Source organism: Vipera ursinii (genome assembly GCF_947247035.1).
Source record: "Vipera ursinii genome assembly, chromosome: 2".
Classification (NCBI taxonomy): Eukaryota; Metazoa; Chordata; class Lepidosauria; order Squamata; family Viperidae; genus Vipera; species Vipera ursinii.
Window position 1 is genome coordinate 103,840,226 of NC_139513.1, and position 288,358 is coordinate 104,128,583.

The 288,358-nt window shown below is 38.9% G+C and overlaps 1 protein-coding gene across 1 annotated transcript; it reads left to right on the forward strand.

The window, feature by feature from the left end:
- Positions 1-32,509: 32,509 nt before the first annotated feature.
- Positions 32,510-149,912, forward strand: LOC310634845 (uncharacterized protein; the record flags this gene model as incomplete). Its single annotated transcript, XM_083353382.1, has 4 exons — positions 32,510-32,740; positions 137,148-138,258; positions 140,815-140,910; positions 149,707-149,912. 4 exons carry the CDS (start codon positions 32,510-32,512, stop codon positions 149,910-149,912), a joined length of 1,644 nt encoding a protein of 547 aa, XP_083209508.1.
- Positions 149,913-288,358: the final 138,446 nt, after the last annotated feature.

Below are 288,358 nucleotides of genomic sequence, written 5' to 3' on the forward strand. Positions count from 1 at the left end.
AAAAATTTCCAAGGGGGAGAAATGATTTTGAATGCTTTCAGAATGCTGAAGAAAAGTAAGCTTAAAAGTGAAATTTATACTGATCACAGATTTATTATGTCTTAATTAAATACACTGTGTTGCCATATCTTTCTCTCTTGTAAAGCTGTCATTTTCTCAACAACCCTCTTTTTTTTAGGATTATCAGGAATGCAAAGGATAATTGTACTTGTTGTCTGGTATATCAGTTCATGAATGTTTCAGTCCCTTCCCCAGACTCACCTATGAAAGCAAATGACACATAAAACATAAAATTTGCTAGTCTAAATTTATCTAAACATCTGAGATCAAATGTTCCACATTAAAATACTGTAAAACAATTTACATAGAGAGGCTGCTGAAACTTCAGATGACTCTCTCTATATATCCCTCTCTCTCTCTTACACACACACACACACACACACACACACACACACACACACAAACCCCACAACATTGTCCCATTAACCTCGCTGCTTCTTGGTTTGTGTGTTTGTTTGTTTGTGTTTTTTTGAAGTTGTTGCTTTTCATATTATAATCCCTGAATGGTGTGGATTTAGTCACTCTCAGGAATTGCTTCAACCCCTATAAACCTGTTTAATCATTGTGCTATATATTAGCAACTTATTTGGGTACCCTCAATATTTAGATATTCAGTAGGTGGACATGTAAGAATAGGTCTTATTAACTGTGATGCTCAAAACTGGTAACTGTTTTCCAAACAGCTTTTCTAAAGTACATATTAGAGAACATGATTGTAAAATTAGAAAAGACAATGCCTGGCTCAAACATCAAGATCCTGATACTTAGCAGATCTTACCCCAAGACATGGATATTCAAATCCCCTTGTAAGAAAATCCAAGAGAATTTCAGTGCCAACTTGAATGATGAAATCCAGCATTTCAGAGGGAGACCTTCCAAGCAGTAAGGTGAATCATACAAAAGCAGTCCCCTCCCCATCCTATTCCTAGAACCCAACTAACACACCATATCAGATCCAAAGCAGAGGTCCTAGTCCCAGGTAAGCTGTTTCTTAAAAACCATGAACCAAATGGAGGTAGAAAAAAGGACTGGTATTAATTTGAGGGTCTCCCTTCCCCTGTAATAGCTTGCCAAGCATTTCCTATCATACCTCCACTATTGAAATTTGTTCATTTTCAACCCTTCACAAAAGTCTTCATGGCACAATCTATAATGAATTGTAGAAATAAACTTGAAAAGCAGGCGTTGCAACCAAGTAAACAGTTAGATGGGGGGGGGGAAATCAAATCTTAGGCAGAAATGTAATTTGAGAAAGCTTATCAGACTTGATTCTTCCCATTTCTAGAAAAGATAAAAGGAGTGAGAGGGAAGTATTTTACAATGTGCAAGATGTATTCTGTTTCTGTAACTTTATAATAAAAACAATATTAACATTCATAACTTTGATTTCCTAGTTTGGTGCATCCACAAAGGGTTAACAATATCCAGCATCAAATTACCATTTGCCGTCTCTTCAAATAGGATCATAATAATCAATTCCACATTCAGCATCACAACATATCATCACCTTCAAGATGAATTCACTAGCAGCAATTTGGTAGCATCACCCTTCTTGGCCTTCTAGAACTCTATTAGCTTACGTACCATAATTCTTCCATATTATCTCACTATGATGTAATAACCTGGTGACATTTCTGCCAATAGAACCCCTTCTATCATTAAGGCCTTGTCTCATGATAATCCTTACTTCATTCCTGATTCCTTAGCTTGGCGGGCACTATATTTACATAAAATGTAAATCACAGCAAAGGCCTTGATTGCCTCCATGTCCTGATGGCAGTGAACAGATGTAAGTGATGTTTTGCAGGGATCCTATTGTTTCTGTTCCCTGACCCACCAATAGGTTACCAAACTTTATGCCAATTATTGTGTAGTGGGTCCGACGCAAGAGAGACGCCAGCCGGTGTGTGAGTTCAGCTCTTTATTGGAAGGGGAAGTGAACTGAGGAATGAGGGCTACCTGGCCTCCTTATATACCTGGCCAGGTAAGCTAACAGCCAATGGGGTTGGCCCTAGGTTTCCCACCGAAACTGTCCAGGCCAACGCCCCCTGAGGGCTGTTGCTATGCAGATGCCTGCATACATAACACCCCTCCCCCCTTAGAGAAGACCCACATAACAACAACAACATGCAACTACTATAACTATGAGTATATATATAAAAAAAACAGTGGTGTCCTTGTGTGAGGATCACTTGCACACATAGTCCGACAGGTAGGCTGGTGTCCTGTGTGGACGGGTGGATCGTCTGGGTGTGCTTGGCCCCTGGGCTTGGACCGTGGGTTCCTGAGGCCTTTGTGCAGGGCTGCAAGGAGCCGGCATCAGGAAGTCCTCCTCCTCTGGTCCCTGCCCTGTGACGTCCTCAGCTGGGTTGACCCCTCCTGGAGTGTGGTCTTCCTGTTGATCGTGTGCGTTGAGTTCAGGGACGTGTGTGACGCGCTCAGGGGCGTGTGTGACGTGCTCAGGGACTCTTCCTCTGAGCTGATCGATGTGTCGCTTTATGCGTCTGTCCCCCTCCACCCCTACAATGTACGAAAGGGGTCCTGTTTTCCCGACCACTATCCCTGGAACCCAAGGATGTCCAGCCCCATAGTTCCTTGCCCAGACCAGGTCCCCCAGGTTGAGGACCCTGTGTGTGGATGATGATGGCAATGATGATGGTAGTGATGCTGGTGGTGATGGTGATGATGGTGATGATGGTGATGTTGCCCTACCGGTTTCGGCTGCTACCCGGTCTGGGTGTTGGCGGTCCAGCTTGGTGATGAGGCGCCGTCCCCATCGCAGTTCTGCTGGGCTCTTGCCGGTAGCCACGCATGGTGTTGTGTGTTGGGCTAGTAAAAATTTGGCCAGTCTGTGGTGCCAGTCCCTGCTGATGATGCGCCGGAGTGCGTCTTTGGTCGTCCTTACCATCCGTTTGGCCTGCCCGTTGGTAGATGGATGGAAAGGCGCAGAGGTGGCGTGCCTAATCCAGTTCGCCTTCAAGAACGCCTGGAAATCAGCAGCAGTAAACTGAGGCCCATTATCAGACACAATTACGTCGGGGAGGCCGTGTGTGGCAAAGAGAGCTCTGAGCACCTGGATTGTCCTCCCCGAGTTCATGTTGGGGACAGGGACTACCTCTAACCACTTGGAGTGACTGTCCACCACTACTAAAAATAGTTGACCCTGGAATGGCCCCGCATAGTCAATGTGAATGCGGGACCATGGCATGTGTGTGGTCTCCCACCGGTGTACTGGTGCATGTGGCACTTCTTGCCTCGATCTCTGGCACGTATAACAGGCCTTGACCCGATCCTCAACCTCCTTGTCCAACCCGGGCCACCAGAGGTAGCTCCTAGCCAGTGCCTTCATCCTGACCACCCCCGGGTGCCCTTCGTGTAAGGAGTCCAATACTCTGGCGCGTAGTGCGGGTGGAATGATGACCCTGCTACCCCAAAGGAGGCACCCTTTGTGTGTGGAGATTTCATCACGTCTAATGAAATAGGCCTGAAACTCTGGTCCTGGGGATTTGTCCTGCCACCCTGTGCAAACCCATGAGTGCACCCTGCCCATGATGTTGTCTGTGGCTGTGTGGCTGGCAATGTCCTTGGCAAGAACTGGGCACTCGGGTAGTTCCTGCAGGGCTAGGATCTGTGTGGCTGGTGCTGGGTCTGGGTCATGTGTGTCTAGGGGGAGCCTACTTAGACCGTCTGCGTGGCCCATCTCCTTCCCTGGCTTGTGTACCAGCTTGCAATTGTATGCTGCAAGGAAGATGGACCACCGGAGCATCCTGGGGGACAGAATCTGGGGGGTTTGCCTGTCTGTGGTAAACAGGCCCAGGAGTGGTTTGTGGTCCGTGAAGACAGTGAACTCCCTGCCATATAAGTAATCGTGGAATTTCTTGATTCCTGCCACGATTGCCAGGGCTTCTTTGTCTATTTGGGCGTAGTTTCTTTCTGCTCCAGACAGTGTCCTAGAATAGCATGCTATGGGGACTTGTGCCCCGTTGGGCTCAAGGTGGCTTAGGACAGCGCCCACACCATAAGGGGATGCATCGCAGGCGATACAAATGGGCTTGGACTCGATGAAATGGGTTACTGTGGACTTGTCCGACAGCAATGCCTTCAGGGCCTTGAAGCTCTGATCATGGGTGGCCGTCCAGGCCCATGTTGCCTGTTTGTCTAGCAGCCTGTGGAGCGGTTCAGCGATGGCTGCCTTGTGTGGGAGGAATGTATGGTAGAAATTCAGCAGACCCAGGAATGCCTGAAGCTCTGCTTTGTTCTTGGGTGTGGGTGCTAGTTTGATGGCCCTCACCTTGGATTCTGTGGGGTGGATTCCCCTGGCGTCTACTCTGAAGCCCAAAAATTCTGTGGAAGGAACGCCTATGCTGCATTTTTCCTTTTTGAGTTTGAGGCCAGCTGTGTGCAGCCTTGCCAGCACTTCCCTAAGCCTCCCTGCCAGTTCCTCTGCTGATGCTCCTGCGATCAGGATGTCATCAAAATAGGGGCAGACTCCTGGAATGCCCTTGAGTGTCTTTTCCATAACCTCCTGGAAAATGCCGGGAGCAACGCTGACTCCAAACTGCAGCCTGTTCACCCGGAACGCCCCCCTATGGGTTACTATGGTTTGGATGTCAGCTGTTTCCCTAGTGACCGTGAGTTGCTGGTACGCCTGTGCAAGATCGAGCCTTGCAAAAATGGCGCCGCCTTGGAGGGAAGCGAGAATGTGGCTGACCGTGGGAACCGGGTAAGCGTGCGGGTTTAGGGCGCGGTTCACCGAGCACTTATAGTCGGCGCAGATCCTTATTTCCCCGTTGGATTTGAGGGGGGTCACGATGGGGGTTTCCCACTCCCCTCCATCTACAGGCTCTAAGATTCCCTGGGCCACCAACTTGTCTAGTTTGCGCTCGATTTTGTGTTTGAGCGCAAACGGGACTCGCCGCGGCCGGACCCTAATGGGGGAGACGTTCGAGTTAAGCTTGAACGATATGGGGGCCCCGGTGTACTTGCCTAATGACCCGTCAAAGACGTCGGCGAACTCCCGGCAAACGGCCTCAACGGAGTCCCCCTGGATCCGATGGATCCCGGATACTGAGATTCCCAGGGCCTCAAACCAGTCCAGCCCGACCAGGCTGGCTCTGCGGCCCTCTACCACTACAACATCCAGGTGCCCTTCGCGACCCTTAAACCCCACTGAAATGGTGGACTCCCCCTTCACCTTGACCGGCGAATTCTGAAAATCGGTCAGGGTTAATTTAGTAGGCCGTAATTTAATCCGTTGCTTGCTCCGGCTAATTATGTGGTTAAGGGTCTCGTCCGAAATAATCGAGACCGCTGATCCGGAGTCAAGCTCCATGCTGCAAGAGACACCTTGCAAACGGATTGTTAATCTAATTTTGGGTTTGAGCAGCCGGCGGCTACCCGTATGGTTAATGGCCAGCCGGCTCTCGACATAGCCAATTTTTGTTTTGGTGGAGGCCCCAGTACCTTCGAACGGCGGTTCCTCCGGCTGCAGCTCGTGGATCTCCTCTCGGGGGCGGCGGCTATGGCAGACGGCAGCTATGTGGCCTGTTTTCTTGCAGGCCCGGCACATGGCAGACCGGAACTTGCAGAGGCTGCGCATGTGGTTCCCACCACACCCTGCGCACCTCTGGGGAACGGCAGTGTTGCTGGGAGGCCTGGGCCTGTCTGGGCGTCTGGCTCGCTGGTCGGGGGTCGACTTCTGCTGGAGGAGGTCGATGCTCAGGTCGTCCTCCTCTGTGGCCCCTTGCCGGTGGACGCTGGTTGCCTGGTTGCCGGGCCGGGTTCCCTGGCAGGCTTGGACGGCCCCGCAGGCCGCTTCGTGGGCTAGGATGGCGTCCTCGGCTTCCTGGAGAGAGACCTCCTCTCTTTCGAACAGGCGCCCCTGCAACCACCTGTCGCGTAGGCCACAAATCAGCCGGTCCCGTAGTCGCTCCTCCAAATTTGTGAACCTGCAAGTGACGGCAGCTTCCCGTAGGGCAGCGAGGAAGTCGGCACCGGTCTCGTCGGGGCGCTGGTCCCTTTTCTTGAATTGTGACCGTGCGGCCACCTTGGAGCGCTGGGGCCTGAAATGTGCGTTGAGCCTGGCCACGAGGTCTCGGTACGCGACGGTGTTGATGGCCTCCTGGGGGAACAGGTTCGTGGCGACTTCCAGCATCGCTGGTCCCCCAAGGCAGAGCAGGGCGGCCGCCCTTGCACCGTCCTCCGATATCTGATTGAACCGCATGTACAGTTCAATGTGAGCCAGGTAACGGGTCCAGGTTTCGGGGCGGCGGGTCTCGAATTCGCGGGGTTGTCCGGCTCTAGCCATGGCGGCAGTTGGTCGTGGATGTGGCGCTTGGCGTTGCCAGTTCAGCTGGCGGTCGTGGGGGGAAGAAGGAAAAATGCCTTTCCCTTCAGCTCGTGGAGCGTTTCCCCAGTGACTTCAGCTCTTGGTCGGCAGCAATCCCACCTTCGTCGCCACTATTGTGTAGTGGGTCTGACGCAAGAGAGACGCCAGCCGGTGTGTGAGTTCAGCTCTTTATTGGAAGGGGAAGTGAACTGAGGAATGAGGGCTACCTGGCCTCCTTATATACCTGGCCAGGTAAGCTAACAGCCAATGGGGTTGGCCCTAGGTTTCCCGCCGAAACTGTCCAGGCCAACGCCCCCTGAGGGCTGTTGCTATGCAGATGCCTGCATACATAACACCAATTGCAGCAAAGCAGGAGAACTGTAGTCAACAACTCTGCTTCTGCCATTATACGCCCCATTAAATTTACAGTAGTTGCTGCAATTTCATCCCTATGACTGCAGTGGCATTATGCGACTGGTAGCTTCTGCTCCCATGTGTCCCTTCTGCCCAAAGATAAAGGAACATGTACTTCTAAAGTTGTCTCTGCATTATATTTCAGCTTGGCTATTCTTAGGTCTCTTAGGTTTTATCCTTCCCCCCCCCTTCTTCTTCATGTTTTGTTATACCTTTTTTCCCCCCTTCTGTGCACATATCCTTCCACCCCTGTCTCCATCACCGTAACATCTTTCCCCCTTTTTTCTTTGACCATTACATTTCAATCCTTCAATAACATTGTCCTAAAGGTGCTTTTTCATAAGGCAACTAGACTTTCTTGTTTTTCTTTGAAGAAGTTTTGCTTCTCATCCAAGAAGTTTCTTCAGCTCTGACTGGATGGTGGGAAATGGAAGGATTTATATTCCTTGCAGACAGCTGGTCATTTTCATTCTTTTAGAGAATCATTGAGGGCACTTGGAGGTTTGTCTGTGTCCTCAGTGAGTAGTGCAAATGGGTGTGGAGCCTTCTTGGAACTGCTGAAAGGACTGTATTGTAGAAAGGTGCTTTCTTTTTCACGAGGCAACTGGACTTTCTTGTTTTTCTTTGGAGACGCTTTGCTTCTCATCCAAGAAGCTTCTTCAGCTCTGATCCCACCATCCAGTCAGATGAGAAGTGAAACGTCTTCAAAGAAAAACAAGGAAGTCCAGTTGCCTCATGAAAAAGCATATTTGGGATAACTATGACTTGGATGACTGTGAATCTCCATAGACTTTCTGCAGGATGTTTTCTGCCCTGTGTCCCTTCACTGTTGAACACAGGCACAGGCTGTGTTGTCTGCATCTCAAACTGAAACGCAAATTGTTCTTGTAGTCTGCATTTTTTTTCTGGAAAAAAAGCACCTTTGGGATAACCATGACCTGGATGGCTGAGAATCTCCATAGACACTTTGATAACATTCTTCTTCTACCTTCACATTACAGGCCATCTTAAAATCTGTTAGTGCAGCTCATCACCTTCCAAACTATATCAATAATTCTTCTAATTCTTTACGAGCTTCCAAAATGAGAAATAAAAACTAAGCCAAAATGCATTCTCTAGAGCTTTCCAATATGGAGACAAACTTTACTGACTGCAACTGTTGTTCAGTATGCTACATAAGTAGGAACACAATCATTTCTATTTGTGGTTTTCTGACTTTTCCCCCCTGTGTTCTGACCATTCTCCCCAGGTATCAATTCAGAATAAGATGCAATAAATCCTTTTTGTGGAAACAATCCATGTTTACTTCGTTTATCTTCAGTATTTACTCTGTTGCTGACTTTTGCAGTAAGTGAAGAGTCAACAGACTGTTGCTTAACATCATATACTTTTAAGAGCTATTTCACTACCATTTTCATCCCTACTGCTGTTATTTTGAAATTTGATGTGTTATGTTCTGTTTCTCAGTTTATTCCATAACTTGTCTTCAGGTTATGTTTGTTTATAAAATTCATTGGCTATGTTGGATTCAGTCATAATTGTGAATTGTCATGGATGGTTTGTAATATAAAAGAAACCAGAGAGTCTGAGTACAAGGGACTATGAATTCTAAAGACAATGGACAGCTTTATGTGAACAGGAAAAAGGATATCTATGTCTATATTTATAGATAGGTAGATAGATAGATAGATAGATAGATAGATAGATAGATAGATAGATAGATAGATAGATAGATAGATAGATATAGAGATATATCTGTATATCTACATAAAATTTGAATTTCCTATTCCATGTGTTTATAAATGTTAAACACTCAATGTACGTATTTATTTCTAAGAATTATTTTTTTCAGAAAAGTAAAGTTTGAACACCACCTATAAAGATGTTTTTGCAGCATATATAAATCTAATTATGAAAGAAGCACCAGTAACATTTGGAACCAATGAGAATGAGGACACCATTCTGTTGGATGTGGGCTGGCATTCTGAACAGTAATTTAAAGGCATGGGGTAAAACAACAACAACAAAAATGTCATCTGTATTAGGCATTAGAAGAGAAATGAAGAAAAAAGATTTTTAATGTAAAATGAAGCAATTGTGGGAAAGAAAACAGTTAAGCAGAAATTTGTCTCCTGGGGTATTCAATGCGGCAGAATGGCAGGAGACTCAGGACTGATAAAAATAAATACTTGTTTACACTGCACATTGTTCAGCTATGGCAATCAGTACCATGAGATGTAGTGATATTTATTAAGTAGGGTGACTTTAAAAAAAAGATTAGACAAATTCATGGTGAACTGCTTCTAATCATAGTATTGGCTCCAGTTTCTAAAACAGTTGAAGTGCTGCTAGATAATAAGAGCACATAGATGTTTTTTCTAGTGCCTGTAGGTTCCCCAGAGGCATTTAGTGGGACTTTTGAGAACAGCATGCTGCACTAGATGGGCTTTTGTTCTATCAATAGATAAAGTGTCAGTCACACTTGAATAATTTTCTTCAATCAAGAATTCCTAAAGCAGGATTCCACATAATATTGCACCTTCCATCCTTCTACAGTTTGAAATTGCAACAGAGAAGGGGTTGGGCTTTTGAAGAATGTTGTTCTGAATGATTACATCTTATGGGTGTTCCCTTACTTTGATTCTGTGTATGGCACGGTTGGAAAGCCTTATTTGAAAGCCAGAATACCACTTTCATGTTTGAGCTCTGAAAAAAAAAATAACCATGGGGCTCCAATGAGGCTATAACAATTGTTTGTTTGTTAAGGTGAAATTATAACTTTTAGAATTCAAATTCAATTATTCAGTCTGGGCATGCTCCCTTCCAAAAATAAAAATAAAAAAAATGCCTGGTACAGTTGCAAATATAAGTCCACACATCTGTCATGATGTCATGATCTCTCTTTAGCTGTCCTTGAAGGTAGATATAGGAACATCCCCTACCTGGAGAAGCAATATCCCTGTTGACTCTGGTTATACAAAAACAACACAGCATGTGTTCCTCCAGTGCCCATACCACAGAGACATTTGTGCTAGCTTCATTTCACCAATACTGTATAAATATCCAGGGCACGCAGGACAATTTTATACCTCCTTGCTGCTACAACATACAATGTTGCCAGGCTTTGCACAACAAAGATTAAAATCTCTCAGAAGATGATCTGTGCCTCAGGCCAGCCTTAAATATTTGACTTACTAGTTAAGAGGGTTTTGTATTATGATAGATTTAGTTAGCCATATATTAACTCTTATGTTGTTTTTATATTTACATTATTTATACACTCTCACTAATGTACTAACAGCCAATGGATTCCAAAGAAACACGATTACCAACTTAATCCGAAGAGAGACACCCACAAAAACCCAAGACAGAGAACAAGAAAATGGCAAAGCCCTCCTCCCATACTTAAAAGGGACCACAGACAGAATCAGCAAGGTCCTCCAAAAACACAACATCAAAACAGCATTCTACACAGACAGAAAAATATCCACCATCCTAAGAAACCCCAAGGACATAATTGGCTTAGAAAACCAAGGAGTATACGAAATCCCATGCACCACCTGCCCCACCACATACATCGGACAGACCAACAGAAGAATAAGTGCACGCATTGAAGAGCACAAAAACTCACTCAGAAAGGGAGAACAAACTTCATCCCTGGTCCAACACTTTGAAGCCACGGGACATGAAATTGATATTAAAAAAAACCAAAACTATCGCCAAAATTGAACATTTCAACAACAGAATAATCAGAGAAGCCATTGAGATAGAAAAATGCCCCCACAGCATGAATAAACGAGATGATACCTCTCGTCTACCAGCCATTTGGAAACCCGCCTTGATTGACAGACGAGGCCCAACCACCAAGAATGATACCAGACCCAAACTCATGATAACATCACATGACATCACCACCACACAACCATTCAAAAAGCAAATCCGAACCCACAACGATAAAGACACACAACCACAAAACAGAAACCTAACTACAGCTGCAACATCAGCCACTTTAAACCCCTCCAAACCACACAATAAGCAAACTGACACCCACTATAAAACATGGCACCACCACAAACACAAAGCCGAACAAAAGCAGCACAACTCACCAGCTCAGGTCTGGAGCTGGCAGCTGAGACCAGCCCATCCACCCAGAACACCCCCCCACCCAATCAGAACACACCCACCATTCAAAACACACTCCCACCCAATCAGAACACACTTGGTCCCCTACCCAATCAGAGCACACCTCCACAGAACACACCCCCTCTGGCAGTTTAAAAAAGAGGAACAAACAGCCACATGCTTCTCCCAGAAGAAGGAAGCTAAAGCCTGATGATGACGGATGGGATTCCGTCGAAACGTTGCGCCTACACCTTTAGTTCTACGCGGGGAAAAACCCGAAAAACCAAGGATCTATATATATATATATATATATATATATATATATATATATATATATATATATATATATATATATATATATATATATATATATAGAGAGAGAGAGAGAGAGAGAGAGAGAGAGAGAGAGAGAGAGAGAGAGAGAAAGAGAGAGAGAGAGAGAGAGAGAGAGAGAGAGAGAGGTGTGTGGGTGTGTGGGTGTGCATATAAAGAAAAACTAAACTACTATAAAAAGGAATATATATATATTCCTTTTTATAGTAGTTTAGTTTTTCTTTATATGCACACACATATTATTTAAAATGATTGTTTATTTTGACTTTGTGAGATAGACATAATCAGGGTGATGGTAGATTTTTTCCAGAGAAGGCTGCAGTGGCAAGGACTTCACATTACATAAAGAGTTAATGGGGATAAGAAGACATAAAGATTGGGGCTAGTGGAAAAATGCACAACGGCCCAGTCAACGTTGGCAGAAAATACTCTGACAAGGGAAGAAAGCACTCTTTTTTTCCTTAGCTATATGTGAAACCTTGTGTCATCAAAAGTGGGGGTGATTATGTATGCCCAGGAGGTCAAAATCTGTATGGATGTATGCATGTATTCTCAATTATCTTTCTAACTAAGAAGCACATTTCTTATGGAATGCTATATAAAGAGCTTCAAAGTAACCTTCACCCTTTTCTTCTTCCTTTTAACATGAGATCTGAAATGCAGGCAAGTCTTCAACCATGGAAGACAGTGTAACTCAAAAACTGACCTGTACACTCCTCAGAGGAACTTGTTAGTCTCAAGAGACAACAAATACACATTCTTTTTTAAAAAAACTTTTCTCATGCCTGTATTTTTTTTCCCTCCTCTCACCAAAGTTACTGATCTTATGTCAGGTTTCATTTGGATGGTTTTATAGAGCAGAACGTCAGTTTCACACAACTCTCAGAAATGTCCCCAATCTAGTTTAATTGTCTTTTCCCAGTTGTATCAAATCAAGTGACATTTCTTCTTAGATGTCTTTCCTATTAAAAAAGAAATGGAGGGTGAATTAATACTTTTTTTTCTGAAACTGACATCCCACACATATGCACTAATGAATATCTTTATGACAGAACCATTATCTATCATATTTTTTTTCATACCAATGCTGTACATCATTATTGGCATTTTATCATTTGATATAGATGTCACTTTCTCCAGGCACCACCTTTACTTTCTCACTCTTGAGATAAAAGGCTTATACAATTTTTTCACACAAAGCAGTGCCCCTATTTTTATTATTTTTATTATTATTATTATTATTATTATTATTATTATTATTATTATTATTATTATTATTATTATTATTATTATTATTATTTGGAAGGGACCTTGGAGGTCATCTAGTCCAGCCCCCTGCTCAGGCAGGAAACCCTATACCACAGGTCTGCAAACTGTGGCTCCGGAGCCACATGCGGCTCTTTCAGCCGTCTCCTGCGGCTCCCAGTCCTCTGCCATGTGCAGTCCAAAAAAAAAAAAGTGGGACTAAAAAAGTTCAACCAATCAATTCAAATATGCAGGGTAGGTGCATATCTCACCTTGGCTCCACTCTTCAGTCAAACCCTGTTCTGCACATGTGCGCAGAAATACACACATTTTTTGCGGCTCCCAGTTTTTCCTTTTGTGAGGAAACCAGTTCCGAGTGGCTCTTTCACTGTTTCAGGTTGCTGACCCCTGCCCTATACCCCTGACCCCTGCCCTATACCATTTCAGGCAAATGGCTGTCCAGTCTCCTCTTAAAAACTTCCAGTGTTGGAGCATTCACAGCTTCTGGAGGCAGTTGTTCCACTGGTTAATTGTTCTAACTGTCAGAAAGTTTCTCCTTAGTTCTAGGTTGCTACTCTCCTTGACTAGTTTCCATCAGTTGCTTCTTGTCTTGCTTTCAGGTGCTTTGGAGAATAGCTTGACTCCCTCTTCTTTGTGGCAGCCCCAGAGATATTGGAACACTGCTATCATGTCACCCCTCACCCTTCTCTTCATCAAACTACACCATACCCAATTCCAGCAACCGTTCCCTATATGTTTTAGCCTCATGTCCCCCAATCATCTTTGTTACCCTTCTCTGTACCCTTTCTAGAGTCTCAACATCTTTTTTACATCGTGGTGACCAAAACTGGATGCAGTATTCCAGGTGTGGCCTTACCAAGGCATTGTAAAATGGTATTAGTACTTCACGTGATCTTGTTTCTATCCCTCTGTTAATGCAGCCTAGCACTGTGTTGGCTATTTTGGCAGCTGCACCACACTGCTGGCTCATATTGAAGTGATTAAGTTGTTCTTAACTGATCACTGAGTCACATCCTTAATCAAATCCTATAACAAGAACAATGTTATTTTAACAACAACAACAACAATAACAAGAGCAAGTCATTTTACTTTACCCATGGGCTTACTTGCTTGCTTGCTTGTTTGTCTGCCTGTCTGTCTGTCTACCTACCTACCTACCTACCTACCTATCTATCACATAAAGAACACCTGACTCTAACTCACTCTGGGCACTTCATGCAACAAAAAGTCAGAACAATAGAGAAAGAGATGGCATACATCCAAAAAAGAACTACAAGAAGGCCATAAAAAATTGCAAGAGCTTATGATTTGATCATGGATGTTTCAGGAATAGCATTTCAAAGGATTTGCCCTGGGACAGAGAAGGAACACTTCTGAAATCCAATGTGAATCCACTCTGCCAGATCCTACTGAATGCACAAAAACAGTTAAGGAGATGTGGTCCCTCAAAATAAACAAACAAAAAAAAACACCAAGGGAGTGATAACCAGGTATCAACGATATAAAGGGAATGGGAAACAAGTTCAGATTATGTTTTTTTTTGGGGGGGGACTTTTCTTCTGTCATGTTACTAAGGTACGTCACACATGTTTCTGTCCATAATTCATTACATTTTATACTGAAGGATCATCTGATTATCATGTGAACCTATCAGAAATTTAGCAGAATGTAGAAAATAGTATATCCTTCCACAAACATTCTTGCTTTTTGAGACAGAGCTCTACTTTTTATAAGTGAGATACTGTAATACAGACATGTCAAACGCACAACATCACGTGATGTCGTGCAATGTATCAGGACGGTTTTGCCATTGCCAGCAATGGGGTGGGTGCGGCTTCTGCATGATGCATCTGGCCCGTGGGCCGGCAGTTTGACACCCCTGCTGTAATAGTTTTATTTTTAAAAAATGCTTACAGGAAAAAAAAACATTTTTTTAAAAAAACAAGAAAGTAAAGTAAAAGAAAAGTGATGAGAAAAAAAAATAAAGAAATGAGAGACAAATAGAAAAAAGAGAGAAAGAAAAGACAGAATATAAAGAAGTAACCTCCTGTCAGAATCCATTTATATCACATTCATAAATGTATGTTTAAAACATTATCCCCCCCCCACTATGGATTCTGCCATCTCCCGAGGAAGGAGGAGCATATGTGGATTCAGCCTGCCTTAGGTTTTTTCAAAGGCCAAGGGAACCTTTTGAACTGGGGGGAACAAAAGGGAGGGTTAGAGAAGAAGGCATCTGGCTTGTGTCTTCTTTTAATTCTGGAGAGGAAGAAGGCAATAACCATAAAGATTCAAAGTTCCTTTTTTTTTCCCCACGAAAGGGATGACACGAAGTAGAATGAGGGGGGCTGACCAAATGGGGTTGAGGGAAGGGGGGTTGAACCGGGTACCCTTTATAAAACCTCAATTTGTAAAACAATACTAAGTCCTGTCTTGTATTCCCACAACCAAGCATGTCCTAGTAAAGATTCCTTTTGGACTAGAAGTGACTCCAAGAGTTTTGTTTTCCTGAGACGTGGATTGGGGTGGGTCCTGACACCTCCGATCTTCTTTGCAACAGTGATAAATCCAGCTTTATCCTTTCTATAGGGTATAAGTTCCTTCTTTGGATGCTCTACGGTTTCTAGTTAACAGTCGCATAAATCAGGGCAAGAGCTGAAGAAGCTTCTTAGATGAGAAGCGAAACATCTTCAAGGAAAAAGCAAAGCCTTTTGAAAAAAGCACTTTTGAGACAAGCATAACCTGGATGACTAAGAGTCTCCATAGAAATCCTATAAATCACTTCCCCCCGTCACTTTCAGTAAAAAGTCATTAAAGATTTCCAGTCACTAACAAGATAATAGTTCAAAATTAGACTATTCTCCGTTATAACTTGTGTGTTTACTTTGGGTTTGATCTTTTTCTACATCTCATTATAAGATTTGCTGAGCTACAGGCACATAATATAAGTATAATATTAGAAAGGATTTTGTTTTCTAATTGCTATTTCACATTTTTGACATTTGATCAAATGGTATACAAGATATTCACGAAATATATCACTATGCCACATTTTTTAAAAGAAGGCATATAAAAATGTGTAAGAATGAGTTAATTGCCAACTAATTAACTTTATTTCATTTTCAAAATATGCCACAGCATTTGAATTAGTCATGACCATTTCATTTTTTTACATGACTGTCAATTTATAAATATTTGCCTAAGCAAAGACTTCCTCAGTGTGCAAATGTTAAGATGTAAAGGATAAATTGACAATGGTTTCTTAGACAAAAAGTAATGAAAACATATTTAATAAATTATTCATGTGTACCTACTGTGCATGATGATCACTAACAACATAGCGTCTCTCACAAATTCATTTGTTTTACCGGTTGTCCCCTGGAAAATGGTACATAAAGGTTAGTGGGTATAACAACAATTGAGCTATGGCATTTCCATAACAGAAAGATGGAGCTTTAAAAATGTCAATTTTATAAATATTTTCTTTTCCAGATTAATTTTGGCCAAGTAATTCTGTAAACCAGTTTAATAGTTCAAAAATTGCATTATCTGTTTTCATCCTATTTGTTTCAAATGACTATATTTAATGTTTATGTAAACAATTCAAAGTGTTTCAATGTTTCACATATTTGAGCTGGGAATGAGAAGTGAGCAAAATTATAACTCCTCTACTAAACAAGAAAATCATATTGTAGATTAATATGGATACAGGCAACACTATTACATATGTTAATATTTAAGCATATCCACTACCATCTTGAAATCAGCTCATAATTTTGTTATTGTTGTTCTTCTATTCCAAAATTCAGCAGTCACCATTCCAATTGATGATATAATTAATGATGAGATAAGTGAAGACAAGGAGGTATCTTCATCCACATACTAACTTCATGTAGAGACAAAAAAAGTTCCCATTTTATATTAATCTTTCTGACATTTGTATCATCAAAAAGTAGACCCTTCCCTTCTCAAAGAATTGGAAATCTTTAAACTCTACTCTTTTTTCATATTTGTGTGAAAAGAGAAAAATAGGTTGTAGCTGGTAAGCTAGTTGTTGGTAGCATTTTTGTTCTAAATTTCCATTAATTTAAAATTAAAAACAATTCGTATCACAAGCTATCAAAAATGCAGCCTCGTAAAGCTGTACATAGCTCATTTGAAAGTAACTTAAAAGCTATGGACCTTCAATGCTAGAAGATGTCATTATTTATTTACTTATCTGATTTATATAGCCATTCTGTGTTGTACTAATGGGCATCATAGCATCTCATTATATTTCATTTTTAAAATGAAAGCCCTTAATCACCATTTAAAAACAAAGAAAAGAAAGGTTAAAAATGACAAGTTCTCTTTTTATATGTTAACCCTTTTAAAAACAAAAGGTTTATATTTATTAAATTTTGTTTGAAGTTTGCTGTTTGCTTCAGGTAAAGGGATGTAGCAACATCACATAGAATCACGAAGTTACACCTGCTATGAGAGAAGCTTATTGATCCCTTTCTATGTGTAGGGAATATGGAGTCTAGAGGGAAGGCAAGAAGAGCAAATGATGACATGTACATTGCAAACTCCCATTTTCTACATACAATAAAATTAATACATGGATGGGGCAGATCCTATATCACTGTGCCACCATGCATACTTCATTTTTTTCTGAAGAAATCTCCAGATACAGTCTAATGGTGGAAGGATATTTCTCTTCCAAGTGAACATCTGAGAACGTGTAGTGTATACAAGAAAAATATGTGCAGAAGATATTGGAAGATCTAGTGTAAAAAATGGAACAAATTCCACACTGTTTTTGTGCACTGGCATTCTTCAATTCTCCTTTCTTATAAATATATTTTGTCACATGCATGATAAAAATTGTAATATCAGCTTTGCCTAATTATATTGTAATGCACATATTACAATCATTTATATTACTGTCAATACCATACATAGGGTGGGTAATACTTTATTTTGGAATCACAAATCTCCTATAAGACAGCTTATTCATAGAAACGCTTACAAGTGTAAGCTACAATGTGAGCAACACTAAATTATTGTATATGTCATTTAAAATGGATTCAGAAAAATACCATCTGGCAAACTTAGGATGACACAGAAATAATATAATTGCAAAATAATAATAAAATGCTGTCAGATCTTTCACATTAAATTCAGTACCACAATATCATTATACCAGTTTGGAACATGAAATGATTGTTAAAAAAATGTTGTGTGTGTTTGGTTGTTTGTTCGTGTGTATGTAAATATAGCCATTTCACAAATGGTTAAAATGCAGTTCTTGTTAGCTTCACCCACTCTGTATGGAAATGAAGATTGTAACTAACAATTTAGGGATCATGATGGCTGGGTGTTTAAAGACACTGAGCTTATCAGCTGGAAATTTGACAGCCTGAGTTTGAGTCTGAGACCTAAGGGCCGTATGATGGGGTGAATTCCCAGCTAATCTCAATGTACACATGTTGTACTTTGACAATAAAGGTTTATTATTATTACTTGGCCCAGTTCTTCCCATCTAGCAAGTCAAAAGTATGCAAATACAAGTAGATAAATAGGTGCCACTTTGGTGTGAAGGCAACAGTATTCCATGTGGCTTCGTGAACAGTCATGCTAGCCACATGACCACGGAAATGTATTCAGACAATGCTGGCTCCCTCAGCTAAGAAGTGGAGATGAGCACCACCCTCTAGAGTCAGACATGATTGAAAGGGAAAAACCCTTACATGTACCTTTACATAAAATTTAGATCAGTGGTGGCGAACCTTTGAGAGACCAAGTGCCCAAACTGCAACCCAAAACCCACTTATTTATCACTAGGGGCCAGGTGGGCATGGCCCACTGGGTGGGTGTGGCTGTGGTGGTCATGGAAGATTGGGTGGGTGTGGCCAAGGTGGGTGTGGTCACCTCAATGTTGCTTGTGGGGAGGGACACCTGTGGGGGTGGGCAGGGTTGGGGGAGTTCCAGGTGGTCTCTGGCAGGTGGGGTGGTAAGCAGGAGACTCATCCTGTGGCTTGAGGTGAGGCAGGGTGGGGGTGCCATTGCCATGGGGCAAGGCAAGGGCTGGGGCAGCTGTTGCCTGACACCATCGGCCCCCACACACAGAGGCCAGCAAGCGCATGGGGCCCAACGGTGTCCGTCAGTAGCTACAGCCTGCCAGTCCCTTGACAGGCGCACTCTGGGGCTCTGCAGCCCATTGCCAGCAGTTCAAAGAAGCCGCCTCCAAGATGTATGGTTGGCCAACAGCTGAGGAGGTGATGCAGTGAGTCATGCCTGGGAAAAGGAGAGCATGCAAGGCCAGGAGGGATAGGATGGGGGGGAGGGAAACCAGCCATGCCAGGATGATTCAGCCACATGGGATCTCGGCGAATTAGCAGGCAGCTGGTTGAAGCAGGACAGTTGCCACCTCCGAGGCATGGTGCGGGTGCCCACAGAGAGAGCTCTGAGTGCCACCTCTGGTACCCGTGCCATAGGTTCACCACCACTGATTTAGATGTTTTGGTTAGTACTGTCTAAAAGATATTGTCCTGAACATGCACCTTAGTTGGAGTGAGGCAGTATATAAATCTTATAAAAGCTAACTAATGTTGGGTCAACTTAGCTAAGCTACACTAAGCTAACTGAGCTCAACTGGCACTGAATGATAAATTGCCCTGGATTGTTTTATATTTTATTTTCTCTCCCCTATAATGGTGGGATAAAAAAATAATAATTTGGTTTCAGGGTTTGCTTCTTAATGAAACATTTCCAATTGTTTAACTGAAACAGAGTTTGCTTATAGTAGAAAGGAGCTCAGATGTTTATCAAATATTTTATTGATATCTCTATGTTCAACTGTTTTAACATTACAAACTAAAATGATGAATGCTCTCACAGACTAACAATCTGATAGCTGCCATAAAAAAGGGGTTGCCTAAAAGCTGGTAATTGAACAATTATATGGAAACTTTTTTTACAAAGAATTAACTGAAGTTATTGTTTCTTTCAAACATTTTTGAAAAATCCTCAAGAGATCAAGAAGGTTAGGTACCTAGAGGGAGGGAGGGAGGGAGGGAGGGAGGGAGGAAGGAAGAAAGGAAGGAAGGAAGGAAGGAAGGAAGGAAGGAAGGAATCTCCTTTCACATGTTCTCCGTCCTCACTTTTACTATGCTAGTCTTTGTAAAATATGGCAGCCCATATTTGCTTGTTATATGGACAGAATAGCACTTCTAAATCGAATTGAGAATCTATGTAGCCAACCTTGACAGCTAGTAAATTTAGCCAACATGCCTAAATACAGCAGAAGGCAGAGCTTATATCCCAAAGCATTACCTCTATCTGTCCATTAATAGGATACTAGTATTTGAGTTAGAGTTATACTTCTGGGGTCTTGAGTAGGACACAAATACATTAAGGACCAAAGTGTAGAATCAGCCAATGGCGCCTTCTCCAGAATCACAGCAAATATTTAAGATAATAAAATAAAATCTTGTTGTATGAGAGTGGCTCATACATGTCAGCAATAAACATATTGTTAAATGATTTATCTACTTTTAGTTGAAGCCCTCTATTACCCAAAGATAATATTGCATTGTTTTAATTGAGGCTTCAATTTTTGCCTCAAAATGTTTATGTTTACCAGTCCTACTTTATTAGGAATAGTGGAGAAAATTGATTCATGTTGTAGAGATTAAATGACACATAAGATGTTGGTTGTGACTTAAGTATGAATAAAATCATGTGACCATAAAGCAGGTGGCTGGCACTGTGACCCCGGAAAGAGACAAATAGCAAAAACCAAACTGTTGCTTTTTCATGATCTGAAAGGAAGTAGCAGACAGGCATAATAATACATGTCATTGTTTATGATACCTGGCGTTACTATCTAAAGCAGAAATAGAATTCCATTAGTTCTGAGGAATGGGCACCACAATAAGCTTATCTCTTAAGTATTAACAAAGAAAGAGGTCAGAGTATGATTTACAGGATTTTCTTTGTCATTCACATGTAACAAATCAAAGCTATATAACCTGCGACCTTGCTTCAGTTGGAGCTATTCTATGTTTCTTCAGCCCAATGATCAATGTAATTCTCCACACCAATAAAAGATACTTCGTTTCATCTATCTCCAGTTACTTGGCTTCCTTATTAAAGATAGCATCTTTCCCACAACAATGTTTTAATGCGGTGTTTCTAATTTTCACTTTCAAGCCATGATATAAAGCAAAATACTATAGAAAACATATATGAAGTTGCTTCTGAAAGTGTAGTGGCTCAGAGGTTAAGACAGTGGGCTTGTTGGCTGGAAAGCCACTAGATTTGAGACCCAAGTGCCTTGTGATGGGGTGAGCTCCTGTCAAAACTAACAGTTTGAAAGCATACAAATGTGAGTAGATAAATAGGTACCACTTCAGTGGGAAGATAACATGCTTTGTAATGTCATGTGGGCCACAGGACATCTTAGGACAATGCTGGCTGGCTCAATGCCCATGAAATGGAGATGAGTGCCACTCCCATAGTCAGCAATGATTAGTGGAGTAAAATCTGCAGGGAATCATTTACCTTTACCTTTCTGAAGCTTAAAAAAGAAAGAACAAAAGAAAAGAAAATCTAAAACTTGTCATGTAATGCAATGTTGATTAGCAAAATGACAAAAAAGTCAAGTAGCTCTAATTCTAGTTTTCAGTAATCAAACAAAATATTTGAACATTTATTTATTTATTTATTTATTTATTTATTTATTTATTTATTTATTTATTATTTATTATATTTTTATACCGCCCTTCTTCCGAAGGACTCAGGGCGGTGTACAGGGCAATAAATATAAAAAACAGAATACAAAAGTTAAAAAAAACATTAAATATAGTGCCCAAATTTACAATTTAAAACAATAATTAAAAACATATTAAAACCCCAACCCTAACCCATCAGACCAGGTCAGATTGCTCAAACAAATACGTTTTTAGATCGTGCCAGAAGGAGCGAAGGTCGGGGGCCATCCGGAGCTCAACCGGCAAGCGGTTCCACAGGTCTGGCATGCCCACAGAGAACGCCCTCCCCCTGGGGGCCACCAATCGGCATTCTTTGATCAGAGGCACCCTGAAGAGGCCCTCTCTGTGGGAGCGCACTGGACGGAGGGAAGTTGATGCCGGCTGCAGGTGTTGCGGTAGGTAATCTGGACCCATGCCATGTAGGGCTTTGTAAGTCATTACCAACACCTTGAATTTCACTCGGAGGGCAACCGGCAGCCAATGCAGCTCGCGGAGCAAAGGTGTAACATGGGAGTATCGGGAAACTCCCAGTACAACTCGTGTGGCTGCATTCTGCACCAGTTGAAGCCTCCGAGTGGACTTCAAGGGCAGCCCCATGTAGAGAGCATTACAGTATTCCAGACGAGAGGTCATGAGCGCATGAGTGACTGTACGTAAGGCATCCCAGTCCAGATAGGGTCACAACTGGCGCACCAGGCGAACCTGGGCAAAGGCCCCCCTAGTCACAGCTCCAATATGCTCTTCTAAAGAGAGCTGTGAATCTAGAAGGACCCCCAAATTGCGCGCCCTATCTACGGGGGGTAATAGCTCACCCCCCATGGCCAGAGATGGAATAACCGGAATTTCCTGGGATGCCGACACGAACAGCCACTCAGTCTTGTCAGGGTTGAGCCGAAGCCTGTTCCTCCCCATCCAGACCCGGACCACCTCCAGGCAGCGGGACATCACGTCGAGAGCATCACTGGGGTGGTTTGGGGTTGAAATAAAAAGCTGGGTATCATCAGCATACTGATGATACCCAACTCCAAAACCACGAATGATCTCGCCCAGCAGCTTCATGTAGATGTTGAACAGGAGAGGCGAGAGGACCTAATCCCTGAGGGACTCCACAAATGAGAGGCCTCAAGGTCGACCCCTGTCCCCCTGCCAACACCAACTGTGAATGTCCTGGAAGGTAGGAGGAGAACCACTGGAGAACTGTGCCTCCAACTCCCAACCACATTGTCTTGCTTGGCCAATAAGGGAGGGGGAACTTTATTGTGATGTTGAAATGACATTAGAGTGTGGATCTCTAATCAAATGGAAAGCTCATCCAAGCTCAGGAGAGGATGTGACTGGAAGGGGGTGGGGGAAGCGGATAAAGTCACCATAAAATGTGTAACACCATTAACATGAGCATCCCAAAACAGAACTTGATATACAATGATGTCAGCTTTTTTTCTTTATAAAAGACTCTGATCCACAGTCTTTTCAATTATTAGAGAGCAGGAAAAACAAAAGCATATATAGTTGAAATCTCCCTTTCTGTTTAAGACCACAGCACCCTTCGCTCTAAATATAACTAGTGATCCCCGGATCAGATCAGATCAGTTCACATCATTAATTTCAAACTTTGGCTAGCAGGATATTTGTGAGAGGTCAACTAGTGTTTTCTCTGTGCTTTCAGAGATTTTATTTCTCTGCACTTGGATATTCCATTTAGCCCCTAGCCTTTGATAGAACAACCATCCATGGATAAAAAGAGTAAAAGTGGCTAATTGCAACTTCCAATGAACTCCCCTCTCAAACAAATAACTGTATGTTATTGTAGATCAGAAATATAAGAAAAAATGGTGTGGCTCATATAGAAATTATCACAAAATACATTCTCAAGTTACCTGAAGATGAGAAGTGTAAGGCAACAGGCTAGAAAGCAGAAGACTATGAATTATATCCCACCTTAGGCATGAGAGCTGCCTGGGTGACTTTAAGCCAGTCATATTCTCTCAGCACAATCCATCTCACATGGTTGTTGTAGGGCAAATAGGAGAAAGAAAGATATTATGTATGTTTATTGCCTTGAATTATTTATAAAAAATGATAAAGGTAGAGTATAAATAAATTAATGAACCAGTAGCATGCTATACTTACAATATTTGTTTGATTATTTCTTTTGATTTTGTGACAAACGTAACACACACAGACACACAGACACACAGACACACACACAAACACACACAGACACAGACACAGACACAGACACAGACACAGACACAGACACAGACACAGACACAGACACACACACACACACACACACACACACACACACACACACACACACACATATATATATATATATATATATATATATATATATATATATATATATATATATATATATATATATATTTCTGAGGTTTTCGCGGGTGTTCGTATGTGGATCTTTGGTTATTCAGGTTTTTCCCCCGCGTAGAACTAAAGGTGTAGGGGCGACGTTTCGACGGAATCCCATCCGTCATCATCAGGCTGGTGGCTTCTGCTTCCTTCTTCTGGGAGAAGCATGTGGCTGTTTGTTCCTCTTTTTTAAACTGCCAGAGGGGGTGTGTTCTGTGGGTGGAGGTGTGCTCTGATTGGGTGGGGGAGTAAGTGTGTTCTGATTGGGTGGGAGTGTGTTTTGAATGGTGGGTGTGTTTTGATTGGGTGGGTGTGTGTTTTGAGTGGATGGGCTGGTCTCAGCTGCCAGCCTTAGACCTGAGCTGGTGAGTTGTGCTGCTTTTGTTCGGCTTTGTGTTTGTGGTGGTGCCATGTTTTTATAGTGGGTGTCAGTTTGCTTATTGTGTGGTTTGGAGGGGTTTAAAGTGGCTGATGTTGCAGCTGTAGTTAGGTTTCTGTTTTGTGGTTGTGCCTCGTTATCATTGTGGGTTCGGATTTGCTTTTTGAATGGTTGTGTGGTGGTGATGTCATGTGCTGTTATCATGAGTTTGGGTCTATCATTCTTGGTGGTTGGGACTCGTCTGTCAATCAAGGCGGGTTTCCAAATGGTTGGTAGGCGAGAGGTATCATCTCGTTTGTTTATGCTGTGGGGGAGTTTTTCTATCTCAATGGCTTCTCTGATTATTCTGTTGTTAAAATGTTCAATTTTGGCGATAGTTTTGGTTATTTTAAAATCAATTATATGTCCCGTGGCTTCAAAGTGTTGGACCAGGGATGAAGTTTGTTCTCCTTTTCTGAGTGAGTTTTTGTGCTCTTCAATGCGTGCACTTATTCTTCTGTTGGTCTGTCCGATGTATGTGGTGGGGCAGGTGGTGCATGGGATTTATATACATTTACCTAGACAATATGCTGCTTGCCAAATATTGAATGTTATTGGGAGAAACCCCAAACCTCACCCCAACCTTCCCTGTACCCTAACCCTAATCCCCCACCCTTTCATTCCCTTTCCCAACCCTATAAAAACCAATATTTTTATAAGAAAGAAAGAAAGAAAGAAAGAAAGAAAGAAAGAAAGAAAGAAAGAAAGAAAGAAAGAAAGAAAGAAAGAAAGAAATCTGCTGATATTTCTGTCTACCAGAAGAAGTCAGTGGCCACTCCATGTATAGCTCTTCTTCATCTCTTGGAATACCAAGCAGATGTGAAAGTAGGAACTGTTTTGTTTTGTTTTTCTGTGAGCCAGTGAACTGTTTCAAGTGTCACTCTCTTATCTGTTTAATATCGTTTGTCATATATTCCTCTTTAAGATTGTTCTTCAAAAATAGTCTTTTGGAAAAAAAATTGACTTGCTAGAATTGAATATTGTCTGCTTGTTAAGAAATATAGAGGATCAGAATGAGAAGTCAAGGGAATATATATGCTTTGGTTTTCTCTGAATTTGTTGACTAAATTTTCCGGATACTTTTTTTGTTGAAAAGGTGAATTTTAAATATCATTGTTTCTCTTTAATATTTTGAAAAAGGAATGCTTTGTTATTGAGAAGATGGTGGGGAACAGAGGTGCTAATAAAAAAAAAACCCAGATGTTTTCAAACTTCAGATCAAAAGGCTTTACTGTTAAAAGAGACAGCACCCTTTTGAAGGAAAAAAATGCAAGCTTTCATAGCAATTATTCCAAAAAGGAAAACATTTTGTAGGGTGGGGGAAGAGGAGACAACAAGCTGAGCAAAACACGGTCAAACAAATATAGCACAGCTGAAGCCTTTAGGAGGCTGAAGGCCTAGAAAGGTCAATTAAGTGACAAACCTGACAGCCTGTGTTCCATTCCCTTTCCACATTTAGGAAAACATCATCATATCGCTCAGAAACTATGCAAGTTCTATCCTGGCTCATTTTTCTGACATTTTGGCCCCAATCATTTGCCCTGTCAACTTTTTAAGCCTCCTCAGCCAGGAGCTTCAGTCAGAGGAGTCAGCAGTTCAACAACACTATCAGCAATGTGAGTAAGGTCAAGCCAAGAAGACAGCAAATGATTGCCAAACTTTTATTTTCTCCAATTCCTTAATCCTAGCTTTTCTGTCAACATTATTGTGTTTTGAAAGGAGGATTACAGAGACATATAGCCCACCATGAAAAGAAAACCTTCTTTGGCCCAGTTTAAATGCTGCCTCGTGTCGTGTACCAAATTTCCCAAGCTTTATACTCTTTATACTTCAATAATAAAAAAAATCAGAGGCTCTGAAAGATCAGATTCCAAATAACATGATAGTGGATTGATGATTGATTTCTTGCTTGCTTGATTATTGTAAATTTATATAGCCACCTATCATGTATATAATGACTGCTGTAAATTTGTCTGTTGTTTTTTTCTGAAACAATAGTGCTCTCTTCTCCATTTTGATGTAGAGGATATTTCTGGACAAGCAGCTGCTGAGTTATCCAGATCTTCTGATTTCAAAACTGGAATGAAATGAACCCGGCTTGAATGGGTGGTTGTCATAATTGTAATACTAAAGACACTTGTATATTATACATCTCCAGTGCTGAGAATCAGCAGCTATTTATTTATTTATTTATTTTTGGGACTTATATGCCGCCCTATCTCCCGAAGGACTCAGGGCGGCTAACAACAATAAAATGCAACGATACAAAAGTTAAAAAGAATTAAATTAACAGCCCCAATAAAATAAATTACAACTGAAGTTAAAAATTAAAAAAACATTTTAAAATCCCTGTCGTCAGTCCAGGTCAGCCTGATGGAAAAGAAGTGTTTTAAGGCTGCGGCGAAAGGATCGGAGATCCGGGGCCATCTGGAGCTCCAGGAGAAGTTGGTTCCATAGGGCTGGCGCTCCCACAGAGAAGGCCCTCCCCCTGGGGGTCGCCAGCCGACATTGTCTAGCCGACAGCACCCTGAGGAGGCCCTCTCTGTGTGAGCATACTGGGCGATGGGAGATCGTTCCGGCAGCAGACAGTCCTGCAAGTATCCCAGGCCTAAGCCATGTATGGCTTTAAAGGTAAGTACCAGCACCTTAAATCTCACCCGGAGGACAACCGGTAACCAATGCAGCTCACACAGGAGGGGTGTAATATGGGAGTATCGGGATGCTCCCATCACTACCTGTGCAGCCACATTCTGCACCAGCTGGAGCCTCCGGGTGGTCTTCAAGGGCAGCCCCATGTAGACAGCATTGCAGTAATCTATATGGGAGGTAACGAGTGTGTGAGTGACCGTACGTAGGGCATCTCGGTCCAGATAGGGGTGCAACTGGCACACCAGGCGAACCTGGGCAAATGCCCCCCTGGCCACGACTCCAATATGATCTTCAAAACTGAGTTGTAAATCCAGGAGGATGCCTAAATTGCGTGCCCTATCAACAGGAGGTAACACCTCTCCTCCCATAACCAAAGATGGAACCTCTTGAACTAAACAAGATGCCGGTACGTAAAGCCACTCAGTCTTGGCCGGGTTGAGCCGGAGCCTGTTCTTCCCCATCCAAATCCATACCACTTCCAGGCAACAGGACATCATGTCGAGGGCATCACTGGGTTGGTTCGGGGTGGAGATGAAAAGCTGTGTATCATCAGCATATTGATGATACCTCACCCCGAAACCACGGATGATCTCACCCAGCAGCTTCATATAGATGTTGAACAGGAGGGGCGAGAGTAATGACCCCTGAGGCACCCCACAACTAAGGGGCCTAGGGGCCGACCTCTGCCCCCTTGCCAACACCGTCTGCGAACGGCCCGAGAGGTAGGAGGAGAACCACCACAAAATGGTGCCTCCCACTTCCAACCCCTCAAGACGTCGCAGCAAAATACAGCTAATCAGTATTTTCTCTTCCTGATCAATTGATGAACAAAGATGTATCAGCTTCTGTGCTCTGCTACAGGAAAAAAGTACCTTGTGCTTCAAACAAATACATATACAGTATACCCCCAACCACCGATCCGTGGACCAGTACCAGGCAGTGGCATGCCAGCAACCGGGCCACACAAACAAGCAAAGCCCCATCCGTGAGATGAAGGCAGCACACAAAACCATGCCCCCTCTGGTCCGTGGAAAAACCTATCTCCATGGAACCGTTCCCTGGTTGTTGGCATTGGGAAAAATCAGAGGAAGAAATAGCATTGATATGTTAACAGTCTTGAGTTGTATATGAAGAAAGGAGAGAGAGAGAAAAAAAAACTCTCTCTCTCTCTTCCTCCCTCCCTCCCCCCCTCTCTCTTCTATTATCTATCATTTGCTCTTTCCTCCCTTAAAAATATATATAAATAAAAAGTAAAGCGAACATCTGCAATCTCTCCACATGCCCAATTGTAGCATATACAATTGGGTGAGAGTTGTGTATTTTGGCCACTTTGCCTAGTTCTAACAACTAGTTTTTTATGAAAGTGAAGCAGCAGTGAGGGAACTGGTACTAGTCTTCATGAATGGGTTCCATCTTTCTGAATCTGGCCCATTTCACAGAAATTTAAGAAAAGTGGTGCAGATGTGAAATACACAATAGTTGATTAGTATTTACAAGAAAAACTTGCAAGACCAATAGTGGGAAAATTGAAGTAAGCAGAATAGAAAGAATGCTCTGTGACATACATATTGTGGAGGCAGAGTGGAACCAATGAGATCTTCTTCCTGAGGTGGAATCAGTTTCATTTCTTCTGATTCTTCTGAACTTTTGAATGTCCCTTAAGATCTGGTTATGCCCGCAGGCCTGGGGCTCCCAGAAGACAGGTGGACCAATGAGGTGGCTTTCTTATTATTAACATCTCTTCCTCTGCTATTTCTATGCTCTGGCTCCCTTTTTATAATGTTCTTTATGGTTTTAATACTTTTTAATAATAATGCTAATGCTTTTTAGATACTGTATTTATTTACTGCTTAGCTTTGCAATACACTGCCCAGATCTGCTTCTTTGGTGAGGTGGACAGCTATATAAATTGGACAAATAAATAAAATAAAAATTAATCTGTTAATACCCATTAAGGGCCAGGAAAATGATTATCTTGGATTTATGTGTTGAAAGATAACCAAACAGGGCATGGTACATTGTATGGGAGCCAGTCAAACGTATTTGATGCAAACTTTTATCTCCCTAGAAATTAAGAAGATAATGACAATGCTTGTATTTTACTTCATATTGAAACTAATCCAGACCTACATACTCACAAAGATAATCAAAAGCAATGTGTTGTGTACTGAATTACTATTAAGTAGTTTTCGCCTTGGGCAAATTATAAATGTGGTGTTTTTTATTCAGAAAGAGCTTTTCTCCATGAATCTGTGTGCCAGGTGAATAAAGCAAACATTTGTAAAGCAATACATGTTTTATCAGCCATGCATCACAGCTTCTCGTTGTCAGCAACTTAGTTTTTGAACCAGCAAAGTAATTTCTAGCTGACATGCAAATTAAAAAAATGAGTTTGAGATGTAATTAGAGATATAAAGTTTACGAGTATAATGCAAAATAATTTGATCTGCTTTATTTATTATTTAAACAGCTTGGCAGAGCTTGGTACTTGAAAAACAATTTACAAACTCTTGCTATGAATAAATACTAGTAATCAAAGATGTTATGTAAAGCAGAGGTCTCCAACCTTTCTCAGTTGGCAGACCAGAGGGAAAGGGAAGCATTTTACAAGCTTACAGGACTGCAAGCATGAGCGACGCAAATGGGGGTGGTGCTAGCACTGTGTGACACTCGCTAGCGCTGTCCCATTTTTGCCATGCGGTGCCCAGTTTTCATCGTGCAGCACTGTTTTGCCATGGCAATGTGCTAGAGTGAGTGTGCATATCTGCCAGCCTGTTCCACGACCTGGTGGCCAGCAGGCCACGGCTAGGTAGTGATGTAAAGAATATATTGTAAGTACTTAGATAGAATATGAAAATAAGTAGGTTAGTCAGTCTTAGGTTCTATAACATTTAAGTTTCAGCCAGAAATACAGTAAGCATAGAACTGCAGCAATAAAACTGAGTCAGGATTATGGTCACTCAGAACGTTATGAGGGAATTGCTTCAAATCAGTAAAACATACAAAATTATCAAGATTTTAAGCCCATCTCATTCCTGTTAAGTAAAACATTACAACATCTGGATACTCTTCTCTCTTGTCTCCCATTTTCAGAACTTTGCCATCATCACTTTTATCCAAACTTCTCGGCCAATATTTATATTATTGTATTTTTATATATGATTGATTGTTTGACTGATGGATCAATAGCATTTCTATGGCCACCCAATTCAGAAAACAATACTCCAGGCAATCAATCAATCAATCCATAATCAGGCAACAAGTATAAAAGGACGCATGACATTAAAAACCAACCAACCTGATAAAACAGACTCAGAACTAAATTATACTATAACTTATTAAATTACACTAATGGAAATCCTGAAATACCAGGTTGACAGATCATCATGGAGAAAATTTATTCAATTTATTTATAGTTGCTTAGAATTAACAATCACTCGATGGCACATAATCAATCAGTCTTTAAATTAAGAACTCTATTAATCCTGTTCCAAAGACCCACAGAAAGAATCAGGTCTTAACTGACTTCCTAAAGGCCTGTGGAGTCATAGTCAACTGCATGTTGGGATGAAGATTATTCAAACAGCAGAGGCCCCATTGAGAAGGCATGATGGCATTATCTTGATGAGGGGAGTGTGTCATCCATATCGGATCATGTGGGATAAACATATTTCCTTGGGAGTAGTTGATCCTACAAATAAGCTTCTCTAATGTCATGTAGGTAGCAACCCGCATGAGGAACTACACTTGGAAGCCTATTGGGGGGCCATTGCAGCTTGCAGAATTGAGGTATTATGTTAGCATAAAAGAGACACATATAACTATACATATTCTGAATAAACTAAAAAATTCTGATGGGTGGATTTCAAGTGCAGACACTTGATAACTAAGCGTCATGATTAAGTGTCAGCCATGGCATCACCCCAATAGGCATAGTTGATGCAAAAGTTGTACAAAATCATGTTTAAATCAGGACTCTACACTGTCTTCTTCTTTCCTTCTGGTCCTTTATTTAAAGTCTTCTAAGGCCTAACTCTTGAACCAAATTTTCAATATGCTGCAAAATTCTATTCTTCCAGTTTGTGTATCTCAGTTTTTGTTTTGCTGCCTCAAATTTACTACTTGCACTTTATCCCATATTGTTTATTTTAGAAGGCATTTAATGGCAAAAGAATGTTCTCTTTTGTTTGTGAGACAATGTGCCAAGAAGATTAGCTTTTATTCCAAACTCATTTAAATTTAGAAGCATTCTGAAGCTTGGCTCTAATCATTCTTTCAGTGATGTCATTTGGAACATGACAAGAGCTTGTGAACCCAACTACATTCCATTCTTTCTGTGAGTATGCTGCACAGAGTAATCTGCACAGAGCTAATTTGATAAAAAAAAGATCATGCAATTTCTATGATTTTATTAGGAAGGAATATTTCCTCCAAATGTTAGATATCAGAAACTCTTGGAAGCTAAACCATGATCTGACTAATACTGTCATAAAATGGGAAATAGTAGGCACCATGGTGGTACTCAGACTGAGCTAATTATGATTGAGTTGAAATTTCCGAAAGGATTCTTAACTAGCAATTTTCTCCCCTGCTCACTAGTTCAGATAGAATCCAATGAGGTGTGCGTGTGTGGGAAATTAGTACTTCTTCTCCATAATAGTAAACAACTGGACAAAATGTTCAACAGACATTTATATTTTAATACTATCAGGACAATGTCATATGCTGGAAGTATGTTGAAGATGAAAAATAAAATAAAATTCAATGCTCAAGACCCCCAGAAATTCAAGTTGGTGTCCATTGTAATTAATGACAATTCTAAGCAAGAAGTAAATGCCAGCTACTAAATAGATTTTCAGCAGATTTTATTTTTCTGAAACATGAGAAAAGTAAAACATGTGCATTTCAAGAACTGTGGCCATCTCTTATGAACATTAATAACCAGAGTTGGCATCAAGCTGTCATCTCCCTTAATCTGCCGATAACAGTGATAAATCAAGTTAAGTGCATTTGACACTTTCTGCCACAGTTGCCAAGCTGTAGTAGATGGGCAACTTTCAACTTAGGAATTGGCTATTGATCTTTAAACATGAAATAATTTATTGTTTTCTAGAGATCACATATTATTACTGTACTGCTGTGAATATATACTGCTTGTCCATGATAAGCAACTGCTTACAATGCTTAAAGGAGCTGGACTCACATCCTGAAGCATTAGTTTAGGACAGACATTGGAAAATTGTTACATTAAGCAACATTTCCATTTTTTTCTGTTCCTCTAGTACTGTTCTCTGTTGAATTAACAAATACCCAGAACCAAAGTTTTTAAGAGTAAAGTACTAAAACAATAGTAATAATAAAAAAATTGACATACTTACTAGTTTTTACCTTTTTTTAACCAAATTGCATTACTATAATGGAGAAAAATCAACATGAAGAGTGCCTGTCGTAAAATATTTTAAACCACAGCAATATGTACCAGGATTTGTTTGTACTGTATGTCTTTACTTTATTACAGGTCTAATCAAAACTAATATGTAAGAATTTTATTTACACAGTCAAAGATCCTTAGTCCACCAAACAGTGAGGATCATTATTTATGCTCATCCAAATTTAAAGATTTGAGGCTGCATCTGAAAACTGTGAAGACTGGGAGCTGTGGGAATATACTAAACTCGTCCTTTTTTAACATGTTTCTTATAAAATATCTCAAAAGGGCTTGTAGTTATATGTGATATGAATTTTGGGTGCAGTCTTATGTAAGATGTGTTCATATGTGTGACAGAAAAAATGAATCAGCCAAGCTCTGTCCATCACCAGCTTGTGACTCTTGGGAAATTAGTCACAAAGAATGATCCTCTGAAGCAGAATAAGATCCCCAGCCCCCAGCAATTTTATCTTCTGCTAAAAGGAGCCACAGTCTCTGCCAACTATGCAAGCACAGTAATTCAGGGAAACTATGTGACAGTTGTGGTTCAAAAAATTCAGCAGCTATTGAGAAATAAAATGAGGAATCAGTTGGTGAAATAAACTATTTCTAGTTTTAAGTGGCATATCCATGAGCTACGTCTTGACTGCAGAACAGCTTGCCAGTTGTCTCTATGGTCAAGCTATGTGGTTCATGTATTGTTTTATGAAACCATGCATAGAACATCCCCAAATAAATGTGGTTTTTTTTAGAATATTGTAAAGGCTACAATATTACACTTTAACAATTAAAAAGAGAAAGAGGCTGAACCTCTTTCTGAACAATGTCTATGCAGATTCTCACTCATCCAGGTCATGGTTGTCCCAAAGGCGCTTTTCAAAAGGCCACTGGATTTACTTTGTTTTTCCCTGAAGAGGTTTTGCTTCTCATCCAAGAAGCTTCTTCAGTTCTGAATTCAATCAAAACTGAAGAAGCTTCTTGGATAGGAAGCAAAACATCTTCAAGGAAAAAGGAAGTCCGGTTGCCTTTTCGAAAAGCACCTTTGGGACTTTTTCTGAACAGCGACCCCTTTTGGTCTGTTGTGTATTACCCAGGCTACCATGCTTAGAAGAAACTAAAGGAGACATCTGGACTAAGTTCCTGTTCCTGCTGCTACTCCTAGGATAGTGTTTTTACCATTTGCCCTCCATTTATTAGTTCCAGTTACGATCAAAATAATAGAAAGTTCCCTGCCCTTAGGCAGTGAGGACAGCACTAGTGCAGTTGCCTTCAAAGCAGTGGTGGGATTCAAATATGTGAACAATCGGTTCTCTGTGTGGATGCTGCTTCCAGAGGTCCGTTCTGGACCTGGGCAACAAACAATTAGCTACCTGTTCTGCCTAACTGGTGCAAACTGGCTGAATCCCACTACTGCTTCAAAGTGATAACACCAATAGGGTTATTGCTTTTGGAAGTTCCACAGGAAAGCCAGGCATTTGAGGGCATGTCATTCAGACCATTTTGATTTAGTTTTATAAACTTGACACAAACTTTACATTATGCAAATAAATGCTCATATTTATGAAAAATTAACACAGGTGATTTTTTTAAAAAACAAAACAAACCCTGGCTGATCCACAATAATGTCCAGCTTGATATTGTCATTGCTTTTTCTCAGAAGAGAATGTTTATTCAAGCTGGGGCAAATCCATACACGCATGCAAAGCTAGGTTCTGCCAAAGCTAATTTCCACATGGTTCAATAAATATGACTCTGATTATGGAGCACATCCTATTAATAATGAGTGTAATCTAAACAGAAGGGTTTTTTCCAGGTCATATCCTGATGGCATCATTAATATTTACAAAAGCTCAGTGTCACCCAAAAGACCCTATTCTCGATCAGATTCATTTTTCAGCCTTGGAAGAACCTGGTGAGGTTTAAAACAGATTAAATGGATTAACTCAAACATTAATTCCACCATTAGATTTAAATTTCTTTCTAGATTGTAGCAATAGTTTTCATTTTATGTCCTTGCATATAAGCAATAAGGATTCTTTTCAGTATCATGATCAACTTTATTGGCATTATATACAATACCCAAAATATATTTTGCCAAAAAATTGGTAGCTTTCTTAGCCATCTGTACAAGTTGACACTGGCTTATGATAGGTCATGTCACAATTAAGGATTTTTCTTTTCTTTTCACACACAACAATTGTTTTGTTGTACACACATCACAATTCTGTATGTCCGGAAAGAATCGAACACCAGAAGAGAAATGTAAACAAACTGTTTAATATGCAAACCACTTAGCTTTCGTTGGCCAAACTGCCGACGTCGTCAGAGTAAGAATAGGAGTTCCGGGAGTTTGCTTATACAGCTGGTTGCTTTTGCACCCTGCTCATTGAGCGGGTCACTGGTCTATTCACCTCAATTAGCCGTAACATTCCTAATAGTCCTGCATCTCTTCCCATACTTGTGGAATCGAGAGTAGTTTTCTCATTTGTGGTCACTCTCCTGGCATGCATGTAAATACCAGGGGGGGGGTTATCCAGCCGCTCTTGTTTTGTGACTCCCCCCCTTTTCTTTGGTCGAACCTGAGCCTCCATCTCAAGGTCTAACACCAGGGATGTTGTGTATTCATCCTTCCTGGGGATCATTGTTGTAGCCACATCATTTAAATCAGGATCTAGTACAAGGCACGTCTCAAGATCTTATATAGGGTATGTTGTAGATTCAACCCTTCCTGGGGATCACCGTTGTTCTACCTGTAGCTCTGCTATTCAAATCCTTCAAGGAACGGACTTGTTGCTCCCGTCGTGAGTCATGGCACCATTCTTCCCATCCCCTGAGTGCCTGGTAACCAAGTAAAAGGTCTATATGATGATTGATGGAATTTTTGTCAGATAACCAGCCCTCCTTGACCAATCGGCCACCCTTGGTGGCATCCCGGGCTATGGCCTCTTGTCTTCTGATCTTGTCTTCTGATCACCAACTCGTGATTTCTTACTTTCTTTATTTTTATCTGGATAAAAAGATTGTGATTCCATAAAAACATGAATTATGAAAAAGTTAACCTTTTAATCTTTTTTTAAAACATATCATTCTAAGGACCAGTTGTGATGGGGTTTCCCGATACTCCCATGTAACACCTCTGCTCCACAAGCTGCATTGGCTTCCAGTTGCCCTCCGGGTGAGATTCAAGGTGCTGATGATGACCTATAAAGCCCTAAATGGCTTGGGTCCGGGATATTTGAGGGAACACCTGCTGCCGGCATCAAGCTTCCTTCATCCTGTGCGCTCCCACAGGGAGGGCCTTCTCAGGGTGCTGCTGGCAAAAGATTGCCGGCGGGTAACACCCAGGGGGAGGGCCTTCTCTGTGAGTGCGCCTGCCCTTTGGAACCAGCTGCCCGTAGAGCTCAGGACTGCCCCTGACCTTCATTCATTCCGCCGGGACCTGAAGACCTGGCTCTTTGAGCTTTCCAGCCAGGACTGAGAATTTTAATTGTAATTTTATTTTAATTGGGTTTTAATTGGAGTTTAACAGGGGTTTTATTTTATTTAAGGACTAAATTTAATTATTTTAATTGTTCTTAACTTTTGTAATTTGTATTGTTATTTTAAATACCTTGTGAACCGCCCTGAGTCCTACGGGAGAAGGGCGGTATATAAGTCCAATAAACATAAACATAAACATAAACATAAACATTTCCAACTGTGAATGCTAATCAGGTGTAGTTTTGTAGAAGTTGAGACTATTACTAGCTTTGGTTTGATGAAAAATGTGATGTGCTTTATCTTAAAACTGGCAATGCATAATATATTGCCCCTCAAGCCTATAGCAGGGCTTGACATGCAGATTTATCAGTTAGTCTGTAAAGTATTGAAATTTATTCTAAAGGCCTCCATATCAAGGGGGAAGGAGAGAAAAAACCTCAAGATTAATCTGTCTATAGTTATTCAAATAAAGAAAGCAATATATCAATCAATATCATTAATAAATTGGTGGGCTGTGTAATTCTTGTCTACTTTAAACCATTTGCCAAAAGAAACAAGTATTTTGTTAATAAATAAATAGATAGATAGATAAACAAACAAACAAATAAATAAATAAATATTGAAATCTAAATGATAATTCAATTTTCTGGACTGTTGTTGTATAAGAATGAATGTATAGATGGAATGACAATTAATTTGGCCATGTATTATTAAAGATAGTATATTATACTCTATGCATAGGTAGTTAAACACTACGTAGCTCACAGGCTTGTCTAGGTTTTGCAGGTCTCAAAATCTGCCATGATGAGGCAGAAAAAAATATGAATCTTTTTTTAAAAAAACAGATATACTTCTTTTTTTAATTTGAAAACCACTCAGAATCAATTATGCCATGATAGATATTTTGATGCTTCCCCATTATAATGAAAAGTCAAAAAAAATTCAAGCAAAATATGTAAGTTAAACTACTGTATGTTGATTCCAAATCTTGATACCAGACATGTACATTATTTAGATCCCAAATTGGCATGAATACTTCAGATCTGACATGGGTATCTTCTTTCTGCCCAGATCCACTCCTTAGAGACACTGGGCCATGTACATATACCCATGTAACTATGTTTTGGGTTGCAGCCACATGGGAAAGGAATATGCATATTTGGAATAAGGAGCCACAACAGGGTGGCATCAAGTGGTTGCATTCTTTAATTGTCTCCATAATGCTTCCCTAATTCAGACATATATTGTGTTGTGCCACTACTTCGTAAACAGGAAATGGTAAGGGAACAATGAATTGGTAAATAGCAGGGCTTTTTTGTCATAGAACGCCCAGAACAGAGTTTTGGTACCTTTTTTGGATGGAACCTTGTAGGGTAGGCAAGGCGGGTTGTATGACAGGTGTGAGTTCCAGCACTTTTTTTTTTTACAAAAAAAAATAACACTGGTAAAGAGACAGTGCCTGCAGCAGATCTGAAGCGATTTGCCTAACTTTGGATCTGAACTGTGTATATCTCTACTTGCAGCATCAACTCTGACTGCATCATACCATTCCATAATCTTAACATTGGTTCACAAAATCATAATACTTTACACAGGGCTCAGGCTCATGACTATACTTTCTGGTATGTAAGAAAAAAGTATTTGGCAAGCTAAACTGAGTAACTGAAGGGAATGACTGAAGAGATTATCTGTAGATGATTATTATACCTTTCCAGAAATTTGTCTATTCAAATTTCTGATCACTGGTCTATGAGTGAATTGGACCCAATACTATCCTCACCATTCTACTCAAGAATTGTCAGGTTTCCTAAAGCAACAGCAGCAAGGACTTCTTGATTTAGGCAGCTAACATAAATTTTGCATGACTGCAAGCATAAAAGAAATACTGCCATATACAGTACATCCACTGTATTACTTGTGCTTGGGCAGAAAGACTGTATCAGTAAGTTTCCCTGTAAATAACAAAGGCTTGATATAAAATCATATAATCATAATCCCACAGTATGTCAGAAGAAGAGAGAATCATGAATTGATTGCTAACTTTTGATGCTTTAAAAGTAAAGGGGTTAGTAGAGGTCAGCTCCAGGAAGCACATGGTGGACTTGTGGGTTGAACAGATAACTACTTGGGTTAGATATGTGAAGCCTCTCAGATAAGCATAGGCAGCAATCAATACAGCAGAGCTAAACCATGGGAGCTGAGAAATCGTATAAAAAGGTATGATTTTTTAGCAAAAAAACCCCTCTTATTTCATATATATTTATTGGGCTGTAATGAATACTTTAGACATAGATCTTTGGACAGTGCATTTCTTTCTTTCTTTCTTTCTTTCTTTCTTTCTTTCTTTCTTTCTTTCTTTCTTTCTTTCTTTCTTTCTTTCTTTCTTTCTTTCTTTCTTTCTTTCTTTCTTTCTTTGACTTCCAAGAATAGCTGAAAGAAATGTATGTACAAAGCCTTGCTGAAATGATATCCTTATCATCCCTGGTGAATCATTCCCATCTTTAGGCATGTCCACATACACACACTTCAGACTGTTATTACATCTGAATATGGATTACCCATTATCTTCCATATTATGTTAACATTTCATATTATGTTAACTTAGAACAGATGTTAACAATCAGACACCACAAGAAATAATAAACACTGCAAGAATAAGAAAAGCTCTCTTTTGTCTCTTCTATATTTTCAGAGACGAACTGATCCTAGCAAATGTAGCAAAATAAGATTAAAAATATAATGGAACACCTTTTTATTGCTAAAAGCACAGTTACAGGCATTCTTTGCTAGGCAATTATTACAGCAAGCCTGAAGAAAAATATGTGATAGTATTTATACATCAGTACTGAATTAGAGCCAGCATTATAAAATTTCTGGGACATCCATTTAGTTATAACTGTTGCAGTATTTTGTTGTTGTTATAATGCCAAGATATTAATGCATAATTAATATTGCATAATTATTGATTCCATTAATAAAATAATGGAACATGGAACATTTATTCCCTATATGTATTATTGGGGAGAAGAAACAATGGTTGGAAACTGATGAAAGAGAGAAGCAACCTGGAATTAAGGTGAAACTTCCTAATAGTGAGGACAATTATCCAGTGGAACAGCTTGCCTTCAGAAATCATGGGCTCTCCATCACTGGAGGTTGTTAAGGAGAGACTGGACAGTCACTTGTTTCAGATGGTATAGGTTCTCCTGCTTGAGTGGGGGGCTGGACTAGAAGACCTCCAAGGTTCCTTCCGTATTCTATTCTATTCTATTCTATTCTATTCTATTCTATTCTATTCTATTCTATTCTATTCTATTCTATTCTATTCTATTCTATTCTATTCTATTCTATTCTATTCCCTCTGTTACTACATTAACCATTCCATTATTACTGAACTATTACTGTGGATGTTCATATTAATAATTAGATGCATAAATTGCCTGTTTTCAAATATAAGTTCTATATTGGGTTTGTTTTACTTGAAAAGCAGAAACTTTCTAGAATTCAAAGTAACCATTTTTGGAGTCAGATTAAACTAAGTTGGAAGAACATGGGCACAATAAATCAGTTTTCAAAGTGAAAAGCATTAAATTGTAAATCTGTAATTCTTCAACTACCACATTTTAAAAGGATAATTTATTTCCATCTCTTTCTCTTTCACATAAACACACACACACATTTATATATAACCATATGACACCATCAGAACCCTTTGACTATTATTTCACACAGCAACGTTTTATCAAAATCAAAAAGCAATATATCCTGCTTTCAATTTCACAAGTTGAAAATGGAAAACATGTCCATCTTTTTTTCAGACCTAATCAAATCACACAAAAGGAATTTTTAAATAGAAGAAACAAAGAACGAAGCTTGTGAGACACACTATTCAGGAAGAATTGCAACCAATTTACAGTCATTTAGAGTGTGTCTACTCAGGAAATAGATGGGTGAAAAAGTTTTGAAATTGTTCTTTGTTCATTATAACTGAGTCCAGTCTATAATCTGTATTATCTCAATGTTATTGGAGCCTCATAAAAGGGGTCAGGGAATTAGATGAAGCAAGAAGACGGTGACATGTATCCAATTGTCCATAACCATGATGCTTAAGATAGATTTGGCTTGAAAGAACTGATTTAGGAAAGCTAACTAGAAACTGTAGATATTATTGAGTTTCAAAATTAAGGAACTACATTTTGAAATGTACATTTAAGTGTAAAAGGATTTAAATAGCAAAAGAAACAGGAGTCAAGCCATCATTTGAATGAGAACTTTATATTGCAAAACTGCCAATTCTAGAGTCAAGGTCACTTTTTTTAGATTGTCAAATGGATATCTTCAAGGAATATTTTGGATGTACAAATGACTAGCTACAAGAATAACACAGAAAATGTATTATGCTGAACATAAAAAAAACTGGATGGTCTCTTGCTAATTAAAACATATATAAAACAAACCAAGAGTTGGATAATCTTCCAACATCAGATTTTACAAAATAAAGTGATTAATTTTGAAGAATTTTGTGAGAAGACAGAAAGCAAAAATGAACAGAAAGAAGTTCTATGACATTTCTTGAAGAGACTAATGATTGTTAGAAGTAAAAGGAAGTATAAAGTTGGTTTATTTGATCAAGGTTAAAGTAGATATGTTGCTATCTCTGATAACTCTTATTGTTTTCTTTTTCCTGATATTAAGACTGAAATTACTGCTTTATGGATTTGCTTATAGATCAGAGGGAACTCTGGGATATGAGAAGAAGAGATCATTTGTTGCATTTTAAGAGAAGATGATAAGTTACTAAAATTGCTTATACTTGTTGCAAAGAATGGGAAAGTCACTTCTTTATATATTTCTTTTCCTTTCTTTATTATTATTTTCTTTTCTTTTTCTTTTTCTGATTCCTTTTTTTTCTATACCTTCTACTCTCTCTTTTTATTCTTGTATTTATTTTCAGTGTATGTTAGTTTTTATTGTTGTAATTTTAATCTTTAGTGAAATTACTATAAAAAAGAGTTGAGTCCTAGTTAAAATAAAAAAGAAAGTATTTTGGATCTTTTTGCCTAACTCCAACAATAATGGCAAACTTGTATCAATCCTAAATTATATAACAGGAATGCTATATAACAAAATTAGGCAACAACTGATTCCAGTGATAATTCTGACCTGTGGATTCATCTGGTCTCCCCTTATAAGGTATTTAATATAATAATATAATATATAATATAATATAAAGTTGGAAGGGACCTTGGAGGTCATCTAGTCCAACCCCCTGCTCAGGCAGGAAACCCTATACCATTTCAGGTATGTTTGTGTAAAACACAGAATTGCAGGATTTTTTTTTTATCTCCATTCTTTTTCCACTGGATGTCTTGACACTCAGATTTGTAGTGTCCCTTCTTTGCAGTGTCCCCCTAGTGTCCCTTCTTTGCAATTATGATCACTTCATCTATGAAGAAACTTAGTGGAAGACTAGCCATACAAGAGAGAGAGAGAGAGGGGGGGGGAGAGGGAGAGAGAGAGAGATGGGCTTAGCAGACAACCTTTTCTACTGCTTCCCACTGGATGCAATTGAACACCCATCCCCAAGTTCGGAAAGTACTTATTAAAGTATTGCCATCAGTTGGGAACCAGAAACGTTGCTCTGTGATAATGTATCTATTCCTCCCCTCCACCAGTTATTTTCTGGCAGAATGAGAGAATAGGAGAATGTGATTGTGGAAGTGCAGTTGAAAGGAGAGATCCAAGGTATCGTACCAAGCACATGGGTGTTGTTCCAATATTAATTGATGATACTATTGGCATCAATCTTGGATTAACTCACTGTCTGGTCTAAATATTTCTATCTTTTCAGTGAGCTGTGGCTCATTCAATTAATTTTGGTTGTCTTATACATCCTTCCATCCCTCTCCTTCGGATCCTGCCCCTTTAAAATTTATCCCTTTAGAAAGGGTAAATGCTGGTTTATATTTGTTCACAATCAAAATACCATGGTTAATCAATCACTTATTTGCTTTATCATGAATGCCTATATAAGGGTCACAAAACACTGAATGGTCCTTAGGTTGGCATTCATGGATGGCATTCAAAAATACCAACCTAAGGATCATTCAGTGTTTTCAGTGTTGTTAAATATTTGAATCTCTCATAAACTGAAATACACATAGTAATAACTGGTGATAGAAGAGAGAAAAATGTAGCATGAAGCCCTGAAATTGGGCTTAAAATGTTAATTTTCAGTACAAAACTCTGCAAAAATACATGGGCAATTTTCACCTGGTAGACAGATTTAAAAGAATTATATGTACCCATATCAGAGAGACCTTATTAGATAGTTGCAGGCAGGGCTTATTAGCTGAAGTTTCTTCAATCAGTGAAAAGAAGCATTAATGTCAGAGGTTGTAGTGAAAGTTGTAACTCAAAACAGCAAATCCCAACTGATGCAAAGTCCATAATAGGAACACTAGATACTCTTACCTATTTAATCCTCCTTTATACTAATTTGCAGCTTGACATATCCCCTTGAGGATCACTGCAGAAATCTAGAATTAAACATCAAGCCAATATTGCACTTAAAACATGCCAAACTATATCACTTTTTACAGCCTGGCTGGTCATACCATAAATCCAGAAACTGGTATTTGAATTGCCTCACCTGTGCTGGGTAATACTTTTATATCCCTCAAAGAAGTGTAGTGACTTGCTGAATACAGTAAAATTTTACTACAATTTTTACTGTATTCAGCAAGTTACTACACTTCTTTGAGGGATATAAAAGTATTACCCAGTACAGGTAAGGCAATTCAAATACCAGTTTCTGGGTTTATGGTATGTAGTAAAATATTACTACAAAATTTACTGCATTTATACTGCATGGGGTAAATTTCATTGATTTTAGTTATTCTACTTAGTATATAATTTGGCTTTTAAAATTGATAACAGTAAAATATTTTCCAGTTCTTTTTAGGAAGAAGCAAAATATCTCTTCCCAAGTACTTTTTCAGTTTTGGATCTGAAGCCCAGCAAATCCTATTATAAACAATCAGATAAAATATAACGCAGACATTGGTATGAAATTAGGAATATTATGATTTAAATAATTAATTCAAGTGGTTTTGTTGATATGAGTCAATGCTATTGAGAAAACTGGATTACTTTAATTTTCTTTTTCCAAGTGTATATGCACTTACTTCACCCCACCCAAGTTATTGAACTGTTTCAAGAGTATCCAATCCTATTTGGCTTTCTGATTCAAGTCATATTGTTTCTTTTTGACAAGAATCAAATTTCCACACTGAATTTTTGCAAAGTCCTAGCAGATATCCCACTGCAAAATATGCACTAAGTTCTGACCAGATTGGAAAAGGAGAATTATTAAAATGGTGCTAATTCTTCCTAATGTATAGTATACATACGGTAATTACATTTTATTAATATGGTTTTGTTAACATCTTACTTCCTCATAAATTTTGTTCAATTCTTTTTATTTTATTTTAAGGACTATACATATATCTAGTTCTCAATTTTTCTTGATATTTTATAATTTTAGATTTTGGTAAATCATTGACCAATGACTATAATAAACTTGAAATTGTAGTGTACCATTATGTTATTTAATATACTAAAAAGCTTCATGTTGACTTTAGCCCTGAACTAAATGCCAAAATGACATATTAATTCCTGATGGCATTTTCAGATACTAATGCCACAATTGCTAAAAACAATTTGAACTCAGGGAAACACTTCCAAATTATGAGGTAAATTTATATTCACATAATTTAACATATCTTTTTATGTATGTCTGGATAGATAGATAGATAGATAGATAGATAGATAGATAGATAGATAGATAGATAGATAGATAGATAGATCCATATGCCAGTGGCCCCCAACCTTTTGGGCACCAAGGACCAGTTCCATGGAGAGGGGTTTTGCCATGGATCAGAGAGACTGTGGTTTCACATGCTGTCTACATCCTGCAGATGGGGCTTCACTTTTTTGGACAGTGCCAGTCCATGGAATGGGGTTTGGGGACCCCTGCCTTATCTACTTCTATCTCTCTATCTCTATCTCTATCATCTCTATCTCTATCTCTATCATCTCTATCTCTATATCTATCTCTACCTATATCTATATCTATATCAGAAAAGAGTCACACAATTCTAGCATAGGGCAGATCTATATATAATATAGTTAATCCATTTAGGAGTAACCACTGTGTCCTTCAGGCACCAAAACAACTCTTTGTCTCTGTAGTAAGAGAATCAAGAAATTGCTTACCTCTGATCAAAGAGAAATTAGACATTCTGAAATTCCATTCAGACTGAATACCTCAGTGGCCTTATTTCAGTGGCAAACCCAAGATAGTGCTGGAATAACTCATTTACTAAACAAAGAAACAAACAAACAAACAAATAAATAATAGAGTGACTTTAAAATTGTCTTTATGGGTCTTGTAGGAAAGGGTTTTTATAATAGTTCTTATTTATTTATTTTATTTTCATGCCAAAAGACAGCTTTAGGTGTCTAATGCTTTTATGTGTGCTTTTCAGAGATGGGGAAGGAGAGATTCTAACTAATGGATTTAATAGGCAAGGAACATTTCAATTCAACAAAACACAATTTAGTGCTAGGAAATGTATTTGATAGAGCTTTTAAACAAGAGTGTGAACTTCCTGCGATGGCCTGACCTTGTGAGGGAACACCTTCCATCTGAAATAAGAGAGAGACAGCATTCCATTTGCCAAAATTGCTTTACTTGGCTTTGATAAGTCACTCAAATAGGAAGCAATTGCCTTACCATCTTCCTAAATTTAGTTCAGAGCATTCAGGAAGGAAAACAAAATTTATTTTTGCTGCCCACACATCTGAACTGCAAAATACTAACAACTTGCAACTTGATGGCAGTCAGCCAGAAATCCTTGTATGTCATTTTTTTTTCATTGGAAAACTTGGTTTTGATAAGTAACAAAAGACACCCTGAAAGTACATGTATGAATTTCTCTAATCTCTTTAAGGTTTTTCAATAGCTCCAAATTAAATCTCTTTCAATCTTATCCCTCTAGTTATCAGAAAATCCAGGGGGTATTTGGATCCAGACATCCATTGAACCAAAGATCTTTCATTACAACACACAAACAAGGCATTTTTATTGAATAAGAAACCAATTATTTGACCTGGCTTCAAGTTTTATTCTATCCTGCTTCTATCTTGACATGGACTGTTAATCTCCTCTGATGGGCACCACTATGTATCAGTTTTGATTCACACAGATGATTTCTTCTTCCCCTCACATAGTTACTGGCTAAAGAAACCAAAATGCCCACATTACTTTTGTGGAAAAGTTAGTACCAATGTGGAGAGAGTACTGTGTGATATTTTCCAACCTTAAATATAAATCACATTAAAAGTAAAAAAAAAGTTAAATGAACTCAGCAATGTGATATGTGCAGTACAATGCAGTGAGACATTGCAGATCTGTATAGTGGAGAAACAAAACAACCACTTCATAAATGCACGGCACAACATAGGAGAACAAAACAATCAGGACCAGATTCAGCAGACCATCAGCATTTGAAAGACAAAGGACATTTATTTTTTTTTTGAAGACAGCAAAGTCCACATTCTGCAGAGAGGACTGCTGGTTTGAAAGAGGGGTCAAAGAGGCCATTTACGTTAAGACTGAGCAGTCCTTTCTTAATAGAGGTGGAGGGATATGACACCACCTATCTCCTATTTACAACACAGTCATTTTAGCAGTTCCAAGAAGTTCCACACACATTTGCACTGTTCAGGTGACCATCAGGTCACAGATAAGCCTCCAAGTGCTTCCAATGACTCTCAGAACGGAAGAAGCTTCTTGGATGAGAAGCAAAACATCTTCAAAGAAAACAAAGAAAGTCCAGTTGCCTTTTTAAAAAGCACCTTTGGGACAACCATGACCTGAATAACTGAGAATCTCCATAGATATTTAAATGAACCCATTGAGTCAGAAGTACAACTGGATAAGTTTACTAATATATAAACAATTCTAGAAATTCAGAATGGTTCAAGAATAACAAATTTTCTTCCTAAGATTTCTGGAGGAAAGGGAACATTTTTTTTAATTGGAGTTTTCTTTCTTGCTATGTGAAGGCACATAGTGTCCAAATATCAGGCTGTGGAAGACAGAGGTTCATCTCAAGTAGATGGAAGCAGATGCATGATCTGCAATATGTAGTTGTATATTTATACACAACTTTGTAAAGAGAGTTCCATGGAGCAAAATAAGATGATGAGATAGAGGTGTACAATCAATCAAACAGAGATAAAATTCATTGCAAAAATGTATTCAGAAAACTAGAAGGTAGGACTTGGTCCCAACAGGCAGCAGTGAAAAACTAAAATTGCACACACAGATCTTACAGCAAAAACCAGTTGCTCTGATTGAGGAAGTAAATTCTGAAGTAAATTTTTATGGTTCGGTTTACAGACCATAGATTTGGGGTCACAAATAGCACTGTAGTAGATTACTTCTTCACACCTAAACACATGGACCAGAATGTCACAACAAATAAGGTTTCAGAAGAAATGAAATAAGATTTTAGACATGGTTGGGATATGATAATACCCTGTGTTTTCAAGAAACAGCTGACTGGACCAACTTTCTAAAGTCAAATGGAAGTAGGAACAATAAAGGAACCAGATGAATGGATCATAATTAATTTTGATCCATTGATTTTTAAAATTATTTTTTTTCTTTAATGAAAATGACACATTCTGCATTCCAATAAGAGATATAATTTACCGTGTCACATGACTTCTCTATTGAGATACACGAATAATCTATTTTAATCTCCTCCTTCTGGATGTCTCAGAAATCTCTATCTATGAACTGTAATGGACCTATAGTTGGATTTTGCTTTGCTTTTATATTCAAAATGAAGCTCAATTCAACTTTTCCAGCTATCTTAATTTCATTCTCTCATTTTCTGTGCTGTGTTGTTCAGCCAAATGCCTCAGCTCTTTGAATCTCTTGTTCTGTTTCCAGACAGGTTCATTGATGAGCAATTGTTCAGATTTAACATTCTATAAATTCTTCCAGTTATTGTGCTCAACCAATCACCTCTTTCTTACCTCCTTGTAATACTAATAAACATAACACTTCCCTTCATAAATGAACCATCTAATCAGAATGTATGTTCTACTTTTAAAATTTTTTCCTAATATTTGAATAATAGAACCAATACAGAACCAATAAAAGGAAATAATTTTAATTTAATTTTATCAGATTTATATACCGCCCTTTCCCGAAGGACTCAGGGTGGTTTACAGGGCATTTTAAAATCACACCAATACAAAATACAAAAGTTAAAAGACAATTAAAAAGATCAAATTATCCCTGAAAATAAAACCCCAGTTAAAATTCTCAGCCTGGGCCAGAGAGCTCAAAGAGCCAAGTCTTCAGGTCCCGGCGGAATGAGCGCAGGTCAGGGGCAGTCCTGAGCTCCACGGGCAGCTGGTTCCAGAGGGCAGGCGCACCCACAGAGAAGGCCCTCCCCCTGGGTGTTATCTGCCGGCAATCTTTTACCGGCGGCACCCTGAGAAGACCCTCCCTGTGCGAGCACACTGGACGAAGGGAACTTGATGCTGGCAGCAGGTGTTCCCTCAAATATCAAATAGAAGAGGAATATCACCAGCTGAGCAAAGTATTCAACTTATTGGCCTTATTTTAGCCCCAACTAAATAATTTTTATCATACGTATTGCAGTTAATAGTGGTTATTAAACTCCAAGAGTGGTTTGTGTTTTGAATTAACATATATATGTTTTTTGAGATAAATCTATTTTGAATAATTAAGTCTACCATACCTGGCCTGCCAAGGTGTCAAAGCAGCTTGAGTTTTTGCTTTCTTTTTTAATGTTTGCAAAGTACCATCTGTTTCTGAACTTTTACATATCTTTCTATACCAAGACAGCAACATGAATGGAGGGATAGTTGGCATTTTAAAATCTTTTTAGATATAAAGAAAGAAGAAATGCTTGCTACCCAATTTCATGCTAATTTGGGAGCAAAAAATGACAGGCAGTTTTTGTGTTCTTTGGAAGGTCCATATCAATGTGAATATATATCCAGTTGGTTTCAGCAGTTGGAAGAGTAAAAATGGTGCCCCATTGAAATAGTCTTTAATCGGCTCAATCTCATTCAAATCAGAACTCCCCCATCCATCGTCTAACAGTATGCATTCTCTTTGTAGATAACTATACCTACAAACCTTCTTTCATTTAGGATGACTACTCCAATGTGTGTTATATTTAGCAGATCATAGGCTATCTTCTGCACCAAATATTACTTAACATAGCCAAGGTCAGAGTTTTCATTTTCCTTCCTCTCACTTATTGAACAAGTACAATTGTTTGAATTTATTTAATTATGATGGTGTCACAAAGTAATCAAAGAAGCTACAAAAGTGCACCATATCTGTAGCTAAATAGTTCAGCATAGGCCACTGATCCTTTGATTTCTTAAAAAAGTTGACTAGAAAGATTAAAACAAGTGATTTTTCCCCCAAATTATCTATCTAATAGTAAGTCATTGGCATTCTTCTGAAGACCACCGTGAATGTCAAAATGCTGATTTGAGATAATAGGGACATTTGAACAAGTAAAAAATACTTTGTGCTTAATAGCCAGATAGATTCAAAGCCTAATATCTTTTTAGTTCAGAATACAATGTGGGTTTCAGACTTTCAAATCATTTCTTCCAGGCCTATTTGCAGCAAATCACTTCAGCATACAATTTTTTTATGTTATAAAATAGTAGTAGAAATTTGGAAATACAGTTTTGCTTTCTCCAAAATTCATCCTTCCTTCCTTCCTTCCTTCCTTCCTTCCTTCCTTCCTTCCTTCCTTCCTTCCTTCCTTCCTTCCTTCCTTCCTTCCTTCCTTCCTTCCTTCCTTCTTCTTTCTTTCTTTCTTTCTTTCTTTCTTTCTTTCTTTCTTTCTTTCTTTCTTTCTTTCTTTCTTTCTTTCTTTCTTTCTTTCTTTCTTGTTTACTGGAATTCACTGCTTTTGATGTCCAGAATTAGTGGAGTGTAGTTTGAAGTTCTGAAACTCTCAGAACAATCAAAGGTTTCATTTGTTTTCCTTATTAAATATAATTGAAATATGTTAATTTTGTAAGGACATCATAGGAAGAGTGCTATTTATTTATTTGGCTGGATGGGTGGTTGAAATGAAACTTTAATCTTCTGATTTTTTTCTGCCAGTCATGAGAACCTGAGGCTCATTTTGAGTCATTCATGTATCACATACATGAACAACCTACAGCTCTGGGTCCAATGCACAGCCCTTGAAGCCATCTTTTATGGGTCTTATAGTCTGATTTCCATGTGATTCTTGAAATTTTTTCTTGATATTTTTGGGTTGGGGAACTCAAACCTAAAAAATAAAATAGGAAACTGAAGTGGCTGGAACAGACCACTCAAGACAGCTGGTAACTTCAACAGATTTATTAGGACAGAGCAATAATAACAGGAGCCTTTCGGCTTTTTATAGTCTGGCGCTGGTCGTCTTGTCCAATCACCGGCCGGTCTTGTTCCCGCTTTGCTTCCGCTCCAATCAGCTCCGCGGAACGCCTGACAGCTCGGCTCCTCGTACTGGCGGCATGTGTTGCTTTGGCAGCTGAGAGCTGTCAGCTAGTGCACCTGCGTAAGTCGGGAGTTTTGACAGCTGTCAAAACTCCCTCGTGTTCGGCTGTCAAGCGCTTTACCTCATGGCCGGCTGTCAACGCTTTTACCTTATGTTCTGAACCACTTAATGAACTATATACATATAATACACCCCTTACCCTTCCCCTGGATCGTTTCCACCCCCGTGTGTTTGTTTGTTGCTCCCTCCCCATTCATAGTCCTGTAAGTAAGCCGGTGGTTTCCTCAATCGGCTGGACCGTCGCGGGGGGGCTTCATTTCCTAGTTCTCCTTCCTCCTGCGGTTGTTGTGGCTGTGCCTCTTCGGGTGGCGGAATACTTGGTATGAAGGGGGGTAAAAGGGGTTGTTGAGATGGTGGAGGTGTGTTTTGTGGCTTGCGGATTCGTAGTTGGTCTATGTGTCGCCGTAGTTGGCCTTGTGTGTCTGAATGAATTAAGTATGAGACGGGTCCGGTTTGCTTTATTATGACCCCTTGAATCCATTTTTGGTTGCCGGTGTAATTTCTTGCCCAGATAGTTTGGCCTGGGGCGAAGGTTCGTGGTGCGGATGTTGGAAGTTCTTGGTCATTAGGAGTTCTATCAGGGTGCAGTCTGTCTAATCTCGTTATTAGCCTCCTGACCCATCGTAGCTCAGCTGGTGATTTTCCGGTGGTGGTGCCGGGTGTGGTGTGTTGGGCTAGGAGGAATTGGCTGAGGCGTCGGTGCCAGTTCCCTTTTATGAATTTATTAAGTGCCTCTTTTGTTGACCTCACCATTATTTCTGCCATGCCATTAGTCGATGGGTGGAAGGGCGCGGACGTCACCAGTCTAATACAGTTCCTCGAAGCGAACATCTGAAATTCACGAGAGGTGAATTGTGGGCCGTTATCGGAAACTATGACGTCTGGGAGGCCATGTGTGGCGAAAACATTCCTAAGTGCTTGTATAGTGGAGTATGTTGTTATTTTATTTAGGGGTATCACCTCGAGCCATTTAGAAAAGCTATCAACTATTATTAAGAAATTCTGCCCTCGGATTGGTCCCGCAAAATCTAGGTGGATACGGGACCATGGGTTTTTTGTTGTTTCCCATTTATGGACTGGGGCATGGGGTGGTTCGCTTCTTGTTAGTTGGCAAGTATAGCATCCCCCTACGTGTTGTTCTATGTCCTTATCAATTCCTGGCCACCATACATAACTTCTTGCAAGTAGCTTCATTTTCACCATCCCAGGGTGCCCTTCGTGCAGGGTTTTTAATGTTTGTTGTATATTTATGTGTGGTATCACCACTCTATTTCCCCATAGCAGGCAGCCTAGATGAGAGGTTAGTTCTCGTTGTCTGGAAAAAAAGGGGCGGAACGTTTCATCTGGGCATTTGTGTGGCCATCCTGTTGTGACCCATTGCAGAACCCTGCTGAGAGTTTTATCTTTAGCGGAATTGTCAGCAATGATTTTTGCTGTGAGGGGGAATTCTGGTAATTCATTGATAGCCAGTATGTTGCCTGCGGGGGCTGGGTCTGGGTCGTGGCGACGTATAGGAAGTCTGCTTAGGCAGTCTGCATGCCCTAGTTCCCTGCCTGGCTTGTATACCAATTTGTAGGAGTATGCTGATAAAAAGGTTGACCAGCGTAGGATTCTAGGGGATAATATTTGTGGGGTTGTTTTGTCCCAGGTAAATATGCCTAATAGGGGTTTGTGGTCTGTGAATATGGTGAAAGGTCTGCCATACAGATAGTCATGAAATTTTTTAACCCCGGCGACGATGGCCAGAGCCTCCCTGTCAATTTGAGCATAATTTCTTTCTGTTTTGGTTAGGGTCCGAGAATAAAATGCGATGGGTCTTTGGGTGTCGTCCTGGTCTAGGTGGCTCAAGACGGCCCCTATCCCGTATGGGGACGCATCGCAAGCGATGCAGACGGGGGTGTCCTCCTGGAATAGGGTGATAGTTGAGCTTTTACAAATGATGTTCTTGAGTGACTGAAAACTATTTTCATGCACTTTTGTCCAGGTCCAGGGGTTGCCCTTGTCTAATAGTCTATGGAGTGGCTCTGCAATTGTAGCCTTGTGGGGGAGGAAGGCGTGATAAAAATTTAATAGTCCTAAAAACGCCTGAAGTTCCTGTTTGTTTTTGGGGCTGGGGGCTGCTTGGATGGCTTTTAGTTTGTCGATTGTAGGGTGGATGCCCCGGGCATCAATTTTGTACCCGAGGAATTCCATAGAGGGAACTCCTATAGAGCACTTTTCTCTTTTTAGTTTAAATCCGGCAGTTCGGAATCGCTCTAGCACAGCTGACAGCCTGTCAGCTAGAATGGCTTCTGTTTCTCCGGCGATGAGTACATCGTCAAAATAAGGGGAGACCCCAGGGATTCCTTTTAATGTTTTTTCCATAATGCTTTGGAAAATGCCTGGGGCGGTCGAAATACCAAATTGTAGTGTTGTCACTTTAAATGCTCCGCGGTGTGTGACAATTGTCTGAGCGACCGCGGTGTCATCGGTCACAGGCAATTGCAAATACGCCTGCGTGAGGTCTAATTTTGCAAAAATGGCGCCGGAGCGAATAGAAGCTAGGACGTCCCTTACTGCTGGAATGGGGTAAGAGTGGGCATTGAGTGCCAAGTTTAGCGTCCCTTTATAGTCCGCGCATATTCTAATTTGTCCGTTAGGTTTCACCGGTGTTACGATGGGGGTTTCCCAACTGCCCCCGTCAGTGGGTTCTAAGACTCCCAGTTTGACAAGGCGTTCCAGTTCGTCCTCAATTTTTTGTTTGAGGGCAAAGGGAACCCGCCTGGCCCTGATTTTGATAGGTTGTATGGCGGGGTTTAAATTAAGGGCGATGGGAGGGCCTGTATATTTGCCTAAGGACCCGTCAAAGACGTCTGCATACTTTCTGCAGACGGTCTCGAGGTTTGACGTTTGTATAGCATTGACGCCGGTAAGGGCAATTCCTAAGGGGCTAAACCAGTTTAACCCTATTAGATTAGTGTGATCCCCATGGGTGACTATTACTTCTAGAGGTCCCTTGAACTTTTTATACTCCACCCAGACCTTAGCCCTTGAGTTGAATCGGTGTTTTCTGGTAGTCAGCTAACTGAACTTGTGGGCTTCCTAACGGTATTGTTTTTTTACTGCGCCTGCAGATTTCCCTATACGTCTTTGACGAAATTAGGGTTACAGCTGAACCTGAGTCCACCTCCATGTCACAATAAACTCCCTGCAGCTTAGTTTTAATTTTTACCTTAGGGCTCAAACTGTGCACCCCCTCCACTGTCTCCACTAACACCTCTGGGGACTTTCCCTTACTGGCTCGGTGGGTGATCGTACCTGGGGGGGTAGCCTCCACTTCATGCAGGTTGTCGTGGGGATGGCCTCTGCAGACGGGTTTAATGTGGCCGGTCTTGCCACAATTATGGCATTTAGCGCTCCGGAACCGGCAATTTGCCCGGGCATGGTTGCCCCCGCAGCTGGCGCAGGAGTTTCGTTGTTCTCTTTGAGCTGAGGTGAAGTTTCTTGGGTTGGGACGATCGTTGTTGTCACTTCGCCTATATTGCCTTCTCTCCATTCGGCGTTGTATCGCGTCGGTGTCTGTTAGATTGCTGGACTCTTCGTCACTGAAAGACGCTTCGTCCTGATGGACGCTGCCTTGGGGTTCCATTGCAGTTCGGCTGAGGGATTTCTTATGGTTATCTTCATACGCCAAAATCTCCCAGGAGACCTGGGTGAGTGTCATCTCGGGTTTTGACGTGATTTTTTTCTTGAGGCGTTCATCTCTCAGCCCGATGACCACTTGGTCCCGAATCCGGTCTTCTAAGTCAGGAAAGTTGCAGCTCCGCGCAGCGTGCCGGACTCCCACGATGAAGTCGTTTGCAACTTCATCCGGCCGCTGCCTTCGCTGGGCGAACTGTACCCGCCAGTACAGTTCTGAGCGGGCCGGCATGTAGTGCTTGCTGAGCCGGTCGACGAGTTCTGAATATGGGACCTCTGTGATCGGCACGGGGCTGAATAGTCCGACAGCAGCATCGTAGACGGGTGGACCGCTGATGTAAAGTTCTGCTGCCTTGGCTCTGTCATCTGTAATTTTGCTGACGAGGAGGAACCCCTCGACCTGCCCCAGATGCGACTCCCATCGCTCGGGGTGGCGAGTGTCGAATTCCCTCACTCGTCCGAAATTTGCCATGCTGTCAGGGCTCGGTGGTCCGCTTCGCTGTGGGAGTTAAAACTCCCAGTGACTAGCTCTGCCAGCCGAGGACTCTTCCTGGCCGTGACTTCAGCTCTGGAAGCGGATCTCATCCTCGTCGCCAGTGAAGTGGCTGGAACAGACCACTCAAGACAGCTGGTAACTTCAACAGATTTATTAGGACAGAGCAATAATAACAGGAGCCTTTCGGCTTTTTATAGTCTGGCGCTGGTCGTCTTGTCCAATCACCGGCCGGTCTTGTTCCCGCTTTGCTTCCGCTCCAATCAGCTCCGCGGAACGCCTGACAGCTCGGCTCCTCGTGCTGGCGGCATGTGTTGCTTTGACAGCTGAGAGCTGTCAGCTAGTGTGCCTGCGTAAGTCGGGAGTTTTGACAGCTGTCAAAACTCCCTCGTGTTCGGCTGTCAAGCGCTTTACCTCATGGCCAGCTGTCAACGCTTTTACCTTATGTTCTGAACCACTTAATGAACTATATACATATAATACAGAAACTATCCATGTCCGCAACTCTTATAGAACCACAGCATACTTTGCGGTCTTCAGACCCCAAGCCTAACCCAACCCCAATCCAAATCTCTAACCCTATCGCCTTATTCATAAGAAGATTGTCTACATTTCTTGCTATAATAGCCTCACTGTCATTTATTTTTTGTTTTGTAATACTTTTTTGAAATCATAAACATAAGACACAGTTTTGGTTGGGCAAACAGATATATATGTGTCAGGAACAGATTGTTAGAGTAAGTTATAGTCAGACCTTTGAAGCATTTTTCTCATCTTCAAAACCAGAAACCTGAGGAACTTAAATGGCAAGTCAAAGGGAAGAAAAAAAAAGCTTTATAAACACTTATAGACACTTGCACTATATCAGAATATTTACTGTGGATAGCAGAGAAAACAAATAAATAGATCATAGGACGAATCAACTCAAGAGATGTCAGTTGACATATGAACAGTCAGACTGAAATTTTCATCTTTTGGATACATTAGACAATAAAATAGCTCCCTTGAGAAATTTAAATTTTAAATTTAAATTTTCAGGGAAAGATGGAAGGAAAGGGAGGAAGAGGATGACCAGCAGCAAGGTGGATAGACCTAATTAAAGGTGCACCATTGAAAGATTTGAAAGGTCAGGCTGAGCTTGTTTAATCAGTAGGGCTGCTAAGAGTTGACATTAACCTGATGACATATAATCAGATCAGAACAAACTAGTCAATGTGATTCTATTTATATTTTTCTGGCTTGATATTAGCTGTCCTCGATGCCACTTTTTTTTTTTTTAGTTTTTGGACACACCTTTTGCTGCACAACATTTGGGGTTCCCAGGGACTAAAAAAAAAGAGGTTTAGGGGTTTTATATACCCTGTGCCTTATATCACTGGAGTTTCTTATTTTAACTATTGTATTGCTAACTATTGTACTGCTACTGGAAAAAAAATGTACAAACTTGAAGTTGCCAGTTTAAAACCCTGTAGAAATTTAGGAAACCATTTTTCTTCCCAGGTGTGATCACCCTCTTCACTGTACTCTTTCTTTTCTTTTCAGTAAGTATCTGTGCACTATTTCACTGTTTGTCCAGCCATTCAAAGTAGAAGGATTTCAGTCCTAGTTTCCAAGTACTCCGTATAGAAATTATGGAAAGAACACCGGTTGACTTTTTTTTAAACAGAAAAAATGGTTAGTGCAGGAAAGAAAAAAAAAGTGCTTGTGAGTGCGGCTATCTATAAAATATAATATCCGTAAATTTCTAATGGATTTCAACCTTGGGGCATCTTGAACTTCAGAAATATTATAACGACTAGGTCACTAAGAAGGATCTCCACACAAAGCAGCAACAGATCTTTTCCTACATTCCTGACTTTGCATAATATCCAATCATTGGGGGGAACACACAGCAATGCTTGAACTGGCATAAGTTGGAAAACCCTAGTTTCAACTCAGAGCAGGAAAAACGAGTTGAGGTTTCATTTAAGTTTGGTGAAGAGAATCAGAAGATAATGTCTTTCACTACCTTCTGGTAATGGTTGATAGCTTGTTCTCAGTAAGTAGCAATCTGTCAGCACGGGTATGTCTTTAGATAGATTTATATTCAATGTAATTCAATGGGAAGTTATTCATTTTGAAATTATGTTGAAACTCATTCTATTATGGAACTGTGCTTGTTCACTGACTGAGATAGAAACTTATTTTGGGAAAGAAAATATCATGCCAGTACAACCATGTGAAACTAGGGGAAAGAGAGAAGTTTGAGTGACGGAGATGAAAACAAGGGCGCAGCTTGAACTTATACTCTATTCATTTCCTAGAATTTGTAGCTACAAGGATTAGAGATAGAAATGGAAGTTTTGAATAGCGCAAATGTGGCTACGTTTAGCAACAACATAATATGTTTGACTATTTTTTCAAAGAAAAAATAGTCTTTCTCATTCTCTCTCTCTCTCACTCACTCTCCCATACATACACCCACAGAGACACACAAACTTGTGTGTGTCCCCTTTTTCTTTTCTATATTTTTCTTTCTTTTCTATATTTTTCTTTTCTTTTTCTATTTGTAGTTATGATTGCTTTATTTATAAGGAATAGGACTGGACTTCAAGCAACAGCACATAATGGTTTAGAGCTACTCAGTCTAATTTAATCTCCTTTCCAGGATATTTCGTAGTAACTGGATGAAGGATTTTCTCTTTAAAAATCACAATATACAGAAGGAAAATGAGACTGATAAAAGGATAAATCTTAGCAATATATTATTATTCTAATTTTTGACCTTTTACTTTTACACTGTTTAGTGGAAACTTTTTTTTAAAAAAAGGATCACATATCGTAAGTGGAGAGGGCTGTCCCATATATCATTAATACACCCTCATTTACAGCATCTGTTGTTTCTTTCTTCCACACACTTATGCCAGTTTCACAGACAGATGTTTGAACAGATGAAATGCTTTCATGTGCACAGGTTAGAACAGGTTGTTGGTAAAAAGAAAATTATTTTAATATTCTAGTTCTGATCTATGCATTTTGCAGATCATGTAAAATGGGATAATGAAAATTAACTCAAAGCAACTCCAGACTGAAAAAAAACATACTGAAAAGTGTGAACACTGCTATATTTTCACTATGCACAATTACTAAATATTTTTAAGAGTGCCATTATGTAGCATTGGTTTGGATCCCAGTCTGACCAGACATATATGATAGTAGTCAGCTCTGTTTTATCTAGGAAAAAAAAGTCAAGTTTACACAGCCAGCTCTGGCTGCACTCACTTATCTATTTAGGAATAAAGTTGAGGTAAGGATAGATATCATTATGATCTTAGTGCTTCAAAGGATATTCATCTACATAGCTAATCTAATCGAAAAATTAAATGAGGTTTCCTACTTGTGGCAGAACTTGTGTCATGTCAGAAAAGGCTGACATTCCCAAAACTATGAAGGTAAGTAGATACCAAGAATTGGAAGGGACCTTAGAGGTCTTTTAATCCAACCCCCTGCTCAGGCAGGAAACCCTATATCATTTCAGACAAATGATTGTCCAATCTCTTCTTAAGGACTTCCAATGTTGGACCATTCACCACTTCTGGAGGCAAGTCGTTCCACTGATTAATTGTTCTGTCAGGAAATTTTTCCTTAGTTCTAGGTTGCTTTTCTCCTTGATTAGTTTCCATCCATTGCTTCTTGTCCTGCCTTCAGATGCTTTGGATAATAGGTTGACTCCCTCTACTTTGTGGCAAACCCTGAGATATTGGAACAGTGGACTTCACTTATTCAAAACTATAGCTTGAAAAATAGAACCATCCCATTCTTATGCCTTCCATAAATATTCTAAATGTGGGAAGGCAAAAAAAAAGAAATAACCTTACTTCTTGTTTTTCTTTTCTCCATGTTATTTTCATAATCTTTCACATGGTATGCAAGAGAGGGTAATTGAACACAGCAATAGATCATCTATTCTTTTCACACAAATTCTATACCGGCACACTCTAACTGAACTAGAAGTAGAGAAGGGAATATTGCAAGACTATAGATGAAAAAAAACGATGGAATTTGGCTTGAGGTTATTCTTGCTTTGATAGCTAAAGAAATAGCACTTTTCTTTCTTTCTTTTGGATGTTCAAAAACATGTGTTTGCAGAGAAAGTATTTCAGAAAAGCATACCACACATCTTTCATATTATTCAGCAGAGGCAATGTCTCATCCTTCTAACTTGAACCATCAGAGCCATGTTGCAGATGTGAAAGGCAATCATGAATAGCTAGAAAATCAACTCAATGTTCTTCTTTGGCCCTTTTTTTGGAGCACCAACTCTCTTTTGTATTACTTCCCACAGGGCTGCACAATACAAGTTTGCCTAGGAGCTAAAACACAAATCTCAGCTCTTCAGTTATATAAAACTCTATAATCAAAAGCTTGATAGTTTCCAGGATAGTAAATAGTTCTGGTCTTCCTTCCTTCCTTCCTTCCTTCCTTCCTTCCTTCCTTCCTTCCTTCCTTCCTTCCTTCCTTCCTTCCTTCCTTCCTTTCTTCTTCTTCTTCTTTCTTTTTCCTTCCTTCCTTCCTTCCTTCCTTCCTTCCTTCCTTCCTTCCTTCCTTCCTTCCTTCCTTCCTTCCTTCTATCCAATTGGGAACTATCAAACAGTGTGGGCCTTCTAGTCAGTTCTTGTAACAATGCTACTTCTCTCCAATCAAATACCAGTAAACAAACAAAACCAAAATTCCTTCTATTCAGCTGTCCTCTTGCCATCATTCTGAATGTAAATGTGTATGGAGTTTCTCAGTCATCCAGGTCATATTTGTCTCAAATGTGCTTATTTATCATTCAAAAAGCATCTGGCCTGCTTTTTCTTTGAAGTTCTATTCTTCTATTCCCCCCCATCACAACTTATAAAGCTTCTTTATTCTATTATTCTTCCTCAAAGAAAAAGAAACCAGTCCAATTGTCTTTTGAGGGGGAAAAAAGCATCTTTGAGACATTCTGAATGTAACTTTTCTCATTTTTCTTGAATATCATAGTGCCATGCTTCATAAAAGAAAGGTGGGGGGAACTAAGGTTTGGCCAATCTTAAAATTTTGTTTATATTAATAATTCTATTATATATCATTGTATCACATTTTAACATTTTCTTTTCAGTTACTTGAAGTTGTGAGCTATTGTCCCTCAATCCTGTGAGAGATACAAACTAATATGACATTTTGTATTTTCCAATATATAGGTGAATTAAGGAAAAGAAAAGAAGAATCAAATGCCAAATGCCTCCATACATTAAAAAAAGTTTAGTCTTTAAGTGGTACCTGCTCTGTACGAATGGATGAATCACAAACTAAAAACATTCCTTGAGCAAGACAAACACATGTTTACAAGGCACATTATATTATGTACTCCAAAACTCATGAATAAAACTTAGAGTAGTTTGCTTATTTTTAAAGTATACATATTGACAACAGTACACAAATATTTTTTAAAGGAGAAACAAAATATTTGTTTTCATGAAGAGAAAGTAGAAAAAATGTGCAACTGAGAGATAATATTTGTATAGATTGAGAGATTTGATTATTAATCAGAGAAAATTTGAAAAAGTACAAAAATATTGAATCACATGTTAAGCCTTATTCATAAATTGTTCTAAATATATTAATAAATATTCAAAAATGGGAATTTCATTAGAAAGAGACTAAGTTTACATGAAATACGATACTGATCGTTCAGGATCCTGGTGATGTGTGATGGGCCCCTAAGCCACAAGAATGACCAGGCAAGGCAGCAGTCAACTCCCCCTCTTCAATTAAGTTTTAAAAGCCTACACTGCACCTCCTCCAAAGTTACTAAAATGGCTTCTACTATGTGTCCTGGGGAAATCCTTCATTTTTATGAGGCTACCAACTCCAGCTACCCTGTCAAATGAGAAGGTGAGCCACACAATGGAAGGAAGGTTTCTGCCATTAAATTTTTAATGTTTTAAAAGTCTTAAGTGTCACAAGGTCACTATTACATTTGGTTAAGCCTTCCCCTCCATCATGCAGCTCACCTTCTTTTTCTAGACTTCACCACTTATCCTCACATGCTTTCTTAATTGGTATTTGCAAAGCAGGGAACAAGGAAAGATAGATGTCTATGGAGATTTTCAGTCATCCAAGTTATGGTTGTCCTAAAGGTACTTTTTTCAAGAAGCAACTGGATTTTCTTGTTTTCCTTCGAAGACTTTTTGCTTCTTATCCAAGAAGCTTCTTTAGCTCTGACTGGATGGTAAGGAATAGAAGGATTTATATTCCTTGCAGACAGCTGGTCATTTGCAGTCTTTTAGACAGTCCTTGAGGTCACTTGGAGGTTTATCTGTGTTGTCAGGGTCATCTGAATAGTACAAATGGATGTGGAACTATCTTGGAACTGCTGAAATGACTGTATTGTAGGCTTCTGGTTTGCCGTGCGGCTGCCATGGATGGCTGTGAGACTTGCTTTCTCTCCCCCATTCAGTTTCAGATTGCTGGGGGCCCCTGAAAAGGGCCGAAAGTCACCCAGAAGAGGTGACGAGCAAGGAGGAGCTTTCGCTGGATTGTGGGAGAGCAGCAACTGTCCCATTAGAACTGGTGATCCCTCCAAACCAGTGGATGAAAGGACCAGCCATAGAAATATGGCTCGTCCCTAGGCTGCAAACAGCCAAATCCACACTTTCCATCAGGCAACCTTAATGCAGCATAGAAGAGACTGGGCAAGGTCGACTTCACTTAACTTCCAACTTTTTTTTCCACCTAAGTAAGCTGGTAAAGCACTTTTTCCCCCTGTGGAGAGGGAAGGGCGATTTTAACCCTCCCTCCAGAAACAGCCGCTTTTGAATATACAGGGGAGTTTGTGTGTGTGTGTGTGTGTGTGTGTGTGTGTGTGTGGTTAAAGCATTAAAAAAATAATTGGATCCCTACTATGACTTTATTTTTTAAAACTTGTGGATTAAAAGCTGTTGATTATCTACTTTTTACTTCCTATTTTTACTTGAAAGTTTGGGTTTTTCCTCCTAAAATATAAGAAATAATTGAAAGGATTAAATTAATTTTGAGACTTAAAGGAATTCCCTAAACAGTGAGGGGACATTTTGTGGCTAAACATGAAATTGCAAGGTCTTATTCTTAAAAAAAAAGAGACGTGGCTGATAGTTTTGAAAACAAGATAAGATAAGATTCATGTAACCTTGAACACCAGCTGGGTATTAGCTGGGTTTCTTATTTACTGAAGAAAAAAAAACTGTAAAAGTTTTCGATTTAATTCATCACTATGAAAGACCAGGAACAGACTTTTACTATGGAAGAAATGAAAAAAACAAATCCTTGTTATGATGAAAATAACATACCAAACTTACCAAAGTCGTCTTTCAGCTGGTGATGAAATAAGAGCTTTTGGGGAAAAAACTAGAAAGTGTCTTAGATATGCAAACTCAAACTTTTACTACAACTAAAAAACTATCTATACAGAATACAACAGAAAAAATCAAACAATTAAATATTTTGACAGAAGATCTAAGTTCCCAACAAATACAGACAACAGAAGATTCAGAAAAAAATGTATTTCTTTTAGAATGGGAAAGAATAAAGCAGAAAATCTATATTAAACTACCTGAGTGGCTTTCAACAATGGAAGCTTTTGCTTACCCAAATTTAATTAACTATGACAAAGTCGTTACCAACAAAGATATTCTAGATAAGGAAGGAAAACTGAAAGACAGACAAGACTTACATCAACAAGGTATTGACTTAGTATGGTGGACATATTTACAAATTCAAATAAGATATAGAAAAGATGCAAAGACAATCTTTGCAGAATTTGATCAAATATTATTAAAAACAGATGAAAACCTGATTAAGAAACTTTACAGATTTCTGTTAAAGTTGAAGATGGAAGAACAAGTAAAAGATACAATGATAACATGGGCAAAAAACTTTGGATATTCTATAGATTTGGAAGACTGGCAAAAATTATGGGATAGAAATATTAAATTGACTAAAGCAGTTTCATATAAAGAAAATTTGTATAAAATGTTTTATAGATGGCATATGACACCAGTAAGATTAGCTAAAATCTTTAAAAATACTTCAAATAATTGCTGGAAATGTAAACAAAGGCCAGGTTTACTGTTATATTAATTAGTGTTAATTGAACATATGTACCTGGACAATAGTCTGTTTGCTAAAGCTTGAAAATGTTATTGGGGGACAACTCCAATGTTGTTCCCAACCCCATTCCTACCCTAATCCTGATCCTAACCCCATCCCAAAACCTGATTCTTACCCTGATCATATCCTCTTCCTAACCGTATAAAATTTAATAACTCTTATTAAAAAATCTGACAAAACGGATGGAGGAAGAAACCTGCTATACAAATCACAAGGAATTTGAAGATCAAAATGACAAACAGATGGAAGAAAAGATAAACAGTCCAGGACAACTATATCAAGAGGAGAAAACAAAGAGAAGATGTGGTAGCCCTGCCAGATCCCTTAACCTTTCAAAAATGGCAACTGGATGATCATCTAAATATAATACAAGAATACAAGAACTCTTTGATGATCCTGAAGGAAGGACATGGAAGATGACTTGGCAAAGAAAAAAAAAGCCAGAATAAGACTGAAGAAGAATGGAGTGTGGACATATTTAGCAGGTTTCAAATAGAATATATCTAAGTAGACATGATCCGTATTTTGAATATAAGATATTGTTATGATGTGAAGATAAAGAAAAATATTGGCTAATTAAAATCTAGATGTATGAATGTTAATAGTTAAACTGAGATATTGAGTTGTTTATAAAGGTTATATAAAGGTGATTAAAACATATATATGTTAATCCCTTCATGGATTACTGCCTTGTCGTGGTGAAGGGGCTTGCGTAATTCAGTGAAGCTGTGAGCTATGCCGTGCAGGGCCACCCAAGATGGAAAGGTCATAGCAGAGAGTTCTGACAAAACGTGATCCACTGGAGAAGGAAATGGCAACCCACTCTAGTATCTTTGCCATGAAAACCCTATGGACAGTTCCAAAAAGCAAAATGATATGACGCTGGAAGATGAAGCGACTGGGCCAAAGCCGAAAGGACACTCAGCTGTGGATGTGTCTGGTGGTGAAAGGAAAGTCCGATGCTGTAAAGATTTTTTCTCCATAGGAACCTGGAATGTAAGATCCATGAATCAAGGAAAGCTGGACGTGGTCAAACAAGAGATGACAAGACTGAACATCGACATCTTAGGTATCAGCGAACTAAAATGGACAGGAATGGGTGAATTTAATTCAGATGACCATCAGGTATACTAGTGCAGGCAAGAATCCCTCAGAAGAAATGTAGTAGCCTTCATAGTCAATAAAAGAGTAGGAAAAGCAATACTGGGATACAATCCTCAAAATGACAGAATGATCTCAGTTCGAATCCAAGGCAAACCATTCAATATCACAGTAGTCCAAGTCTATGCCCCAACCACCGGTGCTGAAGAGGATGAAATTAACCGGTTCCATGAAGCCCTACAGCACGTTATAGAACTAACACCCAAAAATGATGTCCTTATCATCATGGGGGATTGGAATGCTAAAGTATTGCTAAGCACATTGATTGTGGTTAGATTGTAAGCTGCCCTGAGTCTTTGGAGAAGGGAGGGATATAAATGGGATTAAAAAAAAAAAGTAGGAAGCCAAAAGATAACCGGAATAACAGGCAAGTTTGGCCTTGGAGTACAAAATGAAGCAGGGCACAGGCTGATAGAATTTTGTCAAGAGAATACGATGGTCATAGCAAACACTCTTTTCCAACAACCCAAGAGACGGCTTTACACATGGATATCACCAGACGGTCAACACAGAAATCAGATTGACTATATGCTCTGCAGCCAAAGATGGAGAAGCTCTATACAGTCAGTAAAAACAAGACCAGGAGCTGACTGTGGCTCAGACCATGAGATTCTTGTTGCAAAGTTTAGGCTTAAATTAAAGAAAGTAGGGAAAAGCGCTAGGCCAGTCAGGTATGAATTAAATCATATCCCTGTTCAATATACAGTAGAGGTGACAAATAGGTTTAAGGAATTAGATCTGATAGACAGAGTGTCTGAAGAACTATGGACAGAGGTTCGCAACATTGTACAGCAGGTAGCAACCAAAACCATCCCAAAGAAAAAGAAATGCAAGAAAGCAAAATGGCTGTCTGAGGAAGCTTTGCAAATAGCTGAGGAAAGGAGGGAAGCGAAAGGCAAGAGAGAAAAAGAAAGATATGCCCAATTAAATGCAGAATTCCAAAGAATAGCTAGAAGAGATGAGAATGCCTTCTTAAATGAACAATGCAAAGAAATAGAAGAAAACAATGGAATAGGGAGGACCAGAGATCTTTTCAAGAAAATTGGAGAGATGAAAGGAACGTTTCATGCAAAAATGGGCATGATAAAGGACCAAAATGGCAGGGACCTAACAGAAGCAGAAGAGATTAAGAAGAGGTGGCAAAATTACACAGAAGAACTATACAAGAATGAGCTTAACGTCCCTGATAATCACAATGAGGTGGTCACTGACCTCGAGCCAGACATCCTAGAATGTGAAGTGAAGTGGGCCTTAGAAAAGCTGAGCAACAACAAAGCTAGTGGTGGTGACAGTATTCCAGCTGAGCTATTCAAAATCTTAAAAGACGATGCAGTAAAAGTGCTACACTCAATTTGCCAGCAAATTTGGAAAACTCAACAGTGGCCACAGGATTGGAAAAGATCAGTTTACATTCCAATTCCAAAGAAAGGCAGTGCCAAAGAATGTTCAAACTATCACACCATTGCACTCATTTCTCATGCTAGTAAAGTTATGCTTAAAATCCTACAAGCTAGACTCCAGCAGTATGTGGATCGAGAACTACCAGAAGTACAGGCAGGATTTCGAAGAGGCAGAGGAACTAGAGATCAAATTGCTAACATACGCTGGATCATGGAGAAAGCTAGAGAGTTCCAGAAAAACATCTATTTCTGCTTCATTGACTATGCTAAAGCCTTTGATTGTGTGGACCATAACAAACTGTGGCAGGTCCTTAAAGAGATGAGAGTACCAGACCATCTTATTTGTCTCTTGAGAAACCTATATATGGGCCAAGAATCAACAGTGAGAACTGGACACGGAACCACTGATTGGTTCAAAATTGGGAAAGGAGTCCAGCAAGGCTGTATACTGTTGCCTTGCCTATTTAACTTATATGCAGAGCACATCATGAGAAAGGCAGGGCTAGATGAATCAAAAGTTGGAATTAAGATTGCCGGAAGAAACATCAACAACTTAATGATATGCAGATGATACCACTCTAATGGCAGAAAGTGAAGAGGAACTAAAGAGCCTCTTGTTGCGAGTGAAGAAGGAGAGTGCAAAACTTGGGTTGAAACTAAACATTAGGAAAACCAAGTTCATGGCATCTGGCCCTCTCAATTCCTGGCAAATAGATGTGGAAGAAATGGAGGTAGTGACAGATTTTATTTTCCTAGGCTCCAATATCACCACAGATGGGGACTGTAGCCAAGAAATTAAAAGACGCTTGCTCCTGGGGAGGAAAGCCATGGCAAATCTAGACAGCACACTAAAAAGCAGAGACATCACCCTGTCAACAAAAGTGCGTATAGTCAAGGCTATGGTCTTCCCAGTTGCAATGTATGGCAGTGAAAGTTGGACCATAAGAAAGGCTGAGCGCCAAAGAATTGAAGCCTTTGTATGGTGCTGGAGAAGACTCTGCGAGTCCCTTGGAATGCAAGGCGATCAAACTGGTCAGTCCTAGAGGAGATCAACCCCAACTGCTCTTTAGAAGGCCAGATCCTGAAGCTAAAACTCAAATACTTTGGCCACCTAATGAGAAGGAAGGACTCACTGGAGAAGAGCCTAATGCTGGGAAAGATTGAGGGCAATAGAAGAAGGGGACAACAGAGAATGAGGTGGCTGGATGGAGTCACTGAAGCAGTAGGCGTGAGCTTAAATGGACTCCAGAAGATGGTAGAGGACAGGAAGGCCTGGAGGAACGTTGTCCATAGGGTCGTGATGGGTCGGACACGATTTCGCAACTAACAACAACAACAAATATTAAGAGCGATGTAACGTAATTAATATGTTTTGAAGGCGTGATAAGAATAAAATTATAACTTTAAATATGAGAAAGTGGACATAAAGAAGAGAGGATGTATTAAATGCTGAAATGGGAGAAATCTTGGTTAATGAACCTATAATATTTGGAAATTATAATGAAAGTAAGAATATTACATTGTATTACTAATCTGTTGATATGGAAGTAAGATAGACAAGATATGTATCTGGAACACTAGAGGTTGGGGGAAATTGTGATAAAGGTAACTGGGATCATATAAAAATTTGGAAATGATAAATTTTAAACGTTTAATTTAAATATTAATGCAAAACTAAAGCTGGGAAAATTTATAAGGTTATTGATGGTCCAAAAGATGGAATGTCATAATAAATAAGACATGTAAAATTATTGATAAATGTAAGAAAGCTATTAAGTAGCTGATGGATGGAATAAGAAATATATTAATTTAAACAAGAGACAGTATGAATTAAAGGAAAAAAGAGAGGAAATATTGGTTATAACAGTTGGAGATTTGTATTAATACACATGTGTATGTAATGGAATTATTGTAACCCAGACACCATATTGTTTTTCAAAGATATAATTGTAATATTGGAAAATTAATAAAAAGTGTTTTTTTTTGTTTTTTTTTAAAAGGACAGTATTGTAGACTGGAAGTAGAAGATGTCATATTCCCCTCCCCCTCTGTTGATAGAGGGCTGTTCAAACCCATCAAGACAAGATTCGACAGTCCAACGACATTTAAAAGACAAGGACCACTCTTCTGAAGACAGGAAAGTTCACATATTGGACAGAGAGGACCACTAGTTTGAAAGAGGGGTCAAAACTGTTCAGTCAAAACTGAACAACCCTCTCTCAACAGAGGGGAGGGATATGACATAATCTACTATATCTGCAGTGTACAACACAGTCAGAGCTGAAGAAGCTTCTTAATGAGAAGTGAAATATCTTCAAAGAAAAACAAGAAAGTGCAGTTGCCTCTTGAAAAAAAAGCATGTTGGGACAAGGAAAGATAGAAAAGATGAAACAAAGTACAAGGTACATGCAGAGATTTTACATTTGGTGAGTAAACTGCTTTCTTACCTGCAATGCCATTATCGAGCACTTGTCAATTGATAAAGAAGCAACAGGGATGGATAGAGTTTTACATGGCTTTCACCAATTGCTGGGCACTGTGCACTGCTCTCCTGAATATTCCTTGTTTGGAGTATTCTGGGTGCCCCTCCCAGGTAAGGCATTGCTCCTATTTGGTGATATATTTTTTTTTCAGCTTTGCAGGAGGAAGACTGGACCAAGAGCAAGTAGAGGGCCTGCAGGCAGTTTTTGTTGGTGCTGGAATTTATTCCTCTCCTTGCTAAAACTCCCAAGCCAGTTTTCCAGGAGATGCAGAATGTTTGCTATCCCTGGGAAGCCCACATCTCTCCTCTTCTGCCAGTTTTGCTATCAACACAAACAGTGCCTCCCAGACATTCTCCATCTTTGCCCAGGGAGCCAACTAGCGGCTCCAGCAGGTCAACTGCAAGCATCAGTGAGGTGACAGGAAACAGTAGGGATATGTGGTATAGTACAGGACACCCAAAAGAACCGAAATGGGGAGGAAAATAGGAGGGCTGGAGTAGTTGAAGCACCCCTGCAATTGTAAATGTCAACTTTTGAACACATGACTATAGGATCACTGCAATGGCTATAAATTTAGGGACCAGTCATAAATCCATTGTAACACTGAATGTCATTGCACAAATGGTTGTAAATCAAGGACTAAATGTCTATGGAAAATCTCAGTCATCCAGATCATGGTTGTCCCAAAGGTACTTTTTCAAAAGGTAATTGGACTGTGTTTTTCCCCCTGAAAAAGAAGACATTTTGCTTCTCATCTAAGAAGCTTCATCAGTTCACTGGATGAGTGATGAGAAGCAAAACATCTCAGGGGGAAAAAAAAACATAGTAAATTTGCCTTTTGAAAAAAGTGCCTTTGAGACAAGTCAAGGACTACTATGTTTTTTGTTACCTTGACATTTATCTCATCCAAGTGCTTGAGAGAGGAAAGAAGGAAAAAAATGTATTAAATCCTGTTTACAAGCAAGCATTTTCCTGTCTTTAATCGTCATCTCACTTAAAAACATGAGGACCTAATTACATTGTATATATACAACATATAATATTAGTTTATGTATAAACATCATATTATTTTATATTGGATACATTAATTTAATTCACATGTGTTTTTGTATTCAATTTCTCCAGTGTGTATCAATATATACTTGGTTTCATGGTCCTTTGGCAGATGACCAATCATTTTTCTTAATCCATATATGAGACCAGTTACAGTTTCCTGCAAGTTTCAGGAACAATTCAAAGATATCTATATGTTAATGTATCTATCAAAGATTATTTTTAATGCCCAACTTCAACATGCTTTTGACTATCTGCCCAAACGAGACATGGTCATAATATCTGGTGATTTTTCTACTTATGTGTCAGCAAGTAGGAAGCTTAGGAAAAAGATTTTGTACAATTTGTATTAGGCAAAGAAAACCAAAATGGGCCCAGGCTTTTAACATTTACACTTTATTAGTGGGAAACAGCTTCTTACCTTGCTCCTGAAAGCATTAGTTCATGTGCCATGCACCATGGCAAAGATACATCAATCCTGGACTACATTCTATTCAACACTTGCTTCTGATCATCCATCAAAAATGTAGTATGATGTGAGATATTGATTGTGGCTCTGATAATTATTCAGTGTGTGCAAAAGATTAGCTTAATCTCCAATGCATAAAATGACAGTTCCATTGTCAAAGCAGAACTGGTCAAATTTCGCTGAACCTGATATAAACTAGAATTCCAAATAGGACTAGAAAGCTAGCTTGCTATCCTGACACTGCGTGATGATATAGACATGGGAGAATAACAAATCTCAGAAGCTCTCTATGAATGTTCCAAAAGTGTGTGCCCAACCATACAAGTATCAGTCTCAGATGAGTGCTTAGACATGGTAGACCAATACAAATAAGCTGAGCTTGTAGACAGTGCATGAAGACAATGAAGAATGACAATGCAAGAAGTTCATTTGGGGTTTGGGACAGGCTGTACAAAAACATGAGTACTATATGCACTTTACACTTGCAGATATCTGAGTGGAATAATGAAACAACAAATAATAGTATATACAGCTGCTCCTTTTTTAGTAGCTATCTTGCTAGCAACTCTTTAGAAATATGATAGTAATTTTTTTAAAAATCATATTTTACAACTAATGCAGGGACATATGGTCAAATTTTGTCTACCTGAGAACAACACACATTGGCTGTACAAGATAACTTTATCTAAGTGAAATGGTAACAACCAATGATCTTCACAATCTCTCTCTCTCTTAGTAACCATTTCACTTAATGACTATTTTGCATCTGACTTAAGAAATAGATTTTGGTCATTAAACTTAGATATGGGACTATTGCATGGTCTTCATATCCTATTTACATACTATTTGGAATTGGGGGGAGATAACCACTAAATGTTACAAAAGGCAATACGGTTAGGGACTGAAAGAAAAGTCAGTACAATAATAGAAACATTTATTTTTTTAATTATATCACTATGTAATCCCGGGGCCATGTTTTCTTCCTCCTACAATTCTAATATTTAATATAGAAACAAATATTTGACATGATGAGCATTGAAGCATTCAAGTGTCAATTTAAGTGACATTGCCCAGATTACTATCTGTGAGAGTCAGAAAGGATTGCCAGTAATCTACCACAAGGTGTTGATATTTTCTGATTAATATGAATTTAAACATAATTCATAAAGCAGTATGGTTGTGGTTGTGCACATAAATGTGTAGAACACCAAACATGGTAGGACCAAATAAATGTGTAATATTAATGAGATTGTACATAATTGAATTTTGCTTTGTTGTCAATGTTAGCAAACTACATCATTGACCATGACGACAGTGATGATGACAATGATGATGATGATGTTGATTTAAGAAAATAGAAATAGGAATAGAATAGAATAGAATAGAATAGAATAGAATAGAATAGAATAGAATAGAATAGAATAGAATAGAATAGAATAGAATAGAATAGAATAGAATAGAATTCTTTATTGGCCAAGTGTGATTAGACACACAAGGAATTTGTCTCAATGCTAGTATATTCAAGTGATGCTGATGAGCAGATCTACCATGAAGGTCTAGATAAGGGGTGTCCAGCTGCTGGCCTGTGGGCCAGATGTGTCATCTAGAAGCTGTGCCCACCCCATTGCCTGCAATGGCGAAAAGGCTCTGATACATTGTGCGACGTCATGTGAAATCGAGAGTTTGACATGTCTGGTCTAGATAAACTCTTAATTTGCAGCAACATTGTACCATCAAATGTATAATTTGTCATGGCCATCATTTTTACAGATATAACTTACGGCTGTGAAAAGTGAACAATAAGAGAAGTAGAATTAAGGAGAAATAAAATACTGTCAACACTACTAACATTGGATGTTCTTGCTTGACAACAGATGGAATTGCAGCGATTTTCCTCTATTGCTTTTAGAGTTAGTTGATGCTGGGAGGGGGGAATGTGGATGAGAGTCCAGCTAGTCTTAACAATAATAACTCAGTCATGGTAACCCACGGTCATTGGGCCCAGAATTGATAGAGTTTTGGTGGGCTGGAGAGCTGGGGAGAAAGCACATGCTTCAAGCTAATTGAGGAATGTAATTTATGACTGTTTATTGGAGAAGGGAATTGTGCTTTGTTACTTTGTGTCCAGGGGAGGGGAATTTAGTTTTTGGTTTCAGCTATGTAGTGCTGATACTTTATTTCTCGGGGGAAAAAATTCTTTAAGGTAAACAATGCTTTGAAGTTCTTTTAAAGAGTTTCATCTATCGGAACCATGACATATAGTTCCCTTGCTGCTCATATATTTGGACCACAAGAAGAACAAGTCCTTCAATATGGCTTGAAATAAAATCAGACTGCTCACAATATTTATTATATTTAATGGGAAGGTGAGAGTCACTCAAGAATACCTTAATGGATAGAAAAAGAAAGGTTACTGAAAGAAAGGAATGAGGATGCAGTGATTTGATGCCATCACTGATAAGACAAGCATGGATATATAAGATCTCAAAGAAGCAGTTCTGGTGATATGATGTCCATTGAGACACAGAGAATCAAAACAATAAATAAAGAGAAAATAATAAAAAAGCAACAAAAAGTGATGGAGAAAAAAGTCTTACCCAATCCACCTAGAAACCTTTCATTTAAATCATAACCGGTTTGTCTCAGGTAGGCACTTTAAAAAAAATCTGCTTTTATCAACTCTGACGTGATTGTTAAAAAAGTACTGTGATCTATTTTACAATGACATAAAGCAATACTTTGAACTTTGCTTGTTCAGATTCTTCTGAAATTTAAAATAAAATGACTATTGGGATCCAAGAAACTGGTTTTGGTGTATATGTTTATGTATAAGAATTTTAGAAATTGCTTTAAAGTAACATATTATTAGAATCTCTAGATCCAGTGGAATGTTTTTACTCTTGGGGTGATTTTCATTCTCTTTATAGTTTTCCATGCTTCTCCAAAATCTGTTTGAGAGGTTTAGAAGAACTACACAAGTGAGGGAAGGATTCAGGGAAATGAGGAATCTTGTTTCCCCTTCTCAGTGATCAAGTTGTTCTTGAACTTCAGTCAACGAAAGACCTTGCAGGTTGAGCAAATATAACTGATTGAAACGATTAATCTCTTCTAAAAATATTCTAAGCACAGTCGCCTTAACATATTTACCATACAAGCAACATTTCTACAAGGGCATTGTGTGAAACAATAACCTTGGAAATAGGGAAATAATGAGTGCCTGCTAAGAGGAACTTTGAGAAAAGTCCTGAAATTTTGAGAAATAAACCCTTTCTTGGTTTTCTTTGATACAATATGGGACAGAAAACAATTTTGAAGAGCCACGGTGGCACAGTGGTTAGACTGCCGTATTGCAGGCTAATTCACTGCTCACTGCCAGAAGTTCAAACCTGACCGGCTTAAAGTTGACTCAGCCTTCCTTCCTTCCTTCTGAGATCAGTAAAAGGAGAACCCAGATTGTTGGGGGCAATATGCTGACTCTGTAAACCATTTAAAGAGGGATGTAAAGCACTGTGGAGCAGTATGTAAGTCTAAGTGCTATTGCTATTATTTGTTTGCTTGTTTGTTTGTTTATTGCCATTGACTTTCTGATTCAGTGTCTTTCCTCTTGATGATTGCATGGAGAAGTCCCTGCTGTTTTCTTGTCAAGGTTTCTCAGAAGTGGCTTTCCATTGCCTCCTTATTAGGGTTGAGAGAAATGACTGGTCCAAGTTCTCCCCACTGGCTTTATGCCAGAAGCAATGCTGGAACTCACAGCCTCCTGGGTTTTAACCTGGTACCTTAAGTGCTACGCCAAACTGATTCTCCATTCTATTTTGCTAGAAAAATAATCATTCCCAGAATCCTGTCATGGCTGTTTCTTGGTCTTATCTATCTCGAAGGACTAACACTTCAAGACAAATTAAATAAAAATCAAGATTTGTCAAACATAATTAACTAATGTACTTTCTTACTCAGATTTTTATGTATCCATTTCAGGGGAAAAGATTACTAACCAGATAGGTAAATATTTTACTTATTTTCTTTATCATCTGACTCTAAAATTTCCAAAATCTTTGTTTGTGTGTGTGTGTGTGTGTAAGAGAGAGAGAGAGAGAGAGAGAGAGAACTATAATGTATCATTTAAGATCTGTTCTGTGCTGTGTCACAGTATCTATAGTAGCTTCACTCAGAAACAGCTGGTGATTATGCATTCCCACTGAATTACAGCTTTTATGCAAAAACAAGATGAAATTGAGCATTTCTCCACAAGACTATGTTTTTGCTTTGATTATTTTTTTTAAGTTTAAGACATTGAATAAATCAGACAAGCATAACTTGCAGATATCTGCATGCAGAATAATCAGACAATGGCTCTTTGAAGGAGATGGGCAGACCAGAAATATAAAATAAAAATAAAATGAATAAATATAAATAAAGGGGCTTCTGGAGTTAGCTGCCCACTGTCTTACCCTTTCCCCTAAAAGAAAGGCTACTATATACATTACCGCTGTATAATGAACTATTGGAAGAATGGTTAGTAGTGTAATATTATAATGGCTTATAGTAAAATAAATTAAACACAAATTAGAGTAAATTTTGCTCTTTAATACTGTGGTGGATTACATAAAATTAGTTTTATATTATATAAAAATCCCTTTTTTAAAAAACTGAGTGTTGACCTTTACTGTATTATGTATTATGTTTATGTGTAAACTAACCATACATTATGTCCAACATCTCTCAGCAAATGTGTGCTTCCGCAACATAGATTTAAACAACTACAATAATTTATTGAGTTTCTGGTGACATTTTGCTTCACATTTGAGGAACAAATGCATTGGCAAAATACATGTCATCAAAAGTTGTACAAGGTACAATGATGACTCTAGAAAGGGTACAGAGAAGAGCAACAAAGATGATTAGGGGGCTGGAGGCTAAAACGGTTGCTGGAATTGGGTATGTGTAGTCTAATGAAGAGAAGGGTGAGGGGTGACATGATAGCAGTGTTCCAATATCTCAGGGGCTGCCACAAAGAAGAGGGAGTCAAGCTATTCTCCAAAGCACCTGAAAGCAGGACAAGAAGCAATGGATGGAAACTAGTCAAGGAGAGAAGCAACCTAGAACTAAGGAGAAACTTCCTGACAGTTAGAACAATTAACCAGTGGAACAACCTGCCTCCAGAGGTGGTGAATGCTCCAACACTGGAGGTTTTTAAGAAGAGACTGGACAGCCATTTGCCTGAAATGGTATAAGGTTTCCTGCCTGAGCAGGGGGTTGGACTAGATGACCTCCAAGGTCTCTTCCAAATTTATTGTTGTTGTTGTTGTTGTTGTTGTTGTTGTTGTTGTTATTATTATTATTATTATTATTATTATTATTATTATTATTATTATTTACAGTACATAACATTGTCAATGTTATATGCACATCTTCTAAGTCAGCATTTCCTTCTCTCAATCAGATAATACATTTCCTTCCTTCCTTCCTTCCTTCCTTCCTTCCTTCCTTCCTTCCTTCCTTCCTTCCTTCCTTCCTTCCTTCCTTCCTTCCTTCCAATTTGCTTCACATATTGAGTTTCTTGTTTTGTCTGGTGGCTGCTTATACTTTCATATTTATTCTTGTTTTGACAATGTCTTATCATTAGCCATACTAATACTGATTGCCTGCAAGATAATTTATGTCAGTTATGCCATTGGTGCAAATAATGTATGCAGATTATATAAACTGATGTGAATGAGATAACATGAGAATTACATAACTTGGAAATTATAGAAATTATATTAGAGATGTAATTTGTGACTAATGGACATTTTATTTAGTGGGCAACCTTTCTCCCCAATGGTTTGTTAAATCAAGGGTTTACAGCAGACTTTCATTTCACACACACACACACACACACACACACACACACACACACACACACACATATGAAAGTCTATGCTGTATATATATGCATTCAGCAACTGTGTCTATAATGTACTTGACTGAAGACCACACAGTCCCCAATGTGTTATTTATTTGAACCAGGTTGTTTGAATTGGATGTCTGATGCATCTGTTTAGATTTCATTAGGAAAGAGCATGTGTATTCCTAGTGGACCAAGGCATAGCAACCTTTTTAAAGGGGCCATCTGGGAAAAGGAAGAAGCAGCTGCAAAAGAAAGAGATGATGTCTCTCAGTTATTTCATGAGAGCAAGGATGCTGTCCTGGGCCAGTCAAAGGAAAAAGCATATGAGCTTGGCACAGCTTCTGTGCAGCAGCTGGATGGATGCCTAAGGGCAACACTATCCTCTCTATGATCTGATAGAAAACAGATAGTAAAGTCTATTCAGGAACCACCAGCAGGCAGAAGTTTGCAAACTGTGTTTGACTCACTCATGCACTTATTCTTTATGTAATAAAACCAGCAAAGAGTCACAATATTAGCTCTGACTTTTCATTTCTCCTCTAGCTATATACCATTTTTTTCTGAAGGGTAGCACACATTAGAATCTTAAAATGTTGCAATAAATATTTCCCTCTCTCTCTATAACAATAAACTCAAACTATCATAGGATAGCTCATAGGATAGGATCACAGGCTGAGACTATTATCATATAATACACATTCATTGTTGTTTTTTTAATAAGGAACATATAATATTTCTGAAAAATATGGCACAATAATCCAAGCTGATATATCCAAAAGAGTAGCCACCACCATCACCACCTAATTCGAATGTTGAGTAGAGAAGTGGATTAATTAAATGCTAAAAATAAAGGTATATACATGTCACTACTAGCACATAATGGGCAATGTGTTCTTCCATGCATAATCCACTGAAAAGTAACAAAGTTAAGAAAATACAGAGCCAAAGACATTAAGGCTGGCAAATTGCTTCCTTCCTCCATAATTCTTACACTGCAGGATCTCCAGGTAGCTGAATATAAAAAGCAGAAAAGAAGAATGATTAGCAGTTCATTAATAAACTGTTTTCAAACATGGAAAAGAGATTATAACATTTTCAGAATGAATGACCGTGGTAGTAACTGCATCAAAAACCTTCCTTAATCCTTCCCATCAATCTTTCTACAACATATGGGACACCTGGACTATTTTTTTGTAATTATATGTGTTATTACTATTATTGTTATTATTCCCTTAAATGAGTATTCCCTTTAATGAGAGCTTGTCGCGTCGAGCGACCGATCAGGGTTCCGGCCTCAACTCTTAGAGCCCCGTAACAGGGGTGAGAATTTAGAGGGACCCTCGCAAGGGTGAACACCTTGAATATGGAAGGATTTTGCCCTTTGCCATCGACCCAGTGTGCCAGAAGTTCTGACGGTCACACTTGGGAACTGCGATAGCGCAGGAACAGGATCCTAGGACAAACTGAGGCACCAACACAAGTTTGTTCAAGGTGAGAGAGCACAGAGTGCCCGGGGTGGATGGTGTTGCCCCCCGAACAGCTTTGCACAGCACTCTTTTATTGAGCAGTTTCATCAGGGAGGGGGAAGTACACACATGAGGAAGCAACATATGGAAGGTCATAGGAAAACATAGCTCATTGCGGGGGGGGGTAAAAGAAACTTTACAAAAATCTCACCACCAAAAAAAAATAGTTTGCTCTCCTTTATATGCATTTTCTCTCACACATCATCCATGGCTTTTACAACAATAAAATCTGTAGTTTACTGTTCCTTTCACAGCCTGGGATGGGGAGGGGGGTGGTAGGTGGGTTTGAGGGCTAACACACTCACATTTACATATCAGCAAATTAACTCATTCACTTCCATTCTGACTGCTTGCATAAACAATTTCACATACAAAAATTTCATTTCATACTTTCTCCAGACAAACCATACATTGTTAAATAAGGCCTTTTTGTTTGGTGTTATCAGAGAGGATTTTGACCCTCTTCCAAGTCTTGGAAATAACACAGAACAACACAGACAGACATATATACACAGATATATAAAACAGAACAAAACACACTTATCAATTTGGGGTTTTAGGCCAAAACAATAATCCAAAGAGCTAGATTAAAAGAAAAAGATAGAAGAAAAACTTGATTTTATTTCTTTGATTTTTCTTTTCTTTAGGTTTACAACAACAACTACTTTCCTATTCTTTGATTTGGTAGACCAGAATTGTCAATTTAGCTTGGCTTGGAGCCTGCAATGGGAAGCTAGATCTCAGACAAGTCCAGGCAGTTGAAATCAACAGGCGCGCCCCTGGACTTTACTGAGAACAGCTCGCCCCAAGAGGCTCTTTCAAGCCCCACATAAGCCAATTTTAACAGGAGTTCATTTCGGGCATATTCATTGTCTATTTGCCTTGTATTTTCTTCCTGCAGTCCATCCACAAAGTCTGAATAAGCCTGATTGGGACCTTGATAAACCTTTGCAAAAGACATTTTAGCTTTTCCGTGAGGATCATCTATCTTGCGGAAAGCTGCTAAAGCCCCTTCCTGTATCAAATTAAAAGTCTCCCTTGGGCTTTGAGCCTGTTGGTCATTAGTAATGAATTGTCCCGTGCCAAATAATTGATCCCTATTTACTCCTTGAGGTAATCCAGCAAGAATTTTTTCTCTATTTCTTTTTTATTTATATTCAGATTCCCAAAGAAGATATTGTGATAGAGTCAAAACCATGTTAGCTTACCTATACTTATTAAAAATCCTTGCACATAGTTGATCAATTCATGATGCAAGGGTGTATACTCTTGGATTGGTTAACCTCCGGCTGCTGGTGCCGGCAAAAAATTAACAGGATAACAAGATGACAAATCTTCCATGTTCAATTGTGATTTAACAGATTCTGGCTGAGCCTGAGGGGCTCAGCCGCAGCTAAGGTGCCCTGCTGAGTTTCTCCCAGCTGAATCCTCATAAGGAGGGGGAGCCGGAGAAACTGAAAAGGCTTAATGAAAAAGAGAATCAGTGAAAAGTTCAGAGGGGTTAGAAGCATTAAGAGGAAAAGAAATGTCAGCCTTTGTTGTCGGGCTGGCTGACTGCCCCCCCTCTAGATTCCCTGCTGGGAGCCAGAAGAGGCGTGGCCAAACAGCACGCGATAATCAGCGATGGTCATATGAGTGCCAAGGTAATTCAAACCTGTGATCAGGCCGAGAGTGTATTTAGAATGAAGGCCATATTGAGTCACAGCAGCTTTAATGTCCTTAATAGTTTTTGGAGTCAGAAGAGTATAAACAGGTAGTTCGGGTGGAGGTGGTGGGGGGCAGCAGCACAAGCTTCTAAATCCTCTAGATCTAATATCCCGGAGGCATGAGCTGCAAGCATAGAGTGAACAAAAGGTGCCCCTTGAGTGGGGCGGGGAGGCAGAGGAGGGAGATTTGGAGAAGGAGGAGGAGGGAAGGGGGGAGGAGGGGGTTTAGAAATAGTAATGGCAACAAGCTCAGAGGCTTTTTCCTCTTTGCCGGGAGCAGAGAGAGGGACAGGCACAGCAGGGCAAAGAGAAGAGGCAGAAGGAAGATTCTCCGGAGGCAGAGCAGAGTGGGGGACAGGCACAGCAATAGGAGGAAGTTTCTCTGATTTTTCATAGGGTGGGGGCGGCACGGATGAAGGCGGAAGATCAGAAGAGTGATCAAGAGGTTTAGAGGTAGAAGATGTCAGATCTAAAGGAGATGGCAAAAGTTTTAATGCTGCCATCACTGCTTGCCATGCGGACAAAATGTCAGCAGGTGCCCTGGGATGATTGTGAAGATATTTACCTAGCTTTTCCCAGGTTATAACAGACAAAGTGCCTGATTCTGGATAAGCTGGACAATTTTTGTTAATATATTGTAAAAGTTTTGTTAAAAGTCTCTTTCCTACAGGATGGACCATGGTGTCATTGTGTTTTTGAACAAAATTAGCATTCTGAACTATATTAAAAAGTTTGTCCCTATGACCTGACGAAACTTTGGAAAGTGGGGAGCCCATTACTCACGATTAGAAGCCTTCTCCGAGGTGCGTGGTAACAGGAGTGCAGGCAGTACACCCCTGGACAGGAGTCGTACTGTGGAGTTGAAGCCGCGATCCCGGACGAGCCCCCAGTTGTCGCGTTGAGTGACCGATCAGGGTTCCGGCCTCAACTCTTAGAGCCCCGTAACAGGGGTGAGAATTTAGAGGGACCCTCGCAAGGGTGAACACCTTGAATATGGAAGGATTTTGCCCTTTGCCACCGACCCAGTGTGCCGGACGTTCCGACGGTCACACTTGGGAACTGTGATAGCACAGGAACAGGATCCTAGGACAAACTGAGGCACCAACACAAGTTTGTTCAAGGTGAGAGAGCACAGAGTGCCCGGGGTGGATGGTGTTGCCCCCCGAACAGCTTTGCACAGCACTCTTTTATTGAGCAGTTTTATCAGGGAGGGGGAAGTACACACATGAGGAAGCAACATATGGAAGGTCATAGGAAAACATAGCTCATTGCATACAACTGCTAATGAAGAGGGCAAAGGTCATCACAGGAAACAATAAAGCATAGCTTATCGTATACAAATGCTAACAGAGAAGACAAGGGTTATCACAGGAAGGCATAACTTGAGGCAAGGACAATTACAAGAGACAGTATCACAGGAAGGCATAACTTGAGGCAAGGACAATTACAAGAGACAGGAAGCCATATCTTGAGGCAAGGGCAATTACAGGAGACAAGTCTTGTTATATACAATTGTAAATGGAGCAGGAGACAGAGGTTTATCACTAGAGACAGGAATGCAGAACTTTATAACCTTGTATACAATTGTAAATGGAGCAGGAGGCAGAGGTTTATCACTGGAGACAGGAATGCAGAACTTTATAACCTTCAATATAGAAGGCAAAAAGGTCTTTGGGAGTCTAGGATAACTACAAGAGCTCCAGATCTTTTGTTGTGAAAAGACCTCTCATTGTATTAAGATCCTGTTAAGAACCTGAGGGCTTTCTTGTTTATTTAATTGTTTGTTTTTGATACTGCATTCTAATTTACACCAACCAATGAGGCTCAGCCTGAAGAGAAGGGTTGAAATAGGAAGACTAGACAGGAAACAAATAGGGAAACATCTGAAACTTCCACTTGTTTCGTCTCCTCCAAACTCTTGACTTCATGTTGATTATTAATGCTATTTTTTTTGTTATATATTGTTGATTCAGTCACATAATTGTATTTTGATGGGGTGTGTGTGTGTGTATACACACATTGGTTCCACAAATGATAAATGGTCAACAAGGTAGCTGGCTAGGCAGGAATGTTCTGACCAGTGTTTATTGATGGCAAATAACAGCAAATAAACAGCAAATAAAGTCAGCACTGGGAGTGACTTGCTCCCAGTGCCATATATACAGGTAATCCATTTAGCTCCACCCCCCATCCAACCAGCCAGCATCCGGCATCTGTCCCTAAAACCAGCATAGCTGGCCTCCGCCTCCCTCCTCCAGCATCATCTCCAGCAGTCCAGTATGCAGCCAGGAGCCTCAGCTGTTCGGCAGCTGGAGAGAGAGCAGTCAGCATGCAGCTGGGAGCCTTGGGCAGATGATTGGACTAGAAGACCTAGAAGGTCCCTTCCAGTCCCATGATTCTATGATTAGGAATAAATATCCAGAAAGCTAAAGGTTTTGTTGATCCTGCCTGACATGTTGAAATATTTCTCTGCTTTAAACTGCAATTTGGAAGCTAAACTCAATTTTTAAAATGGAATTTGGTAGCATTCTTAATATTTTGAACAAAAAAAACTTACCTCTACTCACATAAAGTTAAACAGTTTTAAACATTAATCTACCTCCATTCACATCAGTCTAATAAATATATTTCTGAGAAATTTTAACATGGGACTCAGTAAGTCAAGAGGAAAATCATTGGAATGCCACTATATAGAACACCACTATATAGGTATCAAACTCACCATGTCACATGATGTGTCATGACGTATCACAACTTTTTTCACATTGCTGGACTTGGGGGGGGGACGCGGCATATGTATGATGCAACCGGCCCACAGGCCGGCAATTTAACATCCCTGATATAGAGGGTCATGCTAGATTATCAGAATAAAAATCCTTAGCTATACCTGTTTTCAAAGCAAATATAAGCAAGGCATAAGATATAAACTGTATAGACATAATCAAGTTGAATATAGAAGGAAAGGAAGCAAGACAGATGTTTGCATGGCAGTTCTAATAAAACCACTGTATTCATTTTATGAATATAGAACTCATTTTGAAGATACTGATCCAGCTTTCCTGCAGAATTTATACAATTACACTTCTCTTGACCTAAAATGATTCAAATGCTGAAGCTAATAGACTAATGTAGCAAAGTGTTTCACTGAAGCTGCCATACCACTCTTATACACATATTTTTATAGTTAGCATTAGCTTGGCATGAATAGCAACAGAAACCAGAATTTATACCTATAAATTCTCTGTAGGTCAATTTATGCAGAATTCCCTAAGATTTTTTTTTTCCAATCAACACTTGGTCTTAAAGTTCATCAAAGCATTCATTTATTTATCAGTCAATCAAATTTATATGCTGCTTAATTCGAGGTAAGCTATCCCAGAAAGAGATATCTACAGTTCACAATTGCTGTTGTTCCTTGACGTACACTACTGTCTTCAGGTAGATTATAAATGCTAGTTTCAAAACCAATTCATCTTGTACAGAATTTTCAATACCTAGAATAGAATAATGTTCACTAAGATCCAATTATTCATTTAAGTTCTTCTCCACAAGTTCCTCTGTGCTGCATTTCCTACTGGATAATATTCAAAGTATACATACACAATTTTCTTGACTCAATGAATTACTGGCTGAGTAAGGATTCCTGTAGTGCTTGATTTGATAGAAACAATCTTCAAAAACCAAATTCAGAGTGGAAAAATCAAATTTCTCTTGGATCCTCTAATGGATGGTATTAGAAGCCAGGAATACTTTTCTGCATCTTTAAGTTGATTAGGTACAGTATATATTAAGCTACTGTTACATGTATTTTAAATATAAAAAGAATGGTATTATGTTAATGCAGACTACAAAGGGATTGTTTTCAAAACTTACAAACTACATAGTTAAAAAAAATAAGTACTTAGTATCTATCAGTTTGGTTAGTATTGGGCAGATGATAAATTACTTATTAATGACTAAAATTTTAGATAAACAGGGAACTCAAATTTATTCATTATTTATTTGTTTGTTTGTTTTTTGTCTGTCTGTCTGTCTATCTATCTTTTATTTACAAAATTTAGGTACTGCCCATCTCACTCTCAAATTGGCCTTTCTGTACTTATTTCTAAGTTTCTAAATATATATATATATATATATATATATATATATATATATATATATATATATATATATATATATATATATATATATATATATATATATATATATATATATATATATATATTTCAAATGTTAACTATTTAGATTACCTTGCTAGGCCCCAAACATGGGGCAAATCTTTATTTCCTGTTTTCAGCCTATCTTGAAGGCTATCGAACAGGCAGTAGTCACACCGGACAATTCATATATTTGTGTAAATTACTAACAAAGAATTAAAGGGAAACTGAGATGCATTTCTGACTCCTTAGTCGTCATCAGTCAGCTATACCCTTCTGAGATTCGAACCTGGGCTGATTGCATATGAGGCAGTGTTATTTGCCTCTAAGCCACAAGGTCTCTCTCGCTCTGTTAGCTTTTTTCTGCAATATATATATATTCACAATTATGTAGATCTAGAGTCACGGGTTTCTTCCCGCGTTCCTTTCATCTTCAGAAAGTTGTGGCGACGTTTCGACGAAATCTCATCCGTCATCTTCAGGCTGGAGTGTTCTTCTTGCTGCTTCCAGGAGCAATGCGTGATCTGGCTGTTCCTTTCCTTCCAACTGCCGGTGGGGCTGTGTTCTGACTGGGTGGAGGCGTGGCTGTCTTCTGATTGGGTGGATGCGTGGTTGTCTTCTGATTGGTTGGAGGCGTGGCTGTCTTCTGATTGGGTGGGGTGTGTTCTGAATGGGTGGGGTTTTTTGTTGTGTTGTAATATCCTGAGTGTGATTTGGTGTCCTGAGGAGTGGGCTGTGTAGTGGCCTCCAGAGCTTTGGTTTGGCTCCGAGTTCGAGGACCTGCTATGTCTCTCTGGTATGGGTCAGTCAGGTTCGTGTGTGCGTTCTTCTGCTTGGGTGATGGCACTTTTGCTTGACTTGTTCTGTCTTCTGTGTGGGAGAGTTTTTGTTCTGGGTGTGGATGAGTCTTGCTGGGGCTGGTGGTATTTGGGGTTGTTTGTTGGTTTTTTAAATCCTTGTTTGCTGAAATTCGTTTCTCTATCAATGCTGGTTTCCAAATGGCAGGTAAGCGGGAGGTGTCGTCTCGCTTGTTCATACTGTCTGGGTGTTTTTCTATTTCAATGGCTTCTCTGATTATTCTGCTATTGAGATGTTCTATTTTGGCGATTGTTTTTGTACCTTCAAAGTTGATGTTGTGTCCCGTAGTGTTTATGTGTTGTACTAGTGATGATGTGTGTTCTTTCTTCTGTACTAAGTTCTTATGTTCTTCTACACGTACCTCTATTCTTCTGTTAGTCTGTCCGATGTATGTTGCTGGACAGGAGGCGCATGGGATTTGGTATATGCCCTGGTTTTCTAGTTCTATTTTGTCTTTGGGATTTCTCAGGATGGTTGATATCTTTCTGTCAGTGTTAAATGCGGTTTTGATGTTATGTTTGCGTAGTACTTTACTGATTTTGTCGGTTGTTCCTTTTATGTAGGGCAAGATGGCTCGTCCGTTGTTCTGTTCTTCTTCTTGGATGTTTTTCTGTTTCGGAGTCCCCTGCTGGATCATATTGGTGATTTTGTTTTTTTGGAACTTGTTTGCTGTCAGTATGTCTGTCAGGGTGTGTAGTTCTGTTTGTATATGTGTTTCATCTGCAAGGCGTCTGGTTCTTGTTATTAGTGTTTTGGCTACTGAATTTATTTGTGCTGGGTGATGATGTGATTGCGCATTGAGGTAACGGTTGGTGTGTGTTTTCTTTCGGTAGACTGTGTGTCCTAGGGTGCCGTTTCGTTTTTTGTATATAAGTACATCCAGGAAAGGTAACTGGTTGTTTGTTTCAATCTCCATGGTGAATTTTATTTTGGGATGTAGGCTGTTCAGGTGTGTTAGGAAGTTTTCTAGCTCCTTTCTTCCGTGGGGCCAGATCACGAAGGTGTCATCCACATATCTGAGCCACAGTTTTGGTTTGTTTATAGTCTTTTCCAGAGCGTTAGTTTCAAATTCTTCCATGAAAAGGTTGGCGATAACTGGTGATAGAGGGGATCCCATTGGTGCGCCTTCTATTTGTTTGTATCTCTGGCCTCTGTGTATGAAGTATGTGTTTGATAAGCAGTGTTCTGCTAGTTCTATAATATGGTTTGGTGGTTGGTATTTGCTTCTTATTGTTGATAGAGCTTCTTGGACTGGCACCTGGGTGAATAGCGATACCACATCGAAGCTGACTAGCAAGTCTTTTTGGTCTATCTGTAGATTTTTCACTAATTCTATAAAGTGGTATGAGTTTTGGACATATGAAGCTGCCATTTCTGCTTGAGGTTGTAATTGTTTTGCTAGGTATTTAGCTAAGTTTTGTAGTGGTGAGCCTATAGAACTTACTATGGGTCTTAGTGGGATTCCATCTTTGTGTATTTTGGGGAGGCCATATAGTTTTGGGCATCTGGATGACTTCTCCCTAGGGATGATTGTTTGTTGGATTTCTTGGCTTATAGAAGTTGATTTTATCTTTTTCTTGGTGGTCTTTTCTAGATAGGTTGTGGGATCTGTATATATAGGTTTGTATGTAGTTTCTTTGAGTAAGTTGGACAGTTTCTCTTCATAGTCTGATGTGTCCATTACCACTGTAGCATTGCCTTTATCTGCTGGTAGTATGATTATGCTGTTGTCTTTTCTTAGGTTTTGCAATGCTACTTGTTCTTCTTTTGTTAGGTTGCTTTTGGGTGGTTTGCTTGTGCATAGGATGTGGGTGACTTCATGTCTGACTTGGTCTGCTTCATCTGCATTGAGTTTAGTTAAGCTGGTTTCAACTCCACATATGATGGTTTCTGTGGGAATTTTCTTTGGTGCAACAGCGAAGTTGAAACCTTTTGCTAGGACGTTTGTTTCTGCTGTTGTTAGTCTTCTGTGGGAGATGTTATGCACTACTTGTTGTAGATGTTGTTGTGATGTGGTTGTTTGGTTGTTGTAGTTCTCTAATTGTTTGAGTTTCTTTGAATGTCTGTTGTTTTTATAGATGGTGTCTGTTTCTGCTCTCCAAACCGCCAGTTGTTTCACTTTGTCCCATAGTATCGGGTGAATAATGTTGCTGAGTTTGAGATGTAATGTTAGTAGGTCCTTGTTTGTTTGGTCTAATTGAAATCTTTTATTGTGGAGTTCATTTCTTAGTAATGCCATTTCTGTTCTTCTTAGAATGCGTTTGGTTGAAGTGGTATTGATGTGGAATTTCAATTTGAAACAATTTGGTCTTATATTTTGGTCTCGACATTGGCATAGGAAAGGTATGTCACTTAGTATTCTTGCTCTTCGTACTTCTGACTTTTCGTAAGTCCTGGTTAGTTGGTAGATGTCCTCCCCGTAGAGGTATGATATTTGTTTTCGTAGATTCTCGCGGGTGTCTGTATGTGTAGATCTAGAGTCACGGGTTTCTTCCCGCGTTCCTTTCATCTTCAGAAAGTTGTGGCGACGTTTCGACGAAATCTCATCCGTCATCTTCAGGCTGGAGTGTTCTTCTTGCTGCTTCCAGGAGCAATGCGTGATCTGGCTGTTCCTTTCCTTCCAACTGCCGGTGGGGCTGTGTTCTGACTGGGTGGAGGCGTGGCTGTCTTCTGATTGGGTGGATGCGTGGTTGTCTTCTGATTGGTTGGAGGCGTGGCTGTCTTCTGATTGGGTGGGGTGTGTTCTGAATGGGTGGGGTTTTTTGTTGTGTTGTAATATCCTGAGTGTGATTTGGTGTCCTGAGGAGTGGGCTGTGTAGTGGCCTCCAGAGCTTTGGTTTGGCTCCGAGTTCGAGGACCTGCTATGTCTCTCTGGTATGGGTCAGTCAGGTTCGTGTGTGCGTTCTTCTGCTTGGGTGATGGCACTTTTGCTTGACTTGTTCTGTCTTCTGTGTGGGAGAGTTTTTGTTCTGGGTGTGGATGAGTCTTGCTGGGGCTGGTGGTATTTGGGGTTGTTTGTTGGTTTTTTAAATCCTTGTTTGCTGAAATTCGTTTCTCTATCAATGCTGGTTTCCAAATGGCAGGTAAGCGGGAGGTGTCGTCTCGCTTGTTCATACTGTCTGGGTGTTTTTCTATTTCAATGGCTTCTCTGATTATTCTGCTATTGAGATGTTCTATTTTGGCGATTGTTTTTGTACCTTCAAAGTTGATGTTGTGTCCCGTAGTGTTTATGTGTTGTACTAGTGATGATGTGTGTTCTTTCTTCTGTACTAAGTTCTTATGTTCTTCTACACGTACCTCTATTCTTCTGTTAGTCTGTCCGATGTATGTTGCTGGACAGGAGGCGCATGGGATTTGGTATATGCCCTGGTTTTCTAGTTCTATTTTGTCTTTGGGATTTCTCAGGATGGTTGATATCTTTCTGTCAGTGTTAAATGCGGTTTTGATGTTATGTTTGCGTAGTACTTTACTGATTTTGTCGGTTGTTCCTTTTATGTAGGGCAAGATGGCTCGTCCGTTGTTCTGTTCTTCTTCTTGGATGTTTTTCTGTTTCGGAGTCCCCTGCTGGATCATATTGGTGATTTTGTTTTTTTGGAACTTGTTTGCTGTCAGTATGTCTGTCAGGGTGTGTAGTTCTGTTTGTATATGTGTTTCATCTGCAAGGCGTCTGGTTCTTGTTATTAGTGTTTTGGCTACTGAATTTATTTGTGCTGGGTGATGATGTGATTGCGCATTGAGGTAACGGTTGGTGTGTGTTTTCTTTCGGTAGACTGTGTGTCCTAGGGTGCCGTTTCGTTTTTTGTATATAAGTACATCCAGGAAAGGTAACTGGTTGTTTGTTTCAATCTCCATGGTGAATTTTATTTTGGGATGTAGGCTGTTCAGGTGTGTTAGGAAGTTTTCTAGCTCCTTTCTTCCGTGGGGCCAGATCACGAAGGTGTCATCCACATATCTGAGCCACAGTTTTGGTTTGTTTATAGTCTTTTCCAGAGCGTTAGTTTCAAATTCTTCCATGAAAAGGTTGGCGATAACTGGTGATAGAGGGGATCCCATTGGTGCGCCTTCTATTTGTTTGTATCTCTGGCCTCTGTGTATGAAGTATGTGTTTGATAAGCAGTGTTCTGCTAGTTCTATAATATGGTTTGGTGGTTGGTATTTGCTTCTTATTGTTGATAGAGCTTCTTGGACTGGCACCTGGGTGAATAGCGATACCACATCGAAGCTGACTAGCAAGTCTTTTTGGTCTATCTGTAGATTTTTCACTAATTCTATAAAGTGGTATGAGTTTTGGACATATGAAGCTGCCATTTCTGCTTGAGGTTGTAATTGTTTTGCTAGGTATTTAGCTAAGTTTTGTAGTGGTGAGCCTATAGAACTTACTATGGGTCTTAGTGGGATTCCATCTTTGTGTATTTTGGGGAGGCCATATAGTTTTGGGCATCTGGATGACTTCTCCCTAGGGATGATTGTTTGTTGGATTTCTTGGCTTATAGAAGTTGATTTTATCTTTTTCTTGGTGGTCTTTTCTAGATAGGTTGTGGGATCTGTATATATAGGTTTGTATGTAGTTTCTTTGAGTAAGTTGGACAGTTTCTCTTCATAGTCTGATGTGTCCATTACCACTGTAGCATTGCCTTTATCTGCTGGTAGTATGATTATGCTGTTGTCTTTTCTTAGGTTTTGCAATGCTACTTGTTCTTCTTTTGTTAGGTTGCTTTTGGGTGGTTTGCTTGTGCATAGGATGTGGGTGACTTCATGTCTGACTTGGTCTGCTTCATCTGCATTGAGTTTAGTTAAGCTGGTTTCAACTCCACATATGATGGTTTCTGTGGGAATTTTCTTTGGTGCAACAGCGAAGTTGAAACCTTTTGCTAGGACGTTTGTTTCTGCTGTTGTTAGTCTTCTGTGGGAGATGTTATGCACTACTTGTTGTAGATGTTGTTGTGATGTGGTTGTTTGGTTGTTGTAGTTCTCTAATTGTTTGAGTTTCTTTGAATGTCTGTTGTTTTTATAGATGGTGTCTGTTTCTGCTCTCCAAACCGCCAGTTGTTTCACTTTGTCCCATAGTATCGGGTGAATAATGTTGCTGAGTTTGAGATGTAATGTTAGTAGGTCCTTGTTTGTTTGGTCTAATTGAAATCTTTTATTGTGGAGTTCATTTCTTAGTAATGCCATTTCTGTTCTTCTTAGAATGCGTTTGGTTGAAGTGGTATTGATGTGGAATTTCAATTTGAAACAATTTGGTCTTATATTTTGGTCTCGACATTGGCATAGGAAAGGTATGTCACTTAGTATTCTTGCTCTTCGTACTTCTGACTTTTCGTAAGTCCTGGTTAGTTGGTAGATGTCCTCCCCGTAGAGGTATGATATTTGTTTTCGTAGATTCTCGCGGGTGTCTGTATGTGTAGATCTAGAGTCACGGGTTTCTTCCCGCGTTCCTTTCATCTTCAGAAAGTTGTGGCGACGTTTCGACGAAATCTCATCCGTCATCTTCAGGCTGGAGTGTTCTTCTTGCTGCTTCCAGGAGCAATGCGTGATCTGGCTGTTCCTTTCCTTCCAACTGCCGGTGGGGCTGTGTTCTGACTGGGTGGAGGCGTGGCTGTCTTCTGATTGGGTGGATGCGTGGTTGTCTTCTGATTGGTTGGAGGCGTGGCTGTCTTCTGATTGGGTGGGGTGTGTTCTGAATGGGTGGGGTTTTTTGTTGTGTTGTAATATCCTGAGTGTGATTTGGTGTCCTGAGGAGTGGGCTGTGTAGTGGCCTCCAGAGCTTTGGTTTGGCTCCGAGTTCGAGGACCTGCTATGTCTCTCTGGTATGGGTCAGTCAGGTTCGTGTGTGCGTTCTTCTGCTTGGGTGATGGCACTTTTGCTTGACTTGTTCTGTCTTCTGTGTGGGAGAGTTTTTGTTCTGGGTGTGGATGAGTCTTGCTGGGGCTGGTGGTATTTGGGGTTGTTTGTTGGTTTTTTAAATCCTTGTTTGCTGAAATTCGTTTCTCTATCAATGCTGGTTTCCAAATGGCAGGTAAGCGGGAGGTGTCGTCTCGCTTGTTCATACTGTCTGGGTGTTTTTCTATTTCAATGGCTTCTCTGATTATTCTGCTATTGAGATGTTCTATTTTGGCGATTGTTTTTGTACCTTCAAAGTTGATGTTGTGTCCCGTAGTGTTTATGTGTTGTACTAGTGATGATGTGTGTTCTTTCTTCTGTACTAAGTTCTTATGTTCTTCTACACGTACCTCTATTCTTCTGTTAGTCTGTCCGATGTATGTTGCTGGACAGGAGGCGCATGGGATTTGGTATATGCCCTGGTTTTCTAGTTCTATTTTGTCTTTGGGATTTCTCAGGATGGTTGATATCTTTCTGTCAGTGTTAAATGCGGTTTTGATGTTATGTTTGCGTAGTACTTTACTGATTTTGTCGGTTGTTCCTTTTATGTAGGGCAAGATGGCTCGTCCGTTGTTCTGTTCTTCTTCTTGGATGTTTTTCTGTTTCGGAGTCCCCTGCTGGATCATATTGGTGATTTTGTTTTTTTGGAACTTGTTTGCTGTCAGTATGTCTGTCAGGGTGTGTAGTTCTGTTTGTATATGTGTTTCATCTGCAAGGCGTCTGGTTCTTGTTATTAGTGTTTTGGCTACTGAATTTATTTGTGCTGGGTGATGATGTGATTGCGCATTGAGGTAACGGTTGGTGTGTGTTTTCTTTCGGTAGACTGTGTGTCCTAGGGTGCCGTTTCGTTTTTTGTATATAAGTACATCCAGGAAAGGTAACTGGTTGTTTGTTTCAATCTCCATGGTGAATTTTATTTTGGGATGTAGGCTGTTCAGGTGTGTTAGGAAGTTTTCTAGCTCCTTTCTTCCGTGGGGCCAGATCACGAAGGTGTCATCCACATATCTGAGCCACAGTTTTGGTTTGTTTATAGTCTTTTCCAGAGCGTTAGTTTCAAATTCTTCCATGAAAAGGTTGGCGATAACTGGTGATAGAGGGGATCCCATTGGTGCGCCTTCTATTTGTTTGTATCTCTGGCCTCTGTGTATGAAGTATGTGTTTGATAAGCAGTGTTCTGCTAGTTCTATAATATGGTTTGGTGGTTGGTATTTGCTTCTTATTGTTGATAGAGCTTCTTGGACTGGCACCTGGGTGAATAGCGATACCACATCGAAGCTGACTAGCAAGTCTTTTTGGTCTATCTGTAGATTTTTCACTAATTCTATAAAGTGGTATGAGTTTTGGACATATGAAGCTGCCATTTCTGCTTGAGGTTGTAATTGTTTTGCTAGGTATTTAGCTAAGTTTTGTAGTGGTGAGCCTATAGAACTTACTATGGGTCTTAGTGGGATTCCATCTTTGTGTATTTTGGGGAGGCCATATAGTTTTGGGCATCTGGATGACTTCTCCCTAGGGATGATTGTTTGTTGGATTTCTTGGCTTATAGAAGTTGATTTTATCTTTTTCTTGGTGGTCTTTTCTAGATAGGTTGTGGGATCTGTATATATAGGTTTGTATGTAGTTTCTTTGAGTAAGTTGGACAGTTTCTCTTCATAGTCTGATGTGTCCATTACCACTGTAGCATTGCCTTTATCTGCTGGTAGTATGATTATGCTGTTGTCTTTTCTTAGGTTTTGCAATGCTACTTGTTCTTCTTTTGTTAGGTTGCTTTTGGGTGGTTTGCTTGTGCATAGGATGTGGGTGACTTCATGTCTGACTTGGTCTGCTTCATCTGCATTGAGTTTAGTTAAGCTGGTTTCAACTCCACATATGATGGTTTCTGTGGGAATTTTCTTTGGTGCAACAGCGAAGTTGAAACCTTTTGCTAGGACGTTTGTTTCTGCTGTTGTTAGTCTTCTGTGGGAGATGTTATGCACTACTTGTTGTAGATGTTGTTGTGATGTGGTTGTTTGGTTGTTGTAGTTCTCTAATTGTTTGAGTTTCTTTGAATGTCTGTTGTTTTTATAGATGGTGTCTGTTTCTGCTCTCCAAACCGCCAGTTGTTTCACTTTGTCCCATAGTATCGGGTGAATAATGTTGCTGAGTTTGAGATGTAATGTTAGTAGGTCCTTGTTTGTTTGGTCTAATTGAAATCTTTTATTGTGGAGTTCATTTCTTAGTAATGCCATTTCTGTTCTTCTTAGAATGCGTTTGGTTGAAGTGGTATTGATGTGGAATTTCAATTTGAAACAATTTGGTCTTATATTTTGGTCTCGACATTGGCATAGGAAAGGTATGTCACTTAGTATTCTTGCTCTTCGTACTTCTGACTTTTCGTAAGTCCTGGTTAGTTGGTAGATGTCCTCCCCGTAGAGGTATGATATTTGTTTTCGTAGATTCTCGCGGGTGTCTGTATGTGTAGATCTAGAGTCACGGGTTTCTTCCCGCGTTCCTTTCATCTTCAGAAAGTTGTGGCGACATTTCGACGAAATCTCATCCGTCATCTTCAGGCTGGAGTGTTCTTCTTGCTGCTTCCAGGAGCAATGCGTGATCTGGCTGTTCCTTTCCTTCCAACTGCCGGTGGGGCTGTGTTCTGACTGGGTGGAGGCGTGGCTGTCTTCTGATTGGGTGGATGCGTGGTTGTCTTCTGATTGGTTGGAGGCGTGGCTGTCTTCTGATTGGGTGGGGTGTGTTCTGAATGGGTGGGGTTTTTTGTTGTGTTGTAATATCCTGAGTGTGATTTGGTGTCCTGAGGAGTGGGCTGTGTAGTGGCCTCCAGAGCTTTGGTTTGGCTCCGAGTTCGAGGACCTGCTATGTCTCTCTGGTATGGGTCAGTCAGGTTCGTGTGTGCGTTCTTCTGCTTGGGTGATGGCACTTTTGCTTGACTTGTTCTGTCTTCTGTGTGGGAGAGTTTTTGTTCTGGGTGTGGATGAGTCTTGCTGGGGCTGGTGGTATTTGGGGTTGTTTGTTGGTTTTTTAAATCCTTGTTTGCTGAAATTCGTTTCTCTATCAATGCTGGTTTCCAAATGGCAGGTAAGCGGGAGGTGTCGTCTCGCTTGTTCATACTGTCTGGGTGTTTTTCTATTTCAATGGCTTCTCTGATTATTCTGCTATTGAGATGTTCTATTTTGGCGATTGTTTTTGTACCTTCAAAGTTGATGTTGTGTCCCGTAGTGTTTATGTGTTGTACTAGTGATGATGTGTGTTCTTTCTTCTGTACTAAGTTCTTATGTTCTTCTACACGTACCTCTATTCTTCTGTTAGTCTGTCCGATGTATGTTGCTGGACAGGAGGCGCATGGGATTTGGTATATGCCCTGGTTTTCTAGTTCTATTTTGTCTTTGGGATTTCTCAGGATGGTTGATATCTTTCTGTCAGTGTTAAATGCGGTTTTGATGTTATGTTTGCGTAGTACTTTACTGATTTTGTCGGTTGTTCCTTTTATGTAGGGCAAGATGGCTCGTCCGTTGTTCTGTTCTTCTTCTTGGATGTTTTTCTGTTTCGGAGTCCCCTGCTGGATCATATTGGTGATTTTGTTTTTTTGGAACTTGTTTGCTGTCAGTATGTCTGTCAGGGTGTGTAGTTCTGTTTGTATATGTGTTTCATCTGCAAGGCGTCTGGTTCTTGTTATTAGTGTTTTGGCTACTGAATTTATTTGTGCTGGGTGATGATGTGATTGCGCATTGAGGTAACGGTTGGTGTGTGTTTTCTTTCGGTAGACTGTGTGTCCTAGGGTGCCGTTTCGTTTTTTGTATATAAGTACATCCAGGAAAGGTAACTGGTTGTTTGTTTCAATCTCCATGGTGAATTTTATTTTGGGATGTAGGCTGTTCAGGTGTGTTAGGAAGTTTTCTAGCTCCTTTCTTCCGTGGGGCCAGATCACGAAGGTGTCATCCACATATCTGAGCCACAGTTTTGGTTTGTTTATAGTCTTTTCCAGAGCGTTAGTTTCAAATTCTTCCATGAAAAGGTTGGCGATAACTGGTGATAGAGGGGATCCCATTGGTGCGCCTTCTATTTGTTTGTATCTCTGGCCTCTGTGTATGAAGTATGTGTTTGATAAGCAGTGTTCTGCTAGTTCTATAATATGGTTTGGTGGTTGGTATTTGCTTCTTATTGTTGATAGAGCTTCTTGGACTGGCACCTGGGTGAATAGCGATACCACATCGAAGCTGACTAGCAAGTCTTTTTGGTCTATCTGTAGATTTTTCACTAATTCTATAAAGTGGTATGAGTTTTGGACATATGAAGCTGCCATTTCTGCTTGAGGTTGTAATTGTTTTGCTAGGTATTTAGCTAAGTTTTGTAGTGGTGAGCCTATAGAACTTACTATGGGTCTTAGTGGGATTCCATCTTTGTGTATTTTGGGGAGGCCATATAGTTTTGGGCATCTGGATGACTTCTCCCTAGGGATGATTGTTTGTTGGATTTCTTGGCTTATAGAAGTTGATTTTATCTTTTTCTTGGTGGTCTTTTCTAGATAGGTTGTGGGATCTGTATATATAGGTTTGTATGTAGTTTCTTTGAGTAAGTTGGACAGTTTCTCTTCATAGTCTGATGTGTCCATTACCACTGTAGCATTGCCTTTATCTGCTGGTAGTATGATTATGCTGTTGTCTTTTCTTAGGTTTTGCAATGCTACTTGTTCTTCTTTTGTTAGGTTGCTTTTGGGTGGTTTGCTTGTGCATAGGATGTGGGTGACTTCATGTCTGACTTGGTCTGCTTCATCTGCATTGAGTTTAGTTAAGCTGGTTTCAACTCCACATATGATGGTTTCTGTGGGAATTTTCTTTGGTGCAACAGCGAAGTTGAAACCTTTTGCTAGGACGTTTGTTTCTGCTGTTGTTAGTCTTCTGTGGGAGATGTTATGCACTACTTGTTGTAGATGTTGTTGTGATGTGGTTGTTTGGTTGTTGTAGTTCTCTAATTGTTTGAGTTTCTTTGAATGTCTGTTGTTTTTATAGATGGTGTCTGTTTCTGCTCTCCAAACCGCCAGTTGTTTCACTTTGTCCCATAGTATCGGGTGAATAATGTTGCTGAGTTTGAGATGTAATGTTAGTAGGTCCTTGTTTGTTTGGTCTAATTGAAATCTTTTATTGTGGAGTTCATTTCTTAGTAATGCCATTTCTGTTCTTCTTAGAATGCGTTTGGTTGAAGTGGTATTGATGTGGAATTTCAATTTGAAACAATTTGGTCTTATATTTTGGTCTCGACATTGGCATAGGAAAGGTATGTCACTTAGTATTCTTGCTCTTCGTACTTCTGACTTTTCGTAAGTCCTGGTTAGTTGGTAGATGTCCTCCCCGTAGAGGTATGATATTTGTTTTCGTAGATTCTCGCGGGTGTCTGTATGTGTAGATCTAGAGTCACGGGTTTCTTCCCGCGTTCCTTTCATCTTCAGAAAGTTGTGGCGACGTTTCGACGAAATCTCATCCGTCATCTTCAGGCTGGAGTGTTCTTCTTGCTGCTTCCAGGAGCAATGCGTGATCTGGCTGTTCCTTTCCTTCCAACTGCCGGTGGGGCTGTGTTCTGACTGGGTGGAGGCGTGGCTGTCTTCTGATTGGGTGGATGCGTGGTTGTCTTCTGATTGGTTGGAGGCGTGGCTGTCTTCTGATTGGGTGGGGTGTGTTCTGAATGGGTGGGGTTTTTTGTTGTGTTGTAATATCCTGAGTGTGATTTGGTGTCCTGAGGAGTGGGCTGTGTAGTGGCCTCCAGAGCTTTGGTTTGGCTCCGAGTTCGAGGACCTGCTATGTCTCTCTGGTATGGGTCAGTCAGGTTCGTGTGTGCGTTCTTCTGCTTGGGTGATGGCACTTTTGCTTGACTTGTTCTGTCTTCTGTGTGGGAGAGTTTTTGTTCTGGGTGTGGATGAGTCTTGCTGGGGCTGGTGGTATTTGGGGTTGTTTGTTGGTTTTTTAAATCCTTGTTTGCTGAAATTCGTTTCTCTATCAATGCTGGTTTCCAAATGGCAGGTAAGCGGGAGGTGTCGTCTCGCTTGTTCATACTGTCTGGGTGTTTTTCTATTTCAATGGCTTCTCTGATTATTCTGCTATTGAGATGTTCTATTTTGGCGATTGTTTTTGTACCTTCAAAGTTGATGTTGTGTCCCGTAGTGTTTATGTGTTGTACTAGTGATGATGTGTGTTCTTTCTTCTGTACTAAGTTCTTATGTTCTTCTACACGTACCTCTATTCTTCTGTTAGTCTGTCCGATGTATGTTGCTGGACAGGAGGCGCATGGGATTTGGTATATGCCCTGGTTTTCTAGTTCTATTTTGTCTTTGGGATTTCTCAGGATGGTTGATATCTTTCTGTCAGTGTTAAATGCGGTTTTGATGTTATGTTTGCGTAGTACTTTACTGATTTTGTCGGTTGTTCCTTTTATGTAGGGCAAGATGGCTCGTCCGTTGTTCTGTTCTTCTTCTTGGATGTTTTTCTGTTTCGGAGTCCCCTGCTGGATCATATTGGTGATTTTGTTTTTTTGGAACTTGTTTGCTGTCAGTATGTCTGTCAGGGTGTGTAGTTCTGTTTGTATATGTGTTTCATCTGCAAGGCGTCTGGTTCTTGTTATTAGTGTTTTGGCTACTGAATTTATTTGTGCTGGGTGATGATGTGATTGCGCATTGAGGTAACGGTTGGTGTGTGTTTTCTTTCGGTAGACTGTGTGTCCTAGGGTGCCGTTTCGTTTTTTGTATATAAGTACATCCAGGAAAGGTAACTGGTTGTTTGTTTCAATCTCCATGGTGAATTTTATTTTGGGATGTAGGCTGTTCAGGTGTGTTAGGAAGTTTTCTAGCTCCTTTCTTCCGTGGGGCCAGATCACGAAGGTGTCATCCACATATCTGAGCCACAGTTTTGGTTTGTTTATAGTCTTTTCCAGAGCGTTAGTTTCAAATTCTTCCATGAAAAGGTTGGCGATAACTGGTGATAGAGGGGATCCCATTGGTGCGCCTTCTATTTGTTTGTATCTCTGGCCTCTGTGTATGAAGTATGTGTTTGATAAGCAGTGTTCTGCTAGTTCTATAATATGGTTTGGTGGTTGGTATTTGCTTCTTATTGTTGATAGAGCTTCTTGGACTGGCACCTGGGTGAATAGCGATACCACATCGAAGCTGACTAGCAAGTCTTTTTGGTCTATCTGTAGATTTTTCACTAATTCTATAAAGTGGTATGAGTTTTGGACATATGAAGCTGCCATTTCTGCTTGAGGTTGTAATTGTTTTGCTAGGTATTTAGCTAAGTTTTGTAGTGGTGAGCCTATAGAACTTACTATGGGTCTTAGTGGGATTCCATCTTTGTGTATTTTGGGGAGGCCATATAGTTTTGGGCATCTGGATGACTTCTCCCTAGGGATGATTGTTTGTTGGATTTCTTGGCTTATAGAAGTTGATTTTATCTTTTTCTTGGTGGTCTTTTCTAGATAGGTTGTGGGATCTGTATATATAGGTTTGTATGTAGTTTCTTTGAGTAAGTTGGACAGTTTCTCTTCATAGTCTGATGTGTCCATTACCACTGTAGCATTGCCTTTATCTGCTGGTAGTATGATTATGCTGTTGTCTTTTCTTAGGTTTTGCAATGCTACTTGTTCTTCTTTTGTTAGGTTGCTTTTGGGTGGTTTGCTTGTGCATAGGATGTGGGTGACTTCATGTCTGACTTGGTCTGCTTCATCTGCATTGAGTTTAGTTAAGCTGGTTTCAACTCCACATATGATGGTTTCTGTGGGAATTTTCTTTGGTGCAACAGCGAAGTTGAAACCTTTTGCTAGGACGTTTGTTTCTGCTGTTGTTAGTCTTCTGTGGGAGATGTTATGCACTACTTGTTGTAGATGTTGTTGTGATGTGGTTGTTTGGTTGTTGTAGTTCTCTAATTGTTTGAGTTTCTTTGAATGTCTGTTGTTTTTATAGATGGTGTCTGTTTCTGCTCTCCAAACCGCCAGTTGTTTCACTTTGTCCCATAGTATCGGGTGAATAATGTTGCTGAGTTTGAGATGTAATGTTAGTAGGTCCTTGTTTGTTTGGTCTAATTGAAATCTTTTATTGTGGAGTTCATTTCTTAGTAATGCCATTTCTGTTCTTCTTAGAATGCGTTTGGTTGAAGTGGTATTGATGTGGAATTTCAATTTGAAACAATTTGGTCTTATATTTTGGTCTCGACATTGGCATAGGAAAGGTATGTCACTTAGTATTCTTGCTCTTCGTACTTCTGACTTTTCGTAAGTCCTGGTTAGTTGGTAGATGTCCTCCCCGTAGAGGTATGATATTTGTTTTCGTAGATTCTCGCGGGTGTCTGTATGTGTAGATCTAGAGTCACGGGTTTCTTCCCGCGTTCCTTTCATCTTCAGAAAGTTGTGGCGACGTTTCGACGAAATCTCATCCGTCATCTTCAGGCTGGAGTGTTCTTCTTGCTGCTTCCAGGAGCAATGCGTGATCTGGCTGTTCCTTTCCTTCCAACTGCCGGTGGGGCTGTGTTCTGACTGGGTGGAGGCGTGGCTGTCTTCTGATTGGGTGGATGCGTGGTTGTCTTCTGATTGGTTGGAGGCGTGGCTGTCTTCTGATTGGGTGGGGTGTGTTCTGAATGGGTGGGGTTTTTTGTTGTGTTGTAATATCCTGAGTGTGATTTGGTGTCCTGAGGAGTGGGCTGTGTAGTGGCCTCCAGAGCTTTGGTTTGGCTCCGAGTTCGAGGACCTGCTATGTCTCTCTGGTATGGGTCAGTCAGGTTCGTGTGTGCGTTCTTCTGCTTGGGTGATGGCACTTTTGCTTGACTTGTTCTGTCTTCTGTGTGGGAGAGTTTTTGTTCTGGGTGTGGATGAGTCTTGCTGGGGCTGGTGGTATTTGGGGTTGTTTGTTGGTTTTTTAAATCCTTGTTTGCTGAAATTCGTTTCTCTATCAATGCTGGTTTCCAAATGGCAGGTAAGCGGGAGGTGTCGTCTCGCTTGTTCATACTGTCTGGGTGTTTTTCTATTTCAATGGCTTCTCTGATTATTCTGCTATTGAGATGTTCTATTTTGGCGATTGTTTTTGTACCTTCAAAGTTGATGTTGTGTCCCGTAGTGTTTATGTGTTGTACTAGTGATGATGTGTGTTCTTTCTTCTGTACTAAGTTCTTATGTTCTTCTACACGTACCTCTATTCTTCTGTTAGTCTGTCCGATGTATGTTGCTGGACAGGAGGCGCATGGGATTTGGTATATGCCCTGGTTTTCTAGTTCTATTTTGTCTTTGGGATTTCTCAGGATGGTTGATATCTTTCTGTCAGTGTTAAATGCGGTTTTGATGTTATGTTTGCGTAGTACTTTACTGATTTTGTCGGTTGTTCCTTTTATGTAGGGCAAGATGGCTCGTCCGTTGTTCTGTTCTTCTTCTTGGATGTTTTTCTGTTTCGGAGTCCCCTGCTGGATCATATTGGTGATTTTGTTTTTTTGGAACTTGTTTGCTGTCAGTATGTCTGTCAGGGTGTGTAGTTCTGTTTGTATATGTGTTTCATCTGCAAGGCGTCTGGTTCTTGTTATTAGTGTTTTGGCTACTGAATTTATTTGTGCTGGGTGATGATGTGATTGCGCATTGAGGTAACGGTTGGTGTGTGTTTTCTTTCGGTAGACTGTGTGTCCTAGGGTGCCGTTTCGTTTTTTGTATATAAGTACATCCAGGAAAGGTAACTGGTTGTTTGTTTCAATCTCCATGGTGAATTTTATTTTGGGATGTAGGCTGTTCAGGTGTGTTAGGAAGTTTTCTAGCTCCTTTCTTCCGTGGGGCCAGATCACGAAGGTGTCATCCACATATCTGAGCCACAGTTTTGGTTTGTTTATAGTCTTTTCCAGAGCGTTAGTTTCAAATTCTTCCATGAAAAGGTTGGCGATAACTGGTGATAGAGGGGATCCCATTGGTGCGCCTTCTATTTGTTTGTATCTCTGGCCTCTGTGTATGAAGTATGTGTTTGATAAGCAGTGTTCTGCTAGTTCTATAATATGGTTTGGTGGTTGGTATTTGCTTCTTATTGTTGATAGAGCTTCTTGGACTGGCACCTGGGTGAATAGCGATACCACATCGAAGCTGACTAGCAAGTCTTTTTGGTCTATCTGTAGATTTTTCACTAATTCTATAAAGTGGTATGAGTTTTGGACATATGAAGCTGCCATTTCTGCTTGAGGTTGTAATTGTTTTGCTAGGTATTTAGCTAAGTTTTGTAGTGGTGAGCCTATAGAACTTACTATGGGTCTTAGTGGGATTCCATCTTTGTGTATTTTGGGGAGGCCATATAGTTTTGGGCATCTGGATGACTTCTCCCTAGGGATGATTGTTTGTTGGATTTCTTGGCTTATAGAAGTTGATTTTATCTTTTTCTTGGTGGTCTTTTCTAGATAGGTTGTGGGATCTGTATATATAGGTTTGTATGTAGTTTCTTTGAGTAAGTTGGACAGTTTCTCTTCATAGTCTGATGTGTCCATTACCACTGTAGCATTGCCTTTATCTGCTGGTAGTATGATTATGCTGTTGTCTTTTCTTAGGTTTTGCAATGCTACTTGTTCTTCTTTTGTTAGGTTGCTTTTGGGTGGTTTGCTTGTGCATAGGATGTGGGTGACTTCATGTCTGACTTGGTCTGCTTCATCTGCATTGAGTTTAGTTAAGCTGGTTTCAACTCCACATATGATGGTTTCTGTGGGAATTTTCTTTGGTGCAACAGCGAAGTTGAAACCTTTTGCTAGGACGTTTGTTTCTGCTGTTGTTAGTCTTCTGTGGGAGATGTTATGCACTACTTGTTGTAGATGTTGTTGTGATGTGGTTGTTTGGTTGTTGTAGTTCTCTAATTGTTTGAGTTTCTTTGAATGTCTGTTGTTTTTATAGATGGTGTCTGTTTCTGCTCTCCAAACCGCCAGTTGTTTCACTTTGTCCCATAGTATCGGGTGAATAATGTTGCTGAGTTTGAGATGTAATGTTAGTAGGTCCTTGTTTGTTTGGTCTAATTGAAATCTTTTATTGTGGAGTTCATTTCTTAGTAATGCCATTTCTGTTCTTCTTAGAATGCGTTTGGTTGAAGTGGTATTGATGTGGAATTTCAATTTGAAACAATTTGGTCTTATATTTTGGTCTCGACATTGGCATAGGAAAGGTATGTCACTTAGTATTCTTGCTCTTCGTACTTCTGACTTTTCGTAAGTCCTGGTTAGTTGGTAGATGTCCTCCCCGTAGAGGTATGATATTTGTTTTCGTAGATTCTCGCGGGTGTCTGTATGTGTAGATCTAGAGTCACGGGTTTCTTCCCGCGTTCCTTTCATCTTCAGAAAGTTGTGGCGACGTTTCGACGAAATCTCATCCGTCATCTTCAGGCTGGAGTGTTCTTCTTGCTGCTTCCAGGAGCAATGCGTGATCTGGCTGTTCCTTTCCTTCCAACTGCCGGTGGGGCTGTGTTCTGACTGGGTGGAGGCGTGGCTGTCTTCTGATTGGGTGGATGCGTGGTTGTCTTCTGATTGGTTGGAGGCGTGGCTGTCTTCTGATTGGGTGGGGTGTGTTCTGAATGGGTGGGGTTTTTTGTTGTGTTGTAATATCCTGAGTGTGATTTGGTGTCCTGAGGAGTGGGCTGTGTAGTGGCCTCCAGAGCTTTGGTTTGGCTCCGAGTTCGAGGACCTGCTATGTCTCTCTGGTATGGGTCAGTCAGGTTCGTGTGTGCGTTCTTCTGCTTGGGTGATGGCACTTTTGCTTGACTTGTTCTGTCTTCTGTGTGGGAGAGTTTTTGTTCTGGGTGTGGATGAGTCTTGCTGGGGCTGGTGGTATTTGGGGTTGTTTGTTGGTTTTTTAAATCCTTGTTTGCTGACATTCACAATTATATATATATATATATATATATATATATATATATATATATATATATATATATATATATAATATATATATATATATGTGTGTGTGTGTGTGTGTGTGTGTGTGTGTGTAATTGTGAATAAACCAACAATTTATAGAATTGTGCAAGTTTAGTTTAGTTTAGTTTTATTTGATTTCTATACCGCCCTTCTCCCAATAGGAACGCTAAAAATAAAATATTCTCCAGAGAATAAATTGACATCCTCTTCCCTGTCACAGCACTTCAAGTACTAGAAGACTGTTATATATATATATATATATATACACATACATACATACATACATACACACACACAATGCATAAATAATTGACTTTGTGTTTAACATTACAGGATTTTGTAGCTACATAAATACAAGGTAAATCTTGAAGAAAGAGGGAGAATGAGGAAGAAAAAGATGCTAAAAATAAACAAATAACAATCCAAGTGAAAGTCAGGTATCAAATTCCTTTCTGATTATCAGTTTCTGCATCTAGAGAGCCAACTGCTGAGAAAGCATTGAACTTTATCTTCCTGGTCCTTTTAGGTATTAGCCTCAGAAAGCGATGCAGTTCCCTTAGGCTGAAATGAGCTTGTCAAAGGTCTGAATTGGACTCATATAGTGAGAGTGAATTCATTTAATTGTAAAGTTGATTTAATTTAGATAATAATGAATCTAAGCTGGTCAGTTTAGTTTGCAAGGAAACATAGGCTAAAACTAAACATTATTTAATGGCTTGGTGGGAAAAAGGGTGGGCTGGAAGAGAAAAAAAATCTTACTGCATAGAAAAATCTTACAGAAGAAATAATAAGTTGAAATAAGTTCTGTGTGCTCACCTATATACAAAGGTTTTGATGTATTGATGGATCAATCATTGGTATACTATATATTTTAAAGATAAATGGAAAAAATACTTTGTGTACAACTTTAAAAACCACCAGAAATCTAACATAGATAAAAATTCTAAGAATTTTATTGCTGTCTACATATTTCATGGGTTTCACATGAGCAACTTGATTTATGAGTCACTTTAATCAAAGTGCTTGGATTTATGCCATTTTAGTCCAACTAATGGCCAAATACTGTATAACTGCTTGCCTATGTGTAAATCTGATTTGCTCTTGCCAAAAGCCTTATACCTAAAACCACTAACTGTATTACAAATTCAGTAGGCACCAGCTTTTTCTCACAACAGAGCCCGAATTGTATTAGGTCACACTGGGCATATGTTGGACAGCAGAAGAACAATAAACTCTTTCTTTCTCCTTATTTCACAATGAAACCATGCTGTGAATAAAAGATATTACAAAAAAGAAGAAAGCATAAAATGCAGCAGTTACATTGATAACCAGTAAAAGGCATGGTTTTACATTATATCAGAACTAAAATTCTGCCCCAACTCCCAATTGCCTACTATGTACAATTTAATATGTTGGTGTGAATTCTTTGTATCTTTTGTATTAGTTTTGCAAGCCATCTTGACACCAATATTCCCCATCCTATTTTTAAAATCCTTTCTAGTTTTGATTTTTACCATATATCAGTTTGGGTAAGGAATACAGAATGCTTTCTGTCAAATTATCTTGTCAATCTTTTCCCAGAAGCTGTATAACCAATTGTTTCTTCTCAGAGATATTCTCTATTTGATTTATTAATTTTCTCATACAAATTAAATTGTGCAGATGTGCTTCCTCTGTCACACAGCTGACTGGAATCAACTTCACAAGTGAAGAGGGAGAAATTCTCAAGGTAATACTCATGTAAGATGCAAAACAAGAAAGAACAATAGCTTCTATTGAGGGAACTAATTTAACCTAGATACAGTTAAAATCAAATATTAAAGTTAGCCTTGGTGAAGGAGCATTATGCAGATTTTAGGAGAAGCAGTAGGTTAACTAAACTGTCAAAAGGTATTAGGATAGCAATCTAAAGAACTGTGAGTTTGAAAATGAATGATGGAGAATTTTACTAGCCTTTTATCATTGTGACTTTTGTTTTATCAAACAAAGAAATCTTAGCTTCATAGTTTCAGAAGTCTGAAATAAAACCTTTTTCAAACAGAACATTTCTCAGAAAACATGCTGTTTAGTTTGGTTTATTTAGCTTCTAAATAAGATTTAAGTTAAAAGTTCTTGAGCAGCTAAGAATCCATGGAATAGATTCAAAAGTAATTTGCTTTCATTAGAACAGCTGATCAAATTCTAAGTGGAACAGAAGCCAGACTTTCTGCAAAGAAATTAAAAAAATAAAACATGAATAAGAGTGGGTGGGGATAGTTTGATAGAAGATTAATTTATGGACAGTACTTTTGAATAGACTTAAATAATGAAGTCAGTCGAGTTTTAATAATGAGATTATTCAACTTAAAGGCATTTATGATCCAGTAGATATAAGCGAAAATTTACATATTGTTACACAGAGAATGGTACATTTAAAACCAAGATCTTAATACTGACTGAATATTAATACTGACTTTCTATTTCATCTGTAGAATATATATTTTATTTTTAACATAAATCATAAAGCAGATCATAAGTGGCTATTAAAATTCATAAAAGCTTAAATATTAATTAAAGTCCATTAAAACATGCAATATATATTACTGAATAAACAAATCATTTATGTGTTGTGAAGTGTGTAAGTATAAGGACCAGAATAAATGTTAAACAGCAGGTCCTGAAGAAGCTTCTTGGATGAGAAGTGAAACATTTTCAAAGAAAACAAATAAGAAAATCCAGTTGCCTTTTGAACAGCACCTTTGGGACAACCATGACCTGGATGACCCAGAATCTCCATAGACATTGAACCTTGTAACATCTCCCCCCTCCCAACAAAAATTAAAAGTCATTTCAAGAAGTTTCATATTTAAACAGGACTGTGGAGCATTGGAATGTTTAAATTCTGCATCTTGGTCCACTTTTAATAGTAACAAATTGGATAATCTTAATTGTTTTTATATCTGGGGAAAGGATACATTGTATATTTTATTTATTTAAATTTATAAATATACTATATTTTAGTATATTTTTTTAGCTTTTTAGTAAGCTGATAATCTTATGATTTTTGTGTTAATCTTGCTTTGTTTCAGGTGACTTACTGGAATCCTTGGGAAGCATAAATCAATATAAAAGTACATGATCTTTTAGTAGTTGCATTGCAGAGATAGCTCCGAACTGGTCTTGGTATGAAATTCTTCATCCCTAGGGAGATTTTAAATAATGCAATTAAACATCATTATTTGAGTTATTGGTAATTTCCACATACAGGCCATTTAGAATGTCACGCTTCACGCTTTTTTAACAAGGAATCTTGTGTTTTAATCCTTTTTTTCATACAACTCAGCATAGCTTACTAATACAAAAGCTAAAGATATTTACAGTACATTTAACAGCACTTTCTTTCAGAATTAAGTCCAGCCTTGTTTTACTCCTTTGTAAAGGAGTTACTTTATAAAGGAGATAAATTCACGTGTCATGCTAACTCTTAATGTGGCTTGTTAGACTTAGGCTTAGTTCAGTATGCAAGTTTAAGCATTATGGATTACCTGCCAATTCATCTTTCAAAATCCTGGTTAATGGAATCTCAACCAATATGTGCTTTAGGCAAATAGCCTAATGTTACCTACACACTATCTCAGCTTAACCTTTGCCTTTTTACGGCCACTACAGCTACAGGGCTCAACTGAAGTCTTCATTGTTAATTCTAGAAGAAATGGGGTAGACAACCAGCAAACACAAATACAACCATAAGGCAATAAATGTTGATATTGTTTTATCAACCACTTCAGTTTTGGGATTTAGAAACTTAAAAATCATAATAGTATTCTGCAGGGAAACTTGGAATTAATTATTGGTGTCTGTCTTCCCCATGGAAGCAAATGGTTCAGAAAAATGATACAAAGTCTGAATCAAATATGATGATGTAATAAAATTCTCTTTTCTTTATCAATTAAAGATAAATTAATTACCAGATTTGGATAGTATCCATTTACAAGTTCTTAAACAATTCAAATCTGAAATCATTATTATTTTACTTAAAATATTTATATATTTATATTATATCTAAGTTTTTAAAGGTGATATAGGAAATTACCATCTGGGTACCTTAATATTTGCTCTGGATAGATGAGCCATAAGTGTTCTGCTGAAGAAGAAAAAGCACACATAAATATTATAATTTGTGTGAGATTACCTGAATGAGTAAAGGGATGAACTAGTAGATGCTTCTTACTTGAACTTTTAAAAAAGGGTTTATCAAATCCTTATAGAAAGCTTTTGAATAAATATAATAGTCATAGAATGAAAGGATCTTTCTCTTATGAACATTATATATGCTAAGAACCGTTCGCAGACGGTGTTGGCAGGAGGGCAGAGGTCAAGCCCTAGGCCTCTTAATTGTGGAGTGCCTCAGGGTTCGGTGCTCTCGCCCCTCCTGTTCAACATCTATATGAAGCCGCTGGGAGAGATCATCCGTAGCTTCGGGGTGAAATATCATCAATATGCTGATGATACCCAGCTATTCATCTCCACCCCGAACCAACCCAGTGATGCCCTTGATGTGATGTCCCGTTGTCTGGAAGCGGTACAGATTTGGATGGGAGAAAACAGGCTTCGACTCAACCCGGCCAAGACTGAGTGGCTGTACATACCGTCATCTCGTTTAGTCCAAGAGGTTCCATCTCTGACTATAGGAGGAGAGATGTTACCTCCCATTGATAAAGCACGCAATCTGGGCGTCCTCCTAGATTCACGACTCAGTTTTGAAGATCACATTGGAACCGTGGCTAGGGGGGCATTTGCCCAGATTCGTCTTATATACCAATTGCGCCCCTTTTTGGACCGAGATGCCCTACGTACAGTCACCCACGCACTCGTTACCTCCCGTATTGATTACTGTAATGCTCTCTACATGGGGCTGCCCTTGAAGACCACCCGGAGGCTTCAGCTGGTGCAGAATGCAGCTGCACGGGTTGTGATGGGAGCTTCCCGATACTCCCATATTACACCCCTCCTGCGTGAGCTGCATTGGCTACCAGTTGCCCTCCGGGTGAGATTTAAGGTGCTGGTACTTACCTTTAAAGCCCTACATGGCTTAGGTCCGGGATACTTGCAGGACCATCTGCTGCCGGGAACAAATTCCCATCGTCCAGTACGCTCACACAGAGAAGGCCTCCTCAGGGTACCGTCAGCTAGGCAATGTCGGCTGGCGACCCCCAGGGGGAGGGCCTTCTCTGTGGGAGCACCAACCCTATGGAATCAGCTCCCCCCTGAGCTTCGGATAGCCCAAAACCTCCAATCCTTTCGCCGCGGCCTCAAAACACACCTGTTCCACCAAGCTGACCTAGACTGACAGGCATTTCAATTAATTTATATTTAGTATTTTTAATTCATTTTAAAATTCTCTAATTTTTATTGCACTGATGTTCTCAATTTTCATTTTATCTTGATTTATGTACTTATTATATGTTGTATTGTGAGCCGCCCTGAGTCCTTCAGGAGATAGGGCGGGATATAAATCCCATCAATAATAAATAAATAAATAAGAAGCAAAAAAAAAGAGATAAAGGGTAAATGGTACCATGGGTCTCACAGAAAAAAATATAAGAATTAATTTATGAGACTTATTATCCAACTAAAAATTCTGAGAAAAGTCTACTGTAGATAGAAAAAAATACTGCAGGAAATCGATCTCATTCAGCATGTTTGTTTATTTCTATTCAACCTCACAAGCTGGAGGAGATGTTCAAGTTCTTAGATATTCAAGATGTTCTTAGAACCATCCTTGAACACTGAGAGCCCTAGCTGGGATAATAATGTAATCTAATTATTCTGGGAATATCCTTATGCATTTTGATCCTACCCAATTTTGCAGTGATATTAATTCTAATATAAGATACACTAATAGTCATCTTTCCTGACTAAAAACTCTGAATAAAATAATAACGGCAGTCCTTGGTTAACAACCTTAGGAGGAAGATAGGCAGTATAAAAGTTTAATATATAAATTGGGATCCAAATTTCCATTGCTTAGCAGTGGCAATCCTAGCAGTTATCATTAACATCATTAATCAGATTTGTGTTAAGTAAGGACTAGTCTTGAACCCTCTCAGCCCCACACTTTGGTAATGTAAGGGACCACCTCCTCTGCCTCCTCTTGATCTCCCCCACCTGCCTATCTTCCTTATTTCTTCCTTTTGCCTGCCCTCCTACCCACTGCTACCAGCTACCCCTACTATCCAACCTTGCCCATTACTGTACTCAGTGTATCACCTACTGCTATTGTACTGGCCAGGTCCTTCTTTTGTGCCATCTTGTTTCACATGAGTGCAACCAAAGTTTTTCTTGCATGCTGCCAACCTCCTTCATTTGTGCACCAGTCAGGGCTTCCATATATACCCCAGCTAGGGAGCACTCTGTCTAGGACCTCCGTTTGTGCACCAGACAGTGCTTGCTTTTTTGTATCGGTTCAGTTCTTTTATGAAAGGAGGATGGCACTCTAAAGAATGCCTCAGCTGCACTGTCATGAAAGAAGCACCCAGCTAGAAGGGCCCTTCTTTAGCACAGCTGCAGACAAGGCATTATTTCATGAAGCAGACTTCTTTTGTGAAGGAAGGTTCTTGGCAGTATAGAAATGAAAGCGCTGTCTGATGTGTGAACAGAGGTCCTGTGTCAACTATCCAGCTAGCAAATTCAATATTGAAGAAACTCTACAGTCTTGAGGTGCCATAAGAGATAAACTTTACTGAATACACATCCAGCACTGAAGAGGTAAAATCAACTCTAATTTTCCTGTGTGAAAATCTGGTTAGTTAACAATAATCCCCACCCACCAAATGTCCATGTTGCCCAATCACATCTCTTGGGTTTGTTATGGGAATAGTCCACTTCTCCGTCAGACACCTGCTTTTGTGACCTTGGGTCTCATGGTCCGTGGACGGCTTATTGAAACTCCTGTTTCCTTCCCAGGCTCTTTGTCCCTCCTGTTTTTAGCAATAGAAGTTAACAAGTATCTTAGCAATTCAACCTTCATGTCCTGGCCAGAAGACAAATGGGGGTTCTGGTCAAGGTACAAATGCAGGCCTGTTGCAGTATGAAGTGTGATGGTCATGGCAGTGATAGGTATGGCCAGGCAGCATGAGCACTGATGGTTGGCAGTGGGTAGGTGTATGCCAAAAGGCAAGTGTAAATATGGCTGGAGTTTTATTCACATGACCATGAGGCAGTGCAGTGGCCAGAACTTTGAAGACTGGTTGTAAGTGCCTTTCTTCAACACTATCATCAATTTGAACAGTTGCTGAACAAATGGATGTTAAGTGAGGACTAGCTGTAAGAGATATGATGCAAATTCTGTATTTATTGTATGTTATTGTTGTTAGCCGCCCTGAGTCCTTTGGGAGATAGGGAGGCATATAGGTCCCAATAATAAATAAATAAATTGTAAGCAAATCATAATTTGCATTGTTTGATTATTTTTAAGAGCATTGGGTAAGTTGAAGTTTAAAACCCTACACTATGGACTATGGAAATACACATGACTTAACTGAGCAAGATAGATGATAGGGCACATAGTCCCAAAGTTTCAGATGTACCAGAGAAGATAAGATAAACTTAGTCATTTTTTTACTATGAGCACAAGGTCGTGAAGAGGATATGTAGCATCTCAGACAATCCTGTGGACCCTGCTCACGCATCGTGTATATGCTATGTCCTGGATAGAAAGAAGTGAACTGCCAATAATATTTTCTGCCATCCTTACCACTGTCTGCATCACCTTCCTATATGAAACAGTAATGTTTCCAAACAAGTAATAAAAGTGAGCTATTTATGATAGCTATAGTTCCTTTAATTAATCATTGATTAATAATATTCTTAGATTAATCCTTCTTTTGTTTGTTTGTTTGTTTATTTATTTATTTATTTATTTATAAGAGCCTTGGTGGAGCAGTGGGCTAACGCCTCCTTAAGTAACACCAGCTTCCTGCAATTATTGCAGGTTCGCATCCCACCAGGCTCAAGGTTGACTCAGCCTTCCATCCTTCCGAGGTAGGTAAAATGAGGACCCAGATTGTTGGGGGCAATTAAGCTGACTTTGTAATAATGCCGCTTGGGGGTGTGTGAAAGCCCTAATAAGCAGGCATATACATGGAATGAAGGCTACTGCTAAGCTTGTAAGCCGCCCTGAGTCTTCGGAGAAGGGCGGGATATAAATGCAATAAAAAAAAATTATTTATTTATTTATTTATTTGATTTATATACCGCCCTTCTCCCGAAGGACTCAGGGCGGTGTACAGGGCAATAAAAATAAGAATACAGGATACAAGATTTAAAGTTAAATGATTGTGCCCAATGTGGTAAGTTAGTTAAAATAATATTAAAACCCCAAACCCATCAGGCCAGGCCGGCTTGTTCGAATAGATAAGTTTTTAGATCACGCCGGAAGGAGCGAAGGTCGGGGGCCATCCGTAGTTCAGCCGGTAAGCGGTTCCAAAGGATTGGTGTGCCCACCGAGAATGCTCTCCCCCTGGGGGTCACCAGCCGACATTCTCTGACCGGTGGTACCCTGAGGAGGCCCTCTCTGTGGGAGCGTACAGGACGGAGGGAAGTTGACGCCGGCAGTAGGTGCTCCCATAGGTAATCCGGACCCATGCCATGTAGGGCTTTGTAGGTCATTACCAGCACCTTGAATTTCACTCGGAAGGCAACTGGAAGCCAATGCAGCTCACGGAGCAAAGGTGTAACATGGGAGTATCGGGAGACCCCCAAAAGAACTCGCGCAGCTGCATTCTGTACCAGCTGAAGCTTCTGAGTGGTCCTCAAGGGCAGCCCCATGTAGAGAGCACGAGTCAATACATATAGTAGCTTGGAATTCAGATATTCTTCCTACAAGGTACTGGATGCATTCTAAAAATGAAAGCAGCTTGAACTTGTTTGCATAGCCGTAACTTCCACTTCTACAGATAAAGATCAATTTCATGAAAGACTAATGCAAACAAATTTTATTTTAAACGTTGACAGCAATAGTCTTTTTGACTCTTTTCCATCTTACAATATCAGATGTTGAAACAAAAAACAAATGACATACCACAGTTTAAGGTCACTTACTTTCTAAAGAATAGTAAAAGATGTCATCTTTATGTCAAGCAAGAAGTTTACATTATGTATTAATAGTGAGGGAACACCCTTAATAAGGCATGTGTTTGTTTTTGTAGAAAAAGTCACCCTTTGTATTTTTGGGTGTGTGACACTTATTTTCATTTTACAGTAGTATTATATGACATTTGAGAGAAATAATTCAAACTATGTGTCATCCAATAAAAGAAAAAATGTTATGCTGAATAAAATTATATAAAATTATATTCAGAACACAAAACATTTGACAAAAACTTGCTTTCAATCACTTTGTATCCATGCAGACCAATAGGCACAAATAAGCTTCCTTTCTCTGGAAATGCTATAAAGACAACCAAGGACTATGTGTTTTCAAAACCTGATGAAGCAAAGAAATTTATATTGTTTCTAAGGTTGCAAAGGAAGAATATATTGTTCTGCTGTAGCTAGGTGGAATACACTGGGAAGAGTATTTCCTGGTGGAATGTGCATTATGCTATTATTTTTCCTAAAGCATCATAATATTGCAATTCTAACTTATTAAGAAGCAGCTACAAATGTTTATAATCAGAGGGCTGAAGTATTGCAGTCCCAATAGCTAATAAATGTGCCTTTTAACAAGGAATTATAAATGCAAAATAATCATATCTTATCTGCATCCCAATTATTTTATATATATATATGTAGAAATGCTAGGTATTTTGCCTTGAGCTCCTGAAAGATAAGACAGGATACAGTGCATTAATTAAAAATTAAAAAATCACAACAAAAATCATGAATTTAGCCCAAGTGGAAGCACATTTAATCTATTATAGCATGGATTTTCAAGAGGTATGTATAACTCTATTTCAAATCTATATTGTTTGCCATTTAGCTCAATATTTGCTTTAAGCCAAATGATGTTTGGATATCTCTAGCTAGTTATATTTTGGGGATGAGGTTTTTCATTATACAGTAGTGGCCAAAATTGTAGAAACCTTTTGGGAAAAGTGTACAGTAGAAATGCCACCTTTGGTTAAGTTTCCACCATTTTTTTCTTTTAATTTCTTTATAACTGTAGCCTTGTTCACTTAATAATACTATTTTACATCGCTTTCTGGGCAACCACTCAACTCTTAGCACTATAACTTTAATTTTATTATGTTTTACAAGCTCACTAAATGAAAGAGAAAATAAACCAATTTGATAGCGATCACATAACACACTGAGAAATGTCCTCCTTTCAGCTTCAATACATGACATCAATAACTGAATCCTACTGTGATCTGATTGGCTCATTGCCAAAAAAAGATGTTACCTGATTGGCTCTCTCACACTCATGCTCATTGGCTACAATGAGACGAAGGAAAGCTACCTGTTATCAACCTAAGCATGCTGTGCTTCCTTTTTCTGGTTGTTTGGCTATAACATTTCATAGAATACAGTACAGATAATTGAACAAACTTTGTTGCATTACATTCTTGATTAAATTATCTTTCCATTGATATATAATTTTATGAGTACTACTCCAAAAAAGTGGTGGAGCCATCAGACCTCCAAAATACACTTTTCCCAAAAGATTTCCACAATTTTGTCCACTACTGCAGGGTTCAGTTGTACATTTTAAATATGAAATCATGGAATGATAGCATTGGAAGGAATTATTTAACCCACTGTTTTTCAAACCTGTCAAGTTTAAACTGTGCGAACCTCAACTCCTAGAATTCCCCACCAGCATGCTGGGAGTTGAAGTTCACACAACTTAAAGTTGACAAGTCTGAAAAAAACACACTGATTTAGCTTCTCAAATCCACTTCCTGATAAGTGTTAGTAATGTAGACTGAGCCATCAGATTGATAGATGTATATCCAACCTCTGCCTGAAAACATCCTGTGAATTATCTCCTCAGTAATTGCTTCCTCAGTTTTTGCTTCTCAGTGCTAAATATATCCTGTTCTGTAATCTCTCCTTGTAAAACTTGTTTCCACTCTTCTCGTGATCTTTACTGCTTTTCTATCTTTCTTAAATTGTGATGCTCAAAAAGGGAGAATTCAGGATGGGCCTCAAACATAGGAAAGCTTTGTTTTGTTTTGTTTTGTTTTTAACTCAACCTACAAAAAAGTTGCCTGTTTCAGAAATGTCCTTACCTCGCCATCAAAAAAACAAAAACAAAAACCACTCTACCAAAAAACAAAAGCCTGGCAGATTTATTAAAAGGATTTTAATTAACTTCAAATTTTTGCAGACATTTCACTTGAAAAGCAACATCTAAATTTAATTTTAATTGATTTCAGACAAGAAATCCCAAATATCAGCTCCCTTTCGGTCAATTGAATCACAAATGGAGGTTTTCTAATGTATTCACGTGGGTTTTTTTTACATTTTTTGATATGCAGAAATTTTCCACAAACTTAGTATTGGTTTAATTGTATGGATTTTCATCCCCATTAATAACTGTATGAATACAGAACATGGCTGGGTCAGAATGGGACAACTCACCACAACCAACTCACTACGAAACAAGTCACCTCAGGACAATTCAACAATTCAATTTAATTATTTGACATTCACATTTCATTTTCCCCTTTTATCATCCTTTCTTTAATGATTCTGTTCCACCATTTCTTCAATATTAGTGTAACTCTTGTCCCATGGTGAGTTGTCCAGTGGCAAGTTGGCCATACTAAATTGTCCTGCAGTGAGTTGGCTGTGGCAAGTTGCCCACGGTGAGTTGGCCAGGGTGACTTGGCCATGGCAGTTTGGCCAGAGTGAGTTGTCCTAGACTCTAGGTGGGTAGTTTTGGAAGGAAGCAACTTATTGTCCCTACAAGATGTCTATTGTTTAGCATTTAGTAGTTATCTGAAGTATATATATATATATATATATATATATATATATATATATATATATATATATTAATTCCATGCAGTTTTAAACAGGGATACCCTACTCTCTACTCTCTATTACAGTTTCTAATCAACTGCCCCAAGAGTCTGCCTGTAGGTTATTTGCTACGTCTGTACTGTGCCAATAAAATCACCATCTTCATTTTCTCAATTAACCACAATTTATCCACTGTACTAGTTACCTGCAACAAAGGAGATCCTGCATCCTCTGTTTTTCAAACACAATTGTGTCACATCTCTTACCACCTTTGAGTATTTGGTTTCATCAAGGACAGCTTTTCTTCTTACACAAAGGAAAGAATGTGCTGTTTGATATGTAAGAAGAGTTTAAAATTCCAAAGAAATATCAACAATTAATCTGCCTGCCTCAAATGGATTTTATGTGCATTATGATAGATTTTTCAAATGTAATTTCAAACATTATTCATCATTTCCATCCTGTCACAAGATAGAATTCGCCAGGAATCATAGCTGAGTAGATGCTTACCGCATTATATGTGATAGTGAAGGACATGTATAACTCTAACTTGTCGAAGTGCAATTTGGCCTGAAGTTCACAAGAGATCATTATTGCTCATCAAATTATATTCTTTGAGAACATTGCTATGTAACATTTAAAATCTTTATATAAATGACCTTGATAAAGAGAATAAATTGAGCAATAGTATCACCCAGTGGACAAAGAACAGAAGCAAGGACTTGTTTTCAAGTACATTGTGCATAGTAAAACAACAACAACAATATGCTCTGTCACATACACATACCTACAGAGATATTACCATTTGCAAATATTATATGTAAATATTGAAGAATCCATTTTGTATCAATTATTTATTCTAATAGTTATTTAACAGCTTTGAAATCAATTATACAACTATTCTTAAATGTATACATTGATTATCAACATCATTCATGATGCTGTCTTCAGATTAGCCCTTATTCATGGTTTTATTTTTAGATCTATGTGTTTGTGTGTATTTGTGTGCACATAAATCTCTCTCTCTGTGTGTGTGTGTGCGTGTGTGTGTTTATTCTTGTCTCTCTTTTTGAAATCCACGTCCGGCGTCCTAGACATGTTCAGCAGTTTACATATGTAAGAATTAAATGTATTTTAGAGGCATACAACAAGTCCCATATACAACATCTATGATACACAGGAGACTCTAAAAACATTTGTGGATGCAGTACACATTGATTCCACTGCACGGATAGCTTTCATTTTCTTCAGAAGCTAAGGCAACCTGCATAAATTTCCACCCTAATCCTGTTCTCACACTTTGAGACTCATTAGGCAAGGAAATAATGACTAGTTCAAATCACATTGTGAGCTTCATGACTGAATTGAGATTTGAATCTGAGTTTCCCCAGTCATAGTAAACACTGTATTATAATTTCCTACTAATCAGGAATGGGTTTATTTTCTTCTACATATTTCAGAAGAAATGTCTCTGGGGACATGAGGCCTCACTGCACTACAGTATTCTTTGCAGGTTCAAAATCCAAAATATGCTATAGATTGAGAAGGGTTTGCAATAGGAACCAGCTTTGATCTCTGTCAGACATCAAAAGTATTTGGAATATCAGAAGCCAGCTGTACTTCAGTGGTAAATCAGAGTATTTTCATAAGCAAGATCCTAAATTGTCAATAAATTAGATATCCGATACAGCTGAGAAACTGTAAAAAGAAAACACAGTTTTTAAGCATAGAGGACACTAAGCTAGAAGGAGCAATAAAACTTAATTTGTGCTCTGAACTTAATTTTTAAGGTAAAAAGAAGAGGACAGGAAGAAGACAATAAAATAATTCAAGTAGCAGAAACAATCAAAACAAGATTTGAGGTTAATACATTTTTACATTCTTTATGTTTCCCCCCAAAAATAGAAACAAAAAATTATCCCAACTATTAACAGTCCAGATAACAGTCAAGAACATTTCATTTTTAGTAGTTAAATAGATATAGAATTAATAGTGCAATTAATTGCAAATAATATACAATTAACAGTGCAATTTTATATACATGCCTATTCCAATCAAAGCTTCTTTGTTTTCAGCTGGGTTCACTTACAGATTTCTTTGCAACAGCCTAAATCAGTAGTACTAAAATTGTTAGAAAGATGCAGTCCCGCACAGCTCATAAATATACACACTGACCTGGCAATAAATGTCACCAAATTCAAAAGTCTACTATTGACGTAGCAGAAATTGAATTGTTATGCAAATGCTTGTTATGCCTTCAAATATCTAAAGCAGAAACTGTGATTGCCAAAATGCGGATTTAATATAAAATAAGCCTGCTTTATGTTCTAATAGGAGTGAGGGGAAAGTCATAAATATCATATATTCAGATGATTTATATGTTCAGTGCAATCATTTGTAAATAACATTAACTCACTGAGCTCCTAAGCGATATAATGAGATAAATATCCATTAGGTATAATAATTCAGATACTTGAAATTAATCTGTGAATATATCCAGATGGCCTGCTATTACCATGTATCTCACAAGATAGTTTATCATGTTGACCAAAAAAGCTAGTTATTTCAAAGTTAAGGAACTGTAAAGAATGCAGCAAGCGTTTAGCATTTTAATACTCTTTTAACAGTAATGAGAATTCATTCAGATTAAAACCAATGAGTTTTATACTTGTCCCATGTTTTTTCTATTATATTATTTACTTAATGTACCATTTCTGGTATTATTTAATAAGCCAGGATAATACTTCACATTTGTAGTCTGCCTTCCTAAAGATTGTTATATATAGTATAGTATAGTATAGTATAGTATAGTATAGTATAGTATAGTATAGTATAGTATAGTATAGTACAGTACAGTACAGTACAGTACAGTACTCTATCTATCTATCTATCTATCTATCATCTATCTATCTATCTATCTATCTATCTATCTATCTATCTATCCAGCCAATGAAAACTCTAGATAGATTTTTCTTGGTCAAATAAGTCTCATTCTTGCACTGAATTGTAAAGTCAATATGTTATATGACGTATATCGAGGAAACAGTCAGTCCACTAAAGAGAGAAGATGGTAAGGAGGTAACAGGCAGTAGAGAGAAAACAGAGCTGCTTAACTCATTCTTTGCATCAGTCTTCACACAAAAAGAAACTATAGCCCAACCTACCAAAGCATAACTGTAAAAGACAGACTAGAAATGAAAATTAAAATAACCAAGAAAATGGTAAGGGGACACCTGTCTGGTCTTGAATATGAACCACCAGGAGCTGATGGCTTACATCCCAAAATTCTGACGGAGCTATCAGATGTTATCTCAGAACCATTGTATCACATATTTTTTAAAAATCCTGGAACACCGGGGAACTACCAGAGGACCGGAAAAGAGATGATATGGTTCCCATCTTCAAAAAAGGAAAAAGAAAAAAATGACCCAGGAAACTACAGACCAATGAGCCTAGCCTCAATACCTGGCAGATACTGGGGGGGGGGCGGGGAACCAGATCTGTAGATATGTAGATACAAAAAATAATCTTAACTAGTAGCCAGCACAAATTTGTTAAAAACAGATCACACCAATCTTATTTCGTTCTTTGACAGAGTGACTAAATTAGTAGACAAACTAAATGTTATGGACATAGTATACTTAGACTTCAGCAAACCATTTGACAAAGTAGATCACAACCTATTTCTTGGCTAACTAGGAAAATAAGGGATAAATAGCATCATCACCAGATGGATTTGTAACTGGCTGACAAACCATACTCAAGAAATAGTTCTTAATGGTACTGCATCTATGTGGAAGTAAGTAAGCAATGGGGTACCACAAGGTTCCATCTTAGGCCCAGTAGTCTTAAAATCTTCATAAATGACTTAGAGGAGGGAATAGAAGGGGAACTCATCAAATTTGCAGATGACACTAAGGAACAGAAGAAGAAAAGCTCAGGATCTAAAAAGATCTTAACAGACTTGAACAATGGGCCCTATCCAACAACATGAAATTTAATGTGGAGAAAAGCAAGGTTTTACACCAAGGCAGGAAAAAACAAAGTACAAATTAGGTGAAACCTGGTTCAATGAGCACTTAAGCATGAGCCAGCAATGTGCGGCAGCAGCCAAAAAAGCTAATACCATCCATGGTTATATAAACAGAGGCATAGAATCAAAATTATGTGAAGTATTTGTACCACTTTATAAATCCTTAGTAAGACCACACCTGGAATATTGCATCCAGTTTAGGTTACCACATTAAAAGAAAGATGTTGAGATTTTGGAAAAGTGCAAAGAGCAACTAAGATGATTAAGGACCTGGAGACAAAAAAACATATGAAGAATGGTTGCAGGAATTGGGTATGGCCAGTCTAGAGAAAAGAAGGACTAGGGGGAGACATGATAGCAGGATTCCAGTATTTGAGAGGCTGCCACATAGAAGAGAGGGTAAACACATCTTCCAATGCACCAGAAGGCAAAACAAGAAACAGTGCATGGAAACTAACCAAGGAGAGAAGCAACCTGGAATTAAGGAGAAACTTCCTATCAGTGAGGACAGTTAACCAGTGGAACAGCTTGACTTCAGAAGTTGTAGGTGCTTCATCACTGGAGGTTTTTAAGAAAAGACTGGACAGCCACCTATCTGAAATGGTATAGGGTCTCCTGCTTGAGCAGGGAGTTGGACTAGGTCCCTTCCAGCTCTATTCTAAGTGATTGAAGTCTGAATGTACTTTCTTGCCTAAAGTGGAGTGAAGCTCTTCCTAACATTGGGAGAATACACAGAACTCAGATGCAAACTTTCCAATTCCACTGGTAGAGTCTAAGGCTAATGGGGTAACGGCATGCATAGCTAAGTAGCATAGAATGCACAGAGATTGAGGGCTACACAATATTCTGTTTCTTAGTTTGCTTCATGTGAATTGAACCTATGGTGGAGAGGACCATACTTATTGACTCCATGCCCATGCTTCAATGGAAGATCTGAATTCCTGCTTGGATAGAGAGATGAACTATAGAGATATACTCCTTACAAATGTACTGGCTATTACACATAAACAGATGGCCAGGTGAAGAATGGGAATGAAGCAATCAGTTTTCTTCTCTTACAAACCTCAGATGTGCATCTGAATGTATGAATATAGGAAACATAGAGTGCTGATGGTAGAGGAAGAGGCAGGTATACGACTTATGGCAAATAAAAAAATCATATATGGGCTTTCACTGTGGCTAAGGAATGTATTAGATCAGGGGTCTTCAAACTATGACTTGTGGACTTCAACTCCCAGAATTCCTCAGCCAGCATGCCACGTTGGAAGACCCCTGTATTAGATGAAGTGATGGTCTCTGAAAATTTACAATATTCCTTCCTTCCTTCCTTCCTTCCTTCCTTCCTTCCTTCCTTCCTTCCTTCCTTCCTTCCTTTCTCATTTGATATTAGGCATATTAATTTTAATTTGAATGGAACATGTATAAAGCCTATGCCAAATTTAGGATTCAGTTAAAAATGGTCAGTTAAAAATATGGAGGTATGAATATTTCCAACAGTCCTATCTTTTCCCATGCTTTGATGACAGTTTCAGAGGGCAGCTTTAAACAGGTTATAGACAGGTCCTATGCTCATATTCCCTTTTAATGTGAAGCACATTTTCTGAATTATTTCCAAAGTACTGTGCCTTCCCCAGAAGGGTTAATGCAGTAATTAGATACATTTAGAGTTTGAAGTGTACAGCTATATTAACAAACTAACATGAAACAGCTTTAACCTTCCTTTCACTGAATGTCATTTTTCTGAATAGAATTGATAGTATTTGATGGAGATGATCCTAGACAATAGACATTGTCTATTGCATTAGTATGAAGGGGATACAAACTAAATTTGCCATGCATTTTTTACAGTAGCATAATGTGATTTCATAATAGCGACATACTTGTAGAGTGAATCTTTGGAATGTTGTTGTTTTTTAATCTCATTTCACATAAGACGCCTGTGTCCAATTCTGGGAGTTCTACTTCTTCCATTACAATTTACAACACATAAGCTTTGAGCTTTCTGGCCAGGACTGAGAATTTTTAATTTTTAACTTATTGTAATTGGGTTTTTTAATCAGAGTTATAGGGGTTTTAGATTTTTAATCAAGGATAATTTAATCTATTTTAATTGTTATTAACTTTTTGTATTGTAATGTTGTTTTAATTGCCTTGTGAACCGCCCTGGGTCCTACGGGAGAAGGGCGGTATATAAGTTCAATAAATAATAATAATAATAATAATAATAATAATAATAATAATAATAATAATAATAATAATAATAATAATAATTTTTAATGAGGAACCTGCAAATTTGCAAAACTCAGTTGAAAATATTTCAGTTGAAAAAAACTGAAGCTTACAAATTCTATGCAATGTTGCAATTCACTCTACAAGTAGGTCCATTTTATTAAATCACATTATGATACTGTAAAAAATGCATGGCAATCTGACTTTATATCCCCTCCATAATTCTGCAATGGTGCATTTGTTTCTATGTTTTAATGATCAGGAAACTAGCATGGGAACCAAAAATGTATTCCTGGAGATGATTCTACAGGATTAACAGCACGATTAGTTAGTAAATCAGTAACACACCTATTTAAATAGGCACAGGATTGTGGCTAAAATCTGCTTACTGAAGATATTTGACATGAAAACACTATAGGTAAAACACCCCTAAATTCAGATTTTTTTTCCTCAAGGATTTACAATATTTCACTTACATTTTTTTCCCCATTTTCCCCTGGCTTTACTTAAAATTAGATACAGACACACTAAGGCAGACAGCAGGGCTGATAAAGGGAATGCATGAAAGCATTGTACTCCACTTTGCTGAAGCAAGATAGCAACACATTCGATCTCTGGCGATTTGTGCAAATATGTGCCCCCAAACTCATGGAATGTCTATGTGTGTATCTGTGTTTGTTTGTTTAATGTGTGTGTATTGTGTATGTATGTATATCTATATCTATCTGTCTGTGTGTGTGTGTGTGTGTGTGTGTGTGTGTGTATAAACCCTATTACCTAGAAATTACATAGCCCTAGAAATCATATGTATCATGATGTAGAATTCAGAGGCTACAGTGGAGAATACTGTAAAGCCCATGAAAATAGTAAGTTCCATTTCCAAGTATATAGGAAACAAGAAACCTATGCAGACTTACCAATGTATACACTCCAATTAAGTCAAGGGGATTTATTTTCAAAGAAATTACCGGGTACGTGCAGAATTATGCTCTAGAATTTCTTCACACTTTAGCAAAGGTGGATAATTATATAATATCACTGGTTAGCCAAGCTTTATTGCTCTGGTGTAATAAATAAATTTATTACACATATATAACTGCTGCTACAGCAGAACATCTCCTTAAAGCTACTGAGAAAGCACTGATTTCATAGGTTCTGGCGGGTGGAGGAAGGGAGGACATAGAGATCTACTAAGTATGCTACATGGTTTTCTTCTGGCTTTTTTTGTTTGCTTATTTGTTTGTTTTATTATTATTTTTTAGCAAAAATGGTTTCAATTATCAGGAACTGGTATGAATTTCTATGCTACAAATATTACTTTCAGAAGTGTTTCATGGCACAGCCAGCTGGTCACCAGTAAATAACAAGGAGAAGAGTTTGAGTTGCACTGTTCCCCTTATCAAGTAATGCTGTTTTTTTTTAGTTTTTAGTATATAAAGGTGTTTGGACATAATAGATTTCCCACTAATACACTGTACATTCCTCAGCTGCCCCACAGTCTTATCTTCTGATGCTATAAAATTCCAGATGTCATGAAATGGTTGTGCTAAAACTTGGAGATGACCTTATTTCTGGGAAGGTCAGTGAATGATTTGAGTTAGCAAACTGAATTCTTTATTGGTGACGATCCAGAGGTCTCATTGCCCAAGTCTAGAAAATAGCTGATGGAGGAAAGCAAGTGCCAACAGTGACTTAATTTATTGTTTCTCAAAAACTGCTATTATTTAATAACATTAAGGCATTGGAAAAATGATATCTTTGTAGATGTCATGGAATGGTTGTGTAGATCTACCTGTTTTGGAAAAGACTTTTTTTTCTAATCGATACAGATTCTGCGATATTGTTCAGTAATGCCTTGCATTGTAGATATTATAGCAGCATTGCTAAATCAGTAACTATTGATAAAATAACTTTAGGTCAATTGATAGACCTGAAGATGAATTTTTAACATACTTATATTAGGACACCCAGTGCTGCAGTGATTAGAATGTTGTACTGCAGGCTAACTCTGCCCAGAGTCTAGAGCAGGCATGTCAAACTGCCGGCCTGCGAGCTGGAGCGTCACGGAGAAACCGTGCCCATCCCATTTTCGGCAATGGGAAAAAGTTCCGATATGTCGTGCGACATCACATGACATCGCGAGTTTGACATGCCTGGTCTAGAGTATGATACTGATCGGCTCAAGGTTGACTCAGCCTTCTGTCTTTTTTAGGTTGGTAAAATGAGGACCCAGATTGTTGGGGGTAATATGCTGGCACTGTAAACCACGCAGAGGGTTGTATAAAGCACTATGGGGTGATATATAAATCTGTGCTGTTGCTATTGCTATTAAGAGATAACTATAATCCATTAGATATAATGGATATTTATATATTTATAATTATATTTATTAACTTCATTAACAACATTGTTTGGACCAGCAGCATTTTCAGCTCACACTATAACAATTTGTTAAATAATTTAAAACTAAAAAAAACTACAATTTGTTAAGAAATGAGTGAAATATATAACTACACCAGGGGTATCAAACTACTGGCCCACAGGCCGGATGCGTCATCTGGAAGCTGCGCCCACCCCATTGCTGACAATGGCAAAACTGTCCCGATACGTTCCGCGATGTCACATGACATTGCGAGTTTGACATCTCTGAACTACACTGTCCAGACAGTGGGAGAGTATCTTAACCTCTATAGAAGAGTGTTAATAAGCCTCAACTACAATTTATGCAACAATGGCAAAAAATATTTAGAATGTATTGGACTCCAATACGTTTGTGTAGAAAAGCACTGTGAAAAGTAACACTTGTTGGAGATACAGTATAATAAGGATAATGCTTCTTTAAAACATATGTTTCTACAATGTCCTATACTTACCAAGTTTGGAGAGAAAGTAGTAGATTATATAAATATGATTGTGCAACAAAAGCTACAATTTTCAAAGGATGATATTCTTTTGAACTATAAATGGAGTACATGGAATTTGACAGCTGGACAATGTAAGTGGATTCTCTGTGCCCATACTATGGTTAAAAAACTGATATTGCAGCACAGGAAAAATAAATGTATGGCCCCATTTATTCAGTGGATTGAAAACCTGATTACACTTGAGCCACTTATGAGTAGATTGCCTACAGATGTAGACTTTGTATAGGCAAATACAATAAAATATGAGACACATTGATACAGAATCCACTAATTTAGAAAAGTAATAAAATGTGTTAGAAATATATTCATATTTGAAATTATATGAAAGAGTATAATTGTAACTTTTTATTACTATAATGACATAATTGTTTTGTTAGAACAATTTTATGTTTTTTTCCTCCTTCATTTTGACAGTACTTGTCCATCACTATTATCTTTGGGTTTTGCTCTTTTCTCTTTATTAATTAAAAAGCAATAACATATAAACAAAAAAGTAAATAATTTGTCTTTTCCTTCTTCATTTATTTAATTTGTAAGGTAGAATTGCCTTGGTACTACAAAGCACTTTCCCTTAGCACTTTGACCGTTTTCTCATGAATGTAAGACTACACCCCACTTGATCAGTGACAAAATATATTTTTTGCTAATATTATATCCCTATTGTCACTTTAAAGAAAATAACTGGTGGGGAGGGTTAATTGTATTTAAAAAAATCTTTTTTTAAAAAAAATAGACTGTTAAAAAAATAATAAATGCATTAAATTATAATGATACATGAATTCTTTACAGCAATTAAACAAAGACAAGGGCAAAGCTGGCACAGTGATAAAACTGGATGGGAACAAAGAAAAACTATCCAAATGAAAAAGAGGCTTTGGTCATCCTTGCCAAAGGCCTGGGCAAATGGCCAAGACTTCAAGGCCTTTTGAAACACTAGTGAGGGAGGAAGGCTATTTGTATCCAGGGGGGAACCCCATTGCAGAGAGCAAACACTGATACAGGGAAGACACACTTTGAGGAACATGATAGATGGCATTATTAATCAAAGGAACTGAGAGTATGCCAACCCTGTCAGACTGAATTGGCTAAGCAGTTACTATGGGAGGTAGAAGGTCCTTCAATTAACCAGGCCCTGTGTTATTGTTTTAACTGAATTAGACAAATGCTATAAGTATAAATGCAGAAAGAATTATTTTGGAACCTTCATCTAAGAGTTCAGCTTGTCAACATGAGGTTCAAGCCATATCTGTGCAGGCATTAACTGTCCCTTGTATTCTTGCACATTTTCTTTCCTAAACATTTGTGCACTGTTTCATGTCAAGAGCTGTTTTGCTCCCACAACTACCATTCGGCTAGCAGTCTGTTAGTTGCAATTGATAAGCTTTGCTGCGCTTGCTTCAGTGCACAAATTCAATTCATTATAAAGGCTATAACTAGTGACTAGTAAAGAATGAAAGGATTGGTTTCCCTTCAGTACATTCATTGCAAATAAACTCACCAATTTCAACCTGATCCCCAAAAGAAATATTATTCATCATAATTGGTTTTATTTTTTAATATAAGAAGCCTGATAAGTAATTGCCAATTCTTGCTTGTTATCTCACAGTATATTAGGTCAATATAAAACTGAGGATCAATTTCAATCAGTCAATATCAGTTTCATGTGATTTTATGTTTATGTATAAATTTTAAATGTATAATATACTTACATAATGCACAGACACATACTTTTGGAAATCTTTATTCTTTGTCATTTACAACTTTTTCCTAATATTTAGAGTTTTCTATAGTTCTTTATTAATGTTAGCTTTTAAAAACAAAACTAATCCTAATGTAAATATGCATGTGCCCATAGTATTTTGATAGGTATAGCACCTGGCTGACATTTCTGGATTTCAAATATAAATAAATTTGGGCTTTATTAAGTTTTAGGTGGGACATTTTCCTGGAATTTTAGAGCTTTAAACTAGACTGGGATTTCAAAATCTCCCAAATGTCCCAAATAGTCAGTAGCAAAACTCTTCTATCCTGTTGCCAGCATATATACATATAGAAAACGGTCAAAATGCTAAGGCAAAGTGCTTTGTAGCACCAAGGCAATTCTACCTTACAAATTAAATAAATTAAGAAGGAAAAGACAAAAAAATCTTTATTAGCAATTTGAATAATTTACACAAATAATGAGCTGTCATAAGTTGTGACTATAACCTGTGGATAGCCTTGAGTTAGGCCAAACAGGAAAGAAAGATTTAATTAGCAAGGCATACTCAAATGACTTGACAAATATTTAACACACACACACACACACACACACACATGTATATGTATATTTATTTTATTTATTTTATTTTAGTTACATTTATATACCGCCCTTTCCCTGAGGACTCAGGGCGGTTTACAGGGAATTAAAAAATCCAACATACAAAAGTTAAAAACCAAATTAAAAATATTAAATTGACCCTGTACTCTTAAAAAACCCCAATTAAAAATTTCTCCTCAGCCTGGGCCCGAGAGCTCAAAGAGCCAGGTTTTCAGGCCCCGGCGGAATGATCGGAGGTCGGGGGCAGTTCTCAGCTCCACCAGCAGCTGGTTCCAGAGGGCAGGCGCTCCCACTGAGAAGGCCCTATCCCTGGGTGTCACCCGCCGACAATCTCTCACCGGCGGCACCCTGAGCAGACCCTCCCTGTGGGAGCGCACTGGGCGAAGGGCGTTTGATGCCGGCAGCAGGTGTTCCCTCAAATAACCCGGACCCAGGCCATGTAGGGCTTTATAGGTAATAACCAGCACCTTGAATTTCATGTATATGTATATGTATATGTATATGTATATGTATATGTATATGTATATGTATATGTATATGTATATGTATATGTATATGTATATGTATATGTATATGTTTATGTATATGTATATGTATATGTATATGTATATGTATATGTATAAAAAGGTAAAGTTTCCCCTGCACATGCGCACTAGTCATTTCCAACTCTAGGGGCTGGTGCTCATCTCCGTTTCAAACCCGAAGAGCCAGCGCTTGTCTGAGGATGTCTCCGTGGTCATGTGGCCGGCATGACTAGACGCCAAAGGGGCATGGAACGCTGTTACCTTCCCACCGTAGTGGTTCCTATTTTTCTAATTGCATTTTACGTGCTTTCGAACTGCTAGGTTGGCAGAAGCTGGGATGAGTAACAGGCACTCTGTTACGTGGCACTCGGGATTCGACCCACCAAACTGCCGACCTTCTGATCGACAAGCTCAGCGTCCTAAGCCACCGCGTCCCTTCTGTATATGTATATGTGTATATATATATATATATATATATATATATATATATATATATATATATATATATATACGTATATGTGTATGTGTGTGCATGTATATGTGTATATACTGTACATACACACACACACACATACATGCATGCATATATATATATATATATATATATATATATATATATATATATATATATATACAGAGAGAGAGAGACAGAGAGAGAGAGAGAGAAATAGTTGAACATAAGGATAATATAAAAAAAACAACTGTTTAATAAACTTAGCTTTTGTCGGGTAACTGCCGACATCGTCCATAAACCAAAACAAACTTTATGTGCCAAGGTGATGCACCAAAAGAGCTGCTTCCCATGAAGCAAGATCTTCAGTGATATACAGAGTGCAATGCAAGGACTGTCACTGTAATTATATTGGGGAGACAACCAAACAACTTACAACTAGGATCCACGAACACAAACTGGCCATCAGATGACAAGAGCTACACAAGCAAGAGGGGGGGATGGCTATAGGGCAGGAAACATTGGAAGACCATCCATGGCAACAGGTATCCAGCCATGCCCAAAGCAGGCAAAGAGAGTGACAACAGGAGAGGCGAGGATCCCTGAACTCATGAATATGCAGACGGATGCAAGATAACTGGAAGCAATACAATTAGCAGGGGTGAGTAGACCGGTGGCGTGTTCCATGAGCAGAGCACTTCCAGCATAATGGAACACGCCACCAGTCTACTCACCCCTGCTAATTGTATTGCTTCCAGTTATTCCGTCTGCATATTCGTGAGTTCAGGGATATATATGTATGTGTATATGTTGTGCCAATGTCTGAAAAGAGAATGATATATAATATCAAACTCTCCATACTCTCTCCATACCACAGCAGAGTCCAATATAATGGATTGTGCCACTATATTTGCACCGAAATCAATAGCCTTTAGTTGTTGTTTTTTTAATTCCACCCTTAAACTGTATTTGACTAGTATTGGTATATACTCACTTCTTAGAGGCTCCCGACAGATGCTAAATAGCCAAATACCAGATTCTGCACTGAGTAGTGAATTGAATTAGAACATCCTTCATTGAGCAGTGAGTTGGATTAGATGACCTGTATGTTCTCTCCATTTCTATGATCTAAAACTTTAGTACAGGCTTTACATTAATTTAATGTTAATAAGATTAATCTTTAATACAGAAAATGTTAAGAAGTTTATTATTGCCTCTTCCTTTCTGATGCAGTCTAATAGAGGACTCATTCTGAAATACCAAGAATCTTGACCCTATTTCAGACTTTAAATAGGTTCATCTTACAACCATGTATTGAATAAGTCATAGAAACAATTGGGCTTAATTAAAGATGACAAAGAAATTGGGAGAAAAGATGCATGGTGTAGTAATCAGGTAATGAGATTGGAATTTCTTCCCCTACCAACCTAGTACAGCAGAAATGTGATTTCATACAGGGTAATCACTGGTTCTTATGCCAATGATGAGATAAATCAGCATTGTTTTTATATCTTAGAGCAGCATTCCTATTTTCTTTCACAGCATTTCTGCCAGGAATTCATAAAGTAATTTAAAAAGCGGATCTTGGAAATTGACTGGATGAATTTGGTTAAGACATTTTTATCTTTTGAATTTTCACAGGTTTAAAACTATCACCAAGAGAGAAACTGGTAATTAATCCCTTAAATTAGAACCAGTACCTTTTGTTAGAAAAAAATCCCAAAGGGAAACCAGCAATAATTAGACATGCTAGCTACTGTAGTTGGTGGGCCCCGGCAAACAATGCTTTAGGACTGCTACTTTACACTTTTCCTTGTGGAAACACTGTACAACAATTGAATCAGAGCTGTTTACTCTTTTATTTCTTCCAAAAACAGCTACTTTCTACTTGGCCTTTCCAATGGCTTTTATGTAAACAGATCAAGGCGCTCAGACAGTGGGAAGTAAAACTGTTTCAGAATCTTATCAGTGATGCCATATGCTTGAAGGGAAGGCCATATAACATTTTTTTTACATTTTATATTGGCAATATTGGATAGGAGTCAAGGGTCCTTTTTGAAGGGTTACCTAGCATCTATGCTTGAAATATATCCTATATCCTATATTTTTTTTTCTTTTATAAGAAACCTCTTATCTCAGTTCTTTCCATTTACAGCAAAGATTTCTACTGTGGTCTTTTCATTTCTTTGTGTGAGCACCAAAACTTTGGCTGAATTCTAGTTATGCTAAAATCAGTAGGACTCAACTGAATTATAAAAATAAGGTTATCAGTGTCTGTTGAATGAATATACATTTTTCATGGCCTGATTCCCTACACTTCTCTTTTTTTTAGTAATGAATTTACTTAAGGTCACAGGTAAATTAACATTGCAAAGCAAACATTAAAGAATAGGAATCATTGAAGGTGATTTTTTTTTTTGCTACAAGGAATAGGAGAAATCTTATTTTCTTCTTTCTTTATGACCAAACATATCTCTACAGATTAATGCCCTGAAAATGAAGCCAAGCTGCCTTGTACTTTTTTCAGTTTTGAAATTATAATTGCTTTGTGCTTCTTCTGGAAAGATGCAATTCCGAAGTAGGCCAAAACAGTGTTCTTGCTACATTGCAACACACACACACACACACACACACACACACACACAAACACACACACTCTCAAGAGATGGCAACCCTAGTGACTGATTTGCTTGCAAAAAGTCACAGCATGCTTATAATTCATGGCCAACTGTGTTCAAATGCATTTCAAACATTGTTTATGCCTTTAGGCAGTTTTACAACTTTTCATATTAAAGTCTAGAGTATACCTATAAATAGCTAGGACCTCAGTGAAAAACAAGTTTAACATAAAGCAGCTGAATTCCCAGGCTATTCATTCTTACATTTCTAAATTGTGCACAGTCACTGGCTCTTAGAAAACCAATCCCAGCTTAGCGAGGGCTCAGACTGATATTTTAAATTGCTAATGATATTTTATCTCAACAAAGTAAGAAAATGCCACAATGGAAATAAGGGAGGCTATAAAAATCACAAACAGACATATACACATACCTTTCCTTATAGCCACTCATATGAATAACTTCAAATGGTAGAGTTTATCATCTCTCATATTCAAAACTGTATTGATTAAAAATGTGATAGATTTTCTATAAGATTGTCTGTCATTCATCTGTCTGGTCTGTCTGCCTAGCTACATACTGTATCTATCCTACCTAGCATTATTGCTACTGTTTTATTCTATCTTTATGTGTATGACAGCATGCATAGCAATAGCACTTAGACTTATATATTGCTTCACTGTGCTTTGTAGCCCTCTCTAAGCAGTTTACAGAGTAAGCATATTGCCCCCAAAATCTGGGTCCTCATTTTACTGACTTTGGAAGGATGGAAGGTTGAGTCAACCTTGAGCCAGTGAGAATCGAACTGCCAAACTGCTAGCAGCCCGCAGTCAGCAGAAGTAGCCTGCAGTACTGCACAGAGCCAGCACGACTCTGCATACATGTATATGGGATCTGTTACTTCTGGCAAAAATCCTGAGTTCCTTCTCACTCTCCTCATTGTCCTAATTTCTTAGTTGTAATACAAGTAAGAAACTACTCTTTTAAACTGGTATATTCCTGGCAAAATTAATGTACCAGTATATATGTATGTATATATGTATGTTGAGCTTAAATGGACTCCAGAAGATGGTAGAGGACAGGAAGGCCTGGAGGAACGTTGTCCATAGGGTCGCGATGGGTCGGACACGACTTCGCAACTAACAACAACATATATGTATGTATATATGTATACACACACACACACACACACACACGTGTGTGTTTGTGTGTAAGTTTTTACTGGTCAGACCGGTTTGATCGATGCACCTTGGGTTTTTGAACTTGCTATATTGCAGTTCTATTATTATGATATCTTTTGCCTTGCAGCTCCAACCTAGGAGCATTAAGCAGGACTCAAGTCGCTACTGCGATACACTGTGTATTCAATTTTTTTTTTGTTCCCATTTAACTCTTTGTCAGCAAAACGAAATTCATATATATATCTACGAAAACACACACACACACACACACACACACACACACACACATATATATATATATATATATATATATATATATATATATATATATATATATATATATATATGTAGATCTTTGGTCATTCGGGTTTTTTCCCACGTAGAATTGGAGGTATCAGGGCAACGTTTCGACGAAATCTCACCCGTCATCCTCAGGCTGGTGGCTTCAGCTTCGTTCTTCTGGGAGAAGTGTATATAAATATGTGTCTGTGTGTGTGTATCTCTCTGTGTGTGTATAAACATGAGTTCCTTCAGGGAAGGAAGGAAGGAAGGAAGGAAGGAAGGAAGGAAGGAAGGAAGGAAGGAAGGAAGGAAGGAAGGAAATGTGTCCCTGAATTAAACTTCTTGTGGCAATAAGTGGAGTCTCCCCCAACCTGCAGACTAAGGCCACAACAGTAGATATTGTGTAGAATGTATGTTAGAATCTTCCCTTGCAGAAGTCAGAGGTTCTAAATGAACAGCTCTTTCAGCATGGAAGTCTTAAGTGTGCACTTCATTACAGATGCTAATGGCAAAATATTTCTATGAGTTACTGGTTTGAGGTCTATAACAAATCTAGCCCATTTTCAGATTCTGTTTGTGTGATTTGGGTAGCTGCTTCCCCTTCTCTCCACACACATAATCTAAGTTTGTAGTCAGAAAATAATTCTGGATTAAAAATGTAAACTGCATCTTATGTAGTATGTATTTTAAATAGCAACTTAAAATTCTGCACAAACATTCCTGCAGAGAAGACCTCAATTAGTTAGAATATGAGAGCCATTGATACGTAGGTTATGTTGTCACAAGACTGTTATTATATTTGTGGGAAAGCAGATTAAGATGTAAATTATAGAGATGCCCCCTCCTGATGTCAAATTGTATAAAACTCCATGGAAGAGACTGATGTTGCTTTCAGTGAAAAAGTTACAGAGATAAATACATAAATTGAATAAGACTTATCCCACATGCATTTGGGTGAAATGTTTTCATTCCCTGAATCCAAATGATGAAGGAAGGGAGGGAGGGAGGGAGGGAGAGAAGATCTTTTTCTCCTGTGAAATAATTCTTAGTAAGGATTGGGGTAAAACACATGATACAAAACTAAATATCTTGAAGAGATTGTCAAAAGGATTGAAACAAGAAAAGGCAGTTCCTACCCCCTCCCTCCACAGAAAGACCCTTCTATGGAAAGTTTGTCAGTAACATGAAAGATTTCTATTCATTTTCATATCATAAAAATAACTCAACATATTTGCCTGGTATGATCACTAATTCAGTAATGTTTTACTGAGCATTAATTGTATAACATGCAATTCTCTTTGTCCAGTTATCAATACTACATCTTTTTTTTATTTTTAATAAATGCTTTTAAAGTTAAAAGTGATTCCATTTAGATTATATACACAGCAGATCTCCAGAATGGACTCATAGGCTTTAATTTTGAACATGAGTTTTTTTTAAGGACATATGAAAATTAATAGTGTTGTATTTAGAGTAGTGAAGGCAATTATTTTGTAAGGAGGGATAGAGTAGTAACCTTTCAATAATTGCCATGAATAATGATAACCCTATGTTATCAGTTCTTGTTATCATTTTTATGTACATAAGAAAGCAATCTTGATAACATACGTTCAACAACAGAGTCTCTGCAGGCCTCAGGGGGGAAAAAAGTAGAAAATTATTGCAACCTATTGGTCTCACACTGCTTACCCTTGAAATAGAAGACCATTTAGTTGAATTTTGGGAAGTGCTGGCTCATGTCTTCACTCAGCCCTGAAACTCACCAGATGACTTAGGCTAATCACAGTATCTCAGATCATATACATCAGTGCTGTCCTGAAAATAATACCAAAGGGATACTATAGCAACTGATAATTACAATGTACAAGCGAGCAAACAAAAAGATATAAAACAGCATTTCACAGGTACAGCTAAGCTCAACAAACATCAATCCCTAGGAATGTTAGCCACATTAAACTGCATGGGCTCTGAGAACAAGAATGGGAAGGGAGAAGCACCCTCAAGATACAGAAAATGAATGCTCATGGCATTGGGCATCCATTTGCTGAGAACCCTACAGATGGAGGGAACTATGTTGGGAGTAAAGCAGTTAACAAATATAGACAGCAACTAAGAATACAATACAGCTAAGAATGAAGCAGACATCCATCCTGAAATGGTATAGGGTTTCCTGCCTGAGCAGGGGGTTGGACTAGATGACCTCCAAGGTCCCTTCCAAATTATTATTATTATTATTATTATTATTATTATTATTATTATTATTATTATTATTATTATTATTGTTGTTGTTGTTGTTGTTGTTGTTGTTGTTGTTGTTGTTGTTGCTGTTGTTCTTGTTCTTGTTGTTCTTGTTCTTGTTCTTATTCTTATTCTTATTCTTACTCTATTATAAACTCTTAAACTGTTTTGGTCTCCTAATGAGCATTCTGGGATCACATGGTGCCGTATAGTGCTTACAATAGTCATAATTCTTATGTTCTCCCAACAGCAAATACTGGGAAGCCACACCAAAAAGCCATTCCAACTTCATCTTCAATAATCTTCTACCACAGGGGTCCCCAATCTGTGGGCCACAGCCCACTACTGGTTGGTGGCCTATTCAAAACTGGGCCACATGAGTGGCTGGCTGATGTGCATGTGCACAAAGCCCCACTCACGTGAGCATCATGGGTATTTGGTGCCTCATTTGCATGTGCATCATAAGTGCTCTCGGCCACACTTTTGCGAGCAACAGGTGCTCGTGCATGTGCACACATGTGTGCATGTGTCTTCCCCTCCCACAGAACCATCCCCCACTTTTCCCCCTCCTTCCCTTCTGGGCCACCAACCTGGAAATTTGGGGGAACTCTGCTCTACCATACTCAAATCGGGATAGCAAGATAAATCTCCTGTGATCTGAGAGAGATGAGACTAGAGATATTTCCTCAGACTTCCAGGCAAAAGAGGATTAGAGTTCTCCAGTCCTATTTTGGAAGTATAATTAATGAATAATATTAGCTCTCATTTTATAGTATGCCCAGAGAAACAGAGCCAAGGTAAGGAATATTCATGCACACTAGAAATGGAAGAAATCTATTTCTTTCCCAAAGTTATTAAATCCAGGGCTTTTTTTCTCATAGAACGCTCAGAACGGCATTCTGGAACCTTTTTTGCAAAAAACAAACAAACCAACAACCCAGCTCCCTTATTGGTTTTCCTAAGCCTATTGCAAGGCTAGCAATCTTGGCTCTTTTTTATGACTCGTGGACTTCAACTCCCAGAAATCCTGAGCCAGCCATGCTGAGGGGAAAAGGAGAGGTTTCCAAGCTGAGCCATGCTGGCTCAGGAATTCTGGGGAGTTGAAGTCCTTGAGTCATAAAAGACCCTGCACTAGAGGAGGACATTAAAATTATTTACAGGATTACTTCTGTAGGAACTAAACTTTTAGAATCTAAAACAGCTAATTCAGAAAAGCCAACAGGAAAGAACCTCAGATTTTTCATCTGCTTCTGTCTTTTGGAAGGTAAAATAGATAACAAAATAATCTATTTCTTATGTTAACATCTCTGCAATGAAATCAAAGGTAACAGGAAAGAAATGAGAAACATTTTTTCTCAATGTAATATGTCTAATTTAGCTGATTCTAGAAAAAAATAGTATCTTTTGTACACTCTTGAAAACTATTTTGAATGTAAACAATTCTTAAGAATGAAATATTCTTAATTTGGACTTTACTTTTACTGTTTGGACTGTTGTGTGTTTTTAAAAATAGATTATTTAGAATCTAGTTATGTTGCACTTCAGTCTTTAAATAATTAACCTAGTATATACATAACAATATATGATGTTTTCCCTGGTGAGCTTAACATCAATAACATTTATTGAAAAGGCTAAAATAATTTCTGGGGATATTATCTGTATAGTAAAATTTTGGACAAGCAGTGATCATGTTACATATGTGCATAAGCGTAGTCAGTAGCATATGCCTTTTTAAAAATATCAAACATGCAAAGAAACAAAAATAAGTCCAAAATATCTGTATTACATCCAGAAATGCCAACTTTGCAACCAATGTTTCTCATCCATAACTATGGCACCCTAAGGATACCTGCATACATGCAAATGTTTCTCTGGGATCAGTAACACAACAGGGATTGCTTTTTCCTTCCAGTAACATATACCTAAAACCAGTTTATTGCATATGGCAATTGTACTAAAAAAATCTTATTCATTTAATTTGAAATCAAGTGAAAAATTGATTTAAATTATTTTATTAAAACAAATTAATGGCAATTCTTTTATAAAAAGTTGCCTCAAACAAAATGAGTTTGACATGCCTGCTCTAGATAAATTCTAGACCAGGCCTGTACATGCAGCCTACCAAGCACCCTTGGACAGAGCACAGACTTTTTTTTTTAAAGTAATAAAATCACCACCCACTGCTGTGAAAGTCATGTTGCCCAGTTCCTCCATGGCTTACCATGACCACAAGCTCCAACACTGTAGATCCTCCTCTAGTCAACAAATCATTGATTAGGAGTCACTGAAGCAGTAGGCGTGAGCTTAAATGGACTCCAGAAGATGGTAGAGGACAGGAAGGCCTGGAGGAACATTGTCCATAGGGTCGCGATGGGTCGGACACGACTTCGCAACTAACAACAACAACAATTCTTTTGCAGACCACAAAGATTTTTTAATTTATCAGTGTGGGCTTTTCCCTTCTAGAAGTTGCACAGACCTCTTCTAGATTTTCCTCTTGCCTTTCCGAGTTAACTCCTTGGTCTGTCATTGAGCAAGAATTGACTTTGTAGGGAAGCATATTATCATTTGATGTATATTTAACATATGTTCTACCTTTATTTACCAATTATATAATATTTGTATGCAATCCACATGGCAAGGTTTGGGGAAACCTACAATAGAAAAAAAATATATTTTTTAAATCATAAGATTAAAACATCGCCTGGCCCGCACCGCCTCTGCTGCCCGCATTGCGCAGCCCCGCCATATAGAGTGGGTCTGCTGCTCTCACAGCACCAGCCGTGCTGGCTCCGGCCCCATCTTAATACACCTTTACTCAAACACTGATTCTGAGGCAACAAAACTACCACATGAAACCTGGAATAAATGCCTCAACTCACACATAAAGTAGCTACAGATGTACAAATTCACATATTCACATTGGATCACTGTCACAAAAGTTAAGGTTCTTAAGTGGTTGAATTGTCATGAAGTCTATTAAGATATGAAACCAAGGAAAAGCCATTAAAAATTTGGTTTAAAGTCCAAATATATGGGCAGCTGGAAACATTCAGATCAGGTTCAAGTACTGAAATATTGGTACACCCTGAATAGTTCAAAATGTTATTTGATTAGACAAGAACCCCAAAGTTGATACTGAATAAAAGACAATATGGCCTCTAACATATGTTTTGAATTTTTATTTTTTTATTTTTATGATGATGAACATGGATAAAATGGGTATCATTAACAAACTGCATTTTCTTATCTCGGTCTCATTAACTGTCTTGACTATTTCTTGCACATGAAATGGAGAGAGAGAGCACAGTTTAATCACAGCAAATGCAATTGAAGTAGGAGAGCTATAAACTTTAATTCTGCTTATTTCCCTTTCCTGGTTAGCTTCCAGCAGACTAAAGAGCCTATTAGAATTCCACTCCAGCTTCACATTGGCCATAGCAAGGAATAAATAATTATTATATAATGCTACCATAGAAACCTTAATTAAATTCCCCCAATTTCATTCAAACCTCAAAATATGTTAATAAGCCTTTTTGAACGTTGATTTATTCCCCAGTGCAATTCCATCAATGCCACTGCAACTATGTATAGCATTTTATGTTAGCCCTTCTAAAAGAAGGATGCTGAGTTCTTTATGGATCTCTTGGGGCCAGAGTTCAAAGGAGAAGCATAAAATGATTCTTTGGAAACAGGTTTTGTTGCTGATTCTAAAGGGAAATGAGGAACCCAGGCAAAATGATTGTCAAGTTATAAGCAAAATAATATATGCATTCATCTCAAGTTTACTGAGACAGCACCAGTGAATCATGCCACTAGGTCTAAGATAATCTGTAAATGAACTTCTATATATTTGATATTTAAATGTTATAATGCCCAAAATTAATTCTGAGTCTGCCAGATCTAGCAGAAAGTGTCAGTCAATGTTACTGGACCTCGTTTCACTAGATGAAATGATTTATTCTCCAAAGAGCATCAAGCTGAAGACTGAATGGTTTTGGATTTGTATTTATGGGAAGCCTCAAAAAGCATCACTCATGTATATTTCTCTTTTTCCTGTTCATAAATAACATGGATCATTCAGAGACTGAGACAGATTTAGGATGCCTTTTAATTGGGGTAGTATCTCCCCTCTGTGTAAAAGAATCATGTCTGTGGAAGGTCTAAGATGGTAGAGAGTTTAAGACAGTTGCTTATCTGTGGCTGACTGCATCCTTTTTACATTTTGTGACCCTTGAAATGTGCCATTAGGTTGAAATAGGAACTGTTGATAAGTACCAGTACAGGCCCTCTAGCAAGCTCCCTGGCCATAAGTCAGACCTGCTCTCTTCAGGGAATCACTTTGGGGAGTAAATCTGCCAATAGCTCATAAGAAATCATGGTCAACCTAAAATAATTGTACATATAACACCTGTCGGGCCTCGGCAGCCCGACACACGAGGGGGGGCCCCTCCACCCCCCCGGCACACCCGGCTACCCTCCCTCCGAACCCACCTGGAGACGGCATGGCCCGGAGAGCTCGGAGGCCCGCGACGCTCCCCTCGCCGCTCCCGGACGCGCCGCGGCTCCTCCCGGCCCCGCCAAACTGCAGCACGGCCCGGGGAGTCCAACGGCCCGCGGCGTTCGTCTCGGCGCTTCCGGACGCGCCGCGGCTGCTTCCTGCGCCCGGCGGCGCGTCATCCAGGGGCTCCCCGGCGTGGGAGGCTCCGAATCCCGGGCCGTCTCTTCTGGCGCTTCTGGACGCGCCGCAGCTGCAGGCCTCGCCCGCCGACGCGACGACGCGCGGTTCCCCGGCTCGGGAGCAACGGGCCCCGGACTGCAGCCAGCCTGGCGGAGGCCTGAGCCGACTTCCTAACTGTGCGGCCTGGGGGGACTTCCTGGCTGCGCGGCGCAGTGTGGCGACGCTGTCAGGGGACGGGTCCTTCCCCCCTGCGGTGTCCGGGTGGCTGGGTGACAGGGGGCTTCGGGGGTGGGTGCAGCAGGGAGTGGGTGAGGGTGAAGGGAAAGGGCGCGTTGGTGGTGACACGTTGGGGGAGCCTTACCTGCCTGAGCGTCGGGCGGAAGGCTTTGTAAGGGTCCTAGCTTTGTAAGGGTTGCGGGCAGGCTACGTTCGTGGCCTGAGCGCCTGCTGGTGCGCCACTTCCGGGCCGGTCTTGATGGAGCTCTCCGGCGGGCGTGTGTGGTGCGGGGGGTTCCAGCACGGCTTCAGGACTGGTTCCGGGTGGCGGTGGAGCTGGACATTGGGTTGCAGGATACCCGGGGCAGACCAGCAGTGGCCCCTGGAGCCTGGAGGACCCCGGAGGGGCCGAAGACAGAGAATCGGAAGCCCGTGGTGGTGGCGACACAACCCGGGGCCCCACCGGCGCCCCGTCCAACAATCCGCTGTTTCCGCTGCGACCAACCGGGGCATCGGGCGGTGGACTGTCCGTTACCTCCGCCGCGACCAGGGCCCAATCCTCCGGAGGCGCGGGGCTCGACCCCCAGAAGAGCTGCGGACCGCTCCAGAACAGCATACCAGGTGGCCGACAAGACGCCTCGGACATCGACACCGAAACGCCCAGCAGGCCCGGCGGATGGACGAACGGACACGTCCGATGGCTCCGAGGATCACGAGTACGAGGAGGACCCGATGGTAAGCGCTCCGGTGTGTCCTTTTGTGCTGCCTGTAGTGTTGATCAGCCCACGGACGGGTGCGAGGAGGGAGTGTAAGGCCCTGATTGATACAGGCAGCACACGCTGCCTTATTAGCTTGGTGATGGCAAGGGAGGCCGGTATTCCTCTTCAGCGGCTCCCCAAACCTATCCGGTTTCAGCAGGTAGACGGGTCCCTTTTGGGTGGAGCACCTATTACGCATGTAACGGCACCGGTGAGGATGGAGTTGGGTACACACTGGGAGACTCTCCGGTTTGTTGTGGTGCCGTCTATGACGGAGGCAGTCATCCTGGGGCTTACGTGGTTGGACAAGTGGGGCCCCACAGTCTGGTGGGAGGGGGGATGCCGACACCTCCGCCTCGGGACAGGGCCCCAGCCTCCTGAAAAGCATTCCTTCCTGGGTCCGGAGGGGGTTAATGGGCCTGAGGGGGCCGCAGGGGTGGGCACCGGGCTCGAGACACAGGTACCACGGGAGTATAGCGATCTCGCAGATGTCTTTGATGAGAAGGAGTGTGACGCCTTGCCACCCCACCGCCCCACGGACTGCGCTATTGAACTGGAGCCAGGAGCATAATTGCCGAAACCCCGCATGTACGCAATGGCACCCCGGGGGATGCAGGAGCTCCGTCAATATATAGACAAGAACTTGCGGAGGGGATTCCTTGGTAGAAAACCTGTCGAATTCTGATGGATTTCCACCCAGAACCGAGGCTACTGATGCAGCTACAGGGTGCATTGTAGGGCTTCCATCTGATTCTGCTGGTTTGCCTGATAGTTGTGTAGATTCAAATTTGTTGCATTCTTTACATGAAAAGACAGAGTGTTCCACCCATACTGACCTCCCAGATTCTCAGAAAGAGGAAAAATCTTTAACGGAAACTCTTCCAGAAGATAAAATCAATTCACAGGGCCAGCAAAGCCAGTACTCTCCGAAACACACTGAAGGAACGAAAGAAGATAGTTTGGACAAGGAAAGAGAAACAGTTCAAGATCTTAAGGGCACAGAGAAGGCATACCCGATTGCAGATGAACAACATAGGACATCCAAATTAGTGCCTGAAGTCTATCCTCAGAAGACAGTTGAATGCTTTACACCAGAAGAAAACCAACAGAACTCAGTGAAACAGCTAGTAATAAATAATTCTCAGTCTCATCAAGATAATGGTTTTTTCTTCTACGGAGTTTTTCTGGCAATAACGTTCGTGTTCATTGCTATAAGTTGCCATTATTGCTACCCTTTACACCCTCCAAGTGTGCCAAAAACTCCAGTGGTGGAAGTCTTCTTATCACAGTTTGATCCACTGAAAGACATCTTCCCAGGTCAGAGCCCTCACCTGTGGGGACGAGTACGGAAAATATTGCAGAAACACCTTAATACATCCTACCACACTGAACCAGCTATCTTAATCTTTGCTGCTGCCCAAGAAGCTAAATCAACGCTGAAGTGTCTGAGCACCCAGGTTGCCAGTGCCTATTCATCATCCCTGGGAGGCAGCACAGTCCACGTAGGTGGAACTTCTAAATCCACTCTAAGCAATGATCTTGCAAAGCTGGCAGTTGATGAGGAGCTGAGCGCTGGTTTCCATGGAGGAGGAAAGGCAGCAGTAGTACATCAGTTTGAATCCCTGCCTGCAAGTTCCACCTTAATCTTTTACAAATACTGTGACCACGAGAGTGCTGCTTTCAAAGATGTGGCACTGATTTTGACAGTTATAGACCTGTTCTCAAAACAGGCCCACTTCATCCCCTGTAAGGGATTGCCCTCGGCCCGTCGACTAGCCTGGCTGTTTGTTCAACATATCTATCGTCTCCACGGGGTGCCACGACGTATCATCTCCGACCGTGGGGTACAGTTTACGGCCCGGTTCTGGAGGGAGTTCGTGCGTTATATTGGAGCGACACAAGGTCTGAGCTCGGCGTACCACCCAAGCACGAACGGAGCCGCGGAACGCGCGAACGCGGCGGTGGGGCGATACCTGCGCTGTTATGTGTCGTACCAACAGTCCGAATGGGTGGACTTGATATCCTTCGCGGAAGTTGCCTATAACAATGCAGTGCGTAGCAGCACTGGGTTCTCCCCCTTTAAAGTGGTATCCGGTTACGAGTTCGTTCCTATCGCGGGGTGCGATCAGGGGGCCCCGGCATCCTGCACACCTGGGGCGTGGATGCACCGATTGGAGGAGGTGTGGGGGGTGGCTAAGAAGGCGTTAGAACAAGCAGCAGAGTCATACAAAGAGCAGGCGGACCCTTCCGAGTTATACAGGTAGTCAACCCCGTCACCGTCAGACTCCGGCTACCTCCTCTACTGGGAAAGATACACCCCGTTTTCCACAGCAGCCTGCTGAAGCCTGCTACGGCCGCCTCTGCAGCGGCAGGGGAGGGTGGCCCGGGACCAGTACAGGGCAGTCACTACGAGGTACAGGAGATCCTGGACTCCCGGAAACGAAGAGGGCGGGTGCAATACTTGGTGCTCTGGAAGGGGTACCCCATGGAGGAGGCTACCTGGGTACGGGATGAGGATGTGTGTGCACCACGCCTTCTCCGTGCCTTCCACCGGAAACACCCGGGGAAGCCGGGGAAGACCCCGGGGGGGACAGTTAACCACGTTACGGATCGCTCACCTCTCTCTCCTTGCATTCCAGGTGAGCCCCTGGTAGAGGGGGCGGCATGTCGGGCCTCGGCAGCCCGACACACGAGGGGGGGCCCCTCCACCCCCCCGGCACACCCGGCTACCCTCCCTCCGAACCCACCTGGAGACGGCATGGCCCGGAGAGCTCGGAGGCCCGCGACGCTCCCCTCGCCGCTCCCGGACGCGCCGCGGCTCCTCCCGGCCCCGCCAAACTGCAGCACGGCCCGGGGAGTCCAACGGCCCGCGGCGTTCGTCTCGGCGCTTCCGGACGCGCCGCGGCTGCTTCCTGCGCCCGGCGGCGCGTCATCCAGGGGCTCCCCGGCGTGGGAGGCTCCGAATCCCGGGCCGTCTCTTCTGGCGCTTCTGGACGCGCCGCAGCTGCAGGCCTCGCCCGCCGACGCGACGACGCGCGGTTCCCCGGCTCGGGAGCAACGGGCCCCGGACTGCAGCCAGCCTGGCGGAGGCCTGAGCCGACTTCCTAACTGTGCGGCCTGGGGGGACTTCCTGGCTGCGCGGCGCAGTGTGGCGACGCTGTCAGGGGACGGGTCCTTCCCCCCTGCGGTGTCCGGGTGGCTGGGTGACAGGGGGCTTCGGGGGTGGGTGCAGCAGGGAGTGGGTGAGGGTGAAGGGAAAGGGCGCGTTGGTGGTGACACGTTGGGGGAGCCTTACCTGCCTGAGCGTCGGGCGGAAGGCTTTGTAAGGGAGGGGTGGGGAAGTTATAGGGACTGGGAGGGCGGAGGCTTGTTTGGGTGGAGTTTGGGTGGGGTTTTTGGATGTGTATATAGCAGCGTTGGATGCAGATAGCAGCCAACGCTGGCTTTGTTTCTCGTTGCGGCTAAAGCTCTGTGGAATAAAGTGCTTCTAGACTGCGGCAGGAGTCTCTCGTTCCTGTTTTCGATATCTACCCTGTTCGTTGCAGGACGAGTTTTGACAACACCACTTAGCCTGTAGCAAATTACAACTTTTTGGGAAACCAACTTTTATGATAGAATTAGTTGTGGAAAATGCCATAAACATTGACACTATTAATAGAAAAGTGTGCTGTGTACGGTGGAAAAGATGAAAACTACTGTAGCTATGGCAAGAATCTCTTTTCCAAATATTGGGAACTTGCTATTTCTATTTTAAACTTGTGATAATGAAGCACTGAAGAATGCCTATATGCATACGTATATATTCAAGGTGCTGGTAATGACCTATAAAGCCCTAAATGGCTTGGGTCCGGATTATCTAAGGGAAAACATGCTGCTGGCATCAACTTCCCACAGGGAGGGCCTTCTCAGGGTACCGCCAGTTAAGGATTGCCGGTGGGTCATTCCCAGGGGAAGGGCGTTCTCTGTGGGCACGCCGGCCCTATGGAACCAACTTCCCACGGAACTCAGGACTGCCCCCGACCTTCGCTCTTTTCGCCGGGACTTGAAAACCTGGTTCTTCGAGCTGTTTGGCCCAGACTGAGGGGTTTTAATTTAATTTAATTTAATTGGGTTTTAGTTTAACTTCAGGGACTGTAATTTCATTAATACTTTTAATTGATTTTAATTTTGTATACTATGTATTTTAATTTCCCCTGTAAACTGCCCTGAGTCCTATGGGAATAGGGCGGTATATAAATTTAAATAATAAATAATAAATAAATAAATATGTTTTAAAATTTTGATATACATACAAATCAAAAGCAGAAGAGGAAAGTGATAAAGCTGCTTCAGAAACTCCCAACAGGGAATTCTCTGATAAATCCAATTTCCTATTGGATGCCTTCCAGGAAGATGGAAGTAAGATGTGTTATGTTTTGTTGGTTTGCCTTCTTCAGCAACCCTTCTCTCAGTTAATTCTCTCTCATTAAAACAAATAAGAGGATATAAATCTGCAACAGCAAGTTTACAGTTTGGGACATGATTGGGGAACTGGGTTTCCTTTTTCAATCTCACCCATGGAAGATGGATCTCTTCATACTTACAAAGAATATCCTAAGCATGCTTTGGCTCCTCAGATACTCTCTTTGGAAATTGGAGTGGAGGCTTAGGTTGATGATGATGATGATGATGGTGATGATTTAAATTTATTGACAGCTCAACTCTCCAATGGACTATTACAAGTCAAACCATCACTGATTTTAATAAAGCCAATAGATAACAGATGGTCTAAATTAAAAACAAGGTCTTGATTGAAGAAACATTAAGGACTTAAGTGTTCCATTATTAGCAGTGGGTGCATTTTTAAAAAAGCTTAATAATATTTCCATTGCAACGTTTAGAATGTTAGAGAGGTTTATTTGGGCTGTTTTATATGCCAATGCTTATATGGCTATCCTTGTAGTGCTAAAATTTGTTTAAATTGTTTATATGAAACAAGATTGCATTTCTCTTTTTTTTTTACTCCATTCAGACTACTTACCGGTATTTCTTAGACACTTGCTTGTGATTTATAACAGGAAGTTAGAAAACAGAATTTGATTAATATACTTTTAATATTTTGTCAGGAGTTTTTTATTTTTAGAAAATAGGCAGAGTGATTTATCCAAAGAGGTGTGTATTTGTTTGTTTATATTTAGAAAGCCACACAACTCCCAAATAACTCTGGATAGTTTTGTTTTTATAAAGTAAAAAGAAAAGCTAAAAAGAGAACATGCATGTCTGGACAAAACACATGTTACATGACCAAAAAATATACCTAGAGCTTAATACCCAACCTAACCTAACTCCAGAACTTGGAAAACAATCACTCTTGTAGCTGATTCCATGACAGAGAAAGCATGCTTCTGGGATTCTGTTAGATGACATTATTTGATAGTAGACATCCAGAGACCTCCTACTCTGCCCAATATTAATGGTTATGCAGATACTACTGTAGAACTCAATAGCTAGGCTCTATACCATGAATGATTTTATATGTGACAATCATCACTTTGAATTGTACCCAGAAATAAATTGGCAGTTAGTGCATTGATGACACATATAAGTGTCGAAGTGCAGCTGCAATGCTGAATTTTAGCCCAGGTGTAACTCCCAGACTGTCTTCAAGGATAGCTCCATGTATGGCATATTGTAGTAGTTTAGCTGTGCGGTGATTATGGCATGAATGACCATCTGAAAGGTCACTCTAAGAATGGGAACAACTTGCACATAAGTTGAACCTCTGCAAAGATCTTTTGGTCACAGCTGCAAGTTATTCTTTGAACAGTAGTTGTAAATCTAGGTAAAACCAGACTCTATCTATTAATCTTGAATGGGGAAGTATCATCCCATCCTTGACCAAATATGAAAAATTCCAGATTCATAGGGTTTGAACAACTACAGACACTTAGTCTTATCAGCTTGGAGTCCGAGATTTTTTTCCCATCCCACCTTGATGTAAACATTGGTTCATGACAGCATCATTGCCTGGGACAAGATGTATGACTAGATATCATCAACATACTGATAATAACTAGATCCTGAGGTGATGAATAACCTCACACAATGGTTTTTAATGGATGTTAAGCTAGACAAGTAAAAATTTTGAATCCTGAAGCCCCACATAAATGTGGGACTGAGGATACAACCTTTTCCCCCTTTCAACACTGACTAACAGCAACCACAGAAGGAGAAGAACCACTGCAATATGGTGCCTCCCAATCCTCACAATTGTCCAGAAGGATAGTATTGTTAATAGCATAGCATGAAAAGTTCCTGAGAGATCAATAAACCCAAGGAGAAATACATTACTGCCAATGGTGGGATTCAGCCAGTTCACACCAGTTCGGCAGAACCGGTAGCTAATTTTTTGTTGCCCAGGCCCAGAATGGACTTCCAGAAGCTGCATCCACACAGAGAACCAGTTGTTCACATATTTGAATTCCACCACTGATTGCTACCATCAACAAATGTGAACAATAATGTTTTTTCCGAGACCCACTACCAAGAAAAGAAAAGTTGGAAATTAGATGATAACTGTCCAGAACAGTTGGGTCCAGTGACAGCTTTTTATGAAGGGTCACACAACCAACCACCTCCTTCTTGGGTAGAGGGATCAACCTAGAGACTCACACTATTGCATGGACTCAACTACCTCCCAAGCTGTCTTCACAAGTCAGGAAGAACCTGGATCTAATAAAGACATGGCCCAACTCACAGCTTAGAGGACTTTATCTTTTCTCAGCAAACACAGGATCAAATTCAATCCAGATAATCCCATAAGACCAAACACAAGACATTTTACTTGAAACTGTCCAGGTGTTCCATTATTTAAGTTTTTTTTTCCCAGGAGGTTTTCTTTGTACCTGGGGGCTTGAACCTAAAAAAAGAATAATGGACCTAAAACCAGAACTGAGAGCAAAGATTTATGTCAGCTAGTAGCAAAAAGTTATATTTGAAGTAATAGTTTTGTGCCTTCTGAAACAGAAGAAAATGATTTTAGTTAAACTTGTTTAGACTCCCATTTTCTCCCCAGAATTTGTTAATAATCATTCCTCTATATTTTCCTGAGAAATAGATTAAACAAAAGCTGAGTTTGTACTTAGATGTCCACAGTCCTTTACTTAAATACCTGCTAGTTATCTGGAATAAAATATTTTTCCTTAATTAGAAGGTACTTTCCTTTACATTTTTTTTAAAAAAAATCTTTAAATCTTATCTACAGTTCCTTTGTTTTCTCTGCTTGCTTTGACTTTTAGTAGCCATAACTTCTACCTCAATGGAAACTAATGAGGTTGATTTAAATGTGTTTTTATATGAAAAGCATTACTACAATACAGTATGTTTATATAATAACACTATAGGCATCTTGTAAGATATATATGTAAAACAGGCATATAAAAACATATCACATACGATAATATTTAAATAATTCATTAAACTTTCATAACACAAAATAACATTTATTAATTATACCACTACATCCATTGCATATTCAAAATAAGTTTTAAATAACTAAACTGCCATTCCACAATTTCACAATTATTTTTTAAATTTCTCCTTATTATTGATACTATTGTCAGGCCAACCAATATTTACGAGATTATTATCCAAGACTAAAAGCCTCTGGGGCAAGAAATAGCTTTTTAACAATAGTCAATAATTGGACAAATATCTATAGCTATATCTCTATTCTCTGTCTCTCTCTCTCCATCTACATATATATCTATATCTATATCTATATCTATATCTATATCTATATCTATATCTATATCTATATCTATATCTATATCTGTACACGTACACGTACACACACACACACACACATACATATACATATAAATATACATATACATATACATATACACACACACATTTCTATACCACCCATCTTACCTGATTGACTCTGGGCACTTTGCAATAACAAACATACAATTTTTTTTACAGAGTTAAAAACAGAATTAAGAACAAAGTTAAAAATTAAGATGTTAAAAAGTTAAAAAGGTGAAGGCAATATTCTCAAGCTACCAACCACCCCAGGGTTACGAATCAATCCTAGATCCTCTTGTCAATTGGCAAAGTGAGGTCTTGGCATTCTTCTGGAATACTAGAAGAGTGGATGCCTGCCTTGCCTCTGGAAGTAAGATGTTCCAAAGGGTGAGGGCAATAGGTGGCAGAGAAGCCAAAAATGTGTGTTATTCATTGTATAATTTCATTATATGTCTAATTCACACTAAAATGAATTTCATATCAGCTTGTGTCCCACTGATGAAATCAACTAGCATGAATCATATATATATGTGTATATATATATATATATATATATATATATATATATATATATATATATATATATATATATATATATATATATATATATATATATATATATATATATATATATGTTTTCATATATAAATTTGGAAGAAAACAAATAAATTTGGTAATAAAATAAGATCCAGCTGCTTTATCCAATACAGAACCTACATAGTGATCAGTATCCACAAAGGAGATCTAGGGAGGCTAGAATACTTGAAGTACAGTGAAAGGGATATTTTTGCAATGATTATTCCTGTCGTCCTTATTAGCTTATGGCAGAATAAAGCCTGATAAAATAGTTATTTCATGGTCATATTTCTTTGCATATGGCATTACTGTGTAGAGCTACCTTGTGTGGATAGAAGCACAGAATATAAATCAAATGACTAGATGAATGAATAACATTTTCTCTCCCTCCATTCCTTCTAGGGACCCAAGGGACAGTGCCAATGACACAATGACTTCTCTGTAAAGGAATGCACCTGAAAATGTTGGTTCTTAAAAATGTTAGTCTTTTGAATTTGCTATGAAAGCTGTAATCATGAGGAGATTTGGCTGGGCTTGCAAAACTGGGACTAAGATTCTCTCTATATAGTACATCATTTGTAGGTTTATAAACTACTTGCATGTTTATAATGTGCAATATTCCTGGTGCTTATTCAGAGGTGGACCCTAATCTGTCAATACATGCTACAGAACAGTGTTTCTTAAATGTTTGACCCAATTATCCAATTACCCCTTCCCCCAGACATACAGAAAACAACACAACAACAGGAATCTCTTGTTTTATATCAGCATCTCAGCAGTGGCAGTCCCAAAAGGATCCTTGATTTGCAAACAAGCAATTACAAATTATATTATTCCCAAATTATATTATTCCCCATCATTATGCTCAATCCTCTATACAGTATAGGAATCCACATTGCAGCCTCCCATAAAAATGTATATCTAATCTCTGCCTACATGCATACAGTGAAGGAAATAGAACAGCACTTGGGATAATTGGCTTCATTGTTAAACTGTTTTTAATGTTAAGAACATTTCCTAACATTGAACTTAATACCTTAATACTAACTGAAACTGTTATTCCATGGGTCCCAACACCCCATGACAAGTGGCAAGCACGCATATGAAGCTTCATTTGCTCATGGTGGGATCTATGTTGCACATGTGAATCTATTCTCTCCTGCTGCCACCAGTGTCTGGAGTGAGAAAGGCCGGGGACCACTGCCTTATTCCATGACCTGGAAGGGGTTAATAGAAACTGAGTTTCAGCCTTTCATAATTGCACCTAAATATTTGAAGAATGCTATCATATCTCCCTTTGTTTTTGTTTTCCTCAAGACAAACATATACAACTCTTTCAGTCTCTCATCATAGATCTTAGTTGCTTCTGTCCTACATATTTAAGAAAAGCTCATACTGAAATACTTTGGCAACTTGAATAATTCAGTTTCAACTGCAACATATATTCTCTTATTTCCCTATCGTGCTCTCCCAATTACAGCATTAGCTTCTATTTCCCTAAATATCTTCATTGACCTTCTCTAAAAATATTCTTTTTTTTGTTTTATTCACTGTATTTAAACAATTTATTTAGCTACTCCTGCACTGTGGTTTCTGGAACTGGACCCAATACTCAGACAGGAGCCACTCATATGAGATACATACCAAGAGAAAAATTACAAGGGAAAACACACACTGACCATAGAATATGCTTATTGCATGTAAACTGACAAACATGAAGAGGCGAAATTAAGTTTCATAAATCCTAATAGCCTAATTGAACTAGTGTTCATAAGCTAAATATTTATGGAAACTTCCTAACATTTTCTCCAATGGTCTGAATTGCAGTTCATTTGCACTCTTAATGCCAACATGTATCAGCCATTGTCAGAATCCATTTATATCACATTCATAAATGTATGTTTAAAACATTATCCCCCCCATGGATTCTGCCATCTCCCGAGGAAGGAGGAGCGCATGTGGATTCAGCCTGCCTTAGGTTATTTCAAAGACCAAGGGAAACCTTTTGAAGTGGGGGAACAAAGGGGAGGGTTAGGGAAGAAGGCATCTGGCCTGTGTCTCCATTTAATTCTGTAGAGGAAGAAGGCAATAACCATAAAGATTCAAAGTTCCTTTTTCCCCACGAAAGGGATGACATGAAGTAAAATGATGGGGGCTGACCAAATGGGGTTGAAGGAAGGGGGGTTGAACCTGGAACCCTTTATAAAGTTTCATTTTGTAAAACAATACTAAGTCCTGTCTTGTATTTCCACAAACAAGTATGTCCTAGTAAAAATTCCTTTTGGACTAAGAACTGACTCCAAGAGTTTTTTGTTTTCCTAAGACGTGGATTGGGGTGGGTCCTGACAGCCATGTTGTTAAACAAAACAGAATTACATTTTTTTTTATCTAGGAGAGTCAGGATGAACACTTTGCTTGAAAGCTGGAACAAATTATTTGATTGCTGAAGGTGAACTTTATAAACTGAAAAGTTGCTTCACTGTTTCAGCAACCTGAGGATCAATGAAGGTGCTACAGTTTGATCAGCAGAAAGCTAGAAGCATGCAAAGCCACGTCTGTTTTTGTTTCAAACATGGCACTTCAAAATACTGCTAATGAATATTAGTTGCTTGGCATCAGATTTATGCACACATTTTGCTTTCCACAGTTACCACTTCATCTAAAAAGATAATATCCATTGATAAGCTTTGATTCCCTAAGTGGCTCTTCAAAGTCCAAAATGTGTCCTGGGCTTTGTTTGTGTTGGTTGGCTGTTCTGGGTTACTTTTTGCATGGCCTTGTGCTTTTAACCTGAGCCAAGTGACATTATATATGTTTATGTATCCATATTATTAGTGCTTATTTGTGGGAAAAATATTAAAAAGATTGTTGTATAAATAATCAACAGTAGGTTAAGAGCACTTAACATTCTGTAACAGACATTCTGGACACTGTAGTGCAATGCTTAGCTAATCTTTAGAAAGTTTTTATAAGGAAAGTTAGATGAGATATTTATTTCCTCTTATGTATGTTCTATTTTTTCACTCAATTGTCCAAAGCCAGAATGTGTGATCCAGAGAGCATGCAACTAAAACTCTATTTTATTATGTATCATCATTTTTTGTTATTCTTGTTGTTATCATTGCTGTTATTTATATACCACCAACTCACAGAAAATCTAGGTAGTTTTCAGTTTTTCTAAATATTCAAAGAAAACAGTCAAAAATGAAGACAAAATTGACAAACTGGAGGGAACAAAAACAACAACAACAATATACATGTTTAATAGACAGCAAGTTTTGGAACATTATATACAGTATAAATATAAAAATTAGGATCAGTAGTGGCCAAATCACTGTGTAGTGTCAAATGAAGTCCATGAACAATGAACATGTCAAGGAATCACAAACTCTAGTAACACTGCTAAGCTGATTCATGTAGCCAGTATAGCAAAGAGGGAAAATAAGCATTGTCACAGAGAAAAATCTATTTATGTGGTCACTAAGAGTCAACAGTGACACAATGGCACATAATTAATCAAACTAAGCATTGAGGAGATCCAGATGACCTTGAACCAAACATTCCCACTGAGTTTCATTACAGTGTGTGATGAGAATGAAGAATAAAAATCTTTCACAGTGCCTTAATTCATTGAAGGAAGTGTAGGTTATTTTTTAAAAATAGTATTTCCTACCATCAATTCATCTTGTGAATCCTTCTCAGGACTTTAGAGTGCCATTAAAAAGAAGGGCAGAGTCAGTTCTATCATTTATCATTACTTTTAACTTAGGGAAGGCAGTATTTGGATGTACTAGATTGACTAGATTCATCCTGGGGAAACACTTTGGTAAAAATCTTTGCACTTCTCAACAGTAGAACTGGATATTTATGTGATAAAAATATGATGTGTATTACTTTGTTATAAATGGCGGATTCACAGCCAGGGTCTAAAAATACATTTATTGTACCAAGTAAAAGAAATTGGGAAGTGTCCAATGAAGAAGTTGAGCATTTCTCCTGAAATCATCGACCTTAAGTATAAATAGCTTTAGAATAGCCAGAGCACCTACAATTGAACTATATGGCCATTGTGGTAAGAAGATGGAATTTACACTATAAATATAGGAGTAGAGGAAAAGACACGCAGAACCAGATTGCATATAAGTACAAACTTTTTATCCACATTGACAGCTCAATATTATAAAACATGCAGCATTATATGCGCATTCAGCCCTCTAACTGCAACTAGAATTTGTGACAAGAGGTTAAAAAGAGAAAGAAAATAATCCAGAATTAAAAAGACTTTGGGGTGGATAGACCTGGAATATTCCACAGCAACCAATTTTGGTCACCATATTACAAAAAAGATGTTGAGACTTTGGAAAAAAATTCAGAGAAGAGCAATTAAGATGATTAAAGGCCTGGAGACTAAAACATATGAAGAATGGCTACAGGACTTGGGTTTGGCTAGTATAAAGAAAAGAAGAAATAGGGGTGACATGATAGCAGTATTCCAGTATTTGTTTCATCCTGAAGTGTACTATCACAATTTAAGAGGTACCTTGATTAGAATGGCTTGACCAGTACTGATCTCTGGCACATGGCAGGAACTAGAATTTATAAACTGATGGTGGTAAATTGTGCTTCACAGTATTTCACCTATTTATTTTCATCCTAGTGCCTCCTTGTATTGTTTAAGTGATATATGGAGATAAATGAGAACCAGTTTGGTCTAGTGTTTAAGGCACCAGGCTAGAACATGGGAGATCATGAGTTCTAGTCCCACCTTATGCATGAAAGCTGGCTGGGCAGCTTTGGGCTAGTCATACTTTCTTGTCTTGACCCCATCAGATCCTGGTTCAGAGGAGAAGGAGGATTTGGAACTAGGACCATCTGATGGGAATGGCATTTCTGCCTTAGAATACTTGAAGAGGCCAGGGGCTGAGGATGATGCTGTCCCAGGTCCTCAGGCTTTGGAGGAGGTGGTCAGCCAGAAGGAGAGCTGCCTGCCTCATAGACACAGGGAAGGATCAGCTGCACACAGGCAGAGGTGCTGATAGGCAGCTAATCCCTTTTGATAAAGAACAGCTGCCTCCCTCCCTCAATTCAAGAGCATGGAGAGTAGAGCAGAGGCAAACTCTAAGGAGGGCTGTGGGGCTATTACAGAGAAGGTCGCCCCACCCCTCCTCACAAGGAACACATGGTGTGGATTAACTTAGGACGAAGCCAAGGGGAGTTTGTCAGGAACTGGCTGTTTTGTTCTCTATTATTTTAGAAATAAAACAGGGGGAGTGGATACTGTTTTATCTCACTGGCCTAATTTTTATAATAGTGCTAGTGTTCCTTCAATAAAATATACTGATGGATTTTCTTCCTACCTTTCCCAATATGGTATTATCTTTTATAATCTTAAAGACCAAGAGCATTTTTATCCAATCCTTGTGACCACAAATAAGAAATGGGTACAGACTGTTTTATTATTGTAAGCAAAGTTATATTAGATTTCTTGTATGCTTGCGTGCCTTATAGAACATGTTTTAGTCATTGAGCATTAAATATATACTATGTATAAAAGATCACATAAGTATGGAACAAAATAAGGAAGGAAGGAAGGAAGGAAGGAAGGAAAGACCTGAATAGTGTATCAATTTTACATTCTCTGATAATTTTTTACAGCAACTCTAAACTGCATTAATAAGTTTCAGTTCATTGTCAAGTTTCTGCACAACATCAGTCAAATAAATGTCAAATGTTTACCATGGCAGCTGAATCCCTGAAACCATCCTCATTGGCAGGAAACCCGTCAGATTAAATTGCCACCTCTTGCCAAGTGAAGATATACAGTCTGATGTCTCCCTGCCAGTGATGATACGAACAGTTGCTTCTGTTTGGACAGATTATGATTTTTTTTAGTGTATTCCACTCTTACAAACAGCAGCAATACAGAATTTAGGGTAAGAAAGGAAACATAATTTATTGACCAGTTGAGGTATCTGGCTCTTGCCTCCTCTCATTTATTTTCCACTCTGTTGCATTTCGGAGCACTGGAACCATTTACTTATATTAGTTTTATTGGCTGGGGAATAGATCACAAAATATTGTCAACATTGTTGTTTTGTGTTAGGTTCTTTTCACATGCAAGACATTGCAGATTGCTTTACATAGCAATCAGTTTAACAGTTCTATTAACCAATAACCAACAAATCTACTACATCTACGTTCTCAGTAGCTTCTTCTGTTCATCTAAGAATGGAATCATTTGCATTCATTGGTCTCTGTCTTTACCACTTTCATGGGAAAAACTTTTATTACCTCTGATTTACCTCTGATTTCCCAGAGATAGATCAGAAGCTCTAATACTAATTATATTACATCATCAACTGAACTACTTGGATGATGCCTAATGATGTTATATCCTCAGTTGCATATATTTATGGCCATATACTGAATCTACAAATAGAGATCACTCTTCTCCATCCATAATGCTTGTGAGACATATACGGTAGATTTCAATTTTCACACTAATATTTTTACTGACTCACAATGTCCTTTACTCAAACTAATGTTTTCTGACCTGCACCACTTCCACAGCTACAGGCCATTTTCCCAAATTCTTAGCATGACTATGCTGGTTGTTAAATGTAGGTGATAAGACATGCCTATTTGGGGGGAAACAATGGCCAAATCAATATCTTTTAATCCTATAGCATTGAAGGATGCTGTCAAGTATATTTTGTTACCAAGCTACTTATGTATTACAGATAGTTTCAGTTATAAAGATATTATAAGAATATGGTACCATTCTCCTCTATGCATGTTTGGTCTATATACAGTTTGCATACCAGATAGGGAACATATATTAATACAGACAATAAATAATGAAAACAAAACTGAAAATCATTATGGTTCTAATTGTGCTAATTTGGCAAATAGAAATTCTGGGCAAGGAAGATTTCAACTAAATCAGAAGCCAAGAGGTATATTCGAGACACACAGCATTCCTGTAATTAAATTAATTAAATTATTATTATTAATTTGTGGGTAGAAAGCACAAAATCAAGTTACAAATGTAATCTAAACTTGACATTGGATGAAACAGTTTAGCAAGTAAAATATTTAATAAATAGACTTAAAACCCCAGCATTGATTTCTTATTAAAAACCTTGATTTTATTGCCCTATTAAAAATATGGAAACTGCTATTTTAATCTTTGGATTTTCATCTGCAAATAAAATTTTCAGATTCATCACTTCCTGGTTTAGATTTTAAAATAACTTCCTGCTGAAACATTTCTAAAATTCACAATACACTAAAACGTGCATTAAAATGTATTTCAGCATCAGTACTATTACAGGGGACAAATCTATGAGTGATGGGAATTTTTAAAAATCTACCATAAAGCATATTTGATGGCAACATATTTAATCTAGCTTTTCAAGAGGCTCTTCTGTATTTACTAAAATATAAATTATTCAAATATTTAGGAGTTGAAAAATATATCTATCTACAGTATCTATCTGCTACACTCAATTTGCCAGCAAATTTGAAAAACTCAACAGTGGCCACAGGATTGGAAAAGATCAGTTTACATTCCAATTCCAAAGAAAGGCAGTGCCAAAGAATGTTCAAACTATCGCACCATTGTACTCATTTCTCATGCTAGTAAAGTTATGCTTAAAATCCTATAAGCTAGACTCCAGTAGTATGTGGACTGAGAATTACCAGAAGTACAGGTAGGATTTCGAAGAGGCAGAGGAACTAGAGATCAAATTGCCAACATATGCTGGATCATGGAAAAAGCTAGGGAGTTCAAGAAAAACATCTACTTTTGCTTCATTGACTATGCTAAAGCCTTTGATTGTGTGGATCACAACAAACTGTGGCAAATTCTTAAAGAGATGGGAGTACTAGACCATCTTATTTGTCTCTTGAGAAACCTATATGTGGGCCAAAAAGCAACAGTGAGAACTGGACACGGAACCACTGATTGGTTCAAAATTGTGAAAGGAGTCTGGCAAGGCTGTATACTGTTGCACTGCCTATTTAACTTATATGCAGAGCACATCATGAGAAAGGCAGGGCTAGATGAATCAAAAGTTGCAATTAAGATTGCCGGCAGAAATATCAACAACCTAAGATATGCAGATGATACCACTCTAATGGCAGAAAGTGAAGAAGAACTAAAGAGCCTCTTGTTGCAGGTGAAGAAGGAGAGTGCAAATGTTGGGTTGAAACTTAACATGAAGAAAACCAAGTTCATGGCATCCGGCCCTCACAATTCCTGGCAAATAGATGGGGAAGAAATGGACATAGTGACAGATTTTATTTTCCTAGGCTCCAATATCACTGCAGATGGGGACTGTAGCCAAGAAATTAAAAGACGCTTGCTCCTGGGGAGGAAAGCCATGGCAAATCTAGACAGCACACTAAAAAGCAGAGAGACATCACCCTGTCAACAAAAGTGCATATAGTCAAGGCTATGGTCTTCCCAGTTGCAATGTATGGCAGTGAAAGTTGGACCATAAGAAAGGCTGAGTGCCAAAGAATTGAGGCCTTTGAACTAGAGTGCTGGAGAAGACTCCTGCGAGTCCCTTGGACTGCAAGGCGATCAAACCGGTCAGTCCTAGAGGAGATCAACCCTAACTGTTCTTTAGAAGGCCAGATCCTGAAGCTAAAACTCAAATATTTTGGCCACCTAATGAGAAGGAAGGACTCACTGGAGAAGAGCCTAATGCTGGGAAAGGTTGAGGGCAATAGAAGAAGGGGACGACAGAGAATGAGGTGGCTAGATGGAGTCACTGAAGCAGTAGGTGTGAGCTTAAATGGACTCCAGAAGATAGTAGAGGACAGGAAGGCCTGGAGGAACATTGTCCATGGGGTTGCGATGGGTCGAACATGACTTTGCAGCTAACAACAACAACAACAACAACAATATCTATCTATCTATCTATCTATCTATCTATCTATCTATCTATCTATCTATCTATCTATCTATCTATCTATGTCTGTCTATCTATCTATCTATCTATCTATCTATCTATCTATCTATCTATCTATCTATCTATCTAATAGCAATACTTAATTAGTGCAAGTGCAAAGTAGGTGTTTAAGGGCCAATCTAGTATCAGCATCATCCACATATAAAAAATCACACTTATTCCTTTTAGCTAATTATGGACAATAACCCTCATCCTGAAGTAATGTGGTTTCAAGATTATTGAGATAGATGCTAAATAATGTAGGGATTAGGATGCAACTTTTTCTTTTTTTATTGTAATGTCATATTTAAATGAACCTTTTCTGATGCATCTAACTGGGAATAGTAATCTTGATTTAATTCTTTTATTAGATATGTAAGATGTCTTTCAGAGGCCAAATTTGTTTGGTTCTGTTAACAAAGTCAAAGGCAGCTTAAAAATTGATGAAAGCAGCAAAAAGTTTGCCATTCAGGAAAACAGAATATTTTCTTGCTAGACAGGTTATTACAAATCATTGATCAATTGCTGACATGCCTTTTCTAAAATCAAGGTAAATATTCATTTAAATGGATAATTTAGATAAAGCAAGGTAATTATCTATTTAAATATCTTGCTACATTTGCTCAGAAGTGATAGTAAATTGATTGGTCTATAATTGGCAGGATTTTTTTTTAAAAATCCCCTTTCTTATATAGGTGGTCTATTGTAGCCCCACTTCAGCTGAAAAGGGGTTAAACTAGACCTCGTTACCACAGTGAATAGAACCACTAACAAAGGGTCCCATAGTCTAGATTTGTTTAAAACAGTTCAATGGGTATATTGTTTTTGGCCAGGAGTCATGTCAGGTTTTTGATATAAGGTCAGCAATCTCTTCCTTCAACAATAATTTCCACTCTGGAAAGGTAAGTAACTTTAATGTTATTTGCTATATTTGCAACAAGCAATTATATTTAAAATATGAAATATGTTTTTATATTTAAATATTTCCCCAGGTCTTAGATGTATGTAGCATTCTGGGACTGAGTGAGTAGTGAAAGCTCTGGAAAATAATTTTCAAAAGGTTTTGGAGTCTTTATACAAAGAAGCCTTGTTAACATTAATAATACCCAAGAATATATCTCTGCTTTCAGTTTCTTCTGCCGTATTAGTATCTTATAATTCCTCAACTATATCTTAAAGGAAAGAATTATGATTTTAAAAATGATAAAACTGAATTGGATATCGTAGTGTATGCAAATAAATGCACCAATGTTGATGTGTGCAAACATACTGAAGATGAACAAGTTACAAACTGCAGGATCCAATCTGGGTCAGTCACCAAGACCAAAGGTTTAGTCTTCTGAATTTTCAGACTCGTACTGGAGCCCATCCTCAAGGAATTTCTCTCTCACCAGAATGTGAAACTTACAGACTGTATGATAAGATGGGCAAAATGTTTTGGATATAATATACAGTTGGACTATTAGAAGAATATGTGGAAGAAAGGGTTGTAATAAATTCGCTTTGAATTACAAAGTTAAAGAGAGATTTTCAAAAATGATGTATCATTGGTTTATGACATCAGATAAATTGTGAAAAATGTATAATGGAATTTCAAATATCTGTTGGAATTGTAATTAAACTGAGGACACATTCTGTCATCTTTAATGGACATGTAAGAAAGCTAGAAACTAATGGTATCAAATGTGTATCTTTATTTAGAAGATTTTAAAGGTAAATGTACAATGGAAACCAGAGATTTTTCTTTGGGAGTTAATGAATAACCAGATAGAAAGATCCTATGGAACTGTGTTATAAATGATAATAAAAATGAGATTTCTATATGCACAAAGATGGAGACATTTACAACTACCTGCATGGGTAGGAATGATTTTTTTTTTATTTTTAATGTTTTTACGTTTTAAGCTGCTCAGACTTCTTGGATACAAGATGGAGTTGTGGGAGATTGTGAAACTGACAATTTTAATTGAAGAAAAGACTTTGACTAACTTTATCTCCACTTGGAAAGTAATTTTGGACTTTTTTTCAAGAAACAGAGAAATGAAATTTTAATTTGGAAATTTGATGGTTAGAACATATAGAATTTTAGAAATAGTATAAGGTAAAGGTGCTAGTCGTTTCCAACTCCAGGGGCCAGTGCTCATCTCCGTTTCAAAGCCGAAGAGCCAGCGCTTGTCCGAGGACGTCTCTGTGGTCATGTGGCCGGCATGACTAGACACCAAAGGCGCACGGAACGCTGTTACCTTCCCACCATAGTGGTCCCTATTTTTCTACTTGCATTTTTACGTGCTTTCGAACGCGGGGGCTCAGTGAGTTAGGATGCTGAGCTTGTCGATCAGAAGGTCGGCAGTTTGGCGGGTCGAATCCCGAGTGCCGCGTAACAGAGTGAGCACCTGTTACTCATCCCAGCTTCTGCCAACCTAGAAATAGTATAGACTATTGTTAATTTTAGAATTGAGGTTGATGTATTTTTTTAATCTATATTTGTACCAAAGACAGTCTGAAATCATTATTTTTCTTCCTTCTTTACTTTTTCTTTTCTTTTTACACTTTTATCTTACTTTCTATCTGATATTTTTCTTTCTTTACAAATTTTTTCTTCCTGCCTCTTTATTTTTTATCTATGGTTTGTTTTTTTTTAAATCAATAAACTTAAAAAAAACAAAGGAGGCTGTAGTTTTTGACAGGCTGAATAAAATCAGGAAGAAACAGAGTTGTTAGTATATAGAGTATCAGATTTCATTTGATAAAAAAATAAGGAAATAAACCCAATTCAGGTAAAAAATCATGTTACTCAAGTAACAGTTCATACTTTTTCTCTTGAAACAATATCTGCAAAAATATTTTTTATATCATTTCTCAAGGATAAAGTTTCATTTTTATCACCTTTTTTGAAAAAAAGAATGTGATTTTAAAAGCTTATAAGTTAATGTTACCTTATTAAAAGCTGATGTACAAAGAATTACCATAAATATGAACAGATACGCCATATGCTGTTGCTTCTGCTGTTGTATATGAACAAAGAAATTGTTCCTGCAGGACTTGTAAATTAATATGCATTAAAATGTTTGCAGCCTATATGATATTTCAGTAAGTAGCATAACAAGACAGTTCTCTGGTTATTGCTTTTTTTAATCACATGTCAGGTCTCACTTGTAGTGTGAATGAACTATGGTTACAACAAATACTCATATTTGTGACTATATATCAAGGACTTTAAAACTCTTATTCTATGAAGTTGAGACGTAGCAAAAACTTTAGACAGCAAAATATGTTACAAAAATCAAATCAGTGTTTACGTTCTTCAGAGTAATGAATCACACTTCCATTATTAGCAATAGAAAATGTACAGTATTTTTCCCCCAAACATATCTCAGGCTGTCAGAGTGCCCTCCAAAATCATACAGAGGTTGTTACCTTTCATCTATGTTTGATTTATAAAGTTTTTCACTTACTGATCAAAATAAATTGGTTAGATTCTGATAACAGGATAGCATAGGAAATGTCCATGTAGTCTGTAATTCATGACTTGCATTTGTTTCAATAATTGCACTGCTTCAGGATAAAATGCTACAAGTAGAAGTGAAAGACCTAAAAGATTTAATCAAGTACAGTTGTGTTAATCAATTTATTTAACTAAGAGAGAAGAAATTTCATGGCTGTAACTATAGTGGAATTATTTGCAAGTGAATTTTCTTCAGTTCCATTGGAACATTTTAGGAAGTAAATGAGTGTATCGGTAAAATCAGGACAAGCATTTTTATTTATTATTGTTGTTGTTGTTGTTGTGATGATTAGAATAACTTAAATGTAGCTATCAGTCTAGACTTCCTACATAGACAATAGAGAAAATTGTTACAAATTATAATGATCAAATAAAATTGCTTAAGGTAAAACGGATACCTCAATCTCTTGTACTTTGGCCAAAGATGCTCCAGCTTTGTTCTACTCAACATGCAACTGTCATATACATTGGAAATATTTTGTTCTCAGGAAGTTTGTCACATGAATAGTTACAGTTGTAGAGATTTATACAAATGAAGAATCAGTAGATAAAAATGGGGAGATATATTGATTGATGCTCCGTTACTATGATGTCTAGTTAATGAAATGGTTGGTAAAAAAGCCAAAGTTCTTGAGGACACAGGCAACATCCTGCTGAATCCAGGATGGAAATTTGTGTTTCAATGATTCCTTCCTTCCTTCCTTCCTTCCTTCCTTCCTTCCTTCCTTCCTTCCTTCCTTTCCTGTCAGTGCACAATGGATGGACATTTCATGGAACCCCCTAGTGGCTCTCTTTGGTTTCCTAAACAGTCTCTCCTAATACAGATTCCAATTATAGGTCCTAATCTATATTTCAGGTTACAGTTAGTATAAGTGAAGTTAGAGACAATGATTGAGGTTGTGAGTTGGGATGGAATGCTATAAGTCTACCACTTATACCTCACCAAGTGTGTGATCCTTTCAAACAATCATTGCTGCTTCAAAGACATGTTTTCCAAAGGGGATTGCTCCCAATTCCCTCAATGACCTATTTATTAATTAATTTATTCATTACTTCAACTTCTGTACCATTTAAGTCAAATAACTCTATTAATAATTTCAAATTTATCTCATACTGTACATTTGTGCTTCTGTTTTAAATACCATACTAAGATTTCCTTTCATACTTCTCTTTACTACTTAACTTACAACAACAGTTCATTTAGTGATTGTTCAAAGTTACAACGGCACTGAAAAAAGTGAGTTATAACCATTTTTCACACTTATGACCATTGCTGCATACCTGTGGTCACATGATCAAAATTCAGACATTTGGCAACTGATTCTTATTTATGACAGTTTCACTATCCCAGGGTCACATGATCCCCTTCTGCGACCTTTTGACAAGCAAAGTCAAACAGGAAAACTGATTCACTGAACAACCATGTTACTAATTTAACAACTGCAGTGATTCACTGAACAAGTGTGGCAAGAAAAGTCATAAAATGGGGCAAAATTCACTTAACAAATTCCTCACTTAGCAACATAAATTTTGGGCTCAGTTGTGGTGATAAGTTGAGGATTACCTGCATTACGGAGTGTAACTACATTGGGTACCTAAGAAAGCAAATTGTGGATATTCTAAATAAATAATTGATTATGAAGAATTACCTATACTTTTGTAATATTTCAGACTGTTACCAGAAACATCCACATAAAAGCTGTTACGTCTATTTTCTAATATTTTTATATGCTTACAGTGAGAGCCAGTTTTAATATATAAGTAGTGGTTAAGGCAGCAGACTAGAAGCTGAGCAACTGTGAGTTCCATTCATGCCTTAGACACAAAGCTAACTGGTGACCTTGGACTAGTCATTCTCTCTCAGCCATAGGAAGAAGGAAGTGGCACACCACAAACCAAGAAAATTGACAGGACTTGTTCAGGCAGTTTCTAAGAATCAGATACAATTAAACATGAAAAAGAAGACTTACAGCAAAAAAATCACAGGCTTTAACATTACGAAAAAAATCCAAAAACCTGTGTACATTCAGATAAAGGGATAGCATGACCACCAACTGTGAAAATGGGTTGTTGTTTTTTAAATTAGAAGTATGAAATTTCTTGACAATGAACTAAACTATTTCATTAGTTCTTCAAATATAATCCTCAAAATGCAGATATGATATGGGTTTTTTTGATCATTAAAAAATTATGGATCTGAAATTTCATTTATGTATTAGTAACTTGAATTTCTTTCATATAATATATGCATTTTTACAAATGTGCACATTTTAAAATGTAAAAAAAAATGTTTTATTTTTTCCCCCCTCTCTTTTTTCTTGAAAATATCCTTTTCAGTATTTAATGCCTATGAAACGATTAAGCATATGTATCATAATAACCAGAATGGAAGATTTTGCTTAGTAGATTTATTAATATAGCATTATATTCCTGTCTGAAAAGAGATATGAACAAGGACTTCATTCAAACAAATGTGTTATCTAATCCAACTTACCCAAATCCTATAATACTGTATATTATTTCAACAAGATAGGTTTCTTACTATTTGTGTGTTTTTTCATAAATGTCTGTGTGCATTAACAAGCATTCACTTTATTCAGACTTCCATTATACACATTAATTGGAAAGCAGCCAGGAGCAGCTTTTTAAGCAAACATACTACAGTCTTTAAAAAAGCATAGCTGCTTTTACAGCTGGAATTTATGTGCTCCATAAACATAAATTTTATGCACAGACCTACTGAATGATCATAAGTGAAACACAGGCTATAGAGGTGGCATTAGGGTTTTCCTTTAAGGATTAATCCAAACCTTTCTAGAAGCCATGGCAGAAAGGTTTTTACTGCAATAAAAATAACAAAAACACTTATCTTGATTTCAAGTGACTTTTCATGCCTTCCTCACTTTTGTGTCCTCCCTGAGGTAATAATTAAGTACAAAATAACTGAAGTAAAACGGTGTATCTTAGTTTGTTGCTTTTCATTTTTCAGGTGACAAACTGGGGTAGCAATTAAACTAACTTTCCTAGACAATGGAAAGAAAGGGATGACACTTACCATAATAGGAACATTTTCTTGATATTCCTAGAGCTTTAGAAATTGCATTGCACATATCCATTTATAGACCATAAGATGATTTTCAGAAACCTGCAATGATGTGGCTTAGGACATCTTTACTGACCCTCACAGTGATAAGGAAGAAATAGTTCTCTGCTATTTTAATGCTTCAAATTTTTCCCAGGCTCCTGACATCTCCTCTCCAGTAGACTTTACATCCTCATCAACCCTTCCACATCGCTGTCATTGTTCTTTGCCTTTTGCCTGAGAAAAGCCTCTTCAACACAGCCACCCAGCTGCCCCATTGCACAAAATGTTTAATCCCAGCTTCTATTTTGTTCTCCAGCTATTCTCACTGGTACATCCCTCCCCAACCAGGTGATTTAAAAAGAAAATCCCAGGATGAGGGGGGGGGGAAGGAGTAAGGACATTTTCTTAAATAAGTAATGCTTTTCAAGAAAACAGTTCATTTGCTACTCCTGAAATGGACATTGTCAATACTAGCAATAGCACTTAGCACTTATACACCACTTCACCATGCTTTACAGCACCCTCTAAGCAGTTTACAGAGTCAGCATATTGCCCCCAACAATCTGGGTCCTCATTTTACTGACCTGGGAAGGATGAAAAAGATGAGCTGGTAAGAATTGAACTGCTGGCAGTCAGCAGAATTAGCCTGCAATATTGCATTCTAACCACTGTGCCACCATGGCTCCAATACTAGATAGATTTAATAAACTGAAGAATGGAAAACATTATTTAAGGCAATCTTTCATTTTAAATTTGATAAGTATACTAATATCATAGCAATAGCATGTAGACTTATATTCCACTTCATAGTGTTTTACAGCACTCTCTAGGTGGCTTACAGTCTTTGCATATTGCTCCCATCAATCTGGGTCCTTGGAAGGACGGAAGACTGAATCAACCTTGAGCCAATGAAGACAGATATTGATTTTATTATAAAAAATATAGGACAAATGTAATTAGAATCAGTCACAAAAAGAAACTTGGCATGTTATGTGGTTAAGTGATGTGTTTCCATGATGATACATTTCATAATACAATTCCAGCTACGTTTTTTGATAACACATCATCCCAAATTATTCCTTCAGTATCAATATGACCCTTGGGCCAAAAAAAATACTGACCAATGGGGAGTAGTGTGACTCGTTATTCTTCATGGAATGTGCCTTCATGCCAGGGATGAATTCATTTCCATTTCTACACTCAGCAGAAAGTTTGATTCAAAAGGCAATATAGCCCTTAAATTATGTAATTTTATCATTATCACTATCTATAATTTATTTTCTTGACTTAGAAGCTTATCTGATATCTACTTATGTAACAATAAATAATATTAATGAATTTTTCTCCAAACACCTTAAGGCTCCAGCAAGAACTCAAGGTATACTTCCTTACATAAATTTAATTTATGAGGGCAATTAAAGCCAAAAAAACCAACAGGCTTGTGCAAATAGACATTACAATGTACAACAAGGTAGTCAAGCAATGTTTCTGCTATATTTTATCTAGCCTTTTAGATTTGATTTTATCAACTGAAAGGAAGCATCAAATCCAAAAATATGCAAATTGAAATTTGTTTGCTGCTATTAATGTCGTCAAAGTATATGTGGCAGGGGTCTCTTCTTTGGATGTAGAACTGCTTAATAATGCAATTTATGAGGTCTCTAGAATTTTCTCTGAGCAGATGTGTTTTTCCCAACTCTAAGCATCACTAATAGAAATGATATACTTGCCATTATGAATAAGATAAAAAGCAGCTGCTCTACAGGCATTCATTTTCCAAATATATACAGTTCAGTCCACTGATGATAATTAACTGCTAAAAGGGGCTGTGGTGAGCAGATCTCAAGATAAATTGCTTTGGCTTATCATTAATTTATAACAGCCCTTTCCAAACTCCAGAAGTAGCTACAAGTGTCATATAACAAGCAAGTGTAAATATTCTGATCAAAACAACAGCAGCAGGTTAAACATCTCCATGGGGCTAAGTTAACTGAATTGAAATGTCTGCTCTCAATTGCCTGTTGCCGTATTATGCTTTTCACTGGCTGACACGAACAAACTTCTTTCCCTGACAAAAGACAAAACATTTCTGCCAGCTGAGGTGACATTGTGCTCATTCAATAATGATACAAGGCCCAGAGGTCCTCCAGCAAGATAGATAACAAAGAAAACCCTCATTAGCTAACTGCAGAAGAATGAAGGTCAACCCACAGAGAGAATTTCATGCTTACATGTCACTTGGAACATTTGTTCTTCATTAATTCTTTAAACCTAGGCTGGGATACTATCTCATAGCATTTTAATATGCTGTCCTCTGTCAGAAATCTCCTTCAGGATGTTGTTTTTCTTTGTACTCTACTTAAGAGGCCAATTTTTTTTAGAAGCACTTGACTCCCTATCATTGGGCATTACTAATGTTTCAAGATTGTTACATAATTGGATTCAATGTGGACATTAACCATCTTGGGAGTTCTGAGATAAGATGAAATACACTGCTAGTTATCATTCATTCCAAAGAGCTCATGGTGTTGCTATATTAAAAAGGGGAGAGGAATCAGGCATATATTTCACAAACAGCAAAATACTATTCTGGTTTTTAAGTATTCTTGAGCATATTTTTAAACAGTTTCATTGTTATTATGTTACTGATTGTATTCAAGATGAAATATGTTTTAACTTGATAGTTGTGTGTAACTTAAATCATATATGACAGAAGCAAATTTATTAGTTTCAGGCATGTTAGTGCAGTTCAGTGAAGGAAAAATGGTGGTGAAGATACAAATTCCTGTAAATATTTTCATATCTTCTACCAATATATCAGATCAAAAAGGTTTAGCATAAGGTCTCTGCTAGTACCCAGTATGTCTGCTCTCAGATAACCGATCTATAAGTGTTGAAAGTATGCAACTCAGGAAAGTGGGGAATTTTCCTTCTATGAATTGGATCATTAGTCCATCAGTCTGGGGATGCCTGGAATTGACTGTCTTGCTTTCTCTATGTAAATTGTAAGATTTACAACCAAGGTATAATTAGAAAAAAAATGTGGAAATTGCAAAATTAGCTTGGCCACCTTCACGGATAATTTCATTGGAAATTGGACCAGTCTCAAAATGGTAGTTAATATTTTGCTTTAATAGTATTTGATTGTTGTTTGCATAAGAGGGTGAGAGACAGGAACCTTGGTTCATATATTAAACAAATGGCCCATTGGGAACCCAGTATCAGAATAACATAACTTTTGGGTGGCCAGAATCTGAAAACAACATTTAATATGGCACAGTACTTGAGTAAAATGATTCGGGTGAGATCGGCATATGTGGGATTGCTTGGGCTAGATTATAGGCATGATTCTGAAACATAATTTTATCTTATTTCACTGATCTATATATAAAATTATTGTATTTTACTCCAATTTCATTTTAAATTGTTTTTATATAGGAGTTTATTAATAATTTGTGTTTGAAACTCTGTATTTTGACATGGCTTCTTCACTAATCAATAAACTAAACTAAATTAAACTATTTTGCTTTAATGAAGGAAAAAATATTTGCCTAGACTTTTTCAGTTCACTATTGGGGGTAATCCCATGATGAAGGAGGTGAATAATTCTGTGGCAATGTTGAACTTCTCTGAAATGGTTCTGAAAATTGGAGAACCATTTCTTCAATTTCACTCAAAAGCACTCCTTCCAAGTAACAAGATAAGCCACCCAGAGTTACCCTGTGGCGGCCAAGAAAAAATTAAATAAATAAATAAGTATATTGTCACACACATTCTGCCAAATTTACTAACTGATTTTCTTTTTTATTTTCAAAAGTATAATCCAGAATGAGTAGTACCTGACTGGGACAGGGGGAAAGAAGAGGGTTATATCAGAATGAAAGAAGCTATCCATCTTCTCAGTAGTCTGCGATAATCTCTTTGCAATCAAGGAGATTGAGGTCATTTTCTTTATAAAAGTCACAAAATCATTGATGGGAAAAGTCTGTTTGCTATTTTATCAACTTTTGAAGTCTGAAGGATTTGAATACCAACATGTTTAAAACTAAAAAGAAACCGAATAAGCAATTACCTCAAACTATTTTGAAATTGGAACACGAGACACATTTGCATGTAAAATCCAATGTAGATGAACAAATTTCCAAACAGCAAACTAAACAGTTTTAAAAAGGAATAGCATACATTAGTGATCAAGAATTATTTCAGTTATTCCAGAGCAAAATCATTGACATATAAGGGCACTTTTTGGGGAGAAAATAGATCATGATAAACTATGAAGTACTTATTATTTATTTATGTACTTAGTAAGGTAGAATCCATCTTTTATATACTTAACAAACTATAATCCATAAAAGTATAAGCTATAATGTTATGTTTAGAAATGGAGAGGGGATTCATATTCTAATTAGGTTTTCCACTATTCTCACTTTTATTTTATTATAAGTGTTCCCATTTGTCTTTAGATCTTGTTATTTTTTTAGATATTTTATCCTGCCATTATTATTTTTATACTAACTCAAGGTGGTGAATATAGGCTTCTTAAAGATATAGCACTTTATTTTCAATTGAAATAAGTCCTGGATGAGAACACAATCTGAACACTGGCAGCATTGCATTCAGAAGTGCTACACCTTAGAAAGTTAGTCGCATTGTTTTATAAACTTTATTAGTCAATCAAAATCAGACAACAGAGCCATTACATTAAAAGGAAGGCATCAATCATTCCTGTACACTGCCTTATTTCCTCCTTCAGTACATCCCATCCATGTACATGTTTCCCATCCTTGCATGAAATATATATTTTAATATATATTATTAATAATATATATTATTCCAAATGGGGGAAAATATATATCAGTTAAGACTCCTGTTTTTTTTTCAATACACCTTGCTAAAAAAAACTATGGAACCAGCTTGCATTCCATGGAGATGATGCAATGAAGAATGTAACATAAATTCATAAAATTCAAAAGTGTGTTATATCTTGACAAATCAAGATATGCCATGAATGTTCATTAAATATGTTTCTTGTTGTTTCTATAGAATTACAAAGGGTCTCTCCTATGTTCTGTCCTATGAATAACAACTACTTGCAAAAAAGCAGCTAATCATATCTATTTCTGAACCTCTGTATGGATAAACCAACTATAAACTTCTAACTTAGGTCATTTTGAGTGCATTGAACATAATGTCCAATTTCCACATCATATCACAATGTTAAACCAAGTAGAATAAAATATGCATTTTTCTCATTTACAATTTTCTTTTACAATCTGCATCTTTTGCAATGTTCTATGATATAATTATTTTTCAATATAGAAATGCAAATTGTTCATTGTATGTAGTTATACATGCAAGATCCATTTTCAGTTATTTTTTTCCTTAAAGCTTTTTGTTTTTTTTAAGCTAAGAATTGCACTTTGAAATTATAGAAAATACTTGTATCTTGAGTTTTAGATTTGGGCAGTGATTTGCTCTCCAAGCTTGCCATTTAACTCCTGAACATTTTCTTTCCAGGCCAGGGACTTTGGTAAAAGTTTCTTGTTTTATTCCTCTTTAATTTATATATGTTTTGTGTGCCGGTGTGGTCAGTTGGTTGTGTGATTGGCCATTTTTTTTGGTGCTATATTTAAATTATGAAGAGCTGATTGGTTCCATTATTGATTGGTCATTTGAATGGTCCAGTTTATTAAGTGCTCATATGCTGGATTTAAGAATTGCACTATTTAATTTAAGAAATGACTTTTCTGACCTGAGGGGGGGGAGAAGAAGAAGAAGAAGAAGAAGAAGAAGAAGAAGAAGAAGAAGAAGAAGAAGAAGAAGAAGAAGAAGAAGAAGAAGAAGAAGAAGAAGAAGAAGAAGAAGAAGAAGAAGAAGAAGAGCTGGGCCCAGTGCTCTTCAACCTCTTCATCAATGATTTGGATGAGGGGATAGATAGGGAACTCATCAAATTTGCAGACAACACCAAGCTGGCAGGAATAGCCAAAACTCCAGAAGACAGGCTTAAGATACAGGAGAATCTGGACAGACTTTAACACTGGGTGCTATCTAACAAAATGAAATTCAGTGGTGAAAAAGGTAAGGTTCTACATTTAGGCAAGAAAAACCAAATGTACAGGTATAGTATAGTGGGTACCTTGCTCAACAGTAGTAACTGTGAGAGGGTTCTCAGACTCCTAGTGGGCAATCACTTAAATATGAGCCAGCAGTATGCTGCAGCTGCCAAAAAAGCCAACACAGTGCTAGGCTGCATTAACAGAGGGATAGAATCAAGATCACGTGAAGTATTAATACCACTTTACAATGCCTTGGTAGGGCCACACTTGGAATACTGCATCCAGTTTTGGTCACCTCGATGTAAAAAAGATGTTGAGACTCTAGAAAGAGCGCAGAGAAGAGCAACAAAAATGACCAGGGGGCTGGAGGCTAAAACATATAAGGGATGGCTGCTGGAATTGGGTATGTCTAGTTTAATGAAGAGAAGGACGAATGGGGACATGATAGCAGTTTTCCAATATCTCAGGGGCTGCCACAAAGAAGAGGGAGTCAAGCTATTCTCCAAAGCGCCCGAAGGCAGGACAAGAAGCAATGGGTGGAAACTAATCAAGGAGAGAAGCAACCTAGAACTAAGGAGAAACTTCCTGACAGTTAGAACAATTAACCAGTGGAACAACCTACCTCCAGAAGCTGTGAATGCTCCAACATTGGAAGTCCTTAAGAAGAGATTGGACAGCCATTTGTCTGCAATAGTATAGGGTTTCCTGCCTGAGCAGGGGGTTGGACTAGATGACCTCCTCCTCCTCCTCCTCCTCCTCCTCCTCCTCCTCCTCCTCCTCCTCCTCCTCCTCCTCCTCCTCCTTATTATTATTATTATTATTATTATTATTATTATTATTATTATTATTAAACTTTTATTCATTAAACATGAAACTCAGTCAACTGAACACTGAAGTTGACTGGCACTAATGTTTGACATGGGTTGCTGCCAGCATCCTAGGTATCAAGCAGGTATCTTCTTAAAATGTAAGATGTTCCGAGTAGCACAGTTTTTTGTAGCTTTGCTGGAGTTACTGCAGGAAGCTGCAATTTCTTGAAGTATTTTGCAGTTTTTGGACATAGTTCCCAGTGCCCCAATGACAATGGGTATCACTGTTACACATTTCATCCATAATCACGCAGTTTCGATGGCCAGGTTGCGGTATTTTGTAACTTTTTCCAGTTCTTTTTCTTCGACTCCAGCATCTCCTGGTACAGTCATATCAATCAACTGTACGCTTCGGTTCTCTACAACTGTGATATCTGGCATGTTGTGTTCCAAATGGTGATCTGTCTATATTCAGAAGTCCCAGAAGATCTTCACCCTCATTCTCGACAACTTTTTCCACCCTATGTTCCCATGGCTTTTCGTACACAGGCAAGTCATATTTTTTACACAATGCCCAGTGGATTAGTTTAGCAACTTGGTCATGTCTAGCTTTGTAATCAGTTTAAGTGATTTTGCTGCACTCACATATTAAATGTGAAACAGTTTCAAATTTGTCGTTGCAAAGTCAGCAATTTGGATTGTCAGTAGATTTTTGTATCTTTGATTATTATTATTATATTATTATTAAGAAGATTATTAATCTGGAATTAATCTGGAGCCTTGGTGGAGCAGTGGGCTAATGCCTCCTTAAGTAACACCAGCTGCCTGCAATTAGTGCAGGTTCGCATCCCACCAGGCTCAAGGTTGACTCAGCCTTCCATCCCTCCGAGGTAGGTAAAATGAGGACCCAGATTGTTGGGGGCAATAAGCTGACTTTGTAATAATGCCGCTTGGGGGTGTGTGAAAGCCCTAATAAGCAGGCATATACATAGAATGAAGGCTACTGCTAAGCTTGTAAGCCGCCCTGAGTCTTCGGAGAAGGGCGGGATATAAATGGAATTAAAATAAATTAAAATAAAATAAAAATAAATTAGTAGGTTTATCCTCATGTCAAAATGAAATTTCTAAATATTATCCCATATGAGAAGCTGGTAAAATTGTGGGGAGAGTGATTTGTTGTTGCTACACTCATACCTTATTTCCATTGAAGATCCTTTTTATGGGATTGTGTGAGAAGAGATGATGTATCTTGGGAACAATGACAGAACTTTATTATTGATTTTATGTATTCTTTTCACTCCAATACAAAGATGGAACAAATACTGCTGCTGTTGTTATATTATTGTTGTTGTTATCCTTGGGATGGTGACATTGTTTAATGGGAGATGTTCTTTCTTTCGAGAGCAGGGGATCAGAATTTCATTTTAATGTGTGCCATTGTGTATAAAGAAATATGACAATAAAGGTTATCTTACTTAGCTTAGTTTAGTTTAGCTTAGTCTACATTTGATACAAAGCAAACAGAGAGTGATGGCATCCAAATTCTTTTCAAAATTGTAAAGGACATGAATATTAGGATATGAGGTAGTGCCACTAGAGATATGTTTCGAGTTATTCTTTATGTACAAGGATTGCAAAACTGTTCTGGAAAAAAAATATTGTTGCCAACCTATGAAATGTAGCACAATTCATTCTTTCATGTTCCTGTATAAAAAACTGAAGTGGATGTTTAATATTTTATTGCTTATTCTGCAAACCTTCAGTGCTCTAAAAGTATACCTTTTAGGTTCATGATAGTTAATGCACACTTCCGAATGGATTCTAGAATTCATGGCCATTGGTCAGTCAGTTACCATTACTACTATACTTGTGTACTTCTATTTGAAGGAATCAAATAAATGGGGGGGGGAATAAAGTGCACAGATGTTGTGCTTGAGAGAAAAAAAATCTTACTTGTATTTTATTGGTTCTGAATGAAAGTCAGATCCATGTTGCAGTGAGTGTACCCTGGTACAAAAACAGTATCTGAGATACAAATCCACATAGATTCTTTCAAAGTTTCATGAGGCCCAACTAAAAATAAAGATTATTCTACTTTGTTAAAATTTACCTTTCTAAAATCCAGAGCTTCTGCTTTGTATTGTTTCAAACATGTTTGTTAAAATCAAGAACACTAACAATGCATGTTCACTTGCACCCAAAGTTTGTGTCATTTAATATATTCAATCAAGTCATTCTTGATAGTAATTTCAGATCCAAAATAGTAGATCCCCTAGTGTAGGTGTAGGCAACCTTGGCTCTTTTATGACTTGTGGACTTCAACTCCCAGAATTCCTGAGCCAGCCATGCTCAAGAATTCTGGGAGTTGAAGTCCACGAGCCAAGGTTTCCTACCCCTGCCCAAATGCCTATCTCAAACTTTTGAAAATTTGAAATTGAAAATTTGTATTTCTTAGCACAACTCAAGAATTTTTTTTGATTGAATGTATCCACATTGCTGCAAATGCATGAGAAGTACTATTGCTAATCAAATTGCACAACATTCATAAAAATTGTAGTTTGTAATGGTCATGTATATTTTCTGAGTTGTTTTTATTAGATATATTATTTTTTTTTCTCAAAGGCATGTCCAACTATTTCTGTAATATCAGAGATCAATTCATGCAAATATGCATTCTGTTTCTAGTGACTGTTACATCATTGTTTGAAATGCAACTAAGTATTGGCTCTGTGAACAGCTTTTCATAACTGTCAGAGTTTAGCATTGATCCATTCCTTCTGGCCTTTTTGATATCACATAAATTCATTTTTATCTTATATCTTTTTTGTTGAAAATCTGGAAGAGTAGCTTTTGGCACAGAATTAGGAGTGCAGACATGGATCTTTGATAATATTCTTAAGGAATCAATAAACATAGGATATATTTTTGTAATTGAATATTGAAGTCTAATCTTCCTTCGAACTCCAGCTTGCAAGATACTCCATCTAATTTTCCTTGCTTAAAAATAGCAACGAAGATTGCTACACACATTCTATTTCCTATAATTTAGATAGCTGTGGTTACAGGCAAAGCACCAGGCTGTGAGACAGATGAATATTTTACTATTTTCAGCATCTGGCATTTGCAATACATTTCTTTCTAATTTATGTCACATGAATTCACTTCATCTCTCATAATCTGCAATGATGTATGAGCTACCTTGTTCAATAAAGCAAATATGTTTGTGCTGGTTCTTTTCAAAAAAAAAAGGTATTCTGCAAAAATTGCCTTATGATGTGCTGACAATATTGGGAGTTACTTGCAGGTCACCATTTCTTTATGCCAGAATCATTTAACTCATTGAATTATGTGTTATGCATGTTATTTGTATAACATCAATCATAGAACAAGATGGCTAAAGTATTAGTTTAACTTCTAGTTCAAAAAACCTCTTCCTTGTATGGCTTACAATTCCATTATGTTGATTTCATTATTATTATCATGCTTTTAGATAGGGAGGTATTTAAAAAACAGAAGCCTCTCGGCAAAGAGTCTCCATAAAAACAGCAAGCATAAGAACATTTGTATTCTTTTAAAACTTTGTGCAATTTACTCTGCTTCTGCCAGTCATGCGTAGTGATTGAAAAAAAATATTACCTAGACCAGAGTTCCCCAACTTTTCTGGGTTGGCGGTCTGGAGTGAAAGGGAGGAGCAGAGAAATGTGTGTGTGTGTGTGCACGCACGCACAAGTGGGCATGCACACAATGGTAGCATTAGCATCCATGTGCATGCACAAGTGGACTGCATGTACCCATGGCTGTGCTGGCAGCAGCACTGGTACCTGCGTGCCCATGCAACCAGGACACCAGCACCCACAGAGTACATGATGGTGGCGGCGCTAGCACTCCAGTGCATGCGCAAATGGGGCTGCTAGCATAAGTTGGGGTGCATGCACATGTGCAGGCACTCGCCAGCCATTCCTGCAGCCCACTGGCCAACAGGGTACCAGGCTGGAGCCCACAGGTTGGAGACCCCTGACCTAGACTATTATATTTCATCTTTGATTATTGAAATTTGTATCCATCATTCTTATATGCTCTCATTGTCCACATAAAATTGTCTTTTCCCCCTCCAAATTATTCTCTATTTAATCATAAGTATTCAAGGTTTCCTTTAAAACAAAAAAAATCAAGTTTCTTAAAGAGCTTTTATTAGGTTTTTAATAGTTCAGTCGTCTGAATTTGAGAAGAATAGAAATCATTTTTCAGTCTTACAGTTTTACAACAGACCCAAACAGAGGCTGAGTTTTACAACAGACCCAAACAGAGTCTGGTTTCACCCAACATGCCCCCAAAAACCCAGACACATCATACAATGGATGAGATTTGATGTGTAGTTAGTAAAACGTATGAATTCAGCTCTTATGGTTGTAAACAGTAGTTTAGTGTGGTGTGTGAACATAGCCATTGACTTTTTTTTAAAGACAGCAATAGGCAATGGCCCCTAAAATTTCCAATCTGGAAACTACTGTTTTCAAAAACAAAATCAGTGTGAACAAATAGAAACAAGGAATATAATATTTTGAAGCATTGAAAACTAATAGCTCAGGATATGAGCATCTTTAAATAAATTCACTAGTTAGTTTATATGTCTTGTAAATAAGGCAGACAAGCAGTTGGTAGATTCATCACATGTTGGAAATGTACTCTGACAATGTAGCCCTTTTACTGAGAGGCCTAGTGGCCTAGTGGTGAAGACACTTGCCTCCCACTTGAAAGGTAGTGAGTTCAGTCTTAGGTAGCAGCAGATGTTTCTAGGGCACAAAAAGAAACCTGCTTCAAACTCCACATAGGCATCAGGAAGGACATCCAGCCAGGAAATGCCCAGCTCCAAGTAGTCCTTCTTTTGACATGAGCATAAGGTAGACATTATGAACTGCAATGCTATGCTGTTCCCCTTACCATGATCATCAATAAGGGAAAAAAACTGGATATACTTAAATCAGGAACAGTCTGAAAAGAAGAAGAAGGTTTAAGAAGTCAGAACCCCCCTTCCTAGAGAAGGAAATATTTTGGGGATATTAAAAAAGGCAGAATATTATATTCCCCCAAAGGAATAATAGAAAATCTTAGACAGAAACCAACCAACCCCACTCTCCCTGCCCCAAGCTCTGTAGAAATGCAGATTTAATAATCCTATTCAGGAAGATTGGGGCCAGGAACTCTGGACCTGATGGAGTTAGAAAGACAAAGACTCCTAAAATCTACATCCCTCATACAAAATCTAAAGATAGGACCTTTGGGACATAATAGGATTAACCCACCACCATTAGAATACCAAAAGGGCACACTGAACCTCAGGTCAAAGTTCATTGCAAAGGAACAGAAACAACCTCAAACAGGAACAACTTCAAACACAAAAGACCAAGAAGGTATAACAAGCTCACCACTCTCAGCTCCATTTTGTCAGCCACCCCAGAAACACATGCTATGTCACTGAAGTTTCTGGCAACTAAATAAACTGAACCTTCTTTTCTAAGCAGTCTCCATTTTGTTTATTCCCAGCTTGGACTGGACTCTGATGAAGATTTTTCTTTTAACAAAGGGGAAAAAAGTTTTGTTCTTTGTCGCACTTCTGACTTTGCCAAGTTCTTTGTCTTGACTTTTATGCTGCCTACCTGAGGTCTTGGAATCACAGTTTCTGTGTGGCAATTACCAAGTGTCAAAGAGAATGGCTTCTCTGCAAACCCAACTGGTTGTATAACAAAGAATTTTCTCTTTCTCCTCTAGTACACATTCATGTTGCATTGGGACATTGTGTTAGAACTCCAAGACTGATCTTGGTTTCAAAATATCCTGGAATTTTTTTTTCTTTTAAAGTTCATAGAAATAATAAAAGCAACAGGATGTATGAATTGAAATATATTAAAAAACATGTGTTGTTGTTAGCTGCAAAGTCATGTCAGACCCATTGTGACCCTATGGACAATGTTCCTCCAGGCCCTCCTGTCCTATACCTCTACCTCTACCATGTCCTCTACCATCTTCTGGAGAAAAAACATATAAAAACACATAATTTGACGGTACATGATTCTGCCACCTGTTTGTCTAAAAATTCTAAAAATCCTTGGAATTGAATTAATCATTGTAACAAGAATACTATTAGCCTGAAGAACCTTCACTGGCCTAACACCTCCAGCCACACCTCTTCCTTTTGTTTCTCTACTGAATCTTTTTAAGTTTGCCTTCTTTAATGAGGCAAAAAGGATTTGATAGGATTATACTTTAAAAAGCATATATACAGTAATTCTCCCATCCCCAAAATTGATATAAGAAGTTCTATTGGAACTACCAACACTTTATATCTTCCCTGCTTTACTTCTTTTAAAAAATAAATAAATAGAAAACTTATTTCCTGCCTCACCACTTACTATTAGTGTGTGCTGTATTATACCATGCCAATACTAATTTCTATGCCTATGCATATATCGTAAAGAGTCTATTCAAGTCTATTGCTTGAGCTTACAACCAAAAACTTTAGCCACCTTCGAGATGGTTTCTGTTGTCATCAGCTGCAGTTCTAAACTCCTGTTGAAGCTCCAGCTTAGCAGTTTCTCAGTCTCTGCTGGAGTTGGAAGAGAAAGGTGATTTACCAGCTGCTGGCTGTAGCATCTCAGCATTACTGCTGGAGTGATTAAGGTTTTGGTCTCTGCTTCTCCTTGTTCAACTTGTCCAAGCTAGCTTCTCCTTTTTATTTATTTATTTATTTATTTATTATTTTATTTTACCATCGGCTGCCTGCTAAACTGGCAGCTGCTGCAGTCCCTGGGCTGCAAACTCTTCCTTTCTGTTCTCCAAACCCAACTTTCTCCAAACACATCTACATACAGTACCCACATTTGGATGCTCCTCAGTATTTTCCTTTTATAATTGGAAACCAGATATGGTACAGTGCTCTTCAGGATGTCTTAAAGTCCATAGGAGAAAAGTTTTTTTTTTCCTCTCCACACTGCAGATAAATTAAGAAGGAAATAGGTGCATTTATTGTATCTAGAATGTTAACTCCCATTGATTCTGTGATGGAGATTGTGCTACACTCCTTAGTTAAGATAAAGTAGAGAATTTATCACAGTGTAAGACATTTTATAGTTACAGAGGCAAATCAATAAAAAATCTTAGGTATTTTTATGAATGAATAATTTGGTAATATTCATATTTATGAACTCTTTAATTAACTGTGCTCCAGATTGTCCAGTATTCTGTCATTTATGCATGGCAACACTTTCTGTAAAAAAAGACTACAATAATAGATTCCTCCTGGCTCATAAACTCAATGTCCTGTTGATACAGGTTACAATTTCTTGTATACCTTACACAAAAGAAACTAACTTAATAGATTAAGTTCTGAATAAACACAAGTTGACAAACATTTAGAATACGGTAATTTTAGATCAACGTAAGAGGGGGTATTGGATCTTATAGGAATACTAAAATTGCATAGCACATTTACAGTTGTATCCAAACATTTATACTCAGATATGATTAAATAATAATGAAGCAGTTTCATGTGACACCACTATTCTTGAACTGAATACTTACCGGTAAATAACATATATTGTACAGGAAATCTTGGTTTTTATTAAGTCCATGGAATGAGGCATTGTCTAATGAATTAAAGTAACAGTAATACAGATAGGCACTTTTTTCAATAATTTCTGTCTTACTGGTTAGACAGGGAAAAATGAAACTGTAATATATGAACTGGACTGAACTACCGTATTTTCCAGCGTATAAGATGACTGGGCGTATAAGACGACCCCCGACTTTTGAGAAGATTTTCAAGATTTTTCGCCTTATATGCCAGAAAATACTTACATGCCAGTTGCCAAGTGTCCGACACAAGCCCGATTCAGCCCCGTCTGATGCAGATGGTGCAAAGCCGCCCTTTTGAAGCCCAAAGGGGCTTTTCCTTCCACCCACCCTTTGGAATACATGCAAGAGCTGCGTTCACACGACGCGCTCTTCCAGGCCAGACTCTGCAAAAGGCACGCCAGAAGCTGCAACCACCGTGGAAACTCTGAGTCCCCGCCTTTCGGCAGCCTGCACGGCCGAGCGCGATCCGGCTTTGAGAGCGCATTTGCAGACGGAGCAGCTGCCGGGTCTGGAGCCAAGCCCCACCCAGGAGGCGGTCAGCCAGGTGGGCCCGGAAAACACACTGGAGAGCTGGGCTTGGGGCGGCCATACCGAGGCTGGCTGGTGAGGGCTGCTGCATGGTCTGTGGGCGAGAGGGGTGCCAGGCCGCCAAGTACCACTGTCCAGGCTGCCGGGAGAGATAGTGGGTAGTAGGGCGTGCTCTGTTTATGCTCAGATGCTGCTTGGGTGAGGGGAAGGGGCTTCCTGCCACTCCTGGGGTCTGGCATTTGCAAGGGGGAGGGGAAGGGGCTTAGAGGCTCTCCGTGGTGGGAAGGGAGGGTCACATTGGAGGGGGGACTGGACTAAGGAGGCTTGAAGTTGCTTTGCAAGAACGGGGGCGCTCGATTGATTTATGTACTATTTTCCGGCGTATAAGACGACTGGGCGTATAAGATGACCCCCGACTTTTGAGAAGATTTTCATGGGTTAAAAAGTCATCTTATACGCCAGAAAATATGGTAATATATGAACTGAAGTGAAGTTCATGGCCATTATACTAAACATGGACCTGACCTTGGTTATTTCACTGCAGAGGCAACACATTATTCTTGGTTTTTATTTTGGGTCAATGGCAAGGTGATCTTGACTTGGAGGATGTTACTATCAGTGCCTTGTCTTGGACAGATCACTTCCTGTTGGCTGTGGCATTCTCTGGACTTAGTTGAACAATCCATCTCAGGCACCTACAGCATTTGGTTTCAGAGGGGCTTTCAGGTTGTTCCTGAGTAGCTGGTAAAAGTAAACGTTTCCTCTGTCCAATCATGTCTAACTCTAGGGGACAGTGCTCATCTTCATTTCTAGCTGAGGGAGCCAGCATTGTCTGATGACATTTCCGTGGTCAAATGACCAGCATGAGCATATGGTGAAGTGCACAGAATGTTGATAACTTCCCACCAAAGTCGTTCCTATTTATCTACTCTCATTTGCATGCTTTTAAACTGCTAGGTTTGCAGGAGCTGGTGCAAGTAATGGGAGCTCACCCCATCACACTGTGCTTGGTTCTCTAACCCCAGGCTTTCCAACTGACCAGCTCAACATTTTTAACTGCTGAACCACCATGCCCTTTTCAAGTATCTGGAACACTATTTGACAGAGGCCTCAGTTGCTGCTTGGAATGACAGGACAACCTTAGTCTTGGATCAGATCATGCTTATGTAACCATTGTATGGTCCCCTGATTTTCAGAAGAGCTCCAGGTGATGAAGTAACATAAAAGAGATATAGAATGCTGCTGAAAAAAATAAAAATGAGCACAACCAAAGATGGATATGATTGGGGATTACCTCATGACTATAAGAAATATAACTATTTTCCCACCCTTATTACATCCACAGAGAGAAAGTTTGTGGCCCTATTTAAAGTAATACTTTGAGGGTTATGTCTAAAATAGCTAAATAATTAGAGATTTATGTAGGAATGGCTGCAAAGCCGCTATGAGGACGATCCCAAGCATCTTTTATTTGCTCAGAGCTAAAATCTGGCTAGCTTTGGAGTTGCATGAGGCATACTATAGTCCAGTTATTAGTTTCCTTCATAAGAGACCTCCTTAAGAGTCTCAATAGATCTGGAAAATGTTTGCCCATTCTCTATCATTTACTTATAGGGAAGGTACATGAGAAAATAATTAGTTTATAGCGTATTATCTAGACACTTTTCATGCAGGATTCAGACTTTGGTCATGCTTGTAGATGACCTCTGGTGAGTTCAGGAGGGAAGTAGTGCATCATGTGACTCCTTGATCTATCAGTGGCATTTAATACCACTGATCATGGTATCAGGGTACTGGAGGCTAAAACATATAAATAATGGTTGCTGTAATTGGGTATGTCTAGATTAATAAAAAGGACTAAATGTGACATGATAGCAGTGTCCCGATATTAAGGGGTTTCCACAGAGAAGAAGGAGTCAAGCTATTCTCGAAAGAACCTGAGGGCAGAACAAGAAGCAATGGAAGGAAACTAATCAAGGAGATAAGCAACCTAAAACTAAGAAGAAATTTACTGACAGTTAGAACAATTAATCAGTGGAACAACTTGCCTCCAGAACCTGTGAATGCTCCAACACTGGAAATTTTTAAGAAGAGATTGGACAATCATTTCTCTGAAATGGTATTGGGTTTCCTGCCTGAGCATGGGGTTGGACTAGAAGATCTCAAAGTTCCCTTACAACTCTGTTATTCTATTCTATTCTATTCTATTCTATTCTATTCTATTCTATTCTATTCTATTCTATTCTATTCTATTCTATTCTATTCTATTCTATTCTATTCTATTCTTTGGGCCTCACTTAGGGCACTGGAAGTTGGAGGGATGATACTTCTCTATTCTTCTGGGCTGGTTGTAAGCAGTATAGTGAGGGTGGGGAAAGAGGTTGAACCCAAGGTCCCTGCTTTGTAGGAAGCCAGTCCAGATTAATATCTACCTGAATCCTTTGAGTGATGTCATCAAAGATAAGGGGTGAAGTTTCATCAGTATGCTCACTTATGGGAAGGGGTGAATTGGAAAAATCAGATTCTATTTCATACCTAACAAAAATTGAATTTTAAGGGCCTCTGGTTCCAGAGATTTTTCTACCTTTATCTCTGCCTGGTGGTGCAATTCTCCAGTTAGAGTTGTGCAATTTTCTGCTGCTTAAAAAGCAAGTGTCAACAATGGCTGTAGTAGTGACAGAGATGGGTTTTCTGTGTGTAGCAGTTGTATACGTTTCTGAATCAGAAGGCTTTGTTCAAAGAGATTCATGCTTTAGTCACCTCCCCTTTGGATTATTATAATACACTATGTATAGGATTGACTCTGAAGAATATTGAGAAGCTGCAGCTGATGCAGAATGAATGAGTCTGGCAGTTTTGGGCATTGTTCACTATGCCCACATAACACTGCTCCACCATTAGTTGAACTAGCTTCTAGTGGGCTTCAAAGTACAATTCAAGGTGCTGGTCATCACCTACATGATATAGGGCCAGATTACTTGTGGGACAATCTTTTCCCCATTGTTTTTGCATAAGATCTAGCAGTAAGATCATGTTCTGGATTTAGCAATACCATCACATTGGACCAAGGAATTGTGCCTTAACTATGGCAGCACCTGCTTTGTAGAACAGCATCCCCGTGGAGATCTAGATGGCTCTGACCTTATGAAGCTATGTAGTAGTGGCAGAGAGAGGTTTTCACTATCTGCTTGATATGGTTTTATTATTGTGATGTTCCCTTTGGATATCATGGTTTATTGTTTGAAATTGTTGGTTTAAAAGTTTGTAGGCCACACTGTTGTATGATGAATGACCATATAAATTAGTAAAATAAATAAAGTATAATAAATAGTTGATACAGATATTTACTAATCTAACATCTTCAAAGAGACTATTTGGTATACTAAAACAAATTTTTCACTTCCTGCAGTGGCATCCCAAGCAACTGAAGACTAAATGTTTTGAACCTCTAAATATTTAAGAGCAAAAAGTGCAGATGACGATTTAGTGTGTACGCCATCTCCATACAGTATATAGTAGATACATGGATAATAAAAAAAATAGTATGCAAATAAATAAAATGTATTTATTATGTCTTTACAAGAGAGAAGAAGAAGAAGAAGAAGAAGAAGAAGAAGAAGAAGAAGAAGAAGAAGAAGAAGAAGAAGAAGAAGAAGAAGAAGAAGGAGGAGGAGGAGGAGGAGGAGGAGGAGGAGGAGGAGGAGGAGGAGGAGGAGGAGGAGGAGGAGGAGGAGATGAACATCTTGATCATGGCGGTTAAAATAAATAAAAACTGAAGAACACTTTTTATTGGATTAAGTGTGCACTTCACTACTCAAAGGGATCAGCCCAAGTAATATATAAAAATAATAAGGGAAATGTTTCCAGGCAGAACTGAAGAAGAAAGGTTTATATTTCCAGAGCACCTACATGAATATACAGTTCCAGGGGAAGGATAAAATAGATAAACTGTTCTATGGATATCTCTGAAGAAATGGATAAGAATTGCATTATTCATAGCAGTGAAATGGATTTAAATAAATATTTCAAAGTCTTTTCTGGTAAACGACCAATTAAGGCAGCAGTGTTTAATTTATAAAAATGCATTCAGCAGAAAAGTCTTTATTTTCTGATTAACAACTATAATATATTAATGGTGTTCATGTGACAAAATAGTAATATGAACTAAATAAATGGGATTTATTTATTTTAAATATTTGTATCTTGTTAGTTATATAGTGGGTCTTCTGGAAGAGAACAGAATTAAATTTAATTATGAATACAATAAAATGTATAGGCTAAAAATGTTGGATTTCTAAATCCCTATCCATCCTTGAAACAGAGCTTATTATTCATTCTTAGTGCAAACTATAACATGAGGCAGTTTTTGTGAGGATAAATTAAGAGAGTACTATCAGATTTGTGTGAAAGAACTATAAGAATAAGCTCTTGCACAAGAAATAATAAACTGGCACATGACATAATAGTTATTGTCATATTAAAATCAGGCTATGCATTTTAATCCAATAACATGTGATTGGAAACATGTGGCAGAGCTTAAAATGGACATATTCTTAGAAAACTGTTCTTTGATTAAATTAACATTACTAGCAGATGGATGTTTGTTCTCTTCCATCATTTTTGCTATTTAAATGACTAGCAAATGTCTTTTGCCTGTATTATATATTTTAAGGGCAAAAAGAATAAAATTGTGAGTTGTAATTGTTATATCATTTTCTCCAAACTCCATACTATTTTATCATTCTTGTATGTTATTTTTGTTATTGTTTAACTAGTGATATTTAAACTAGAATTGTTCTTGTTAGGAATGATAGGTCCTAATTATGACAAGGAGAGTGGTTATTTAATATTACATGTATTAACAGCAGTGAGAATTATATATGCCCAATACTGGAAAAATGAGAATTTACCGACTGAAGGTATTAATAAAGAAAATACCAGATTTTGCTGAAATGGATAGATTAACTTTAGAGATTAATGAGAAAGAGGATTCAGTTTACTATAGAACTTGGACTAAATTTTATCAATGGCTAGATAATCGAATTAGAGAGAAAGGAAGGTAATATGCATTTTTGAATGTATTCTAGTAAGAAAAATATTATGGATTGAAAAAATTAATATTCGTTATTATAATTTATTATATTTATTATTGCTATTAATCATTAACTCTAATTTATATTTATACACACACACTTACACATACACACACATATATATACCCAGACAATATGCTGTTTGCCAAACACTGAATGTTATTGGGGGAAACCCCAACCCCTATCCCAACCTTCTCTGTATCCTAACCCCAATCCCCACCCCTCCTTTTTCCTTCCCATCCTTATAACAACTAATAAAACCCTTAAAAATAAAAGGCTGACTCAGCCTTCCATTCTTCTGAGGTTGGTAAAACGAGGATCCAGATTTTGGGGGGCAGTATGCTGACTCTATAAATCAAGGGTTCCCAAGTCCTGGTCCATGGACCAGTACTGGGCCATAGTATGCCAGCAACCAGTCTGCACAAACAAGCAAAGCCTCATCCACAGGATGCAGACACCACACACAAGATACCCCCTATGTTCCACGGAAAAATCTCTCTCCACAGAACCGATCCCCAGTGTCCCAAAGGTTGGAGACCTCTGCTGGAAACAGCTTAGGGAGGGTTATAAAGCACTATGAAATGGTATATAACTCTAAGTGCTATTGCTAAGTACTATAAAGAAATGTGAGTGTAGAACCTTTGGATTGGATCCAGTTTTAATTGCACTGGATATATTCACATAATACTCAGTGAGAAACTAGGTTTGCCTTTAATAAAAACTTCCTTTGATTGCATGCATCTCCTGCAATATAATTCTGCCTGCATGTTTAGGTTTAGAAGATAATATAAATGGTTTGCACATTCAGCAGGACTACAACTTTGAGAAGTTTCAAAGAATTTATGCAACAAAATAATTTATGCACGTGCTTTTCCAAAACAGAGTGCATTTATTGTGGATCACTATTATATATGCAACACATATTAGGATATTATATGTGCATATGCATGTATAATATATGTATAATAATATATATGTATAATATACATATACACACATATTATGCTTGTGAATTATTTTAAAATACATTATTCTACATCATAATATTGATAATGCTCTCAATACTATTGGTTTTTACTGTAAAATCTGTTTCAATTATCATTGTTTACATAATATATGCACTGTCTAATTGAGCATCAGTTTGATCCATGGAGAAGTAGCATATGTTACAAAGAGAACTGTGAATATGCAAAGCTTTTTTTTCTTTTTTGTATATAAAATCTTTGAAGTAAAATACAATCCTCTCGCAACCCAGAAAAGGTTAACAGTTGCACTATGAATTTATAAAGCTACAGGACTGTGGGTTCCTGCTCATTTCAGGAATAGTGTTTTTGTTAATAGCATTGACTTGCTTCAACAGGTGACATTTTTATCCCCTTAGGCTGTCCATTATCCAAATGATGGGCCATCTGGAAAGGGATTCTGTTCACTGGGAAACGTGACAGGGCTGATGGTTTTTTAACTGCTAGTCATCTATGATTGCTAAGAAGCATGGAAGATTAGCATTGATCCCCAAAATGAAAGAGGCTAGAGAATACTTAAGACAAGGCTTGTGGAAATACCTTCCTGAAAGATGTGCCAACTAATTAATAGTTGTCACTGCAAACTTCCTTCATGATTTGTAAATTATTATCAAGTCCATTTTCTAAAACAAACACCCACTTGTATAGCTGAGCTGTGCATGTAATTTGTAAAATCCCACAACAGCAAAAGCAAATGTTTAAATGAGATGGGAATCCTCACTGTCTAAAACCTGTACTCTGTTAAACAACCAATAAAATAGTGACCAATATGGATGTGTGGATAGTTTGTGAACTGCAGGATCTGCAGTGTTGTCTGGCATGCTACACAGCCTCTTCATGATCTGTTTTCCTTGTTACCTTCTGGAAGGAGGCCTTGTGGTATCTGAAGCATAATATCTAGATTCAGTGGCAGTTTTGTTCCATATAACATCAACCTTCTGAACTTTCAAATTTCCTCTTTCTTCTGTGTATTCAAAATGGAAAGTGATTAATATATATTAATACTTTGTCAAACCAAAATATCCCTTTTGAGATTCTGTCTCAGACAGCCAACCTCACAGGATTGTTCTTGTAGTTGGAAAATTGGGTGAACCTGTCCAACTCTAAGAGAAAAGTCATAAAATAATAAAAGTAAAAAATCTATTTTTCACTGTGACAATAAACTCCATTAGGAAATAAAGCAAATTTATGCAAATCAATATTCAGTTAGTTGTTATGTTATTGTTGTTCAGTTACCTCTGACACTTTGAAACCCAGCTACATTTCACCAAGACAATTTATCAATAACTGCTTCTTGAGTTTTGTAAGGTCAAGCTTGTATTATCAGTGATGGTATCCGTCCATCTTCTATCAACTTTTTCTGAATCATCTTCATTCCCTATCCACCCACCCCATCCCAAAGCATCAGGATCTTCTTTAATGGCTCTTGACTTTGTGTTACACATCCACAGTATTTAGGCTTTAACTTCATTATTAGTGCTTCCAGTGATCAATCTAATTTTACTTCATCTAGTATCAAATAATTATTTTCTTCTTGTGATCTAATGAATTTTTCACTATTTTTGTTTAATTATTACAATTCAAAGGCATCTATTTTATTTTGTTCAGTGTAATGCTTCAGTTTTCATGCTAATCTACAAATGAAAAATGATGTCCACGATGTTTCTGTGATGATGATAACCATGTTAATGATATTGATGATGTAAGCAGATATCAGCTTTTACTTTAACAAGATAATTCTTAATTGTTCCTTATTTTCAGCCATCAGAATGGAACCACTAGCATTTCTATGTGGTGTTTCTTCCAGCAGTTTTAATTCCAAATTTTATTTCTTCTAATCCACCCAGTCTGATTTAGTGTTGTCCACTTGGGAGATGTCCCTCTGTAGACTTGTCTTTCTGGGTGTGAGGTAATATTTACTATATTTAGTATCTCTTCTAATTTGTTTCATATAACTAAACCAAATTTTCCCAATATTCCAGGTGCTATTTTACTTACAGTTTTAGCATGCCACTCTATTTCATATGATGTTGTTTCTCTTTCTCTCTTTCTCTTTTTCTCTCTGGTGTTCTGTAAACAGGGTATTTAACAGCCACTACATAGTTGTTCATTTTTTGTTCCTTCTGAATCTGTAGTTGTACCCATAGACCCAGGTCGATTGGCTTGCCTTAGATTCAACTATGATAACTATCTTTTTTATATATTTTTTTATTTTAATTCCATTTATATCCCGCCCTTCTCCGAAGACTCAGGGCGGCTTACAAGCTTAGCAGTAGCCTTCATTCTATGTATATGCCTGCTTATTAGGGCTTTCACACACACACACCAAGCGGCATTATTACAAAGTCAGCTTAATTGCCCCCAACAATCTGGGTCCTCATTTTACCTACCTCAGAAGGACGGAAGGCTGAGTCAACCTTGAGCCTGGTGGGATGCGAACCTGCACTAATTTTTTGGGAGAGATAGTTGTATCAAAGCAATGACTTTAATAACACTTTGTCTAATAATTATTTTATTTCATTGTTCTACACATTACTTCAACTTTAATTAACTAAATCATAAGCGTCACAGCCACTCATACATGCTCTTTGTTTTTGTTTTTCCTTTCTTTGCTTGATAACTTCTGATAGGGGATTGAAATTTTTAAAATTTGTTAAAAACAAAGCAAAACAAAACAAAAACCTCAGAGACCATGGGATAAAAATAGCTTTGACAACCGTGTGGAAATGTCCTCTATATCTCTGTGTTACAATTTTGTCTAATCACAGGAAAGTTTTGCAGATGTCTGTATTCCATCTCATATTATTATTTTCTCTAAGAATTTCCCAGCTCTTTAACTTATCAAAAGAGTTTGGATTAAATTTATTTCTTCTAAGTTATGGTACCGTTAATGGTAATCAAAATATATTCCTCTACTAATGAAGTTATCACATCCCAAAAATGATGTAAGCTTACCAGGGTCTCGACAAATCCATCCTGACTTCTGGTAATTACCACGTTGCCTTTTAGGTGTTTACAGAACAATCTCTACAAAATTTGCTCCCAGATATCAGCGTCAGATAAATTGTTCAGTAGTTTCTTGGATAGTTCTTTTCTCTTTTTTCTGAAAATAGGGTAAATATTTATACTTCAATCAACCTATACTGCACCATAGTGACACATTGGTTAGAAAGCAGTATTGCAGGCTAATTCTGCCTACTGTCAATTACCAGCAGTTTGGTAGTTCGATCCTCACTGGCTCCAGATTGATTTAGCCTTACATCCTTCTAAGGTTGGAAAAATGAGGCTCCATGTTATTATTGGGGGCAATATGCTACCTCTGTAAACTGCTTAGAGAGGGCTGTAAATTACTGTGAAGCAGTATATAAATCTGACCTTGTCAATCAGAAGGTCAGCAGTTTGGCGGGTCGAATCCTGAGTGCCGCGTAAGAGAGTGAGCACCTGTTACTCGTCCCAGCTTCTGCCAACCTAGCAGTTCAAAAGCACGTAAAAATGCAAGTAGAAAAATAGGGACCACTACGGTGGGAAGGTAACAGCCTTCCGTGCGCCTTTGGCATATAGTCATGCCGGCCACATGACCACAGAGACGTCCTCGGACAAGTGCTGGCTCTTTGGCTTTGAAATGGAGATGAGCACCGGCCCCTAGAGTTGGAAACGACTAGCACGCGTGTGTGGGGGAACCTTTACCTTTTACCTTTAGTATATAAATCTAAGTGCTTTTTGCTATTGCTATTGGTACTTCATCAGTTCCCCATTTCTTAATTAATTTTATTTAAAATGTTTATATGCCCTCCCCATTATGGCACACAACTCTGGGTGACTAATAACTGTAGTAAAAACCATAACCAATATATACAGGACAATAACACAAGGTCAAAAAAAATCAGATACCCAATTTATCATCTACACCCATTCATCTCTACAATCCCCATGTTCTAACCTTACTCTCCCAATGCCTGGGGGGAGTCAGGGAGCCAGCTCTTCATGACTTTCTGGAAGGTTAAGGGGCCAGGGGTACCGCTTAAGAGAAAGGCTGTTCCATGGGGGAGGATTGCTATGGGAAAAATACACTTTCCAGGTCTCAATTTATGCACAAAGGTTTTGGCAGATAATCAGCAAGTTCATTCATTACACAGAAATGTAAGAATATGTTCCAGTGAAGAGGTGTTCCAGTCTCAAGCTTTAGTTCTGCCCCTTTATTCTCCTTTTCACATTCCTGGTAGAAGAAATACTTTTTTAATGGTGGGTGTGGGGAGAGAAGAGGAAGGTAAATTGAACAGTTTATCTGACACTGATAACTGGGAGCAAATTTTGAAGAGATTGTTCTGTAAAAGCAATGTGATAATTACCAGAAGTCAGGATGGATTTGTCAAGACCATGGTAAGCTTACATAATTTTGGGGGTGTGATAACTCCATTAGTAGAGGAATATATTTTGATTACCACTAATGGCACCATAACGTAGAAGAAGGAAATTTAATCCAAACTATTTTGATAAGTTAAAGAGCTGGGAAATTGTTAGAGAAAATTGTTATCTCTTAGCATACTGATAACTTAATTGAGCAGTTGTTTTTCGGTGTATTTTAATGTACCTTGGGTATACCTTGTCTCCTGCTCCATACTCTTGGCAGCATGGAGGTTGATAATTTTATTTTGCTACTAATAACATATTGCTCATAACTGGCTAGTGCTGCCTACTGAGGACATTAATAAAGACTGCCCTTGGTAAGCATCTGAATGACCTCATGGTTGAAAGTAACTGTCCCAACCAATCACTGCTAACTCACTTAAGAGTTTGGGGAAGAGAAAGGACTTTGGAAGTGTGTAAGTATAAATCCCACTAACACTGACTGGAGTGGATGGGCATCTTGACTAACCATCATAGTGGGGAGCTAATTAAAATTTCAAATAAGTGAATTGCAGTTATCTCTGTTGGAAATAATGGGTTACTAATCTAGCCCCCAGTTACCTGTATTTTCATTCAATTTGTGCAAAGGTAAACTATAGAAGCAGAACTTTGGAGGAGAGGGCGTGAAAAAGTATATTGATCAAACAGAGGCTTAGCAAACTAAGATCAAAATCACAGTGTGCATTTAGCATCTTTGAAGTACACAGAACTTGATTTGATATGAACATCTTCAGATCTGGCTAACTTCCTCTGTGTTTCATAATAGAATCAAATTGTCTGGTGTATCCTTTTAATTAGTCTATCAAATGTCCTAAAGCTAAAAATAATACAGGAAGGACACTGAAACATATGAATAAATATATTATTCTAATGTATTTACTATTCAATATATTAATAAATATTCGTCCCCTCAATATAATCCCTCAATATCTGTAACATTTAGTGATCTGGACATAATTCCCTTTTTCCATCAGACACACGTGCTAAGTAAGCCAAATTCTCAGAACCAGATACATTTCCTTTGCACATTCAGCAAGGAAATTTAAATAGTTTACTAATTTATGTTGTGCATTAACTTAAAGGCTACAAGGTGAACTCAAATTCTTTTTCTAATATATGTCCTTGTTGTTGTTAGTTGCGAAGTCGTGTCCGACCCATTGCGACCCTATGGACAATGTTCCTCCGGGCCTTCCTGTCCTCTACCATCTTCTGGAGTCCATCTAAGCTCACGCCTACTGCTTCAATGACTCCATCCAGCCACCTCATTCTCTGTCGTCCCATTCTTCTATTGCCCTCAATCTTTCCCAGCATTAGGCTCTTCTCCAGTGAGTCCTTCCTTCTCATTAGGTGGCCAAAATATTTGAGTTTTAGCTTCAGGATCTGGCCTTCTAAAGAGCAGTCAGGGTTGATCTCCTCTAGGACTGACCGGTTTGATCGCCTTGCAGTCCAAGGAACTCGCAGGAGTCTTCTCCAGCACCATAGTTCAAAGGCTTCAATTCTTTGGCGCTCAGCCTTTCTTATGGTCCAGCTTTCACTGCCATACATTGCAACTGGGAAGACCATAGCCTTGACTATACGCACTTTTGTTGACAGGGTGATGTCTCTGCTATATGTCCTATGTGAGGCTTAAGATAACCTACATCCTAATCCCAATGTTCTTATCTAGTAATTTTCATTATCTTTCTAGATTTAAAACTAAAACCTAATTTTGAAGTCTAATAATGGTAATTGTAGATGTCACTGCGTTTTTATGTGTTTGACAGCAAGCACGTTGCAGTCTGCTCTTTGCAGCTGTGCTGTTGTCCTATCATTGTAACCATGGTGAGTGTCACATGTACAACCATGTTTTGGTTTCTTGTCTGGCTCTACGACTGTAGAGCCAGACATGATTGATGATTTTCATGATGATTGATGATTTTCAAATGATCAGCATTATTATTAACTCATTGAATTATGAATGGAAAGATGCTATTACCAAAATTAATCAAGTACCCATTACCCAACGTACGGTGGATCATGTATGCAGAATTTTAACCAAAGAAGAGGAATGTATGCAAGCCGCGCCATATTTACGAGGACCACCTGCATCAAGAGCTCCAGCGAGGCGTCCCTTCCGTGGAAGAGCCTACATTCCAAGGATGCCAAGATGTTACATCTGCAATCGTGTGGGACATGCCACCTGAGATTGTTTCCAACGATTCTCAGTGCCCGCCACGTACCAGCCCAGAGGAACAGATTCCAGTGGAGGCAGAGGTAGAGGCAGAAGACAAGGTCGTCATGGTCCCAGGCGTGATCTGCAAGCTTCAGTTGCCACATTGGCCTTAACCAACGATCCACAACCTCAACCAGAGTATGACAGACAACTTCTTTGGACTTTGGACAGTGGAGCAACATTACATGTTACCTATAGAAAACAGCTTTATACAGAGATGCACGAGCCTGAACCTGAACTTCGTGAGCTTTACTCTATTTCAAATCATCCTGTTCAGGTCATGGGGAAAGGAACTGTTTATATTGAAGAGCTCGAGGCATTTATTCCTGATGTTTATTATGTACCATCAGCAAATAGTAGTTTGCTTAGTCAGAGTCACTTATTTATTATTTATTTTATTTATTTTATTTATTTAATTTATATACCGCCCTTCTCTCAAGAGACTCAGGGCGGTTAACAGGGCAATACGTAAAAGACAGATACAAAAGTTACACTTGTCTAGGGTTTCAAAATTCCAGGTCCATCACCTTGAAAAAGCAAGTTATGTAGTTAAAGACGGAGATATTGTTGCTGAAACCATGTTGATTGGTGCTGTTTATTACATAAAACCAAAATCTAAGCGGCAAGAGCAGGCAAGTATACAAGCTCCAAAAAAGGAGAGTGCAGGCCCAGTGAGAGATGTCCCAGAGAGAGATCCTGTTGCTATTTCAAAGGCTTCTAAAGCTAACAACAAGATATATAAGACACAGGTTGCACATGAGGTTCCTAATAAACATGCTAATGTTGAGAATTCACTAACAGGTAAACCTTTGCATTACAGGTGTATTCATAAGTGGCACAGAAGATTGGGTCATGCCAGTTTCCGTGTTCTTAAGAAGATGCCAGAGTTTGCAAGAGGTTTGGATCTAAAGGGGTGTAAGGTGTTCTTGGATTGTGCTATCTGCAAGAAATCCAAACCCAAAGCAGCAGCAATTCCAAAGCGTGCTACACGCCTGTCAACACACATTTTTGATTTGGTACAAACTGACATACTGGGTCCTTTTACACCAACAATTGGTGGTAAAAAATATTTCTTGACAATTGTTGATAATTATTCTAGATATGGATATGTATTTCCTATGAAAGAAAAATCTGAGGCCTTTCAGATCTTTAAAGACTTTGCCGCTCTTGTCTATACCCAACACGAAGTTAGCATAGCTAGAATTCAGAGTGATCGCGGTGCTGAATTCATGTCTCAGCGTTTTCAGGACTGGATGCGTAAGAATGGCATACTACACCAGACCTCAGCTCTTTACACTCCAGCTGAGAATGGAGTGGCAGAACGCAGAAATGGGGTACTGAAAACCATGTGTTGCCTCCTTGAAGACGCTAACCTCAGTCTCCCATACTGGGGTGAGGCTATTAAATATGCAAATCATATCATCAACTGTACGTGGAGTAGTGTAATAAATCAGACCCCTTACTTCATGTTATATGGATACAAGACTGATCTCTTGCATCTCCATATTTTTGGTTCATACACTATGGTGAATATTCCTTTAGCTCAAAGAAAGAAAGGAGGTCCTGCAGCAAAAAGAATGAGATTTATGGGTATTGATGATAATTTGAAATGGAGCAAATACATTGACTCCACTCATGTAATTGTGATTTCCCAATCTGCTACTTTTGAGGAAGATGCTGACTGGTCCAGGATTCATTCTAACGATCCTGGAGTTTATTTTCCTAGAGATGCTGCTGCTAATGCCACACAGCCTGATGCTCAAGACTCACAGATGAATGTCCCTTCCATGAGTTCTTCTCAACCTACTGTTCCATCTTCACAAGCCGCCGATGTTGCCGCTAGCGACGATGATGAAGACGAGGACGAAATGGAAGAATGGACAGTCGTTCCTAGACGTTCCAAGAGGGCCACAAAGGGAATCCCTCCCAAACGGTATTCGTGGCACGTAACAAATGCACCTTTACCTTTGATTTGTAATGTTACGCTTCCTCCTGATAAGTTCACTCAAATCAAACATCTTCCTGAATCTGAGCAAGAGAAATGGTATGAGGCAATGCAGGATGAAATGGACAGTCTAAAGAAACTTCAAGTGTTTATGCCTGCAAGCCCTCCATCAAACAAGAAAGTTATTGGCACTCGGTGGGTCTACAGAATTAAAAAGAAGCCTAATGGTGAGTTGTTGTATAAGGCCAGACTTGTAGCTCAGGGTTTCGCTCAACGTTATCCTAAGGACTATACAAATACTTACCCACAGTTCAGACTGAGAGTGTGAAAGTCGCCTTAGCCACTGCAACTATCCTTGGTTTAGAGGTTTTTCAGTTCGATGTTGAAACGGCTTATCTACGTGCTGACCTAGATGAAGAAATCTACGTGAAAGGTCCTCCGGGGTTCCGACAACAAGAAGTGGATACGTGGTTTCTACACAAAAGTCTTTATGGTCTGAAACAGTCTGGTTTAATGTGGTACTTATGTCTTACTGACAAACTAAATTCAATGGGCTTTATTAAGTCCGAAACGGGCAAATGCGTGTTTACTAAAAGATCTGATAATGGGTATGAGATAGTTCTTCTTTATGTTGATGATATTGTTTATATTGGTCCAAATAAGCAGATGAGTGAGGATTTTGCTAAAGCTTTACAAAAGTACTTCACGTTGAAGGCTTTAGGATATATTAATACTTATTTGGGTATTCAGATCATCAAAACTCAGAAGGGGTTTAGTCTTACACAAGAAGATAAAATTGAACAACTGTTGCATCACTGCAACATGAAGGATGCTAAGATAGTGAGTATACCCATGCAAACCGATTTTCACAACTTGGCACATGAACCAAGTCCTGAGTTCTAAGATCAAACACTTTATCGCTCAGTAATTGGGTCGCTGCTGTATATTAGTAGTTGGACTAGACCCAACATTGCACTTAGTGTTAATTTCTTATCACAACACGTAGGCAAGGCAAAACAGTTTCATTGGACATGTGTTAAAAATTATTGAGATACTTAAAACACACTAAAACATAAAGTTAGTATTAGAACCGACACATACTGATTATGCAGAGTTATGTTGTTATTCAGATTCCGATTGGGCGAGCGATAAGAAATCACGTAGGAGTACCTCAGGTTATATGATCTTCTTGAATGGATGTCCTGTGTACTGGCATGTGCGTAAACAGAATTTTGTTTCTTGTTCATCTACTGAAGCTGAATATGCTTGTGTTTCAGATGCATGTAATTCTCTAACGTGGTTTGATGCTTTAGTCGCAGATATCTGGACACATCCAATTCTACCGATCACTGTGATGGAAGATAACAAATCTGTGGTGCATATATCTGAAACACGATTTACAGGTTCAAGGTCTAGACACATTGACATCCGTTATCAAAATATAAGACAAGTAGTTAAACAGGGTTTTGTGGAATTGCAGTATGTACCTACACATGATCAGATTGCTGATATGCTTAACAAGCCACTTCCTGCAGCCCAGCATTAGTATCTGCGTAAGAAAATGTGTCTTATCTGAGTTCTGCTTTACTGACAAAGAAGGGGATGTCACTGTGTTTTAATGTGTTTGTCAGCAAGCACGCTGCAGTCTGCTCTTTGCAGCTGTGCTGTTATCCTATCATTGTAACCATGATGAGTGTCACATGTACAACCATGTTTTGGTTTCATGTCTGGCTCTACTACTGTACGCATGTCCAAAACAAAAAGTTTCTTTTCTTTCTCTCTTTGCAGTCTGGTGAGACAGAGCATGTAGTTAGTTAAGAGTCTTTCTTTTGTTTTCTGATTAAAGTTTTTTACAGTAGAATATGTTTCGGGTTTTCTTTCTTTTACCTGTTGTTCACCATGCATCAAATGAACCACGGTTCATTGACTTCTGATAAGGAGTTTTTGATTTTCTCCTTTGACAGTAGCATCCTTAATATGAAAAACCACATTAACAAAACATTCTTTTGCTCTTCTTTCTCATTTCATAGAAAAATATGTTTGTCTTCATGGATCATTCTATTTTTCATTTCTAACTTATTTGAATCAATTTTTGCCCTCCAACTATCTCATTAGGTAGATCCATATAAATAATTTGATGAAGCACTCCAGTTTATAATCTTTTTTAAATATATGATCAATCAATTAATGAAAACCAGTAATAGCCACCAAATTAGTAATATAATTATAATTCTAAAATGAGCATAAAGAAACAAACAGTAAACAGGGTAAAATGAATGTACTAAATAAATATAAATTTAAATATATTGCATATTAATTTAAACATGTAACAATATATCAAATTGTACATATAATTTGTTTTATTATGAAATATTATTGTTAATGAAACAAATAGCTTTTTCCAAAATGGCTGAATTACGTATTTCTTGAATCCAGTCTTTGACTTTTCTAATATCTCGGTACAATGTCCTTGGCTAAATCCTATGCCATATACAACTAGTACTCCTCAAAAATATTTCTGAAGTGCTCCACTTGAGAGCAAAGATTCCTCTGGATCTGGTCTCAGAGCTGTGGACCATAATATCCAAAGGTCCATCTGAATCTTGATGCAACTCCTTTATGATTTTGAGGAGCAGATTCAGAGCTGACTTCCTTTAGAAGCAAAGTGCCTCATCATATGATTTACACAGTCCTTTGCCCTCTTTCCAATATACTGTTTTGTCTTTATCTTATAACATTTTCAAAATACTTAAGTAAATACAATAAACTTTAACTAACTGACAGTTTCCAATTAATGCCTCTTCAATTTCATTAGGTAAAAAATGCTGGTATGTATTGTTTGCTACATGTCATGTGCTTGATTGCATATAAGTAGACATCGTACTAATCTCCTTAAATCATAACAAACAAACTAGATGTCCTTATTCCAGAAGTATTACTGCTGAGGACTTTAAGTTAATAAACACAGCACACTTTATAACCTCTCTAGGGAAATCTTATTTTAAAAATACCTGGCAGAAACAATTGTTCAGTTAAGAATCAATAAGAATCAAATATTGTTAAACTGTTTACTATTTAAAAATGAAAAAAGGATGAGCATAACAGAGTTCTTTTCTTGCCTTTTGCTTTATTACATTTGCAACTGTATACAGAGAGAGAGAGAGAGAGAGAGAGAGAGAGAGAGAGAGAGAGAGAGAGAGAGAATGAGAATCTGTCCATCTACTGAATTTAGCATGGCTGATTTTTTTCATTATAGGGCCAAACAGAACCATGTTAACTTTAGAAGATGCAATCACTTGAAAGAAGTTCACAGCTGGACAAAGCTGGGAATAATGCAGTGAAGGAAACACACAGCAACCTTTAGTTGTATGAAGAGAAGAAAGGGAATACTATGAAAGCCAAAGCTTTCAAAACTCACCAGCAACAAACATGAAAAATGTCATCCCATCGGAAGACACAACAGTCTTCATTTTTAAAGCGTTTCTCTGAAGCACAGAACAATCAAATTATTTGACTGCTTGTGTAACATGAAGATGGTATTATCAATGGACATCCTGCAGGTGCAAGATAAGATAGAAAGAAAGGAATATTATAAAGCTACTTTCCATTGTAACTGACTGATTTGGTAAGCTGGACATTTCATACTTAATAAAAAGGATTATTTTAAAATCCCTTTCAGTCCAATGGGATATATCTACCTTGTTGCAGCTATGTGATTCATTACTAAAAGCTCTTCTTTCAAAAGAAGGCAACTGTATTAAGTGTATGAAATTAGACTTCACGCAACTGGCACAATAGTATGAGATCTCCTCAGATGAATTGTTATGAGAGGGAGAATGACTAGCTGAGCAGGGCAGTTTACTTCCTTTTTTCCTTACTTCATTTATACAGATCCCAGAAATTGTGACAAATGTTAATGATAACTTATTATAGACAAGAAACAGCAGTTTTCACACATGAGTTTGCACGGAGAGCTGCAAGGTCAAATTTAGCTACACAGACTATAAAACAGGATGACTAAATATTATCTTTTTATATCAAGTACGCAATATCCCATAACAGGAAAAAAATGACTTTTTGCTACTTCTCCCTTTTTATTATTGTCCTCTGGAATTTAGTTCTACAAAGATCTGTCAGGAAGAGCATGAAACCTCCATTACCGTACTTTAAAAAAAGCCTCCTTTCATGAAACAAGAAAAAAATTACAAATGTATTTTATTGTATTTATTTTATTTTCATGAAATTTAGGGTTGTGGTTTTCAATTTAACCCTTTCTTAGTGAATCACTTGCTAATAATAGTATATGGCAACATCTAACCAACTTGGGCTAATGAGAAAAACTAAGCAAAATCCAATTCTGAAACAGAAGTATAGATGGGAATGTTTCCATTACTTGTAGACCTGTTAGATAAGGAAGGGAACAGAATGTACCAGATATTTCAGATATATTTTTCAGCATTCAATCAGGGTGGATATTTTATCTTTAATATTAATGATATATTTGTCATTTGTTATATTTTGTACACATTTTTATTTTTATGTCAGCCTTTGATGTTTGTTCTTTATTCTTTTTTTTTCTTTCCCCCCCAAATATTGTATTTTAATTTTGGAGATTAAAAAAAAATATTTTAAAAAAAGTCCTATCTTCTGATAGGAAATTCAAAGACTGTATACACCGGTTGAAAAAAAGTGTTCCGGAAGTAATGTTCTAAACCTTGGATTAAGATCACTGTGGAATACCTGCTGAATTTTTGCATATTAGGAAATGTCATTTTGTTTGAGTAATAAAGTGGGTTTTTATTGCCCTTTTATATATTTATTTGATTCAATTTCTAGAGCCACCCATCTCAACCAGTGATTCTGGACACTTACAATTGGATCTATTACATGCTGCCCTGAGGTTTTTTGGATTTAGGTGGCATTAACAAAACCAATAGAAAAATATATAAAGTAATACATTAATTGCCAAGAAATTATAGATACATACACTAAGTGATGAGAAATTAAGTTTGATTTAAATATGTCTTAATGTTTGTACCCTTATTTAATTATTATGATTCTGTAGGCTGCATCAATTTCCAGAACATGGAAAATATTTATTTCACTCTATTCTGCTTAGATCAGAACCACCTTGAGTTCTTTGTCTGATTCAGGGCATCATACTTGAAGAAATTCAGTAGACTTGGAACAAGGTAAGAGGGGAAAAAAAGATTAACAGGGATGCAATGGAAACTAAATTCTATGAAGATAAATTGAGGGACTTAGGCAGCTTTAGCCTTGAAAAAAAGAAATTGATAGGAGTGGCAAGGGTATATGCTAATATTCTTCAAATGCCTAGGGAAAAAAAATCCCATCTTAAAAAGGACAATAGCTGTTGTTACTTGTTTCGCAGTACATGGTGCAGAGTAATGATTTCAGTTATAAAAAGACCAATCCATGGTCACTCATGCCTTTGTCATCACTTATCTGGATTACTGCAAAGCACACTAACTGAGAAGTGGAATATGGCAATCCATCTCTCATCCAGACTAATTAGTATGCCCATGTAACACCTCTGCTTTGCAAGCTAAATTACTTACTAATAGCCTTCCAGGTGCAATACCCATGAGGGCACAGCACTTTTACTTCTTTGTGTACTTCTGCCGAGCCAGTAACACTGGATAGGATGGGCATTTGGCGCAAGCCAAGGAATGTATCTTACAAAAGATACATTCTTTGGAAGAGCATTTCCCACAAAATTTGGAGGGTCATAACTCTGCCTTGTCTTTCAGAAAGCTCCAAAGATCTGTTGTTGTTGTTTTTTTCTTTGGGTACCAGGTCAGGAGGTCCATGCCTGCTTTGACTGTTTCTGGAAGGTTATTTTTATTTATTTAGAAATAAGCATACCTTTATTTTCTATGTCTCAAGGCAGCATACATAATACTTTCATCTCCTATTTTCCTCACCATTACAATCTCATGACATGAGTTGGGCTGAGGGAGGGACTAGGCCAAAATCCCCCAGATCAGACTTCAATCTAGTTTGGCACCAGAATAAATGGTTGGATGGGTGGATGAATGGAGGTACTCCTGGCCCAATATGTTTTACAATATTTTAATTGGGGGAGGGGTCATTATCTGCTATTTTAATTGTGTATATATTCTGAGTCATACCTCAACTGGGTGGCTATATGAATTTATTATGATAAATATACTGGAGAAATAAGTCCTTTTCCACTTCATGGAAGGGCAAGCTCTGCATTTTTTCTCTTTCACTAATTAAAGGTCAAATAAATATCAGCTGTAATTTTCTAACAAGAAACATGCCACACTAGTGGGACAATTTGCAAATCTCTTTCAGGAAAAAAAGTAAGTTGATTTCAAATCAACAGTGCTAGTACTTCAATTTTCTTCTCACAAGGAGCAAAAAGTCATCTTTTTTTCTTTTTTGGTTTTCAAAGTAACAGGTTATGAAATATATATTCAATGGGGAAAATGTAGAATTGGAAAAGAAAATCTTTGGTTTGGTTTGGGCAACCACCTAAGTACTAAGTGCTAATAGGATATCAGTTTAGCCTTAAGACTTCAGGGATGCATAAATTGCTCATTCTGTAGAATAGAATCTGCAAAAGGTTTGTAAAACTAAAAAAAAAAAGTTTCCCAAAATTTCGCATGCAGTGGTTTCAGGAGAACCTGTTCAACAAACCCACTTACTATCGTGACTAAAACATCACAAAAGAGTGAAGGAGAAAGAGAGAGAGATTGGAATATAGGCAGTCCTTGACCTACAACCTCAAATGAGCCCAAAATTTATGTTGCTAAGTGAGAAATTAGTTAAGAGAGTTTTGCCCTGTTTTTAGACTTTTCTTGCCATATTTAATTTAATTTAATTTAATTATGGGACTTATATGCCGCCCTATCTCCCGAAGGACTCAGGTTGGCTAACAACAATATTTGCTAAGTGAATCACTGCAGTTATTAAATGTTGTTAAGCAAATCTGTTTTCCCCCTTGACTGTGCTTGTCAGAAGGTTGCAAAAGAGGATCACATAACCCCTGGACACTGCAAACATCATAAATGTGAGTCAGTTGTCAAGGATCTGAATGTAAATCACATGACCATGGGAATGCTGCAAGGGTCGTAAGTGTGACTAATGGTCATAAGTCACTTTTTTGAATGCTGTTGTAATTTCAAATGATCACTAAGTGAACTATTGTAAGTAGAGAACCATTTGTATATCTATGGACATTACGAAAAACTAAAACTTTCCTACATTGTCAGATTAAACCCATATTACTTCATATTAATTTAATCCAGGATTATTTTTGTTTTTTTAAATGTTTATAGTGTTACATCCATCAACCAATTCATTCTGATTGGAATATACATTACAAGCAATGTGCCCTCTCTCACAAACACACCCAATGGGACTGAAGCACTTACAAGTCAATTAATTCCCTAGTCAAATAACATAAAACTATGAAGTTTAGAATAGACTTGCTTGTCACTGGTGTAAATTGCTCAATAATCTTTAGCCAATTTAAATGCCAGAACACTTCAATCTCCTCTAGTCTCACTGGGCCTTATGCAGGTAAGATCATTCTTCATCTCTTATTGTGAAAGCAGATGTGGGCTTTAAAGACCAATTTCCCTGAGGGCTTTTTCTCATTGTTCTCTCCATCAAACTTGATGAAGCTTCCATTTAGCTGATCATTGTCAGTGCAATTCCAACTAGGCATGAGGTAAAGTTGATTATCATCTGCTGGAGGCATTGTCTGATAAAAGGAAGCAGCCTGTCCTGGTTCTTTTTTTAATGGAAAAATGCATCAGGGATTACATATGGAAAGCATAGAAGCAAGGTTAATTGTTCAAGACCCAACACATGGAGGGGGACTAACCAATGTATAACTCAATATTTCAAATGAAGATTTTGTTCTTATTCAAGGGGGAGAAACCTTAATGATTTACAGAATGCCGCTAGGAGTAATTTCAGTGTTTTAACTTTTCATGCTTTTCCCAATTATTGGATTGTTTATCTGAATGAACAAGAACAAGAAGAGAGAGATAGGAAAATAGAATGCAGTGAAAAGGAAAGGGAGGAAAGATCCATCCTCAGAAAGGCCCTAGCCTAAGTAACTCATAAAATCATTTCTAGTAATTTAGAAATGATTTTAAAAATGGTGACCCCAATGTATATAAAAAAAGAAGTGTTTTGTACAAAAATGCTGTTGTCAGCAAAAAGAAGACAAGAACTTGCTGGAAATCTAACTATGCCAGGGGTCAGTCCAACAAATTATTGCCTTCTCTTGATGGCAGCTTCATTGCCAGAAGGCAGAAGAAAGAACAAAGGGAGTACTATCCTGGACCTAATCTTCACCAACAGATAGGAACTGGCTAAAGAAATGAAGTTTATTGGTACCTTAGAAGAAAGTGATCCTGTTATCTTGAATTTGTGATGCCTAGAGGCAGAATTCAGAAAAGCTAGGTCTTCATACCAGACTTTAGAATATAACTTCATATGAATCTGAGGAAAGTTAGGAAAGATTCTATCAGTGGAAAGTCTGTTGAAAACTTTCAAGAAAGACAGAATGAGATGTGATACTGAAGATACAGTTACAAGCAATCTATACAAGGAAGAAAAATAGGAAAAATCTGAAGAGGCCAGCATTGATGTATGCAAAACTATCTAAAGCAATGGAGAGAAAAAGGGAAATGTACTGGAAATGGAAGGAAAGGAACATGATCAGGGAGACTAAAGTGCCTTCCCATATGATCTTCCATATTGTCTAAAATTACCTAGCTATGTCACAAAGTATGATATATTTCATAAAATTCTAAGGCTGGAAGGGATCTTGGAGGTCTTCTAGTCCAAACTCCTGCTGAAGGCAGGAATCCACATACCAACTCAAATGGGTGTCCAATCTTTTCTTGAAAACCTCCTGTGAGGGAGAACACACAACCCCAGGAGGCAAGCCTCCAGACCCTTTATCATCTTTGTTGCTCTTTCCTGAATTCTTTCCACAGCCTCAGCTTAATAGCTCTTACTGTCAGAATTTTTTTCCTTATTTCCAGGTTGGATCTTGCCCTGCCAAATTTCTACCCATTCTTCTTGTCTTACCCTCAGGTGTTGTTGTTGTTGTTAGTTGCGAAGTCGTGTCCGACCCATCGCGACCCTATGGACAATGTTCCTCCAGGCCTTCCTATCCTCTACCATCTTCTGGAGTCCATCTAAGCTCACGCCTACTGCTTCAATGACTCCATCCAGCCACCTCATTCTCTGTTGTCCCCTTCTTCTATTGCCCTCAATCTTTCCCAGCATTAGGCTCTTCTCCAGTGAGTCCTTCCTTCTCATTAGGTGGCCAAAGTATTTGAGTTTTAGCTTCAGGATCTGGCCTTCTAAAGAGCAGTCAGGGTTGATCTCCTCTAGGACTGACTGGTTTGATCGCCTTGCAGTCCAAGGAACTCGCAGGAGTCTTCTCCAGCACCATAGTTCAAAGGCTTCAATTCTTTGGCGCTCAGCCTTTCTTATGGTCCAGCTTTCACTGCCATACATTGCAACTGGGAAGACCATAGCCTTGACTACACACACTTTTGTTGACAGGGTGATGTCTCTGCTTTTTAGTGTGCTGTCTAGATTTGCCATTGCTTTCCTCCCAAGGAGCAAGCGTCTTTTAATTTCTTGGCTACAGTCCCCATCTGCAGTGATCTTGGAGCCCAGGAAAATAAAATCTGTCACTACCTCCATTTCTTCCCCATCTATTTGCTAGGAATTGAGAGGGCCGGATGCCATGATCTTGGTTTTCTTAATGTTTAGTTTCAATCCAAGTTTTGCACTCTCCTTCTTCACCCACAACAAGAGGCTCTTTAGTTCTTCTTCACTTTCTGCCATTAGAGTGGTATCATCTGCATATCTTAGGTTGTACTAACAAGTATAAATTAATGCCCTCTTCCCTGTGGCAGCCCTTCAAGTCTCAGAAGATTGCTATCTGTCTTATCTTTGTTAAATTAAACATACCTAACTCCTTTAGCTGTTCTTCATAGTATTTGGCCTCCAGACTCCTTATCATCTTTATTGCTTTTTTTCTGTAATATTTGTAGGCCCTCACCTTTTTTTCCCCCATTGTGGTGACCAGAGCTGATCTCATTAATCCAAATATGTGTGTTATATACTGCATCACTATCTCTTCCCATGATCTTGATGCTACACTATTGACTGGTATTTGAGGGATAGTCCACCAGGACACCTAGATCCCCTTCATAGGCACTACTGTGTATAAACTCTTTATAATATATTCTTACATTTATGTGGATTGCATCAATGAAGATAATTCACAATGATGGATTGCATTGGAGTTTCAGACTAATTTCTTGTTTGTGTTAATGGAGTATATAGTATGTTTATATGGATAGATGTGCAAACCTACACAATCTTTATTCAAGAAAATTAGATATTCTACTTATATAGAGATGAGGAAAAACATCAGCTTCCTCAAGAGTAAACCCAAAAGTAATCAGCTGGGAGTAAGTATTCATATTAAGTTGCCTAGAAATTTAAAATGGAGAGAAGAGTTTTTTATCAGAAGAGGAAGGAAAGGTCAGAGAAACTCTTCATTTAAGAGGCTTAGCTATGGAATAATTCATCTCCTCTGAATTGTTCCTCAAGGAATGCCAGTTGGGAAAGAAAGAAAGAAAGAAAGAAAGAAAGAAAGAAAGAAAGAAAGAAAGAAAGAAAGAAAGAAAGAAAGAAAGAAAGAAAGAAAGAAAGACCTGCCTGAAATAAGTAAAAGGGTTGTTTAAACTTCCTCAACTGTTGGCATTCATAACTTTCATATTGTGCACAGAAACACAAGATAATGTTGATTTTTAATTCCCAATATTGGTTTATTTGCTTCATTAGAACTATTGTTTGATTTGGAGCTTCAGAAAGAAAGCTGTATTGCTTTTAAAAAATATAATTGTGAGAATTTAGAGGGATTGATGCAAATATATTAACTCCTTCCATGGTCTACTAACAGCATCACAAAAAGGGAAGCAAAGGGGTCAAAGTGATGAAAGTAGTAGTTCCACAATTGTTTACCAGGGTCATCATGTCATACATGTGCCAAAAGAGGCAGAACCTGTGGCACAATGCTGCAACTGTGCATTTACCTTCTGACAAAAGTAGAGAGAACTCATCTATTGAAGCTTTATTTGCTTGTCCTGCTGCATTGTCCTGTTGATTTCTCTCTGTTTCTTCACTAACAGGTGTCCTATGTAGGAAAATATTAAGGGTTTGATTTCTGATTCCAACTCAACTTAGTTAAAAACAATCAGGCACCTAGCTGCATCTGAGATAAGGAGGGACTGACAAGATAGTGGAAATGTTAACTGTAAGAATGTGAGGTAGTCGCAAAAGTTAACAGTAACCATTACCACTAAGCCCTAGAAATCAAGGTTTTCAGATAACAGTTTAGCTAAATTATCCATTTATCTATAAATTAATAGACCCTTTCTTTAAATTCAAGGCTTAGTTGTGAGGGGGAAGTAAAAATCATTTTATCTACCCCTCATTGTATATTATTTACATATATGAATTAACCAAATTAGTAAGGTAAATCTTATCAATCACAGCAATGTCCAACTGCATTGTTGCTAATTAATTCTGTACTTGCCATGTAACCAATTAAGCGAAACAGAAATTTGCATAAATCTATAAAGAGGGCCAAAAATTCTACTGTTCTTCAGGCTTTTGCCTTTGTTTTTGAACTTTTAAATTGGTATGTTAGTGTAATTGTCTTGGTCACTGATTTAAATGTATCTATAACAGGGGAAAAAAATCTCCTTTAACTTCTGGTATTGTGTTTCAGAGGAATAGAAACAAATATGCTAACTTTGTCCATATGGGCCTGCCAGTTACATGTAGATGGTAAGCATGTCTCGGGGTAAAGTCTCTCTGTTTCTGGAGTTTCTGCATGTAATTGAAGACCTTACTCAATTATGTAGAATATCTCCATGTACAGAATAATTTCTCCTTTTCAAATATTTACCCTTTCCAAGTGGAAAACAATCTGAGTGGGGTTGGAGATAGATCATTTGTCCCCATTCAACCTGAATGTGAAAATATAATTATCAGTTTCATGAAATGCTACTCCACGACTGTAAAAGTTTTGTTTTCTAGGTTATTTTATCTTAAACTACAATAGCATCATCTTTAATCACAGAGATTGAAAAACTGACATAGAATAGAACAGAGTAGAATAACAGAGTTAGAAAATCTTCTAGTCCAAACCCCTACTTAGGCAGGAAACCCTATACCATTTCAGACAAATGGTTGTCCAATCTCTTCTTAAAAACTTCCCGTGTTGGAGAACTCACAACTTCTGCAAGCAAGTCGTTCCACGGATTAATTGTTCTGTCAGGAAATTTCTTCTTAATTCTAGGTTGCTTTTCTCCTTGATTAGTTTCCATCCATTGCTTTTTTTCCTGCCTTCAGGTGTTTTGGAGAATAGCTTGACTCCCTCTTCTTTGTGGCAACCCCAGTTCTGTTTATTGTTGCTTCTGATTCTCTTTTTCCATGAATTTGCAGAAAATACTGTCTGGGTAATCTGCGGGTATCACAAATCCACCTTCTCAGATTCTCTTCCCTTCAATATGAGTGCTTGAATTTCTTGAAAAAGTGGGGAGGAGATGATTAATAAAGATCTTTTAGAGTTTCCCACTTCCTGGAATCTCTTGTGTGCTATTAATCAACTCTAAGAAATGAGCCAGTAGACCTTTGTTAAAGATAATATGGATCCCTTCAAGTCTAGTTATGGAAGAGTTAGAATTATAAAGTTTGATTTAGAACAGGATAATTGCATATTTGGAATACCTTGGTAAGAAATAGAATTTAAGAATCTTAAAACAATTTAAAAGAGCTACTCAGAATGATAACTAGGTCATTATATGTTGATAAACTGCCTGTGGGCTCCAACTGAAGAATGAATGGCAGAATCTAGAGTAGAAAAATAATTGAATCATAGATTATACAGAAGAGGCTATTTGGATATTTAAACATAGAAGGAGATAGATCAATATATTCCTTTTGGATTACTTTTGTAAAAGGTATTTAAATTATTGGTAGAATATTTATTTATCATTTTTCCAAGTTGGCTTAATTAAAAGAAACAAAACCAAATAGATGAAAATGTATGTACCTTGGGGTTGAACTGTGGAGTTGTTGATATTTTCTGAACATGTTCTCCATATTATTGATTTATATAAATGTATTTACTGATAAATCAAGTTTATATGTGGCATAACCTATAGCAACTCTGGATGGAATACAAAATAAAAACAATGTGCTCCAACAAAGAACAATATACTAAACACATAAACACAAATTCACACATTACGATATTCTTCTTTAGTCTATCACTTGGGGGGAAAGCCACATCCTTTTAGTTAAGGTATGTCATTGTGGGACATCACATACCTCTACAGATATGGCATTCCAGAAATATATATTTATATATATATTTAAATTTCAATATACTGTATATTTAAATATATATTTAAATATATAGAAATCTGAAAGCTCGCTCTCTATCCCTCTCCCTCTCCCTCTCCCTCTCTCTTTCTCTCTCTGTTTCTCATTCTGTAATATTTTGAAGCTGCCAAAATTTCAAATTAAAATACATGTTTCCTATGAAAATGTGTTCCATTTGGTAGTTTAATAATGAAATCTGGTTATGGTTAATCCTCCTTCCTTCCTTTCTTCTGAACACACTTTGATGTCATGTTAAGCATGAAGAAATAAAGAAATAAAGCAGAGTGGAAAGACAACAGCTATTTAGAGCTATTGTAGGACTAGAACAGAACAGCTATATTTTTTTACCATTTAGCCAAATAGGTAGATGATAAATATACTATTTACCTAGGGCAGGTACATAATAAAATGTGCAAAAATCTAGGCAGCTCATGGTTGGAACCAAAAAATAATAATCCATAATTTTGACAATTTGTGCTTCAGTAGTATATAAGTTTGAAACATTCTCATCCATGCCATCTGTTGTTTCCCCCCCCACCCAAATTTATCGTAACATAGTGTTGTGTGATATTGGATATAATAAGAGTAAATACTATTTATATTGAGATTTGTAATTTTTTTATGCTCAAAATCTTCCATCTAAAATATTCATTTAGCTTTTCATTGGTGACTGAAAGTAGAAATATCAAGAATTAGAATAGCAAATATGAGAAAAAGGTTGGGGCTTATAATATTATGCAAGATTGAAATATTGAAAATGAACAAGTTTTTTCCCCAGAGACACATTCCAAAATCATTAAGAAATCTGAAGACCTTGTCTTCTGTTTCACATGAATCCCTGGATAATTTACCATATTTTCCGGCATATAAGACAACTGGGCGTATAAGACGACCCCTTACTTTTCCTGTTAAATTACCATATTTTTTGGACCATAAGATGCACCTGGCCATAAGACGTACCCAGTTTTTAAAGAAGGAAAACAAGAAAAAAATATTCTGAACCAAATAGTACCGGTATACTAAAACAGGGCTTTTCAACCTTTTCATCCATTGTACCACTTTTAGGACAAGGCAATGTCCAAGTACCACCAGTCACCCAGCAAGGTGTCAAAAACTTGACCCCCCAAAAAAAACCCGAAAAAAATGACAAAGTACAGGTAGTCCTTGGCTTAAAATGATTCACTTAGTGACCGTTCAGTTACGACGGCACTGGAAAAAGTGACTTATGACCATTTTTCACACTTATGACCATTGCAGCATCCCCAGGGTCATGTGATTTACATTCGGATGCTTGGCAATCGATTCATATTTATGATAGTCACATTGTTCCAGGGTCATGTGATCGCCTTTTGCAACCTTCTGACAAGCAAAGTTAGTGGGGAAACCAGATTCACTTAACAATCATGTTACTAATTTAATTTCTCTCTCCTTCTCTTTCTCTCCCTCTCTCCCCCTCCCTCTTTCTTTCTCTCTCCTCTCTCCTTCTTTCTCTCTTTCTCTCCCTCTCCCTATTTTTCTCTTTCCCTCTATTTCTCCCTTTCTCTCTTCCTCTATTTCCCTCCCTCTTTCTTTCTCCTTGTCTCTCTCTCCCTCTTTCTCTCTCTATTTTTCTCTTTCCCTCTATTTCTCCCTTTCTCTCTCTCCATTTCCCTCCCTTTCTTTCTCCTTCTCTCTCTCTCTTCCTCTTCCTCTCCCTCTCTATTTTTCTTTCCCTCTATTTCTCCCTCTTTCTCCCTCTCCCTCTATTTCCCTCCCTCTTTCTTTCTCCTTCTCTCTCCCTCTTTCTCTCTCCCTTTCTTTCTCTCCCTCTATTTCTCTCCCTTTCTTTCGCCTTCTCTTTCTCTCCCTCCCTATTTCTTTCTCCTCTCTCTCCCTCTCTCTATTTCTCTCTCTCCCTCCCTCTCTCATTGTCCCTTCCTTCTTTTCTTCCCTCCTTCCCTCCCTCTTTGTCCTTCCCTCTCCATGTTAGAGCAGTACCTGCGGAGGCGGCCCTGCGGTCCGGCTTTCTCTTGCAGAAAGCAAGCTAAAACAGAGCAAGGGAGATTGCCAGGAACGCGAATCGGCCAATCTCACACTCCTGCAATCTCCCTCACTCAGTTTCAGCTTCCCTTGCTACAAGAGAAAGCAGGCTGAAACGAGGGAGATTGTAGCAGCGCAAGATCAGCTGATTTGCATTCCTGGCAATCTCCCTCGCTCCGTTTCAGCCTGCTTTCTCTTGTAGCAAGGGAAGCTGAAACCGAGCAAGGGAGATTGCAGGAGCGTGAGATCAGCGTTTCTCAGCACGTGCCGATTCGTGCTCCTGGCAATCTCCCTTGCTTTCCACTTGCGGAGGTTGGGGCTGGCCATATGGATCAGCTTTGGACCATAAGACGCACCCTCGTTTTCTCCCCTACTTTTGGGGGAAAAAAGTGTGTCTTATGGTCCAAAAAATACGGGTATAGGGTTTGGGCTATATAAGACTACCGTATTTTCCAGCGTATAAGATGACTGGGCGTATAAGACGAATGGGAGTATAAGACGACCCCCGACTTTTGAGAAGATTTTCATGGGTTAAAAAGTCATCTTATACACCAGAAAATACGGTATGTATTGTAAGTTAATCACAGGTACCAAAATAATGTTTAATAGCACAGGCTAAACATCCTGACTACATTTCCAATAAGCCTGTTCATTCATTTTGAATTTAAAATTATCTCAGTTCAGAGTTTGGTTTTATTATCTGACAAGTATCTTTTTATGCCTACTTATTGTTGTCTAGATCAGTCTGATATTTTATATGAAATCAAAATCAAAATAGAAAACAACTAAAAACAGCCTCAGTGTAAATGAAAATACTGATTCTGATTGACTGGGATAGGTGCTGTGATTCATATCCAATGAATTTATTCAGTGGTATTATTCTCTTGTGGTTGTGGTTGTGGTGGTTGTTCTTAGAAGAACAATATATCTTTTTGATCATGACATACATTTTGTAAACAACTCTGGAGAAAACAGCAAATAAATTAGTAACACTCACTACTTGTCTGACTCGCATCTAATTTATCTGGGGTGAATGTGAGCTTAGTTTTCTAATTTTTTTCATGAACATTAGCACATGGCTGCATAGAAGGGGTTTGATCAACAAATGTATTACTTTTAGTTAATGGCCAGCATTTAGAGACATATTGTACAATACATTTAAATGTACTAATATTCACTGAATAAACAGAATAAAACAAATTATCTAGCAAGGCACTCTGTTAAAGCTAAATTTATTGAATAAAACTTGTATCTAAATGCAAAAGAGGAAGTAAATATTTATCTTAAAATAATTTGTCAATACAGATGTGAATCATCCCATAAGTAAAACAGCAACAACCAAAACCTGAAGTATTAATCAAAACAGAACATAATTACCAATATGCAAAAAGAAAAGTAATTACTAATGTTAGCCTGAGACCAATTTTATTTGAGGCCTGCCACTTAGCTTCTTGGATGAAATTGCGGACAAATGTTATGACCCAGCTGGTCACAGTTAGGCAGGCCTCCAGACAGTTCTTTATTTCTCTTGGGAATAGTTCAACAAATGGCCCTCTACCGACCAGTAAGGCTCCATCCTCAGTCCCCCAAACAGTAGCCCATAGATTACCCGACAAGTCCACAAGGCAAAAGTCCAGGTATAAGACAAGGGCAGTTTTGAAGGCAAAGTCTTCAGGGCTAGGGCAAGACAAACAGCAGGCCATAAAACAAGGTGGGGTCCAAGCCAAAAGCAGTTCCAAAGGCAAAGTGTTCAAGGCAAAAACAGTCCTTGAAGCAAGGCAAAAGCAGTCTTTGATGCAAGGCAAAAGCAGTACTCAAAGCAAGGCAACAGAAGTCGCCAAAACAAGACAAAAGGTCTGAGTCAAAGCCAGGGAAGTGTAATACGAAAATATGCACTTGTTCCTGGCAAAGGCCCCTTTTCACAACATCTCTTAAATGCTACTCTCCAGGTGAACCTCGTGAGGAGGGACAGGGTGGCCTCCTCCTGGATAGTCGGTTTGCCCTGTACTGATTCTGCTTCCTCTCCATTCTCCATGCTCAGGGATCAGGCAGGGGAGACATTTGCTCATCTCCAATGCTCCTACACTCCTCTACTCTGCTGCCTGCCCTTTCCATCTCCTCCCCACTTTCTCAGTCAGCCTGCATCCTCTCTTTCTCCCTGCCTACATTTTCCAAGGCCCAAGGGACCCAGGACTGCCTTGTCCTCATCCCCAGGTCATTCCTCATGGGCTATAGGGATTGCACCATCCTCCTCCATTTGCCCTGGCTCCAACTCCTCCTCCTCAGACCTGGGATCTGACTGGGCCATGACAACAAATAACTTCAAACTCTAGATTGTCTGCAAGGCTAAAGAAGCTAATAAACAGAAAATACAAATAAGGAGTTCAATATGAACATTAGCAGAAAAAAAATTAAAAAGTCAGAAAGGAAGAAAAAAATGACAAGAATCTATTACAAAATAGAGAAAGTTTATTTCTGCTGAAGAGACCTTGGCTTGAAACAGTACTACTCTTCTTTAATTCTTATATCCCATGTAATGTTTCTGTTCATCTTTAACAGAATATATGCTTCTTAATAATTGACATCTATTGATTCTAACTCTTTTTGCCTAATGCAAAAAGAAAAACAACAAAGTCCATTCTGTCCAAAGTCTGACAATCAGCCAGCATACTTCTTCTCACATTTTTGTTCAGGAAAGTTTTCTTTATAAGAACACACCCACAATGAGTGCTAAACTAAATAATTATGCTAATAAATCTGTCTTGGTCTTTCTGGATCAGAGTTTTGTTTTGCTCATTGTAGCAATCTTTTGCTTAATCCACTATTCTAGTTCTAGTGCTAAACTGTTGAAATATTATTAGAAGCCAGAATAATATTTATCCCTTTTTCAGTTTGATTAATTGAAAATAATCATTCTCTCTGGTTCCTTGTCTCCTGTGATTTAGTTAATTAACTAATAGAAGTAATACAAATAATTTTTACAGTTGTGTACTTATTATTTTAAGAATTATATGAAAATTAATCCCTTACTAGATGATTAATTTTTTTAAGATTAGCTAATGAACAAAAATAGTCGTTGGTTGCCATTTTAATGTATTTTTAATCACCAGCTAAATAACAAAGAAGTTTATTTTAAAATAATTAGGACTACACATCAAATCTCCATAGGATATCAACAATAAAGGGGTTAATGAAGCATCAACTCATCATGAAAACAATTAAAAAAATAAAGAATGCAAATTTCAGAAGTTTAAATTCATCTATTGTCAGGCTGAGTTTCCATGATATATTTATCCTTCCTACAAAATTTAGAGAAAAAAGGATAATGGAGTATATTTAAGAATGGCAATTTTTCATTAATATATAGACACAGATTTAAAATAATTTTTAATCCTGAGAGAAGGAAAGATAAAAACCATACAGAGCATGATGACATGAATGTGACATCTTTTGTGTAATAAAATAACATTACAGGGAAATCTTTTTATAAAACAACAGTTGGATTAGATGTATTATTATTATTATTATTATTTTTCCCGGCTCCAAAGATGGCGGACGTGCTGGGGAGAGCTCCGTAACCCCCAGTGGTAAGGCGCCCCCCAAGGAGCCCCCCAGGGATGTCATCGGACCCTGGGGTGGGGTCAGAAGTTTGGGCAGATGAGTTGGGCAATGTGCCGCCTGCTGCCTCCCGAATCAGCCGTAGGGGCGCCGGGACATCTCCGCCCCGCCGCCTGGGCCGTTGGCGGCCGTTTTAAATGGGGCCAACGTCTCCGCTCTGCCTCAGCCGCCTGATCTACTCCCGGACGATGGCGGCGTCTCCGAGGGATCAAAGGAGACGCCGCAGATCAGCTGTGCGGTGGAGGCGGCGACAACGAGGACAACAGCGGCGGTGACAGCTCTCCAGCCCCCAGTCGATCATCTTCCCCAGGAACCTGACAACGGCGGTGGCGGTGGCGGCATGGCGTCTCCGGCCCGCCCCCTGAGCCACTACAGACATTGCAGCCATCCAAGTGGGGCCGACAGCTCTGCTCTGCCTCGGCCCCCTGATCTGCTCCCGGGCGGCGTCGGCATCTCCGAGGGATCAACGGAGGCGCCGCGGATCAGCTGGGCGGCGGAGGCGGCGGCAACGTCAACAACGGCAACGGTGACAGCTTCTCCAAGCCCCAGTCGATCGTCTTCCCAGGGGCCTGGACACCGGCGGTGGCAGTGGCGGCGTGGCGCCTTCGACCCGCCCCCTGAGCCGCTGCTGCCGTTGCAGCCATCCTGAGCAGGACCGGAGTCGCTGCTCTGCCTCGGCCTCCTGATCTGCTCCTGAGTAGCGGCGGCGTCTCCGAGGGATCAAAGGAGGCGCCGCAGACCAGCTATGCGACGGAAGCGGCGGCAACGAAGACGCGGGCGGCGAGACAGCTTCTCCGGGCCCCGATCGACTGTCCTCCGAGGGGCCTTGACAGCGGCGCTAGCAGCGGCGGCGTGGTGTCTCCGGCCCGCCCCCTGAACCGCTGCAGCCGTCTTGAGTAGAGCCGGCGCCTTCGTCCTTCCTCGACCACCTTGGTCTGCTCCTAGGCGGCGGCGCCTATATCAAAGGAGACGCCGCGGACCAGCAAATCAGCGGAACAGCTGTGCAATGGAGGCGACGGCGGCGAGGGCTGCGGCAGCAGCGAAAGCTTCTCCAGGCCCCGGTCGACCACTTTTACCAGGAACCTTCGACGGCAGCAATAATGGACGCGGCGTGGCGTCTCCGGCCCGCACCCTGAGCCGTTTGCAGCCGTTCCAAGTGGGTGCCGACGGTGTCTCCGTGCCGATCTTCAACCAAAAAGATGCCACGGTCCACCTGATCAGTGGAGACAGCGGCGACTGGACCACCGAAGCCGACACCACCTTGCCTCTACCAACTCTCAACCTCCCTGCCCACCCTCTCCCCACAGGACATGATGGGCCTGGGTACAAGCCACGGTGGCAGAGTGGCTTGACCTTACACCTGCAGACCCATAGAGGTGAGAGCTCTGGACCACCCCCGGAAACAGAGTCACAACCCATCGTGAGAGGATGGAGAGTGGCCTGCTTCTGGGGTTCACCCAGCCAAGTGGCAGTGGCTGGGTGACGGTCCAGATACCCACCTACCCTACTCGACCCTCCTGCTAATTCTCCATCCAGGGGACTGCCTTTCCAAAACCCTTGTGACTCTATGCTCCTCCAATATTCCAGCACAGACCTGCACGCCCTCAGGGGTTCCCCCCTCTCCTGGGTGCGACCCGCCTACGCTACATCCAATCTCGATGACGGGCCCGACCACTGGGCCTCTGAGAGATGGCCGGGCAGGGTCAGGGGCCTCCAGCATAAGTCCAACAAGAGGCCCCTGGTTAAGTTCCTAGTTAAGTTCTTTGTCGGGTTAGGGAGGGGGTGGGAAAAGACTATGGTTGTTCAGCAAAGGGGGGCCTTCCAACTACCATAGCGCAGGCCAGGCCTACGACCGTTCACGAAGGTGAGGAACGAGGGCCAGTCGCCGACAAAGCCCAGTGGCGAGCTGACGGACAACCAATTGCCAGGATGGTGGGGAACGGCAGAAGGTGCACAAGCAGAGGGCCGTATTGACACCGGGAGGGTCATCTCCGCTCTCTACAAGCGGTGAGACGCTCCGACCCTCTGTACTTCCCCCGAGGACCCGTGAGCGAAGATGTGCAGCCTCCTGAGCTCAGGCTGGTCTACCTAAATGCCAGGTCCATTGCTAACAAGGCTCCCCTTGTTCGATACCTAGTGGAGAGTGAGCACGTGGACCTGGCTTGCATCACGGAAACCTGGCTGGGCCCAGAGGGTGGTGTCCCTCTGGTTGACCTTTGCCTGCCTGGTTTCCAGGTGCTGCACCAGCCTCGGGCCCATGGTAGGGGCGGAGGAGTGGCAGTAATCATCAGGGAGACCCTTAGCCCGCGGGAGACCACCGTCCCTCAGATAGTCGGGTGTGAGTCTCTCTTTCTGAGATACGGTCTGGGGTCGCAGTTGGGCCTGCTGCTGGCGTACCTTCCCCCTAATCGCGCAGCGGCAGCCCTGCCTAAGCTACTCGATGTCCTCTCAGGGTTGGTGGTTGAATTCCCCAAACTCATGGCTTTGGGCGACTTCAACCTACCGTCCCTGGGAGGATCGTCCGAACTAGCTCAGGAGTTCATGGCTTCCATGACGGCCATGGACCTGTCGCAAATAATTTCTAGACCGACTCATGAGAGAGGCCACACCCCCGACTTGGTGTTCTTATCTGGACGGTGGCGTGATGATATTGGTGGGGGCTCTCCAACCGTTATGCCCCTGTCATGGACCGATCATCACCTCCTACGGCTAGACTTCCACTTTGGCACCCCCCCGCCGTGGGTGCACGGAGCCAACCAGATGGTACCACCCCAGGCGCCTAATGGACCCTGATAGGTTCCAGGCAGTGCTTGGAAACCCACCTGCACTCCCTGCTCACAGCTTGGCGGACGCCTTAGTGGAAGCCTGGGAAAGGGCAGCCACGGAGGCACTTGACCGAGTTGTACCTCTGCGGCCCCTGACCCGGCGCAGATCCCAGCAAGCCCCATGGTTCACCGCGGAGCTCCGGGAGATGAAGCGTCGGAGACGGGGCCTAGAGAGCGGTTGGAGATCCAGTCGATCCGAATCCGACCGATTACGACTAAGAATCCTCACCAGGTCTTATCTCGCAGCGATAAGGGTGGCGAAATCCAATTACTTTTCCACCCTCATCGCGTCCGCAGATAATTGCCCGGCTGCCCTGTTCATAGTGACTCGCTCCCTTCTGAACCAAGAGGTGAGGGAGGAACCCTTACAGGGTCGAGCCGAGGAATTCGGTCAATATCTGTTGGATAAAATCGCTCGGATTCGAACCGGCCTGGACTCCAACTGTCAGAGGAACAGGACATGGGCAGTCTTGTCGATGTCATCTGGGAGGAATTTGATCCTGTGACTCCAAAGGAAGTGGACAGGATTATGAGGAGGTTGAGCTCCTCCACATGCTTACTGGACCCGTGCCCTTCCTGGCTGGCTTATGCAGCTCGAGAGGGGACACGAGGCTGGTTTCAGGCGGTCATCTCTGCTTCTCTGAGTGAGGGTCACTTCCCCACCTCCTTGAAGGAGGCGGTGGTGAGACCTCTCCTCAAGAAGCCCACCTTGGACCCAGCTTCATTGAATAACTTTCGTCCAGTCTCCAACCTTCGCTTCCTTGCGAAGGTTGTTGAGAGTGTGGTGGCGCATCAGCTTCCTCAGGTCCTGGATGAAGCGGATTATCTAGACCCATGCCAATCGGGCTTCAGGCCGGGCTACAGCACGGAGACGGCATTGGTCGTTCTGATGAATGATCTCTGGAGGGCCCGGGACAGGGGCCATTCCTCTGTCCTAGTCTTATTAGACCTTTCGGTGGCTTTCGATACCATCGACCATGGTATCTTGTTGCGGCGCCTCAGGGGATTGGGAGTGGGAGGCACGGTTCTGCGGTGGTAATCCTCCTTTCACCTGGGTCGCTCGCAGTCGCTGCTGGCAGGAGGACAGAGGTCAACTCCGAGGCCTCTCGTTTGTGGAGTCCCTCAGGGGTCGGTTCTCTCGCCTCTCCTGTTCAACATCTACATGAAACCGCTAGGTGAGATCATTCGTGGTTTCGGAGTAGGGTACCATCAGTATGCTGATGACACCCAGCTTTTCATCTCAACTCCAAACAGCATCAGTGATGCCCTCGACGTGATGTCCCATTGCCTGGAAGCGGTCCGGGAATGGATGGGGAGGAACAGGCTTCAACTCAACCCGGACAAGACTGAATGGCTGTACATACCGGCATGCCAGGATACTCAGAACATTCCATCCCTTAACATCGGGGATGAGTTATTACCCCCTGTTGATAGGGCCCGCAACCTGGGTGTCCTCCTAGACTCACAGCTATCCTTGGAAGATCACATAGGAGCTGTGACCAAGGGGGCATTCACTCGGGTTCGACTGGTGCGCCAACTACGACCTTATCTGGACCTGGATGCCTTACGTACAGTCACCCATGCACTTGTGACCTCTTGCCTTGACTACTGTAACACTCTCTACATGGGGCTGCCCTTGAGAGCCACTCGGAAGCTTCAACTGGTGCAGAGTGCAGCTGCACGAACACCTTTGGGGGCCTCCCGATACTCCCATATCACACCTCTCCTCCGTGAGCTGCACTGGCTTCCGGTTGCCTTCCGAGTGAAATTCAAGGTGCTAACAATGACATACAAAGCCCTACATGGCATGGGTCCAGATTACCTACGGGAGCACCTTCTGCCAACTTCAACACCCCTCCGTCCTGTGCGCTCCCACAGAGAGGGCCTCCTCAGGGTGCCACCGCTCAAAGAATGTCAGCTGCTGGCCCCCAGGGGAAGGGCATTCTCAGTAGGTGCGCCAACCCTCTGGAACTGCTTACCTACCGAAATCCGGATGGCCCCCGACCTTTGCACCTTCCGGCGCGACTTAAAAACTTACCTGTTCCAGCAGTCCGGCCTGGCCTGATAGCTCTTGGGGTTTCAGTTGTTTTTACTATTGTTTTTACTATTGTTTAACTGTATACCTACCTTACTCTGTACACCGCCCCGAGTCCCTCGGGAGAAGGGCGGTATATAAAAACAAACAAATAAATAAATAATAAATTATTTTTAAAAAAATATTTCGATAAAAATGAATTTCTCCATGAATATTTCAAGAAAATAATTCTTAACAAAAATGCTACAATTATTAATGCAATAGTTGAATCAATAGCTCCCTCATTTTATTTTATTTTTTACTTAGAATTTAATGGAATTTATGGAGGGAGGTTGCAATGCAGGGCACTGGGAGAAATTTTTGTGCAATGAATCTCTGGAACTTCACATTCAACCTGGACACTTAACTAAATAATTTTTGGCATATCTCATTTTCCCCAAAATATCAGCTTCCCTGCTGAATAGTATAAAACATTTATAGATCATAAGTCAAAAACAAGCAGAAAATATGCATAAGTGGCTGAGACAGACATTTCCCTAATTTGCATAAGTATAAGAAGGGGAATTATTATTATTATTATTATTATTATTATTATTATTATTATTATTAAAAATAAAAGTAATCTCAGCCTTCCTCTGGAGTTGATTCTTAGTTTGGTCTACCTCTAGCTCTGAAAATGTCAATGGCTCTGCATCAAGCTGGATGGAACAATTAGAAATGACTTGGATTGGACTTTAGAAAATAACAAATTTGTGGAGGATCAAAACAAAACCAAAAACAAAACCCTAACCCTAACTCTCCCCCAAAGGGGATGGATAACAAAACATTAGAAGATAATAATAAGATTCAGGGTTGAAATTGTTATCCATGGCATTGTGTTCACATAAAGATCCCTACCCCAATAGCCACCAATGAAGATTGTGTGCCACAAAGCCTCAACCTCATCACAAGGGAGGGGGAAAAAACATGTGGGGGGGGTCTGCCACCCCTATTACGTAGACCCAAATGAAAACATAGACATCATATAAATCTGAAGAAAAGATAGTTGTTTAATAGAACAATTATAGTGAGACAATCTTACAAGTCTGAATATGTTACCTTTGCTCCCTCTTTTATCTTTATGAAATTGGGATGGTGTGGGGTGTCTGGGGGCTTTATTTTCCTGGGCTCTAGTTTTGTTTATTTCATGATAGTGAATCTTCCTTCTGTCCTTCAATGCCATCATTTTCATTCACCACAGGATCTGAAAGAGGAAAGGAATGAAGGGACTATAAACAGAATTTTTTCTAACACTATTCTATCCAGATTTAACACCCAAATTGGAAAAGGAAGCATTCTGCATAAAGAATAACTACATCTTGTTAGGATTCAGTTTGCATTTATTTTGTTTCACCCAGACCTTAATAACTTCTACACCTCAAGTCAAAATCTTCATAATGTCCCTGGCTTCACTTTGGATGAAGATATAGAGTTATGTGATAGTATATGATAAGATCTACTGATGATATTTCATAGTCATTTCATTTAGATCAGACATGTCAAACTCGCGACGTCACATGACGTTGCATGACGTATCAGAGCTTTTTCCCCATTGCTGGCAATGGGGTGGGTGCGGTTTCCTTGTGATGCGTCCGGCCCGTGGGCCAGCAGTTTGACACCCCTGATTTAGATGTTAAACAGAAAGGAGAGGATTGAGACCCTACAAATCAATGCTTATTGGGTTGATCACTCTTCCTTCATTGCTATTAACTCTTTTAAAGGCATTGAACCATTGAAACACAGGAAACTCAATTCTCATCCCTTAGGCAATCTAGGAAGATACCATGGTTGATGAAGTAAAATACTGCTGAGAGCTTTAAATGCTGGATTCTCTCCTCCAACCACTATCTGATAAATGTCATCAACCAGAGAGATCAATGTTCTATACCAGTGATGGCGAAACTTTTAGAGACCGAGTGCCCAAACTGCAACCCAAAACCCACTTATTTATCGCTGGGTGCCAGGTGGGTGTGGCCTACTTGGTGGGTGTGGCTGTGGTGGTAATGGAAGATTGGGTGGGTGTGGTCACCTTAATGTCACTCGTGGGGAGGGACACCTGTGGGGGGCAGCTGGGTGAAGACGGACAGTTGCCACCTCCGAGGCATGGTGTGGGTACCCACAGGGAGGGCTCTGAGTGACGCCTCTGGCACCTGTGCCATAGGTTCGCCACCACTGTTCTATACCATACCTAAATTAAGACCAAAAATGTTCCTAATAAGCAACTTTTAGATGATTTTCAACCAGTTTCTCAACAATCTTTCCTGGAAAAATAAGAATGAAGAGCAAATTAAAATTGTCCAAAACTGCAAAACTTGTTTAGACAGGGCATGTAGCAGAATAACAAAGTTGGAAGGAAACTTGGAGGTCTTCTAGTCCAACCCCTTATACCATTCCAGACAATTGGTTGTCCAATCTCTTCTTAAAAACCTCTAGTGTTAGAGCACCCTCAAATCTAGAAGCAAGTTGTTGCACTGATTGTTTTAACTGTCAGGAAATTACTCTTTAGTTCTAGGTTGGTTCTCTCCTTGATTAGTTTCCATCCATTGCTTCTTGTCCTTCAAATGCTTTTGAGAATAGGTTGACCCCCTCTTTTTCTGGCAGCCCCTTAGAGAATGGAACACTGCTATCATGGCAGGGATAGCAAAAAGGGGAAGTTCTTTTCATGTCATTTCTTTTGTCATGGCAACATGTTTCAAAAAGAAAGAAAGAAAGAAAGAAAGAAAGAAAGAAAGAAAGAAAGAAAGAAAGAAAGAAAGAAAGAAAGAAAGAAAGAAAGAAAGAAAGAAAGAAAGAAGCATTGAATATCTCCTGGTCTGAGCCCATAACAGTCCCATCTAGCAACACAAAGAAGCCAGAAGAGGTGTGGGTCATTGTCAGAAGTGGCAGAAAACAGAGAGCACTCTTTCCATTTCAGAATCAAAAATGTTTATTGAATAACATTGCAAGATATCTTCATTCATAACATTTATAAAATACACCTTTTTCACTTGGCTTTAATGTTTAAACTATTTTAGTACTAACTTTATGTTTTTAAACATTTGCATTCTATATTTGAATAATTATCTGTCACATGAGCACTTATTTGAGCAAAAAGATAGGCTATTAATTAGATACTTAACATTTGTACTGTAACTGATTGCCATTCATACAAATGGAGGCTAATCCTACAAAGGCCCATGCTTTGATGTATTTTCTTCAAAGTGCAATTTCTCTGCTGTAAACTCTTGGAAATGTGTATAGAATTTGGGCCTCAGGATGAGCGAAAGTTCCCTTACAGGATGAAAAATCCCTTTAATTTGTTACAGGTGTTTCAAAGGAAAACAGAGTGGCAAGTCACTTTCTTTCTTTCTTTCTTTCTTTCTTTCTTTCTTTCTTTCTTTCTTTCTTTCTTTCTTTCTTTCTTTCTTTCTTTCTTTCTTTCTTTCTTCTTTCTCTCTCCTTCCTTCCTTCCTTCCTTCCTTCCTTTCTTCCTTCCTTCCTTCCTTCCTTCCTTCCTTTCCTTCTTTCTTTCTTTCTTTCTTTCTTTCTTTCTTTCTTTCTTTCTTTCTTTCTTTCTTTCTTTCTTTCTTTCTTTCTTTCTTTCTTTCTTTCTTTCTTCCTTCTTAGCCTGCAGTCTAATGCTTAGGATGCTTACCTAATAGTTCACATTTATTATTCTTAATTTTATCTCATTACCCCTAAATTTTAAGTATCTTTAACAAAGTATGTTACATCAGGAATGGTAGGAAAAAAAAGGTAGCAGTCGTCCAATAATGGAGCATCTGCTCCCCAAATTGATAGCTTCAACATACTTGTGTAACAAGCTGTTTTAACTATTTTTCCTGATCCTCACTGACATACTTGCATTCAAACGTCTTGTATTAAAAGTAAAATCGAATTTTCTTTTGTTTTTAAAATGCTAATGTGTAACAAAAGCTCAATAGAGATCAATATTAAATGATAGTTAATATTATTACCATACAAACAAAATTAGTAAAAGGTTGCACTGATCATGATTCTGTGATAATAAAGGTTTTAGTGAATATCACAAACAAGAGAGGTACTAAGATGGGGACAGAGCTCAACAAAACAAGTGCAAGAAAAAACAAGAAAAGATGAAGAAGATCACATATTAAAGCCCTGATATCTCCAGGTACAATTGGAAACTTTGCTGGAGAAACCATGGTGAGCTATAACAAATTAGTGTCAGAAATACTGGTTTATGTAGAACAGGGGTATCAAACTCGCAATGTCACGTGACGTGTCGTGACATCGTGACTTGTTTTCCATTGCCGGCAATGGAGTGGGCACGATTTTGCAATGACGCATCTTGCCCGCAGGCAGGCAGTTTGACACTCCTGGTGTAGAACAATAGTCAGATTTAATATAGCCAATTACCTGTTATTGTTTTTTCAAGTTGCGGTCTAAGTCAAAGGTGATGCTGCATAAGTTATCCTATAGGAATTTTTATGCAAGACACAAAAATGGAAAAAGTGAAAATGTTAAAGAAAGTGACCCAGACTATTGATGTAAGAAGAGGGAAAGAAAAAGCTGATCATCTTTGCAATACAATACATATTGGTTCATGCTCCCAATGGTATTTGAAGAAAATTATAAAGTGATGATAGATACGAAAAAACAGTATCTTAGTAAAACTGGAAATTAGAAAGTTTGCATAAGGCAGGAGAATTACAAATATTAATTGGCAATTCAAAGTCACAATCATTCATCATTCCTGGGTGAAAATAAGAAGGGAATTTTGTAATATATATATATATATATATATATATATATATATATATATATATATATGTATATATGTATATATGTATATATATGTATGTATATGTATATATATATATATATATGTAGATCTAGAGTCTCGGGTTTCTTCCCGCGTTCCTTTCATCTTCAGAAAGTTGTGGCGACGTTTCGACGAAATCCCATCCGTCATCATCAGGCCGGAGTGTTCCTCCTGCTGCTTCCAGGAGCAATGCGTGGTCTGGCTGTTCCTTTCCTTCCAACTGCCGGTGGGGCTGTGTTCTGACTGGGTGGAGGCGTGGTTGTCTTCTGATTGAGTGGAGGCGTGGCTGTCTTCTGATTGGGTGGATGCGTGGTTGTCTTCTGATTGGTTGGAGGCGTGGCTGTCTTCTGATTGGGTGGGGTGTGTTCTGAATGGGTGGGGTTTTTTGTTGTGTTGTAATATCCTGAGTGTTGTGATTTGGTGTCCTGAGGAGTGGGCTGTGTAGTGGCCTCCAGAGCTTTGGTTTGGCTCCGAGTTCGAGGACCTGCTATGTATCTCTGGTATGGGTCAGTCAGGTTCGTGTGTGCGTTCTTCTGCTTGGGTGATGGCACTTTTGCTTGACTTGTTCTGTCTTCTGTGTGGGGGAGTTTTTGTTCTGGGTGTGGATGAGTCTTGCTGGGGCTGGTGGCATTTGGGGTTGTTTGTTGGTTTTTTAAATCCTTGTTTGCTGAAATTCGTTTCTCTATCAATGCTGGTTTCCAAATGTCATGTAGGCGGGAGGTGTCGTCTCGCTTGTTCATACTGTCTGGGTGTTTTTCTATTTCAATGGCTTCTCTGATTATTCTGCTATTGAGATGTTCTATTTTGGCGATTGTTTTTGTACCTTCAAAATTGATGTTGTGTCCCGTAGTGTTTATGTGTTGTACTAGTGAAGATGTGTGATCTTTCTTCTGTACTGAGTTCTTATGTTCTTCTACACGTACCTCTATTCTTCTGTTAGTCTGTCCGATGTATGTTGCTGGACAGGAGGCGCATGGGATTTGGTATATGCCCTGGTTTTCCAGTTCTATTTTGTCTTTGGGATTTCTCAGGATGGTTGATATCTTTCTGTCAGTGTTAAATGCGGTTTTGATGTTATGTTTGCGTAGTACTTTACTGATTTTGTCGGTTGTTCCTTTTATGTAGGGCAAGATGGCTCGTCCGTTGTTCTGTTCTTCTTCTTTGATGTTTTTCTGTTTCGGAGTCCCCTGCTGAATCATATTGGTGATTTTGTTTTTTTGGAACTTGTTTGCTGTCAATATGTCTGTCAGGGTGTGTAGTTCTGTTTGTATATGTGTTTTATCTGCAAGGCGTCTGGTTCTTGTTATTAGTGTTTTGGCTACTGAATTTATTTGTGCTGGGTGATGATGTGATTGCGCATTGAGGTAACGGTTGGTGTGCGTTTTCTTTCGGTAGACTGTGTGTCCTAGGGTGCCGTTTTGTTTTTTGTATATAAGTACATCCAGGAAAGGTAACTGGTTGTTTGTTTCAATCTCCATGGTGAATTTTATTTTGGGATGTAGGCTGTTCAGGTGTGTTAGGAAGTTTTCTAGCTCCTTTCTTCCGTGGGGCCAGATCACGAAGGTGTCATCCACATATCTGAGCCACAGTTTTGGTTTGTTTGTAGTCTTTTCCAGAGCGTTAGTTTCAAATTCTTCCATGAAAAGGTTGGCGATAACTGGTGATAGAGGGGATCCCATTGGTGCGCCTTCTATTTGTTTGTATCTCTGGCCTCTGTGTATGAAGTATGTGTTTGATAAGCAGTGTTCTGCTAGTTCTATAATATGGTTTGGTGGTTGGTATTTGCTTCTTATTGTTGATAGAGCTTCTTGGACTGGCACCTGGGTGAATAGTGATACCACATCGAAGCTGACTAGCAAGTCTTTTTGGTCTATCTGTAGATTTTTCACTAATTCTATAAAGTGGTATGAGTTTTGGACATATGAAGCTGCCATTTCTGCTTGAGGTTGTAGTTGTTTTGCTAGGTATTTAGCTAAGTTTTGTAGTGGTGAGCCTATAGAACTTACTATGGGTCTTAGTGGGATTCCATCTTTGTGTATTTTGGGGAGGCCATATAGTTTTGGGCATCTGGATGACTTCTCCCTGGGAATGATTGTTTGTTGGATTTCTTGACTTATAGAAGTTGATTTTATCTTTTTCTTGGTGGTCTTTTCTAGATAGGTTGTGGGATCTGTATATATAGGTTTGTATGTAGTTTCTTTGAGTAAGTTGGACAGTTTCTCTTCATAGTCTGATGTGTCCATTACCACTGTAGCATTGCCTTTATCTGCTGGTAGTATGATTATGCTGTTGTCTTTTCTTAGGTTTTGCAATGCTACTTGTTCTTCTTTTGTTAGGTTGCTTTTGGGTGGTTTGCTTGTGCATAGGATGTGGGTGACTTCATGTCTGACTTGGTCTGCTTCATCTGCATTGAGTTTAGTTAAGCTGGTTTCAACTCCACATATGATGGTTTCTGTGGGAATTTTCTTTGGTGCAACAGCGAAGTTGAAACCTTTTGCTAGGACGTTTGTTTCTGCTGTTGTTAGTCTTCTGTGGGAGATGTTGTGCACTACTTGTTGTAGATGTTGTTGTGATGTGGTTGTTTGGTTGTTGTAGTTCTCTAATTGTTTGAGTTTCTTTGAATGTCTGTTGTTTTTATAGATGGTCTCTGTTTCTGCTCTCCAAACCGCCAGTTGTTTCACTTTGTCCCATAGTATCGGGTGAATAATGTTGCTGAGTTTGAGATGTAATGTTAGTAGGTCCTTGTTTGTTTGGTCTAATTGAAATCTTTTATTGTGGAGTTCATTTCTTAGTAATGATATAATATATATATAATATATATATATATATGTATGTATAAAATCTTCAAACACCAGGATGGATAAAAAGCAGTCGTTTATTGCTAAAAGATCATAATAAGCAATAAAAAGTAACCATTTAAAGCATATCTATCTAATCTAAGCTTTCACTGGTCCTCTGCCAGCATCATCAGAGAAAGCATTGAAGGTTTGAAAAACCGTTGGTAACCCTGTTTGGTTCTGTGCTCTGCTCATTGGCCACGTGATAGACCTTGCTCTAGCCAATCGTGATTGTTCTGACGGTCTCACATCGCTTCCCTTGCAATCTGGTCTTACTGTCTCTTTTTTTTAATCTTTCTCCTCCCTATCTGTTTTGGTTTGACTACCTTAACTGAACTTGTTTTCTTTTGTTGTTCCTCATCCAATGTCATAGCTGTTGGTATTTGTATTTCTTTGTTCTCTGTGTCCTCCTTCTCTACCCTCCTTGCTTGTGATTGGCCATTCTGTGTTATGCCTGGGTTTCCCTCTTGACTCCCTTCCATGATTTCTGCAAACAGCTCCCTGCCCAGGCACATCATCTTGGTCCGGAGTGTCTGGTTGGGGTGATGGGCCACACTGACCTTATATGGTGCCAGTATGCATGCTGTTGCTTCTGATACCCCATTAATGTAGGGTATCATCCAAGTTGTTGTCTCTAAATCATTTTGTGTTCTGGGGTGCCCTTGGTATCTACTATGCCACCAGATGAAATCGGTTGGGTAGCCATTCTGTCTGCATATACAGTGCAGGTAGGCACATTCTATTTGATTTGCTCTCTTTGTATTGCAGTGTGTATTTATGTGTGTGAACAATGTCTGGATGCATGTGATCTTGTGGGCCATTGGGTGGTTACTTTTGTAATGCAGCATTCTATTGGTATGGGTCGCCTTTCGATATACTGTTGTGTAGAGGGTGCCGTTAGTTTGGCAACTGACCAATATGTCCAGGAAGGCCAGAGTGCCATTGGCCTCCTCTTCCACTGTGAACTGGATATCAGGGAATACTGCATTGAGTTCTTTCATAAAGACAGCCTTGTCTGCTCATTTCATGAAGGCAAACGTATCATCGACACAACTAGCCCAAAACTTGGGTGGTAGTCGGACATCACCCTGGATTCCAGGCACTGTAGGATTGCCTCTGCGATGACCCCAGAAATTGGGGACCACATTGGTGTGCCCTTGATTTGTTCAGAAATTGTGCCCTGGAATACAAAATGTGTTCTGAGACATAGGCGCAGTAGTTGGATGACATCTTCTATACTAAGTGAACCCTAGTTCTGTAGTCCCTCTAGCTGTAATAGATCTTTTATTGTTGAAAGAGCTAGCTCTTGTGGGATGGATGTAAACAATGATGTCACATCGAATGATACCATGGTTTCATCATCATCATGTATTTTTACTGACTTAAGTCTTTGCAAGAACTCTTGTGATGATTTCACCGTGGTTGTATTTCCCTCCACCAAATATTTCATCTGTTGGCTTAGCCATCTGGCCAAGCCAAACATCGGCATACCCCTGAATGCCACAATGGGTCTTAATGAGACCTCTTCTTTATGTATTTTTGGCAGGCCAGAGAACCACGCCAATGCTGAATTTTTTGGCCGTATGGCTCTCAAGTCCTCCTCACTAATTCTCCCTTATGTTTTGAGTCTGTCTATAACTTTGTTGAGCTGGTTCTTTATGGACATTGTGGGGTCTTTTGTGTGTGTGTGGTACTGATACTCATATGTGGATGGCGTTCATCCTAACACATATATAAATTGTTGATATAGACGGCATACAGGTTTGATAAATAAATAAAATTATTAACTAAACTAAAATTTAATTAAAAATAATAATAATAATAAAATAATAAAAACATGGATTGCCAGTAAGTTTGGAAATCATGGTCCAATAATCATCCCAAAGGTGCTTTTTCAAGACATGGTCCAGTAAACAATGATTTATAAAATCAGAAATATGGCTTGTGTACTTTTTCTTTGATCTCTCCTTCCATGTTTTCCATATGCACATGTCTTTCATTTGGACATCCTAACCTTTAAACCACAATTTGTCATTGTGTCCAAACTAGGAAATTATGATTTACCAAGTGTTTACAAAGTTTGAGATTAACAGAAGGTGTTCATGCTATCATAAGATATTGCTCAGGATTCCAATCCAGGTTTTGATGATATTTGAACTTGAATGCTATAGCTACCTACTTTCAGCTTGCATTATAGAAACTGGAAAGACAGGTTTTGCTTCCCAGATGATAAAAACGCTTTAATTCCCTGAGGCATTATACAGTCTTGAAAGGATTTGCTGTTCATTTTCAAATATTAGCAGGATCTGTTATGGTTACGATCCAATCACATGGCCTAAGGGATTTTTCAGGTGCATTGCTTGTCTCTGATGAAAGACTGCATATTCAGAGTCAGATTGTCCACCATATGCACACTGGCCCTTTCCTTTTCATACCACAGCAACAATATGGCTCATGTATATTCAAAGGACATCAAAGGTGCTGTCCGAAAGACAAAGAGCCTGAGAGGTCTTTTATGCCTTTGATGTACAAAGCAAATAAGCCAGAACTCATCCGAGACTAGGGATGATTAGGGGTGGGCAAATCCTCGCATGATCAAAGCATTTGGAGTTGGTGACATATGCAAATATATTAATGACTCTTCCACAAAGGTTTCAACTTTCATATAAGCAGGATAAATGTAGAGGTTCCTTAGATGGATGACATTGTTAACTATAGCAAATGTTACCAAGAATAATCTGTGGTGGCTCATTTATTAAGAAAATGTTTGGCACATTCATTTACATTGCCTTAAACGAATAAGATAGAAGCTTCTTTTTGTCTTAATAATAGGCTCAAAAATGAGGAATTACTCAGTGAAAACAATACTTTGTATATCTGTCATGCTATGAAATTTCAAGGCACCATGATTCAATTCATAGATATCTGAAATTAGTACAGATTGATCAATTGTTTCTGCTGAAGCAGAACATCTCGTACTGGTAAAATGTGCCTAACAATTCCTGTGGCAATAATACTAAATGCTTTGGTTTGCTTTAATAAGTCAAGTGACAGATATTATTACTTATCTGGGCCTGAAGCAGAAATTCTTAAGTAACCAACAGAATTTAGTAATTGCTATCTCTGAAGTGATTGGGTTGAAGGAATTAACTCTTGCTACTTGCCATTTGTTTTGCAAAGATTATTTTTCTGGTAATATATATTATCTGAACATAATGCTTATGGTATCATAAAATGTAAAGGAATTCTTCCATAATTCCAATGTTTTTTCAACTGTTAACTGCACAGTGGATGTGTGAAGTCTTTATCTAGTATATCTGGCCATTTAGAGATTTAGTTCAGCTCTAATTATATTTATAATCTCAGTGTACAATATTTTGGGTGAGGCTGGTACAACTGATCAGACCCAAAAGGGTAGAGCAATCTAATTACTGTTACATATTTTAAAAACACAACAAGAAGAAGAAGAAGAAGAAGAAGAAGCTATTGTGTTTTCTAAAATATCTAAAATTATCTCAAACTTTGATACTACAAGTAATCGTGTATTTTTATGTATTTATTTGCTAGACACCAAGGACCCACCTATTTAACTATAGGATGAAAACAGGACAGAGTTAACAGCTGGAGTTTACATTCTCAGACTCAGTTAATGGCTGGGGAATTTCAGCCTAACTTGGAAAACTTATATAAATGGGAGAGAGTAGAAATGTTGGGAATTTAAACAGAGGCAACATAGGAATCAGGTATAATGAGACCCTTGAAACAAGAGAAAGTCAAAGTTTATTTTAAAAAAGGGTGGTGCTGCAAAACAGCAGAAAAAAGTTTGGAAGTTTCTGATATATATTCTGATCTATACTGGTATAAATCATCTAAGACCATGCACACACATACAAAATGTACATTATTTATCAAATGCATGCTATGGTACACATTCTACCATTTCTAACCACTCAGAAGCTATCAATCATCATTTATTTTATATGCTGCCCATCTCAACTATCCAGAGTGACTGGGTGGCTTACAATAATGAAAAAAACAAACCATAAATATAGAAACACAAAAACCATTAAAATTAGCAACAACTAAATATAAGTTATGACTATAAGTTTTAATTATTTATTAATGGGGTTTTAGTTTAAATTCAGGGACTTAATTTAATTTTAGTTTTAATCGATTTTAACTTTTATGTATTTTTAATTTTTCCCTGTAAACCGCCCTGAGTCCTACGGGAATAGGGCGGTATACAAGTTTAAATAATAATAAATAAATAAATAAATAAAAATAAATTTCTTAGAATACAATGAAATTCTATTTGCTCTCGTTTCTTTGGGAATCTGACAATACCAACTATGTAACTTTCTTCATCCTGGACACATAAAGCCAATACAATTCTGTTCCGTTTCTGTATTATTTAACATATTGCCTGATGAAAAAAATACTTGAGAACTCCAAATCTTTCTTATCTTTGCATTGCCATAACAAAGGTATGACTCCATTGTCAATCAGAAACACCTCTTAAAGAATCTATTAAAGAATTCAATTCTTGAGACACAATTTTGTTACAGTCAAAGATTTAGATTGGTCAGCTTTCATAGATTTGAGGATCTGATATATTAGCAGAAATTTTGGAAGATTTGTGCACTAACCCTAAGCATTATTCTACTATGGAGTTGTGGAGGAAAAAAAACAACTATCTTAATTATTGTAAAAGTGCAGTGTTTACTATATATAAAATTGTTTAGGATCTGGATAAACAGTACTAACACTTTTTTTTAGAAATTTTATTAGTTTTTCCCCCCCTTACATACATATGTTAGTTTTTCAACCAGCGTGTAGTCTGGGTTCAAAAGCACTAATACATAGTCAAGTCCTAATCTTTGGTTCTTTCCTCTAGCCATTTGTAAAATGACTCCCAGGTTTGGTACTATTGTGTTTCTTCTTTATCTTTCAATTTCATAGTTAATCTGTCCATCTCTGCGCATTCCAATATTTTTTTAATTACTTCTTCCTCTGGTGGTATCCCTTCATTTTTCCAGTATTGCACAAAGGTTATTCTTGCTGCTGTTGTAATGTGTAGAACCAAATATAAACTTTGTTTATTAATCTTTTCTGGTATTATACCTAATAGAAAAAGTTCAGGATTAAATTCTACATGTTCTCCCAATATTTTTTCTAACCAAGCATGTTTTTTCCCCCAATAAGCCTTTGCTTTACCACCTGTCCACTAGATATGATAATAGGTGCCTGAATTATGTTTACATTTTCAACATCTATCTGACATATTTTTAAACATTTTTGCTAATCTTGCTGGTGGCAAGTGCCATCTATAAAACATTTTATATAGATTTTCTTTATACGAAGTTGACATTGTCAATTTATAATTTCTCTCCCATAATTTTTGCCATTTTTCTAGTTCTATATTATAACCAAAGTTTCTTGCCGACCTTGTCATTGTTTCTTTAGTTTGTTCATTTTCCATCTCCAAAATTAACAAAAAATTATACATTTTCTTAATTAGTTTCTCATCAGAGATTAACAACATCTTATCTTTTTCATATCTATTTTGCATTTGTAGCTGTGCTCACCATAACAGGTTGATACCCTGATTTTCCAGTTCTTGTCTCGATTTTAATGTCCCATCAGTATTTAGAATATCTCTATATGTCCAAATTTTTTCAAAGTCTACCAAGTTTGGATGTGAGAAAGCTTCCGTCGTTGATAGCCACCCTGGAATTTTTACATATATTTTAGTTTTAATTTTTTCCCATACTGTTATCAAAGCATTTCTAATATAGTGATTTTGGAAATACTTATGATTTTATTTTTCCCGTGTAGCTCATAATATTCTAATACATCTATTATCACTCTTAGATTGTTTTTAATTTGTCTCTTTGGTAAAAAGCCATTTTGATCTGAATGTATAAATTCGACTAAGTATATTTTTCAGTCTCTCAGCCATTATTGAAGTAAAAAAAAATATAATCCACATTGAGCAGTGAAATCGGTTTATAGTTCTTAATCTGAGTCAAATCGGAATCTTCTTTTGGTATTAGGGTAATACTTGTTTCCATCCATGTAGATGGACGTCTAGCTTCTAATAAAAGTCCATTGCAAACATCTTTCAGTGGTTCACTTAGCATCTCTTGGAGGTTCTTATATAGCTCCACCGTAAGCCCATCTGGACCTGGTGTTTTTCCATTTTTTTGTCTTTTTATGGCCTCTGATATTTCCATCGTTGTAACCCTTTCACCTAACATAATTTTAAACGTCTCTGAGATCTTTGGAAGATTATTTTCTTCCAGATATTTTACAGTTTTCTCTCTTGAAGTTTCCTCCTTATCATACAATTCCTTATAGTATTCTTTATCTTCTTTTATTTCTTCATTTTTATATTGTAAATAACCTTTCCCATCTAGTAAGTTATGTATCCTTTTTTTCTCTTTCTGTTTTTAAGTTTATAAGCTAACCATTTGAATAAAAGGTATATTGCAATTTTTGTGGATTAATCTCCCTCCAGACGTCTTGGATTCCAATTTCCTCCGCCCTATCAAAAAATGTCTTAGGTAACCTTCTTCTTCCAGTTTTTCCTGTTTTATTACTTTTATAATCAATTTTTCCATCTATTATTGCGCTGAAATCTCCTAGCAAGCAGATTTTTTGGTACTCCATTTCTATTATTTTTCTATGTAGGTTTTTATAAAAATTGTATTGATTGTTTTTTGGTGCGTAAATTGCCACTAAAAATATTTGCTTTTGGCGCAGATATACCACTTTTATTTTCTTTACATTTTTTCCCCTCTTTTGATTTACAAAAAGCAAACTACATGTGCTGATAAGATTGTGAGAGAAAAGAAAACCCAAAACTGATAGCAATCTCCCCTCCAAATTGCAAAGATACAGGTAATTCCAAACTAGTCTATGTCTGTTCTATAGTGGTCAAGACAAAAAAAAAGGTCTAAGTCACCACCACAAATGAAGTTGAATATTAAGCCTTGCCCGCTTTAAGAAATGATTTGGAATGACTGTTTTTGAGTTCAGACAAGTGTGAGTATGACATTTCTGTCCTATTAATTAAAGCAGACTTTTTTCAGTATGCTTTAGAGTTTCTTGTGTAAATCTTTTAAAAAAGTGTAACTTCTTTGAAAGTGACATTAAAAATAATGAGCAGATTCCTTAAAACAACAGCATGTATTTTCTCTGCCCTCCATGAAAAAAACTGAACAAAGCTGAGCTGCTTTAATGAATAGGATATACTGTATATACCAGATAGCTATTGTCTATTGCTTAAGGACTCTAATGGAGGAAGAAAAGCTCAGGGGTGGAAAAGAAAGAGAAACCTAATGTTTTTTAAGATAATGAATCAATATATTATCATGCTGTTTTGTTACCTTTTAATATTTGTATGTAAATTTGTACATAATGTTATTGCTGTGATTTTCATCCAAGGATAATCAAGAAGAAGACATGGATTTACAGCTCAAATAACAATAATACCAAGCATTATTCTGGGACTTTCATAATCTTGAGAGGAATGCAAGCCTTTGGTTCTTGACTTCATTCAAGCTCTTGGTATTTCTTCATTCTTTTCTGTTCTGGCTACCTTATGATAAGTATAAATTATAAAGATTTCATTGTTAAATCTAAACAGAAGTAGTTGCAAAGCTATTTATTTTATTAGGATTCCAAAGGGAAATTTGTGTCTCCTCAAAGTAGCATAGATAAAAGGATAAAATGACAGAGAATGGATTGAATCCCCTCGTTGCCATTCTCCTAAACAGTTTGTTACACTTTTTAGTACTTCTATGCTTTTTATGTAAATGGTTAACAAATTAGTTAAAGTGTTTGCTATTTTTTTAAAGTGCATATTCAGTCATAATATAATTAGGAGATGATACATCAAAATATGTAATATTATTTGAAGGCATTTGATATAATTTGCCATTGATTTAAATCCTTCCTCAAAATCCATTTCTTCTTTTTCAGTCCCAGCAAATTCTATCTGACAACTATGCTTAATGACTTTGGACAAAGAACAACAGGCTTGCTTGTTGTGCACATACAGTACAAAGACTTCAACCAAGATTTCTAATGGAAAAATACACTCATGAATTATGAAGTCTAGTTGATGGGAAACTTCAATGGTAATCCATGTTTGTCTTCAATGATTTATTTGGCTTCCCTTATAAATTTATGCAGGAACAAGGAAGAAGGAGGAGGGAGGAGGGAGGAGGAGGAGGAGGAGGAGGAGGAGGAGGAGGAGGGTGTTGGAAGAAAAACAGTTCCAGTTCCCTGGCTTCACAGTAATGGAATGGAATGGAATAGAATAGAATAGAATAGAATAGAATAGAATAGAATAGAATAGAATAGAATAGAATAGAATAGAATAGAATAGAATAGAATAGAATAGAATAGAATAGAATAGAATAGAATAGAATAGAATAGAATAGAATAGAATAGAATAGAATAGGAAAGGAAAGGACCTTGGAGGTCTTCTAATCCAGCCCCCTGCTCAAGCAAGAGAACCTATACCATCTCAGACAAATCACTGTCTAGAAGCCTGTTCTTAAAAATCTGCAGGAATGGAGCGCCCAGGATTTCTGGAGGCAAACTGTTTCAGTGGTTAATTATCCTCACTGTCAAGAAGTTTCTCCTTAATTCCAGGTTGCTTCTCTCTTTCTAACATTGTTTCTTGTCCTGCCATCTGGTGCTTTGGAGAATAGTTTGATGTCCTCTTCTTTGTGGCAGCCCCTCAAATACTGGAATACAGCTATCATGTCTCCCCTATTTCTTCTTTTCTTAATACTAGCCAAACCCAAATCCTGCAGCCGTTCTTCGTATGTTTTAGTCTCCAGGACTTTGATCATCTTAGTTGCTCATCTCTGATTTTTTTTCCAAACTCTCAACATCTTTTTTCTGATATGGTGACCAAAATTGGCTGCAGTATTCCAGGTGTGGTCTTACTAGGGTTTTATAAAGCAGTACTAATACTTTGTGTGATCTTGATTCTATGCCTCTGTTTATACAACCCAGGATTGTATTAGCTTTCTTGGCTGCTGCTGCACACTGCTGGTTCATGGTTAAGTGATCGTCCACTAGGTCTCCAAGGTGTTTTTTTTTGGGGGGGTATATTGGGCTATAGTTTCTTTTTGTGTGAAGACTGATGCAAAGAATGAGTCAAGCAGCTCTGCTTTCTCCCTGTTGCCTGTTATTTCCTTGCCATCTTCTCTTTAGTGGACTTACAGTTTCCTTGACTTTTTGTTGTTTTTGTTGAATTTTCTTGTTGTTAATATGTTGGAAGAAAGTTTTTTATTTTTATTACCCTTGATTTCTGTTGCAAGTCTTCATTTGTTCTGAGCTTTTGCTTCCCTGACTTCATCTTTACATGTTCTGGCTGTCTGCTGATAAGCGGCCTTAGTTATGTGTCCCTCTTTCCATTTTTTGCACTTGTCCATTTTGTCTTTCAGTTTGTCAGAGAGAGCTTTGTGTAGCCATGCTGTTTTCCTCTTGAATTTTGTGTTTCTCTTTTTCAGTGGTATTGCGCTGGACTGGGCCCCTATGATCATACTCCTCAGTGTTTTCCACACTTCTTGAGTTGTTTTTCCCCTTAGGATTTTCATTTATGGAATCTTTTCTAGGTTCTCTCTGAGTTTGTTAAAATCAGCTTTTTTGAAGTCTAAGACACTGGTTGGATTATTTTCTATTGTTTGTGTTTGCATTATATTGAATTCCAGTATGACGTGGTCACTTTCACCCAAGGTTCTGGCAACTTCAACTCTCTCTATCACTTCTTCTCTATTAGTAAGAATTAAGTCCAGTATAGCTTTATGTCTAGTTCCCTCCTCCAACCTTTTGGATGACAAAGTTGTCAGCTAGGTTGGTTAGGAATCTGTTTGATCTACCGCTTACTGCAGAGTTTGTCTCATGGTTGATATCCGGATAGTTGAAGTCTCCCATTACTACTGTGGTAATATAAAATCTATTGTTATGTTTCTCTTGTCAAATATTCCACAGAGAAAGAAAGCAATAGTTTTTGTGTGCAATGTTTGTGAAGCAACTAATCATATATTTCTGGGCAGTGTTTGATGATGAAATTATAAATTTGGAGAATAGAGCTATAGAGCCTTGGTGGAGCAGTGGGCTAATGCCTCCTTAAGTAACACCAGCTGCCTGCAATTAGTGCAGGTTCGAGTCCCACCAGGCTCAAGGTTGACTCAGCCTTCCATCCTTCCAAGGTAGGTAAAATGAGGACCCAGATTGTTGGGGGCAATAAGCTGACTTTGTAATAATGCCGCTTGAGGGGGGGGCGAAAGCCCTAATAAGCAGGCATATACATAGAATGAAGGCTATTGCTAAGCACATTGATTTGTGCTTAGATTGTAAGCCGCCCTGAGTCTTCGGAGAAGGGCGGGATATAAATGGGATTAAAATAAAAAAAATAAAAATAAATATTTGAATTGGATTTACCACTTTTTAAAATGTAACTGCAGGCAGTGGCCTAGCCCCATACTCAAGAAATGCATGAGAAAATGATTGTATGAGTTCTTTGTCATTATAATAGGCTGCCATATGAAGTGCTAAGATCTTCCTTTATTAGCCTTCAAACAGAAAATAAATAATCATTTATCAGAATTACTGTGGTGGATCCAGCACTGAGCAGAATGTTGCACTAAATGACTTGATACCTTAGAAAGTATCTAAGATCTTTCCAACTCTAGGATTCTTTGAACAGTTATTTGATGTCAGTCAAATGCAGGTGACAGGTTTGTAGATACCACAACAGATGACTATAGACTTATTACTGGAAGCCAGGATAACTTGATTGGACTTGCAACCTCCTGACACATGTTTTTGATTTCTTAACCCTCTGTCAGACTGGAAGATAAAAATATATATTTCATAATAATTATGATGTAAGGGGATTTTAAGGAATACAAAGTCTAACATATGCAACTTCAGAGAATGAAGAATAAAGTTGTTCATATGATCCTGTTGGTAAAGCTAGTTTGGGAAAGTAGGGTACCAGAAAGTCAGGCCAAAAAAAAAAATCATGCTAATCTGAATTACTTTTTAATATGCTCTTTTTAGAGAAGCATTTTCAATGTAGAGCTTTTAGGCATTTACGTATCTATTTGCAAGTCACGGAATAGTAGAATAACAGAATGACAGAACTGAAAGAGATTTTGGAGGTCTTCTAGTCCACCCTCCTGCAGGAAACCCTATACCATTTCAGACAATTCTCTTCTTAAAAAATTCCCCTATTGGAGCATTCACAACTTCTGTAGGCAAGCTGTTCCACTGATTAATTGTTCTGTCAAGAAATTTCTCCTTAGTTCTAGGTTGCTTCTCTTCTTGATTAGTTTCCATCCATTACTTCCTGTCCTGCCTTCAAGTACTTTGGAGAGTACCTTGACTCCCTCTTCTTTATGGCAACCCCTTAGATATTGGAAGGGAAGTGGTGGCTCAGTGGGTTAGGATGCTGAGCTTGTCAATCAGAAGATCGGCAGTTTGGTGGGTCGAATCCCGAATGCCGCGTATCAGAGCGCTTGTTACTCGTCCTAGCTTCTGCCAACCTAGCAGTTCGAAAGCACGTAAAAATGCAAGTAGAAAAATAGGGACCAGTATGGTGGGAAGGTAACAGCGTCTAGTCTTGCCGGCCACATGACCACGGAGACGTCCTCGGACAAATGTTGGCTCTTCGGCTTTGAAATGGAGATGAGCACCAGCCCCTAAAGTTGGAAACGACTAGCACGCATATGCGGGAAAACTTTTACCTTTACCTAGATATTGGAACACTGCTATCATGCCCCCCCAGTCCAATTCCAGCAACTGTTCTTTATATGTTTTAACCTCCAGTCCTCTTCTCTGCACTCTTTCTAGAGTCTCAACATCTTTTTTACATTATGGTAACAAAGCTGAATGCAGCATTCCAACTGTCTCCTTACCAAGGTCCAATATCCTAAGAGATATATTATATAGACCTACTAATTTTAGCTGTTTCCAGAATGTATACATGCTCTATCATGTTTACAGGTAGGGCAGTTTGGGAATTTATATCACAGGTATCTTCAGTTGAATGGGAAACTTTTTCCACAGTTCATCATCAGTCTAGAAATTGCATATTATTATAGAAAATTAAAAACTCACAGTATAATTTTAAAAATGATAATTGTATTATATAAAGTTGGGATAAAAATGATTGGGAGCTACCTAGAGTTTGGTTATGATGGGTGGTTATATAGATGTTAGAGGTAGATAGATAGATAGATAGATGATAGGTGATAGATAGATAGATAGATAGATAGATAGATAGATAGATAGATAGATAGATAGATAGATAGATCTTGGATGTTAATATATGTTCTATGAGAAATATGGCAGGAGAAAATTAAGGATTTGAGAGTAACAATAGCAACAGCACAAATAATATGAAGGAAAAGCTAATAATAGAGATTTATACAGTAATCAAGAAAACTTAAAAATGACTGTTGGACAATATGTCTAAATCTGGCCAGCATCAAGGAGTTAAAAGACAGTTTACATCTTTCTACAAATTTAATTGTCTAGGTATCTCAATCTTTGTAATTTTACCCAGAGAATAAAAACATAAATGTCAGAGTATTCCCCAAAGAGCATGCAGCACAGTAGATGGATGTTGTGGGGTTTAGATTGTTAAAACAGAAAGGGATAAAGGAAAAAAGTCCCTTTGTCTCATCACAATTTCCTTGATCCTCAACAAAGTAAAAGATTATGACTCTAGATTCTAAGTGTCATGACTTATTTCTATCATACTGTAGTATCGTTGTAATCCTGCATTTTGTCTGCTTTTTTCTTTGCTTTTTCAGATTTTCATTCCTATTTTGTTTTAATATGGATTTTTTTCTGTTCCTCTTTTGTATATTAGCAATATTGTATATTGCTGCAGTAATGTATATTCTTTAAAAGCCATAAACATCTAAAATAGAATATTGCATTGAAATATATTTCAAAGATATATTGTGTCATGTTTTACTCTGAAGGAAACCGATCAGTTGTTTTTATGTTATGATGTGCATACTGATTCATTCATATAATCTGATATTTATCATTTTTTTCCTATTTTTATGAATTAAATTTACTTAATCACTAAATTCCTTTTTTTCTTGTGTATGTAAGAAATGTCACTGTTCATTAGAAATCCAGTTTCATTGCTTATCTGCTAAGGGAAAAAGGGATTTTCAATCTGGCCTCCTTGGTCTCCAGGGACAGTACTTTGTATGTTAATGTCTTATTAAAAGATCTTTGATGTTCAGTGTTCTTGTTTGGAGAAACTCTTCTTTGGAGACAGTTTGAATTTTTTGAGGGGGGTGGGCGTTATGTTCTTTCTTTTCTTATGTGTAACAATCTATCACTGGTTACCTTGATTTCATTTCATAGCTCAAGATGAAATATTTGGACTCAAATCCATCACAATCAATTACTGTTGTTTATTATTGTTATGGTGGTCTCATAGCCAGATATTTAGAGTGGATTTTGCATTTTGGCCCACCTATTAAGGCCTTCCCAAAGACATAAGATGGGTAATGTTGTTGTTTGATGGTATTAAAGGTATTGTTGTAGGATGCAAGCTATTCTAGGTTGTAAGCTATTCTTATTGCCTATTGCAATTGACTGGTGGTGATTTTGTCAATGCCAATGGTATTCAAGTAGTGCTTTAGATATTTTGGAATTGCACCCAAGGCACCTATTATTATTGTTGTCATCTTTGTTTTCTTTCGTCATGGTCACTTTTCTTCTATTTGCAGGTATTCATATTTTGTGATTTTCACCAGTTCTTCTTTATTATTTTGTGTTTAGGTATTGCAAGTTAAATTCTAAAGTCCCAGAGCACTTTAGTTTCTTTATTTTCTATAACTTTGACTATTTTCTGGACCCATCAGTTGTTGCTTGCATTTTTTGCAGATATTCCAATGCAGTGTGGCTACTTTGTCATGCCATTGTGCATAGTGAGTCTGTGTGATCTTGCAACAGCTCACTTGGTGGTCCAGTTTCCTTATGCCTTCTCATTTCTGATTTTTATATGCTCTTTCTTCCACCTCCCTACTCTTAGCCATTCCAAAGTCTTGTTATCTCTTTTACCTGTTCTCTCTCTCTCTCTCTCTCTCTCTCTCTCTCTCTCTCTCTCTCTCTCTCTCTCTCTCACACACACACACACACACACACACACACACACACACACACACAAACACAAAAACACATTTGTTTCAACCAAAAAGAGGAAATACATGAACTTTTTGCTAGTCAACTAAGTAAGGTATGTAGGAAGCACATCACACAGTAATGGGGGACTTTAATTATTGTGACATCAACTGAGAGACAAACTCTGCACCAAGTGGAAGATCAAACAGATTCCTGACAAACCTAGCAGACAACTTTGTCTCCCAAAAAGTAGAAAAGGGAACTAGGGGATTAGCCATATTGGATCTAATCCTCACTAACAGAGATGAAATGATAGATGGTGTTGAAGCCACAGGAACCTTGGGGGGAAGTAATCATGCAATATTGGAATTCAATATTCTGGAAGCACAAGCAATAGAACACAGTCAAACTAGAGTCTTGGACTTTAAAAGAGCTAATTTCAATAAACTTAGAGAGACCTTGGGAAGGATTCCATGGATGAGAATCCTAAAGGGGAAAACAACTCAAGAAGCTTGGGAAATTTTTAAAAGTGAGATAAGAGCCCAGTCTAGCACAATATCAACAAAGAAGAAAAATAACAGCTCTCAAAAGAAACCAGCATGGCTGCATAAAGAACTCTCTCATAAATTGAAAGATAAAAAGGACAAGTATAAAAAGTGGAAAGAGGGGCACATAACTAAGGCAGAATATCAGCAAATAGTGCGTGCTTAAAAAGATGAAGTGAGGCTAAGGCTCAAAATGAACTAAGGCTTGAGACAAAAGTCAAAAATAACAAAAAAAGAGCTTGCTCCAACATGTAAAAAACAAGAAAACAGTTAAGGAAATAATTGGTCCATTAGTGGCGGAAAGTGGTAAGAAGGTGACAAGCAACAGGGAGAAAGCAAAACTATTTAACTCATTTTTTTGCATATGTCTTTACACAAAGGGGGAAAAAACAGTCCAAGTTATCAAAAACAGTGCCATAAAAAAGAGAATAGAAACACAAGTTAAGATAGGCAAGAAAATGGTAAGTGAGCAGCTGTCCAGCCTAGATGAGTTCAAATCACCAGGACCAGATGGAGTACACCCCGAGGTTATCAAGGAACTGGCAGATGTGATCTCAGAACCACTGAAATATATCTTTCAAAGATCCTGAAGCACTGGGGAACTACCACAGGACTGGAAAAGAGCTGATGTAGTTCCCATCCTCAAAAAAGGAAAAAAAATGGATCCAGAAAATTACAGACCTATCAGCCTGACCTCAAAACCTGGGAAGATTCTGGAAAAGATAATCAAACAATAAATCAGTGAACACCTACAGCAAACAAAGTAATTACTAAAAGCCAATATGGGTTTGTCAAAAACAGATCATGCCAAAAAAATCTGATTCCATTCTTTGACCAAGTGACAAAATTAGTGGACCAGAGGAATGTTGTGAATATAATTTACTTGGACTTCAGAAAGGCATTTGATAAAGTAGATCACAACCTACTACTTGATAAGATAGAAAAATGTGGGTTAGACAGCATCACCACCACGGATTTGTAGCTGGCTGACTGGCCGTATTCAACATGTGGTCCTCAATGGAACTGCATCTACATGGAGGGAAGTATATAGTGGGGTGCCCCAGGACTCTGTTCTGGGCCCAGGGCTCTTCAACATCTTCATCAATGATTTGGACAAGGTGATAGATGGGGAACTCATCAAATTTGTAGACGACACCAAGCTGGCAGGAATACCCAACACTCCTGCAGACAGGCTTAAGATACAGGAGGATCTGGACAAACTTGAGCACTGGGCGCTAACTAAAAAATGAAATTCAATGGTGAAAAAAGTAAGGTTCTACATTTAGGCAAGAAAAACCAAATGTACAGGTGGTACCTTGCTCAATAGTAGTAACTGTGAGAGATATCTTGGAGTCCTAGTGGACAATCACTTAAATATGAGCCAGCAGTGTGCTGCAGCTGCCAAAAAAGCCAACACAGTGCTAGGCTGCATTAACAGAGGAATAGAATCAAGATCACATGAAGTATTAATACTTCATAATCCCTTGGTAAGGCCACAGTTGGAATACTGCATCCAGTTCTGGTCACCACGATGTAAAAAAAAGATGTCGAGACTCTAGAAAGAGTACAGAGAAGAGCAACAAAGATGATTAGGGGACTGGATGATAAAACATATAAGGAACGGATGCTGGAATTTAATGAAGGGTGAGGTGTGACATGATAGCAGTGTTCCAATATCTCAGGGGCTGCCACAAAGAAGAAGGAGTCAAGCTATTCTCCAAAGCGCCTGAAGGCAGGACAAGAAGCAACAGAGGGAAACTAATCACGGAGAGAAGCAACCTAGAACTAAGAAGAAACTTCCTAACAGTTAGAACAATTTACCAGTGGAACAACCTGCCTCCAGAAGCGGTGAATGCTCCAACACTGGAAGTTTTTAAGAAGAGACTGGACAGCCATTTCCCTGATATGGTATAGGGCAGGGTTTTTCAAACTTTTCATTCATTGTACCACTTTTAGGATATGGCAACATCCAAGTACCACCAGTCAAGTTGTCAAAAACTTGATGACCAAAAAAAAAACACGGAAAAGTGATGAAGAACAGGTAGTCCTCGACTTACAACAGTTCGCTTAGTGACTGTTCGAAGTTACAATGGGGCAATGAAAAAAGTGCCCCCTCCCCAAGCCACAGCTGAGCAAGACACCTGCCTGCCTGCCTGCCTAGCAGTGCTCTTCATCCTGTCTGAGGTTTTCATTGTTGTGAGCATATCTGTTGAGGATTGGCAGCAGGGGTGGGGTGGGGGTGTTTGGTTTTTATTCCCCCCATCTGCTAGGTGATTGCACCAGGTTTTGGTCACTTCACATGACCCTGGGACACTGTGACCATCATTAATATGAATCAGTTGCAAGCATCTGAATGTAAATCACAAGACCCTGGGGATGCTATAACATTCCAGCTGATTGGTGCTTCTTCTGGGCTCATAAGCGCCAGGATCAGCACTGACCTCCAGCTGGAGCCTGGCGCTGATCCTGGCACTTCTGCTGAGCCCTGACAGCCCTGCAGCTCCAGCCATCTCTCACTCAGGCTTGTGTGGTGCTACCACCGTTTCAGCTCATTCCCCTCCCCCGCTACCACTTTTCTAGGATGGTCGTGTACCACCTGCCAGGTGCCAATGTACCACAGGTGGTACCCATATCACTGGTTGAAAATCCCTGGTATAGTGTTTCCTACTTGACCAGGGGTTGGACTAGATGACCTCCAATGTCCCTACCAACTTTTATTATTATTATTATTATTATTATTATTATTATTATTATTATTATTATTATTATTATTATTATTATTATTATTATTATCATCATCATCATCATCAACATATTCCCTTGAATAACACATACCATAACCCCTTATTAGGCAAAATTGAAGATCCAATTAATTCAATCATTCTGATTGTGCAGTACAGTAGATCTGTTAATTCAACCTTTTTGTCACTCTAGGAGATTTTTATGCAGACTTTCTTCTGGGATGACTATTAATAGTAAAAGTAAAAAATATTTATTTTGATTTGTAGTAGAAGAAAATTGGGATGCGGTGGCTCAGTGGGTTAGGACACTGAGCTTGTCGATCAGAAGGTCGGCAGTTTGGTGGGTCGAATCCCGAGTGCCGCATAGCAGAGCGCCTGTGTCAGGACCCACCCCAAACCACGTCTTAGGAAGACAAAAACTCTTGGAGTCAGGATTTTAGTCCAAAAGAAATCTTTACTATGACGTGCTCGGTTGTAGGAAATGAGACAGGGCTTAATATTTCCACGATGTAAACCCTTATAAAGAGTTCCCGGTTTAACCCCCCTTAATCCCCATTTGGTCAGTCCCCCCCCATCCTTCCTCTCGTATCATCCATCTCGTGGGAAAGAGGAAGTTAGGACCCTTTTGTTTATTGCTGACAAAACCCAGATGCTAACCCCCCCTTTTGTTTCCCCAGTTCAAAAGGCTTCTCCTTTCCTTTGAAATGCCTATTGCCGGTTCAATACACATCTATCCTCTTCTCTTCGGGAGATGACAGAATCCATGGGATATGTTTGAAACATTCCATTTATGAATATGATATAAATGGATTCTGACAGTCCGCTCTCCTTAGAAGAAAGGTGTGTCCATCTGTAGGGGGAGAAAAGAAAAGAGAAGAAAAAATAACATGTGTAAATGTTAACTCGGTTTGTTTGGATATTCTGTATGAAATCTCTTAAGCAGCTTTGGTGCTTTAACGTGGTGTTTGCTGACCCATTCATTTTCTGAGGAGGGGAGGTGTTTCCAAGCCACTAGATATTGAGTTGTTCCATGATGTCTCCTGGAATCCAGAATTTCCTTCACCTCGAAATGTTGTTCTCCTTCCACCATGATGGGAGGTGGTGGTGGTGGAATTTTTGTTCGTAGGGGAGATTGTTGTTCTCTCTTTATTAGACTGCAGTGAAAGATTGGGTGTATTCGTCTAAGATTTTTAGGTAGTTCTAATTCAACTGTTACTGGGTTTATGATTCTTTTAATTGGAAAAGGTCCAATGTATTTTGGTCCTAGTTTTTTACAGGGTTGGAGAGACTTAAGGTATTTTGTAGACAGATATACCATCTCTCCCACCTTGAACGGTGTGGGATCAGATCTTTTCTTGTCTGCCTGTGTCTTGTGTGCTAATCTAGCCTCTGTTAATGCTTTTCTGACAATAGGCCAGGTGTATTGTAACTGAGCAATCCATTCCTTTAGTTCTGGAATTACCGGTTCTTTTGGGGTTAGGTCAGGTATGGGGTTGAAGCTCTGGCCTGTGGCTACTTGAAAAGGAGTGTAACCTGTGCTGGAGTGAATTGCGTTGTTATATGCCACTTCTGCGAAAGGCAGCAGGTCTGTCCAATTGTTCTGCTGAAAATGTACATAACATCTTAAATATTGTTCAAGTACAGAGTTAGCCCTTTCAGCTTGACCATTACCCTGAGGGTGATGACTAGATGTCAGTCCTTGGGTGGTTCCTAACAGAGATAAAAATTCCTTCCAGAATGCTGAGGTAAATTGCACCCCCCTGTCAGATATGATGCGTAGTGGTGCTCCATGCAATCTGTAAATATGTTGTACAAAAAGTTTTGCTAATGTTTTTGCAGTAGGAATTTTTGGGCAAGGTATGAAATGGACTTGCTTAGAGAACAGATCAGTAACAGTCCAGATAACGGTGTTTCCGTTGCTTTCTGGTAGTTCCACAATAAAATCCATGGCTATTTCTTTCCATGGGGCTGAGGGATTCGCCACTGGTTGTAACAGTCCTGGCGATTTCCCTTGTAACCTCTTGGCCATTGCGCAAATTTGACAGCTACCCACATAGCTTTCTATGTCCTTTTTCATAGATGGCCACCAAAATTGCCTTTTAGTTAAGTGTAAAGTTTTTACAAAGCCAAAGTGTCCTGCTGATTTTGTATCATGGCACAGTTGCATGAAATTGATTCTCTGTGTGGCAGGTATATATAGCTTCTCCCCCACCCACGGCAGTCCATCTTTAATTGTGCACACATGTTTATTTTTCTGGAACCATTCATCACTTTCCAAAGATTTCCTGAATTCTATTCCAGTTTGGCTATCTACCTTCGGTTTCATTTTTTCTTGTGCCCTGGTGGTGACTGGTGCTGCCAGTTGTTGTTCCGGTACAAGTGGTTTAAAGTCAGTAACTCTTGTGCTGTTATATTGGGGCATGCGGGATAATGCATCTGCCAGGAAGTTCTTTCCCCCCGGTAAGTGTTTGAGAGTGAAATTGAATCGGTGAAAGTGTTGGGACCAGCGGGCTTGCTTAGGAGTGAGCTTCCTGGGCGTTTTTAGTGCTTCTAAATTTTTGTGGTCAGTCCAGACTTGGAAAGGTATTTTATTTCCTTCCAAAAATTGACGCCAAGTTAATAATGACCACCTTAATGAGAATGCTTCCTTCTCCCATATTGGCCATCGTTGTTCAGTTTCTGTAAGTTTCCTGGATGTATATGCGCAAGGTTGCAACGCCCCCTCATCATTTTCTTGTAGTAATACGGCTCCGACTGCTACGTCGCTCGCATCTGCCTGTATTACAAAAGGTTTGTTGGGATCTGGGTGTTTAAGTACAGGTTCCGCAGAAAAGAGTCTCTTTAGCCTCTCAAATGCTGCTTGACATTCCATTGACCATTTCAGAGGCTGGCTGGGCTTCACGGGTGACCCCCCCTTCGTTTTCAACAAATTTGTGAGGGGCATGGCTATTTGGCCAAATGCAGGGATGAATTGGCGGTAGAAATTTGCAAACCCCAGGAAACTTTGCAATTGCTTCCGTGTGCGGGGGGGTGCCCACTCTAGTACTGCCCTGACCTTCTCTGGGTCCATTTCGATGCCCTCTGGGGATATGCGATATCCCAGGTAGTCGATTTTTTCCTTATGAAATTCACACTTCGATAATTTAGCATATAAATGGGCAGCTCGCAATTTCTTCAGGACTGCTCTGACTAGTTTGATATGTTCCTCTTTGGTTTCTGTGAAGATAAGGATGTCATCGAGGTAAACCAGGACCCCCTTATATAGGTGCTCTCTCAGTACGTCATTAATTAATTGCATAAAGACTGCGGGGGCCCCTTGCAGTCCAAATGGCAATACTTTGAATTGATAGCACCCCATTGGGCAGTTGAATGCAGTTTTCCATTCGTCTCCTTCCTTAATCCTAATACGGTAGTATGCTTCCCTCAGGTCTAGTTTGGTAAAAATCTTTCCTTTCGATAGGTGGGATAGCATATCCTTCATTAGGGGAAGGGGGTATAGATTACATTCACTAATTGTATTTAGGTTCCGGTAATCTACAACCAAACGAAAGGAACCATCCTTCTTCTCCCTGAACAGAACCGGGGCGGCTACTTTGGGTTTGGCGGGCTCAATAAATCCTCTTTCTAAGTTTTTCTTTATGAATCTTTCCATTTCTGCCATTTCCCTTGGGCTCATGGCATACATCCTGGGTTTTGGGAGTTTTGCCCCAGGTTTGAATTCTATGGTGCAGTCTGTGGGGCGGTGGGGGGGGAGCTCATCTGCTCTTTCCTCACTGAAAACCTCAGCCAGGTCCCTGTATTCCTCCGGTATCTCTGTTAGCCCCTTCTCTTCCCCCACTGCTGCTTTTTCCTCCCTCTGGGTTGGGGGGGTGTTTGGGGGTTTTACGTTTTCCTGTTCCCCTTTTGGGAAGTTGAGTTCTGCAGTCCTCCAGTTTATCCCGGGGTTCCATTTCTTCAGCCATTCCAGTCCTAAAATCATTGGGCATGCCATGCCTGGGGCCACTATAAATGTTATGTCTTCCTCATGGGACCCCAGGGACATGTGGAGTGGTAGAGTGGCTAGGGTAGCTGGTCCCCCCCCTGCTATAGACCCGTCTAATTGACTGAAGGAGATTGGTTGTTTTAGCCTCCTCACTGGGATGCTCAGTTCCTCCACCAGTGTTGGGCTGATGAGGCAGCGGATGCAGCCAGAGTCTATCAAAGCTTTTATTTCATTGGCTTTTGGTGCAGAGGAAGCTAATATAGTTACTGTCTTAAGTATGGGTGGAAGAGGTCCACTTACCAAAGGTTCTCCCTCTGAGCTGTCTTCCGAGGTGTCCACCGCCCCTGCAGTGTAGGCCGGAGTCCAATCCCAGGTTTTGGCAGAAATTGTGGACTCTACAGCCTCTGTCCCCTTCATGGGAGATTCTTTTGGGTTGCCTTGAGACTTCCCCAGCTTTTTGGAAGATGGTGCCTCTGTTTTGCGTGGAGGGGCTTTCGAACGACATTCTGCAGCACGGTGGCCCTCTCTCCCGCAATTGAAACATCCCTTTGATTTTTTAGCCGTGGCCGGTGGGTTTTCCCCCTCACGTGTTTGCTCGAGTGGCGGTCGGCCCCATGGTTTTCCTCTGCGTTGTCTTTTCAATAGGTCTATTTCCACTTCCTCTGCCAGGACATACCAGTCATCGAGATGGTAGGGGTCTCCCCGAGGCAGGCAAGCGTCATACAGGTCGTAGTTTAGACCGTCTTTGAAATGGCTGAGGAGGATGTCTTCTGGCCAGTTCAGCTTGCTGGCGATGGCTCGGAATTCTTGGGTATATTCGGCCACTGTTCTCCTGCCCTGCCTCACCGTCTTGATTCTCTCCCGGGCCTTCCGGTCAGCCAAAGGGTCCTCAAATCGTCGCCTCAAGGATGACATGAATCGGTTGAAGTCGTTGAGTTCTGGGGCGTTGGAGTCATGCAGGTTCACCACCCAGTCTGCGGCCGTCCCGTCCAGGGCAGATTGCACAATTCGGATGCGTGTTTTGTCACTGGGGATGTCCCGTCCGTACTCTTCCATGTAGCTGAGGACTTGGGTTAGGAAAAATCCCAGTCGTGATGGCTCCCCCTTGAATTTTGCTTCCAGGGGTGGGAATCTTTGGCTGGATCGTTGTCTGCGCCGCGGAGTGTATCGCTCCTCATCTCGATCCCCATCTGTGGGTCTGGGGGGGGTGGGTACCGCTGAGTCAGCGGCTCCTGTTCCATTGGACAGCCCTGGGGTTTCAGGTGTTGGGTCCCTTCCGTTACCCCTCCAGTTGCGACCCCAGGTGTTGTGGTTTCCAGCTCTCTCCTCCCTTAGTGAGCTCAGGGTTGTTTTCATCAAGTCAATAGCTTTTTCCAGAATCCGCTCTTCCTCACTGGCGTGCAGGGAGTTCTCCATCTCTTGTTTCCATTCCGGTTGGTGGTCGCTCCGTCTCAGGGTCACTTCTCTCGAAGCCTTTTTCCACTTACTTTTCCTTCCAACGCCCATCGACCACCGGGGTTTTTGTTCGTGCTGCTCCGCCGTTTCCTCCCAGGAGGAATATGATGCCTCAGTTTCCCAATGTTTCTGGGAGTTCGGCTGGGGGGAAGGTTCCTTCTCCGTGGGGCTTTCTTCCCTTCTTGCTTCATCATCAGACATCATATTTATTTGCAAAGTCCCCCGGTAAGGTTCTTCTTCCCGGGTTGACTTTCGTTGCAAGCCCTGTCTAATGTCAGGACCCACCCCAAACCACGTCTTAGGAAGACAAAAACTCTTGGAGTCAGGATTTTAGTCCAAAAGAAATCTTTACTATGACGTGCTCGGTTGTAGGAAATGAGACAGGGCTTAATATTTCCACGATGTAAACCCTTATAAAGAGTTCCCGGTTTAACCCCCCTTAATCCCCATTTGGTCAGTCCCCCCCATCCTTCCTCTCGTATCATCCATCTCGTGGGAAAGAGGAAGTTAGGACCCTTTTGTTTATTGCTGACAAAACCCAGATGCTAACCCCCCCTTTTGTTTCCCCAGTTCAAAAGGCTTCTCCTTTCCTTTGAAATGCCTATTGCCGGTTCAATACACATCTATCCTCTTCTCTTCGGGAGATGACAGAATCCATGGGATATGTTTGAAACATTCCATTTATGAATATGATATAAATGGATTCTGACAGCCTGTTACTTGTCCCAGCTACTGCCAACCTAGCAGTTCGAAAGCATGTAAAAATATGGACCACTACGGTGGGAAGGTAACAGCATTCCGTGCGTCTTTGGCGTCTAGTCATTCCGGCCACATGACCACGGAGACGTCCTTGGACAAGCGCTGGCTCTTTGGCTTTGAAACGGAGATGAGCACCGGCCCCTAGAGTCGGAAACGACTAGCACACATGTGCGGGGGAACCTTTACCTTTTAGAAGAAAATTATGCTTTTTATAGTTCAGTATCTCCCTTCACTCAAGTCAGAGTAGGGAGCATGTACAGTACTTTTGGATTTTATTGTATTCCAAAGCCCAGAAGTCCTGACAATTTGCCCTCAGTTGGAACTCATGTGAATTGGAATAGAATAAGAGCCATTGGGTCATAGTTTTCTTACCCCTAAGAAATAATCCTAAATCCTTTTTCATAGGTCAAATGATATGTTGATCTATTTTTTGTTTATTCACTTTAAGAAAAATGCTGAAGCCTAACCTGAGGAATTGGATTATTGAATGGATGGAGAGGGGTCTAAAGCTTTCTCCTAATGTATTCTTCTATCCGTACCTATCTAAGGTAGGCTTTTAAAATAGAGCTGAAAAGATGTCCAGTATGCAATATTGGGCACTTTTTCTTTTTTGTGCATTCTACTCCCACGATTTTAGGAGAGGAGGTTATTTCAGAAAATAAGGATTATGGGGAAACTTTAATATTCTTTGTCTTACAGTCTAAGGTAGGGCTGTCAAACTCAATTTCATTGAGGGCCACATCAGCATTGCTATTGCCCTCAGGGGGCCAGGTGGGTATGGCCTGGGTGGGCGTGGCCTACTGGGTGGGCATGGCTAGAGTGCATATGGCCTACTGGGTGGGCATGGCCAGCTCTACATCGTTCGCATCAAGGGTGCCTATGGGGGCCTGGGCAGGAGTGGGACAGATCTGAGGGTCTCTGACAGAAGGAGGGTATCTGGGCCAGGGCCAAGGCAGTGGGGGCCATTCCCTCACTATTAACAGGATGGCTTCGTGGGCCACATGAAACCACTTCGCGGGCCGAATCCGGCCCCCGGGCCTTGTGTTTGATATGTCTGATCTAAGGTCTGATACTGATTTTGGTCACAGTGTTATTTTGTAGTGAAAAGACAAATTCAGTTTTTTGAGATAAATTTCATATAACATCATTTGAGTCTATAATTATAGTATGGAGTTGAGAGTCAAGTAATAATTCTGCAAGCCTGCTACTCCTATGGATATTTATAGGAAATATTCCTAGAAGACAAAAATCACAAATTTCGACCTTATTTATTTTGGCCATGTCATGCAATCAAACTCAGTGGAAAAGGCAGTTATGCTAAGATTGGTCAGATATCAAAAAAGCTTACATTAGCAACAACATAAAGCAACTGAAAGAAGCAAGATAAAAAATATAGACAGAGCTGGTCCATAAACCTGCCAAGAATTGCACATGATTGAAGGACTAGCATCAACATGTCAGTGAACAACTGACATTTCAGAGATGGGTATGGAATTGAAAGCTTGTTAACTTGTTAGGAATCAATGTTGCAGATCCAGCCATTCATTGGGCTAGATTGGAAGAGACCATAAGAATCAAATTAAAATATCTCCATAGCTCCACATGTCCAACCTTGTCAAGAACAGCTCTTATATTCCAGAGTTTGGAATAGATTCTGTAGCTTCACAGATAAAGCAAATTCAGAGACTAAGGAAGGGGATAGGTATTCTGCAGAGGGAAAGATCTCTACTTCAAAGAAAAGGAAGTTCTTGTTGTTGTTGTTAGCTGCGAAGTCGTGTCCGACCCATCGCGACCCTATAGACAACGTTCCTCCAGACCTTCCTGTCCTCTACCATCTTCTGGAGACCATTTAAGCTCATGCCTACTGCTTCAGTGACTCCATCCAGCCACCTCATTATCTCTCGTCCCGTTCTTCTATTGCCCTCAATCTTTCCCAGCATTAGGCTCTTCTCCAGTGAGTCCTTCCTTCTCATTAGGTGGCCAAAGTATTTGAGTTTTAGCTTCAGGATCTGGCCTTCTAAAGAGCAGTCAGGGTTGATCTCCTCTAGGACTGACCGGTTTGATCACCTTGCAGTCCAAGGGACTTGCAGGAGTCTTCTCCAGCACCATAGTTCAAAGGCCTCAATTCTTCAGCGCCCAGCCTTTTTTATGGTCCAGCTTTCACTGCCATACATTGCAACTGGGAAGACCATAGCCTTGACTATACGCACTTTTGTTGACAGGGTGATGTCTCTGCTTTTTAGTGTGCTGTCTAGATTTGCCATGGCTTTCCTCCCCAGGAGCAAGCGTCTTTTAATTTCTTGGCTACAGTCCCCATTTGCAGTGATCTTGGAGCCCAGGAAAATAAAATCTGTCACTAACTCCATTTCGTTTCCATCTATTTGCCAGGAATTGAGAGGGCCGAATGCCATGATCTTGGTTTTCTTAATGTTAAGTTTCAACCCAAGTGTTGCACTCTCCTTCTTCACCCGCAACAAGAGGCTCTTTAGTTCCTCTTCACTTTCTGCCATTAGAGTGATATCATCTGAATATCTTAGGTTGTTGATATTTCTTCCGGCAATCTTAATTTCAACTTTTGATTCATCTAGCCCTGCCTTTCTCATGATGTGCTCTGCATATAAGATAAATAGGCAGGGCGACAGTATACAGCTCATTTCCCAATTTTGAACCAATCAGTGCTTCCGTGTCCAGTTCTCACTGTTGCTTCTTGGCCTACATATAGGTTTCTCAAGAGACAAATAAGATGGTCTGGTACGCCCATCTCTTTAAGAACTTGCCACAGTTTGTTATGATCCACACAATCAAAGGCTTTAGCATAGTCAATGAAGCAGAAGTAGATGTTTTTCTGGAACTCTCTAGCATTCTCCATGATCCGGCATATGTTGGCAATTTGATCTCTAGTTCCTCTGCCTCTTCGAAATCCTGCCTGTACTTCTGGTAGTTCTCGATCCACATACTGCTGGAGTCTAGCTTGTAGGATTTTAAGAATAACTTTACTAGCATGAGAAATGAGTGCAATGGTGTGATAGTTTGAACATTCTTTGGCACTGCCTTTTTTGGAATTGGAATGTAAACTGATCTTTTCCAATCCTGTGGCCACTGTTGAGTTTTCCAAATTTGCTGGCAAATTGAGTGTAGCATTTTTACTGCATCGTCTTTTAAGATTTTGAATAGCTCAGCTAGAATATTGTCACCTCCACTAGCTTTGTTGTTGCTCAGCTTTTCTAAGGCCCAATTCACTTCACATTCTAGGATGTCTGGCTCCAGGTCAGTGACCACCTCATTGTGATCTCATTCTTGTATAGTTCTTCTGTGTAATTTTGCCTCCTCTTCTTTATCTCTTCTGCCTCTGTTAGGTCCCTGCCATTTTGGTCCTTTATCATGCCCATTTTTACATTAAACGTTCCCTGCGTCTCTCTCTTTTCTTGAAAAGATCTCTGGTCCTCCCTATTCTATTGTTTTCTTAAATTTCTTCGCACTGTTCATTTAAGAAGGCATTCTTATCTTTTCTACCTATTCTCTGGAATTCTGCATTCAATTGGGCATAACTTTTTCGCCCTTGCTTTTCGCTTCCCTCCTTTCCTCAGCTATTTGCAAAGCTTCCTCAGACAGCCATTTTGCTTCCTTGCATCTTCTTTTTGTATCAGATCTAATTCCTTTAATTTATTTGACACCTCTACTGTATATTCAACAGGGATATGATTTAATTTATACCTGAGTGGCCTAGGGCTTTTCCCTACTTTCTTCAGTTTAAGCCTAAACTTTGCAATGAGAAGCTCATAGTCTGAGCCACAGTCAGCTCCTGGTCTTGTTTTTACTGACTGTATCGAGCTTCTCCATCTTTGGCTGCAGAGCACATAGTCAATCTGATTTCGGTGTTGACCGTCTGGTGATGTCCATGTGTAGAGCCGTCTCTTGGGTTGTTGGAAAAGAGTGTTTGCTATGACCATCGTATTCTCTTGACAAAATTCTATCAGCCTGTGTCCTGGTTCATTTTGTACTCCAAGGCCAAACTTGCCTGTTATTCCGGTTATCTTTTGGCTTCCTACTTTAGCATTCCAATCCCCCATGATGATAAGGACATCATTTTTTGGTGTTAGTTCTATAAGGTGTTGTAGGGCTTCATAGAACCGGTCAATTTCATCCTCTTCAGCACCGGTGGTTGGGGCATAGACTTGGACTACTGTGATATTGAATGTTTTGCCTTGGATTCGAACTGAGATCATTCTGTCATTTTGAGGATTGTATCCCAGTATTGTTTTTCCTACTCTTTTATTGACTATGAAGGCTACTCCATTTCTTCTGAGGGATTCTTGCCCGCAGTAGTATACCTGATGGTCATCTGAATTAAATTCACCCATTCCTGTCCATTTTAGTTCACTGATTCCTAAGATGTCGATGTTCAGTCTTGTCATCTCTTGTTTGACCACGTCCAGCTTGCCTTGATTCATGGATCTTACATTCCAGGTTCCTATGGAGAAAAAATCTTTACAGCATCGGACTTTCCTTTCACCACCAGACACATCCACAGCTGAGTGTCCTTTCGGCTTTGGCCCAGTCGCTTCATTCTTTCTGGTGCTACTAGTACTAGCCCTCTGCTCTTCCCCAGTAACATATTGGACACCTACCGACCTGAGGGGCTCATCTTCCAGCGTCATATTGTTTTGCATTTTGTTACTGTCCATAGGGTTTTCATGGCAAAGATACTGGAGTATGTTTCCATTTCCTTCTCCCGTGGATCACGTTTTGTCAGAACTCTCTGCTATTTCCTGTCCGTCTTGGGTGGCCCTGCACAGCATAGCTCATAGCTTCATTGAATTACGCAAACCCCTTCCCCACTACAAGGCAGTAATCCATGAAAGGGAAAGGAAGTACAGGTGGTATTAATTAGAGACTGATTACTAAGACGGACTAAAGAAGCAATCTGGGGGTCGGAGGGTGAGAGCTCCCACGGAGCCCCAGGCTTTCTCCAAGTCCAGGACGCCTTTGCTCCGAAGCAGGGGCGAAGCCAGACGCTGCATCCACATCTGCAGATTATAGTGATTTATGATGGATCTTCAAGCAGACAGAGTTGACCAGGAGGAGTAAATTTGCAAGTATTTAAAACTTTAACTCGGGGTGCTTTAATCTTTCCCATACACAAATTTGACTTTGAAAGAGAAAAGATGGCACCGAAATGGTTTTTTTTCTTTGAAAGAATAAAGTGTGAAGATTCTGTTAAAGTCTAAACAATACATTGGATATTAGAGTTTTAAAGATTTTTTTTTATTAAAGGTTCCTCTTTTTTCTTTTTCTTTTTCTTTTTTTTGGATTTTATTTTTATTCTGAAGTGCAGAGGGAAAGTGAAAGTAATAAGAGAAAGTGAATTGTAGCAAGTTGGAAAATGGCTTCAAGATGGCAGGCAATTTCTGTTGTTTTTAAAACTTTAATTTCCTCTCCCGTAACACGGCCTGCAACGCAATCCACTTCAAAGCCCAGATCCCCTCCACCCTCTCCTCCACCACCAGCAGTTACACTTAAAGACCTGCAGGATGCTTTGAAGCTTCAAGCACAACAAACGGCTCAACAAATAAAGGAAGAGGTGGCTGATCTTCTTGAGTGTAAAAATAGAGAGATGAGAGGTAGTTCAGTAGCTACCTATTTTCACATGTGGTGGACTTGTAGAAACATAAAAGCTTTTTGGATCAAAATTTGGTGGAACATTCAAAAGATTTTTAAGAGAAAGATAAAGTTTTCTCCGCAATTATTTTTATTGGGTATTGTTGTAGATTGTGATGTTAAAGAAACTAATTTGATGTTGAATATGATAACAGCAGCACGGTTACTGGTGGGACAATATTGGAAGAAGGATTGTTTGCCCACTATAGAAGAATGGGTGTTTAAAGTTTCGAATCTTGCAGAAATGTTTAAGATTTCTGCTTATTTGAAAGATCATTCACAGGAAAGATATATTTCAGTTTGGAGGAGATGGATAAATTATATTCAGAACAAATATGGGACTAAAAAGTTCCATTTAGCTTATGAGTAGATTTTAGTGGGATATTGTTATTGGTACTTTGTTTGTAGTTATGTTAAAGGGGAGTTAAAGCACATTATGAATTTGGTTAATTGTATATTATGCATAATTTTTATTTAGAATATGATTATTGTAACTATAATCCTGTATTTAGCTCTGGGAAGTGGGGGGGAAGTGGGTGGGTTTGGGGTGGGAGGGATTTTGGGATATATTGTAAAATTTTGTTTTTGTAAAACTCTTTAATAAAAAAAAATAGAGAGATGAGAGAAGACATTTTGCTTGCACTTCAAGGGCTGGCTGCACATATTGAACGTTTAGATGATCGGGTGGATGAGGTTTTGGAAAATAGTGAAAAACTTGAAAATAGAATTGCTAAAGCAGAAAATAAAATCGATAAAACTGAGGATGAGATGATGATTTCACAATATAGAGACATGGAATTTGCTTTGAGAATAAGGGGGTTGAAAGAAAACCCTCAAGAGGATTTACAAGAGGAGGTGATTAAAGTTATAGCTCCCATCTTGGGATGGGATCCTAAGGAGCTATCAAGGGAGATGGATAAAATTTTCAGGGTCAATTCCTGGATTGCGAGGCAGAAAAATTTACCTAGAGATGTGGTGATTTATTTTTCTAAGAAGTCACTTTGAAATGCAACCATCCAGGCCTTCTATCAACAGAGATTTCAAATTGCAGGTCAAGATATTATAATTTTGAAAGAAATACCTCCTAAAATGTTGAGAAAAAGGAAGGATTTTGGTTTTTTGTCTGATGAGCTTAAAAACCGACAGATTCAGTTCAGACGGGAGATACCTTTTGGAATAGTGGTAAACTATGCAGGGACACGATATAGACTTAATACGATTGCAAAGGCAAAAGATTTTTATACCTATGTCCTGAAAGCAGGTTCACCACCATCTCCATTACTTAAAAGAACAGAAGAGACTTTGGAAGATAAACAACAAGTTGAAGGGGCAACATCACAGTTTGTTGGAGAGGCACAATTGGCTGAATCTACTGAATAGAGTTTGCTGTTAAAGGGTGATCCAAAAGAACAGAGAATGACGTGTGCTGCGCATAAACATAAAGAAAAGGAGCAACTGAAACAGAAGATGGACTCTGGGCCTATGATACAAGGCCCTGTTACTACGGAGCCGGTGGAAGGGGCGTGACCGAAGAGACCAACTGTGGATCTTCAGGCGGTGTTCCAGAGGCTCCAGGTTGCTAAGAATGGTGATAAAGATTTTGACATGGAATGTTAATGGCTTAAATTCACCACAAAAAAGAAAGAAAGTATTTCACTACCTGAAGCAACATAAAAATGATATTGTTTGCTTACAAGAAACTCATATTTGTGCAAAAGATCAAAAGTACTTGATTAATTCCCAGTTGGGATTACATTTTATAGCATCTGCTCCAGATAAAAAGAGTGGGGTGGTTATTTATCTAAGAAGAGACTTATCTGCTACATTAATTGAGTCTGATCCACAGGGAAGATATGTTATTGAATTATTGTTACAAGGCAAGAAAATTCTCATTATTGGATTATATGCTCCTAATCAACAGCAAAGAAAGTTTTATAAGTTTTTACATGATAAATTAACTCAATTGGATTATAAATCTGTTATTTTGATGGGTGACTGGAATGGTGTTTTGGATTCAAGCAAGGACAAGAAGGGATCTTCTAAACACTATCATAATTATTCTAGATTGCCTAAAGTTTTTTTTTTTAATTTGAAAGATGATTTGGAATTAAGAGATATTTGGTGGGAGCAAAACTTGGAGGACAGAGATTTTACTTTTTTCTCGGACAGGCATCAATCGTTTTCCAGAATTGATTTTTTTTAAATTACTGGTGATCTTATTTCCAGGGTCAAGAATGTCAAGATTTTTCCTAGAACATTGTCAGATCATAGTCCTGTATGGATGGAGCTACTTAGGGAAGATGGGATCAGAAGATCTTGGAGATTGAATGAAAATTTATTTAGATATGATGTACTTTCAGAGAAATGTAAAGATTATTTGAAAGAGTTTTTTTGTTTTGAACATGCATAAAGGAACACCGATTGAAATGGTTTGGAATGCTAGTAAAGCTTATATGAGAGGGATTTTGATTCATATGAATAATGGTCATAGGCGTAAGCAAATGCAAAAACGTAAAGAATTGGAAGAAGAGATTAAATTGAAGGAGAAAGCTTTTATTTTGAATCCATCAGACAAGAGACTAAGGATTTCAATAAGTTTGTTGAAAGAGCAATTTAATATGTTAATGGCAGATCAGGTTGCAACTAATTTGCGATATGCGAAACATAATACTTTTTGTAACGCAAATAAGCCTGGTAGGTGGCTAGCTTATCAATTAAGGAAAAAACAGAAGTTACGTACTATAGAGAAAATAGAATATAAGGGTAAAGAAACATATCAACAAAATTTGATTAGAAAGGGTTTTTTGGATTTTTATGTAAAGTTATATGCTAGCGAGAATATACAAGCCTTAGATATAGATAAATATTTACAGGAAGTGCATATTCCTATACTTTCATATGAACAACGGGAAGGGATGAATTGTTTAATTACTTCTGAGGAAATTATATTAGCAATTAAACAGATAAAAGTGGGTAAGGCTCCTGGTACAGATGGCTTAACAGCAATTTATTATAAAACCTTACTTGCAGAGATGATAGAACCTTTAAAGGAATTATTTAATAATATCCAGGCTGGAGGGGAAGTGCCTCCGTCCTGGAGAAGGGCTTTTATATTGCTGATCCCAAAGGAGGATCAAGATCTTACTCAGCCTAAGAATTATAGACCTATATCACTTTTAAACACAGACTATAAGATTTTTGCAAAAATATTGGCAAATAGATTAATGCAAGTCTTGAAACAAATGGTTCATACTGATCAGTCTGGATTTATAACTGGAAGATATATGAAATATAATGCAAGACAAATAGTTAACTTAATTGAGTATTTGAATAAGAATAACCAAGTCCCTGTGGCATTGATATTTTTGGATGCTGAAAAAGCTTTTGATCAGTTGAATTGGCAATTTCTATTGAAAGTTGTGGATAAGATGAATTTTGGGGATAAATTTTTACAATCTATTAAGGCCATATATCAACAATAATCGGCGCAAATTATAATTAATGGGGGATTAACAGATGCATTTAAAATTGAAAAGGTACAAGACAGGGGTGTCCCCTGTCACCATTACTGTTTGTCTTAACATTGGAAATTTTATTGATTAAAATTCGGGAATCAACTAAAATAAAGGGAATAAAAATAAAGCAGAATGATTATAGGTTAAGAGCATTTGTGGATGACTTGGTTGTTATATTATCCCAACTGATTCAATCGGTCATAGATTTGATGGGAATTATAATTCAATATGGGAAAGTTTCAGGTTTTAAGGTAAATAATAATAAGACTAAAATATTATCTAAAAATATGGCCATGAATGAAAAGGAAATGTTAGTAAAATTGACAGGTTATGAAATAGTGAAAAAGGTTAAATATTTGGGAGTATATATTACAGCTTCTATGTGAAATTATATAAGAATAATTATGAGATGTTATGGTTAAAAGTAGAAAAGGATTTAAATAATTGGAAAAAATTACAATTATCTTTGTTGCGAAAAATTGCAGCTGTTAAAATGAATGTTTTACCAAAGTTTCTCTTTTTGTTTCAAATAATACTATTTTGAAAAAGGATGCTAATTTGGATGATTGGCAGAAGGGTATTAATAAATTTATTTGGGCAGAGAAAAAACCGAGAGTTAAACTTAAGATTTTACAAGACACACGGGAAAGAGGAGGACTTAATTTGAAATTATATTATGATGTGGTGGTTTTAACACTGGTTAGTCATTGGCTTAATTTAACAATTAAAGTATACTTTATCTTGAGGGATGGGACTTATTATATGGGTGGCATGCATATTTGATTTATGATAAAAAAGTTGACAAGGCTTTTAAAGAGCCTTGGTGGAGCAGTGGGCTAATGCCTCCTTAAGTAACACCAGCTGCCTGCATCCCACCAGGCTCAAGGTTGACTCAGCCTTCCATCCTTCCGAGGTAGGTAAAATGAGGACCCAGATTGTTGGGGGCAATAAGCTGACTTTGTAATAATGCCGCTTGGGTGTGTGTGTGTGTGTGAAAGCCCTAATAAGCAGGCATATACATAGAATGAAGGCTACTGCTAAGCTTGTAAGCCGCCCTGAGTCTTCGGAGAAGGGCGGGATATAAATGGAATTAAAATAAATAAATAAATAAATATAAATGGAATTAAAATAAAATAAAATAAATAAATAAAAATAAATAAATCTCATATTTTAAGAAGTGCTTTATTGCGTGTGTGGAAAAAGTATTATTATAAGTTAAATTATAAAATACCAATTTGGGGGCTTCCTGGACACACAATAGAGGGTGTATCTATGGGTGTGAATTTGGATATGATTTCTTATAAGCAATTACTTAGATTGGTAGGGAATGATTGGCAATTAAGGTCATTAGCTGAGTTAAAACAAGAAAATATTGTACAGTCTTGGTTTCAGTATACTCAAATGCAAGCTAGGTGGAAGTTAGATCAGAAGGTTGGTTTGACACTGATGGATGAAAATTTGGTAAAACAGATGAAAGATCAAACTCGAGCGCATATAAAGAGAATTTCTAATGCTTTAATAGAATTGGATTCGGAAATGGAATTAGTGAAAGACTGCATGGTAACGTGGGCTCAAAATATTCAAGTACCGATCCCATTGGATGTTTGGGAGGTAATTTGGGTTAGAAATGTAAAATTTACTCAAGCCCAAAATTTAAGAGAAAATTTTTATAAAATGTTTTATAGATGGCATTTGGATCCTAAAAAGCTGTCTTGTATGTATTCCAATTTACAGCCCAAATGTTGGAGATGTGGTAGTTTGGACGCTACTTATTTTCATATTGGGTGGACTTGCAGAAATATAAAAGCTTTTTGGATTAAAATTTGGTGGAACATCCAAAAGATTTTTAAGAGAAAGATAAAGTTTACCCCCACAATTATTTTTATTGGGTGTTATTACAGATTGTAAAACTAAAGAAATTAACTTGATGTTGAATTTGATAACAGCTGCAAGGTTATTGGTAGGGCAATATTGGAAGAAGGACTGCCTGCCTACTATAGAGGAATAGACGCTTAAAGTGTCAAATTTAGCAGAAATGGCTAAGATTTCTGCTTATTTGAAGGATCATTCACAAGAAAGATACATTTCGGTTTGGAGAAGATGGATAGATTATATTCAGAAAAAATATGGGACTAAAAAGTTCCATTTAGCTTATGAGTAAATTTTAGACTGTTATAATTTATTTTTTTCTTTTTTCTTTTTTTATTATTAGTTATAATAATATATATATTATACGGTATTATTATTGTATTAGTATAAGTTGGATACTTTTAGATTGTTTGTAATTATGTTATAGGCGGGTTAAAGTGCATTATGTATTTGGTTATTTATACGAGCGCCTGTTACTCGTCCCAGCTTCTGCCAACCTAGCAGTTCGAAAGCATGTAAAAATGCAAGTAGAAAAATAGGAACCACTACGGTGGGAAGGTAACAGCGTTCCGTGTGCCTTTGGCGTCTAGTCATGCCAGCCACATGACCACGGAGACGTCCTTGGACAAGCGCTGGCTCTTCGGCTTTGAAACGGAGATGAGGACCAGCCCCTAGAGTTGGAAACGACTAGCACGCATGTGCGGGGGAACCTTTACCTTTACCTTTTTAATCAGATTTGGGAAGTGGGGGAGGGGGAGAGGGGTTTAGGGGTGGGTTGGGGATGGGATAATATTGTAACTTTTATAAAACTTTTCAATATAAAAAAGAAGAAGAAGAAGCAAGCTGTCATCTGAAGAAACAATTAAGAGAGGTATATTGTCAGATGTCTGAGGAAGCAATGTGGACAAAGACACCTTTGCTTTAGTAGAGTCAATGACCATAATGGAAAGTTAAGCCAGTGAAGAAATTAATTCTCCAAACTCTTCTTTGGATAAAAGAGAGGAATTGGGTTTGCCCGGAGTGCTCCTTACAGATGCTGCTTGTGACAAGACCAATAAACAGCAGCTTCCATATAGGTTTTAGAGCTCTAGGAGCCAAGAAAGCAAGCTTTGCCTAAGCCATGTTTCAGAATCTTCAGAAAGGATGCTAGTTTCACCGACTTTCCCTCTTAATCACTTTTCTTACAAATGGCTTTTGAAAATTAAGAACCTTCAGTAAGACAGAAACTTCCAAACTGCAGGAAAATAAGATTTATGAAAATTTATATAAGTTAATTTAAAACTTCATGTAAGTTAAAATTTTCTTAAAGAATTGTAGCTTCCAAGAGAAGGCAGGTTAAAGTCCCACAGTACAATTTCATGGTGTTTTTTTGTAAGGAACTACAATTTTTTTTAAAGGATCTTGTCAGGACCCACCCCAAACCACGTCTTAGGAAGACAAAATTCTTGGAGCCAAATCTTAGTCCAAAAGGAATCTTTACTATGACATGCTTGGTTGTAGGAATACAAGACAGGACTTAATATTGTTCTACAAACTAAACCCTTATAAAGAGTTCCCGGTTCAACCCCCATCATTTACCTCGTATCATTCCTCTCGTGGGAAAAAGGAACTTAGGACCTTTTATGTTTATTGCTCTCTTCCGTGACACAAACCAGATGCTCCTACCCTAAACCCCCCTTTTGTTCCCCCAGTTCAAAAGGCTTCTCTTTTCCTTTGAAATGCCTAATACAGGCTCAATACACATTCGTTCCCTCCTCCTCGGGAGATGGCAGAATCCATGGAATAATGTTTTAAACATACATTTATGAATATGATATAAATGGATTCTGACAGATCTGCAATTGCTTTTGAAAGCATAATCTGCTCTTCTGGTAGGAACAGTAGACATCAGCAACAGTCTGTTTTTCTCGTTTGGATGAATGTTCTTCACTTCATTTAACTAAGATCTCTAGAACATTGCCAAATCAATTCATTTGGATTTCTAGGCAAAAGTAGATATATTTAACATGTAACAACATAAGTCCTCCCCTTTTCTATTGCTTCCGCTCCCCTTTGAACAAATTATATTTTCCTATTACATGTAAATTATGCTACCAGGTCCCAATTATACCTATCTAATTGTATTTGCCATTCTGTACTAAGAACTTAAGCTCATCATACACACACACACACACACACACACACACACAAACACACACACACTTTGGAGTTAAATTAGAATGTTAATTCATCAACCATGTGAAGTCATTCAAGTTTTTCTGCAACAGATACTGGGATATATATAAAAACAGTATATTTGGTTGGGTAGAAGCAATGCACCATTACTGATACATTGGTTTCTTTTCCTTTGCTAATCTCTCTGGAGATTGTTTTTATTTTCCTGGGCTCCAAGATCACCGCAGATGGGGATTGCAGCCAAGAAATTAAAAGGCGCTTGCTCCTGGAGAGGAAAGCCATGGCAAATTTAGACAGCACACTAAAAAGCAGAGACATCACCCTGCCAACAAAAGTGTGTATACTCAAGGCTATGGTCTTCCCAGTTGCAATGTATGGCTGTGAAAGCTGGACCATAAGAAAGGCTGAGCACCAAAGAATTGAAGCCTTTGAACTATGGTGCTGGAGAAGACTCCTGCGAGTCCCTTGGACTGCAAGGCGATCAAACCGGTCAGTCCTAGAGGAGATCCCTGACTGCTCTTTAGAAGGTCAGATCCTGAAGTGGAAACTCAAATACTTTGGTCACCTAATGAGAAGGAAGGACTCACTGGAGAAGAGCCTAATGTTGGGAAAGGTTGAGGGCAATAGAAGAAGGGGACGACAGAGAATGAGGTGGCTGGATGGAGTCACTGAAGCAGTAGGCATGAGCTTAAATGGTCTCCAGAAGATGGTAGAGGACAGGAAGGTCTGGAGGAACGTTGTCTATAGGGTCGCGATGGGTCGGACACGACTTCGCAGCTAACAACAAAAAATCTCTCTGGAAATGTAGAAAAAATGGCTTGTTTTAACATCTATATCACTTGAAGTGTGATGTATTTTCTCTAAGATTTTTATAAATGGTCAGCTAGAACAAATGGTAATTAGCTTTGGGGGAACACATTCAAAGCCTTGTCCCAAAAGTCTAGGCTCTGTGCCTGTGTGCATGTATGCTCTTGTCCTGATCCCAGCTATCACTTGCTCTTTTTTGCTGACATTGTATTTTTATTGTGGATTATTTTATTATGGAAAAGTTAAGACAGTTTAGTAACTTTTTTTTTATTTTTCAGTCCGATTGTTCTACTTATTATGACAGATCAGTACTATAAAAAATACCAAAGATGATTTATTTCAGAGATAAAAAAAATATGATTGACTAGGTGCATTTCACTCAGATGTCAATAATGATAGCTTAAAAATATTCCACATAGATTTACTGCAAAATAATTGTTAACCATGGTTAATGCTACCATGTTTGTTTTCCTAACCTTTAGCATATTAAGCAATGATTCACAATGTTGGGGACTCTCCAGAAAAGTAAGTTTAAAAATATACCAACCATTTATTCATCTTGGTCACTTTAATTTTTATAAAATACATTTTCCTCAAGGAAAGGCTTAATACATATGAAAATTGTGTTCATTTTTTATATCATTTCAAAGCATTTAAAGAAAGAAACTCATAAGATCTTCCTTTTGAAAATGAGAGTGGGTACTTATCTGCAAAATTAGTGTCTCAGCACAATTGTCCTGAAGAAATATTATTAATATGTATTTATCACAGTATTATTTGATATATATATTAATATCAAATGTTTAATGTTAACGTTATGTTATTGGTTATTGTTTAATAGTTGGTTACATGAGGTAAATACGGCTGACAGGGAAACACACGGCAATTTGACAGCTGTCAAATTGCCGCCGGCTACAGCGCAAGCGCGAAAGCTGACAGTGCAGCATGAGGACTCTAGCTGTCAAGAAGCCGACTCAGCCAATTGGCCCAGTGGCCCCGGCGGGAGAAGCCGAGCCGCTGATTGGAGGAACCAACTTCCAGTTGGCTATATAAAGAACCCAAACCAGCAGAGTTTTGCCGGGTGTACCTCAATAAACCTGTAACCCGAGCCTGCTGTCTCCGCGTAATCCTTGCCCTCGCAAGCCACTTCACTGGCGACGAAGGTGGGATCTGCTTGCTGAGCTGAAGTCGCTGAAGCCTAGTAAGGGAAACCTTCTGGAGGCTCAGAGCTAGTCACTAACAAGGAAGTTATAACTTCCACACATACACCTTACGGCAAGCAGCGCGAAGAACCGAGGCAGCATGGCCACATTAGGTCAGATCCGAGAATTCGACACCAGATACACCGAACGTTAGGAATCGCTCCTGGGCCAAGTGGAAGGGTTTCTGCTGGTTAGTAAAATAACTGAAGACCGAGCCAAAGCAGCAGCCCTCTTGTACTTGAGCAGGCCCGCCGTGTACGACGTGGCCGTAGGACTTTGCAGTCCAGAACTGGTCGCACAGGCGACCTACGCCGAGCTTACCGAGAAGCTCAGCAAACACTACATGCCGACGCACTCGGAGATTTACTGGTGAGTCCAGTTCGTGCAGCGACACCAACTACCCGGTGAACCGGCAGCCGACTTCGTAGCGGGAGTAAGGCAAGCCGCCCGATGGTGTCAATTCCTGCACCTGGAGGACCGGATAAGGGACCAACTGGTCATAGGGTTGAGAGACGAACGCCTCCAGAAAAAAATTATAGCTAAACCCACCCTGAATCTGGCTGAAGTCACTAGAGAGATTCAGGTGTACGAAGATAGTCACCCAGGAGACCTCACAAAAGCAGGAAACGGACAAGCCGGAGCGGTGAAACAGGGTGAGATAGTTCCCAGGGACGGCGGGGAACTGGAAGACCTAACCGATGTGGACACCATCCACCGATGGTTCGAAAGGCTACAAACACGCAAAACCGAACGAGGAGAAGGGGCAAGACCAAAGAACAACCCCAGAGAACCGCGAACCACCTGCGCCAGCTGCAGAGGAAACCACATCAGATCCTCCTGCCGGTTCAGGAATGCCAAATGCCACAACTGTGGCAAATCCGGACACATCAAAACCGTGTGCCGAAGCCAAAATCGCGAAGACCTCCACGAACTCGAAGCAACGTCCCTAGGTATGAGACCCCCACCATCCCCAAATGCTGAGCCCCCCAGGTACCTAGTACAGGCAGTAGACAAGGACGGGGAAGGGGGGTGAGGGCCACCGACAAAATCCTAAAGTTAATATCAAGGCCAGGCTACAAGGACTCCCTTGCGAGCTGGAGGTAGACACCGGCTCCTCAGTCACCCTAATTTCAGGAAAAACATTTAAGGAAATTTGCCAAAGAAACCGTAGACAAATTCCTTTAAACCCCCCCCCCAATTTTTCTTGCGGACTATCATAAGCCCCCGATACCTCTGAAAGGCAGAGCAAAAATTTCCGTGGAATTTAAGAAATTCCGGGGTCCCCTCAACGTCCTAGTCACCCAAGGAGACCGATCCAACTTAATTGGGTTAGATTGGTTCAAAGCACTAGGCATAAAACTAACAGGGGTAAACACCACACAGGCCGCAAGCCTCGATGACATCTGCAAACAATTTGTAGACATCTTTGACGGTTCCCTCGGAAAATATACAGGGCCCCCAATTGCCCTTAAACTAAACCCTGGGGTCCCACCCATAAGAATAAGAGCAAGAAGGGTCCCATTCGCCCTCAAAAAGAAGATTGAAGACGAATTGGACCACCTTGTCAAAATAGGAGTCTTAGTGCCCACCAACGGAGGGACCTGGGAAACCCCTATAGTGACACCTATTAAACCCAACAGCCAAATTAGATTATGTGCTGACTACAAAGCCACTCTAAACCGGGCACTAAACGCACATGCTTACCCAGTCCCCACGGTGAAAGACGTCCTCTCCTCTGTCCGTTCCGGCGCCATCTTTGCCAAGCTTGACTTGGCGCAGGCGTACTTACAGCTCCCTGTAACTCCTGAAACCGCAGATGCGCAGACCATCGTTACTCACCGCGGGGCTTTTAAAGTCAAACGCCTCCAATTCGGCATTTCGGCAGCCCCAGGAATTTTCCAGGAAATTATGGAAAAAACACTAAAAGGGATTCCTGGGGTATGCCCTTACTTCGACGATGTCCTCATCACTGGAGAAAATAAGCAAAATTTAGCAGACCGGCTATCAGCTGTTCTGAGCAGATTCAGAGCAGCGGGTCTCAAATTACAAAAAAATAAATGCGAAATAGGAGTTCCCTCTACCGAGTTCCTTGGTTACAAAATTGATGCCCTGGGAGTCCATCCTACCGACATCAAGATCAGAGCTATCAAAGCTGCCCCCACACCAAAAAACAAACAAGAGCTACAGGCGTTCCTAGGACTCTTGAACTTTTACCACTCATTCCTGCCCCACAAAGCCACCTTAGCCGAACCATTACATAGGCTTTTAGACAAGGGATGTCCATGGCTCTGGACACCGGAGCACGATGCCAGTTTCCAAACATTAAAGAACGCCCTATGCAACAGTTCCACGGTCACTCTATTTAGGGAGGACCTTCGTACGGGATAGGGGCAGTTCTCAGTCACTTGCAGGACACAGGAATTCAAAAACCTATAGCCTTCTATTCCAGGACGCTCACTAAGGCAGAAAGGAATTCTGCCCAAATAGATAGGGAGGCCCTGGCCATCATCACCGGGGTCAAAAAGTTCCATGATTACCTATATGGTAGGACATTCACTATTTTTACCGACCACAAACCCCTTCTTGGCATATTTACCTGGAATAAATTAACCCCTCAAATCCTTTCACCAAGGATATTACGATGGTCGACTTTTCTGTCAGCCTATTCGTTCGAACTAGTTCACAAACCAGGGAAAGAACTAGGACATGCAGACGGGCTTAGCAGGCTGCCCCTGCCCAATTCAGACCCTGACCTGGCACCGGCAGGGCATATTTTAGCGATCTCAGAACTGTCGGAATGCCCCTTGACGGCAAAGGACATCTCCTCTGCCACAGTCACCAATAAAATCTGCAGCAGAGTGCTACATTGGGTCACGGCAGGATGGCCGGCCACATGCCCGGTACAGGAATTTAAGGCGTTCTTCACAAGAAAACAAGAACTGTCATCCCATTTAGGATGCATTCTTTGGGGAAATAGAGTAGTAGTCCCGCAGAAACACAGAGATAGAACCTTGCTCACACTACATGAGGGACACCCAGGGATAGTCAAGATGAAAGCCCTGGCCAGGAGCTACATATGGTGGCCAGATATAGATAAGAACATAGAAGACCATGTTGCAGGATGCTATTCCTGCCAGTTAACGCGCTCAGCCCCACCTCAGAGCCCTACACATAGATGGGAGACAACCAAAAATCCTTGGTCCAGGGTTCATTTAGACTTTGCCGGACCCTTCCAGGGACAAACATTCCTGATTGCAGTGGATAGCTATTCCAAATGGTTAGAAGCAGTACCAGTCCACAGCATTAATACCGCCACCACAGTACAGGTACTTCGGTGGCTTTTCGCAACACACGGCCTCACAGACATCTTGGTTACCGATAATGGCCCCCAATTTACCTCTCGCGAATTTCAGATGTTCACGAGGGGCAACTCTATTAAGCATATTACATCGGCTCCGTTCCACCCCTCGTCCAACGGATTGGCAGACGTTATGGTGAGGTCCACCAAAGACGCTCTCCGGAAAATAGTTAAAGGCAACTGGCACTGTCGACTTTCCCAATTCCTACTTGCCCAGCACACCACCCCATGCACCACCACGGGGAAATCTCCGGCTGAATTATGATGGGGACGTCGACTTATCACTAGATTGGATAAAATGCACCCTGATAGAACCAATGCTGAAGCTGAACAACCCCTACCCCCAAGGTCCTTTTCAATTGGTCAAAATGTGTGGGCCCGGAACTATGCTGAAGGACCTAAGTGGCTACAAGGGGTTGTCATCGACCAGACGGGTCCACTTTCATATTTAATAGACACAGAGCGCAACAGGCACATCCGCAGGCACACCGACCAATTAAGAAGCCGGTAGCCCCAAAATATCACACAATCACCTCAACGTAATCAGGCCAGTCAACAACAAGAACTCGAACCCCTTCACCTCCCCGCATTTAACCAACCGAGACTGGGGGAAGGGGTACAAGAAAATGAAATACCCCCACGTTGCTCCAGCCGGACTAGACAGCCCCCAACCTACTTACAGGACTACGAATGGGCAGGCAGCAAGCAACAACGAAGGGGCAAGGATAACACCAGTTCAGGGGAGGGGTAAGGGATGATATATATATTAATATCAAATGTTTAATGTTAACGTTATGTTATTGGTTATTGTTTAATAGTTGGTTACATGAGGTAAATACGGCTGACAGGGAAACACGTGGCAATTTGACAGCTGTCAAATTGCCGCCGGCTACAGCGCAAGCGCGAAAGCTGACAGCGCAGCACAAGGACTCTAGCTGTCAAGAAGCCGACTCAGCCGATTGGCCCAGCGGCCCCGGCGGGAGAAGCCGAGCCGCTGATTGGAGGAACCAACTTCCAGCTGGCTATATAAAGAACCCAAACCGGCAGAGTTTTGCCGGGTGTACCTCAATAAACCTGTAACCCGAGCCTGCTGTCTCCGCGTAATCCTTGCCCTCGCAAGCCACTTCATTATTAGTTGTTAAAAGCTTATGCAGTTTTAATCATTAAAGATTTCATTGTCTTTTATCCTCATTAATAAACAGGGATTGGGCATATGATAATCTGAGAAAGGATGATGCATATACACACATGAACACGTAAACAAATCACAGCAAGCAACTTTAGAGCCTTGTATTTAAAAGAAAAGAAAAAGAAATACTCCTGTTCCCATGGATGTTCTATCTAACCAACCTGAAGAATTATAAATCAACAGTTCATTTTTATTTTAGCCTGGAGGCTTTTGTTTTTTCTTATTTAGTGCCAGAATAAATTGCAAAACATTTATTATCCAAACAGGTATGGAAAGCTCAGAGTACAACACTTTAAACCTACAGAAGAGCATTTCAAGAACCACAGGACTGAAAGGAACACCTGAATTGCTTTGTCCCCACCCAAGCAAGGTTTGGCCACAGGGTATTTTCCATTTCAGAAGCAATGACTACACTGGTAGCATTTAAGTTTTATTCCAAGACAACATAAGAAAATAACATAATAACATAAATGAGACAGCCAAAAACATTCATGAATACTGAAGAATACAATACAATACAAGGCAAATACAGGCAGTTCTCCACTTACAACTGTTCATTTATTGACCATTTGAAGTTACCACAGCACTGAAAAAAGTGACTAATGACCATTTTTCATACTTACAACCATTGCAACATTTCCAAGGTCACATGATCAAAATTCAGACACTTTGCCAAGTTTTATTTATGATGCTTGCAGTGTCCTGGGGATCATGGGATCCTCTTTTGTGATCTTCTCACAAGCAAAGTCGATGGGGAAATCCAGGTTCACTTAACAAGTGTGTTACTAACTTAACAACTGCAGTGATTCACTTAACAACTGTGACAAGAAAGGGCATAAAATGGGACAAAATTCACTTAACTGCCTCACTTAGCAAATTTTGGGCTCAATTAAGGCCAAAAATGTAGAGGGCTACCTGTGAAGAATATTCAAAAACACAAGCTTGCAATAAGTCAATGAAAAACAACAACAACAACCCTCATGCCTCTTCTGCCAATCAGATAAATCTAAAAATGATAATATCAGGCACACTGATTCCAAAACAACAAAAATGATTAGGTGTGCATTGAACTTGGAAGTTTCTAACAACTTATAGAAGCTCTGAACTACTATTAGTCACTCCTATTTTTTGCCAATAATATGACCATGAAGTTTCAAGATTATAGATTTCTGCTAAAGAGCTATTTGGAATATAAGCAGTATTTGTTTAGAATAGATGGTAATGAAACTGTCTCACAATTAAGGATTATCTGTTTTCCAGGGGTTTTTTGGATTAAAGGCGAGAAAGATTATCCTATTTTACACAGGTGTCCCAGGAGGACAGGACAGAAAAAAGTATAACCCAAGTTGTAATCCTTTAATGATTAAAATAAATGTTTTCTCACTGTGTTACTGCATACTCAAACTTTATATGGTAATATGAAGTTCATTGTATCATACACATTGCTAACCAATTCTTCCTAACAATCTTCCAATTAAATCACCAGTACCACAGTACCTTTATAAAATCCAGTACAATGAAAAACTATCAAAAACAGGTCTACATGATGATGGCTTAAAGCTTCTACAAGCTAGTTAGAAACTAGCTGGTTTGCAAGCTGTTCTGGGTACTATTAGGATTTAAAATAAATTTCAAAGTGCTGGTCATTACCTATAAAGTGTTTTGCAGTACAGGTTCTGGTTCTCTATTAGAATTTACAATCTAGTGTAGGAAGACAGCACCCCCCAAAGTAGAAATATTTTGGGGGAATATTAAAAAGACAAAATATTATATTTCCCAGAAGAATCTTAAAGGCAGAAAAGCAGGCTCAGTTTTTTCTTAATAGCACCAAGCCGAAATTAAGCAGGCCAGCTCTGTAGAAATGCAGATTTGATAATCCCATTCAGAAAGCCCCATTCATGAGCAGAAACCCATTCAAGACAGAATCTTTCAAAATCCCTTGGGGCAAGATTTGATAGCTAACAACAGCAGAGTGATAGGATTAGAACCAGCAACCCCTCAACTAAAAATCCAACACAGGACATAGTCATCAGTCCCAGCCACAGAGAAGCAGGACATGAACTTTAGGACATAATAGGATTAACCCACCACCATTAGAATACCAAACAGGGCACACTGAACCTCAGGTCAAAGTTCATGCCACATGAACAACTCCAAATACCCAAGAAGGTATAAAAACCCATCACTCCCAGCTCCATGTGGTCAACTGCCTCAGAGTGACATGTTGTTTTGGTTCTGCTCTTCAATAAACAAGAATCTTTTTTTCAAAAGCAACCTCCATTTTATTTATTCCCAGCTTGGACTGGACCCTAATGAGGTTTTTCCTTTTTCTTTCCAATACTAGATTACTGATATGATCTGACAGACTCTCTGAATTCCTTCACTTAAGTAATGTGATTTGGTAGGACCTAGGAGATATGTCTTCTCTGTCACCATGTTTGCCCTGTGGAACTATGAGAGATTTGGATAGTCCTGATCCTGTTTGCCTTTTGAAAGGCTTCAAAAACAAGGATTTTCTCCCACACATCACTTAAAAGATTTAATGATCATCTTGACAGTTTGCATTGCTTCTGCTTGTTTGTACTTGTCTCTGGTACAATATGCTTTATTGAATATAATATTTATTATTTACTGTTTCTAATTATGTACACAATGAATCATACATTGACTGAATGGTTGATCTAAGTAAATATGCATTCCAAGTGCTCAGCTTTAGAAACTTTCCACTCCCAAGATTAGTTTTTCCCCAGGAGCTTCTAAATTGATTGTGTTGATTTCAAATAGAATCCTCCCTGTGATTATGGACCCTGGTAGTAAAAATAGGATTCATAACTCTGGCACAATTATGCTAATGTCTCTATTCATATTCAGCTGAATGTGAGCAGAAACACTTTTCAGACTTCCTTTTAAATGCAGGAAAATATGTCTATGAAGGAAAGATAGTACTAGGCTTGCGTATTCTAAGGAAATGCTTACCCATTCTCAGCACAATGATCTAACAGAAAGCACATGACAATCATTATTTCTTTTAATTTTAAAATTAGGAAGGATATGCATGCAGCCTTTGTAATCTTAATGGCTGTTATGTCAGTTTTAGGCTGTATTGCTCTCACATGTACTATTGAGCTAATTATAATCAGTCATCAATAATTTGAAAGCCAATTCCAGAAAGACAGAAGAGATTTTTCAAAGGAAATCAGTGCATGCAGACCTCCTAATGAAAATGGCACTTGAAGCAATTCAACAAAAGAAGCTCTGAGAATACACAGGGATTCACCAGCTTTCCTAGGTAGAATTGTAAGAGTCTCCCACCTAACTTGAACTCTCATAATAAGCAGCTGCTTTCTGGCAGCTTCAGAAGACAGTGCTTAAGGAGACTCATGAGTGTGACAAAAAGTTGGCAAAATTGATTGGTATTTCAGGTTTAGTGGTCTCCAGTGAGTGTTCCTGAGTTTCTCTGTCTGATTTTGATGAAGTGTTTTTATTTGTCTGTCTACCAAGAGAATATGGGAAAATTTGAAATAGAGAAGCAGGTCTTCTGTTTAGTTTTATCAGGCACCACTTAGCTGTGTTATAATTTATTTTCCAGAAGAATGAAATTTCTCATGAGGTTTTGTGGCTAACACAGTTATAATACAGATGGCTACTGCTCAAATCCTTGTCTGTAGACAGCTGTTTCTCACTTTTGGTGGAAGAGAGAGAAAACATCCCCACTCTAAAAGAAAATAAGGAAAAAATAGCCATTCTGCTTTAAAAGCTGCATGGGTCCAGCTTATTTTGTACCTAGACCTGCCCCAAATTATAAAGAGTTACTCTTTGGCAGACTACACGTTAACATGAAAATTGGATATGAATCACCAGTGAGGAATTCCTACAGATACAGTACTTAGCACTTGAATGGGATTGAAATAACTCTCTAGTGCAGGAGTGTCAAACTGCTGGCCTGCAGGCTGGATGCATCATAGTGAAACCACTCCCACCCCATTGCGGGCAATGGAAAAAAAAGTCATGATAAGTTACAACACATCACATGACATTGCAAGTTTGACACCCCTGCTCTAGTGTATCTCCAGGATAAACAGTTGACATGGATGACATTGTCTTGTTAAATATAACAGAGCTGAGTTCCTTTTATTTGTTTCACAATTGGCTGGGTAAAGTTTCCCTGGTAGGACACAACTTCTCTGCTTATCTCAATTGTTTAGCTCATTCTTACCTTGACTTTATTGAGTACTATGGTGGAACTGATTATAGTAGTTCTTTGGGCAGTATTGCTTTATTTTCCAAGAATTGTAGTGATTAACAAGCCAAGACCATGAAGCCAAAATATCAGAAGTTGTTGTTCTGATCATTATTACTATTGTTGTTAGTTTTGGTGTGTTTTTTGTTTTGTTTTTTGAAGTATGCACTGTAGATATAGAAAACAATTAAAATAAATCTTTCCTCCCTTTAGTCCACTAAACAAAAAAAAAATGGTAAGGAAGTAACAGGCAGTAGAGAGAAAGCAGAGCTGCTTAACTCATTCTTTGCATTGATCTTGATGCAAAAAGAAACTATCACCCAACTTACCAAAAACATAAGTGTAAAAGACAGATTAGAAATAAAAATTAATATAAGCAAGAAAATGGTAAGAGAATACCTGTCTTATCTTGATGAACATAATCACTGGGACCTGACAGATTACATCCCAGAGTTCTACAGGAGCTGGCAGATGTTATCTCAGAAGCATTGTATCATATGAATTGAATCAAGATCATGTGAGGTATTAATACCACTTTACAATGCCTTGGTAAGGCCACACTTGGAATATTGCATCCAGTTTTGGTCACCACGATGTAAAAAAGATGTTGAGACTCTAGAAAGAGTACAAAGACGAGCAACAAAGATGATTAGGGAACTGGAGGCTAAAACATATAAGGAATGGTTGCTGGATTTGGATATGTCTAGTTGAATGAAGAGAAGGGTGAGGGGTGACATGATAGCAGTGTTCCAATATCTCAGGGGTTGCCACAAAGAAGAGGAGTCAAGCTATTCTCCAAAGCACCTGAAGGCAGGACAAGAAGCAACAGTTGGAAACTTGTCAAGGAGAGAAGCAACCTAGAACTAAGGAGAAACTTCCTGACAGTTAGAACAATTAACCAGTGGAACAACCTGACTCCAGAAGCGGTGAATGCTCCAACACTGGAAGTTTTTAAGAAGAGACTGGACAGCCATTTGTCTGAAATGGTATAGGGTTTCCTGCCTGAGCAGGGGGTTAGATTAGAGGACCTCCAAGGTCCCTTCCAACATTGTTGTTGTTGTTGTTGTTGTTCTTCTTCTTCTTCTTCTTCTTCTTCTTCTTCTTCTTCTTCTTCTTGTTCTTCTTCTTCTTGTTCTTCTTCTTCTTCTTCTTCTTCTTCTTCTTCTTCTTCTTCTTCTTCTTCTTATTATTATTATTATTATTATTATTATTATTATTATTATTATTATTATTATTTCAAAAATCCTGGAGCACTGGAGAACACCTGAGGATAGGAAAAGAGCTGATGTGGTTCCCATCTTCAAAAAAGGAGGGGGGAAAAACATACTCAGGAAACTACAGACCAATCAGCTCAACATCAATACCTGGAAAAATAGTGGAAAAGATAATCAAAAAAGAGATCTGGGAACATCTAGAGACAAATGAAATTATAACTAGAAGTAAGCAAGGGTTTCTTAAAAACAGATCATGCCAAACCAATCTTATTTCATTCTTTGACAAAATGAATAAATCAGTAGACCAGCAAAATGCTGCGGACATAGTACACTTAGACTTCAGTAAGGCATTGAACAAAGTAGACCACAACCTACATCTTGGTAAGTCTTGGTAAATTAGAAAAAATCCACCAGATGGATTTGTAACTTTCTGACAAACCATACTCAATAAGTAGTCCTTAATGGTATTACATCTATGTGGAGGGAAGTAAACAGTGGTATACTACAAGGTTCTGTCTTAGGCCCAGTACTCTTCATTATCTTCACAAATGACTTAATGAGAGAAGGGGAACTCATCAAACTTGCAGATGAGACTAAGCTGGCAGGAGTAGCCAACACCCCATCAGACAAACTCAGGATCCAAAAAGATCTTGACAGACTTGAACAGAATGAAATTCAACATAGAGAAAAGTAAAGTCTTACACTTAGGCAAGAAAAACCAAAAGTACAAATACACATTAGGTGAAACCTGGCTTACTAGCGGTAACTGTGAAAGGAATCTTGGAGTCCTAGTGGACAATCAATTAAATATGAGTCAGCAGTGTGTGGCAGCAGCCAAAAAAAACAATGCAATCTTAAGTTGCATTAATAGAGGAATTAAATCAAGATCACATGAGGTACTAGTACCATTCTATAAAGCCACACCTAGAATAGTGCCTCCAGTTTTGGTCACCACACTATAAAAAAAATGTTGAGACTGTAGAACAGACATGTCAAACACAAGGCCCAGGGGCCGGATCCGGCCTGCGAAGTGGTTTCATGTGGCCCGTGAAGCCATCCTGGAAAGAGTGGGGGAATGGCCCCCACTGCCTTGGCCCTGGTCCAGAGACCCTCCTCTTGCCAGAGACCCTCAGATCTGTCCCACTCCTGCCCGGGCCCCCACAGGCACCCTCGATGCAAACGATGTAGAGCTGGCCACGCCCACCCAGTAGGCCATACGCACTCTAGCCATGCCCACCCAGTAGGCCATGCCCACCCTGGCCATACCCACCCGGCCCCCTGAGGGCAACCACAGTGCTGATGTGGATCTCAGTGAAATTGAGTTTGACGGCCCTGCTCTAGAAAGAATGCAGAGAAGAGCAACAAAGATGACTAGGAGCCTGGAGGTTAAAACAGCAACAAGAACAATTGCAAGAACTTGGCATGGCTAGTCTAGAAGGACCAGGAGTTACAAAATAGCACTGTTCCAATATTTGAGGGCTGTCACAGAGAAGAAGGGGACAACCTATTTTCCAAAGCACCCAAAGCCCAGACAAGGAACAATGGATAGAAACTTATAAAGGAGAGATTCAACCAAGTAATAAGGAGAAAGTTTCTGACAGAGAGAAGAATCAACCAATGGAACAGCTTGCCTTCAAAAGTTGTGGATGCTTCACCACTGGAGGCTTTCAAAAAGAGACTGGACAGCCACTTGTCATAAATAGGATCTCCTGCTTGACCAGGGGATTGTGCTAGTTGATCTACAACAGGCATGTCAAACTCGCAACATCACATGACATTGTGCAATGTATCAGGACTTTTCCCCCATTGCTGGCAATGGGGTGGGTGTGGTTTCGGTGTGATGCATCCGGCCCGCAGGGCAGCAATTTGACATGCCTGATTTACAAGGTCCCTTCCAACTCTTTTATTCTGTATTCTGTACTTTTCAAAAGGAAAAGTCCCACTATGCTACGTAGAAAACCAGCTAATCTGTGATATAAAAGTTCAATATCAGTTAGTAGAATGCTGTCTTTGACCATCAAAGTCCCTGGTCACAAATAAAAGTAAATAAAATGTATCCTTCAAGAATAGCCTATAATATTTATCAAACTCAGTAAAAATATTTCTCAAGAGTATTTAGCAGGACCCATTATCACTACAATTTTATGTTTCTTTTAGTCTCTTTGTGGTTTTTATGTTGTTTTATGATTGTTATAGTTTTTTACTGCTGTTTTTATTGTTATTGGAATTTGTCTTCTTTTATTTTGTGATGCACCATATAAAAAGTACAGGATAAAAATAAATGCTGCTAATTAGGGCTCCTTTATCTAGTCTGCAAGTGTTCAAATGATCACTAGATGGTAGTAATGAGAGACAGAAAATTAATTCTTTTGCAACCCAGATATTTCTTTTTTTCTCTCTATATGTCTCTCTCTTTTTTGAAAAATTACATAGTCCAACTATTTTTTTGAAAAAGTCAGTTTTGCTACATTTTTCTTAAAGCTGCATCAGCTTTTCTAGCCTGCCATTTCAAATAGCATACAGTCATAACTGTCCATAGTTTTAGAAAGTAGGTTTGATGGAAATCAGTGAGACTCCATGCAAATGCATTTAGACAAAAATGGACACCTTGACTGGCAAATAAAAGATTTTGTTGTATAAATCCTGACCCTTAAAATCAACAGTTTTCCAAGAGAGAAAAAAAGAAAATAGATATAATAGGGGGGGAAATCATTGGGTCTGTTTCTTTGAAATTAGACTTTTTAATGCAATCTTTGGGACAAATCTAGTTGCCTTCACAATGAAATGCTGATCATCTTACACCATATTAAGTCATCTCTCTTGACTGGGATGTAGCACATGCTGTGGCAACTTCATGGATTAGCAGAAATTAGTTTATTATTGTAACAACTCAAGGGAGTCACATGAATTAAGGGAAAACATTTACATTAGAACAAATTACATTTTTCCCCCTGAAAACCTAATTGTTACACTGAGAGCTTTTACACTCTTGTAATTGTGGTATCCTAATTACACACATTGCATTATTTAAAAAAGAATGTCATTGTTGATCTGCAATATCCTCTACTTATTTACAGTTGCATATTTGAACAAGGAGCAAGAGTTCTTCCTGCAATGTAGCATAGAGAGATTATTATCTGCTCACAAATACAAAATTAATTCGGCAGAGAGGATGTATTCTCCAACAAATGAGTTGGAAAGAAAGAAATTTCTCCAGAGGCAAGACATTCTACAATTTTTTTAAAAAAAATGTGTCTAATTAACAAAACACTTAGCATCTGCGGTGACTGACCTGTCAGACGGTTCCTAAGAGATAATTTCACGGACATTATATGTATGTATATGCCTAGGCATAGGCATATATAGATGTATATAATATCAACAATGTGAATTTAACTTGTAGAAAATAATGTTATTCTGTGAATAGAAATTACAAATACCCAAGATGGAATTAGTTTATGAAGAATGCTGATTAACACTTGAATCCCTGATCAGATGGGTTCAGCTGAACAGAACACAACAATATTGTTAGTATGAGCAGTAAATATCCCATGGAAGGGGAGAATGTAGTTCAGGATTGAATGTTAAATCCTTGGTGCTCTCTGAGCTTGGTTGCTACCTAGTTGGTAATGTTTGCAAGAAAATCACCATGGTCAAAAAGCATCAAGAACTTGTCAGTATTTTATACGTTATTCATATGAAATCCACTTTCTGAACAGGAGAAGATTTTTCAGTAAACTTAAGTGCTTCTCAAACTGCTTAGAACCAGATTCAAAAATGTTCTTCAATGTTTTTTTTGTTTTTTGTTTATAATTCAATCTCAGTATCAGGGCACTTCATAATTTACTTTGGTGTTGTTACCTACATCCTTGAGAACCCTGCTAAATTTAACTAAAGTTTTTTTTTTTGGGGGGAAAAATGTTTTTCTCTCAAACAGGATGATTAAAATGAATAAAGAAAGAAAGAAAAAATCAACACAGCAATAGGATAAACAAGCTAACTCATCCAATGAGTTAGGAGATCTGGTAAGAAAAAAAACCAAAATTACCATAAATCATTCGTCCTCTACCTGTTTTACAAATAATATACATTTGCAGAGATAAAACTAATGAGTCATAGAAGACACAAGACAATTCAGAAAGTTATTCCTGAATATTAGTCCTGATAATTTTACATTGCCCAAAAGTGATTTTATAGTGTTCTATTTTTTTAAGACTGTTGTTGTAGTTTTTCATCAGTATTTATAAATAAAAACAAAAATAATTTAATAATTTTGCCTTAGAGGATAGGTGAGAGATGTGAAGATTTTTCTCAGATACATTATTCTCCAATAGTATAGATTCCATTCCCCCCCCCAAAAAAAAAGAAAGAAAAAAAGAATCAGCAATGAAATTCTTCATAATTTGGATATGGGTATGTTCACCTATAAAATATTCTACAAACTATAGGAAAAAAAATAAATATCTGTAAGAAATAATAGGTAGTAGAGCTAACCACACAGTTAGTTATAAACCACAATTAAATTATTCATGGAAAAAAACCCGAGAGTCAATACAAAGAAATTAGAGGTTACCAGCTCTGAAGCTATATGTCTCCCATTGACTATAATGAAGAAAAAAATGGCTGCATTTTTTATTTATTTTTCACTAAATTGAATGAACTTTGACAAAGGGAGAAAGACTGCTTAATTATAAAAACAAAGTGCTTGGGTTTAGTGCTATTTATCTTTTAATTTAGAGATATTTGCTTCCTTGTCTATTAATGGAAGATGACTGTAATAACTTTTGCTTTACAATCAAAAGATTTTTTTTTCTCCTTTTTTGGTCTTACTGACCTGTTAGTATGAATTTCAGACATATAAATCTTAGAACAGAAATAAAAGTGCATAATTATTAGGTAAGAACAGGTTCACAGGTTCAATAGATTAAAGCACTGAGAAATTTGGAAGGAGATAATTAAATCTTAGGACTGCCCCCGACCTCCGTTCATTCCGCCGGGACCTGAAGACCTGGCTCTTCGAGCTCTCTGGCCCAGGCTGAGAATTTTTATTTTTATTTTAACTGAGATTTTTATTTGTTCAGGGATTGATATAATTTTTTTAATTGTTTTTAACTTTTGTATTTTTTGTTTTAATCACCCTGTAAACCGCCCTGAGTCCTTCTGGAAAGGGCGGTATATAAATATAATAAAATAAATAAATAAATAAATAAAATCAGTTTGTGGTTCAAGATACTTGCAGAAAGAAAACTTGCAGTATAGTTATATATGCACCTTAGATTACAAGAGAAGGGAATTCACCAACGAAGACTAGGTGAAGAATATTCATGTCATTTATAAAAAAAATAAGCTACAGAACGTACAGTCACATAATCAAATAAAAAGAAAACCATGTATGGAGCATAGTAAATGTTCTGCGAATGGCTAAGATGAGCCAAGGGTTAAAAGAAAATTGTATAAGCAATGGGACGTGGATATAAATGAGCAAGGAGGTGTCACATCTAGTAGCTAATATCTCCACAAAACAAATTGGGAAGGCTGAAATACAAAAGAGAACTGGGGCTGCAAAGCAATAAAACAGTAAAAAGGGCTTTGGAAGGTTATATATGAGGAATAAAATACTAAAAGGGAAGGAGGTGGGTCCATGATAGAATATTATAAAATAATAACAGGTTACAGGGAGAGTGATGGCTCAGCAGTTAAATACGCTGAGCTTGTCAGCTGGAAAGCTCACAGGCCAGATTTGAGACTGGAGTAGCACACAAGGTGGTGATAGTAGGAAGGTGGGAAAGTGGGAGATACCGTATGGCTGGCTTTTAACAAAGCCTTTACTAAAGGCTCCTCAGCCTTCTCATTATGCATCCAAATTATAATAACTCACACTTGACCATTTGCCCCTCAAATGAGAATTTTGGATTGATTTGTTCCCTAATATTCTCATGAATCTTCTTCAAAATCAAAGTTCAAAAGCATCAATACGCTTTCTATCCTGCTTTTTCAAAATCCAAATTTCACCTCCATAAAGTGCCAAACAGAAAAAAATTGCCAGCAGGGTTCCAATCCTTATAGATGTAGGCATATTCCAACATCTGAATATCTATTCCAAGATCTTCACTCCTATTCCGCCATGTGCCCATCTGTGCCATATTTTTAAACTCTGGTTCCTTTACTGTTGACAGTTGCTCCTAAAAGGCAAAAACTATTCATCATTGCAGTATCATTATTATCAGTTCTAAAGCTGGTTGCTGTACCTGTAATCATTAGTTTGGCCTTTTTTATATTTAATCACAGTCACATTTTTTCCCCACTGTGCTTCTTGACTTTCATTACCAGAGCTTGCAGAACATTTGCATTTTCAACTATCAGAGTGGCATAATCAGCATAGCAAAGGTTATTGATGTTTCTTCATTCAATTTTATAACCACATTCATCTTCTTCTAGCTTCCCTTGATATATATTCAGCATATGGGTTGAATAAACAAGGGAAGACTAGGCACACTTTCAGACTCCTTTGCCAACCTGGAGCCAGTTTGTTTCACCATTTTCTGTCCAGATTGTCTTCATAATTATATGCCATGGAGTATGTTTTGCATGAGGACAATTCGGAGCACATTTCACAGCTTAATATAGCTGACACAACCAAAGTCCTTTCTATATTCAATGAAGCACATAGTGATCTCGCTTAAAAAAAAGATGTTGATAAGATCGAGTGAATTCAGAGTTGGGTAACAAAAATGATAGAAAGTCTGAGGGACAAAACATACCTGGAGAGATTGGAGGAACTGAATATGTATAGCCTGGAGGACAGAAGGGAAAGTGGGGAAGGGGACATGATCAAAACCTTTAAATATATTAAGAGTGTGAATAGGGATCTGGAATGTAGTATTTTCCCATAATAAGCAAAAATCAAGAATACAGGCGCATGACTGCAAACTGATAAGTAGGAAATTCAGAAGTGATGTTATAAAGTATTACTTCACAGAAAGAACAGTGCAAGCTTGGAACCAGGTTCCAGCAGAAATGGTAAGTCAATCATCAATAAATGAGTTTGAACATGCTTGCTTGGGATAGACACATCTATCATCCCCCCAAATAAATAAATAAATAAATAAATAAATAAAATATTAATAATTAAAATTAATTAATTAAAAGAAAACAGAAACAAACAAAAACTCAAAAGAGAGTCAATGAATCACTGGGTCTTTTTTGGCTATCAGTTTTTTATGTTTTCTGTCTTTTCTTTTTGGTATTGTTTGGCTCTTTTTCATTTATCCAGTGTGCATCAGCAATAATGTATGTCATTGTTCAGCCTTTTCTAAAATGGACCTGAAATCTGGTATCTATTTTTTCCACATAAGGGTCTAATCTATGTTGAATGATCCTAAGCACTGCCTTGCTAGCATGTGAAGTTCAGCATACTGAATGAGAGCTTGCACACTCCAATAAATATCCTTTGGTGTTGACATATAACTGACATCTTGCAATCTGTAGGCCATTGTATCTTTCTTCAGATTTCTTGGTGTAAATTGATTAGGACCTTTATTGATTCTTCTGTGGCTTGTCACATTTCTGTTCCTGTAGACTTTTGACTGTCATTGTGACACTACTTTTTTGTTAAGGTTTTCCCAAAGAATTTTATCTGGCTTTAACTACTGTATTATTTTTCTCTTTTCTTGGCAATTAGCAAAAATTGTTCTGATATGTGGTTTGATTTCTTCTCTTTCTTGGTATTTAGCTGTCTCTTTGCACATTGATCCTTAAACAAACTCTTCAGCCAATTCCAAGTTTCTCTACCAATGAAGTTCAGGATTTCATAGCAATTCCTGATTAACTCTTGAAAATTGTGAATACAGAGATCAAATTTCTATATTGTAGAAACTTCTTTAGTCTGACTTGGAATTTGCACATGAATAGTTCATAATCTGTTCCAGAGCCACCCTCTGACCATGTCTTTGCTATTATATCTGAACAGTTCCACCTTCTTGTGCCAATAATACAGTAGAGTCAATTTTATTTCTACTTACGTCATGACTATACTTCATATTTTCTTTGTTTGAATACTGTGTTAGCATTGAAAAAATCACTGGATTGGCAGAAATTGATGTCATTCTTCTGATTCATGTCTATTTGCTATATTTTTGTCCTATTTCCAACTCTTGCATTCCAGAAGCATCACATTCTGTTTGCATGTTCTGTCAATTTCAGATTGAACTTGACTATAACAATCATCAACCTCTTCTTCTTCTTCATCAGTGTTTGGAATGTTAGCTTGGATAATGATATATAAAAGGATTTCCTGCAAAGTCGAACAGATATTTGATCATTGATTGCATTATAGTCAAGTAGTGTCCTTGCTATAACCATCTTGAATATGAAAGAAGCACCATTTTTCTTTTTTTTTTTCATGCCTGAATAACAAATAGCATGATGTTGTGACTGAAAATGTCCAATGGCAATCTATTTTAATTCATTGATGCCAAAGTGGTAATGTGTCGCTGATAGATTTCACTTTTCATTGTGTTGAGATTTCCACATTTATCCACTTTTTATGTTCCATATTCCTAATGTAATTCTCTCTTTGTATTCCGGATTTCACTTTGGATTTTTTTTTCTTTCATGGTAACGTTAGTAACTGGACATCCACATGCTTTAATCTAGTCCTGTTATAAACACCATTACTTTGTATTGTCTAGTCAAATAATTTTCTTGGAAAAAAGTACAAAAGTGCTTTATCATTGTCTTCCTCCCTATTATATGAAATGGTACCTTTCCTACTGCCACTAAAATAATCACGTACCTCCAACCTTTTCCTAAATTGTTGCTTCTCAATACAGGTTCCTGCTTTCCTTAGCTGGCATCTGAGATAACCTTCACATCTTAAGTAATGTATGATTCTGCATAAAATGCCACCACTGAGAGAGATGACCAGATCAGAAGTGGCTAAGAGGAAACAGCAGCCAAATATATTTATTTATTTATTTATTTTATTACATTTATATACCGCCCTTTCCCGAAGAACTCAGGGCGGTTTACAGGGTGATTAAAAAACCAAAATACAAAAGTTAAAAACAATTTTTTTAAAAAAAATATATGTATCCCTGCCTAACTAAAACCCCAGTTAAAATAAGATTAATCCTCAGCCTGGGCCAGAGAGCTTGAAGAGCCAGGTCTTCAGGCCCTGGCGGAATGAACGGAGGTCGGGGGCAGTCCTCAGCTCCACTGGCAGCTGGTTCCAAAGGGCAGGCTCCCCCTCTGAGAAGGCCCTATCCCTGGGTGTTACCCGCCGGCAATCTCTTACCGGTGGCACCCTGAGAAGACCCTCCCTGTGGGAGCACACTGGACGAAGGGAACTTGATGCCGGCAGCAGGTGTTCCCTCAGATATCCCGGACCCAAGCCATTTAGGGCTTTATAGGTCATCACCAGCACCTTGAATATGGGGCACACCAATGGTCCATGACTGAAAAACAGAGATAAACCAGAGATTTCTGCAGCAGAAGTAGGACAAAACAGGAAAAAGGAAAGGAACCAAAGCAGCCATAGAAAAGGCAGCCTTTTATACAGTAAACTGGTGACAAAATACAAAATCCTTGGAGCAATTTCAGGTGAGAAGGACAGTTGGTTACAGAGAGAAAAACAAAGGTAATCTGATTTTTCTCATTCTTTCCTAGCAGCAACAAGACTAGCAAAGGTTGGAAATTAACATTCCAGTGCTGACAAGACAAGCAATTCTGAAAAAAGGAATAGATGACAATGGTAGGCAGGCAAATAAGCATTAAGGAACTGAACAAAAGGGGTTGGATAAGTATATGCAGAACCATGTTTTTATGTTAGTATTTTCTTTTGTACTCAGTTATACATGCATAGTAACTACACCATTCTTTATTGCAATCTCTTGTAAATAGCAATAGATGACACTTTGATTGAATGATCTCTTGAATTGGGTCCTATCTTTATCCACCCTCCCACAGACCCCAGTTGGGCTCTGTGGTGATAGAACATAAGCTTTAGTAGTAAAAAGGTTTTGTGCCATGAATATGAACTCAGCACATGCCACATGTATCTTCTCTGCATATTATATTAAGGCTGGTCTTAAGGATTCTGACTAGAATATTCCAGATGGACAGGGTTTTCCTGTTGTTTGAAAGACTACTTCTAAATATTCAAGAGTTTAACTTGTTCTATTGCATGGTCATCTAACCGCCAATATTGAGTTTTGCAGTATTATGACATGAGGAAAAATATCTTAAAATAATTGCTCCCTAAGGGGTCTTATCTGCACAAGAGGACACAGGGTTCTTTTCATGTCAGCTAGAGTCAATGATATTATTACAATGTCATGTATATGCATAGATAATCACTCTTCCTTAAGTGGACCACCAACTGGATTATTTAGTCATTTAATAGTTAGGGCATCAAGATATAGTCATATCTGATACTTCTACTCACAGGAACCTCTCTTATAAAATGGGACTTATGAGACTTCCCACAATCTAAATAGTAAAACCTATGTTAGTTCTTCTTCCTCATAATAGTAAAAACAAAAGGCTTCTGTTAATAGCATTCTTTTCTTTTGTTTTGTTTTGTTTTTTTTTCCAATTTGAACCATAGGTTATCTCTTGAGATTATCAAAAGTTGTCCTAAAATCAATAAATGCTAGATGTTTTGCATACATTTTGCTAATTATACCCAGGGGACTGATATGGCAATAACTGGCTAGAACTTCTCTGTTGCTTTTTTGAAAATTGGAATAATTGTAGCTAGATCTTAATCCCTTGGGATCTGCATGGTGCAGCTAATTGTGGTGGAAAGAGAAGCCAATTCAGAACTTCTAGCATTTATCTATAACTTCGTCAGTAATAAAAAAAAAATCTGGAGCCATCCCAGATTTTAAATGTTTTATTATAGCCTTCCTTTTCGTAGCTTGTTACGAGAAACCATTAAGGAAAGCAATTAAATTCTATGTCCAAAACAAAGTCCAATGCTCAAACCCAATGCTCAAACTAGGATTCTGTGGAGATTTGGGATGAGGATCTCAAACAAAGATGACTAAATCACCAGAAAATGCTAGAGTTCTTTAATTATGATACAACTGTTAAGGAGTCTCATGGATTCTCCTTCATCTTCTTTCCATTTCCATTCCATCTTTCCATTTTCACTCTACTATTCCTAAGTGGAAAATAAAGCAGGGCTTTCTTTATATAATCTGAAATGTTCCACAAAACCTTTCTCTACTCCTTGACATTTATAGACACCAGGGCAAAACCTGAAAAAGTTCCCTTTAGAATTACTTGATTTGGTAGTGAACAGCAAAGTTGGAAAGTTTTGTAAAATAATCCAATAAAGTATTATCTGAAACATTACCCAAGATTTCAAAATAAATCTATTTGAATCTGACACACATATTTTAGTTACCATAGTTTCTTGTTCAGGTGACTGTTTTACATAAGTAAGTAAAGAATTATTATCTGAGATAGAAATAAGGCTGGGAAACAAATTATTTGAAGAAGGCATCTGATATATTTGAAGGTACAGTGGTAACATCATCAATTATTGAATGTTTGGCAACCAAGCAAATATGAATATTTAGCAGGATGATGATTATATTTAACATGGAGTGTGTCTATGTTAAACAAGGTTTGTTCCTAAGCAGCTCTCTAACTTTTTCTGTTCTATCTATGGATTCCTTCAAGGAAGAAGGAGTAAGGAATTTTCAATCTGGGTTCTCATTTACTAACCTTGAAAGGATGGAAGGCTGAGTCAACCTTGAGCTGGTCAGGATCAAACTCCTGGCTGTGGGCAGAGTTAACCTGTAATAATACATTCTAATCATGGCTCCTAAAGTAGAGGCATCAATGTAGGTCACTGAGGAGGCCATAATATTAGTCTGGGTAGTAGCCAGCCCAAGTGATAAAATCTGCTGTCTTGGGGAATCACAAGCTAAACAATAAACTGACAGTATGAAAGTATTGCATGTATAGTTGGAATGTGCATTTATTACATAATTCATCAAGCTATTATCCTGAACTTCTGGGGGAAGATGGTGAACTGAAGATAGCTTCACTAAATGTAGAGCCTATGACTACAGTGGAATGAAGACTCAGAGAATAGTCCAGCTCTTTGTAATTTCTTTCCCAACAAGGAGAGGATTTGAGCACATCCACAAGTGCTCCATACAATTGCTCGTAACCATGAGACCACAAGACAGCAGTCTTGGGTTGGTTTAGAGATCTGGGAAACAAGGTAATAGCCATCTTTTTGCCCAAATTTTGGTTGGCAGCTTCAAAAGAACATTGGGTTTGCATATTTTCTTTTCTAATCACTTTCAAAAATTGCTTGTTAACTGGTTTTTTAGCTATTAGAAACCTTTGGATTGATAAGATATGGACAGCATGAATTGAGTTTCTTTTGATCTTCTATTCCTCTATCCCCCACTTACTTATTTTACTTATTTACTTGCTTACTTTTATTTACTTGTTTGTTTGTTTGTTACTAACAGGAGCACTCATCACTCAGAAATAAGTGTTCACAGAAGAACCTGCATTTGTATATTCTAAGACTAACAATATACTGTAATAATACAGCAGTTACACTTTTTTAAAGGAAACACTTGGACAGAACAAAGAGAGGAGCAAATTCTTCTAGCTGTCCTAACCTGACTTGCTATTTCTATTCCATCTTATTATGATCCAATATATTTATATATAGGTGTTGGCAGATAGCTCCACAAAACTAATTTCTGAGCTAATATTATCAGTGAAATAGAGAAAGGAAAAATTAGAATTGTACAATGTCATTAAGATAATATCAGTGAGTAATTATGTGCTACAATTACTCTCTAAGTGATTAGATCAGATAACCTTGAGGCCACACTGAAACAAAACAGGTATAGGCTGGATAAAATCAGTGTCTTCATAGTAGACCACATTACCCCATGTTAGTCTCAATATTTGCAAAGAAAGAGGAAAATGCTCAGTAAGCTTCCATGGCTGAAGGTAAAGTTAGATTTATGCAGTCCTAGTTTAACCCTTTCACTCATATTTCTTAGTGTGGTACTTCAATAATGAATTATTACTATAAATGTGATAATGGCTGCTTGGTAATTTTCTTAGAGTTTATCGATGGGCTCAGTTGCATTAGAAATTCTTTGAGAAGTCATGCAAAAATGAGTGGCATTAACTACATCAATATTAATAAAAACTTTCCAGATGATAGCATCAGTGTCAGAATTATGAGAACTCCCACATGCACTTGGCTGGGATTTATGGTATCAGAATGAAATTCCTGGGTGAAGTATTATATGTTGGCAAAAAGTAATTTTCCCCTTGTTGAAATTCAAAATCCAGAAAAATATCATATGGAAATCGAAATGGAAGAACCTCTGAGAAATACTGTATGCAGAAAAATAATTTACTGCATACACCCTGACAAAGGAAGGAAGGTTTGACTTAGTGATGAAATGCATCATCACAACTGAACAACTGAAATGCTCCTCATATGTGATCATGCTTTGTAAACTGAATATTTCTCCACTCCCACAGTCAGTCACAAAAGTATGGCTAGCAAAAAAAGAAAAAAAGAAAGAAAAAGTTGTGAATGGAAGTTGGATTATTTCTGTGCAGACTTTCTTCTCACAATTGAATTATCAAAATTATCTGCACAGTCTTTTTGAAAAGGATGTGTCATTACTCTTTCAAGTTTGGATCAAGTTTGGATTTTGGTTTGAAATATAAATTGGCTTTACTGTTGCCTATGGAATGCATACACAGTTAGAATTTTACAAGCCTATTAGATTAAAAAAAAAGCCAAATGAATCACATTGCCTGAGAATACTTTCTGAGAATAGTAACTTAATGTGCAGTTGAATGAGAGCAGCATTCATTAAAAGCTTCACCTTGGCAAGTGGTTTAAAGACATGCTATATAGAAAGATAAATCTCATGCCTATGAGTCTTAATCTTGCTTCTGGTCATAGTGATTACACCTTACATTGAATTACTACTTTTTATAATTCACTGCAGTGAGGTATATCTCCATGACATCTCTAACTTACTGAGCACTTCATTATTTTTTAAAAGAGAAATTGAAAATCATATGAAGTCTTAACAACAGCTATTTTCCAGTGTTGTGAATAAAATAAAAAAGCTGTAATAGATAGCAGATGGGTGACTCTTCCTTCTCTGACTTGCAGAGTGTGTGAAGTCTATACAAGTCTGGATTTAATGGGAGAGGGGAAGAAATCACAGTATTTTTGTCCTCTTATTTCATTCCCTTTCAGAGAATTAAAAACAATCTGCTGACTAATGAACATGAACAGACCCGTTACTCTGATTGTTCCTAAACAATTCTGGATAGGAGTTAGGGATCTGATGAGGAAAAAAAAACACCCTTAATCTGTCCTTAATTATTGTGTTTCTTTGCATATGTAGTTTACTGATGGTGGTGAAGAATCCTGAGATCAATTGTTTGCAAAAAATATCCAACCTTTTAAAAACATTCTTTGGGGAGTCCAATAAATATGTAACTTTTTTCTGATTGATTAACTATATCCTAAATCTTCGAGGTAACCTTCATCTACCATTCATTCTATGTTTGATGAACTTTGGTTAATTAATCTTAGAGGACAAACAATTCAAAATGACTTTAGTAGGCTTAAATGTGAGGTCAATCTACAGGATGTTGGTCATACAGCAGACATGTCAAATTCATGATGTCAAGTGACATCGTGCAACATATTGGGACAGTTTTGCCATTACTAGCAATGGGGTGGGTGCGGCTTCCGGATGATGCATCCAGCCCACAGTTTGACAACCCTGCCATACAGGATTGGAGATATTTGGCAACATCATGTCCACTAATGGAATATGAGCAAATTGAGTAATCCAGCAGTTTAAACAACTTTCTGAATCTTGCAATATATATATATATAAATCACAAAATACAAGAATCCCCTTGTATTCTACAAGGTTAAATTGCACATGGGGTATTGTGGCCAGGTACAGGAACTGAATTTTAAAAGAGAGCTAAGTTGGTGCAGTCATAAAAGTACTAGGCTAAGAACTGAGTTCAAGTCCTGCCTTAGACATGAAGCCAGCTGGGTGATTTTGAACCAATCATTCTCTCTCAGCCTTAGGAAGCAGGCAATGGCAAATCACTCCCAAACCATTGTCAGAAAACTGTAGCCCATGCAGTCACCAGGAGTCAAAAATTGATTTGAAGGCACACACACACCCAGCACGTGCGCACACAGACACACACTTTAAAACGACATGGAGGAACACTTCAAAGAATTTGGAATACTTATCTTGCAAATTCGAAGACTGAAGAGAGATATGATAGTGATTTATAAATAAGTAAGGACTACTAGCTCCATGAGGGGACAGTGCTTCTTTGGTTGAAGTTAAGAACAGGATAGTTGGCTGATTATATTAAAGGCCATTTGGGCTGAATTTAACTGGAAGTACCTGAAAGTAGGAGCTATTCAACAGTAGAACATTAGCTGGAACGCTGGTGGATTCTCTCTTGCTTGAAATGTTCCTGGGATAATTATTGGTTATTGATTATATTTTTGTGTAGTTTCATGTGTTATGCTTAGATCAGTATGTGTGGAATGCCTGCATGATGGTGCAAGCATATACTTCACCTCTTTGTCAAACGTTACCAATGTATCCCCTATAAAAATCAGCATTTTTGTAGGAAATATATTGTTGATATCTATTTTGTAAATCAGCACTGATTGGCAACTTACATCAAAGATATGGGAGGACTATCATTTCTGTTTTTTTTTTATCATGCTACCTACCTCCTTCCTCTTCCTAGTGGTCAGAAAGATCTCCTCTGCTTCCCATCTCTGTTTCCTATCTAAAGGAAGAACAATGATTGATTCTGTCAATATTGTGGTGCATCATCCTTGTTGAAGCCTGTTTGGCTTTGGCTAGCTGGAGAGCTGTCTCTGAAATGGTCTGTTTTGTGTGTAGACATTAGATCATTATGTTCCCTCCCGCCCAATTTAATTTTAAATTGGTATTATGAATGTATTATATTGGCATCTTTTACTATACATTATTGTACATTGTTTAAATTGTTGTAAGCTCCCTTTAATGCATGCAGTAAGATAATATAAACAAATCCGTAGTATAAAATCTTAAACAATGCACAAAAGCCTACTTTTTGTTCAGCTTTTTGTATTTAAATGTCATAGCTCCAATTAATGAACATCAAAGTACTGTTCGTTATTAAAGGGTATAAAAAATAAAACCAGCTATATATTTTGTAGCTTAATCTCTCTTTCTTATATAAAATATATTCTGTTCCAAGTAAAAGGCTTAATAGTGATGCAGATGCACAAGGCAGTTTAAGTCAATATTGTTAATTAAAAAGCTTCTAGTGAGTCAAGTAAAATTTTTAGACAGATGAAAAGTGGTTGCTTTCTATTTCATTTGTGAACTATGCATAGCTTTCTCTCATCTCCCCTCACCCCTAAAATGTACATTTCCAACTTCCTTATGGGCAATTTCCACTTGTTCTATTAGGATTTACATCAATATCACTACAAACAACCAAATATAAAATCTAAACTCTAGCCTGCCTTCTTCCTTTGGCCTCTAACAGCAGCTGTGACCTCTTTTCCTTCATTCTGCCACATGCTTATTAGAGCCAGCAGCACAATAGGTAGAGAGAAAAGACACCATGAGATAACAACAACCAAGAGAATCTTTGTGTCAGGGAAACAACCAATGGCATTGATAGAAGAGGTTATAGAGAGCAAAATGAACTTGACCTTGGGGTAGGCAAGTATTTTTCCACAATAAAATATTTTGATGCTTCATCTCTGGCCTGCATTCCTAGTTTTCTTAGACCAGTTCCCCGTTGGCTTTAATGGAAATTCTACAGCTATAATTGACTGAGAAAAGCAATAATGAAAAACATGACCAGAAAGGCAAAGGAGAACACAAGAACCCTTTGTTGAAAGTTTGCTTTCATATCAATAATATAAAATGAGGTTAGATGAATAAGCTTTCAGCCAGCAATACATTTCATCTTACTGTAATTCACTGTGTCCATAATGTTTTGAAACAAGTTGTTGTATCCGTCACCTGACTCATGAAGTCTTTTAAATTATAAAAGATATAAAAATTAAATTATTATTATTATTATTATTATTATTATTATTATTATTATTATTATTATTATTATTATTATTATTATTATTGCATGGGTCCCCAACCCCTGGTACATGGACCAGTACTGGGCTGTGGCATGCTAGCAACCGGTCCGTGCAAACAAGGAAAGCCCAATCCACAGGATGCAGGCAGCACACAAAGCCATGTCCCCTCCAGTACGTGGAAAAACCTTTCTCCATGTAACCAGTCCCTGTGCCCAAAAGGTTGGGGACCTCTGTTTTAATGGTTCAAAGACCAGAAGGCTTTAATAAAATCCTTTTTCTTATCAGCCTATGCTTTAAGGTAGACTGCTTGAGGATACAGACAGTTGTGTATTATGGTGAGCAATTAGTGACAAGCTATGTCTATTGTTATTAGACAAGGCTTTAATGCTGGGAAAGTTGGAAAGAAAGAGAAGAGGGTGACCAACAGCAAGGGGGATTAGTTACAGTGGTAACAAGTGTACCTTGAGAGATCTGAAGGACCAGATTAAGGACAGATTGTCATGGAGAAAAGCTATGGTTGCTAAGATTTAACACTGATGTGATGG